At 39.6% G+C, this 288,358-nt stretch overlaps 2 protein-coding genes across 4 annotated transcripts; one reads left to right on the forward strand and one right to left on the reverse strand.

Annotated features, from left to right (window-relative positions):
* Window positions 1-25,717: 25,717 nt before the first annotated feature.
* PARP8 (poly(ADP-ribose) polymerase family member 8) lies at window positions 25,718-132,025 on the reverse strand. Of its 2 annotated transcripts, XM_062604318.1 has the most exons (27): window positions 131,712-132,025; window positions 131,172-131,245; window positions 130,441-130,495; window positions 82,352-82,389; window positions 77,299-77,388; window positions 76,034-76,104; window positions 73,553-73,630; window positions 68,689-68,783; window positions 65,137-65,197; window positions 64,021-64,111; window positions 61,106-61,172; window positions 59,128-59,253; window positions 56,568-57,132; window positions 54,317-54,370; window positions 54,118-54,213; window positions 41,707-41,799; window positions 38,452-38,577; window positions 37,184-37,249; window positions 35,877-35,944; window positions 35,464-35,512; window positions 34,560-34,672; window positions 34,321-34,393; window positions 32,464-32,533; window positions 30,950-31,026; window positions 29,962-30,031; window positions 26,910-26,994; window positions 25,718-26,329 (listed from the first exon to the last, which is right to left on the reverse strand). In XM_062604318.1, exons 1-27 carry the CDS (start codon window positions 132,020-132,022, stop codon window positions 26,227-26,229), a joined length of 2,865 nt encoding a protein of 954 aa, XP_062460302.1. In that variant the 5' UTR covers window positions 132,023-132,025; the 3' UTR covers window positions 25,718-26,226. The 2 variants fall into 2 exon arrangements, with proteins under 2 accessions (XP_062460302.1, XP_062460303.1); XM_062604319.1 differs by lacking the exon at window positions 73,553-73,630.
* A 38,904-nt stretch (window positions 132,026-170,929) lies between these two features.
* EMB (embigin) lies at window positions 170,930-199,828 on the forward strand. 2 transcript variants are annotated; one of them, XM_062604321.1, is made up of 11 exons: window positions 170,930-171,155; window positions 176,186-176,275; window positions 178,561-178,650; window positions 179,780-179,860; window positions 182,268-182,442; window positions 185,762-185,850; window positions 190,545-190,672; window positions 191,845-192,124; window positions 192,903-192,936; window positions 196,706-196,776; window positions 198,622-199,828. In XM_062604321.1, the coding sequence occupies exons 1-10, from the start codon at window positions 171,071-171,073 to the stop codon at window positions 196,758-196,760; spliced, it is 1,107 nt and encodes a 368-aa protein (XP_062460305.1). In that variant the 5' UTR covers window positions 170,930-171,070; the 3' UTR covers window positions 196,761-196,776; window positions 198,622-199,828. The 2 variants fall into 2 exon arrangements, with proteins under 2 accessions (XP_062460305.1, XP_062460306.1); XM_062604322.1 differs by having other exon boundaries at window positions 176,186-176,256; window positions 178,554-178,650.
* The last annotated feature ends 88,530 nt before the right edge of the window (window positions 199,829-288,358 follow it).

Genomic DNA, 288,358 nt, shown 5'->3' on the forward strand with positions numbered 1-288,358 from the left:
CAGAACAGGATTGTAAATAACTTCATTAAAGTCTCTCTGACTGTAGTAAACTACATTGCATAATCACAGAAATTGATTTTCTCAACAAGAACAGAGATCAATCCATGGAAACTTCTCCCTGTGACTGTGAGCAATGAAGGGATATCATGACATCAGAATAACCTTAGACAATGAATTTGCATTGTAGAAAATGCTGTTTCAGAGGATCACAGGAATGGACTGGATACGCACTGGAATGGGTTGCCCAGGGAAGTTGTGAATGCTCCATCCCTGGCAGTGTTCAAGGCCAGGTTGGACAGAGCCTTGGGTGTTATGGTTTAGTGTGAGGTGACCCTGCCCATGGCAGGGGGGTTGGAACTTGATGATCTTAAAGTCCTTTCCAACCCTAACTATTCTATGATTCTATGATTCTATGATTCTATGATTCTATTCTTTGCCAGCTTGAGTAGCTGAAATTTCGCAGAGGAATGTCAAGATTTGTTGTCACACAATTACTGTGGTACTGAGTTTCTAAGAAGCAATCTCACAAAATCTCAGTGACACTTTAATGAAAACCAGCAAATCAAAAAGACCCCTTAGTTGGAATTTTTCAGGGCATATTACATGGGAAGCCTAAAACAAATGCCATGAATGTAGCTGATATTTGAAGGAGCCCACAAAGTCAGATTTTGCCAGTTTCCAGCCTAAGGAAATGATGTGTATTACGTTACCCGAAGATTTGCCAAAATGGATACAACAAATGGCATGCCGTGAACACGGTTGTTGGACCCTGCAAGTCCTGACTCACCACAGCCACCAGAGTTTCTGTGTGTATGACCTGCTGTCAGTGATCCAGAAACTTGCTTGATCATGTACCCACGTGGTGGGATAGTAGATCACTGCTGGCAGCAACAGTTCACTGCAATTTTGGTCAGGTTGCAGTGTTCTGTAACTTTTGAACATTGTCACATGATCATTTAAAGCTAAGGTATACAAGAAAATGACAAGAAATATCTCACAATTCAAAATGGCTAAATCGGCTTGCCCTTTGTCATACCAATAGGCACATGTTTGCTAAGTGTGGTTTAGCTTGTATTGACAGAGAAAACAGAATTAATTTTTCAAGGGGTCCACTTTTATAGCAATCTGCTTAAAATAGTTTAAGTAATTTACCTATTGCAAATATTCCAAAATTAATGCTTTAATTATTAAACATAATCTCTTACACTGCTGTTAAATTAGTATTTAATAAGAGACATTTGTACAGAATCCTCTGAAGAGGGGAAGTTCAGGTTAGGTATAAGGAGGAAGTTCTTTACTGTGTGAGTGGTGAGGCAGTGGAAGAGGTTACCCAGAGAAATGGTAAATGCTCTGTCCCTGGCAGTGTTCAGGGTTGGACAGAGCCTTGGGCAACATGGTCTTGTGTGAGGTGTCCCTGCCCATGGTAGGGGGTTGGAACTACATGATCTTAAGGTCCTTTCCACCCCAAACCATTCTATGATTCTATGAAATAAGAAATAATTAGAGTCTTTTAGACCTAAAAGTGCTGTCAGTCATATTAACATATTAGCATATTAGCCACATGCTAGCTAATATGTTCCAGGTAATGTATTTAAATGTATGATGAGGGCAACACACACAGCCTTTAACATCTGAGAATTTAAGCCTTTGACTCCTGCATGCAGTTTCACCTTTCTTTGCTCTGACAACATTTTCTGGACCTATTAATTAGAATATTGCCTTGTATAATTTTTCTTCTTGTGAAAAAGTCCCATAAAGCCACAGGTCTCCACCAGTAGGAGAATCTAAAATGCAAAAAAAATAACATTAGATACAGGTTTCTTCCCAAGCTGCACAGAACATAACCCCCAGCCCAAAGCTAATGGCAAAACATCAGTAGTGCCAAAACATCACTAAATCTTGTAGAAGGGAGGGAACAAAGCAGACCAAACATGATGATCTGCGTTGCAGAGATGGTAGCACAAAAGGGATTAGGCAGAGGATAAGATGTATCTAAACATCAGGCGTAACAAAACAGCCAGAAACAAGGTGTTCTGGTTGTAGATATGGTTTCAGACAACAGCACAGCATGAGTTAACAAAAAACATTGTGACTGAAAGCATCTGTAAAAAGAATAATTTCTGTTATGGCAGACTTCAGAATAGGCCATTATAAAACTTGTGTGCTAGATAACCATTATTGACAAGTGGTGTTCACCCATCACTGGCCCGTGGAACCAAAGCAGCTAAAATGACAATAAGAATCTAGAGGTCATTACAGACACATCCAGATTTGCTGTGTAAGTGAGTGGTACCGACAGAACATAATAATGAGAAACCTGTTTTATAGAGCATGGACTGCTCTACAAAGCAAGTAAGCAGTGCCAGAGATAAGATGTTTTGTAGATGCTTAGTCAAAAAATATGCATATAAAATACCAAAGCAGACCATATATTCTGATGGTAGAGTTTGATGATCTCTCAAGAAATGGGATGTTTTACAGTGACTCATATCATAAAAATGAATCACAATGTACCAGCAGCTGTTCACATTAGCAGAATTATGCTTACTTGCCTTAGATGTATATTAAAAATGTAGAAGTAAACTTCCATATAGGAATAATCAAGAAGGCAGAAGAACCTACAGGGTTGGGTGGTTTAGGTTTATGAAGAGGTTTTTTCTCTCCTTAATGGACTAAAAGCAAAGTCCATAAATATGTGAGGATTTGGTGTGTCACAAGCAAGAAAAAGTCTATAGTATTTGCAGCTGAGGTCCACACAAGAAACAGGGTTACAGAATGCAGTCAATGTTAAGATATTACTAGCAGCATTTCCCTCCTCCCAGTTTTCCTGCAGAAATGTTGCCTTGGTACTTTCCACAGAAACTTGAAGAGTCCCCAGCTAAATTAAGATAAAAATTAAAAAAAAAAAAAAAAAGGAGAAATGCTACAGTCTTTATACGTGCAAATATTTCGACTATTGAAACATATCCAGGTAGCTTAGGATGTGTTTCAATAGTTGAAATGAGTGCTGGCATGGAATAAATAATAATTGGAAACAGTGTCTCTAAAGTATGAGATTCTTTCTTGTTGTTATGATCAAGACTGTCTACTTTTTTTCTGAAGAAACTTCAACTGTTTTGACTAGACATAGAAATGAGACTGGTACAGTCATTGCCCAGTATTCCAGACTGTGCAGCAATTTAGGAGTTAAGATGTTAGCAGCCGTAGTAGTACCCAGGGCAACTACTTGGGGTTCCATGGGTAATTCCAGTATCACTACTGAAGTCATCACCAACTGCAAGGCACTTTTCACTTCGCATTCTGCTGGTCTAGTAATAAATTGCTAATGTAATTGTTTATTGGAAACAATTCAGGATCTGCCTTATGTGAGCTGAAGTCAATAGCTGTCTTTTCACCAATCCTATGAACAATTCTCCCTTACAAAGCAAAGGAAGATACATGCTCATTGAAGATCACCATTTCTGTCCTGGGTTATCAGAGGTATTTGTTATTTTGTTATGATGTGTTTCGGCAATTGTTTTTGAATCTTTGAGGCAGAAGTGGGTTCTGAGAAGAATCCAAAAGAGATGATACTATTGCAGTATTATTACTACTGTTTGATACTAGCTGTAAATATTAGTATTTCTGGCTCTAAGACCTCCTTTTAAAACATAAGCACATAATAATAATAATAATTATTAGAATTATTATTATTACTCTTACTTCTATTTCTCCTCTTATTTGTATTATTACTCCTATTATTACTATTTCTCCTACTGTTGAAACCTTCCACAGTGATCTCATTGTGCTAGGCACTGTACAAACCTCAGCAGGCATCATCAAAACTCCTGTAAAGGTAGGTGCTTGGCAGCCACCAGCATAGTATGCTGGTGCCATGCAAAACCCTGGACAGTCCTAGGGGTACTGCACAGAGGCTGCAAAGATCAAATGCACTTTGTCTTTTTCTTTGTCATAGTCATTAATCTTTTCCTTAAATAAAAATTTCTAGTACTTTTTGTAATGTGTCTCAGGTGTTCTGCAGTAGCTGAGCAATGGCTGCTTAAGAGCATTCACGATATTGTCCATTGTTTTGACTGGACAGAGCTGTGAAATCACCCCATTGTTTCATAATCCTTCAGAGTATGCATTATGAAAATCCAGGAGCTCATCACTTATTTAGATTTTTCATTTTGGTCTGTTGTGGTCAATTTTGTATTGAGTCATCCCAGGATTTAGAATCAGGGGCATTTTCAATTTATAACAATCTGTTTCATGTGTTTTTTTTTTTTTAACAAAGTTTTCACTCCCCTTTTAATACTGGCTTAAAATTTTGAACCACTTTCCTGCTAATTTTCAAACTTTTCCTCCATATATGTTCCTATCTTCAAGTGTGACTGTGACATATTCTATGCATTTAATATTACAGGTCTATTATAAATATAAATAGGTCTTTATATTTCCTGCGCTCATATCACCATTTAATGCGGATGTGGATTAGTGTCTCTAAAACATATGCAAACTTGCCCTTTCAAAGCAATTATTTTACGAGGCATTTCAAAGGTTACTTCATTTTTACATAATGCTGAAAACAAGTACCAGGCTTTGTGTGTCTGAGCAAGGCCTAGAACTTTATCACTATGCAGCCAGTAGGTGTTTTTACGCTTCTCTAGATGAAGCTTCCTTATACATTCTGCCATGGCATGTTTAGCTAATTGAGTTATATTCCAGTTTGAGTTTAGAGAAAGTGGAGTGGGAAAAAGAAGAGAGGGAAAGAGAAATAAAATATGGAAAGGAGTGAATTACAGTAGGTGAAGGTACACAGGAAGACATCAAAGTCTGCTGGGAATCAGTTAGGATCATGCTTCATCTTGGCAACATTAGAGCTAGAACGTGAGTTAACAGACAGGAACCGGAGTGTTTATTTTCTTGTAAAAAGATTATATAAAAAGCATGAATAAAGGAATTACACTAGTATGGATGCCAAGAAGCTTGTGTGTGGTGGGTGCACACCTGATATATCCACATCATGCTTTAGCAATTGTCTCTGAAATATACTGTATGTTTTCTTTTTATATTTTAAAAAACAAATTGGTCTGTGAGCCAATAAAATAATTGTTCTGAAAGCGTGCACACACATGATTTCAAAACAAAGCAGTCAACCCTGCATTTTGACTGAAGCCAGATCAATCTGTTGAGGCAGCTGCTAGCTGCTTCCTTCATTTCTCTTCCATGCTTCCCTCTCTATAGTCCTTCCAAAACCTATGTAATAATTAAAACATGGATTTATATATACATTTACCAGCACAATTATGAAATCTTTCCTTTCAAAGGAGATGTACAACTTGTCAAGAAAATACCACCAGACAAAAGTCCATCTTTTTCTCAGTAACCTGTCTACAGCAATGCCTGGTAGCAGCCATATAGGGAAGAGTATTAGAAGCAAAGGCAAATACAGCGGTTTGGGGTTCTTCTTTCCTAATTTACTCCCTTAGCTTTCAGCTATAATGATAGGCACTTTCTGAGCTTCAGACTGAAGTAGGATCATTGTATCATCTGATGGATTTACCCTCTCTTAGTTTATCTGATCCTATTTATTATATTTATCCTCAACATCCTGTGGCAATGTGTTTCACAATAGTATTGTGAGTTTTATTATATGCCTTGTAGTGCTTGTGTTATAAGAAATAATGATGCATAATTTCCATTCACTTTCTCTGTGGTGCTGATGACTTTACATAGCTTTTCCCCTTGAAAACCTTTTTTCTTCAAGCTGAAGGGTCAAAGCCTGTTTATCGTATGGAGCCTCTAGGTATGTATTCACACTCCTGCATTATTTGTAGCTCTATTATAAAATGTGTAGATCTCAGTATCTGAACAGTGTACAGAACACAGGTGACCCTGGTGCAGTGATCCATGGTTCACTCTGAAATGCCTTCCTGGTAATTCCGTAATTTGTCTTCTAGACTATAGTGGAGTACAGAGTTGATATTCTCAAAAGACTGTCCACAATTACCCACTACTTTCTTTCTTGTTGGAGGTAATTTGCAAATAATGGCGTATTTCTCACTTCATAATTCATCTTTGAGGACAAGATTGTCTCATTAAGGATGAATTCTCCCATGAAAAACAAGTTACTCCTACACAAATTGTTATGCATAGGAATATTTTCATTCCTTTTGCATTCCCATACTTGCAGTCCCCCTAAAGATTGTGCTTCATAGTCAGTGGGCTTGGAATGGCCCTAGTGGGCAAGTTCTTGCACATTCTGGTAGTGATCAACCACATCTAGGCAGATGTCTGCACCAGTAAACTTGTGGGATCCAATTTTTACCACTCATCTAACTAGTTGAAAAAAAGAGTGAAAGACTAATACATAGTTTTCTAGATTTAATACTTTGAAAAATAGACATTCCCATCTAATCTGAATTCCTGAATAGCACAATTTACTGTTTTTCACCTTGTGAGTCTTGTAACTGCTCTTATAGATGATTTTTAGAAAGACATATATCCTTTAGATGAAATCTGCAGATAACTTCACCATATTCCCCAGTGTTTTACACCTGCTAAAGAATTGACTGTGATTTTTCATCCTTTTCATCTAGGGGCAAAATTATTTTGATCCTTCTCTGCCAGATTCGTGAGTTGCCTTTTAGAGATCTACTTCCCTCCATCCGCCAAAGCATCTTGAGCACTTCACAAAATGGGAAGTAAGAGCTGTTCAGACGATTACAACCAGACATGATTTGCTTTCTCTTGGAAGGATTACTTGTCCAATTACTACTTTCAAACTTGTTGCAGTTGATGTTATGGGACTATCTGGAGTTAGCAACTCTATGTTACAAAAGCCATTAGAAATCAGCACAGATTTTAAAATGGAGCCATGCAGGAAATAGTGGTAAGCATGCCTAGAGGAAGAAAAGGGATCAGGCTTTAAAGGCTATTACAAAAGTAGCTAGCTTTGTTCCTAGCAGGATTTACAAAAGCAGCCTTATCTCCTGGCAGTGCTTCTAACTCATTTAGGCAGTTCTGTAAATATAACAAGGCCTCTCTCTGCATTTTACCTGCACAGATTTTGTACAACAGTGACTCTGAAATTAATTTTTAAAAAAATTGTCATCAATGCCATGTATTTTTGATGCTGCCACAAACAGACCAGCGACAGGTCAGCGACAGGACAAGTGGAGTACAAGACAACATGTGAATGGCTAAGAGAGAGGAGGTCACACAGACTAACATTCTGAGACACTCTGCTCAGAGACATTTTTCTTTTAACAAGTGTTGAAATAAACCAGAGTGAAAAAACAGTTGTGAAATCAAAGATCTTGTTTCAGAAAACCAATATATCTATAAAATGAAGAAGAGTTGGTAGCAGGAAATGTATTCCATTCAGGCTAGAAAAGTACTTACAAATGAATGCAACACAAACTAGAATTATTACTCTCTTCAGAGTTTGGGGATAGTACATTATATCAACTTACCTTCCTGTTTGGGGCAGAAAACGTGAGGGCAAGTTGACTTCTGCAGGTATGAAAACAAGGTATGTGAACTGTTTTACGAGGGCTTGATTAGATGATCCTTAGATGACCTGACTAGTGTAGGGAGTGAAAATAAAACAGAGTGCAGTACCCATCAGGTAGTAATTACCAGCGGCACAAGTTTACCTTACATAAATACTGGCTATAGGAGTGGAAGTAAAGGAGCTATGACAGTGCTTGGATGCCCTTCTCCCAGAGCACTGAGCTGCATTGTTGATGGCCCAAATTTTCAACATTCTTATGGACATCTACCAAATTCAAGAAGAGTTTCTGCTTCAGAGACGGAATTTTTACTCAGCACTAACCTCTGTGAGAAGTTTCCATACCTGGAGCAAAATATAAATGTTACAAATTGCTACCAGATTGGAAAATCTGACACAAATAATTCTGAAATAAAGTATTAGGTGTGGGTGTGTTCCAAATACTCTTAATAAATAATAAAGCATGCTGTAGCAGGCTGGAGGCTGGGCCTCCACAGTCTGAGCTCCTCCCAAGTTTCCATTTTCCTAATGCCATGGCAGAATCCCAGGGACCCCTGAGCATCCTTGGAACTTTGCTTCAGAGGACCACTCCAGAATCAGAGGTCCCTAACACTGCTGAGGGCCGGCTGGCTGCCCAGGAGACAGATTTGGAAATTCAGGCTCCTCAGCAGTGCGTTGGCAGTGCACTGGCATTTTATCAGTTTGTCTGTATTCGAGATTAATTCACAGATGACAATACATCACCGCAAAACATCCTTAAGCTGTATTGAATTGACACTTTCCAATAAAATTGCTTTTTCTTCCAAACATTCGTGTGAAGTCTAATTTCTAGAGCAATAAGAAATCAGATATTGCAGTGTACATCACCACCAAATTGGCTGCAGCTCCCATGCTTCTACCGAGAGGTGATAAAACATGAGGAAAACCAGTTCTGCTGAAATCCCCAAAGATGAAGAAATGTTTGTTAAAACTGAATTTCAGGGTCTCAGACACCAAATGCTTTTAGAAACTTCACTCTTGACATTTTGCCAGACTGCAGAGATTTTTCTTGCTGAAGAAGTAGTCAAGCATCAAACCCTGAGCATGTTGCTCAGGTAGTCAGTGGACCTTGCTGTGCAGGTGACGGGAGGATGCCCTTTTGATTTATAAGCTAAGCTGAAAAACAAGTCTAAAAAATGGCCTCTTACTGTGTTTTCAGGGCTTCCATTAAGATGTCCTGCTGGTTCTCACCGTATTTTTCAAGATAAAATTTTGTCTCCTCCTTTTCCCTGTATCTCCAATAACCAGAAATGGTGTTTTGCTATGACTTCTAAGTAATGTGATATACTGCCACTAGAAACCTTCTCACACGTAGGAAATTGGCAGGCACCTGAGCTAGCTCCCAGGGTGGCAGACCCTGACATTGTCACTCAGTTTTTCTGAGGAAATGGTTCCTTTCTTTCAACTGAAAGAAAACATTCCTTCCTTCCTTCCTTCCTTCCTTCCTTCCTTCCTTCCTTCCTTCCTTCCTTCCTTCCTTCCTTCCTTCCTTCCTTCCTTCCTTCCTTCCTTCCTTCCTTCCTTCCTTCCTTCCTTCCTTCCTTCCTTCCTTCCTTCCTTCCTTCCTTCCTTCCTTCCTTCCTTCCTTCCTTCCTTCCTTCCTTCCTTCCTTCCTTCCTTCCTTCCTTCCTTCCTTCCTTCCTTCCTTCCTTCCTTCCTTCCTTCCTTCCTTCCTTCCTTCCTTCCTTCCTTCCTTCCTTCCTTCCTTCCTTCCTTCCTTCCTTCCTTCCTTCCTTCCTTCCTTCCTTCCTTCCTTCCTTCCTTCCTTCCTTCCTTCCTTCCTTCCTCCCTCCCTCCCTCCCTCCCTCCCTCCCTCCCTCCCTCCCTCCCTCCCTCCCTCCCTCCCTCCCTCCCTCCCTCCCTCCCTCCCTCCCTCCCTCCCTCCCTCCCTCCCTCCCTCCCTCCCTCCCTCCCTCCCTCCCTCCCTCCCTCCCTCCCTCCCTTCCTTCCTTTCTTTCTTTCTTTTTATTTTTATTAGGGGGAAAGAAGGGAATGAGAAGACCACAATTTTGTTGCTTCTTCTCTTTCTTTTTCTTACTTTTCTTTAAATTCAATATCTCATTCATTTACGCACAAAGCAATTAATAACTGATGACCTTACTGTCATTTTTAAGATTATTTAAGTACAGAGTTTAGTGAAGAGTCTTCATTTTCTGTGATGTGCCAGAAGGATCTGTTCTGCTGCACGACACTGGCTGGTACCCATTCTTCCTAAATTGTAAGGTGCTAAATAGAGCTATGACCCAAATGCCTGTGCCCCAGTAAAAATACCTGAAGCTCCTTTGCTGCTCAGTTGAGAGGCAGGAGAACACACTGAAGTTTTTGTTAGGCTATAACTAATTATGTTTAATTGCATGATGCTAGCTTTCAGGAATCTCAGTACAAATGGAACCTTGTTGAGTCTGACATCCAGATATCCAGAATCAAGAGTTTACTGCCTTATGCTGCTTCTTTGCGCTATGAGCCTATTTCTGCCTCCACCTTTGCATTAATAATCACAGTTGTTGTTTGAATGTATTGGCTTTCTATAGAACAGCATGCAGTACTCCGTGCCAGAGGAAATTTCATTGCTGAGTGCCTCATCTTCTTTTTCTCTAAAATGGAAGGCAATAATAATACTTCCCTTACAAGTACTGTAAATAAACCTTAATATAGTCAATACATTCATGGCTGTGAGTTTGCTAACAGTGGTGAAGATGTACATAAAAGAAATATCTATTAATGAATCAGATGGTACAATGAATCAAAGCACTGCCACTATTAAGACATCCTGGGGACAGCAAGCATTTCTAATTAAGGCAGAAGAGTGACAAACAGTACATGCTGGGGACCATTTATACAATTTATTTATAATACCACAGTCACTGTATTTGGAAATATATTAATGGCATTGCCAACAAGCCATATAGAGCATCTGGTTAAATCAGTGTCCTCAGGAATACGCTGAAGTATGTATGTGGCCTCTGCAGTAGCTCCAGAGAAGCATATCTTTAAAATGAACGTGCGTATCTACTTTTATGCCTTGGCTATCAGCTCCAAGCAGTTAAAGGTTATTTTGAGTTTTAGCCTCTTTTGCTAGCAGTCTAGCTTTCATCTCCTTTTTATGTACACATCTTTTTATCTACATACCTGTAAAGAGAGAAACAAGGACAAATCAGGGGGAATACAGGGACAAAGAGCATCCAGAGAGTGCTTGAGATTGGCTGTCATGTATATCACTGGTTTTTAATTACCTCATGAGATGGTAGCACATTTTGGCAAGTCAGATTTGCTGAATTCATCTCATGTGTCTTCTCATGCTGACCTCAGGGCCAGTCCTTCAAGGGGGGAAACCTTTTTCTTCTTTGCCGGGGTTTAATGCATACAAATGTGTAGTCATTTAACAGTTGCTGGAATGCATCTGCCAATATAGATGATTTTCTTTATTTTTAAAAAAACATTGCTAATGTTCTTTCCAATTAAAATAAAACAAAAACATTGTGAAATAAGTATTCTCTTGAAATGTAAGCTATATAAAATACAGATGTCCAGGTTATATGCCATGTCATGAGCTTAACCGAAATCCTCTTGTAGCCCTACTCTAAACGACATCTCAATGAAAAGACAACCCTTATTCTCACACTGAAAAACATGGGAAAAGAGTAATTTCATATTAAAAGAGAACTGGATCTCCCAAGTCTAAAGCTGAAGGAAGATGAAGTAACATTACATGTCCATTTCACAGACATGGAAAGTAAATATTCAGTTATTCACACAATTTATTTTATCCTTCTCCAGACTAGAAGTTGTGTTAATCATTTGTGCTTGATGAGCACTATCAAAGATTTATAAAGTCAAAATCTAAACCTCAGGGCTCCTAGATGTCTAAAACCCTGTGTACTTAAGTGCTTACACATTAAATGCATTTTGGCTATATAGCTTGTGGCCAAATATATCTGATTTAGCTTTTCAATGCCTCAACATGGCTGATAATGATAATTATCACTTTACATAATTCATTGCAGTAATAAAAATGGAAGCAAGTGACCAAAATCTACACTAGAAATGGAAATAGTATCAAATCTAATCCTGCAGCTCAGCAAATTCGGAAGAGAACTACTATTGTCACACATCTCATTATTTCTCTTTTGATAAAAATATCTAGTAAAACCTAGGAATGCTTATTTTGCTGCTTTTTCTTTCTTTTCTCTCTTTTTTTTTTTTTCTATTACCCGTGGGGTTAACAAATATTACAACCATGCAAGATATCAAAGTTAAATAATATGGTTTTAATATGTCATTACTTAAGGAAGCAAGCAAAACACAATACTTAGGAGCAAATAATTTACTGAGTTGCTTTTAAAGTTATGAATGAGTCCATTCTGAGAGAAGGAAATAAATGACTTCAAAACTGGACAGTCAAATATATGGCCCATCATTTTTTCCACTCCCTACCGCTTAATACTCAGTTCCTAGAAAAATTTCAGAAGTCTAAGAAGTTCTGTCTGGAAAAGCTGGGATTACAAGGCAGAAATCACAGAGATAACTACGATAGCTGGTTCTTAATAGTCAAACCAGAGAAACTATGCTCTATACCAGTCTGTGAAGGAAGCTGCACCTAGTAAAAAGACATCATAAATTGATATACAAACCAATATTTGCAATTCAGAAAACATGAAATAGATGGTACTTTTTCAGGTATTAGATACCTGCTTGGCAGCTGCAAGCAAATACTTCTATAATGCAGAGCCCTGAAGGTATACACTGAGGGTGTTATAGCTGTTCTTTTAGAAAAACATCATCTCATTTTCTCTTTTAATGATTGCCAAAGATGACACTGGGTTTTATAAAAGATCTCTATAGTTTACCACTAGTAGGAGATTTGGACCTATGGTTTCTTCCTTAGATTGAGATAATTCAATTTCCTATCTGCTCCACTGGGAAGAACAGATCAGATTGGGGTGGACGTCTGTCACCGTTTGTTTGGCATGACTTTCATTTATTTTGGCTTCTTTACAAACCCCAGGCTTCTATAGGAATTCCAGTAGCCAGGTTTATTCTCAGTGTGGGATATTTACAAAGTTCAGAAACATGGATAAAGAAGGTTCTATGAGAATGATTCATTGGAGTTAATTTTGTGAGAAAAGGGCAACTTTAAATATAGCACTGTCATTTATATAGGAAACAACTGGGAACAAAACACTGCACACACACTTCACCACCACCCAAACACTACCCAGAATCCCCTCATTCACTGGTACTGCTAGTAAAAAACACACTGTCCATATACTCACTTTTCTGCAGCTCTCATTTTATAAAATCATGATTTTATCTTTCACAGATAAGCTTTCCTCTCTCCTGGACTTTTCTACCTCTGATACAGCTCAAGACTCTCAGGCCTGAGTCCCCAGCAAAGGGATGAAAGAACCTAACCTCAGCATTGTTCTCAAGACTGCTTTCCTCATGGACCATTTTGTTGCTGTTGTTGAGGAAGAGCTTTCCTCTCTGCCCATGCAATCAATGACAAAGCCCAGAAAATACTTGCCTTTATTCTGCTAATTACTTTAACAAGCTAAAGAAGGCTTTCATTCTTTTTGGTGTATATTACTTATGTGGTTCTATGCCACCATCCTCATCTTTTGGAGCGTTTGTATGATGCATTTCTGCATCAGTTTTGAGTTGAAAACCACTGTCCTGCAGTCTTTTCTTAATGGGTTCTTGGAACAGAGGGAAGAAATCATACGTTCTACAGAGGTTAAATTGCTACCACTTGTTCCTGCACCTCTGACCCAGAGCTGCATCATGTTCCAAAAGTCATTTCTACTCTCACAGGCACAGCTTGTTAGTGGTATTCCCTGCTATGTATGACACACTGTATGCATCATTTAGTTTTTGAGGCTGATCTTTCAGAAATGCTGTATACACATGCAGAAGGCAGGTTCTGACTTGAGTTTAGTACACACATTTCAGGTGACTGTGAAGGAAACTATAGTGCATTCATCCACAGAGCATTGATGAGAATCCAAATCTAATTATGCTGAGGTGAGTGGAGAGTTTGATGAGTGTTTGAAAGCTCAGTCTGTTATATTTTTGCCATTGCAGTGCTGGTGTTGGATCTCAGAAGTATCACTCCCTAAGCCCAGCAGAGAGTTTAAACATTCTGTTTGTTATTCTATCAGTTTACATCTTTTACACAGGAGAAGAATAACTTGAAAAAAGAAAGCGTGATTTGTGACTTCTCTTCAAACCCAGCTGGTAAAAAGGTCAGCTCATCTGATGCTGGCCCAGGGGCTGCGTCCCAGTGGCATGGCCACTTTGCAGATGAATAAGAGACAGAAGCTATACTGTCTAGGTATTACAGGGAAAAGCGAGGAGATGGGTGTTTAGCCCACAGAGATTGCCCAGGAAAGGTAGCATGGGCATAGCAAGGAGATCTTATCTGGTAGGTGTTATCTAGAGAATCATAGAATGGTTTAGGTTGGAAGTGACCTTAAAGCTCATTCAGTTCCAGCCACCATGCCATGGGCAGGGAAACCTTCCTCTAGACCAGATTGCTCAAAACCTGATCCAACCTGACCTTGAGTGTTTCCAGGGACTGGGCATCTACCACCTCTGTGAGAAGCCCTTTCCATTGTTTCACCACTCTCACAGCAAATAATTTCTTCCTTTTATCTAGCCTGGATCTACTCTTTCTTAGTTTAAAACCATTACCCCTTGTTCTATTCCAACTAAAATGTTTTAGCCTTGCTAAAAAGTTTGTCCCTATCTTTCTTATAAGTCTCCTCTAAGTATTGAAACGCTGCTCTAAAGTTTCCTGGAGCCTTCTTTTCTCCAGACTGAATAACCTCAGCTCCCTCAGCTTTTCTCCATAGGTGAGGTGTTCCAATCCCTCTGATCATTCTTGTGGTCATGACAGGCTGTACTTCTAAGGGAGCACTGAAAAAAAACTTTATAAAAATGTTTAAAATATGAGCATAGAACTAAGTGTTTTCTTGAGCAAGAATGCCTGCTTTACCCTAAGTGTGCCTTTGGAACTGCTGGAGCTGAATTAAAGAAAGCCGTTCAGCTTGAATGTCCAGGAGACCAGGGCAAATGAAGGTAGGCAAATAGGAGAAGGTGAAAGACCCCATGGCTCAGATGTGACTGGAGAAACCCATCAGTTCTGAAGGAATTTCTGTGAACTGACAAATTTCCAGGCATACTTTCTGGTGTGCCCTGCAGGAAGCAAACCCTGGCCACCAAAAACGAGTTTGGACAAGCAGTTCTTGCCCAGGCTTTCTCACACAAACACTTGGGTCCAGTATAGATACTGTAGGAACAACCCTGTAAGCAAAATTGCTTCCTCAGTGGAGTAGCCCATTTTGGTGGTTGGCCTAACATCCTGACCTAAAAAAATCAAATTAAAAGTAAAGATAAAGAGATGAGCTCAAAACAGCAGAGAAAGAACAAATTTAACTTACTGCTGAAAGGTCTCAGGGAAACAAAAAAAAACCCAAACCAATCCAAAATTCCCCTTCAAAATATCTCACAACTATAGCATGATTTTCATCAAGTGATCACATTATGTTGATTAATCACTGCAGGAAATGAGTACCTCAATTCAGGTTTTATGCAGACCAGCAACAGGGTGCAAGGAAGTCTGCATTGCATATTGCTACTATACCTTTCAAGTTTTTACAGCCATCAAGAGAAATGAGGCATTCATAATGCGGGGGAAAAATAAAAATCATAGAGAGCACCATAAATCTAAAGGACTAAGTTGTGGAAATCACATCTTTAAACTGACACAGCTGTGATTAACTGGCAATGGCTTTTACAGTTAGAAAAGTTTTTGGATGTAGTTATTTGCCCAGAGAAGTTTCTGGTGAAAAAAAGTAAAAAGGAATAAAAAAAACCACAACAGAGTAAGTAAGCAAGTACAAGTATTTAATCAAATCCTTGTCTTGGGGCTGGTGGGATGGAATATGTTAAACCATAAGCCTTGCACCTCAGGAAGCTTGGTTTTGAATCTGTTCTGATCACAGAGACTTAACTTTCCGGTAGAATGGCTAAAACCACCCGCAGGATTCAGTAGTCTCTGTTCAGCAGAGCACTGGAATAAATCATCACTCATGACTAAGTTCTACTTGCTCAGCTGTCTCTGCAAGTTTAAATAATCTCTGTCCCCAGTTTCCAATATTCAAACTCCAACTTGCCAATCAAAACTAAAAAGGGCATATGCATGTGTACATATTGTATGTATAGCTAAAGAAAACAAAGGTAATTATTGTAGATACTGAAATCTACGTAGAGGCCTGAATCATAATTGACTTAAATGCTGTGGCATCACTTGTACTTACTCAGGAGTAACACTGCAAATCAAAATAATAGTGTCCTTTGTCCATTTTGCATTTGCTTTCCCCGAAGGAAACTGTACAAAGTGAAAAGCAAGCACAGCAGTGCCTTAAGAAATGTAATCTCCCACCAAGGAACATCTTTACCACTAGAGAGCAAAGATCTAGGTCTAGACAAAAACCCTCCTGAGTTTGACCAGGACGGTTGTGCCTGTGTAAGCAAGTTGAACAGGCTTGAGATCATTGCTGGGCATGCAACTGTATGACTTGTAAAACTGCTAGAACAATCCCTTGCTCCATTTTACCGTGCGTAAACTGCTATACAGATTCCAGTCAGCCTGGACCAGAAACATGTCTTTGCTGTAGTTTTGTTTCTTTCTTTGCATTCATGCATGCCAAAGTTGGCAAGAATAAGTGTGAATAAAGATCCACAGACCAGTCAATGTAAGGGAACAGCTTACACAAAGTAACATGATTTACAGATAATAGAATTAGTTTAGAACAGCCAGAACTTTTAGTTTTACCCAGTGGTTCAATGATACCTTAAAAGCGAGAAAACCAAAATCAGTCCTCATGTGGACCAATTCATGAATTTTTGCACTATAGCAAAGCATCTGCTGCTCAGGCCATGGAAACTCCATTTACAAAGAAACAAGTAAAAAATTCTCATAATAAATCTCATACACACATGGCATCAAATCTTTCAATCCTCTAAGGAAAAGTTAGATTCAAGTAAATTGACCTGGGGTTTACAAACATAAAAAAATCTCTGTGGAAAGAAAGCAAACACGTAGCTTATTGATGGAAAAGACCATTTCAAACCAATTTATGGAAATTGTTCAAGGAGATTAATCTAGTAGATCAATAACATTCCTTAAAGTAACTAAGATCCCAGTAAACTTTCCTAATAACTACACAGGAAAAAAAGAATCAGGAAAGGAAAGACCAGCAAACCAAGCTGAACCCTATTTAAAACTGGAGCCAGAGCTACAGGTAGGGAGTATTTTAAACTTACACTGCCAATTTTGCTTAGTTGAAAGGAAATTGTAATAGGAAATTGTGTATAGAACTCCTTAGTTTTTAACAGAATCCTTCTTGGCATACTCTTTCAGCCACACATTCTTGTTCTCATGTATAAGTTAATAGTTTGTACGCATGCTTTTCATACTGTAGAACTGTAATTTCAATACTTTTATATTATTTGTGGCTGCACAATTTTGCATTTTAACTGAAATATCCTCAGTGTTGTATTTTAATGCTAATAATGCTTTTCTAAAGTCTAGCTGTGTGAGCAAAAGAGTGAATGACAGGGAGAACTGCACTGGATCAGAAATTAAGGTCACATTAATATAGCTATAGAGAATATGGAATCATTGAACAGCATAACAAACAGCTAAACTGTCATCTCCCTAACAACTCCTCTCTTTTTGTATACCTTTTTGGTAGTGGAACAGACTACTGTAGACTTACATTAAAAATAAATAAGCAAAAAAAGAAGGCAAAACAAAACCTGAACTTCAGTTTTAGGAAGTTGTTTAGCACCCATCCTTTGTAACCAGGGCATAAAATGGACCAAATGCTACTGGTGCTGTGAAAAGATGCAACTGAAAAAAAGATGCAAAGGTCCAAAACATACACGGTTTGAATGCATCTGAGGAAAGGTAGATACTACAGAGGAGTAAGGGAGACCTTGGTGTTTCCTTCACAAGCAATAGACATATATCAAGATACTCTTTAAGGAGAAAAAAAAAACATGTTACAAGTAGGAGCAGCTCAGCAGCCGCATAAAAGACTTGAGCTTTTTGATATTTATGTGCTACTGATTAGCATGGCAAGCATGAAATCTAAGTTTGCAGAAGAAAATAAAGATCCAAATAGTGGAATAATACAATTTCACGCACATGGAATATTGCATGAAGAGCAACATGCCAGCTACTCGCTAACACATACAGAGCAGGCATGCCTGGGCACTTGGAAGTCCATATGGACAAGAATTTAAAAGCCTCTAGAGAAACATGTAATTGCCAAAAGGACAGCAAGTCAGACCTACCAAGCACTACCACATTAGGGTATTTAAAAACTGTGTTTGTAATGCACTGCATTTGTCAAAAGTGTTGTAAACAATGATATCCTGATCTGTAGTTTTGAGTTAATAGAAGTGTTTTAATTTATATTCCTATAAGTAGATGCAAATATGTTTACTTTTAAATATATACTTACATATTTACATTAATATATAAATTTAAATTAGCTTGATTGGGCTCTGAGTCCTCTCATCATCAAACTTCATACTGAATTAACCTTGGTAGATATATGCAAGTAGAAGTACCCCCAAGCCTGAAGCTATTTGTCTAGGACAGATGGAGGCAGCAAGTTTTTTTCTTAAACAGTCATCAAAATAATTCATTCAACAGCTCACATGGGAAAAATAATCTGATCAGAGTTGGAAACTGGCAAGGAAAGTATCAGTCACCTATTCCCTTCCTGGACTGTTTTACCTGTACAGACTCCATTAGAATATGTAAATAAAATATGAGACAGGGTCCAAGGAACTGTCAGCTAACCAAGCCATTTTTCATTCTGCCCAAGATCTATAAGAAAGTCACTACTGCTGTTAAGTCTACTCCATAAAATACAGTGGGACATTGCCCCAAGCATGTTATTAGGCTGAGCTATACAGCTACAGGACAGCAGGTTGAAGAAAACTAGCTTTTTTTTTTTTTTTTTTTCAGAGAACCCCCTCATTTCTCTCAAACAATGGAAAGCTTTCTCTTTACAGGTTACAAATTAGAATTGCTTTGCTGATGATAAGCTCTGGCTTTTGTTGAGCAAACCTTAAGCCAGGAGTTCCTGTATTTTTTTCCAGATGTGATCTCCTGAGACCTCTGCTGCTCTTGCTTCTGCAGCAGTCGCTGCTCCTGCTGCTAGTGTTATTCCCACTGCTTCAGCATTTTGCAGAATGCCAGCTTTCTGGAACTGGCTGAAATCCAATAGCTGACGCCTTGCACATGGGCTCGCTATATCCACTGCTGCTACTAAAAGGCTCTTATGCCCTGTTCAGAGGCTTCAGTTTTCATGTGTTGAATTACACTTTCTCTCCCTTGAATGTGAGTGGAAAACATTTGCCACATTTCAGAAGATGATCCTGAGGGAGCTATTATGTAGCCTAATAAAAAAATGCCAATTTTTGTGGGGTTTTGTTTGTTTTTTGTTTTTTAATATGCTGTTCCTCTCTTTCACCTGTTTTGACACTAGGCTTTTGCAAGGCACTGAGACCTAAATTAAGCCTTTCTTATATTACTTCAGATTTCTTTTCTCTAGCAACTGAAGAGCTGTAACTGCGCTGAGAGCTGGGGCACAGCAAAATTGTGGCCCTCAGCTACTATTGACTTCATTCATTCAATGCAGCTCAATTTAAGCAATCTCCCAGTACTTCAGGTGGACAAATCCCTCTTGGAGGGGCCCAGGCTGTGTGACCAGTGCCAAATTATTTGCTGCAATCTGCACTCCATAGTAATTCACAAAAAAAAAGATGGTCAAGAGTACAAACAGAGTTTAATGAATACAGCACATGTTTTTTCCAGTGGCCACATTTTCTTAGATTTTCTGCTCTTTCTCAGTCAAAAGGTAATGTGTGCACTTGAAAGCAGCTTTTGTCCATTGCAATGATTTTGTTTTGCTGCCAATTAATGTTTGGATTATTAATCTCTTGGATCCCACACTGAACTGCTCAAAAGGTGAACACAATATGGCATAAACTTTCTCAATTGAAAACTGATGATGTGTGTTGAGATATTGTGACTCAAGCACTTGGAAATGGAGTAGCAGTTAAGCCAAAGCTTGTATCAGTCCCACCTGTTGTGCTGTCTGTGGGTACTGACTTTACTGAAGTCTGAGATTTCACCACTAATTTAGCAGGTTTTTTTTCACCACTAATTTAGTTTTGCAAGTTTGGAAGTCACTGTTTCTTCAAACTTCCTCAAAATATGGAATATCTCTTCCATTACAGAATTCAAGCTCCAGCCTGTGCACTCCAATCACAGGCAAAATCTAAGCCATTTAGGGTAGCAATGGTGTATTTTTTCCTCCCTCTCATAGTTACAGTTGTGTAAGATACTTAACAGCATTCAAAATAATAGTATACTTTGACTTTTCCAATCCAAAATCCCCAAAACCGGAATAATAAATTTAAGAAAGCAAAAACAAAAACTTTTGAAAGACTAACATAAATATCCACCCATATAATTAAAATAAACTCACAGGCAGTGAAAAAAATGTACACTCACTGAATTAATAACCAGTCCCACAAATGTCTTCATATTTTATGAGCTGCAGATGTGCATTTATACTTTAAACATGCCCATATGAGAGTACAACATGGTTTGTCATATATTTGCTGTGCTTTCATGACAAAACAGCGCTACAGAAAAAGTGAGGACTTCTTTAAAAGCCATTATAAAATGCATCTTTAGACATCCTTATGCATTTTATATGATATTGTACATTCAAAATACTGCTTTAATTCCAATATCTCTATTTTTAACCAGTCGTGTAACCCATTTAGATAAACACGGCATGGAAAGATGTTTTTACTGTTCATCTAAGTGTTTTTAAAGAGATCACTGAAGAAAAATCTTACTCCAATACTATGCGTAAAAGTATGGCATAACCTTTAGATGTCGTTGAGATTAGCTGAAGTCAAGAAACTGCTTCAGACGTGGTTTAATTCTTAGATGACTGTTTAACTTCGAACAGAGTTCTCAAAACAGTGCCCAAATGCACAGTGCTTGTTGAACAAATTCTGATTTATTGAAAGTAAACATTTACATTGGCTACAATGTTATAACTGTTACAAAGCTGGATAAAAGAAGCTTAAATAGCAATAGAAAGCAAGTGCAGTAAAAAGTGAATAGAGAAAATATTTGGCCTTAGTGATCTGCTGGCAGTATTTACATTATGTACATTTTGTTAAATATTTGTAGTAACTCTAAGGCACCATAGGCTAAATAGCAGGCTGCAGTACTATTTTGTGCATGGAATTTAATAAATTTATTTGAAGAAAAAAAGGCTGCAGAGTTAAAAGAAACATAGGCATATTTTATGTTTACATAAAGGAGTGTCTGCTTCTTAAAATTCAAAGATACAATACATACTGGGTAAATTCAAAAATTATTTTAGAGCATTAAATTATACTGAATGTCTGGGTCAAAGGACTGTTTTTACTGACTTGCTGGTAAATGTTTAATGTAGTCTATTCTTCAACAGGTTTTTGACACGCTAAATATGTTCATCTAAAAACTACTTGATTTTTTTTTCTTTATTTCCCTTACAAAAGTCTTATACCTAGTATGTATACCAAATCCCAGTGGAAAGTATAATGGGTAGTAATTTACATCGTAGATGTTCTGCAGTAGACTGAAACTTAGCAGGAACATGCAATCAAAATACTATGAAACAGCAGCTCAAGGTGCCACTGGCTGTTGCTCCAGCCAGTGAGCAGGGGTATGAAGCTGCTACCCCAGGATAGACAGAGGAGGCCAGTGCCTTCCAACTAGGCATTTCCAAAGCCAAATCTGGAAATTCAAACTACTGGCAACATCCTTGTGCGTATTGTACCACACCATGCATGCAGAACCGTCCTGCTTTGAGTAAATTTTGCAATATTTAATTATCCCCTTCTGAAACACAAGTGTTCCACCACTTCTGAGCACTTTAAGGAATAAATCTGATTATTATTACAGCCCTGGCTGACTAGACACAAGATCCTTTCTGACAACTTTCAGTGCTACACCTAATATTAACCGCTCCAGACAATAGACCTTGCTTTAGTCAACAGGCTCGTCCTTCACCTTGAGGTAGTGTTTGTAACAAAGAAATTGCACAGGACACCAGATTAATGACCTGGGTTTGCAAGTAAATCACCACAGGACCCTGCATGTCCCAAGAGACCAGTGGATGTGTGGTCAGCCAGATCCCAGGCTGCCGCTGCACTGGCAGATAGTGGAGGGGCTGTGCATGGCGAGGCTTGGACCAATCTGCTGGGGCCTCCCAGTAGTTTCCCCTCTTCATCCTTCCACCGCGGGGGCTGTCCCACCATCGTGCAACCAAGGAGAAGCTGAGTTCTGCTCACATCTGCACGTTGACCCCATCACAATGGCCCTTTGCCTCAGTGGCTTCTAAAAAGATGCCATGAGAGCGAGGAGTAGCTGGTACAAAAACTACCCATGTTTGTTCAAGAGTCTGACCCTCAACGTTTTTGATGGGTGCTCAGCACAACAGGGGGTCCAGCCCCAGATCCATCTGTTATGAAAATGCTATGGTGACAGAGTACTTTTGCTCCCATAGCATTACCTCCCTTTCAGTCATGGCTTGCACTCTTTGTATCTATCTGACTTACATTTTCTAGAGCAAAGAAGAAATTCATCAAAACTAATATAATACTTATTATACAGTTGTTATATTTTAGGGGGATTGTTAGTGTTTCTCTGTAAATCATTTATCTCTACATTCAATTGTCCCTTTCTTTGATTTTTTTGCACTTTGTACTCATCCACATTGGAAGTACTCCAATTGCTTCTGCAGTAGTAAGTGGACTAGAAGCAAATCATAACTGATCTAAGCACAAAGTTTTCATTTGGAGTGATCTTGTATTTGTATTAACAAAAGCATCATTTTAGCATTATTCATTGGATGCATTTTTAGTACCAACAGTTAAAATACTAAAATTATACAGCATTAATACCAGTTTTTCAATGGCTTTAAAAGAAAAACGTACGCAAAAACAATCCTGGTGTCATCAACTAGTTTCTGTAAGATATTATGCAGAATATTACACAAACTGGTCATTTTATGGTAAGTATTATGGAGCCAATGACAGGTTACCAAAAGTGTAGGACTGCTGAAGAAAACAGAGCTATGTTGATTCATATCATAGGAGAAGATAACTCAAATTGCTTAACCCCTTGAACGCTAAATATTTTCCTCAAGAAAGATTTAAAATCATATTTTTTGATTCCATTCTCAATGTTCTCAATATGTCAATTCATAATTAGGGTGCAACATTAAGGCATAAACATAATTTTTGTGTCAAACTTTATTTGTGAGCTTGTAATCTGTCGTGGGATGTAGAAAGAAGTTTTTCCCCAGGAGCTCCCTTGGTTGCTCCATGCTGAACATGGTCACAGCTAGATAGCAATGGGTTCATGAAGATTTCTGCCACAAGAGATAGTAGAGCCTGGGGCTCTATTTTCTTTATTAAAAGCTATCTGTGGAAAGCCTGAATCTTTACAGTGGGAGTTAGAAAGATTGCTTTCTCACCAATACGTACGCATGATAATAGAAGAAGGGAAATGCAAGGGCTCTGGGGACAAGACAGAGTCGCTGCTCAGATGACCATGGCTTTTTTTTTATTTCCATCCCCTGGGATACTTGTGAACACAAGTATTTGGAAGAATTTGGTAATATGCAACTTCTGCCCTTGGATAAAACCACAAGGGAAAAATTCTTCAAGGAAAATCTCATCCTCGGGCTTTTTCATTCAAGTTCTCTGTGATAAAGTCTTTGTTTAAACTTTCAGATTTGCTATAGAAGGGTTATTTATTTTTGAGTAATAAACCCCTGAAGAGCCTCCCTCTTTCCCCTCACCTTTAAAAAATAAGAACTAATACTCTGCTTAAATGAGCAGAAGACTCCTGGTCACCTGCTGATAATATAGCACCTTAAAAGAAGCATCCTGTTGATATACTGGCTAAATAAAAAAGTGACTGAGTTACTGTGTATTGAGTGAATTTTGGTTTAATTCAATTGCTGTTTGCATGAGACACCGGGCTTGTGTCCCTGCACTGTCCTCTGCAGCATGACACCTTCCCATGTGGCCCAGCTTCCCTAGGCATGGTGCTGCCCCATGCCCATGTTTCCCCACAGTGTAACTTCACTCTCCCAGTCCCTTTTCCTGCCATGCACCATGTGGGACCTGATCTGCTGATGCTGTCTGTCAGTAATTTGGTGGCACTGCAGTGGCACCTCAGCTGTTTTTCTTTCCTACAAGCAACCCCCTTGTCCCTTTAGAACATCCTTTCTCCCTGAAAAGTTCTGCCCTCTACCACTGCTTTATAACACCTGTGCTCAAAACATTCGACCTTCTACTCTTGGCCACCCTTCTCCACGCATAAGCCAGTCACCTCAGTACTCCCTGAAGTGGCATCTTACAACAGGAAGTCCTCCATACACTTCAGAGCCCTGCTTTCCTCCATGCTGTCCCTTACTCCTGCTCGTTCATTTAAAACAAACCTCTGCGTAGTCTTAAAATTTACCAGAGACGTATTTTCCCATGTACTTAATGATGGCACCATTCATGGCCGGTATTATGACCCCACTGTGCAAACCAAAGCTGACTTGCTGTCATACCTATATTCCAGTTTTCTTCCTTCAAGCGGCTCACCTGTGACCCTGGTGCATTGTGATGGGACAAGGAAAATCACTGCTTACTTGGCTTCTCCCGTTCAGTCATGGTCACCTTTATTTTCAACTAGTTTTTTGAGAAGGGCTCCTAGAGTGTGGCACTGCAAGACCTGCAAGTCAACATAGGTATCCTTTTGAACTTGCTTCCTAGTTTCTTTTTGTTATGCAAACCATTGCAATTTAGACAAATATGGCAGGACAAATTATATAGAGATGATCTTTCTGGGCTTTCAGCTCCACTTCTCAATTATAGTGATTTTGTGCAGTTACACAACGTAAGGCAGTCCTTACTTAGACTGACAAATTTCAGGAGTCTTTGTTTCAAGAAGTTACTTTTGTCCCAACATAAAAGATAACAATTAGAGTAGTGATTCTCAATGTAGGAGTTCACCAAATGGGGGTCAAAGTTAACAGAAATTCAATAGCAAAATAGGGATATGCAAACAGGATTGGCTTTACAAGTCTGAATGTGAACCTGGAAAAACTGAAGTCCCCAGTAAGTAAATTTCAAATGCTAAAAGGCATATCTAAGTATATGCTCCTAGGCCCAATAATACTATTCTACTTGTAGGGAACCTCAATTGCAGCAAGCAGTAAGGAAGTGTAGCTTGAACAAGGAAGAAGGAATCACCCATTACAACATATCTGATGTAGTTCTGTTAGAAAGAAACAAATATACCTGTGCGTCAGTATCTTTATTACAAAAATAGCATAATAGAGGATTCAGTCTATTTTTGCTTTCTGAGGTGGCCTGTAATAGTTGCACAGATGAGTAAATTGAACTGCTCTCCATAGTCAAGGGGGTGATTAATGCTTCCGAATAGCTACTGTGAGGGCCACCAAGGGCACAGGATAGGCTTTATGCCTTGGAGGCTGGGGCCCTCCCTATCTGTGTTGTCATCATGCTCACCTGGAAAAAAAAGAGTTCTTAATTTAAAGGGCAGAGAAATTTGAATTGGACTGTTTACCCTTAGGAATAAATTAATAAAAATACTTCACTGAGAAAATCAGTAAAAATTTGTTGGTTTTTTTTTTTTTGTATTTTTCTGATGTATGAACAGTCAACTCAATTAAGCATGTACTTTTAAATATGTTGCTAAATTCAACCACAGACCAGTTTCACTGAAATTAAGATGAAAGCATTAAAGAATCTTGTTGATACCAAGAAACTGTAAAATCTAGTATATAAAAACCAAATTTGTAAAAAGGAAGAACTTCAGGATTTCCAGATGTTTGCTAAGCTTAACGGATAGACAGTGATTCCAGAGAAGACAAAGAAAACTAAATATACACCATCACATTTGTTACTTTTTGTTTTGTTGCAATAATTACATAAAAAAAAAATTGTTGTTTTAACCTCTGACTCTAAATCCTAACTGCATTTATGTAAATAAAATCAATCAAAGATAGCTGCAGGTAACCAATCTCTTTAATTTGACATGTTCCAGACAACCTTTTATTATGTTTAAATATGAGAGTATTTTACTTATTGCAAAGTATCCTGCATAATACAGGTGCTCCGCTATAAAATCTTCTCTCTCACTTGTAATTCAGTCATTCTAAATTTAAAATACCAGTATAGAGTACTAAAACATCCAATTGAAGTTTAATATAAAAATATCAGCACAAAACTCCTTTTTAAAGTCTGTTTATTGTGAGCAACCCAAATGCCTGCTTAATTATTATTATTAATTATTTGTAGTATATTAATAGACTTTGCACCCCTACAGTTGCTAATTCATACCATCTCAGGTATTTTGATGAGATAAGAAATACTAAGTAAGAAAACAGTAAGTATTCAAAGGGTTAATTTGCTTTTAATAATAACAAATTAGTTTTTTGCATCTTCTTCAGTTCAAAATCCAGCTTTGAGACTGAGGAAGGCTTCCAAATCACATCAATTAAATAAGAGTGGTCCTTTTAACCAGTAGCAGTTTGATTGCCAATGACTCGAAGAATCTCTTTATGAATGCTTGGTTCCTGTGTATTTATACTTGTATCACCCACTTGACCATCTTCATAACTAAAAAAAGTAAAGAAAATAAAATCAAATTAGTGTTTTATTAATCTACCTAAAAACATCCATGACTGTTTCATTCAGTAATCAAGAGTGATTATTACATACATTAATATGTTTCTATTAAAATGTTCTGCTGCACTTCACCACCATATGGAGATCCTAAACTCTACAGTGAAGGGCGGTAAGGCTGCCACTGTCATTGAAACCCTGATGCTGAATAAGCCACTAGGACCCAAGGGTCAGGGGAAAAAAGTTCACGCCATAAACAAGAATCCTTTAATGAATTCCTCAACTTTAAAACATACAATCGAATAGAAATAATATTTTACAATATATGGGTAGGCTTACTGTAACATAAGGTATGGCTACAGAGTGGAAAAAATCAGTGACTCTCCAATCATTTATTCTGTAGCAAAACAGCTACTAAACCTAACAAAAGTAAATACAGAGAAAGATAAAAAATTGATACTAAAAAGAAGTAGGAAGAAACATCCTTTATCTACTTCAAGTACATCTATTGGAGGGAACGTGGGGAAAAAGGTCTAGGACAAACTGAAGATTAAAGTTAAAATTTTGTACTCACACAAAGAAAAATCTTGTACACACATGATCCGTATTGGGAACTACCCATATCTCTCCATGTTTGTGCAGATCGGATGAAGTTATTACTATTGGGGAAAGAATAAATTTCATTGTGATGAAAACATGCCAGGAAAATACTGCTTTAAAAGATTTGCCTTTTTATACACTTTAAATATCCTTCTGGGAAAGTGTAGTTTTCAACTGCATATCTGTAATGTGGTGTAGAATCTGAGCTGGCTTCTAGTACAAACAGGGAGATGAACTTGATTTTTGTTTCCTAAATACACTATATTTTCCAGTAAACACAAATGTCTGATGTATGTGAGCCAGTTAACTGGAATGAAAGATGAAAAGGTATATTTGTTAAAAACTGATTTTAAATGGCCATAGGGCTCTTAAGGAGGATGTGAGTCAACTAATCACACTTTGGAATAGAGATTTTTCTGTTTGATGGTGGCTGAGCCAAACTAAAAAAAAAGACACAAAAGACAAAGCCTGAAACTGAGGTATGACATATCTGGGATTTGAAATACTACCAAATGTTTTTTTTTTAAAAGTAAGCAAAGAAATTATGACTCAAGGGGATCACAAAGCTTGCTGAAACTTGCTCAGTGTTTAGAAAATAGCGGTGTATTTGATGATAGGTTGTTTACCAGCAGAATGAGGACAATAAAAGAAAGAAACCTTTTTATTGAAATAAAGTGTATGCAGGTAATTTTATAGGTAGAAGCTATACCATCAATCTGTATTTGAAAAGATTTGGATAAATGTATTGAAACAGCATCCTTCTGGACAAGGTGTCCAACTGTGGGGTGAATGGGTTCATGGTGCACTGGATGAAGAACTGGCTGAAGGGCTGAGCAAAGTATTGTAGTGAATGGGGCTACATCTGGCTGATCACTTGTCACCAGCGCTGTTCCTCATGGCTCAATTCTAGGGCCAGTTCTGTTCAATATCTCTGTTGATGATTTGGAAGCAGGAGTCAAATGCACCAGTAGCTAGTTTGCTGATGATACCAAATTGGGAGGTGCTGTTGACACTCTTGAGGGACAAGAGGCCTTGCAGAGGGATCATAGCCAATATACTGGGCTATGATTAATGGTATTAAAAAGTCCTTGTTAAAGATATAATTTTTATTTAGAAAATTTATGCATTAAAGGCCAAGTAAATTCCACTAAACCCTAAATTTATTTCATATCTTCTTCTAAAAATTCTAGAACGAAACTGTCCAGTTCAAATTGGATTTTCAGGCTGAACAACATCTCTTTAATCACATTAAATATTTCCCTTGAGCACCCTCAAAATATATATACATATATAAAAGTAGTGTGTATCACAGTATCACAGTATGCTAGAGATTGGAAGGGACCTCGGAAGATCATCTAGTCCAATCCCCCTGCCGGAGCAGGAACACCTAGATAATGTTACACAGGAATGTGTCCAGGAGGGGTTTGAATGTCTCCAGGGAAGGAGACTCCACAACCTCCCTGGGCAGCCTGTTCCAGTGTTCCGTCACCCTCACTGAGAAGAAGTTTCTTCTCAAGTTTAAGTGGAACCTCTTGTGTTCCAGTTTGTACCCATTACCCCGTGTCCTATCATTGTTTGCCACTGAGTAGAGCCTGGCTCCATCCTCGTGACACTCCCCCTTTATATATTTATAGACACTTATAAGGTCACCCCTCAGTCTCCTCTTCTCCAAACTATAGAGACCCAGCTCCCTCAGTCTTTCCTCATAAGGGAGATGCTCCACTCCCTTAATCATCTTAGTTGCCCTGCGCTGGACTCTCTCCAGCAGCTCCCTGTCCTTCTTGAACTGAGGGGCCCAGAACTGGACACAATATTCCAGATGGGGTCTCACCAGGGCAGAGTAGAGGGGAAGGAGGACCCCTCTCGACCTACTAACCACCCCCCTTCTAATACACCCCAGGATGCCATTGGCCTCCTTAGCCACAAGGGCACAGTGTTGGCTCATGGTCATCCTGTCGTCCACTAGGACCCCCAGGTCCCTCTCCCCTACACTGCTCTCTAACAGGTCCTTTCCCAACCTATACTGGAACCTGGGGTTGTTCCTGCCCAGATGCAGGACTCTACACTTTCCCTTGCTATATTTCATCAAGTTACTCCCTGCCCAACTCTCCAGCCTGTCCAGGTCTCGCTGGATGGCAGCACAGCCTTCTGGCGTGTCAGCCACTCCTCCCAGCTTAGTGTCATCAGCAAACTTGCTAATAGTACACTCAATTCCCTCATCTAAATCATTGATGAATATATTAAATAATACTGGTCCCAGTACTGACCCTTGAGGCACTCCACTAGTTACAGGCCTCCAACTAGACTCAGCTGCTTTCACTTTGAAGTAATACCTTTTCCACTGTCTTAATTTTTACTTCTAAAAATAAACAAATGCTCCAAATGAAGGGCAAACTGAGTTTAGTGTCATTTCTTTTTGTTTGGCCAATGAAACTAATTAACAATTACTGGTACAATTCTTATTCAAATTTCATAATCCTTTGTACTCCAAACCTGCTGAGGTTTCCTTAGTTAGTAAGAGAATAGTCAAATCTTTCAAGAATGACTGTACTAGTATGTACCAGATTTTAACTTCACAAAATTTCTGAAGCAGTCAGAGAGAACAGACTGCTTACCAGATGAACAGTCTATTTGCCTGAGCAGTGAGAAATTATTTGGAAATTCAGTAGGAAAGCTGTTTTTTCTGACTTTTAGGTTTTTCATGCATTTGTCAAGACCTTGCAAGAAGTCAATGTTTCAAGTAAAGACCATGACTTGATGGTTTAGGAATATAATCACATTTGAAAGTCAGACCAAATGATCAGTCACTATATGCACATGGTTATTACATATTCATTCAGCATGTGCAGATTTGTTTGAAGAGGAAAATGTTCCAAGCTGAAATCAAAGGTCAACTATTAAGTACGTACTCATACACCCAGTAGTGTCTTACCTAAAACCAATACTGGAACTAAAGGTCTCACTGATTAGCATCCAGTAACACTGTATCCATGACTAAAACAGTTTTTCAAGGGCTTTCAGCTTACCTTCACATAAGGCTATGCATTTTAAGTTACGGCTTTGCAAAAATTGTGACTGCTGTCCCTTCTTCTGTGACTGGGATGTAAAAACATGAGAAAACTTAATTAGTGCAGTAAGACAAACTAAGTGAAAGAGTAACAAAGGAGAGGGCTACTATCTTCAGTGGGTTATTAATGAACAAAGACACAGGCAGACTTTATAACACTTTTCTATTGTATTTCTAAATGCAATAGAATTTCTAAAAACTTCTATGTTATTTGATTGGATTACTGTAGGCAGGATTTGAACTCCTTTATTCAGAAAGAAAAGTTTCTCATTATTATAGAATGTATAATACCATTAGAAATTTATGAGTGTTATTTATAAAAAAAATGGACAGCAGATGAAAAAAAAAGGTGAATTTGACCACCAGTTCTTTGACCACTACCCTGATAATTTACTAGTGTTACCATTTCTAAGGGCTTCTGCTGTTACATACCAATCTGTCTCCAAAGTGACATTATTCTGTAGTTTCTATGTGTTAACTATGGAGACAAAGTCAAGATCTTTTTCTCAAAATCTAGCCCTAAACACAAATGTTATAAGTTTGCTTTAGATAAAGCAGAATTGGAATGGTTTAATATGCAAAAAACATGAAAAAGAAAAACTGACTTCCTATAAATAGCCACTCTCAATTCCTTTTGCATCATTTTTCGGTACATCTAGAACTCAGAAAGCAAGGGCATGCTAAGGGTTATAAAGCAATCCATATTTCATTTTCCTTCTCTTCCCAAATTCTGCTTGGAAAAGAAGTGCACAAGACCTGCAGTACACTCCATAAATTGATACTAAAGCAGTCTAGCTGTAGTTGATGTTTGCAGTCTCTGAAGTTGTTGATAATGTTCAATAAAATAAAACTGTTAGCTCTCACAAAGGCAATATTACCTCCTTTTCAGCTCTCAAGTTCCTAAGCATAAAACTGTAAGTCTTTCAGAGATGGTTGCTGTACTGTACCTGTGATGTATTACTGGCCTTACTGCTTGAAGCTGGTTCATCTTTAGCTGACACCTTCTGCTGCTTCTTGTTCATCCCTAGGAATTTTAAAGTCATGTAAAATACTCTGGCATATAAATACCATAATAAGCAAAGTTAAGTATAGAGAATGAAACAGAAACTTTATGTAGACTTATTGGAAGCCTAATTAATTTTTAAGAGTAGTTAATTTATTTCAAGTTTTAAAGTCTATCTTGGTTAATTTATCTACACATAAAAGTATTAAATTGTCAGCAACACTGGATCCACTAAAGACCACACTTGTGCCTCAGATCTCTTTTCTATTCCTCATGTTGGTTTATATAAAATTCCTGTATTATATTATGGCTGCTACAGGCTTCCTTGCCTTTCCAGTATCCCATATTTCTTGGCAGTTTGCAAACACTGACTGAACTATGGAGAAATTTAACTCTTTGAAGAAACAGGGAGTGTAGGATTCCTCTGTGGTTTTCACTGTCATCAAGTATGACATACTTCATAGCAACACAGGCCTCCTTTCTAAAGGAGACTGGATGGAAGGACCAAGAAAAGGATGAGAAAATCACTGAAGCTGACAAACCAATGCTGGCCAACTGGTCATTTTGTTAGATAATGATACTGAAACCTGCACCTTTAGAGAGTCCAAAAAAGTTTCCATACTTGTGTCATCTCTAAAAAGCTAAAAGTGCATTTAGAAATTATTGATATTGAAATTCAATAAATAGTAGTAAAAAATGCTGAGCTTTCAAAATGAATTTTGAGATTACCTAAAAATACTGAAAATCTGAAAGCATAACTAAAGCTCTCAAAATTATCTAAATGCATACAAACATGCATTCCACTACACCAGTACTTCCATATGTGCGTAAATGGTAAATACAACGTACCTAAATGAAAAAGACACTGTATTTTAAAATCTCTAAAGTTTCTTAAATACACATGGCTGTATCTTGTTTCTCTTATGCTTCTGATTCAATTCTTATGTGGAAAACTCTACATGACTCACTTTTGCATTTACTAATGGGACAAATTATGATCCATCCCCTTCTCATGCTAAAGTAAGCACACTGTTCTGTACTTTCTTTGTAATCCTGAGGTGGTGATACTTGGGAACAGTCTTAAATATACACAGCTGAACACATCTATTGATGAATATCTGTTTTCCATGTTAGATGAACTTAGGCAGATACTGACAAAAAAACAATATACAAAAAGCTGGATTCCCACTGCATAATCAAGACCTGTTCCATTACACACAGCATCCAGTGTTAGCTACCCTTTACTTCAAAACAGTTTCAAGATACCGAGCACCTTGGAAAATTAGGATAGTATTTAATAAGGGAATTTAGATTTTCTCTTTTTTAAATAAGTTAATTGGCAGCCTACAGAGATAAAATTTAATACAGTGTTGTAAACAGTGAAGCTGGGTAAGAAAAGCAGTAGACTAAAATATCCCCCTATATTTCTCCAGCTTTAGAGTGATTTATAAGTATCACCTGAGTAACCAAATGATATGCTTGACAATGGACTAAGGTAGATTCCACTTCCAAACATTGCACCATGGAGCTGGAAAAAAGCAAAGTGATTGTTTAACATTAATTTGGTTATCTGGACAAAATAATAATGATAGGAACAAGACGTAATGTAGATAAGAATCTGCCCCACTGCACTATTTTATTTCCTGGTAATAAACAGCTTTCAAAGAAAATGCTAAAGAAATCACGCTGCAAATAAACAACTGAAATACTGTATGTTCTGGGCACCATATCCAAATACCCAAACATCAGATTTATATCTAAAATTGCATTTTCTGATTTTAAATGTATCATTACCAGGGAGAATGTCTACAGAGGGTGCTTTTGTACATGGGCAGGTACACCTCAGCATTAACAAGGATGAGCAAGCTCAACATGTATGTCACATCAAAACCTTGGCAGGAAGCACAGCCTAAGCCAGCCTCTGTGAATTAACAGCAGCAAGAGCTGCTTTTGTTTTCTTTAAGGTAAGAAATTAAGAGATAGTGATGACACTGGTCAGATGCTACAGAAAAATTTAGTCACTAGTTCAGCCTGAGTACTGCAGGAATGGGTTCAATCAAACTTTGCCTGAGTCAGTTCAGACATATAGATCCCATCACTGCAGGAGTGTGCTTTAGCAATAAAACTACTAGCTGTCTGAAAAGAACAGAGGAAAGGGAAGACTCTTCACCAACATTGCTGTTCCTTGTCACGAAGCTTGGGCTGAGCAACAAAAGTGAACACTTCTTATTAGCCCTGCAGTCATTTTCTTGTCTGATAGCTGTTATGACCACTGGGCTTCAGAGTCACGCTTACTCTTACTTCCTTCCTCTGACCCAATGGTATTTACATTGGCTCTGCAATGTACCAGAGCTCTCACAGGAACGCACATACGTGCTTTCACTCCTCCAGATACTACAATGTTGTACAGGACTCTTGGTAACTTCCTGGCTGTTCAGTACTGGGGTAGATACGAACTGGGTACAGGATATGCCTTAGGTGTGTGAGAGATCTAAAAATGATTACTTATATAAAATTGGGCTTTATTATTCCCAGTATTTCAACCATCAACAAAAAAAAACCAAGCATAAACAAAGTGGATTGATGAATTTTTTGTGTGTAGATCCTGCTTGCTTTAGTACCTTCGAAGATACTAATAAAAACACACAAACCACTAAGAGAAATAGCAGAGATTTCAATTTCTCTTTATTTCAGTGTCTTGTGTACCCCAGTCCTCAGTGAGCACCCTAGGATACTCTTCCAAGGTACCAAGGACTAAGCTCTAGGGAACAGCTGTCAAAGGCATGATGCTAAAATACACTTAGTTACAGCTCCCCAGTCCCTCTGGTATTGTCTTCTTTGCTCTTCAACAATCTCTGAAGATTCAGCCCGAGAAAACACACTGAAGTCTGCTACATCTCCCTCCTGGCAGTACACTCATATTTCCATTTCCAAAGAAACCAGAGGAGAAGATGCTGTAAACCCAGGTTCTGTAAATCCAGTATGCTTTTCGATCCTACAACATGGAGATAGTTTAGGTAGCTCTAAACTTTAATTCAAGCCCAGCTTTTAAGCAGTAAAGAGCTAAGGCTGCTGGAGGTGCTGCTCTGCAGTGTAAAACTGAAGCACCAATTCTAGCAATGGGATTTTCTAGCCATTTTAGCAGCCACATTATTTCACTTTAATTGCATCAGGAAGTACCTTTTCCAGGAAAGAAGAGGGTAATTGAATTTTTCCACATATATGACTACCAGAACTACACCTCCTGAAATGTGCCTAAACTAATCTCTAATCCAGCATACAGGTTAGCTAAAGTCTATTTAGTTTACTATTTACCTGCAGCCTCGTATTGGAAGCAACAACTAAGCCGTTCCTCAGGATGGAATGCCAGTTTTCAATGTGTGAACCACTGAAAAAATAAAAAATAAAACATTAACATCCACAGCATAAAATGCAAAATGAAATCAATAATCCTTTAAAACAATAAATTCACAGATGTAAACCTTAAATGACAAGAATGAAAAAATAGTATGGTATTTTGATAAACCTGGATTAGTATGAATATATGCACTTACTGAAATGCAAAGGTACTTCCATAGAGATTTTTAGCAGCTCGGAAATTGGATTCTTTGGCTGGTGGACTGCTGAGAAGTAGGAACTGGTGGGGAGTGTGCATAAACTTTAGTTGCTGTAAAACATAACAGTGCACAAGTGAAAAGAAGTTGATTAACACAAATGCATTATATTTACATAATGGAAGTTCTTAAGATACCATGCTATTCTGCACAATGCATGACTGCATCTTGGTAACTACATGAACCAAGTTGAAATTGGTCTTATTACCATAGTTTTAACCTAAAATCAAACAGTGAAAATGTTTTTCAGTTTATTAAAACTATGGAAGATAATGAAACAGATTTCAGCCTAATACAGCTCTAGTAAGATAACTGAACAATTTCATCATAGTGCTCTGATCAAAGCTGTCTTTGAACTATGGTTCAGATCTAAATGGTTGCAGATTACTATGCCCTTAATCAGAGGATCAGAGGCACACACTCAAATGAATTGCAGCACCATCCCCCTAAAATTCAAGACCTCTTTTTGAGATGTAATTATATGTGTCATATCTACATACTGCTTTCTGTACAATCCTGTATCTAATATTCTGTGTGGTAATGAAACAAATAGTGAAGTTATTCTCACCCAGTCTCAGATGACTACAAGGTAGACAGTTTTATCTGAGCTACTCACCTCAAATAGGCTTTTATGAACTTTATTCCTTTGACCTATTTCAGATATTCACAACATGATTCTCTAAGTTTTGACCTGAAACTGCCTATTTCTCTCCCTTGTCAATTAATGGAGTCCATGTGATTAGTCTGAATGTAGACACCTACATTTGGCTAGAAGAATCCCACCTAAAATGCTAATAGAAGCCATGAGAAATGAGAAAATAATAAAGAACCCACCAACACTTACCCTATTCACTGGTAGCTTCACAATATGTGATCTATTACTAGAAATAACCCTAAAAGAAACAGTTAGATGTATTATTAGACATGGTAACCAAACAGAACTTTTCTTCTTAAAAATGTATTATGTATGGACGCCACAAAGCACCCAGCTGCAGCCCTTTGAGCCTGTGAGATGGAAGTAGACCAAATCTTGACTAGAAAATGAGTTCAAAGGCCTTACAAACAAGCTGGAGTCTTTCCAGTGTTTTTGTAGGGCCCAGATGATGTCCAGAAACAGTTCAGAAACACCTGCAGTTGCAAATGTCAAACCTGACGTTAATTCTTACAGTGAGCTTCTACCAAATCACACTGGTGAAGTGATTATTCATTACACTTGGTACTTTAATAATTATCATCTCATGTGAGTCAATTTTATACCATTGTAGAAGAGGATGTGCAAGCGGGTCTTGTTTATCCATCTGCTTCTTTATTTCCAAGTAAGGTGCCTAGAAAAGAGTTATTATGTTCTTTATTTGTAGTTGAAATCATAAGCTTAAATTCTGTACGTTAGATTGCCCAAGATTTCATCTATTAAAATGAATACATGGAATTCATTATTAGGCTGGATTCAGTTTTACTGATATTTAGTGTTGTACAGTTATAAATGTGTTTTGACAACAACAAGAATTAATATAGCAATTATTTTCCCTAGAGTAACATAATAAGCATATAATTAGCATCTAAGTGACTATTTTATAGCAAATATTGGTGGTCTCAGGGAGAACAGTAGAAGACATCTGTTTATGTTTGGTTCTTGGATTAAGAAATTGGACTGGAACTTCACAGAATTAAGTCTTTCAAAATATTCCAAGATAACCCACTCCATTTTTTTTAACTGTTTCACGGTATAAAATGGTAAGATACAGTATTGGCATATAAACAAAGTCCAAGAATTATTTTAACACTAAAGAAAGCAAAATAGTGGTAATTTTTATTTTTACCAGATATTATATTAGGTAACAGAGATAATGGCTTTTTTATTTTTACAAGATGTTATATTAAGTAACAGAAGTATGTGAAATTTAATATTCAATTTATTTTGCTCCTCTCTATGATTCTTCATTCCAGAATCCTAAAGTACTTCACAAATACATATAAAGTCAGATTTATAAATTGTGACGTTGCAGTTATACACCAGTCGCAAAAGTAAGGGAGAGATTTCAATAATCAGTCATAAACAGCTGAGCTGTTTGGGGAAGGGAAGTGTAACAATAAACTTAAGTATGGCTATCTGTCCCACTGTGAATACTGAGAAATCATATGACAGCAGTCCCAAGAGACCTAACCTTCCAAGTCCCTAGCAATACTTAGCTGATCAAGAATTTTGCTATACTAGAAATAAAGCTATCCTTCAGAACACTATCACAAAATCAATTTCTTTTGCTTTGGAAATAAAAGGCCCAATTTGTCTTTGGTATTTCCAGCAATTAGTGATTATCTCGTTACATGTCCCATTCTGCTGTTATTATTTGCTATTTAAACTTCAAAAGGTCTTAGTTCTACTTCATCACTTTTATTTGATTGCCATTATGGATACTCTACATCTGTCATTTTTAAAACTTATTTTAATATTATTACAACCCTGTAGGAAAGAGATTATAGTACTGACTTCCCCACTCAACACAGGTAATACAAACATCTTCCTAGTTCTAGAAATAGCTATTAAGTTAGGTTAAAAAACTCACCTGTGTCATCTCTCTAATTGAAGTGATACTGTCCAATGCTTTCATGACTCGGTCATAATTCTTCTTCTGATGTAGCATAAAATAAGCAAATAAATTTAAAGAATGTTAGTCTTTGGCTTTAGAAAAACCCAAATTCTTTTGAGTGTGTATAAAAACAAAGCTAGGATGAAAGGACTGGTCAGCAAACCAATCCTTTCAAACTCTTCTAACCACTAGCTTCCTTCCACCTTATACTCTTTCATTCATAGTCCAGGAAAATTCCATCTCCCCCCAGTTATTATCGTGATTGTTTTTCATGATTGAATTTCACTGGAAATTCCAACACACGCTTCCCTGTTCCCCATCTTTGCATCTTGCCAACTTCTGCCCATGGGCTTTCACCCCGCCTATGCTGGCAAGAAGCTGAGAGGCAGTTTGGGCCCTGCCAGCTCAGGGGCTCTCTCCATTCCTTTTCTGGTGTGATTCTCATGCATATTCCTTCATTTACTTCAAACTCCCACCTTTCCCAGCTACCAGACCAGCTCTCTCCTTATCAGTCCCCTTCCAACCAAGTCTTCCTTCTCACATGCTGCAGGAAACACTCCTTCTTGAGGAACAACCACTGCTAACTGGCCTTTGCTCAGAAAAAGTGAAATGCATCCCAATGCAGGACATCCAAAGTTCTCATTTACACCCTTGGGCGTAATAGCTCAAGTGAGGTGTAATGGTTCACACCTTCTTGAGAGATGCCCTGAGAGGCAGCATTTGCAGCCTGAGAAGCACACAGTGCAAGCACAGTTCTTTACTTCAAAGTGGATGCTTGTACAAAACTTGACTATTATGTCAACATTTGATAAAATTACATTTAATGACATAACTGTTTGCAAGGAGAAAATGAGATGACAGAAATAACCACTTTAAGAATAGAGATGGACTGTAACTCCCCTAGTTTACATGGTCTACACCTCCCAAAGGCTGTCTTTCTCTTTCTGATCAATGTGTACACTGAAAGAAATAAAGAAGATAAAATTCTGCATCTAGAACTTTTACCCTAAAATAATGTCTTGGTTTCGACATAACTTTGAATGCAACTTAAAAGTTTATACTCAAATACCTTCTCAGAGATTATTAAAAAAGCTGTGAAAGTCTGAAAATAGTCACATGCTTGTGCTATGTTCTGGAGCTGAATCTCTTATAGTAAAGAAGACTTCTCCTAGAAAAAGGCTTTGCTTTGAAATCTCATGCATGACCAAAACCAAGCTACGACATAGTGAAAGGTAACTACTTACCCTGGGGTTAAAGGCCAGCATCTGAGGATCATTAGGATCAACTACAGAAGGATATGGCTCAAAAATGACAACTTTTCTAGGTGACTCTAACGCAGAACGACACATGGATACTAACAGATCAACCACCTACACATAAAAAAAAAATATTCAGTAGATGTTCTTTCATATTGTATCTTCCAGTCTGCCTTTTTAACATATACCAGCAACACCACATTTCACTATTACCTGTATTACCCAAACTTGTATCAACAGGACATAGTTTAGTACTGAAATTTTTCCATTGACCTCAACAGGCTTAGGGTTCAGCCCTGATGTATTATTCCAGGTGCATAAGTAGGAGCAGTACCTGGTCCTAAATGTTTTATCATGTCAAATTCATTGCTTGCAGTCCTGCTTTCTCTTGTGCATATGTGCTAATTCCTGGATTAAATTCATGTTCTAGGGGAATGAAGTCATGCTGGATCTGTACATCTCTGTACAGTAGATGCCAGTGAAAAAAGTTGCTCATGAATGAGGAAAGGTTTGTGAAACCTGTACCACTGCCTGCTGTTCTCCTTAAGACTGTAATCACAGAAAGACTTGTAAACATTTCTTCTGTTTAAGACAGAACAGTGCAGTGATTTAATAGTCATTTGCAGGGCTCACATGAGGAGATCTTCCTTCCATCCTATAGTACAAAATTACAACATGGAATATCTATGATTTCAAGATTTCACCATAAGATCATACATGTAATGTGTACACAAGCATGTATTCATATATGTACACATAGGCACATATACAATTGTTCCAAAATTCGTAATTCAGAGGTTCAAAATAGAATAAAGTAATCACAAACCAGAAAGAATGCAGCTTTCTGGCAGCTCTGAAACCTAAATCCAGTTTACAGTGAAATTCAGATGCTACATAAAAATGTAGTTGCAAATTAGCTCATTCCCCTTTTTTTTCTGAGCCTTCTGAAAACATTCCTATGTGAAAACAGGCTTTTGCATGCAAGAAAGGAAAAGCTGAGAGATTACAAGGAGTCTGAACTATCAACAAATCAAGACATTTAATTCTCAGGCATTTTGACTATATGACCAAAATAAGGCAAGTTCAGGCTTGAGAATTTTAGGAAGTACAACCACTTACTGTTAAGGAAGAGCTATCAGAAAATTGGGAGTGATAAAGTAGTGGTATATACCTTAGGAAACTCCAGTGTGAAATCACAGCAGAAAAAACCTGGATGTGTTTTCTAATAATAGGAATCTATATTTAGGCTCCTTTACTACATTCTTTACTGTGGGGGTGGTGACACACTGGAACAGTTTGCCCAAAGAAGTGGTAAATGCTCCATCCCTGGCAGCATTCAAGGCCAGGCTAGACAGAGCCTTGGGCAACAGTCTAGTGTGAGGAGTTCCTGCCCATGGCAGAGTGTTGGAACTAGATGATCTTAAGATCCCTTCCAACCCAAACCATTCTATGACTCTGAGAGCTCTTGATCCCCACGTGTAAGAAATCAGAACAGGAAGGCAAAGGAAGAGACCAGCATGGTGGAGTCAAGACCTGCTGGTCAAACTAAAGGGCAGGAAGAAAATGTACAGGCAGTGGAAGCAGGTATCCTGGGAAGAGTATGGGGATGGTGCCTGGTTGTATGGGGATGGGATCAGGAAGGCCAAGGCACAGCTGGAGATGAACTTAGCAAGGGAGCCGAAGAATAACAAGAAGGAATTTTACAGGTCTGTCAACCAGAAGAAGAAGGTCAAAGAAAACACAGCCCCCTGGTGAACAAAACTGGTAACAAAGGATGAGGAGAAAGATGAGGTATTCAACATTTTTGCCTCTGTCTTCACTGTCAAACTCTCTTCCCACACTTCTCAAGTGGACGGACCTTAAGGCAGGAAGGGGGGGTTGGTTAATGGCTTAGGGTCCAGATACAGAATGGTGACATGTGATGTCAAAGGAACCAGTACTTTTTACTACCTTCATAAAACATGCACACAGTGGGACCAAACGTACCCTCAGCAAGTTCACAGATGACACAAAAGTGACTAGTGTGGTTGACAGACCTGAGGGACAGGATTTCAGCCAGAGGGACCTGGACAAGCTCAAGAAGTGGGCTCATGTGAACCTCAGGAAGTTCAACAAGGACAAAGTGTAAGGCCCTGCACCTGGGTCGGGGCAAGACCAGGTATCCCACAGCTGATGTCTAAGAGTACTGCAGGTTGAGGAAAAGGAAGGGCTTCATCAGTACACCTCTCTCAATTTTCTACAAGGTTACAGAGGTATCCCAATGTTTGGTATGCTAGATGTTACAAACAGTCTTCTAACAGTCTATCCAACAGTCTTCAGACACCAGACGAAGAGCGGATGTTCAGATCCCACAGTCATATTCTCAGGTGAAGAAGTTGATGTGCACTGCTGCAAATATCTTCCTTTGAGGATATGCCCACAGGCAATATTCCAGCTGCTACCTGAATAGCTTATTTCCAGTGTCTAGACTCACTAGTGCTCATTAAAGTTCACTGAACCAAACGTTTGCTCTTCCAAAAAACCACGTTGCTTACCACACAAATGCACAGCGACATGTGACTAGGAAATCAGAGGAATGCACTTTTCTGTAACATATATAAGCTTTTAAGATCCTAAAAGGATCTTAAACATAAGATCTTTTAACTTTTGAATTTACTGTAATCTAAGGTTAAATGGCAATTTGGAAACATAGTCTAAAATACTTTTTTAAAGAAAATTATGATATGGCTATAACTACATCAAAACCAACTTGGAGTCAGAAAGCAAGCTTCTATTAAATTCCTAATACTTAACAAAAGAGAAAAAGAACTATGTAGCAACCTCAGTAAGGACCTTCCACTGTTATCTAAAGATCAAAACAACAGATGCTCAGTGGATAGCTGCCTCCCAACTCCATTAACAGGAAGTAGCTTATTAATTGCAAGAGTAGTAATGGCTCATTAGGTGAAAATAAGTGGGAATTATCTCCAAATGACAATGGCTGCCTTTATTAACAACCCAGGTGACCTAATTGAATACAAAACCCCAAGAAAACAGGGTTACTCTAATTGCATGGAAGCAAAACAATGGAAACACTTCATTAGTACTATTTGAAAATGCAATGCATAAAACAGTGGATGAATAAATAATACTTACCCAACAGAACTCATATGGGGAATACAAGTCAAAATAAGTACTAAAAGACTGAGAAGATTGGGTGTACTACAGAAAATCAGACATATAATAAGCATTAGATAATTCTACCTGAGCCCCAGTTGCAATTTCATCAGCAGCTTCGTTCATCACTCCTAATGTTTGGAAAGCAAATACACAGAGCTCCCGTTCACAAACAGTGGGCTACACAGAGAAAGAAAGTTAATTGTATTTTTGGTCTAGTTTTGGGTTCTTGGTTTTATCTTGTAACACCTACAACAAAACCCAAAGACATTTAATGTTGACTTTTTTTCTCCAAATATTAACTGCAACATTAATTTCAAATTATGAATACATGTCAAATGTTGAGGAAGATACTTTAGAGAAGCATTTTAATAATCTAAAGAACAAGTGTGAAGAACTCTAAAACTTGTAAGTACTCACAGAGGCTGAACTTTAGAGAAATCCAAACATTACAAAAACAAAATTACAGACATAGTACCCAAATGTCCTTAATTCTATCCTTTCAAATGCTGGAAACTTCATACATAATTAAAATTATGTATGAATAAATCCATAAACTAATGAGGGCACACTCCCTTCATAAATGCAGTATTGTCCATGACAGCTTGTTGTTCTGCTGTTGAGAACACATATAAAAATCTGATCTGGAAGGCAGATTTCTTAAAAAAGCTACTTTCAATTTTTAATTAATTTAACAATTTATTTGTAAGCTTTAAGAAATTGCATTATGTTTTTATAAAACAAAGACCATATTTGGGAAGGCCACATGTTATTTTAATAAATAAAAGCATTTCCACTCTTCTTTCAGATATTAAAAAAATAATAAATCAACCCTCGCTGTTGAACCAGGTTTTTGCAGTATTTTTGAAAAATTCAATTCACAATGCCATCAACTTGATCAAATAAAAAACTTATTTAAACTGCATATTGAGTTAGAATTGAGCATTCTGCCTTCGTACAGCACACAAATCAGAAAAAGAACACAGCTTTACATGAATAGGCATGACTTCATAGGCTTCGTAATTGGTTACAACCTTTAAAGCAACCCCATGATTATTTACCAGAAGGTAATTAACAGATCAACTTTTTAAAGGCTCAAATAACAAATCACACATTGAATTGCTTTAAGCATTTAAAATGAACAGTTGAAAGAAATACAAGAAAGAAACACAAATAAAACCTTCCTTAAAAGTGACCACGATATACATAATTTTTTATTACAGTGTTGGAAAAACTAAAAATGTTTTTTTGGATACATCTTCTTTGAACATGTGTTATTAAATCCTAGCTCACTGAAACTTGAAATGTTCTTTGGTAGGCACTACTGAATTATAGTAACTAAAATTCTTAATCTAATTACCACAGTAATCACTAAAGCATTCATAGCAGTATGCTTTGAAGTTCAAGCTGATGTCTCTAGGAAGCAATTTCAGAAACGAAAAAATTAATTGGGCACACAAAGAAAACATAAAGTTCAGCTGAATTCTGTTTCAGGCAGCAGATTTGTTAGTAATAAGCATACTGCTGTATTTGCAGTCACTTGTTTCATAGCCCTTAAAATTTTCATTTGCTGGGTTTCAAAGATGCAAGACTTCAATAAATATCTGAAGTCTACTGCACTGATATATTCTCACATCAGTTGTTTTACAAGAGCTATCATCTTTCAAGTCTAATAGAATGTCACCCATTTGATTTATTTTATCTATGTTACGTTGAATTAGGCAGCAGACAAAGCCTAACATGATCCAGTTTGCTGTGCCATGGCATGCTAGACAAAAAGTTTTTATTATTGTCACTGTTCTTAGGTTTAAACCATATTTAGAAGGTGGTTAAATCATTTGCTTAGTTGGAAGCATGGTGGCACTACCTTGACTATCATAATCAACAGTATACAGACTCCCTAGAATAGCAGAGCAATCTAAGTTTAGCCACACTTGCCTTGAAGCAAAGTGTAAGAAAGTACTAATTTTTAACATTCTGTTTACAACCTCAACAAAGTAAGTTATTCTGAGACTTTAAGATGGCAAAAGGAACACTTTTTGTCATCTTTGCTCTTTTTATTATTTTTTTTTTCCTTCTCTGTTATGATGCCAGAAATGTATGAGAATCTGAAAGAGGCAAGTTAGGAAAATAGTCATTATACTTATGTCTGACATTTGAAAGGCCTTTCTTCTCTCAGGCTGAGACTGGAGCTAAGATCTTAAGGTTGGAGAACTGCAGATATGAGGAAAAGCGAGACAGCAAAATTTGAGTTCTGAAGAGGAACAGACATTACTGTGAGAGCCTACAATTCTTTTGACTTTATGTATTTCACGAGCCTTTCTGCACACTGAATATTTTGGCTCTGCAGTGTAATGGGGAAAATAACCCAAATCCTGTAGCTATATGGCCACTTCAATAGCCAAAGGTCTCAGTCAGAGTTTCTGCATGTCACAGTGCAAGTATCACTTCCTGCATCAGTGACTGTGAAGAGCAGACAGGCAGGTCACCTAGGTACTATGACATATTCTGGTTGGACTGACATATACTTAAAATATTTTCCAGACATTCTTTCAATTAAAAAAAGACTAAACTTTCATAGCTGATACTGATCTATCTTTCTGATGTGTGCTGCAGCTGTGCTCAGAAAAGCAATGTGCCAACTTTTCCTGTATCCTGAGGGATGTCACACATACACTAATGAGGCTGCAGAATGACTAACATACCTAAAAACTCTTGATCTAAAAGGAGAAACTCAGGGAAGGCTCACAGCCTGACTTAAAGCAAATGTAAAAAGTGGAAAACGTAAAATTATTTAGCAACCATCTCCCTCCTAACAAGCAACAGGCATGGAGATGTAACTTCAATTCTCTGTTTCCTACTTTCAACCATGGCAACTGTTAGTCTTTCCATAGGAGGAGCTTCTCCCTTTTATTTCGTTACACTCACCAGAAGGATGAGGAAAAAACACAGCAGCAACAATACTGAAGATGTAAGAAAAAAGTAAAAAGAGAGGTGAGGTGAGGTGAGGTGGAGGGAAAGCAAAGGGAAAGACGAGGAAAAGGGAAAAAAAGAAAAAAAGGAAAGGGAAAAGGAAAAATGGAAAAGGGAAAGGAAAACGATTTATTAACATTTAAAATCAACTTTATATTTTAATAACCTTGATTGAAAGGTTTTTGCTTTATACTAAAACATTTATTAAAAAAAAACTCAATCAAATTAAGTATTTAACCACTTACACTGATTTAGGAATTGCTTTAATACTAAGTAATTACCAAGAAGTACACCCATGTCCTGACTTTTCAAATTAAGTCAAACTACTATAGTAACCTACAGACCGCTTAGTTTAGCCTCAATTCCTGGAAAAATGATGATTGTACTGCATACTACTGTAAGGCATTTAAAGAACAATGCAATCATCAGGCATTGGGTTCACAAAAGTGAAGTCCTGATTAACTGATTTGATGTCTTTCTATGAGAAAGTCACCCACCTAGTGGATGAAGGCTGTGGATGTAGTTTTTCTGGATTTTAGTAAGGCTTCTGATACTGCCCCTCACAGCATCCTTCTGGACAAGGCGTCCAGCTGTGGGGTGAGTGGGCTCATGGTGCATTGGGTGAAGAACTGGATGAAAGGCTGAGTGCAAAGTGTTGTAGTGAATGGGGCTACACCTGGCTGGCTGCTGGTCACCAGCACTATTCCTCATGGCTCAATTCTAGGGCCAGTTCTGTTCAATATATCTTTTGATCTGGATACAGAAGTTGAATGCACCATTAGCAAGTTTGCTGATGATACCAAACTGGGAGGTGCTGTTGACACTCTTGAGGGACAAGAGGCCTTACAGAAGGATCTAATTAGACTGCAGCATTGGGCAATCATTAATGGGATGAAATGTAACAAGTCCAGTGCTGGATTCTGCACATAGAACAGAGTAATGCCAGGCTCAAGATTTAAGTGGGAGAGGGGTGGCTGGAGAGCAGCCCTGCAGGTAGAGATCTGGGGGTGCTTGTTGGCAGCAGGCTCAACGTGAGCCAGCAGAGTGCCCTGGCAGCCAAGAGGGCAAACACACCCAGGGCTGCGTCAGACACAGCATCACCAGCTGGTCAGCAGAGGTGATTCTGCCAATGTATTCAGTGTTGGTGCAGCCTCACCTGGAGCACTGTGGGCAGTGCCGGCTCCCACTATTTAAGGAGGATATGAAGGTCCTTGAATGTGTCCAGAGGAAACAGAGCTGGTGACAGGGCTGGAAGAAACTTCCTGTGACGAGCGGCTGAGGGCTCTGGGCTTGTCTAATTTGGAGAGAAGGAGGCTGAAGGGTCACCCCCTTGATCTCGTACAGCTTCCTGAGAAGGGGAACTGGAAACAGAGGTGCTGAGCTCTGCTCCCTCTTACCCAGTATGCATGGGAATGGTTCAAAGCTATACCAGGATAGGCTCAGACTGGAAGGATTTCTTTACCAAGAGGGTGGTCAAACTCCAGAACAGGCTTTCTAGAGAGGTGGTTGATGCCCCAACCCTGTCAGTGATTAAGAGGCATATGGAAAATGTCCTAGACAACATGCTTTAACCTTTGGTCAACCATGAAGTGGTCAGGCAGTTGGACTAGGTGGTTGCTGTAGGTTCCTTCCAACTGAAAAAAGTCTATTCTGTCTATTCTCTACTATAATCTCAATGAAGTCAAGCTACTATAATCTCTATATAGGTATAAACACTGCCAGAGAGCAGGAGTAATTTCTTTGATACCTTATCTTACTATAAAGCTATCAGATAATCTCACAATATTCAAGTGATACATGGATCATGCTGCTAAAGACATGGGAGATACCACAGTGGTAAGCAGATTTGACTCTTGGTAAAAAATAGGAGTGATTCAAATCTATTCTTCTAAAGTTCTGGTTGTAACTGGAGAGGCTTTTTTTTCATAAAAAGAGATAAAACGAGCCTATATTGTGGAGTAATAGTAGAAGGACCACAGCATTATTCCACAAGAATCTTGGTTCCACAAGCATTCTGGCTACACTCCAGCCTGCTAAACATATTTGTGTACCTACACTTTTATCCATACTTCAATGACATTTATTCTATTCCCAAAAACCTCCCAACCACACGTGCTGTACTATTTCTGGAACAACAATGCTGCTGTGTTCCGGTGTATTCCAGTGATGGCTAAAAATCATATATTCAAAGGACAGACAAATCCAAGACCTCTTCAAGTCACCAGGAACTCATCAAGACCAAGATTTCACCCTTAATGAATAAACCATAACTGAGCACTTTGGGATGAAAAACATTCTAAAAATGAAAGCTTACTCATGTAAGAACATATGTATCAGAATTACCAGATTGTACTTATTTTTACAGCTAAACGCAAACAATGGGTATTTCAAATATTTTTTTACAGTATTTTACCATTCAGATTTTATGCGCAAAACTTTAAGCAGCAGAAATGTCTGTGCCAGAGTACAAATTCCAGAGAAAGTAGCTTCAATATTTAGTTTTGCTGTGTTTTTTGCTATTTCCTGCTTTGCTCCAAAGAGGCCTCAGTCTCGGGTTTCAACACAAGATGGCACTGTAACGAGACTTGTTGACTGAAAGAAAAATTACTGATATTGAGAGTCAGGGGTTTTTTATTACTTTACTGAATATATTCTGAGATAATTTGTTTTGGTTTGTTTTCCTGTATAACTGTCTCACAGATTTTTGAAATCCATTCGATCATGCTGTTTTACCAATGGGTTTAATATTTGTAAATGAGGAATTTGGGAAGGCATACAGTAAGGTAGACATTAAACCACACAAATTATACCACGTAAAAGCTGAATATGATCACAGAATTAAAGAATTTCTAAAGTTAGAAGGGATCTCTGGAGGTCATCCAGTCCAACACCTCTGCTCAAGCAGGCTCTCCTGAAAGTCAGTTTCCCAGGACTATGTCCAGATAGCTTTTCAGATGTAGACTCCATAACCCATCTGGACAACCTGCTCCCATGTTCAGTCACCCTCAGAAAAAGTGAAGAAGATACAAATGTGTTTCCTGAATGGAACCTCCTCAACTGCCTCTTGTCCTGTCACCGGGCATCACTGAAAAGCACCTAGCTCCAGCGTCTTTGCACCTTCGCTCCAGGTATTTATAGACATTACTAAGACCACATCTGAGCCTTCTCTTTTTGAGGCTGATCATTCCCAGCTCTCTCAGCCTTCCTACCAGTGCTGGGTAGAGGGGAAAGACCACCCCCCTCCACCTGCTGGCAATTCTATTGTTTAATGCAGCCCAAGATACCATTAACCTTCTTTCCCGCAGGAGTATGTTGCTGGCTCATGTTCAACTTGGTGTCTACAAGGACCCCCACGGTCCTTTTCTGCCAGGCTGCTTTCCAGCTGGATGGCCCAGAGCATATATTGGTGCTTGGTTTTGTTCCTCCCTAGGTATAGGACTTTGCACTTCTTGTTGAACTGCATGAGACTCCTGCCAGCCCATTTCTGTGGCCTGTGAAGGTCCCTCTGAATGGCACCTCATTGCTCTGGAGTATCACCCACTTCTTCCAGCTTTGTATCATCTGCAGACCTGTTGAGGGTACACTCTGTACCATCATCCGTATGATTAATAGAGAAATTAAGTAGAACTGTCCCCAGTATTGACCTCTGAGGTACACCACTAGTTATTGTCCTCCAGCTAGACTTTGTGCCACTGATCATCATGCTCTGGACCTGGCCATTCAGTGAGAATTTTGAGTCTACCTCACTATCTCATCATTCAGTCCATGCATCTACAGCTTTTCTATGAGAGACACTGTCAAAGGCCTTACTGAAGTCCAGGTAGACAATATCCACTGCTTTCCTCTCATGTAGTAGGCTGGTCACTTCATCATAAAAGTCAGTCAAGTTGGTCAAGCATGACTTCCCATTGGTGAAGTCATGCTGACTACTCCTGATTATTTTTTTTCCTTAATGTGCCTGGAAATGGCTTCCAGACTTAGCTGCTCCATCACTTTCCCAGGAATTGAGCTAAGGGTGGCTAGCCTGTAGTTCTCTGGCTCCTCCCCTTCTTGAAAAGAAGAATGACATTTGTTTTCCTCCAGTTTTTGAATATAATATATGATAATGTATTTTTATTATACTTCTTTTAATCAGATCCTTAAATACAATGACCACTTTTGGCTCATGATCTCATTATATTTAAATGTCTGTAATACAAGTACATGATGAATTCCTAAACCAAGATATCACTCTTTTGTTGCTATACCTCTTATAGCAACAAAACAGTTGCATTATTAAAATGCAACTTAGTCCTTCCCTAAAATATTATTATCAGCTCTAGAGTAACAAGAGAAAATTCATATGACATTAAAAAAAAGTTAATAGCCCTTTTAATATCTAACTAAATAATGCTTAAGTTTCTTGAGTACATTATATCTGCTTTGGAAGATACATGATTTAGCTTGGTGAGCCAAATCATGTGGTTGAGAAGTACCTTTGGAGGTCAGTTAGTGCTTTTATTGTCTCATACAGGACTAACTTTATCTAAACTTTCTCTAAAGCTTTAGAGAAAGCTAGAATTAGCTTTCTCTAAAGCTTTATCAAGAACTGGCACAGGTTGCCCAGGGACATTGTGAAGTCTTCATCTTTGGAGATTTTCAAAAGCCAATGAAAGACAGTGGATGAAACAAGCTCCAGTTTCAGGGTTTGTTCACTAGAGACACATGCCCCATAAAAAAACATCTCAGTACTTCAGAAAGGGCTTTGTGGAAGTCATTAAAATTTCCTAAGTTTACATCTAATATTTAGTCTAATATGGTAGTTAGACAGAAATCAAGATAATCTATTTAGGTGTTTTAACAACATACATGTGAAGGATTCACCAACTGAAAATGTCAGAGAAAAAACATTTCAAAATATGTTACTGAAACAGTTAAAATCTAGCAATTAATTACAAATAAGAGCCCATGTCACATTTATCTAAACAACTTCTCTTTTGAGAAGAAATTTGAAGACAGTAACACGAGGCAAACAATTCAAATGAGCAGAGTCTTGCTGTTTTCAGTACACTTACCAGGTTTCCCTTCTCCATTTCTCCTCATCCAAAACCTGTGTCTGACCCTGTACTTCCCACTGGTTTTTGAAACTGAGCAAAGAGCTACCTCAGAAGAGACTGATGACAGTGCTCCTGAGAGCTGTGCAGCACAGGTCGCCTTGCAGCAGGATGCACTGTGATTCATTACATGAGATAAGGAACCTATTTGGATCTAAAGGCTGCAGTCCCAATCCTTGCTAATGATATCAAAGCTGTTGTGTAATCCTCCTGTGAAGACTGAAATAGTAGGATTCAGATCACTGTTAGGAATAACTTCATGAATAGTATGGTCTATGTTATGCATGAGATTAAATAATACTTCTTCCTCTTAAGATATGTATTCACTGAATTTTCCCTGTGTTTTGCAGAAAGACTACAAATATTCATGCAGTAATTTTTGTGAATTTGCTGGTTTTGGTAGTATTCTATGTACCTGTGTGTCTCTAAACATCCCATGTAGCTTTTATATCTTTGGGTGCACTGTAAATAATCATTAAGTCCCACTATGGACTTGAAATACATAATAAAGAAAAATGCTATGATGAGAAAGTACATTCATCCTCATCTCATATGGGAAAGGTGTTAATAACTACGGGAAAGCATTGCCTACTTTACTGGGCTTTTTTTAAAAAAGGGGATGGAATGAAGCAATGGACCACAGAACTTCATAAAGAGTGTTGCAGCTTCATAATGTATTATAGTACATTTGCAAGACTTCGACCTCCATTCCAGATAACATCTGTCCTTCCCCCGCACAGTAATACAGCTGCAGTTCCTTGTGAGAACATTAAGTTTGTGTTTTAAAGGTAGCCCATCTACCTAATGTGTTTTTACCTACACACGTAATTTTGGAGTACACACAGGAACTGTAATTCTGGTCTTCTGTACTGAGTTCCAAGGGAAACTTTTGGAGCTCAAAAGAAAATTGTTTTTTCCAAAAGATCCATACTTTACTGTAAAGAAATTCCTAAGAGAAATCTAAGAATTTTGTCTTTGTTCGTCTTTAGTAAGTCATTAAGGTATCCTTTTTATTTATCCTTAATACATGATCAAGATAGACTGAAAAATCCAAAGATCCCTGCCTACAGCAGTATTCCTGAACCAGCAGGGAACACTTGAACACTTACATGATTAGATAAGTATCACAGGCTCTGGAGCAGGGCAGGTGTCCACTGTAAGAGCATAAGGCCAAACATATGCGGCTATGTTATGCAGCTTTTCTGCAATAGACATCTTATCTATGTTGATACGTCTGTCATGTGGATCTAGTGTCTAAATTAAGCTATACAAAAAGACACATCTTGTAATAGAGTTGCTCTTATGGGAAAGAAGATGTCAAGACTTCAACAAAGCAAAGTAAATTGAAATAGATATTAAAATCAGAATACCCTACAGAAAAAATATCTAGGAAAAAGAAACACAATTTTGAGAAGGAAGCTTTTACTGAGAGAGACTGATTTAAAAATACTTTGTAACTAAGATAAGAACACAGCCAGTAGAGCAAATCTGCAGGAAGCAAAAACTTCGTCTCTCAGTTTTACTTGGTGTCTTCAGCTGTCCTGAGGATGAGACAACTGAATTATCCAAATGATTAAAGAAAAACCTACACCAAGGTAAGAGATTTTACAGTATTACAACAAAGTAGTTATTGCGTGATGGCAATTGTTGAATTATTTAAACTGCATTTCAAGACAACTGATTTAACTACATTATAGTTCTGGAAAGGTGTCAGACTGACCTAGTAGAGGATTGCAGAATCAAATTCCTTACTGGCTTCTTTGCAATTGCATAAGACTCCATTAAATACCAGAAAATCAAGGCTAAATGCATTTTAAAATAACTTCTCAAGAAATAATTTTGCTATGCTTTTATAACTTCATATGCCTTCTTTGTTGTTGAAAAAAAGGTCCAACAGGTAGAAAGCAAGCTCATCATTAAAGATAGACCCAGACATGACCCTGTGTGCATCTATATGGAGGAACTGTTCTTTAAAGAATGTGTTGAACCATTCAGAGCTATTACTTAGTCTGTAGCACCTCTTACGATACAACCAGCTACACATAGATCCTATTCAAGTAATGACATTGACATACAAACATCTGCAGAAAGCAGGATCTAGACACAATTAAAAAATACAAGCAGACCTTAGTGAGGTTGTGATCATTATGAAAACTGGCAAAGCTACTGTCATATCCAAAGTATGAGCACCCTAAAGCTCTTTATGAAGGCTAGGGTTAATACATATTGGATCCATTAAGCACCAAAGGCCTTGCCTTAAATGAAACTCCCCTGCATCCTGCTTATTATGGTACTCTATTTCTGAGGTCCGCCATTGCAGCAGTATTAAACATAAAGTGTTCTTTCAGTTGGCTCATCCTTTATTCCTTTTATATACATTGTATATACATGTATGTATGTATGTGTGCAGCTGAAGCATGTATATAAACCCTACAGATGCCTACTTCAGGCTGCTTCTGCCACAGCTCCCAGGAGAGTGAAGCATAAATCTCCTTAAGACACTTTGGCAAGCTTATGCTCAATTCAAACTGAGATCCTTTCTCACCTTCTACAGAACTGCAAACACATTAATGGTTCTATATGGCTTACTGAGTCGTTCAAGCATGCATAGAGCATGCTTCCCACTATCTTCTTCTCCCTGAGTTATATAATGAAACCCTTTAATTTTTGCAAAGCTTGGTAGGTCATGCTGCTTGCAAGGGCACTGGGGAATATGTTTAGTGGCAAACATGTTTGTGCTTTCCTTTCTTCTGAAGCACTAACAAATTCTCAAACAGATAACTAAAATAACCCCCTTTAAACCAAAGACAGAAAAGAGTAATTCTGAGGGATTTTAATCTCTAAGGTGGAAAACCAAGAAGAATTCACATTTTTTTTTAAATTACAGCAGATGACTTTTCATTCTATTTTCTTCAGTAGTTCATCATGTGAACAAGAATAAATCCTATTGTTTGCTTTGTCCTATGGATAATAGATGAAACCCAATAATTTAAATAATTCTACTATACAAATGTTAGTCACTATCCAAACATTACTCACTTTGTCTTATCTCATCCTATCACAGGTAATATGCACAGCACTGCATTCAAAGATGAACAAGGGACTGATGCCTTTTCTCTAGGCCCCTAATCAGGGTTTGGTTGCTGATAAATCTGGCAGAAAACTGTGGTTTTGAAAGGTAGATACGAGCTCAAAGAAGCGGAAAAACTACCTGATAGGATTTTCAAAAGTACAGAGCTTTAACGATGACTTAAAATGGCGTTAACTGAAAATGTAGATGCTTTTGCAAATCCTATTAGCAGCCTATTTGCATAACCTGCCTGCAGTCAGCATGCCTGACCGTGGTGCCACTGAGTGTCACAGGGGATGACACTGAAGTGACTTCTTCTACTGTGTAAGCAACAACCCTTCTGAATTTAGTTTCATGGAACTATCACAGATGATGTCTGCTTCATCTAATTGTAGTTGCTGTCCTGGGTTCAGCCAACAGTTGCCCACCACACTGTGGAGAAACTGGCAGAGAAAGTGTGTGAATTGGTGTGAGACCATTGACACACTGGTATTACACAGTTTTCCATGGCTTTAATACTTAAGGTTATTTGGGATTCCATAGGATTCTGGACAGGTGAAATAATAATGATTCTAAACTGAAAGATCAGTCTAAATGGTGAGAATTTTATTCTAATACACTCTTTCACAAAGCTGCACTGATCCAGTAGCTCCAGGCAGAGTATGTCTCTCATGACCAATTCTACCCTTTTTCACTGTATGCATTCACCAAATGCATGAGAGGATACAATGTTCAGCAAGCAAAATTCCTGAATCACAGCTATACAGGAATGAAAGGAAGGAAGAGTTGTCTAACTGGCCAGACTTTAGGAGTGTTGAACTGCAACACTGCCCCTGGACTAGGTTACTTCTAGATCAGACATTTCACAGAACATCTCCTTCTACTGCCTTTTTTACCACATTATGGAGGATGGCTCATTCCTGTGGCCCATGAGCAAAAGATGGTCAGAACTTCACAGCCTTGTGGCATTAACACCAGTGTATCCAAATACCCTGGTCATGGCTTGGTAGGGGCTGCAGGAGTAAGGTAAGCTTTTAAAGGAATACCAGAGGACTAGGAAAGCACTTTAATGCACTTTATCTTATTCGGCTGTGACTAGCACAGTAACGTCCAGTGAAATATAGCCCCCTTTTATGTTTCTATATTAAACAAACCTGATTTCTGTCTCCCTTGACTGCAATACATTTTTTTTTTAACTATAGCAAGATCTAGCTAATTTGCTTTACATTTTTGCATCTTAAAAGGATATTAGGATGAAAAGCATCTGAAATAATTCAGTAGTTTTGTAACAGGTTTGTATGGTCCATTGCTAGGTAAGGCATTATGAAACTTATTGTTTATCCCAACAAGCACACCACTTACCCTCAGCATAGGGCCATTCTGGAACACATGGGGTTCATCACAAACTACACAGTATTCATTCAATACTGGTATCCGCTGCTCAGCAAATTCAATAGTCTGAGAACAATGAAAATGAGAATAACAACATCTGCTTAAAAATAATTAACAGTCAGTTTGTGCTCCACAGTGTTTCATAAGTAAGAAAGATATGATATCCTACCTGAACAAGAAAGCCACGGTCTCGTACTGGAATGCATTTTGTACCACAATTTTGCTGCAAGGGAAAATTCAAGGCAACTTCAGTGTTGGCAGACTAATTATAAGGAAACCATAAAACTTTTCTTTTTTGGTGTGCAAAAGGTTAATTAAAATATTTGCATCTAAAAAGATCCCTTATTTGCATAAACCAGCCATTACAAATAATCTATCCTTTTACTGCTGCTGAGCGCGAGGTAGTCTTTCAGCATTTCTTTTTAGTTCTTAAATCTGATGAGGTTTTCTATCTTGGCATCCCAAACCCTTTAATTTAAAATGAAAAAACTGGTGCCTTCACTCCATTCTGATAAACTAGCATTTGGTAACTTTGATTAAATTTTAACTGTGCATTGTTTATCCAAATATGGGCTATCTGCCTAGGTTTGAAAGACTAATGTAACTCTCAGAACAACTGGAAAACTTTTTCTCTATATTTACCAAGATCTCACTTTTGTACACACCATGCTAACAGATCTCTGTGCTCAGATCCCATTCATGTTCTTTCTGCCTTTTTCTTTCAATACATAGCAACGTAAATTAGAAGGAACTTGTGTTACAGGAGTCAGTAAAGTACAAAATACCCTCTTGGCTGAAATTTATTTCAATTAAACCTACTTTTGAATAAGAGTCAGATCAGCTCCATTTACAGCTTTCTTTGTTCCTGTTTGTAGGCTGGTTTGTTGTTTTTTTTTTTAATTTCTCTGTTTAATTGGGCAACTTCTTCATTTTTTCTCCTGGGGAACCATCCTAATGGCACTCATATATGAGGTTCAAATATTTTAGCTGAGAAATTAAGAGAAGTTAGGGTCCTTATTTATCACTTCCACATTCCACTGACTTGAAATCGCAGTCAGGCACCCAGGCTACCCATACATCTAATGTCTGCATGTAGAATGTGAAATGGACTCCTGACGCCTTTCCTATAACATCAGCCAAACTGCACCTGACCATGTATGTGATAATTTTCCCTCAAAGTAAATGCATTCTCACAATAAATTACTGGTAGCTTTTATAGACTATCAAGCATGGCTTGCTTTTCTTCCTTATAAGCTGATATCAGTAATTAAACCACTTAGTCAACTCTTCATTATCTTTTTCAAAACCAATGGGATTTTTCCTATTAACTTCAGGACAGAAAAACCTTGCCATGTTAAGACATCCTCCACTGATTCATAAAAAAATGCATTTTTACACCACAAGAAGTAAAAAGTCAGTTAGCCCACCTTAAATTAATTTTACTGTGCACATTACATGAACCAACCACACAGCACGTATATAAATGGTTTTGTGATAGTATATCATTGCTTTTAGACCTGATGAGTGTAGCTCACAGTTTATTAAACTAATTAACCATGAGACACACAATGTAATTTCATTATTCAGAATGCATTATTTTGAATATATGTATGATATTTTAAGCAAGAATCAGTTTTTGTTTTTTTTTTTTTTCTTGCTGAGAACATCAAGGTACCAACCAGGTTAAGGGAACGGAGAAGACTACCTCTTAAGTGCCTCTTCCCAAACATAACAGAAAACTGACTGGTGTCTTGAAAGAGTACAGACAGACCCACTCTTTCGTCTAAAGTATAAGAGCCATCTTTTAAGAGGCAGAAAGATTAATTTTCAGAGCTCAGTCTTCTCTTTCTTAAATTTAATAATATGTGCTACCCTTTGTTTTTTGAAGTGATCATGTCTCTGGGGAAAGAAAGGGAGCCAGTGTGGGCCTAATCCCTTTCCCAATCTCTGTCTGTCCCCAGAGCATTTGAAGATTTAACCTTTCACAATGCACAAATGTGCAAGAAGTGAGCTGAATCACAATTGCATTCCCTAAGAAGGAAAGAGGGAAATGAGAGGAAACCTGTACAACCAAGCCAGATGCACACTTCCTTCTTCCTGCAGCAAGAGAAGAGGCAAGGAAGGAAGTGGATGACTGAACTTTTCCCATGGCCAGCAGCTGTACACTGAGCTGTATATTACATATAAAATATCTGTCTTGATCTAAGCAAATTCTGATTTTATAACTTAAATAGATGTGCATGCACAGTTGTTTAAATCCTCCTGAAGAAGCTGACTACATTGCTCTTGTCTCTCAATATATTCAATATATCCAATGTATTCACTAACGTAAGTATTAATGCATTTGCATAGTAAGAATAAGAGCATGTTTGGAAAACAATAGGAGGAAAATAAGCAGAATAAAATAAATTTTTACGCACAGCAGCTTGTGAAGGTGATGATGAAGATGGTGTTAAGATACCAATAAGCCCTGAGGTAAGAGAGAGCCTCCTGCTCTCTGCTATGGTGGACTCCTTGAAAGGCTCCATTTTGGATGATTTAGGGGCATTGGAGTAGGCCTTGCTGAGTAACTTGTGATTCTTCAATCCATCCAATTCTTCCACTCTAAGATTACTGGAGTAGGACCTGCTTAAAAGTTTGTGGGGCTTCAAGGTGCTGTTGTGCTCACATCGAGGATCCCCAGAACACGACCTACTTAACAGCTTATGGGGCTTTAAAGCGATGCACTCCTCCTGCTTGACAGCCGCAGAGTAAGATCGGTTCAACAGTTTGTGCGATTTAACGGCCATTGTCTGTTCAGCCCTCGGGTCGCTTGACAATGAGCGGCCAAAGGTTCTGTGAGATTTTGTGGTACATACATCCTCCGCTTTCACTGTGCTAGAACAAGTCCTTCTAAGTAGCTTGTGAGTTTTGGAGATGCCATCCTGTTCTGACTTCAGTTTTGACTTATTTTTACCACAGCCAGGTGGAGGATAACTTGGCGACCTTGAAAATGAAGAGGAGAATGTGGGAAAATAATCAACATCCTGTGCAAATTAAGCAAGACAACACATATGTACAAATTTTTAAGTGTTACCTGTCTTTATGTATTTCACTGGTGATAAATGCAGCCCAACATTAAAAAATGAACAACTGTATCTAGGGATAACTTTCCAGTACCAAATAGACATCTTACTCTTGTTTACTCACAATCTCATCAATCAAAAGAGGACTAGCTACTTAAGTAGAAGTTACAGCTGTATCCTTACAGCTGTTTGTAAATCCGTGTCTCTATACAAACCATTTATTCAGGAAATAATCTTTGAAATGAAACCAACATACTTCCTGTGAGATTATAACAAATTTGCCTTATGAAAATCTACCTTTCCTATACAATCACGATGGCATGATCCCATTAAGAGTTACTGTCTTCTGGATACAGCATAGCAAATCCTGTGTCCAGATCCAATGGAAGACATAATGAGCAATGAAAATTGCATGCAGTCAATCAGATTTAACTCAGCTGAGGTGAACATTATTTTTAAAATCCTCATAAGAATCTGGTTGCTTTGTGAAAGATAATTTGACTCCCTTCTTTCCTGTTTTAGACAAATTCTAACACCAGAAATGAGGATGTGAGGGACCTAAATTATGAATGCAGAAAGAACAAAAAGTTTTGATGAAACAACATTCACAAGAACTGTCCCATTTCTGTAAGGTTCACATTCTCCTGTCCTTGCAAAGCACGAACATGTTAACAGGTATGCTGAATCATTTTTCTATGCTTTATAAGCAACCCCAATCTTTGGAGTATTGTCTGGGCTTGGATAAAATAGAGAAGTGAAATCCCAAGGGAAGAGGCTGGCAGATTTCCCCACCCTGTTAGCAAGTGGCAACAGTGGAAGATGCACGTGGTGGTTGCTGACTCACTGTTGCAGTTGGCTGACTACCACCCTCCTGCAGACAGGAGGTATGGATGGAGCTCTAGGGAGAGGGGTGGTCCCTGCATTTGGGATGAGCCATCTTTGGACAGGCACTGCAGCAGCAGCCAGATCAAGAGGAGAGAGGTTGGGCTGGCTTTTTTATGCCCTTCATGACTAAAACCAAACCTCAAGCTACAGCCTGCAGCAGGCACTGGTGTTTGGTATAGTAAGGAATGGGTAAGATTTCTATTCATAATACCATCTTCCTTGTCTACCTTTGAAAATACAAATAATCTTCTGTTATATTTGGCATTCTTCCCTTCTTCAATGTTAGAGTTAGCTGTACTCGTCTTTTTTATACATGGAATGTAGAATGGCAAAATTCATCAACAAGAAGGAATGTTCAAAGAAGAATTCAATTTAGATGCACAGGAGTGATATGTCAACCCTTCATAAGCAGGAAAACATGCTAGACAAAATAGTCACATTCCTGAAAAACATAAAATCACAGTCTGATTTTACATACACTAAAAAGTATAAGTAGCAGAAGTCATAATGAACTTGAACTATTCACAAAGTACTTCTTATGTTTTTAATGCCTTTGCTCTTCAAAATTCTCTGCCTGCATTTCAGAAGTGGTGAACATTAATGCACTCAAACAGCAGAGAGGGTCTTTCATTAATGACCATTCTAGTTTTAAAAAATTAAAAATACACACAGCTGTATATTACTTGTATATATCACTTATGCTGACATTCTTGCTATTCAAGTAATAGCCAAATGCAACTGAGATAATAAAAATACAAGTTAAATAAAATAAAATTAATTACTTTGAATTTTAGATTAAACATGTCTGTTTCAGAGAGCAAGAAACTGAAAACCCCTGCCTTCAAATAGTCTTAGAAGCTGCAGTACCTAGTTCACTTTTGATATCATTCAAGGCAAGGACTGGAAACCCATGAGGTAAGATATAAATAGAGCACTTCTCTGTGGAGAAAAGTCAACATTTCACCTTGTGAAGTCTGCTGTGGATTTAGAACAGGATATGATAGTAAAAGGTAATTTTCCTTGCTATTACCTGCGCAATGTAGAAAAGATGTGCAGAGGGGATTTCACCTTTTTGTCAGACACCTTCTTATTGTGCGTACAATTAGATTTCTCTTTGCTGTTCTTCCACTGTTGTGTAACAAATGTCTGCATGATTCTGCAAATCAAGGAAAAACAAAAGGGTTTCTCATCCTTGCCAAGACATAACTCACTTTAATACTAGGGTCTCCCTGCTCACCATGTAGGGAACATGACACAATGTCTTCACTCTATAGGCATGTATCTGGACTGATGGTTGGATGCCTCAGCTCCTCAAAAATGTTTTTCTTTTTTTTTTTTCCCCACATAAAATCAATTTCAATTTACATGGAACTCTTACTGAGTACAGTCTATGTCAACAACACTGCAAGACTTATGCTGGTATGTCTCTTACAGAAATATATATAACTGATTCAAAGGCATCACATGCAACTACATGCATTTGTCTCTCCAGGGACTACAAAGGTAGGCTAGAACACCCATGCTTCTCAAGTAGAATCGTAGAATAGTTAGGGTTGGAAAGGACCTTAAGATCATCTAGTTCCAACCCCCCTGCCATGAGCAGGGACACCTCACACTAAACCATGTAACCCAAGACTGTCCAACCTGGCCTTGAACACTGCCAGGGATGGAGCATTCACAACTTCTCTTAAGGCACAAACATGAAGGTAAGGATGTTGAATATTATACTACTCAAAGAGGGTTTACAGAGAAGACAGAGCTGGACACTTCTCAGAGATGGACAGCAAAAGTCAGTGGTGACAAATTGCAGCAAGGAAAGCTAAGAACCATAAAGGTTCTACAAAGAAGACATCCACAAGAAGTTAAGTACAATAGGTTATCCACAAAGGTTGAAGATTTCACAGCTAAACTGCCTGAGACTCTAAGTCAACTAATCTAACTTTGAAGTTTGTGTTACTTGGAGCAGGAGGTTGCACTAGGTGACCTCCAGAACTTCCTTCCAAGCCAAATTACTTTGTGACTAACCTAGCAGTGGGAGCCTTTGAGTGATACAGTCAGGGTGGCAGTTTACAGAAAATTCAGTAAATCTTCAAAGATGAATACCCTGTTGTCACAGCCATGAGGGGCCATGGGATTGATGGGTACTCTGACTTCTGCTCACCTGTGAGTTATGCAGCTATGTCCTTGAAAATGTCTTATGGGAACCTTCAGTAATTACCTGGTGCACAAATCAGAGCCAGTGTAAGTACTGAAACATTTAAAGTGGCAGTTGATGTTTTAGGAATGTTTCATTTTTTTCCTTTAAAGTCACGTACCATACAGATTTTAATAACATTGATTCATTTGTAAGGTACTGAATTTCTTTAAACATCAAACATGAAAAAAAATTGTTTTGTTTTTGTTTTTTTTTTCTTAAGGGATTCTTAATGTTGTAATGGTCAGATATTAAAGCCTATATTCTTGTAATTTTATTACACATACACAAGCACATGTGAAAAGATGACTCAGCAGAATTGTATTGAATTGAATTGTACCATGAAATGAATACATGGAACTTCTATTTTTCCCAACTGCTCTTCCCTCTTCTTCTCAAATTGCAGATGGCCTAATTACTGTGGTACATCCTAGAGGCCACCATGAAAGCCCCCTTAGGGTAAGCGTGATGCCCAAAAAATTCCTCTCCAAAGGCTTCACCAGCTAAGTAGAAACATGAAATTGAACACTCCCAGCTACAGTCTTTTGAACTTCTGCAGCTTACTTTCTAACTGGCAGCAAAGTGACAGAAAACCCTGGCAGGCGGCACAAATCAGGTTCTCCTGAACAACTGTCAAAACTGAACTTAAATAGGCAAGTCCTGTTATTTTTTTTACACAAAGAAAACAAGTTCAAACCACTTTGATTTCACCAACTTGACAACCTGTAAATTTTATGCTACTTGACATGGTCCTGGAACTTTAAAGAGTATAGTATTTGCCTAAAAACAGGGGTTTACACTTTTCTAGACTTACTTTTTCAGCTGATGTCCGAGCCCAAATCTTTCCTTGGTAGAGATCTGAAATACATCCACAGTTGGCACTACAGAAAAATGAGATATTGTTGATATATGAACATACAGCAATAATCAAGAACTCATAACCATGTAAGTCGTATATAAGGGCCCTGTTTCTATCTGGACTTTTACTACAGGCAATAACACTGAAGTAAGGGTGAAAGTGGACATGTCATCAAAGTCTATTAAGAAATGAATGGTCCTTTTCAGAATACCAGATAACATAATATGTAATTTTACAAATAAGTATTCTAGAAATTGAATTCTTCCAGATCTTCCTCTTCCCACTAATTTTATTTAAAAAAGCATATCTTTGTTTTTTAGACTATTCAACTACTAGAGAGCAGCATCAGATTAGATGTATCTGGACTGGTAATTCATCTCCCCTTGACTCTTAAAATTTATTCCAAGGAAGTGGTCTTTACACACTACTGTGACTATGAAGAAACCCAGAGTGAATTAACTGAATTAATTAGTATCTGGGCTTTCCTTCTGATAGCCTTTTAATACAAGATCTCTAATTGTCATCTAAGTGCCAGGTATATGAATTCCAGTGGCCAAGGATTACCCTAAATTTTCCTCAGGACCCATCCTAACATTGGTATATCCATACTCACCTGTCAGAAAACTGAAACTGTATGGAGTTAAAGCTTTACAACATTTACTAGATAAAACTGGCAGATGGAATCAAGCACTGCTGAGAGTGCCTTAGGTCCTCAAGGCACAGCAACAGCCAAAACATGTGCGAGCACAAATAGACTTTATACTTCATATTACATAGGATGGTAATGACTACAGTAAAATAAAAAAGGAATGAAAACAAAAAAATTGGGGTTGGTTCAAATCTTATTAGAAAAAACAAATCAGTATTTTAAAATCTGTATTATTCTGATTTTATTCAGAATGTCAAAGTTTATCCTTTAATTTTGCTTTAATAAATTAAGTTTAAAATTAAAATACTATATATATAACCTGGCTGTCTAATTTCATGTAGCTCAAAGCCCTGTAGATAGCCTTTCTCTGATGTTATTATTCAAATATGATCTCTTACTTAAAAAAAACCCTGATGACTTTCTCAAAAGGGAATAATGATTTGATTAGGGATAGCAATGCCTTTAGATTGCTAAATTTAGGATACACAATGGTGGGGTGATACTTTCAATGAGAAACATCATATCTAGAACAGCAATCTTAAACTCTGACATCTAGACTACTAAGCTCTACAGCCAGATGAGACATCCCAGTACTTCCAACAGCTGATTCATCCTCATTCAAGACAGTCTTCTAAGGCATGTGGGAGGAACTGTCCACAATAGAATAATGAGATAAGCTATTAACTAGAAGAATGACTGACTAAAACCAAGGTACCATACAGCTACAAGGTGGTACTAATACGCCCCCATTGTGCTTTGGAGTATACTGCATTTCTGTTTCTTTTACTGATCAACAGAAAGTACTATAGGAGAAAAAATGCAGCATAAAGTTATCATACAGTAGTCTCAACAAAAAACATACACAAAGGGAGAGAGGAATTCACAGAGAATTAAACACAAAAGACGATGGATCTCACCATGCTTTTCTGGTAAATAAAGAGACATGGCTGCAACAGCAGCTGAGCTCATAAAATCAGAATCCCTGAAGCACTTGCCTCTGGCCCTGATGTTGACTTTCTTGGTATTCAGGCACAATCAGTCAGCTACAGGACTGGGAACTAAGCTTCCCGTTTTAACCTTGCCAGCGGTGCAGAAGATATTTTGATGTTACTTCTCATTTCACTAGATCATTTCTTACTGCATGCTGCTCTTCACGCTTCACCTTCTCTTATTTGCTGCATTTTTATTTTTTAAATTACATTTTCATAGAAATACTCGGAATGCTAACTCTGCTGCCTGCTATAGCAAATACGTATTTTAAGATCTGCATATTTACAAAGAAAGATTAAAGCAATAAAATAGAGACAAAAAGACCAAAGTCAAGGAAACAAACAAACAAAAAAAAAAAGTAAAAAAGATTGATGTGTTGAAATGCTTATTTGAGTGAACAGAATATAGCTTATAGTTAGTGTCGGCAGGCAACATACCCTAAAATAGCTCATTGGGATAGATTTTTCTAAACATGACTGGAAATATCTATTCTTTTTCTGGAGGCAGAATTCTTCCACAAATATAAGCCTGAACTGACAGCTTGTACTGGAACCCTCCAAAGCCAGGCAAATTATGATCTAAATTGCAACTTACTTATGACTTCCCACTGTAAAAATACATTTGAAGTTGAATTATGCATATGAATGTTTCCAAATCTTCAGCTGATACTTCAGAAGTTGACCAGTTTTACTTTCATGAGGAAGGTTTACTCACTTAATCAAATCTAAAGATTTCCAGATTTCAGTCATACAGAAATCAGAAGCTGAAAGGATAATTATCATTGCCTGATTCTTCAAAGGTGTATGAAAAAAATGCGTATCAATGCGCTGCACAGGTCTGTGCGTGTCTACCTTACCAGTGATATCTCATATGTGCAGATGATGCCTGACTCCAAATCAGGAAATCACATATTAGAAACTGTAGGTCTTCCTTCCTTAACACTGGTTCCTAGGGGAAGCAGGTGAATTCCAAAGGATATCAGGAAAACAAGCTCCAAAAATCAATCTATGCAAGTTTAAATTAGATGTCCATGTCATTATTGAGGGCCTAAGCCATGCAAACATATGTGAGTATAATTTCAGTACTAGTGGGACTGCTCTCAAGTAGATTAGCTGTAGATCTAAGCACATGGAGGGTCAAAGATTTGACAGTGAATGAGTATCTATCACCTTTTACATGGTTTGGACCAAAACACCATACAAGGCATACAAAGAATACACAGGTGACTAACCTGGTCCATTTAAGTACTGTGTAAGTGAACAGTGCAATCGCACTATTATAGGCTCTGTGCGAATTACATCCCAAGCCACAGCAATCTCTTCCTAGGTTAAGATAAAAAAAAACAAAACAACAGACACCATTAGCCATCATGAGGAACTGATGCATTTTGTCAGTGTACCTTAGGGTTGTTATAAATACCATCCACCCATTCACCCAGTTGTGGAAAATCTACTTTAAATTTAAACTAGAGACTCAAGACAAGCTATGGCCTGCTGATGCCCCTAACAGTAGTGTTAGACTTCTTCCAGTTCTTAAGTATGCTCATTTAAACTCAGCACAGCTTTATACGCAGCACTACATCTAGGGTACAAGCAGACACATTTCCATCTATCAAGTGATACTGTTTCAAAGCTGAGAAGCAAAGGAGCAAATAAGGTGGAAAGGAAACTCACCCCAAAACATAGGGCAAAGGAAACTTCTGGTCCTTTAGACTGATTAAAATAAGGTATGATCAGAATTTTTTTTATATTTTAGAAAAACCCACGAACAGCTATGTTATGCATTGTGCTGACTTGATAATATGACGTATCTGTGCAGAAGCCAGTGACGTCCCTAAAAGCACTGATTTTTATTCTCTATTTGGAGGGCTGGAAGCTACTGCACAGATGAGGTAAGTTCAGAGTTAATGACAGCAAAACTGTTACAAAAGCCATGCTGCCTGCCTACAGCACCACTGTCCTGTGTTTCCTCTGCCTCTCAAGCTTCTCCCTAGTCAGCTGCAGATGTTAAGAAGTCCTGTTCCCTCCAGGACTCTATGAAGTACTTTCTCCTAACTAATGTCTAGGACAGAAAAAAAAAAAAAAAGTAATTAAATTCTATCATTTAAAACATCATGCACAAAGCATGTTTGAAAGAAAATACACAAGCTCATAAAGCATTTTAATAATGTGTTCATAAAAGGAAAAGGAAACCTTTCCACTGAGTAGCAATCAAAATGTGACAGCCACTTGTGAAGATCAAGACTCCGAAAAAAGAGTGTCTAGGTGGCTGTCTGGAGAGTCTGAAGTGTAGGAGAATTAAATGGGTATTAATGTTCATTATGTAATACTGTGATTAGATTACTTACATCAAGAAAGCTAACATCAATATGCAGATCAATATCTACATCATCAATGGCTCCATATTCCCTGAAAGAAAGAATTACATTACATTGCAGTTCTTTAAGATACTACTCAGCCCAGGAATACTTATAACAGGAAAGATTTTATGGAGGATAATCTCGTCTGTAAAATCAGAATGGTTATAAAATGCACATTTACATAGATTGGATCAATAGTCACAGTGGGTGAGTGACTGCTGCATTGATTTTCTCAATGGATTTTGCTTAAACAGGCTAAATCTTTTTTTCTACTCATTCCCCCAAATTCTCTCTCCATTGCTGTTATATATTTTTATCTCTTGTGTTGAACAAATAAATCAAAAAACCAATAATATAACATAAATATAATATAATAACATGCTGCTCCTATAAAGGGCAAAAGAAACCCCTCAATTTTCAAAAGTATTTCAGGTTAACAGCCAGTAACCTGAGGAGAGGTTTGTGACAAATCCCTGATGACAAATGCAGCCTATCCTAGAGGGTGGCATATCACACCTGTGAGACTGCTCTATGCATTCAAGCATTTGTTTGTCAAAACATAAAGACTGCCCTGTAACGTGCTCTAGGCAATAGTTACCTTATTTTATCTGTTACGTGTAGTATTGCTGGGATCCCTGAGGTTCAGATTTAATTTATGCTCATAGGTGTTTCTTTGCCATCTGAAATCTTACATTTAAAGTGTGACTTCTCTGATTTTTATTTTCTGACTCATTCTATTGCCCTCCTTGAACTTGAAGGGGAAGTATTTGAAGTACTTGAAGACTTCTGAACAGCAAGGACAGAAAATACTCATTCATAAACCTAAATAAAAAACCTGCTTTCATTTTCATATAAATTACTTAAGTGGACAACATTGGAAAAGTACAATCACTCTCAATTTTTCACAGATTAGCTTCTAGTCACTAGTTTTTTTTTCTTTACACTGCATTAATATGCTTGTTCTCACAGTGACTTCCACACTTTTCTATTAAACTAGACTAAGTTCATAGTAGCAGTTGCGCATAAATAAGTTGACAAGGTAATTCTGAAATACAAAAATATTGTGACTATAACTATGACTCATCAAAGTGGTCTCTCAACCCCTGGTAGGACCTAGCTTGCGCTGGAAATGCCCCAACGTCTTGTGAAGCTTGGTGGAGGAAACCCATTCTGCTAAACCTTGGCATCCCAATGATTCTCTCGGGTAAGGTCAAATGCAAAGTCTCTCTCTAGATCAGACATGTCCACACATGGCACTCATAGGGCATGTAAACTGTAGGTCAGGCCTGTGTTATCTGGAGGCTGCCCAGCCACCCTGAGAGCTGCTCCAGAGCTCACCCAAAGTTGTAGAGGTGCTCACTGACCTCCTACAGCTCACTAAAAACCTGTCTTTGAAACAGAGAAATTCTCCACCTATTGAATGGCCTCGCCACTATCCTGCACACCAGTGGCCTCAGTTTTTTTTTGTTAATTTTTCAGAAGATCCAAAGAACAGATCTTTATGAAGTCTTAAGTAATATTTAGGAATGCAGACTGATGTTATGACCGAGATGAAAAAGGCTGTGAACAAGCATAATTCCATACATTAAACAGGAGTAGAGTTGAACTAATGAAACACAGAAATATTAGTGGAAGACAGGCTAAAATAAAAGTAATTTATAACTGCAGAATTTCCATACTCACTGAAACCTCTGAGGCCCCACTCTATTATGACCCTAGGAAATGGATTTTAGACACATGATGCTGATTCTAGTTTTACTTCCACAAGCTGAAAAAGGAGGAAGAAAGCTGAAAGGGAGGAAGAAATTATGCTTTCTTATAACAGCTGCAGCTTATGATCTGCTTCCTACAAGAGCTCCATGAACACATTCTGATTTTGAAGCTCCCAGAGGTCCTTTGTCCATCAGTGCATAAGCAATGTAAATAGATACTGAAGTTTGGGATCAGTTGGTCAGAGGTCTGGTGGCTTTGATGGCCAGTTTTCAAAGGGCAGTTGTGGAAAGCATGCAGGTATACATTATCTATGTGCAGTTGACTACTTCAAGAGACTATGACAATATGACAGCAAGAGACTACTAAAAGAGGGTAAACTGTGTAGGAAATGAGCATCTTAGAGGGTATCACTGTCAGACAGACTTTTCTCTCCACAGAGAAGGGGAGCTGCAGGAGAGGGATGAAACAATGCTTAATGATGTGTTTTTCATTTCCAAGAATTTAAAAGTATTTTCAACTGCCGTGGAGTGGAAGAAGCATGAAAGTTTTTCACACGCCAAAAGCAGCCACAAATGCCAGTGTTTACTGCAGTGAGCTCAATGAGATCACACTGCTTTCAATGCAAATAGTTGATAAAATAAATTAGATGCATTAAGTTTTTGAAAGGTTACGTACAGTGTTACAGTTTTAGGAGCCTGAGGGAGCGTATCAACAAGGTATTCTCAATTTCATAGTTATCAGTTTGGCAACTAAACATTTATCTCATTCATTTCCTAAGACCATACACAACTATTTGGATTTTAATTCCCCAGGTCCTCAAAATGTAATGAAATTTCCATTTAATTTCAAAAGGCATAGCACACCTCAGTTGTATACATGTTCTCTCTTAGACAAAAATAACAGAGCTTATTGTTTAGAGGTTAATGGGAATTGTTACTTGCAATATATGTATGCCTAAATTTATTATATTCTCTGTATCTAATTACTTGGTCTGTACAACAACTTTGAGATTTTCTTCGTAATACATCTGACAGATCTGCTACATCTTGCCTATGTTAATTAAAACATTAAGATTACAGAGATGGACAGTGAAGTTATAAAAGACCAGAAGCGTAATAAAAATATCATAGAGCCATATGCCATATGATATATGTCCAACAGAATTCTGGCATAATTAACCTGTGCAATCCACCTGTGACTGAGTTCCACCACCTGCTTTTGTAGGATACTTTAAATTACCACAGCTAGAAAGTTTTCCTAAAGCCTAATGAATACTTGTTTGTTGCTAGCACAGCTAGTTTCTTATTGTCTCCCTCAAGATGAGAACACTTGATCACTCCTCCTATTTACAAACAGCTTCTTTGAAAGAAGGACTGTTATTAGGTCTTCTCTTTTTCCCAAACTAGACAAATCCAATTCCTTCAATCTTTCCCTAGGGAAAACATTTACTAAACCTCTTATCATTCCTTTTGTTCACCTCCAGGACAAAAGACAGAATATGACAGAACAGGAGTTTAACAAGGGTTTAGAGTAATACTGACTAGTAATTTCCAAGAAAATACAACAGCCCAATCAAATACCAACTGAACTGCAGAACACAGTGATGCTTTGTAACAGGCTGAGCACGGCCTGTTAAATAAGCTCTCAACCACCCCAACACTCCCCAAAGAAAGCATCACTGCTTGCCAGCAATGCTCCTTCTTTTTGCCATACAATATGCAGAAATCATCAGAAGAGACTTGTGCTCTGGTAGTCAGGGAAAGTCCAGAAAGAACTCAGTCTCCTAAACATTAAAGGTTCCACGATATGGAAAGATTGGTACCATACCTGAGAGATACTGCATTAGGTCCATAGATCTCTCTCACTGCTGTCAAATCAGCCTCCAGCTGAGGGTGCTTGTGAAGTTCTCCATCATAGCTAACCTGTCAGGGAGAAAAATATCCTGGGAGTTCTTATTTATTTCATTACTGGCACCTGATGTAGGCTTCTGAAACTTTCCCGTGCAAAAATATGCTGCATTAAGATTCCTTAATGCAATGCTTAGAAAGGACACTGTGTTGACAAGCTGAAACACGTATGCGGCCTAACTCTGCTGATTGATGAGATTTGCAAAGCAGGTATCTCTGCATCAAAATTTTTGAGGGCCCCACTCTTGTTTGTGGGAAGAGAAGCTGCAATTGACTCATCCCCTGTCCTGTATTGCCCTGGGATCAGTCCTGGGGCACTTCTGCATTTTTAAAACTGGTAAGTAGGAGAAGAACTAGATCTCCCCAGTCATATCACCCCAGTTCAATCATTACAGGCCAAAGTTTTGATCCCTCTTGCTTGCTGTCACACTGTCATATGTACTAGACACAAAATGGCTTGGGCTTAACAAGAGAAGCGTAAATCTATTCTGTATACCAAGTGTCACAGCATCAAAGTTACATTTTCAGTCAACCCACTGGCTGTATTCTATCCACCAGTGCAATGGTATCAAATGAAAAAAGAAAATTAAAGAACACTGTCTCATTTTTAGTATTTTACCAGAGAAGGTATAAAGAAACAAGTGTTTAGAAATTATCCCCATATTTTTCAAATTCTACATGAAAAATTGAAAACATTATGTTAGTGCTTACAGTGTAGAATCATAGAATCATAGAATAGTTTGGGTTGGAAGGGACCACCAAAGGTCATCTAGTCCAATGCCCTGCCATAAGCAGGAACATCTTCATCCAGATCAGGTTGCCCAGAATCACATACAGCTTAGTCTTAAGTATCTCCAGGGATGATGCATCCACCACATCTCTGGGCACCCTGTGCCAGGATTTTACCACCCTCATTGTAAAGTATTTCTTCCTTACATACAGTCAGAATCCTCCCTCTTTTAGTTTAATAAGCAAAACTTGTGAGCCAGTTTGGCTGGACTGTAGGATGTTACAGTAATTAATATCCTCCTATCTTTCACAAGCACTAAAATACCTCTTTAGACTTAGAACAATCTGTTCACAGTCTATTTTCCTGTTAAGCAATATGCTTTTGATTGTGTGAACTTAATTCTATTTCTTTACAACAACTAGAATGACAGTAATTCCACAAAAGTTGATGAAGTCCCTGAATTTGGACAGATTCAGAAATGAGAGTAGGATTTGGCTTGTAGCTTCAAAAAAACGCAGAAAGCAAAGCACAAGAGTATAACTGATGTCTTTAGATATGTATATCCTCATACAGGAATTCCTGCAGTGAATGTTTGCTACTGCAGCAACTGTATCTAACTGCAGTACTGTTTCTTCCATTTGTACATCCAAATCCGTAGACCAGTGCAGTGACACTTGCAGCACTGATATCTAGAGATGTACTTTTTAATCTAATTAAATAATTTCAATAGAATTAAAATAGTAATCATCTGATCACTTTCTACACGTGAAAATTAGCAAAGAATTATTTGATTAGACTTAGAACTCTTCAAATATAAGGCAGAGAATTCATCAGCATACCAGTGGCATATGTTTATCAGTGGTATCAATGTTGGTCAATGATATTCATGACCAGAAGGAAAAAAGCCAAGTGTCCCTCCCTTGTTTGTGCAGGCATGTCAGAACAATTTTTCAAGTAGAAGAGAATAAAAAGAAAACCATTATTACATTTTTCTCCCACTTTACATAGGAGCAAACTAATCCTTTTAACATGCAAAAAATGAATTCTTTAAAGATGCATAAGTAATGGCTGCCCTACTTGCAAAGAAAGCACAGCAATTGTTTCACAAATTGTAGCTGTGGTGCACTCACTACTTTTGTGGGACCTACACCACATATTTTTAATCAGTTTTATGTATGAATAATAGTAAAATCCAAAAGGAACACTATGCAGAACACTGAACTGCTCAACAGAATGCTTTCTCCAATCTATTTTCTGATGTTAAGAGGTTATGAACTCAAAAAGGCAACAAAAATTGTAAGACCACAATACGATATTTTCCACCCCTGAATTAGTGCCACAGACATGCTTATGCATGCAAAGGAGACTGCCAAATTTTGTGTATCTATCTGCATTTGCAAGTATTCCTGTAACTGAAGCGCAACAGAGTGGGAGAGAGAGCACCAAAGGAAGCTGTATTACTGTTTCAATCTCCTGTTCTCATTTGCAAATGTAGAAAATATAGATTCAAATTAAGAATTAACAGTCTCAGAGAAAGTGCATATAAAAAATAAAAAAACTTGTAACTTCGCTGTATCTGAAAGGTCTGTGATTAGAAACTCTCCATTTTTAATCTGAGACCTGATTCAGATTATTTTGTCCCACCTAATGACAAAAGGTTGTGTTTTTAAAGGAGATTAAGTGATTTACAAACCTTAATCCCACTGTAAATCAAATGGTTTTAGGCTATTAAACCACTTAGCTACTTTAAAGTATTTATCCATCAAATCCTTAGGGAGGATTACAGACAGGTGTTTAGGAAACAGACACAAATATTTAACTTTTGACCAAAAGATTGTATCTTGCTTTCACTGCCCATCAAAGGCCATTTCTCATCTTCCATGGTCCTTGTTTCATCATCAGATGCTTTCTTGTCTTTCCAGCTGTAAACACTTAGAAATTTTAAGAATTATCTCTGACCTCTGCATTTCCCAACTGTATTGCACACAGTTACACTGGCATCTTTTTCCGCTAGTTGCTAAAGCCAGAATTTTTGTCCCCTTTCTCTGTGGGCACAGCAGACATTTGTCTCAAATTAAGTAGCTTGCCTTGCTTGTTCCCCACATATACAGTCACCTATTTTGTTGAATATATCTGGTACTCACTTAATAACACAATTACTTAATCTGAAAAAGGACTGCTTTCTTTATCTCTCAAAGGACTACGCTCATTACCAGATTTCCTATTTATTTTCTGAGTCCTCAATATTTTCTTTAATTCTACAGGTCTTCCTTAGAATTTTGTTGTTTTGACCATGAAATTTTAAATTCAAAATTTCCCTTTTCCTCTCTCGTTAAATATACTTTCGGTAATGTCTTTTTGTTTGTTCTCCTTGTTTTGCTTTTTGGATATTCTTTACTCAAGACATTCACAGTCATCTGATATTTTATTTTTACTGGTGATCTAACTGGGGAGTTTTTGCCATTTGTAATTCCTTCAGTTAAACGAATTTCCTTAAGTAAATGACAATGCAATATAATGTAGCTTATATTTCAAATATAAGGAAACTAAATTCTAATCAGTATTGCCTATTACACAGCTCTTTTACACCTTGCAAAATTATGTACTGCTGTCTGTGTTTGTATCTCAGAGTTAATATTTATTCATTCATTTGGGCTCTGGAAGGCATCCTTTACCAAATGCATTAGTGCTGGTTTAAGAAATAAGCACCGTTTGTTGCCTTTTCCTTCACCTTGAGGTTACCGCCCTTTCTGCCATAGTTGAAAAATTGAGCCAGTACACACAACTCATCACTACAGGGGAAAATCAGAACATTTTTTTTTTCTCTCAGATAAGACATTGCTGTTTGCACTGAAGCATGTGCACACGGTCCTCCCCTGTGCTCTGTGGGGCTGCCGGAGTCAGCAGCTAAAAGGAACCAATTCCTGCAGTCATTTCTAAAACAACCATGAGTCAATACCCAATGCCAGTTATTTCTGACACTGAAAATACAGTCTTTTAGTTCCAGTTTCACTTTTAACAGCCTTTTAGGGGTGTGTAAGTTTGTTGGTTTTTTTTTGTTAGAATAAAGCAACTCAACATATATTTCGTGTTGAAACCCCACCACGCTGTTGGCTCTGCAAGAGATGAGGCTCGCTGATGTCCTGCTCATCAGCATCCCACGCTTTCTGCACCGACCCAACCGGCTGGCATGGCTGGCATGCTCCTGCTGCCTTGGCTCTGCACCCAGGGCACGGATGGCTTCAGCCACAAGGCTGAGGCAGTAACAACTTCCATAAACAGCAACCATAATTCATGAAAATGTTCATTGAAATATACAGTTCTAATAACATAAGCGAGGAATGAACCCTTTGGGGCAACAGTTAGACTAAAAATATTAGAAAAATCTGAATAAAGAGACTAGCAGCATGAAGTGCTCTGCTGACACTGTAAAAGGAAAAGAGATTAAGAGATCTTATTTCCCAATACATAAGAAGAGGTAATAATAACTGATTCTGCTGAGGGAACAAGAAGGGAAGGCACAGTGCAGTGTATTCATCTGAAAATACGTATCATTTTTCAAGGTAAATTTAACTGTTCATCTCAGAAAAAGAATGGACTATTGTCTATATCAAAATTGTTTTGTAATAACCATTTTCATCATTAAATTGCAGTGGCTTTGACTTTACAAAATGGCATTCCTCCAGAAGGAAAAAGACTTGGATCCAATCTGACTTCACATTTGTATCAATAACAGGATAAGCTTTAAAGAGTGACTGTTTCCTGGAAGTAAGGCAACTGGCCTCTATTTTCAAATGTTCTGAAGATTACCCATGTTTTCTATTCTTAGAGCTTTGCAAATGTAAAGAAACTAATTTTAAATTTGATATAATTATACAGTATAACATATACAATATTTCTGCTATGAGATACTGTGTATACGTACACATGGCGTTCTATTTGATGTTGAATAAACATAAGAAATTCATTATTATAATATATTTACAATGGAATGAATAACAGAAGTTTTCAAAGACTGATCTATTGAAACTTGTGCAAAAATTTCCCCCATTACCTGTCCACCGTAATAAAACTCCTCAGAATCATTATCTCCTTCAGAGTCTTCTTCAACTGTGCTGTTGTGCCGTGACTCCTTAATGGAAAACGATAGTTAACAATGGTACAAGTGATATGCTTATCTTGCATTTATAGTTCTAATTATAACTAAAGGAATTATGTTTTTACCAATAAGCTCATAGTACTGTTTATTAAGAGATCTTCTAGCACCATTTTTTCAGATAAGTACTAAAGGTCTGTGTTAAGAACAGTGAAGTATCAGGCAAAATAAGCACCTACCAACTAGGTACCTGAAAATACCCTGATAATAAGCTGGACATATATTAATTTGTCTGGCTACAGACACAGCGTGGTATTTTAAGAAACTGGGGAATTCAGTAGACTATGTAGGCATACTTCACTCTGTTCTTCTGCTAAACAAAGCATAATTTACCCACCAAGACAGGTTCTGGACTTAATATGGTGTTTCAGTGACCTAATAAAATTTTAATTTACTTTATTATGGTAAATCAATTTGAAGAGTTTAAGCGAATCAAGTCCAAGCATGGGATCTCTTAAATTCCTTTCTGTGAAAAAACGACAGATTGCTGCTTAATTATTATTTTTAACAGAAGTTCCAGCCTGTTGCCAGAGAAGTTCATACTTAATTTTCTGACTACTTCTGATCTGAGACCTTGAAAATGAAGGATAAGTAATATGCTTACTCACGCAAAACCTACTCTAAGTAGGCTGCTCTGTGGGTAATTGCATTCAAGTAAATAGAACTGATCCTTGTACAGACTGCATCTCAGCATGAGCTGAAGTGTTATATTCTGCTTCCCACCAATGGAACCTTTACTTATAATCATATAATTGCTTGAAGATATTAGTTCTTGTTTCACACAATCCATGTAGGATTTCTAGGCCCTATGCTGATAAGGATACCCTAAAGAACACCTGTTAAAGTCATAATTCTTCGCTTCAAAATGACCATGATATACTCACTGTTTATTTTGTACTTATGTTCTGCACAGAACTGCCATAATGAAATGGAAATCAGATGCATGAATCAAAGAATTAAAGTTACCTCTAAATCCCATATAGTCATAAATGTCAAATATACCCTATCATCAATTTCTATGGTCAGACCTTCTAATCCTATTTCCCTACCTTTGCTTCTAAATTCCAGCTCTATTCACTGTACACATTTATAGAACAAAAACTGTATCTCAACAAATTTCACAGCAATTTTCTGTGACAAGGCATAAAAAAAAACAACCTGCTTCTACTTCTTTGAAAAGAAACGAAGCGACTTTAGTCTTCTTTGTTTATAAGAACCTTAGCTCAAGGCGAAGTGTGTGTCAAAACAGAACTCAACAGAACAAAAATTCAACACAAACCCAAGAGAAATGAAACTCTCACATTAGAACAGTGACAAACTAATCCCACCCTAACCAAACCTCTAGCCAATAGAAACGGTCAGTGTTAAAGACTTTTTTAAAGTTTTTTTCCCCCAGTGATTTCATATTTAAGTGCCTCGTACAACGTCCACCTAAAACAAAATAAAAGCTCAAACTCTAACACATAGAAGCTAAATATATCTCAGGCTTTTAACCAAATAGGTAAATTCTTCCTGTATTTGAAATTTTCTAGTTTACTAAGTACTGAATACAATGACAAGGCAGTAGAAGCAAAGTACTTCCAGTGCAGCATCTTACAACAAATCAGGTCTCATCTACCAAAAAAACCCAACCATACACTTCAGAGTATCTGGCCGTGCTTTATCTTCCCTTTCCAGGATCAATCACAGATGCTTAAAAAGCAGTCATCAAGAAACTCAGCAACCAGCCTTACTGAGGGAAGTCTTTATTCTTGATATAATGGTCAATTCCTGCTTGGGGTAGGAGCCTATGTGGTACTTTCTTTGAGCCTGTAACACTATCAAGCCCTGCAGAGTTCACTGTAGTGCCACTCTGTACTTGAGGTAATGTCTCTGTGAGACGTGAGTGACCCATACCAGAGGTACAACAAAAATACAACCATGACTGGAAGGCCTGAATACTCCAGACACTACTTATGGTGAATAGAGTCATGCAGAGGTCTAGAGCTTTGAGTAAGGCTGCTGTAGGGCAGGCAAAGAAGCAGTGAGCTAATAAATGTGATATGATGCTATGTGAAAGAGTAGATTAAAAGGTAATGGAATCATGATCTACTTCTCCAGAAGAGATGTATTTTTAAGGCAGATGGGGTCTATACCAATGTTGAACAAAAAATGAAATAAATGTGAAAACCGTGATGGGAGCATCCCTATCCCAACTAAGTGATTCACTGGTTAATCTAGGTATGAAACCCAGGGAACTATTCCATCTTCTAACAAGTGAAATGTGTAGAGCTTGCACGTGCACACATTTGGCATGATATAGTAAACATTCATACTTTATTATTTTCTATGGTTTCTTAAAAAAAGCTTCTGTCAAAATGCGATACAAGAAATACATACCTCTCCAATCTCCCTCTGCAATTTTGATTTTATGGATAAGCAATAGTTGACATCGCTCGTTTTTCTTAATTCTTTTGAAAAAAGGGAAAATAGGAAAATTTGTGAAAAATGTGAAATAGAAACCCCTGTATTTCAGAATTCTCATATTTTTAACTGTGAAATGAAACTCAGCTGGTCCACCTACGAGATTTGTTTTTCCCAATATGTGATTTACAATTTAGTGTCATTTACTAGTTTTGTATACTTTATTAAAGAATGAAAAATCATACTCCCCCAGCAAAATGAAATCATATCGTCTTCTACACAAGACATAGTTTTTTATTCTATTTTAAATTACAGGCTTTATTTCTTTTTAAGTTACAGAAATTTTGAGAGTAAAATTTATCTTCTGACTATAATGGACAGTTTTTGTTTAGGTGCCACTGCACTGACTTTAGTAAAATTATTCTTGATTTGCATCAGTAAAAATGAGATTAGAGACTGAAGATCATACTGGTTTTCCAGTGGAATTCGAAGTAATTTTGTGTTATGCCCTAAAAGCCCTAAAGCATTGTAATAATAATAAAAAGACTGCAAAGTCAAGCGTTCCTGTCTCAAGAGCTGCCAGAATTAAGACTGCTCTCTGCAGTTTCTCCTCAGCCTGAAATCATCAGGGAATTTGTCTGCTAGAATCTAAAAAGTCTCTATGGAGTATGCATAATATTGATTATATATTGCCTGTATGTCTGAGAAGCATAACTTTTCACGTATCAAATAATTTTTAAAACTATGGAGATAATTTCAAACGAAAGGTTCCCAAAATCTTTGGAAAAAATATATTTGTTTTTTATAGTCTAATTTAGTGAAACAGCTGGACCATTTTGTTCGAAATTTCCTGAAATAATTTATGAGAGACAATGATAGTTATAGACTGTTTCATCCCCAGTCGTGAAGATTTAGTGAAGCTTTAAGCAAGCAAGCATGAAAACTTACAATTGGGAAGTATTAAGCACCTCTAACTATATCCAAGGAGAATTGCTTTAGCACATACTGCAAGACATTAAAAGAATAAAATACATCCTGCCTACACAATCATGGTGATCTCCAAAAGAAATATTTTAATTTTTTCTATTATGAAATATAGGACAATCTACTACACCAAGAATGTGAGAAAATCGCAAACTGTGTAACTACACACATTAACATATCTCCCTTTAAGGGCAGGCAACATCCTATCTTTCCTTACAAATTACAAACTCAATAAAACACTTGGGACATAAGATTACCTGTAGCGATTTGGTGGAAAATTACTGGAATTGGCTCTGTTGTAACTAACACATCTTCGTCGTTATCAGAACTGGAAACATAAGTGTTATCTGCAAAAGAAAAACACCTGTGCATGGTGAAGTCTGGTTGTGTTCTGCCAACCTGTTCCCACACTTCCCGCCCCGCCCTTGAACCATAAGGAACCGCTACCCAGATGGCTGGTGAAGCCGAGCACTATCATCTTTCTCATTTTCCTATTGAGGCTGCTAATGAAAAAAAACAAAAAACCAACCAAAATGATAAAGGATGAAAGATTCAGACTCAGATTTTATAAACTCAAACCCCTGGAATTTGATGTTTTACGCTTTTTGCTATGTCTGACACTAGACGCTAGATCTGCTGTGCAGACTTAAGGCTGCATTCAGAGCTGGGTGTTAACAGCCCATTATGCAAAATGCCTGTGCCTCATTTTGCCTAGTCACATAAAGGTTGTTTGAAGTATCTTCTAATCAGCGGATAACCTTTCTTGTGCCTGATTAATATATAAAAAAAATAATTCGTCCCACTTCACAAAAATATTAAGTATGGATATGAATATGGAAAGTCTATCCCAAATTGTCTTACAAAAGGTACGGATTATGCTGAGGAGTCTGTGTGTTCAGGTTTCTTTTGGTTTGGTTTCTTGTTTTGCTTTCCAACCAAATGTTTAGAAACAACAAACAAGGAGCAGCAAGCTCCTTTTTATCTGCAGAAGCTAATTTTGCATGAATTCTGAACTACTTATGAAAGTAATAGTATTTTGTTTTCTACTGATCTGGGCTGAATCAAAACTTATGCTCTAGGCAGAAAGACTAACAATTAAGATAATCATAGATAAAGAGGCAAATAAGAGAAGTAAAACAAGGGCTTGATCTATCATAATTCCAAACACTCCTGTCCCATATCAGCAAAGTGAGTGAACTCACATGTAATTTTAAGCATATGGCTGCAATCTTAAAGCCTTAGACCACAGTGATTCACTTAGATTCCAGTGAAATGTTGAAATGTCAATTGAGCAATACATTCAGACACATTACCCTTTGTATTACAGAGGTTCTCAGCATCCTGCATGAAGACAAAGCCCTGATGCTGCCATGCTGCCTTTGCTGACCAGCAGCAGCACTGCCACACATGGATAGGAGCCTGGGGCTTTCCCTGGCGGAGTCACACACATTCGCTGAGTCTGACACCATCCCAAAACCTTCGCCTACTTCCACCCCTGTGCTGTGCCACAAGGTAATGTGAGTGATGTGCGCTTGGCTCAACATATACACATAGCATGCAGGCAATTGCTGCAGGAGGCTGACACCACTTTTCCCAGAGCACTGTGCTCCAGTGGGCACAGCAGCCTGCTACAGCAGCTCAGTCTGTGTCTGCTCAGCTATGCGCTTGGCGCAGGGATGTCTTTTAAAGCCACAGCATCACGCAAATGAAATGGGGACACTTCAGCCCTCTGCCAGCAATCACTCCTCCCACTTCTGCCTGTCAGCAGGACAGGCTGTGAATTATGCCTCCAGGATAGCTGCATCTCCCCTGCCTCACAAACCCCTGCCTTGCCTCTGTTTGGCATACTCCCTCCACCTTGCTGCCAGTGTCAGCCCCACTGTGCTGGATGGGTCTGGGTATATGCAACACAAGCCCCTTCCTTTCCTAGGGTTTGGGAGTGTAACTTACTGCTATAGCGTCTAATGATCCGGAATAACAGAGGGCACCATTTGACTCTAAACCCACCTAATGCCATATATATGGATTGGCAAAAGAAAATCCATATCCTAGAACTTACTGCTACATGAAAAAGTAGAAAAAAACAACAATACATGCTTTACAGAATAGACAATTACCAAGATATTCATATATGGGAAAAAAGGGCTGCCCAATTATAGGTTTTATAGATTCTAATAATATTTTTATGTCCATTGTCATTTTTTCTTGGTAGCTGGATAATGTTTCTCACTGACAAGTTTTTGTTTTCCTTTTCTATTTGGCAGTGATTAGGGTTTTTTTTTCTTTCCTTCCATCAGTCTAATGAAACTTGAAATTAAGATACTGGTTTTTGTTTGCTTTATTCAACATCCAGTTTCTAACACACTACACCCAAGAACACCTCCTCATTTAAGCGGATGTGTTTGGACCTAGTGAAGGGATGAAGCAAACCAACTGCCAGACTGGTTCTCTCCATCTCTGCTGCAGTCTAATGAAGCCTAAGAAAAGGACTCGTGTGCAACCCACAGATCACTGGGATAAGAGTATGGGAGTTCTACAGGTTTATGGCAGCCACACGTATCAGTCTGAACATATGTTCATTAGCAAAATGCTTGCTGCTGTAATGGTTCTCGCAGGAGTCATGATCCACTCATATTAATGGGACTTTAGTCTACTCATTGACGTTATATTCTGTAACTATTCCTTAGGCGCATTATTTTCCCCAGTTGTGTCAGTGTTATGAGAAGATGGTTACAGAGTTATTTTGCTGGAACTGTTACTACCTGCCTCTAAAATTTTCAGTGATATTTTCACAATTTCAGCAGTGTAGATATAACTTTGAGACGTTACTATCTCAACATTATTCCTGTTAAGTTCTTCAGAGTGCCTCTGTGAGCATATTTTTACTTTTCGCTCATAACGATGAAACTTCCAAACACCTTCCATTACTGAAAGTTGTCATGTCATATTATGGTTCCCATAGGTATGATTTAATGTTCAACTGTTTATAATCTTTTGATGCTTTATGAGCAATTCAGTAATAACTACACATCGTTATCAGTGCCAAAGCTGTGATGCTGCATACATAACAGCAATGCAGCAAGATAGGCTATATGCATTACCCAAAACTCTTCTTACAGTATCTAAAATTTACTTCTGGTGGTATCACTTTTGGCTGAATGAACATCATTTGTATAGTAACTTAATGTCTTTTATTTTCATATATTTATTGCATACATTAGCAATTTATCTAATGATCAATCCCAACAGCTTTCTCCTGGATTTCCAAGTTTGATCCACTGTGTATGACACACTTACTCTCCAGAGGATAGAATTTTGGTATAGCTATTACTAATGGACTTAAACCATGATCTGTATAGATTTATTCTGTGAGAAATATAATTTGATGAGCATGTGCTGCTCTGAACTCCATCAACTACTTTCCACCTATCAACTATCAACTACCTTCCAGCCAAGGAGGACATTAGCACAGATCTTCCCAGGCTTGACAGCCTTCCAGCCTGACATGTTCCTGAAACATCCTGTAACATCCATACCAGAGAAGAGAGCCAGTCAGCAGTAATATTCAGTTAGAGATTTAAGACAAAGTGAGGAGACAAAGAAACTCTCTCACCAGATCAAAACAACTATTTTATGACCAAAGCTGTAAAATGGCAAGGAGTTATTATCATTCCTAACAAACTGAACACCGAACACCGAACACCACTTCATCACAAAGCAAACATGCATCCTGCAAAAGCTTGAGATATGAATGGAATCAGGTCTTCCAAAGCCCTGAAGGGTTCAATTTTAACCAATAAACATATGCAGCTGGTTTAGCCTCCCCTCCATCCTCCCCCACTCCTCACCCCTCCACTTTAGCTACAGTGTAAAATTCTATCTGGCTTTCAAATACAGGGGTGATCACAGAGAATATTCATTAGGGTTTAGAGCCACTCATGCTGCAATCAACATTTGTAAGAGAAGTTTCTGATCTGTCAAACAGAACAGTTTGGCAGGAGATGAGATCTCATGTGCTTTGGGACTAACTGCTTGTTCAGTGCTCCAGCTTGCTATTTAGTTAGTGGTGCACAGAGATGAAGTTTTGTGATCTATAATAAAACAAGCTGTTAATAAGTATGATGAAGAATTTCTTTCAACTATTTGTCCCTCTGTTCATTGCCAGGTCAATGGAGTTATCAGTAAATAAACTTATTGCAGGTATGAGTGTGTATTTTATGAATCTCAGTTTCTCCCCTTACTACATATTAAATAGATTAGTAGCAGCAGCAGTTTTCCTTCCAGTTTTTACTGGTAAATAAAATATCTCTCATAAAGAATGTTAGCATTCTTTCATATAAACCATTGCACTTAGCATCACTGCTGATGCTTATTTCTCTATCCGCTTCAAGCACTCTGGTGTTTCAAACATAGTCTCCTTTCTGTAGAGATTCTAAAAGAAACAAAAAATAATTCATGTAGAGATATTACAGAGATATTATGGATAAAGATAAAGGCCAGAGGGCTTCCTATCATTCATGTGATTTACACTATTAAATAATCCCAGGCACAAAATACACAATGTAGTTCAATCCAACAGTACTACCACATACCTTTACTTACACAGTGCCTGTCTGCCGTCATCCCCACTTCCCTCTCCTGCTTCTGCTAGCCTCTGTGCCAACTGAAATATGTATACAGTCTTTTTGTGAAGGTAAATAAGATAGCTGAAAAACTAGGTTTTGCTCTTGCCTGGCTGTCTTTCATGAATTCTCCTTTTGTCTAGATTGGCCACACAAATGATTTTAAACTCAGCTCAGAGTATGAAAAGGAGAGAGGACTGAGCAGTTGAGAACAGGTTTGCAAGCTTACCAAAGACACATCCATACACAAACCCTTGGCTCCAACTGACCCTGAGAACAGTCTGCAGGCTTAATCTGAAGAACGTGAGTAGTCTCATTAAGGTCAAACTCAGAAGTGCTTTGCTGGCCTTGCTCCAGACAACTCAGCCTCTTGAAATATCAAGTGTTATCTAGCATGCCAAAGAGGAGTTGAGTGCTTTCTCACTCCTATCACTGTTGGTTGCAGACAGGGAAAGCATCACAAGCTCCAGCCTTTGTAAACTTGTAACCATGTTTTCTCACCCCAACCCAGCTGATAAATGACGCCTGAAAAGGAGAAATGACTGTGAAAATAATCCAACTAATGAAAAATGATTAGCACAAGGATGCACCTGGAAGTCATCAACACCCTTTCAGGTATTCTTAGCTGAATATAGCAAATTGAGGTAACATGCATACATGTATCATGGACAAGAATGTTGCACTGTACCTGGGTAATCCTCAGAGACATGCACTGAATAGGATACACTGTGAAAAGAAAAAAATCAACAAACAAAACGATTAATAACAACAGCATTAACTGCTGGCGTCACATTTTTTTTCCTGATCCTGTATTATTTTATATTTATTTATAGGTTCCTGACAGTTTTCAGGACAGAAGGTACAGCTATTTTGATGGCTTTTGAAGTGCTCAGCAAAAAAATAGGCTCCGCGTCATGCCTATTTTGAAAGCTCACTTTACTAAATTGGCACATTCTGATTTCAACCTTCTTAAAAAATATCAAGACTGCACTATATTCACTTTACAGTAAGATTTCAAAACACCTGTACTTATGGTTAAAAAAAAACCAACGTTACTCTTTTAACACCGGAGCTAGAAAAGCCCAGTTTTTCTGCATCGGGTTTCTGGTAGGAAACCTTTTGTGCTGGCTAGAGCACTTATACGTTAGTCTCACCAGTCTTAGAAAAGGCTCTGGATGATTTGGCCTCCTTCCTGTCAACAAACCCATATATTTATTGTGGCAATTTTATTTGATATTTGAACCTCTTTGTCAAGGTCAGTTCAAATCATATTTGAAAGAGCCATGGTCACACTAGAGGGTAGCTTCAGTACACGGATTACCCAAACCTGTTTCATCAGAAAACAGTCATACAAACACACCACACTGATCCTCCAGCTCAGCCCACATTTGCTTTACCTACCATCCAGTGAGACCTTCACTGCCTAGAGTTAGGAAGAGGCGCAATAGTCAGCTGTTATCTAACTACCTACCAACTCCTTTTGATGTGTTTTTAACGTTACTATGCATCTTCATTTAGCACTGAAAACTGTGCAGCACTCTGAAAGCTTCCCGTTGTATAATTCATGTTCTTTCCACTTCTAAATCCTATAAATTGTAAGTATCAATTTACACATTTAAATAATATATGGCATCTGTTCACATCTGTAGTGAGTTAAGCAGGCAGACAAAGGCAGGATGGCATAGCCCTTAATACATTTTGGTATGTACTGTACATCTCTGAAAATTGATTCAATGGATCTTTCTAAATTGCATGAATACAGCTTCCACTAGACTACAAAAAAAAAAAAAAACAGGTATGTTTTTTTCTTCTCCTTTCTCAACGACTTCCATTAAATGCGATCCACTTTCACAATCCAGTGACAGTAGGTGATCAATATGAAAAAGTAGGTCCTCACACTTTCTTCCGTAACTCAATTACCGCACAGCTCTGTCACCTGCTTTTGCACACCGTCTATTCATTTTATGTATTTTTTGACTAAGAGGCAAAGATGTCTGTTTCTTCAACAGCTGCAAGTGTTCTCATAGATTGAAGCAGACAGTGTGTCTATTACATCAGACAACAGTTTTAACCATAACTCTTGACAACCTCACTCAAGCCAGAGTTAAATCCCACCACTGTGTATATTCAACATTTTGTGATTTTTCTCTTTCAATTATTTTTCAGATATGTGGAATAGGCAGCATCTGTATCCCCACATCTCGGAGCATTTTCCATAAAGATTTGGGTATTTAAATCTGATTAATCTGTCATGGCATAAAATATCACTATTTTAAATAGGCAAATATTCCAATATAACGAAAAGTTATTATCTCAGTGCAGTCATATGTGGTGCAAAAAAGCCCCCCAACCCTACCAAAAAAACCTCCAAGAAGTAACTAACTGGTTCTTGCCAAAACCCATCATCTAGATGTTGTGTTTGTAACCATAACTTCTTCCTTCTACTATCAAAAGAGGTACTTTAGCCTTACTCTGTACACCGACTGCTTGCACACCTCCTAGCTGCCTGCAAAACTGATGCATATGGGTTTGCTTGACAACTGCTATAGAGGATTATCTTCAAGTATCAACTTTTATTCCATGAAAAAAAAATCTTTCTAGAACTCACTCCATATTCTAATTTAAAGAACATCTCAATCCAATTAAAAAACCACAAGAAAGAAGGGAAATTCCACATATGTATAAAAAAGTTCCCCATGCTGAGAACAGGAACAGGGGCTGAAGAAGTTACAGAATTTCCATCAGTGCAGATATTAAAAATTCAGCTGGGTGAGGCCCTCAGCAACCTCATCAAACTTTAAAACTGGACTTCAAGCTTCTGCTTTGAGTGACACGTGGACCAGGTAGTCTGCACAGGTCCTCCAACCACATAATTATGCATATACTTGCAGAAACCCTATGGAAGTGTGTCTCTCTTCCTTCTTCTTCATCATGTGTTGTCTGTTGCAGCAGCAGCTGGCATCTGTGGCGATGTTAAATGGAAACTACTAAGAAAAAATATACTGTATGTTTTGTGAGATGGAATTAAAATGAAAAGGTTCACGAAGATGCATGCCAAAAATAGTCTCAGATCAGATCTGAGAATGACCATTGGCAAATTCAGGATTCGATCTTGAGCCCACTGAATACAGCAGTGGTCTCACTTCTAAAATCAATATTCTCACAGAGGAGAAAGGAATGTAAAAAACACATAAAGTGAGATTATTCTTTGATTCCAGTAATAAAAAGTCTCCTTACAGAAAAAAAATTACCACCAAAATCTGATCAAACCTCCATCTGAAAAACTTTAACAGAAAATCTATCTGCTGAGACAAAATTAAATGGTAGTATGCCGGAAACAGCAATGGAATCTGATGAGCCTGAGCTGCCACTTCAGAGGGAAGTGTTCAAAGGTGATGTGAACTGAAGATTAAAAACCAAAATGCTGAAAAAACCCCACAACTAATAGCCTTAATCTAAATTCACATCTTCAGCACATGTTGCGATCTCTGTGCTGTCATCTCTTATATGTCCCCAGACCAGTGTGCTCTGAGAAGTATTAGTGAAGTATTTATGCCAAAGAAAGCTCTTGTGGGGACAGCCTTTTAGATTGCCCATTCCAGTTTATCGAAGAGAATAAATGGCTTGTTTGAGCTCCCAGAAAAAGGTGATGATGCTTTGCTTGGGCTTGTCATCTTATGTTAGTTATGTGTAGGTTATGGGAGCAAAAAGCACAAAATTTGGTTTTGTGACTGTCCCATAGGATCACACTTGGGTGCACTTTTCTGCACTCAGGATAAACAGCTTCCTACCAACTGTGCACCTGATTTGTCGGAAGGTAAGATACACCAGGCTAACAAAGGTCTCTTAAGAGGCTCCTATCCTGCAGCCACTCACATATTTTCCCACTGACTTCAATAAGATTCAAAGCCAAGACAGAAACACAGGCCTGTGATGGCTTAAAGCACCTTAAACAGAGCTAACTTCAGCGAACATATAGACGTTTAATGCCTCTCAGTGTTAAATCACATCAGAGCCAAAGAAAGCCTTTACTGAAGCAGCTTTCTTGTTTATGTACTCAGAAATGCAACTGGAATTAATTTAGGCCTGGCCCCCACACACAACATGATTATTCCAGTGAGGGATGTGATTTTTTTCTTCTGGCAATGCTGTTCCTCTGTACAACTCTATTGCAGTTACGTTGCTATAAATACAGCTTATAGCACTATAATTTATTTCCATTCCTATAAACACATTCTAACCAGCCAACCATCGTCCTTGCTCATTCACTTACTTCCCTCTAGCTACGTGAACATCGTTAAACTCTTGGCCATAAACAAAGACTCAGTTATGGTGTTATTTCTGTTTTATTCGGCTTAGGTCCTCTGCAAAAGGCATCCTATGGTACACATTTCTCAACCCTTTAGCTCAGAAAAAGCTTCGTACTAGAAATGGCCTAATAAAATTTTTGTTGTTTAACAAACAGTAAAGCACCATATGAGAAATTAGTGAGAACTGTCATGTTTCACTGCTTATGAGTTTTTAATGTAAACTTCTTATTGCTTGAAGTAATATTAACACATAGATCCACAGCCTTAGCTTAGGAACAATTCTCCTCACAGGGGACTCCTTGCAAGTGTTTTCCAACATGTTTTAACCATATCTGTTCCTTCTTCAGGAAGATTATCCTGCAAAGGTCCATTTCCATTAAGACCTAATTCATCAATTTGATGGGAATCCAGCAGATAATTGCTGGTTTTCAGATTAAACCATCCCAACCTAATACAGAACAAGAAGCTTCACCTGCATTTGACATTACTGTATTTCTCAGATCTAGTTAAAAAGGGGTAAAGAGTCCTGATTCTACTATGAGGCAAAATATTACCCCAAAATTAAATCTCCAGGGCAAAGAAAAATGTCCATGGAAACTGAAAAAGACACAAACGCAAAAGTTACTGTGACAAAACACATTCATAAAAAGGAAAACAACCAGTTTCAAATAAATTTGAAAGATTGTTTCCTGTGCCTTGGACTGCAGGTTTTACTGATCACAGTACAAATCCTAGGATCGGACATGCATCCTGAAGCCACAGCAGTGACGCTGGAGCCAGTATGTAGGACTGGAGTGTATCTTCCCATCATATTCTTGCTATCTCAACTCCCTGCTACCTGTAGTTTCTCTCTAGCAAAGAAATGCTTTAAGCTGAATTTCCAGCTGTTTTGCACAGCAGGAACCGCGTGAAGCATCTGCTGCAAGTCTAAGATTTATGCCTATGGAATGGTTATGACAATTCAACCAGTTCTGTCCTATGCCAACATCTGACTTACTGCCTTATTAAGTATGGAAATTGTGATCTAGTTTCTATTCCAGTTTTAGCTGTCTCTAATAGAGCCAGAGCTCCATGTGCTAATGTTACAACTTTACAGCTTGCAAACTTGCTGAAGAAAGGAAACAAGATATTTTGTCATACGCAATCTTATGGTAGTCTAATGCCAATCTGTAACAAGACCTGAGAAAAGATTAAATAGGACTTTCTTAATATGTCTGGAGCTACAAAATTCAGAAAAGATTATTTTTTGTTTACAGTTTCCAAAATCCCAGATCTAGCTCATCAATAAACTAATGTAACAAGTTAAAAGGATTCAAAAAAGTGTTATACCTGAAGAAAAATACTAAGACTCAGCAAAGTAATCGATGGACAAATATGTAAGATTAAATGCTACTGCGGGACTGATTATATGCCAGCGTCAATTTCTAAACAAGTTGGTGAACTGAAGAAAAAATTAGTGAAACCTTGATAAGCAAAATAAAATTATAGAGGTGAAAACTTTGGACCAAAGGGCCTTTTTAATGTCCTGTATAGTATTTCTGAAAGCACAGCATGATACAGACTTGATGTTTTTACTCTTGGTGAGGCAGTAGGAAGTTGTAAGGTCCAACTGAACAGATACAACTGAAATTGTATTATTTTACCAATTTCTACCTATCGACTCCCAAAATTATTACTCATCTTCAGTATCTACCCATAACATGCCACAACAGAACATGAATGTCCACTAATTATACAGAAAATATTCTTACTCGGATCTTCATACCTTTGTTTCCTTCCAAATTCTTCAGTGGATTCCCATTACTTTCACAGCCTTTAGCCTCCTCTTCCAGTTCAACAAGACCATCATTTGATCCTGAAACCTGACCCTTCATGTTATTTTGCCTCTGACAGGCTTTCTTTCCCAAATGGAAGAAAATTAGTTCAAAAAGGATTCCACCATATAGGCCACACTCAGTAACCAGTCTGAGATCCAGTCTGAAACATAATAGTTTGGCAGTAAGTCATATCAGGAGTACAGGGTGGAAGCTGTGATTTTCAGAAGACGTACTGTGGGATTCCGTTCACACAAAACTTTCAAATTGCATTCCTGAAATATCTGACCTTTGAACAAGTGCTTTGAGGATTGGTAGGAGATGAAGGCACGCAGATATTGGCCACCTGAAAAGCTAAGTAGGCTATTTACACAAAAAATTGGCAGTACTTAACAAGAAAAATAAATCCACTGATCTTCCTTCCCCCTCCTCCTCCCTGCCCCATAGCTGATCTTATGAATGAGAAAATTCTATGAAGAAAATTACAATTCCAAATTATAGTTTAACACACTGCAGAAGGCTTCAGTATCAAATCTTTCTTTCAATTAGTACAGAGATGTCATGCATGCAAATAGCAGCAGAAGAGACCCAGCAGCCAGAAGCAGCAATTTTCTATGGCAAAAAGATCTCTTCTGCCTAATGGGTACCATCAAAAGACAAGCCTTGCAAAGTCACAGCCTGAGATTGTCATTTTGCTCTGTTTTGAAAACAGAACAAACAAAAGAACCATAAAAGCAACTGAAAAATAAGCAAAAATAACTACTGTGCTACAGCTAGGACACAGGAACTTAATATAAACTCTTCTTTTGCTGTTCATAAGGGAATGATAAATGTTAGGGTTTTTTGACAATTTATGAACAAGTGAACTAGCAAAATATTTCATAGCTTGGTATGTATGACTACTGTGCTATGAAACACAATTCCTTTTCAATGGGGTTCCTAAAAAACAATGCAATTGCACTACAGGAAAAATAACTTTGCTTTTCTACTCTGAGCCTTTTGAAAAATTCCATCCCACTCAGCACACATCAGCTGAGGAAGTGCTCCACTGAAGCTCATGTTCAGAAATATACAAAAAAGCATGGCTGCATTCTGAATTTTCCTACCAGGTAAATTTTGTAATCAACTATTGCTGGCATTCACAATGTCTTTAGTAAAAAAACATGGAGAATCTTAAAATTAGTTCATAAATGTACATTTTTAATAGCACAATGCACATTTTGTTGTATTGCAATTCACATTAATGACTGAAGTAAATACTATTAGCCAATACAAATCAGGAAGGACTGCATTCCATTCATTCATGATACCTTTACAATACAGTCCCAGTAGTCTGAGAAAACTACAAATAGAACTGAAAAAAGTTCCTGTTGCGTAGAACACTAACCTCAAAGTGACGTGCATCTTCTAACAGATAGACAGACCAACACACAAATTAGAAATACAGAACAGATTCACCATTAGTTAGAAATACAGAAGATAGCATGTTACTTGACATGGTTCTGAAGTAAAAGTTTGCATAAGGCCTTTTAAAATAGAAATAAATATACAGGCTTTATGCTGTTTCACACAATGCAATACCTATTGAAGCACAGGACTCATGCTTATTTTAAGCAGTGTATAAAACCTGATGTTATAAAATAACAATCATTCAAAAACACTATTAGAAGAAGAGAATTAGAAGTCTACACTAATGAAACAAAAGTTAAAAGGAGGTAGACCTAAGCTTTCATGCACATATAAACACAGTCATGGAATGACTGTTAATCATGAGCAGCAAGAATAATCTCACTATATTATATTAAAGTGTATTTTCTTTTCTGTTACAGAAAAGTCCAAGGGAGACATTAGTTTTTGACAAGAAGATCACAGGTAAGTCGCATGGAAAATACAAGGCTTCTGGCCCCTACCACATCCCTGGTATTTCTATAAACAAGTACATAATTTTGTTGAGAGCTGTTTTTTTTTTTTTTTTGGTATTTGGTTTGTTTGTTATGTTTTTTTTAGTTTTTTTTTTAGGGTTTTTGTGTTTTGTTTTCTTTTATTTGCAGCTTGCTACACAACTGGACTGTGAACCATTTCACATCCATGCTATTTTTTTGGATTCTTGATTCAGACAGCTTCATGGATTTCTAAACTGCATTTGAAGTACCCTTTAAAACATTTCAAATGTGCACACCTGCATCTCAGCAATTTGTTTTCAGATATTCAGGCTGCCTTACATCTCCTGAAACACATCAGTCCAATGAGTTTCCGTATCCCCACTGATCCAGTAACTGATGACCCAGCATCAGTCACTGCTTTTTGCTGCTACAGCCAGGTGCTTGCAAAGACTTGAAATTTGTACACATGCTCCTTTCACTTTACATCAAAACTCCCCATGGTGATCGAGAAGTTACACATTAAACAGAAAAAAATAACAAGTGACTCTAAGTAATCTTTTCTTCTGGATTTTGGAGAACGCATATGTGTGGTGACATATGAAAAGTCCCAGGCACACCTGTTGCTGACAACTTAGAACTATTCCAAAGAGAGATGAACAGTGTCAATGCATCAAAAATGGCACTGCTTTCATTTCGTGGCATAACTTGGGAGTAACAAAGGCAGTGAGTCAAAGTTATTATATGTTTGCATTTGTCACTAAGAATAATCGCACTACTGGTCCTTTCACACACCTGAAGTGCATTTGAATCAAGTGGTGAACATTATTCATAAAGCCCTGCTTGATTTAGCATGTTATTCAAATAAAAGGGATACAGAAGACTGCAGCTTAACCATTTCCCCTTTGCAAAGCATTCAATGAAAATGGCATGGCAACTTCTAGCAAATGTACTTAAGTCTACAGGATTAACCATCCCTCCAATAAACACAAGGGCACTCCTAAAAATAAAATTAGCACTTATGAAATAAGCAAATCGAACACACTTGGGGAAAAAAAAAGTGTGCGCTGTGTGTCATACTAGGAGGAGTTACATCCAAATATGGCTACGTGTGCAAAGCTAGGTTGTCCACAATCAGACTGTATCAGAATCAGACCATTTCACTCAGAACTACAAAAGCCACCTCTTCTTGCAGTCTGATCAGGTCCAGTTCCCCCTTGACATGGATATTCTTTAACCTCTGTTCTGTGTTCTTACTCCTCTCCATTGATCCCACTGGCTTGAATTCTCCCTCCATCACCTGGTAAAGCTCTTCATTCGATTTCAGTCTTCCTCAGCACACAGAGCCCAAAACAAACTCAGGACAGTAACTCCCTGACCCAGTTCAGCTAGAGCAGGATCTATGACCATAGTCTTTGGGCACCTTATTTCCATAGCTGGGTCCATCTTCGTCCACTACCTACTAATTACATCTACAGCTATATATAATAAACATCTACAGTTTTGTTTTGTTATTTTTTTGTTTGTTTGTTTTATTTTGTTTTGTTTTGTTTTTTAAGGGGGAAAGTTTTTCCTCTGTTCAGCTTCTTTTTTCCATGTTGGAGCATTGCTGTCCATTTCTTTTTGGAGACAGTTAAGCAACAAGGTTTTGGTCCACATTGTTCCTTCTGGAAGGCTGTTCTTGCAGCTGTAATTCTAGTAACTCAGTCTTCAATTCAGATTAATTGAATAGACACCTCTTGACCAACCCCTGTATGAAACCTCTATGTTTTGTTTCAAAACAAAAATAAAAGAACATGAAAAGAAACAACCATGATCCCAAGGCAGAGAACCAAGGCGCTCTGCAAACGAAAGAGTTACAGTGATCCAGGCAACAGAAGACAGCATCTTGTCATAGAAAGTTTTGCCCAATCATTTTAGTTGTTAATTCCAGCATCTTACCAATCATTAAAAACAAAAATAAGGCCCATATAAATCCCTAGAGACATTCATTGTTTAAGGTCATCATGTCCCTAACAAACAGAACAGCTCCTTTGCTTTACATACAGTGTTTGGCAAAGGAGAAAAGTCATAGGCATCCTTCTTATAACACTCAACACATTCATTAATTAGCTGGCATTTTGCTTGTTTATCTAATGAGTTGTGTGACAGCCACTGGTGTGCAGAGGAAAAGTAACAAATTTAAATACTCTTTTCAGTTCTTTGAGGTATCTCACACAATTCAAATTTTTCCCTTCCTCCGTCCCTCCCCCAATTAAATCCCTAATGCTTCTTGGTATAGCTGTAATAATGTATTTAAGGACTAAACCTACTTTCTTCTGTAAGGTACATACATACAGCTTTCATTGACATCAATATAAACTCAATATTTAACTTCCAAATATAGAATATGAACACCATACTCTGGCTTTTAGGAATATTCTAAGATAAAAATGCATATTCTTGCACATATTCAAAATTGCACAGGGCAAGATTTTTGATACATGTTACCTGTGAAATTATCCTACCTAGTTTATTCATTTCAACATAATGTGTTTGCCTAATTCAGGGCCACTGGAACACCTACAGCCAGTTATTTATCTATTGCTTACAGCTACACACAGACTCCTGGTCAATTCAGTAAGGCTGTGTCAAGCAACTCTGAAAATTGCTAGATTATGGTACACCACAACCCATATCCTGTTTTAATCCAAGGTGACAGTTGCTCTTTCCAATTCCTCAGCCACACAGCTGCAAGGATTGTTTGCAAACCGGAGGGGTTGGGTCATCCTGCGGTCCCATTACACTTACATGGTCAAGCCCACACCATTTTCTTCAGCAAGAAGATTACTTTTTCCCCCTTTCTCTTCAGATATGACAGTTTCAGCGTGAGAGCACAGACAGACTTCAAATACAACATTCAGTCCTGGGTGTCCTTAGCATGAGCACAATGTCAATAAATTGAGGGGTGTACAGGAATCCTCAAGAAACAGTCACCAATCTGGCAGAACAGGCCAGCAAGAAAAAAAAAACCAAACAGAAATGGGTTCAAACAGCTAGGTGTACAGAGTATGGCAAATCAGTGAGCAAGCATGGTAGGAAGTGTGATGACTGCTGAGACATGTTTTCCAGGGTGCAAACATGAAGATGTGTATCATATTTACACGATGGCCCAAAGGAAAATGGCACGTCATATTCAGGTGAAATTAGAGGAAAAAGTGTAACTTGGCTGAAAATCAGAAATGAAGAACCCAATCAAACAGTGAATTAGTCTCCCAGGGAAGAGGTAGAGGGCTAATCACATAGTCATTTAAAGTCAGGGTGGAAAAGGCCTTTAAGTAAAACTAAAGAATACAATTTGCTTTGCAAGGTTACTAATAAATATGTTTCCCATTGCCAGTTTCAGCGAGTTATGAATGAGTAAAATGGTACTTACCTTTCTCACTAGTAGCTCAGAGAACAAAGCTTAGGTTGAATATGACATTGATGACTCCCGTGACTCACGGAAAAAAAATCAAAGAATACCCCTATACTATATTCCATTAGTTTGCAGAATAATAGCAGCAGGGAGTTTCAGCTCAAGCACTTTTTACGCATTTGAAGTGGCAGCATTGGCTAAGATCTGAAACACTTCTTCCACCAACTTCTCATGAATTTTAGCTGATCCTGAATATTGCACACCGAGTTCTTCTTCATGACAGAAGATTTTTTTTTTCCTTTTCTTTTGGCATATTTAGTAACAGCTCATCTAATAAGGAAAAATTTCTAAATATATGGACTGTTCTGGGGCCAAAGAATGCTTCTAGAGGCATGACTGCTCCCAGAATACTAATTTCATACTATACCCAAACAATCTGAATATAGTCTGGCAGACATTCCTAAAGAAAGTGCTAAGCAAACTATAGGACAAAAAGCAAAAGATAATTTTAGTATCCTATCCCAGCATGTAGTTAGAGTTTGAATATCATTTTAATTTCTAAAGATACAATTAAAAAAATTGCTCTGCTAGTCTTAATTAGATCCCTGTCTTCTCGAAAAACTAATTACATGTCAGATAAAGCACTGTTTTAGGAAGCCCCTGTATTATTGCAAAGCCGGAGGTAGTTCTATTCCCAGCTGTGCTACAGTGACTTGCTATATGCCTACCAGCAAGAAAAAATGCACACATTTTCAAAAGGCGATCAGTAACTAGAAAGCTTTCTAGACAGTGATTTACCTTTTTATGTGTGCTGAACCTCCACATCTCCAACAGAAATCAGCAGGAACCATCAGCAATTTTGAAAAATAAGGCCTTAGACTCTTGATTTAAAAAATAATTAGGCAAAAATAATTGTGCAGAAATGGCAGTTAGACACCTAAACTGTTTATATTCCCTTGAAAATCCTACCAGTACAGATCTACCATTTCAATGTATTCACAAAGGTATGAAAATGTCCACATTATTGTGAATGTTTACAGAAATTTAGGTATTACCTAAGCACCTTTTATGAGGCCAGCATGTAAATGTCTTTGAGAAACTGGTAAAATAAGACTCATAAGGCACTCAAATTTTTCAAAATACACAGTGAAATCCTGGCCCCATGAAATTCAACAGGCAGAACCTTCACTGACTTAAAAAAAAAAAAAAGGGAAGATTTGCCTTTATCTCAGCTTCTTCATCACCAAATCTGCAGTAAGCATATAGTTAAGAATAACTGGAACTTAATGTAAACATGTAATTAAAACTGGGACTTGCGTTATGATGGAAAAGCCTGGCTAGATACAAGGCCCTTCTAAAAGGTCAGGATGACCTGGGGACAACACTGACTAATGAAGAGAATTGATAGCCCTGGAGAAGTCCTTGTGCAGGTGGATTAAACAGGGCTAAAGAATCCCTTATCATAAAAGACCATCCTTGAAGACTTGTACCTCCTGAAAAGCCACTGACATCATCAAGGTATAACTTTGATGTTAAAAATCACACCTGCAGGTCAAAATACCCCAACCCAGGTTAAAAGACCCTTCCCTGAGCATGCTTAATGAGAAATCAGTGATATAATCTTATGTAAATTAACTGATCAATTGGTAAATGGTGGATTACTGCGAGTTACTAACCTGAACTGAATTGTACACATACGTGAATTTTGAATGGGCTGTGTGCTAGCTTTGAAGGACACCACCTAGCACTCCCTTTTTGCACACCCGTGGAATAGTTTGTATCTGTTTATGCTTGTATTTGTAAATACCTCATCTCTAAGTGAATTCGCTATTGCACACCAGATAACTGACCTTGGTTTTGGGACAACAAATCTGCAAGAAAAAATTGTCAGAGATGATGTACTCCCTTCATCTCTTCCTACTCCTTGCTGTCTGCATAGCTTAGCGCCCAGCCGTCAAAATGGTTGCCATAATTTGGAAAGCATCCTGAGGATGGGAAACGACCTGTGAGTGGTAAGTAAATTTTGTAATCAGAGATTCTGTTACTATTTCCAGGAAGTCTAGAGAAGTAAACGTGACCAGAAAACTTCAGTCTTCTGCTAATCTGAGATTAAAACCAGTAAAACTTCTACCTAATACAGAGCTTTTGACCTGAAGATCTCCTCAGAGCCTTTAATAAAGACAGAGCCATGCAGACTAACAAAAAGAAAAATGAGATACTATAAAGGTAACAAAACCAATTAACCTATAGAATGAAAGATAATAGGATCCAGCGCCAAAGACTAACTCCTCCTTTCTTGATGTCTCACTGATGCCAGGTGCACTTGCAGTGACTTCAAGTACTGTTCAGCCAGCAGTGCCCCAGACAGCAGAGACAGTATCAATGGAAGCAGTAATGCAGCTGCAAGTGCTTGTCACCCTGTTTACTGAGGCCACTGTACTGAGCAACCTAAATATAGACATTTAAAAAAATCTGATTTAGACATCTACATTGTAAAATCTGGGCCAGTGATACCAAGATCAAAACTGTCTTCTCAGGCATGTCAGGATACATGAAAGATACACAGGTAACTGAATCCAAAATAGGCAGAGTCAAAATAATGTACACATAAACAATTTAGGGTCTCAGGTTCTTCTTGAGGGGGGAGAATTCACAAAGAAAAACCTTCAGCTGGTACACTCCATTTTAATCATGTCAAAAAAATTTCCCCTGAAAAACGTACAAGCAGACATGGCAGTTTGACACTGCTCACCTGCTCTCACAATTGTTTATCATCAGAGGCATCAGTGATCATAAGCCATGAGAACACCCTTGGGTGCTACAGGGCTATTGTGAAGGCTGCTCCTCCAGCACAAAAAATCAGGAGCTTGGTGGCAGAGTGATGATAGTTGACTCCATGTAGAAAGGTCTCTCACTCTCCATCATCTGGTAGTGTCGTTAAGCCCAAGAGAAGTGGGATAATTGTCTAAAATTACTGCCTCTGGTGAAATGGAGTAGTAAAGCCATATCACTCATTTGCACCAAAGAAATTAAGAGGAAAAATAGTCTCCTTTCACACCAGGACACATATAGTAGAGGGGCTGAAAAATATAGCAAGACTGTATTGCTTAACAAAATGCTCACAACGATATATTGAGGCACAGAGACTATTACTGTGGAGGAATCTATGACGTATAAGTCAAACCAGATTTGAAAAGCTTTATCGTATTTTCAAGTGATGCTAGACTGTGTGATCTGGGCCTCAAGAGGACTAAGCCACATTCTGGGGCTTGGTGAGCTCCCACCCTCTACTGAGAACGCTGTGGGAGCAGAGGATGCTTACTTAGCATTTTGCAGAATAGGTCCCTTAGTGCTCAAAGGAAAATCTAGCCTAAGTTTAACTTAAATGACTCAATCAGATCAAGCAGTTTTTATTAACAAGATCTAACAAGAACACAGTGATGTAAGCAAACAAACGTCAAGCTTTAAAAAAAAAAAAAAAGACAAACCACAAAAGAACCAAAAAAACACTGGCACACAACAACTTAGAACTGACTGTTTTACCTCTTACTCAGAAGCAGAACCCTGGTGGAGTTGAAGGAAACAGGAATAAGCTTCTCTTCCCCCACTCCCAACTTCTCTAGTTAGTGAACCACCAGAGGACATACCTATTGTTCTTGTTCATTCCTTATCTCTGGGCCTCACCACTGTGGAAGCACCATCAAAAGGCACTGCTTTGACAATGCCTTGGCAGGAAAGCCATTGACAGCCCTCCTATTTTATAGGTGGGAAACAAAGACCCAGGAATGATGCTGAACTGTTTCAGCTCACACAGGCAGTCAGTGGTAGGTAACAACGAGATCTTTTCCATAGCAGGCACCAGCTGGAAGACCATCCTTTCTTACATCAAGTTCTTCAACACTGGCAAGACTATCGTTATCCACAGGATATGAATTTTCCCAGTAGGTTTAGAGTTGACTTGAGGTTTTGTTACATGTTTTCAAGTCATTGGTTATACTTAATCAAAATGTCACATCTACTATGTTCCTAATTTAGCTAGGAATATCTTGTGCAATGAAATTCCAGCTAGTTCAGACAGCACAGCTCTACTCCTCTGCAAACTGCCACTTCCTTTTTGAAATAACCAAGTAGAAAGACTTACATGAAGGTAACTTCTATGCATTTTCATAGCAATTTAATCTTTAAAACAAACATTTTTAGTTTTACTTTTGGAACATGTACTATACATTTTTTACCAAACTTCCACCAGTCGCAGCAGTTCACCAATTGCAACTGCTTCCGAGAGCAAGGAGATTTTACTGACCTCACATTCACTACACTGTCTTCAAATAGGATTAGATGAGTATTGATCAGTTTGATTTTTATAAGCTTGAAAATTTTACTAACATTATGTCCTGTAAGTAGTATAAGAGCCAATGGGAACAAGAGGTAATTCTATTGGGAATAAGAGGTATAGCTACATCTCTTGTAACTAGGACAATGCATTTACACAAGACTTTACTGGGCATGAGTACTCTTTCACAGTCCCACCAAAAGGACCAACCCATCATTGCCATAAACTTTGCAGCAACAGCAAAACCAATACAGAGCTTGCAGATACAGCAACGCTATAGAAAATTGGAAAGAAAAAACAGAACTAAAAGCATACAGAGGCAGTTAAGCGACTAATTTACAGACAAATTTTTTTTGCTTATAGATTTTCTTCTGGTTTGGGTTGTTTTTTTTAAAAAACATCCTTTGCAACATGAATCACATTGAAAGATAAGAAAACTGCTCTTGTATGATATACTTCACTAATGAATCGTAGCTTTAATGAGAAATTACAATTCAAATTCAATGTCTTCAACAATTTGTTGTCCCTCACCTTCTGTGAATTCACCAAGTCATTCTAACCTAATGAGCATTAGCATAATGTATACTACATTTTTTCTAACATAAAAACCAACTGCCTCTCAAAATGGTGATTGGAAAGAAATGAAATTACAGAGAAATAACTACATTTTGCTTGTTTGATTTGTTTTAAAAATAAAAAGCAGATCCTTCAGGGCACTGGATTCACTCCTGAGTAAGTGTGAAATGAAGCTAACTTCATTTGATGCACTATATTTATTTGATCAGGAGAGAAACAGAAATGCAGCAGCATACTGTAATTGTGCCTAATAAAGTAGGCAAACACAGGCATTTCAACACACAATGTGTTTTGTGTGAGCAGTATTTGTTTTCATCAAAGTATTTGTGTATGCAGAAACTACAGTCTAAATCTAAATCTGAAAAGCAAAACAAAAGGTACAGCTTGTTCAGACACCTACAGGTCTACACATGTAAGCTGTTTAATTTAGGAGTCCATTCTTTCCAGGGTCACGCAGATCTTCCAGTGACCTTGGTGGATCTTATGCCTTCAGAGAAACAGAATTCTAAGTCAAAGGTTGGTTTTGCCTCCCTTTATAGAACAGAATCATAGAAACAACTAGGTTGGAAAAGACCTCTAAGATGATCAAGTCCAACTCTTATTTCAAATCCATCGGCATAAATGAACCTCTTTTCTTAAGCAAGAACTGAAACCAACATGCCAACCCCCTATTTTACAGGAGAGGGCAGGGGAAGAGGGGCAAAGAGTGGGTATGCTTTAACCCAAAGCACGTGTGGGGCTGAAAAGATGTAGAGAGTGATGTGAACTGGAAATGCTTAGCAATTACATTTCTAAATCAAACTGCTTCTAAAACCAGTGGGAGCCCCAGAATCCATTTCCATAGGGAAAAGCTGCTTCTGTGTGGTTACAAAGTTTCACAGAGGATCAAGCAAGGAAAGATTTCACAAAGTGAACATCCAGTATGAGAGATGAAAGTGAACTGGTTGCTTTATGAAGAAATCTAGCCATACTGGGGGGGGGAAGAAAAAAAAATCTGCCTGACTCAGTTTGCACTCAAATCATACCTAATTTAAACAAACAGACACAAGGGTTCAAGGAGTTCAGCTCTGCCTAGGCACAAATGAACGTAATGCAAGATGTTTTATTAATAGACAACTAAAACCATCTGGAAACAGCCTAATGAGTCAGTACGACTTGGCAGCTGAGGGAGATCTCCACAGCTTTCAAGTGTCATGGGTGCCTCTGACAACAAGGTCTACGGCTGAAGGCACTGGTGGCAGCAGGCAGCTCTCTGGAGCTGATGGTGGGAAGCACCAAACAGCTGTAATAGGAATGGGGGCACTTGGTACTTCACTCCTGATACTGGCAGGTTAGAGGATCATCTCCATACACAGTCACACCAATGAGTGAAGGAACCCCAATAGCCTGGTCTGAGCAAGGGAACCCCAATGGAGCCTCGAGTTGGCTCCATGGGCTGGGGCCAACACCCAGCATAGGGGTCAGTGGAACTGGCTCCCTGCAGCCATCTTGCTGACTAAGGGGTTACTGCCAGAGGGCACAGGACACATTATGAGGTGTCTGGGAAGGGTGCTTTGGAACTGACCAAGACTTATGATGGGAAAGACCAAAGGTGGACAAAGGTGGTCTGGATGGGGGGGAACAAGGAAAGGAAAACAGAGGGACAAGGGATAAAAGAGTCTTGTCCTGTGTCAACAGGTCAGTATGCTTGACTGGCTATGCCTAGCACTGGCTAAGTGTGGCCTGGCCTCTCATAAGCACCAAGCTGGGGTAACTGGTGAGCAGGATAGGAGGCCAGCGGGGGGTGTATATATATATATATATATATATATATATATATATATGTGCGTATTGTGCCTCCTGGGAATACATGCTCAGCCTTGCTATAGGCTGGACTTGGGGACATGGCACTGTGACAGCCTCACCTCTGGCAGTCTACCAGGGTCAGCAACTCCTGCCAGATACTATCTCTGTGCTGGATTTACAAAAATAATTGTCAACTCCTCATCTGATATCCAAATAGGAAGAACTATATACCCACCAAACTACGGTGAAGGATATCCTAACTATAAGCCTCACAGCTCACAAACTTCCGAAGACCAGTTACCATGGAAAAATATAGAAAGCTTTCAGAAGTTCTACCTGTGTAAACTTAATATCTGATAGTAAATACTAACAAATCTATACTTCTACTGAGGAAAACTATTCACACAAAAGTTGCGTTGGCCTGACAGAAAACAAGTTTGGAGGATAAATATTGGTTCGTGGCTGTAGGGCTGTAGCTTTGCATTCAGCTGACCCATCAGTGCCTTTGAACAGCTGAGACTGATGAAAGCGTGGTCCAGTGAAAGCAAATGAGGATGAGGTCTGTGCTTTGCACCTGGCAACTGGAAAACACCTTCACATGGCTTTGAGCCTCCTGCTTCCTCTTCTGCTTCTGCAAAATGCTTTGAAAACTACAGATGAAAAGCCTATATAATTATGCAGTATACTGAAGCCTTATACTCCAAAATAAGATGCAGATTAGATTAATGGCCAGATTCTCAGATGGTAAACAGCAGCCTTCCCCCTATCTCAGGGGCGTGTTATGATAGAATGAGGAGTAACGGTTTTAGCTAAAATAGGGGAGATTCAGGCTGGATGTAAGGAAACAACTCTTTACAATGAGGGTGCTAAAATACTGGCACAGGTTGCCCAGAGAGGTGGTAGATGCACCACCCCTGGAGACATTCAAGGACAGGCTGTATGTGGTTCTGGGCAACTTGACCTAGCTCCTGCTCATTGCAGGGAGGTTGGACTAGATGCACTTTGAAGGTCCCTTCCAAACCAAGCTGTTCTATGATATAAATAATCCCAGCTGATAAGAGGCCAGCACTCATCAGTTCTTACTTTCCACCTGTGGCAGAAGAGTTCCCAAAAACTGTTTGCAAGCCTCCACCCCTGAAAGCAGCTAACATTCCTGGTCACATCCCACAGAGCTGAGGCTAAGCCAGCAAGTGCACCCCGACCTGGCAGACGCACGGTGCCACCACTGGGTGGGCTGGGGATGCACTTGCCAAAGGGCCTGGGACAATCTCTGCTGAGGATTTGCTCCGGTTTCCTCCAAAGACAGACTTGAATAACCCGGCAGGCTGGCACAGACCTCATGTCAGCCATGTCACACAACTGCCAAAGCAGGAGCCAGGTCTGAGCTGTCTGTGAATTCTGGGCAGCTCATGTTGGTCGCCTCTTGCTGTGACTTCCCAGCGATTCAAAAGAAAGTAAGATGTGTGTAAGTGGACGCAGGCAGGATCAGACCTTTTGACTGGTAAATCAATTGATACACAGTTTGTCTGAAGATCAACGATTCTCTGATATCTGTTGCAAAGTAAAAATATCTTTTCTTGATGACTCATTTTCCACACTAAAGAAGGTCCGTGGGTGGGAGAACAGAGCTGAAGCAATTCTATTTTTTAACTCCTGTCACTATTGTAGCAGCTCTAAACTCCAGCACAAAATAGAAATGAAGCACTTACAAGACGTTTTCAGCAAGTGAACTGAACAGCACTGTTTTGTTGCCTCTTTTGTCATTTTTACCCTGGCGCATATTATATTAAAATCATTTCAGCATTGTTACGCTCACCCTCAGAATCTGACCTTCCAAACATAAACACAGAAGTAGGGGTTTTATTACTTAAACTACTTAAATGGATGGTGTGTTATTTGCAAAAAGTTCTCTGCTGTTAGTGTCGTGAGTCCAGTCATGCTTTAGTTAAATTAGGATGAGAGTCCCTATGCATTTAATGAGAATATATTTATCCCATGGGATTAGACTACACAACAGCCTCTCAGAGTAAAGAGTACCTCAGAAAACCTCTGCAACATTGCTGGACTCTGAAACCCTACAGAGCTTTCTACTGTCCCATCGTCCCCATACTACGCCCTGCTTCAAGTGGAGACATTATCCCTTCTGTTGTAGATGGGGAACTGCATGGGATGCTGACACCTAGTATCAGGACAAGCAGGTGAACCTCTTAGGGAAGGAACAATTTTTATACACTCAGAAGCAGGGCAGAAAACAGCCCACAGCTACTGAACCAGTGTGCCCAAAACAGAAACAGCAGGAAGTGTGGGAAGACTCATAATAAAGGAGATTTCCTCACCTCCTCCTCTTTCCCTTGAGCAAGCTGACTCACGCTTTCTCAGAAGCACAGGCACAGTCTTTCGCATCCATCCCAGAGTGGCTCTTAACTGAACTCCAGTGGGTTGAAAGGGGATGACAGAAATATTGAGGTTTTCTGAAAGGTAGGGCATCAGGAGGAGCTAGTTTCAAGGAGGATCAGAAAGCTCTAATCTAATCTAAGCTCTAAAATAAGAAGGACTAGGCACCACTTGCCCTCCAGCATCCCACTCTGTTCCCATACATCTCCATTATGTAGTAGCCCTCCAGCAGAACCTGAAGAGCCCTCCTGAGCATCCTTTCTGCCCTTACTCATGTCTGCATCCCTCCCTGCGGCAGAGGAGAAGAGGACAACACTGTAGGAGGGGGAGGACCATGCACTATATTCCTTGCCACCATGGAAAGAGCAAGCATTAAAAAGAAGAAAGTTTTCTGGATGGTGAAGGAGGCAGAGGCACTCTCTCCATACAGGAGGCCATCCAAATGCAGATTAGCCCAACAGGTCCTACGCTTTGTTCGTAAACATAAATCAAGAGTTGCCTCATTCTCAGCTTAAGAGGGAAGCCATTTGTGCTCATTTTCAGTGAAATATGGAAATATATTAATTTAAACTCAAGTGCCTCTTGTTATTTTGAGACGATTTTCTCTAATGCTTTGCTACATTGAAAAAGTCATCACTTTTTAGGGTCGTTTGTGATGAATCAGGAATTCCTTCCTATGCTCTTTATTTGCTAGAGAAATGTATTTATTTGTTCATGTTTAAACATTACACAGTGTGAGGTCCACTCTGTTAAAACCATTGGAAACGCAGGTGTCCAGTTAAACCTGTCCAATAACAAATATTTGACATGGCTCACAGATATCTCTCTGAGATAGTACAATCTTGCAGACTGACTTTGATTTTACATTTATAAGGGGAAAAGATCAAGGTTTGTTCACACAAAGAGAGAGGACAGGTGCTTTCACGCAGAGGGAAAAATGTTCACAAGCAACCACAGGTATACCAAATAGAGTAGTGCTTTCAGAAAGCATTTGTGAGAGCAGCCATAAAGATACAAACGGAGTATCAGTCTCCTGTGTGTATAAACTCCTTAACCCAGCCACTTCTGGTCTGAGAACAGATCTGAAGGTGCCTTTTGGCACTCTTCATCTCTCAAGTCAGTATCAAATATGAATATGCAATTTATTTCCCAGATTCCTCAACGTAAGAATAACCAGGGCACTTTTCACTGTATGCAGACCCAAAGGCGGGTAACACCACATGGATTCACTATTACTTGTAAGATATGATGAAGAAACAAAAAAAGAAACTGCAAAACAGTGCCTCAGAAGAGGCAGTGAGGTTTTCTATTCACTGCATTTCCAACCCAAGCATGATTTTCTTGAAATTGCTGACACAAACTGCTGACAGCTGTTATATATATGAATGGTTATTTCTCTTCATGAACGTTTTCACCTCCAGAATCTTGACAAGTGCAGGTGCTAAGCCAAGAAAACCTAGTATGAGTTACTATTCTTTACTGACCTCAATGAAGAAACTACCCTCGGTGTATCTCCCAGGATTAGGGATATAGCCATAACAAATACATTCACCATACAAGTCTACAGTTATAAACGTGGGACATGCCCTTCTACATCTGAGTTTGTTGTACAGAAACGCCAGCTAAACACAGATCATCTACCAAATAAAAGAGAACTATTTTTGGAAGACCTGTACAACTTCAGGGAGCTCAGGTTTCACTGGACCACTGGCCAAGATGTCTTCACTCAGGATTCAGACTGCCTGTTAGTCATGAGTAGTCACAGAATCATTGAATCATTTAGGTTGGAAAAGACTTAAGATCATCAAGTTCAACCACTAATGGTAGCTATTCATAACTCATGTAAAGTATTTGCAGGCTGATCAATCTCTCCTTAGTTGAGAACCTCCAAAGCAATGTAACACAAAAGAACACAAGATCTGTTCTTACATGATTCCTCAGTCTTTCAGGGTATTGTTCTATACTTTATCTCTTTTAAGCTGGGTCAGAACAGTACTCTCAGGCAAAATATGAAAGATCTGCAAAATCTTGTCTCAGATTTTTTTTAATCCATGCATGACCCTTACTCTAATAAAAGAATGGAGAAAGGTTTATTTCTCCTTCCTTCCATTTCAAACTGATGTAGATGGCAATCTTTGCTTACACGCACTTCACAATGATCAATAAGAGAAACAGGAATGAAACAAAAAGTATTTGAATAAAAATAGAACCATCCCAACGGCAAACAATCCTATTGTCTCAGGAATTATTTTTAAGATTAAAACAACCCTGTCCCTCTCCCCCAGTATAAAGCAGTTTGTTTAGATGAAGCGCAACACTTGGCTTGGGGAGAATTCCAGTTGAGTTCTGCCAGGGCAGCCTGGGGCCTCTGCCACCCTTGGCCAGCAGACAGAAAAACACTTGTTTTCCAAATCCCCAACTAATTTAATTATCAGGACTAATCAGTCTGAAAAGAATACTATTCATATTCTATGCCAACTTGCTCCCCCATCCTGTAAAAAAAAAACCCTGAGTGATAATAAATTCAGGACTATTTTTAATTTAAAAAAATGTAAGTTACTATATTTTTAGCATATGAATAAAATCTAGTGGAATTAATTTGACAGTTTCCAAAATCTAAATTTCAAATACAAAATGACACTAGGAAAGCATTGTTAGCTATGAAAATACAAGTCTGCAGATTCTGTGGAAAACATTTTTTTAATAACTTACATTTACAACACTAAAGTGCACATTTATTTATGAAAGAAATTATTAAAATTGCTTTTGCTAAGGATCCCTGCACTCCAAATTACATTGCTTAAAAATCACTGAAGGGGCAATTTTTTTTTTCTTTTTGTTCTGTTCTTTTAATCAGTTACTGATATACAAACTTCATTCACTCTAATATGATAAGACTGTCCTCTCTCCCCTAAAAGGTCTTTCTTCCTTATTTGCCTATGAGATTCTCTCCTCCTTCCCAATTTTCTTCTGTATTTTGTTTGCTTACCTTTTCTTCCCAACAACTTCTCCTTTTTTGGTCTGCACTGAGCTCTAAAATGGCTATATCTCATTATGCTAAATGGAATAGGTTTAAAAATTTCTTGTAATTTATTTCTCCACTGAAAATCATGTCTCCACTGCACATCACCCTAAGCAAATGACCAACCAACCAACCGCACATTTCATTGCAAAGAGGAATGTAAAAGGAACTGTAGAGGGAAAATGAACACAGAAGCTCAATGGGAGCCAAAATGCAAAATGTCCTGGGCTGAAATGAGAAATTTAAACTTTGCCACACTGAGTTGCCAGGTAAGGCAGGCACAAAGGGCACAGGAGCAGCAGTTCAGAGGTCACCAGGAACAATAATGTTCATTTGCTTTGCAATATCCTTGCCAAGAATGCAGTAAGGAAGACAAGAAATAACATTGAGCCAGTATCTAAGCTGAGAGTTTACAAGCTCTTCTAATTAGACAGTTTATTACCAAAAATCACTTTAATTGTATTTAATTATGAACAGCTTAAATTACTTGTACAACATTAACCCAGAGTGGAACTCCCTGTGTCTTGCACAGATATGTATTACGAAAGTTCCTAAACAAGCAAAGCTGGACTAAAACCTCATGGATTTAAACGGGAGATCCTGCACGTAAGCAGGGAGAGAATGTTGATACCAGGCCTTTGCAAATATATAATGCATAAGACTGTGGCTTTTCTGGCTTTATTGTAGGTTCACCCATGTATGTTGGACAGATGACTGACCTACCTTCCAGTTGTATTTTCCATTCTACTAGGATGGGTGACCGGATGGTGACAGCCATAAAACTCAGCAGTGAGATCCTATCTATGCTCTAGGAGGAGGCACTAAGATGATCTTTTCAAACCTCTGCAGATAACCACTGATAAATCCTCACCACGGCAACTAATACCATAGAAGACAAAATGGTGAAAGAAATGTAATAACGTTTACTGAATATTTCTGTGCAATAAGAACTGTTACACAACTAGGACCAGTTCTCCCTGAGATTTTATTTGATGCTGGTGACTGAGGAGCAAGGTACATAGCAGAGCAAGTTTGACAAAATTTGTCAGGGAACCCCAGTACCACTCTGTCCTCTCAGTCTATTCAGTCTTCTAAAACTTATCTCAGCACCACTTCCATCAGGGACTTTTTTGCCTCATGGTGGGAGAGAAAAACAAACTTCAGCTAAAGATTGCACGTCACAATTAAAATTCTCCCTAGGCTATAATTCCAAGTATTATAGAGTATTTACTCAAAAGCACTAAAGGGGATGAGATGCATAAGCCTCATTAGAGAATACACAGACTTATGTACTAAATTAGTATTCTGCCTCTTCCCCCATTCATATTAGGACACAGAATTAACAACTCCCATCTAACTGTTAGTGGTAATAAATAATAAAAAATAGTAATAATGCTAGTGCAAGCACAGAAAACTCTCCACAGCCTGAGGGTATAGGCGGTATATTTATTGTTCCCCTAAGACTTGCTATGTTGGTCAAGTAAGGAAGTAAAGCACAAAGCCCAAGTTCAACTGTCACTATAATAACTAAATTATAACACTAGTGAAAAACTATTAAGGCTATTCAATACAATTGTCTTAAGAGTTCAAAACACCTTTCACATTATGTCTTCTTACAAATACATTAAAATGAATCCTAGCTAAATTATTGTCTTGATTACTTTGGAGTCTGTTCATCAGCAGGACCCCTACCTTCTCCATGCATCATTAAAATTCCTTTCTCAATAAATCTTTCTACACATAGAAATACACTATTGACACAACTCAAAATACAAGTATACACTGTGTCAACAATGCTAAATTATCTTCAACCCACAGCAATGCAGAACTGAAACAAAAGCTACAGCATGGCACAACTTAATACGGCATGCTAGGTTAAATGATCTCACTTTAATAAGCAGTCTAGAAATCATGGATTTCAAAGAGCACCTTTTGATTTCATACAGGAATTTGAAAGGCTTACACAAAAAAGAGAGATCTGTAACTCCTTGCTTTCTCTAAAATTCAGAGAGAAAAAAAGCTTTTTCCCCGAGGAAAACAAAACAACTGAAGAGAGAACGCACAGAGAAAAATAGCTTATTTTGATCATTCACCGTTCACATAGTCAAACATCACAAAATCAAATGACCAAAGCAAGAAGGCAAAAATATGAGAGAGTAAATGCAATAAAGAATAAAATGCTATATTAATCAAGAAAGTTATGGAGTTATGTTAACTAACATACTTTTCACATCAATTCCATGACTGGAAAACAGGTAAACAGCTAAAGCTAGGTGGAATATACCTGTGTGTCAAGGAACCCTACAAAATTTGAAGACATGGCCTGAGAAATGAAGACACACCCTTGCACAGAAACACACACACACAAAGAGAATCTTGGCTGAGGGCTTAGTCTACAGCTCATACATTGCTGTGGCTCTAGTAAAGCATGCAGAACCAGCTTACACCAGTGCTCTAATATGCAAAGTAGATTTGGTAACCTTTAAATATAAATCCAAGTATAGCTGCCCAATATATATCATAGGGGGTTCATGTACAAAATATACACCAATGAAAGAAAAAATGGTGGTGCAGCTTTTTTTTTCTTAGCATCAAGAGAAAAGAAAGCACTTCTACAGCCGTTTTTGAGCTGTGTCTATATGCCCCGTATTGAGACTCTCCACCAAAGTCAGAAAACCAACCATGTGAATTATAAAGTATTCCTATGTACTTGCACTTGCCTTAATTTTATCCTAACATTTCCAATTTTTATATAAAAGGACAGCTATCCCTTAACCACTAGGCCAGATTTTCCAGATACAATTTTTATTAGCAGAACCCAGCGCACGATGCATTTGTACTACAGTATCAAGAAAATTCTTCACAGGCTCTTCCTTCTACCTCTACTGTATTTAAATCTACAACTTACCAAACTATATTATAGATAAGTTGTTACAGTGGAACAGTCAAGTCCAACAAATGAGACTGTGAGATAATACTAGGGAACACTAAGTTCCTTCATTTACACTATTGCCTTCTACTAAGAACAGACGGTTCAAGAGGAAAAGCAAACATTCCCTTATGAGACGCCAGGTTAATGGCTGCCACTTTTTAAATGGCTGAAATCTCTTCCTGCTGAGCAGAACAAATGAAATAAAGCCATGAACAAGAAGCTACAGCGTTCAGTTACTAACCTCTGATTTAGAAGTCTCTTTCTTTTAAATCATACATACTTGTCAAAGGTGCAGTTAATAAACATTTACTACTCATTTAACAGGTTCTATCTCAGACAAGAATCAAAAACTCAGAGACAAAGACAAGAACTTATTTTGCAGCCTGAAATCATATGTGATGTCCCAGGTTCTCTGCAGCCACTCCCAAACTGAATGATGAGGTAGAGGGATCCAGCCAAGGAGGCCAAGAAGAAGCAAAGCTGAGATGAGGTATCTTGTCTATGACAGAATGCCAAATTAAAGAGCAACTTTGTAATGGAAAGGAAAACATTTGTGCAAGAACAAGTGGATTGGTGCTGGTTTACTACCTAAATTTAGGCTGGAAATTGGAGAAATATTAAATAACCTAAACAAAGGTGTCTGAAATTGTTTCTCAACATCATAGTGAGGTGTCCCTGCCTATGGCAGAGGGGCTGGAACTAGATGATCTTAGGGTTCTTTCCAACCCTAACTATTCTATGATTCTATGATTCATTTATCTTCTATGGGGATTTACACATCTGCAAAGTGGATTACCACAAAAGGGTTGCCCAGAAGTAGCTTGAATTCAGTACTACATGATCTGTTCAATATTATATTTGAAGCTTCAGCCAGGTCTCTCACCAGAATATATCATCTTCAGAAGTTCCATCTGTTTCTCAGTAGTATTATTAGGTAGGTAAGCCCCAAAGCATGTCTAACACTCCTTTCCCAGTTCTTCTATCTTCGTGTGCGAGGATGTGGCTGCCTAGTTATCACAGTTACCTGCTTTACCAGATAGTTGGAAGTCATAATACGATCACTGCTGCCCTACTGCAATTAATATTAAGGCTAAGGGAATTTTCTGATAGCGAATTCTCAACCTGCCAGCTATAACCAGAGACTAGTGGGAGCAGAACTGCTCCTGAATCCTTAACTGGTTTGCATGCAGCAAAGATGTGTCTGTTCCTGCTGCTGCAGCAAGGTAGTGAGAGATTGTCTCAATGTTCTCTCTGCATAAAAACATGAGTCTGAAGGAGCAAATCTTAACAGCGTGCATTGCTTCTTCTCAGGCATCAGAGGAACTAAACAGCAGAAGGTGCACACCTAATGAAATCCAAACCAGGCCACAGGGGAACAAGGCAGGGTGCTATGGCTTTCTCTATCAGAGTGTGTATGGCATACAGCTATGTCTGGGATGACAATTGTATAAATATAAAGGATAAAGCAAAACAAGCTAAAACCAAGGGAGAGCAAAATGTTCTCATATCAGAGATATGTGCAAAAAGGACAGTGAGTTACAATAGCACTGAAAGATCTCACAGTTAACTAAATACTAGGTCCCTGAGAGAATAGCTTCATACTGTGTTTAATTAGACCTGAACAGTGGGCCACCATCAGAAAGACATTGCTTTCTCTCCCTTCTTCTCATTGCTTTTGCTTCTCTCAAGACCCAGCAACCCATTTAATCTCTGTCTTGTGCTGTACCTAAAAACTGCACCCATACTCATTAGTTCCCTGACAAATCAGCTCACTGATGGAGGGAAGGGCTATTAATATAGCCACATATCCCTCTTTACCAGGGGGCAGAAAAAGTTGCCTTTGGGCAACAGCCTGTAACTATGTTGGATTATGTACAAGGAACTAAGCTCTGGAACTGCGCAGCCTCTGTGCCCTCACTTTCCTAAACATTTTCCCCATTTCAACCTTGAATTTGCATTATCTGCTTTAACTTTTCCAATCTGGATGGCTGCACACATAAGAGATCATCTTAGTTATGAAGATGTTTTCCCCTCTGGTTCTAGAGCTGTAATGAAAAGCTTTCAGACAGATCAAGGAATGTCAAAGCCCCTGAGAGAGTAACTAGCATGGCCATAAGCATGAACTGTGAAATTCTCTTCTTGTAAATCACTGAAAAGCTAAACACTGAAATGTCAAGTCCTAACGTATATATCCACAAAAAAGTGTCAACTGCATGTTTAGTTAAAAAAAAAAAAATTAAATGTTGCAAAAGCAAAAAAAAAAAAAAAAAACCAAACTAAAAAGAAAACACAATGATGATTGTTAGGCAGATAAATGGACTACCTTGTAATTTTCACACTAGCCATGGCAGGTGAGTGCAGAGTTCAGCTGGGAAAGCAGAGATTATCTAGGGCTGAAACTGCAATTGCTCAAGCTGCCTCAACCTCAGATATCATAACGATGGCAAGCTTTGACAGTTCTGATTTAGTACTGATAAAGCACCATAAACTAATTAATATCACAATACCATTATGAAGTAAAGTAACATTACTCCCATGCAATACTGGTGAAATGGAAGGACTAAAAGAGTTGACAGAACGCTTTTCTGCCTTTCAGGCATGTACTATAAGCTTGCTTTTGTAAGAACAAAATATTTTCTGCAACAAACTGAATCTTCCACACAGATAATTTGTTCTTTGATGATATAAAGATTAAGAATGTGACAACTGAGTGGAACAAAAAATGAAAAATAATATCTTTAATACAGGTAAATATAGTACAAAACAGGAACTCTTCGGTGCTTAAAAAATACTAACCTATCCGCCATATTTCTATGGTAAAGTCACTATGCGAAAACCTACGCATATGCAAGAAACAGCCTTTACAAAATTCTTCTATGGTCATCAGATTTATTCTGGCAACACATTATAAGGTCTTACACATACAGTAATCCCTTTGAAACTGATAGTTTCCTTCTCCAAAACTGCTACATGGAGGTATCCTCCTCCTTGACAAATGTGTCAGAATTTATTTCAGCTCTCGCTCATGGGACCCGTAGGATTCTGCATGGGGTTTGCTGTGCAGGATGGCAGCAACTGGAGCTTGAGGAAATGAACACTGAGTAATGCTAGGTGCATCCCCACCCTCAAGTTTCAAGTCTCAGACACAAAAACCCCAAAGAAAGACAAGACAGCAGAAGCAACATGCAAGAGAGAAGGACTTGGGAAAAAAAGAGCATCTGCACTGGCCATCTTAAGCTCACATTTTTGCAGCATGTGCAAATGAAAGCATGACAAACATTTTGCACAAAGAAGGAGACTGTACAAGCAAAACTTGAAAATGCTGTCTATAGTGTTGCGGGTGAATCTGTATATTCAAAACACATGAATTCTGCTTTGCTATTATGAACTGCTCTCTTTTTATGTCTAACAGCTGCTTTTTACTCTCACAGTGTATTGAACTGTGCTCCTTCCACTGAAAGAGGAATAACTGCCAATTTTTCACAAAAAAAAGAAAAAAGCCAACAAAACACCACAGTAATTAAGTGCTAGTAAGTTATGAGTAAGGTTACTTCAACACAAAATGGCTCTTCTGTTTTCTCTGAAAAAGGTGCTAAGTTTGGAAATAAGTAACTTTCACAACAACAACAAAAAAAAAGTCCAGGCTCCCTTCTGTGCTGCTTTCTGTGATCACTGGGGGACCATGGGGTAGAACATATGGACAGAAGTGCCAAGGTGGGGACAGAAGTGCCAAGGTGGAGACAGGCTGAGACGCAGAGCTGTCCAGCAGGCTAGCAAGCCTCAAGTTTGGGGTCAGCCTGGGCTCTGTGAAGTTGGTTTACACAGAAGACAGCCAGCAAAAAAGGCCCTGACCCAGGGCCACAGTATGTTTCACAGCAGAAAAGAAGTAATCCAGTCAGCCTATCTATACAATATGGGCTAAATTAAATAAAACTGAGACAAGAAACTCATGTTGAACTTATCCTTCTACTTGTTTCCTTTACCTGTCACTTGACAGCTTCTTGTTAAGAGTGTAAACCCACCCTGGAGGTGAAGCTCTGGAAACAAATGTCAGTAAGCAGAACAGAGCCTGAGGCACCAACAGCAGTGTTAAGATCTGTAGGCTACGTGGTCCCAAACCTGGAAGAGCATCAGCAGAGTGCCCAAAGCCAGGGCACACAGGGATAAATAGAGTGGTAGCCTCTACAAAAGCCAAAGAAACATGGAAGCTACAATTACATGACCCAGACTCCATCTTCCACTGACCATACAGGAAGGGGCAGAGGTGACAGCGTCTCTGCAGCTTTGCTTGTTGTGTCTTTATAGCTGATTCCCTGTTCTGATTTACCCTCTTCTTACTGCCATCCCCACTACTTCACTTTTGGAGGAGGACCCACACCAGTCAAGAGACAAAGCTAGGAAGTCTGACCTGTTTCCAAAAAGTCTCTGCTGACATAAAGGGCATGGCCCAGAAAACTGCTTTGGCTTTCTGAAAGATTGGGATCTAGCTAGGGAGACCTAGCAGACAGTGCTCAGACACAGCACTTTTTGAAAACAGGTAGACCTGTATATGAAAGCCAAGGACAAAACAATCACCTAGGAACGTCTAACTTCCCTAGGGGAGATCACCTGAATTCACAGTGCATCTTTAGGATACATGAAAACCATTTCCTGTGAAACAAAGCATTTCTACCAAACACACCCAAAACAACATTCATAACACAAAATGTCTTCTATGCAGAAGGTACAACACTAGAAACACTTCTTGCAATGGGAAAAGTATTCAATATCAAGAACTACTTTGAACAGAAGAGCCTCGGGTTCCTTGGAAAAAAAAAAAACAAACAAGAAGTATCTACAGGTGTTATATATCTAGAGACACTGATATATCACAGAATTAACTAGGTTGGAAATGACCAGGATAGACAGAGGCAGAGCAGATATCAGAGCACTTAAATTTCAGCAAGGTTTGGGGAGTCTAAGCTTTGGTACAGAGAATATTTGATTGTACATCTGGGCTTCCTATGCAACCCAGCAAAGGGTAGACTGATAATGTGACAGGCACATTCCACCCTTCAGATCTGTACAGCAGAAACACAGAGCTCCTGCTCTGCCTGCAAATGTGAGTGCCTACAGACCTCAGTGATCATGCAGTTTCAGCAGCAGATCTTAATGAAACACTTTGGAACGGATGCTGCTAAGAAGCAGCATTGGCAGCAGCCATTTACATAAATCTTAATCCTCTTCCAGAAAAGAGGAAACTCTTCAAAGGATAGGAGACAGGAGGCTGATGTTCCCACTGCTGCCTTCAGAGAATACACAGATGACTGGCTGTAACCCTGCACTGCTCTAACGGTGCACATCAGGCACTCTTTAAGAAATCCACCCAGTAAAAAACAGTTAATGGAACCATACATTTTAATTTCAAAGTGCCTAAGCACTGATGGATTAAAAACATGACAGCATAAAAATGTCATTCATCTTTCTTTCAAGCCTACTAAATATTTCTGAGTTCCCATTGCGACCTGAAGTCTTAAATCAAAAAGGAAGATCTGAATTAAACCTGATTCTCCCTCAGACATACTTTTTTCCATGTCAGTTGAACACAAGTGCTCAAAGGTTTATTCTAAGGTGAATGAGTGGAGAAGTAGAGTCAGATAAATAAACCCTCTGAAGAATAAAATGTAGAATGTTATCCTGATCTGAGTTAATTTCCCTGAACCTGTAAAAGTGCCCCTGGTGTCTCCCTGCAACAAAGACTTCTGTTCCATGATGATTTAGCAGTTATACGCATGTGAAACATGAGGTATATAAATTAAAACAATCTTAGGAACAGATACAAGTATTTGTTTAACATGCTTCAATACACTTTAACACATTTTATGGATGTTACGCAGACCCAGGTAGGTAAGAATTGTTACAATTTAGGATCAAAGTGATTTACAGTTTGTGTTTTGGGAAAAGAAGCATATGAGAAGATTAAAAGAGAGTAAGTTTCTTTTTTTCTTTTTTTTTTTTGTTATAGTTCCATCAAACTTTATTGATTTCTAAGGAAATTGTTCACAATTTAAATATCATTAGTGAGGGGAGAAAGGGACTTGCTGAGCTGTGAAACAATTAGCAACTTCCTTCCTTCTTCCTGTAGGAGGAAAAATTGCCATAAATGCCAATGTCAGTACAGACTGACACAGATCTTAGCTTCTGTGTTAGCTAGTTCTTAAACTACTAGTACAAAAGTGTGGTATGTACTGATTTTGGCTGGGATAGTAGCTAATTTTCCTCACAACAGCTTGAATGGGGCTGTATGTTGGCTATGTGACTAGAATGGTGTTGATAACATGGGGATATTTTAGTTATTCCTGAGCAGTGTTTATACGGCATCAAGGGTATTCTTGCTTCTCCTGCTGCCCCACCAGGAAGTAGCCTGGCAGTGGGCAGGAGTTTCTGGGAGCATAGCACATCTGACCCCAAGGAATCCCACTGGATGCAGGGAGCTGCCCAACAGACACTGCACAACAGGTACAGCGTTGGGAGGCAGCTTGTAACTATATGCTGTAAACTTAGGTATCTTCCAGCAGTACAAATGTCTCCAAATTCCAGTATTTCTGTAAATCTTCGGATACATCCAGATCCACTTTTCCCATCTTTTGTCTCTATTTTAACTCATGCAGGTCTCAGCAAGACTGTATGTCTCCAGTTTAAAAGGAACTTTGAAAAGCATCAAGGATACTACCTTTTCAGTGACGCCCAGTCTTACTTGGTGTTTCTACTTTTTGAATGCCATGAGAGCCGCCTTTAAAATACACATTACAGGACCAGCAACAGGACCATACTTCACTGCAGCTCCTGACGGTAGCTACCTATCACCATCCCCACTTCTGCAGACTTTGCTCTGAATTCTTACCTAAACATCCCCTGCTGTAACCTCTTTATACGAGTAAATTTACATGAATCATGATTGCAATCCATATTTAAAATCCCACTGACAATTAGACAGATGTTACAAACCTCTTCCTCATCTTTATGCATGCAAATGTGCAAGTATTTAATTCCCAGACTGCAGCCAAAAAGTAAAGTATTTTAATAAGAAACCTAAGCTGTGTACATCCAAAAGCTATTCTATAATTAACACGGTTTTAATTTGTTTGCCTGAAATGAGAATACTAGTTCGGCCAGGAGCTAGATCTAGCGACTGCTATTATAGTTTGCAACCAAACTCATGAGTTATAGGGACACAAATTAATTTAAAGCCGAATTTGAATCTGATTACGGTACACAGCGTGGCCACCGTTAAAAATGTCCTATGATTTTTTCAGACTAATGTTTTAGAGGCTGTTTTCCTAAGTGACTATCTATCTTGATTTTTCTTTCTTTTAAAAAGTAAAATTTAAAATGGGCCAGCTATTCTGAGACTAATAAAGACTATGATTTTACCTGTATGAATAAAGCATATAAGACCTTTATAAGACTTGGAGGCCTCATGTTTTTGATTAAGAATTTGATGGTTGGCAAGAGAGAGGTAATGTTTCATGTACCTGTCCATATGGACTTCTGTTCACAATACATATTGACAAAACCTGCCTCACCCTATACAGCTGCACTGAACACATATACAATTACACACAGCTCTGATTTTTACTCTATTTTTCTGTAGCCTGTTTTGTTCCTGTAAATACAACAACTAAATACATTTCTCCCTTTACTCCTTGACTCTTTTACAATACGGAATGGTACATTTCTTTAGAATTTAGCTGATTTTAAAATCCTCTCCTTTTTTCTCGGGAGGGTTTCTTTTTTTTTCCCCAAGACATGATCTTTTCTTCACGTGCTTTTATTGGCGGCGTTTTCTCTCTGGCTCAAGCGCTCACACTTGCCTTTCCATTTCCCCTTCCAAAGTACGTGCATATCATCTTGTCTCTTCCTCTGCCCTTTGTATCAGTATCAGCCATCTTCAGGTCCCTGTTCTCCCCAGGTTTCTCTGTCTCCTTGTTACCCCTTTCTCTACCCCCATTCTGGCTCTGACTGGGTAGGGCACCTCCAACACACTCTGCTGAGAACTGGGTTTGTGTTTAGGCTGAGCTATGGTCCCAAGTTGAATTTTCAACCCTCGTTGCTTCTGGAAGGCACGAAGCTGGATGTGGGGCACTGAAAGAACAGTATTCTGCAGTGTCCTAACCACTCCAGTGGAGCCAGGGACATCCCCTCTTACCACTAAACCTTTGCATTTGTAGTCTTCATAACCAAACAAGACAACAGCATTCACTGGGTTGTGAGACATGCACCAAAGCTACAGCAGTGCAAGACTTGCATAATCATGTTGCTTTAAAATTGACCTAACAGCATTTCTCATTGAGATCTGCAGATGTCCATGCTGATGCAGCTGTATGTCACCTTTCCCTGTTCCATTAAATAACACCTCAAACATGATTTCAAGCATCTGAATGCAAGTATATGCACTCATACAGTACAGATGCTTGGGTTCATAAACTCATGTTTGGATTACATTGTTTCATCAAGGCAGTACCCATCTGTGAAATATAAGGTAGTTTAGACCTTCTCCATTATCTCTAACCTTTTAGAAAAATACCTCCTGAGAAGGAGAACACACGAGAGTAGAAACTGATTATAAATCATGTTGCACCAAGGCAGCTTGAGGTTAACCTGTAAGAATGAGATACATTTATTTGGGAATCAGCATACACAGAATTTACCGGGGGGGGGGGGGATTAAAGCAAGCTGTTATTTTTCTTTACTGAGGAAATATATGCTTGATGACATGGCTTGATGTATCCTTCACAATTCAGCAGCTCAGACAGTCTGCTGAAGCTGTAACTGTTGTTTTACTCAAAACTCCACAGTGAGGCAAGAATCTCACAACTACTTTGTATTAAAAGATGGATTTAGAGCAAAATTCCACTGAAAATACATGAACCTATGTCAGCTGACATCAGATGAGTTGCACTTCACAAAAGGAACTCATTAGCTGACCCAGGAGACAGAAGTTTGAATGATCTTTAAAGTCTTTTGACATCTCCATTCCTAACCAGCCATGCCCCTTCAGCACCTATGTCTCAGCTCTGGAGCCTGAATCCGAGATGCCAGCATCCAAACAGTCCTACACAATTAGTCACAGGCATACAAAAGGATTTTTTGGATAGTGAGATGAAATTTTAGAAGCCTCCAACACTAAATGACAAACAAGAAGGGGCCTGGACAACATGGAGGTTGTTAGAAATGTTTAAGCTCTGTTTTCAGGCCAGGGAAACCTAATTGCGGGATTGCATGTGCTGTGGAGTCCCACTGTTGTAGCTCTGGTACGGGACTAGAGCAAGAGCATATACTACCAAAGGAGAGCACTGCCAGAAAGCATTTAGCCATATTTTGGAACGAAAAGGGCTGGCATAGATAGCTAATGCTTCACAACTCTGGACAGGAGGCAAGCACCTAAATTCCCTGGGAGTGCATGTCCTGACACAAGCCTGGCAGCTTTTCCTACTGGGCACCTCAGAACATTCCATTTGCAAAGCCTCTCCTCAGCAGACTGTCAGTCCTGCTAGGAGATAGATCCCCACACCAGCACCTCCAATGCACAGGAAAACAGATACAGGCCAGTACACCTTGCAAGGCAGGTGCTGCAAGACAAATAAATTTCACTTGAAGGATACTTGGAGAATGGTTCAAAAGGCCAGCAAGTCTGTTTCTTTGCTGCAGCTGTCCCACTGCCTTGTTACTAGTGCAAGCGCATGCTCATCCATCTTCACTTTCAGGGGAAAATAAAGTTCTTGTAGATTTTATTCTAAAAGATTAATGTTTTTTACCATGCTGTTTCTCAGGATACCTCTGCAGGGTCCATTTTACTAGTGGAAGTGTGAAGTAGCTTGCTATCAAAGCTGAAAGTTCAGTGACCTAACTTCCAGTCGTCAATACAAATATATATACTTGTATCAGGAACATAAAAATGGCAAGCTACATGTTGGAGGATCCTGATGAAATCTCAGATAAGTAGAATCCCTCACAAATGCATTTAATGGATAGCTGACTTACCAGATATTCTCCTCTCAAAATGCTATTGGCCATGTGAGCTGGTCAGTGTTAATGAAAATAATACTATCAAAAGAATCACTGAGTACCAGAAGCCTCTGTAAATAAATATACACTATGTTTAAACATAAGGAGAGTTTTTAGATAGATAGATGGCCAGGCACATACACAGGGTTATGTTCTTTGAGTGTAAATAAAACCAGTATCATTGCTTCAGCTTTATGCAGATGACTGCAGCTACAGGTATTAAGATGGCAAAACACACCAAAGCAATTGAACTATAAATAGAACTCTTGTAAAATAAAATTTGGCCAAACATTAAACATTAGCCTCAATTACTCCAATAATCTGTAACTTAAATAAATGGACTGATAAAGGTAAAATATGACCACATAAAGGAAATCAAACCGTGCTTTCTCTTGAGTTAGGCTAATGTCATCTCATCTCATCCGTTTACATAGCCTAGCGGTAAAGGGTAACAGGTTAAATGTAGAAACCTTTTACATATTGTATTTCAGTCAAAATATCAATCAGAAGCAAAATGAAAATGCTCATGGGATAACCTCCTGAAACATATCAAGTACAAGAATAAAAGCCTCAGCAGTTCTGACTGACTTCTAAACAGAAATAATCTATGCAGGAAAGTCCCAACATAACCCCAGCTCACTCAACCTTTACCTCATAATTCAAAGATTTTTCAGCAGAGTATATTATCTAGCTGATCATGAGCATATTGCAATCATTAGACACTGAAATCACTGAAGTTTGAGAGCTGTAAAGGATTCTCACTGAGTAGCAGCTAATGTCCCTGCCACGTACTGCCACTGCAGAGCCAAGGGCAGCATCCAACAAGGAACTTCAAAGTACTAGAGACAGAATGGATCAACTGTTTTACCTGCCTGAGCCTTGAATGCATGCTAGTCAGATGCATAAATTGTGTGTGGTGGGGTAAATTTTATTTAGAAATACTAGAATAAGGTGTGGCATTGATCATTCTCAGCCCTTCAAAATAAAATGAAAGAAAACCTGGCATTATCTCTGAAGGAAATAACACTACCATAATATGTAAGACATCCAGCTTCAACCTCCTGCCAGAATTATTCATTACCAGTAAAAATAAATGATAAACAATTCCGAGAGAAAATTTACAGAGGTAAACGTATAATGGGAAAATAGGTATTTACATTGTGCTTCTCATCTTTAAACGTATATTAACTGCAAATGAAAGCAGATGGCAACAAATTACATTTTATTCTGTCTTTACTATTTAATGCACAATCTCTTTAATAAAGATGTGTTTATTAAAGAGATCTTTAAAAGATGCCACACAGATCCAGACTTAGTACTGATGTAACTCAGAGCTGAATGCCGACCTGTGCTGTTTCTTTCCCCTACTCTCTCCAGATTTCTCTTCTACAGTCCTTCATGCAACAGCAGCAGCAACAAAAAGGGAACAGTGAACCTCTTCCTGTGACAAGGCTATGCCCCATTTGGTCACACACTAGTGCTCCCCCGAGCAGCATTGCAGAACCTCTGCCACCCTCCTGGCCATTGTGGCAGCTTACCAGGAAACTGGGGGGCGAAACTCATTTGCATCAACATTTAAAACATTCATATAGATTTGAATCAGAGAAAAATGAAAATAAAAAAAAAAAGAAAGAAAGAAAGAAGAGATCCCATTATGGAGAGCTCAGATGTTTTCAGAGCTATAAATCCTCTGAGGAAGAAGAAAAGATGGAATGCTAAAAAGAAAGCTGACACCACTTTTCTAAAACCAACGTGCATGCAAGCATTGGATGTGGTCTGGAGTGCTGCATATGCTGCAGGTTTGTACATGCTAGGTTACTACATAAAATTAGCAGTGGAAAAGAGATACTCTCTGCTTAGCATCCCTCCGGGAGAAAATATTTTATGCTTAACCTGAAGGACTCTGACCCCTCTGGGAAGCAGAGGCAATGAGAAAGGTCTGTGATCCATCTCCAACTCCTTTTTACCAAATCTCACAGACACTGAACTCACAGAATTCCTCCCATTTGCCTGATGAGCTTTCTGATGGCAACAAAGGTTCCACCACAGCTCCATCCCCCTCCCTTCCCTTATTTCATTGAAGTAGTTAACTATTTATTTTACCTGACCTCACTCCCTTCAGTCAGCCCTGTGGAGTTACACTGCCTGTCAGCCTTCAGCCAGTCACTCTTGTCATGACACGGGAGGAAGTGCACGTTCTCATGGCAGGCTGCCAGGCCCTGCTTCATGGCCCCTGCTCCCAAAGATGGTCACATCAGGTAGATCCTTTTTGTCCTGTACTGGGCACTGGTGAGGCTGCACCTTGAACACCATGTTCAGTTCTGGGCCCCTCAATGTGAGAGAGACATTGAGGTGCTGGAGCAGGTCCAGAGAAGCGCAACAGAGGTGGTGAAGGATCTGAGCACAAGTGAGATGGGGAACGGCTGAGGGTCCTGGGGATTTAGTCTGGAGAAGAAAAGGCTCAGGGGGGGACCTTATCACTCTCTACAACTACTGCAAGGAGGTTGTAGTGAGATGGGTATTGGTCTTTTCTTCCAAATAACAACTGATAGGGCAAGAGGAAACAGCCTCAAGCTGAGCCAAGGGAGGTTTAGGTTGGACATTAGGAAAAATTTATTCACCAAGACGGTGCTCAGGCATTGGAACAGGCTGCCCAGGGCAGTGCTGGAATGAGCATCCCTGAAAGTGTTCAAAATCCATGTAGATGACGCCCTCAGTGACATGATTTAGTGGTAGTCTTGGCAGTCCTGGGGTAGAGGTTGGACTTGGTGACCTTAAAGGTCTTTTCCAACCTGGCTGATTCTGTGATTGATTCTATGGTTCTATGATCCCAGTGCTATATCAACCAAGGCGTGGAAGAGCAGCCTTAAGGGAGGGTATGCTCAGTGACTGCACCCTTCCTCCACTTACACAGTTGTGCAGGGCAGACCCCATGGCCCATTCCTCTGGCTGTACCAACTGGCACACCACAAATTTCCTTAGTCCTACAGGTGCTGAAGGCATACTTCACATATCCTGTGCCTTTGGGGCTGGTGATATTCTCAACAGGCAAAGGGTTTTCAATCCCAACCCCTAAAAAACATGCCCAAGCTCACACTGGTGAAACTCCACCTGCAGGTTGGCAGCAGGGCGAGTCCTTCATCCATCACTACAAATCACTCCATCATTACAAATCAAGGCAGAAACCAATAAAGGAAAACCTCAGACAGTATCATAGGGTAAAAAGTCACCCTATGTGTAGGGGACACATCCATGAAAAGAACATTGTAATGATTCCAAAGGCAGGTACTGAACACCTCAGAAGTTCAGAATGACAGCTAATAGCACCATGCATGTAAGGAGCTGTGCATTGTTACTGACGGAAATATCAAAAGGTTTTCTATATTTGAGGGAGCAGAATTAAAAATAGTTACTGGAGAGACATTCCCAAAGATCCATAAAGAGTGCTTTATAAAGAGTAAGTAGCCTATAAGGTGAAGAATGGGAAACTGTATAAAGCAACATTTTTATTTTTTTTTTTACTAACTTTGCTGTTCTATTTAAAACATTTTCTATAATGCACAAAGAGCATTCAAATGTTATTGGTTCAAGGTAAATTGCATTTTTACACCTGCACAGCATCTGCAGCAAAAAATCCCAAGTACATATTATTTCTAAACATCTCTGTTCAGTCCTACTTAGGTACAACAGAAATCACAAAAACAACCCAGCTAAAAAAGATTTTTAAACTTAAATCATCAAACAACTCAGGCTGCAGCTGCAATTATTTCAGCAGTGATTTCTTTCCTAGCCACCCACATATTAGACACCAAAACCAGAATAACGAACAGCAGCAAACATGTGATTGCTCTGATTAACAGTGTGAGCACCTGTTTTTACTCTGGTGAAACTTCCGAAGAACCTAAACAAGCATTTATTAAAAAGGATGTATATATAATCTTATATTTATATATATATATAATCTGGGAGATAAGTGATCTATAGCTGCTCCATGTTCCTAACCTGCATAGTACAGTTGTTTAATACCAACTATTTAATGTCTGTGTATGAACACAACAGATACCACCAGTTTTTGTACAGCACCTCTGGAAAACAAAGAGCCAGAAAAAAGAAGGGTGGGAAAAGACGAATTGGGAAGGAATGGAAACACGATTTTAAGGAGCCTATGCTCTGCAGTAGCATGGCTGAAATGGATATGGCCACTTCACACCAAGGCTGGTGTGAAACCTTCTCTAAATTATGAAGATTAAAGTCATCATTATCTCTCAAGGAAGGGTACAGGGGTGATATTCTGTGGGACAAGACCTTCCCTGTGCCAGAGGGATCCTGTGAGAACACCTACATTGCAGACAAACAGGTAAGCGCTTTGTCAAGCTCACCTTAGCACTGGAAATAAAAAAAAAGAGACCACTGTGGTGACTTGGCTAGGGCCTTTGCTTAGAGGGTTGCACCACACGCAAATCTGAGATGCAAGTGCCACACTGCTGAGAACAGCTGTTTGCTATGCACGAAAACTTCTCAAGTCTCTGTCACCAGACATTTCTGCCTCATTTTAGTCTGCCCTATCTCATCTCATTCTGCCCCAATATGAGCCACTCCCAAAGAACTTTATTTATAGCTCACTCTTTCAACTTCCATGAAATTTATCCATGCCTGTCACCTAAAACACAAACACACATAATGTGTAACATCACTTTGGTACGTAACTAATCATGCATAGATTAAACTATGCTATTACAAGTCAATGAAGGTAACATACTGCATTTATATTTAGCTTTGTTCTATTCAAACTTCCTTAATAAGATTACTATAATTACAGACAGGTCCTCAGTGATGTAAGTTGCCACAACTTTACTGAATCCCATGGCAATTTGTCAATTTAAATTACCCAAGAATATGGTAATCATGTTATAACACATAAAGGACAAGGACTTTGCAGCCAGGGCAAAAGCTTTTCTTGACCTCAAATGAGAATCTGTTTATGTCATAGAATCATAGAACAGTTAGGGTTGGAAACGACCTTAAGATCATCTAGTTCCAACCCCCCTGCCATGGGCAGGGACACCTCACACTAAACCATGGCACCTAAGGCTCTGTCCATCCTGGCCTTAAACACTGTCAGGGATGGAGCATTCACAACCTCCCTGGGAAACCCATTCCAGTGCCTCACCACCCTAACAGTGAAGAACTTCTTCCTTATATCCAATCTAAACTTCCCGTGTTTAAGTTTTAACCCACTACCCCTTGTCCTATCACTACAGTTCTAATGAAGAGTCCATCCCCAGCATCCCTATATTCTCCCTTCAGATACTGGAAGGCTGCTATGAGGTCTCCACGCAGCTTTCTCCAGGCTGAACAGCCCCAACTTTCTCAGCCTGTCTTCATACAGGAGGTGCTCCAGTCCCCTGATCATCCTCATGGCCCTCCTCTGGACTTGTTCCAACAGTTCCATGTCCTTTTTATGTTGAGGACACCAGAACTGCACACAATACTCCAGGTGAGGTCTCATGAAAGCAGAGTAGAGGGGCAGGATCACCTCCTTCGACCTGGTGGTCACGCTCCTTTTGATGCAGCCCAGGAAACGGTTGGCTTTCTGGGCTGTGAGTGCACGCTGAAGCCGGCTTGTGTTAAGTTTCACATTGACCATGTCCTCCATGAACAAAATCAATAGCTTTCATATTTTTTAACCTGACTTATGTAACTGCAACTCCAGTTCTCTTTATGGATGGCAAATGCCTAATCCTAATTAGCACACTGGGAGGCCAGCATCTTCCACACATTCATGCCTGCCTTGAAGCCAAACAGTGCTAGATGTAAAAGGTATTTACACTCTCTATCTCTGAGTGTTTGTTGCCCTTTGCAAAGGTCAGTTTTTAACTGAAATACAGGATGGATGTGTTTCTTCGCACCTTAAATAAAGGCTTAAACTTTATGAAGTAGTATTTTTAGTATCTATTTATTTATGTTTAAACACAGAAACAGTATAGTGGGCATTATTCACCACAAGGGGGACAATCTAAAACAAGTAATAGCTTATTCGTAAAATACAGATTCAGGTACACAAAGAACCTGGAGTCTCCCTCTTCTCATCTACTACCTGTAGTGCGGTTCAGAGGGAGAATGCATTTCTTTTAATTCACTAGAAATTGTTAAAAGCAAATAAATACTAGAACTTCTCACATTTTACCATTTTAAATAAGAATTCCAAAACAAACAAGTAAAATGGAATAAAAACACAGAATTGTAAATGTCCTTAGATTACCTAGCAAAATACCTTAACAAGGAGAACTGGTGGCTGGTAGTTGCATGCAATTTCACTGCAGTAATGCAGGTAGAGCATCTTCAACCAACACTAACATTTGCTATAAAAACTCCATCAACAGCAAAATCTGGCATAGGGACTATAGGCCAAAGGCAATGATGCTCTTGTGTTATACTGCTATTTAAAAATAGAAGGAAAAAAAAAAAGTATGTGCATACAGGTCTGATAAAAGTGAAAGAGCTTTCATCTTTGGTGGGCTGATTATTGACTCCTTACTTCGTGCTCTAGAGACCAATACTGAACTAAATTAAAACTTCTGTTGCCCTGAGTTAACAAAACTAGTGTATGCCCAAAGAGATTCTTGAAGAGGTTATGTTCCTCCTGTTGCCACCTAAACACATCCAATTTCACTATTCTTGTCATCCACTGATAAAACATGAGTTCTTCAACCTACAAGCCTACAAAATCCTACTCCTGAAGTTTTACAACAAACCTAACAAACCTTGTTCTATAAGGTGGCTAAAAGTCTTTACAGCAAAATAATTCCTTGGAATTACACCTTATTAAGAGAAATTAATATGATCAGTTTTCAGCTGGAAGTCTATTAGAGCTACAATGATGTATGAAAGATTTCATGTGATATTCACAGACCCGTATTAAACCAGTAGATTACTTTATAGAATTCCATATCCATAAGAGAAGGCTGCTGATGGTATTCATAACTGTTGTACTAAGGCATTAACTAAATATGTTTTCCAGAATTTTTTTTTTTATTTGAAGGTTACAGTTTTGTCCTGAAATACTGTAAATACAGTAAAACTCTTTTTTTTCTTTTTTTTTTTTGGGGGGGGGGTGGAGAGTAAGGGGGTGTTTGTTATTTGTGTTTGGTTGTGGGGGGGGATGTTGGAGAGTGTTGGGGTTGGGTTTTGGTTGGTTTGTTGTTTGTTTTTTTTTTTTTCCCACTGTTTTGCATACACATATACTAAAATGGCTGGACTTCACACAGTCTTAATTTGGACAAAGTCAATACAATCATTTTAGGTGTTTTCACAAAACAGTCCTTGTGAAGAAATTGTAACTTCTGTCTCAACTAATGTTTATACCTGCAAAAACTCTGAAGCCATTTTGGGACTCAGTTTAAGATTTCATACTAATTCTGAGTGAGGGACAGGTAAAGAGGTTTTTTTTGTGTGTGTACAAAACATTTGTAATTCATTTTTTCAAATTATGCTCTTTAGTAAACTCAACACTAAGCAAAGCCATCAGCAAGAGAAGATGAACTGTCCTTGCACAAACCCTTCCTAAGCCCGTATAAAACCTATTCCAGCTAAACTGAAACCATTCAGAGCAACGGATTTCATAAAAATCTTATTCTAATTTTCTTAGGTTGTATTTTCAGGGACACTTTCATACTACTCAAGCCACCACTGCTTCCAAAAGGAACTGTCCAACCTTCTCTTCCCAAACTTTGTATAGCCAGTAAACACACTCATGCAAGGAACCTGACAGAGGAGCTAGGTTAAAAACAACCTATCAAAACAATGCTGGCATTCAAATTGATCATTTTGGAAAGAAAAAAAATGAAAATGTTCAGAAAAGTGCTCCATTTTGATATTTTCTGATGGACACAATTTTACATTTTGGTTTAAAAAATGTTTTTCAGTTCTCTCCTTTCTTGCTAAAGTAAATATAAATTGAATATAAATTTTAAGATTAAAAACCACATCAATTAGCCCCAAACCATTTATTTTCAAAGCTTTTTTTTTATATGAAAGGCTTTCAGCATCATCAGAGAGACGTGAGAATTTCAAAATTATTCACCAAATGAAATCTCTCATGCAGGCAGTTTAATGAAATTCATGCAAGTAGTAATCAGGCGTACCACTAAATGGGGAAAAAAAAGGTTATCTCTATTTATCACCAAGTGGTTCAAACACCTGGTAGACATAATGTGCTAGGACGTCAGATAGTAGTTTTTATCTCTAGCTATAGAAAGCCACAAGCGATTTAGTTACTGCTTCAGTAGCACAGCTCCCCAGCTGTGAAATATTTCACTGCTACAGTGAGGTGGGAATTAATTCATCACTTTTTATGAGAATTTCTGATACTACAATATTAAGTGCTATGTATAATCTCTTAAATAGAATACAAGAAGCCAAATACTCAAAAGGAATACAGCTTAAGTTAAAAATGCACCAATATTTTAGGAAAAGAAAAAAAAATCTCTTTGGAATAAAATTCAACTTTCTTTGCTTCTTCAGAACTGCCATTGTTACAATTGCTGTGCTAAAGTACAAAAAGCAGAACACAAGAAGCCACTGTGCAAACAGGAGATGGGAATTTTGCTGACAAAATTAATCTGTATGTTCAGTTCTCACAGGTCTTATCTGGTTTCTTTATAATATGCTGCAGCATTAGATCTGTTCTTCTGCACAGTCTTATTGTCACTGTCCCTCGCTGCCAATGAAAGTTAAGTACATATTTGAACAAAGAGGTATTTTAGGACTGATATAATGTCCTTGTTTAGCCTCAGGAAAAAAAAAAAAAGACAAGTGGGGTGAGAAAAACACTAAGAAAAGGAAACACCTTTTTTCAGGACAACCAAGCACTGCTTCTACGTAAACCATGTCAAATGACATATAAAGTGAAAACAACTTCAGGGCATCACACATTTTCATTTGAAAAATAACAGATCAGCAGTTCGGAGCCTGCACAGTTTCTGGAGGAGCAATGTTTCACATGGGGCAGAAAATAGGAAAAGGGAAACAAGAGATTCTTTAAAAAATATTGGGAAAAAAAAAAACAAAACAAAAAACAAGAGAGCTCAACATGTTCACAGTTTAATAACCTTTTTAGATCCTGCAGTAAAAAGCATAAAAAATCCAGCCATTTCTGATATTCTGCCAGACATAGTTAAAGAAGAATAAATCTTGCATAGTCACAGTACCCGAATGGACACCTCACTTTGTACAAAATCCATCAACCTGCTTATTGCTTTCTGACAATGAAATTAAAAATTACTAAACTGATAAAAAATCTGCCTCGTATTTAGTTCCCATATTATGCACAAAGATGTCCTTTCTCTAATGAATTGCTAGTTACAACCTTCCCAAAGCAGGAAGCATCTCTGTAGTGTCAAACAACTCTAAAATTTGGAAGTGTGAAGACTGTGCACTTAAAGAAAAAAAAAAAGTACAGCGAAATACAGTCTAAAAGAATTAACTGAACTATTACTACTTTTCTGTGGGAATACATGTTAACTCCACTGAAGAGATGATAAATTTGCTCCAGATCAGGCCTACCTATTTGGACTGATCTGCAGCGTATTCAATATTTGAATAGTACTAATGCAGGAAGAGGCTGTGCAATCAATGCAAGCAACAAGCTAAAAATCAGGTAAAGTCAGAGAAGCTGGCCCCAAAAAGAAAAATCTCCTACAGATAAACTTAATGGTTCAAAGAGTAAATACAACCAGATTTTAGGTCCTCGTCATAACTGAAATAATACAAATACAGTGACTTCACAGATTTACACTGATTTACTGAGAATCTAGCTGAAATTATGAATTGAGACCACTGACAAACGGACATAGTGGGCACTAGAGGCAACTACAGCATCCAGAGGAAAACCCCCAGTGATGTTTAACTTGCTAGTATTGTCACCTGCCTTTATACAAGAGTAAGACAAAGAACCCTCCTTCTCAAATGGAAAATGTATTGCCTTCTTTCAAGGGTTTCTGCTCTTGTATCTAACCACTATGGCTAAATCAAAGCCATAATGCACACTGACCTAAAGGAAATTCTAAGAGAAACAAAGCATGAAAGATTTCATTCCAAGCATCGCTAATGACTGCTTACATGCTGTAATCTTCCTTCCACACTATTTCTAATCTTACTCATTTAAATCTGTTTCTCAGTTTGAACTTCCATGCAGTGAACATCCACCCCTGTGCCCAATACTGAAAAGCCCATATTCCTGTTGGTTCGAAAAACAAACTCATCAGCCTGCATATCTGAAGTAACTGGACAAGGCCTGTCGGCTAATATTCAAGTCTATAACCACAAGCTAACAGAGATTTTGCCATTTAGGGACAATTCCTGAGTACAGTAGTCAAAAAAATTGGGTCATCACTCAAGAAGTCCACAGCTGCAGCAATGGCAGTAAGAAAAAAATCATAGAATCATGGCCAAATGCAAGACTAAGATCCTTAAGATAGCTTTGTGCTCTCCTAAACTGTTCCCATGTATATCACAGCTGTTGACCCTGTAGTGGAGACTTGCCCGAATGCTGCTGCTCAGCCAGCACCTTCTCTGAGAAGAAATCACTAACTCATCCTTGATGCGAGAAACTGAAGTTTTCAAGTTAAGTCAAAGCTTAGGGTTTTCATTTTATGTACTTCATAAGAGAGCTCACTACCATAAACCTGCCACTGAGTACACCCCTGTACAATCAGAATATTGTAAAATGTCTTTCTAGGTCATAATAGAAACAAGTGGAGAACACTAAACCCTTACATCAAAGGGTGCTTTCTAACTCTCCTTAAAATGTGAAATGGAAAGTGATATTTAAGTATGCGCTAAGTAACAACCCACTTTTCCCCAGTTCTGTAAGCGTAATGTTCGTTTCTCCATTCAGTTTGAATTTTTAAGGTCCTGAGACTAGTTTCCAGTAAACAGTGTCACAGCAAATGCTGACCACCACTAAAATTCAAGGCTGCAGGACGTAAGGCCTCCTTCCACCTCTCCTTGTAGAACGGACATTTTGTTCCTACATTTATAAACCAGTTTGTTTCCAATCAGTTACGCCCTTAGGCTTTTTACTTTGTTCAGCTTGGAAACTGGAAACAATAGACAGGTTTCACTTCCTGGTTCCCTGCTGCAATATTTGTATTAGAAAACAATGCAAAGGAACTTTCAAAACCAATCACTTTAATTACATGGTAAATAACATGTTAGATAATTTGTACTGAATCAACCTTTTCAAAATCTTCTTTTAAAATAAGACTAAAATAAAATAAATACTAAAACACTAAATGATAGAGTATATATTACAAGCAACCTGAAAATGCAATGATTTTCAGCTGCTGGGTGAACAATTCTACTCCACTGAAAATGGAACTGAAAACAGAAGTTGTCTTTTCCTTTAGCAGGAACAGGCTGAGTAGTGAGGTGGGAAAGCACTTTTCTGAGTGATTCCACAGCCTGGGGACCATCTGGGAATCTGATCCTGCAGCCAGACCCCAAGCATGTACAGGGGAGAACCCATGGCTGTGGGAGTGCTGCTTGCCCTGTGTAATAAAATTCAGATAAAAGAGAGAGACAAAGCATGTCCTGTTAACACCTTTCTAAGTAAAGGCAACTAACAGCCAGGGAAACAAAAAGGATGTGTGCTCAAGCTTTTACATAATTTCCTTTTGAAAGCAAATACTACAAACACTGAAATACAATTTTAAAACATGTACATGCAGAGTCCGAAAGCTCAGAGACTGTTAGAAACAGTATTTAAACTAACATTCAATAAAAACATTTCCCAGCCTCTTCAACTATACTGACTGACATTCCACTTACTGTCTCAGGAATTTGATTTGGTCATTTGCAGTCTTGCATTTGTCACAGGACTAAATACAGCTCGGGTGAGAAAGGTGCTGATGTGTAATTTGGCCTACTTGTTATTAAAATTGTAGCTTTCCCTATTTTTTAACATGAATTAACTTTGTATCATACATTGATGCCTTTGCTGCGTTTCTGTTAAGTTTAGGTACAGCAGAGATTCTATGTATTCACAAATAATCAAGGAGTAACAGTGAAACTTCACAGAGCAGCACCCAGAGGAACGAGCCTCTGACAACTAGGACCACCTTTCTGATCACCTGGCTCAACACCTCTTCCTCGGTTCATGTTTGTGCCAAGGCAGGTGATTTACTGAGTCTCCTTGCAAGAAGAAACAAAAATGCCTGCCTTGGTACTGAACCACTGCACCTCACTGCAAGAAATTAAGGGAGTCACTACTGTGGGAAAAAAAGTACCTTTTGGAGCCTCCAATATAGGTGAAGGTAAAGGTGGAGTCTGAGTACCTGAAATCTGAAAGACAAACAACTGTGTTATTACAACTTGTCTTTATTTTGGCTGAATTAGGCGGGTTTTACGGACCCGCATCCCGGTTACCGACCCCGGGGTGGGCGGAAAGGGGGTCGGGGTGAACGGGGGAAGCTGCAGCATCTCCCCCAGGCCCTCGCAACAAGTGCCGGTGCTATGGCAACGGCCGGGATCTCCATTGTCGGGAACGGCAACAGGCAGCAGCCAGGCACGCTCCTGCGGCGGATCACCGAGGAAGCCTCGAACCCCCGAGGAATGGGTGGGAAGGGACGTTCGTAACGGGAAAGAGGCACGTTCACTGCCGGCCCTATTGCCGGGCGAGCGCGGGTGAAGCCGGGCCACCCGGGCGGCAGCGGCGCAACGAGGAGCGGCATCAGGAGCTGCGCCAGGCAACGGCAGCACGCACCCGCACCAGCGCGGCTCTGCGTGCGGCCGCGATCGGGATCCCCCCTCTCGCCGTCTCAGCTGGCCTCACATGCTCTCGGAAAGACTGGAGAGGAGGAGGAGGAAGGGAACGGAGGGCCGGCACACGCGGGCACGGCGGCAGCCCCCGCTGCCAGTAACGGCGGCGAAGGGCACGGGCACCACGGGGGGAGCGCGGTCCGGGGCGGGCGGCGGCAGCCTCCTCGCCGCCAACCTGGCGCCCGGGATTGAAACTCACCTGCAAACAGGCAGTCCTTCTCCGCCTTGCACTTTTGGATCACAACGTCAATATCCTTCTGAATCCTCTCTTGTCTTGAACACATCCCCATGAAATAAATCCCGGGGGGGGGTGGGGGGTGGGGAAATAAAAAGCAGCCTTTATTTCCACACACCCCACAGCCCGGGCTGCCAGCTTTTAATACTCGGTCCGAAAGACAGACCCCGGGGCTGGCGAGCGGCAGTCTCCCCGGCGGCCCGGAGGAAGCCGCTCGGCCGGCTGGAGGACGGGGGAGGAAGACGGCGGGAGCCGATGTTGCATGCCCAGATGTGCCCGCCCAGATGTGCCGCCGCTGCCGGCGAACAGTAATTTCCTCACAATGGATCCAGCGAAAGGGTGGCGGCGGCGACACGGGATCCCCCACCTCCCCACGCCCTCTGGGGTTTTGGGGTTGGTTGGCTGGCTTGGTCTTATTTAAAAGGAGGGAGGAGGGAGGGAGGGAGAGGAAAAGGGGGGGGGGGGGAAGGGGGCGGAGGGGGGCCAAGGCGACCCGACGCTCACATCCTGGCCCCTCCCGCCGGCAGCGGCGATGGCCGCGCAGCAGCAGCGCGGACGGACGGCGGGGGAGTCCGCACCCGGTCCTGGTCGGCGCGGCGGGGCCGGCGCTGCTGCAGAGACGCTGAGCCGCAGACACTCCCCTCGCTGCCGGCCCGGCACGTACGGGCCCCGCCGGCTCCCCCGCTGGAGGCGGCGCGGAGAAAGGAAGAGGCGGATGCACAGAGCAGTGCGGGCGGACCGGGAGGCGGCGGGATCGATGGCACAGGCCCCGCCGCCGGCCCTCGCCTCCTCCCTCTTGCCCCGGCCCTGGGCATAGGCTGCCGCCACCTCCCCACCAAGTGATCCGGGTGGCGGGGCAGCCCTGGGGAGGCAGCGGGCAGCGCCGCGGGACAGGAGCGCTTCTCGGGCCCGGGCGGAGCAGCGGGGCCGCCTGCCGCTGTGTCCCGAGGGACACACGGGTAAGCCGTGCAGCGGGGCCCTTCCCGGCCGCCCTCCGCGGTCGCTGCGGCTGCCCCCGCCGGCGGCTGCGCTCCTGCCGGGCCCAGCGGGCAGAGCTACTGTGCCCGGCCCTTCCTGGGCAGGGAGCCCGGCAGCAGAGCCTCGGCAGCCTGCCCTGCCGAGCCCTGCCCGCCTCCGCCCCGCCCTGCCCACGGGGATGCATGCTTGCCGGGACAGTGAAACAAAATTAACGGGTCCCTAGTCCCTGTGCGCCCACCGCGGGTTTTAATCGTGCCCCTGTCCATTCAGTCTCTCAAACCCAAGGGAGAGGACGCTGTCGGTTTGTCGGTATGGTGCCTCACAGTTGGCGCTAATCCAGGCTTTGGGCACTAACGAGATAGTAGTAATAACCCTAAAATAACTCAGAAGGAGTAGCCGAGTCTGCAAAAATGAGATTTTTTCATCAAAGGGCAAAGCGAATAATTAATAAAAATGGGTGTGAGTGTAGTAGAAACAAATTGATTTAAAAAAAAATGAAAGAATATTTGCAAAATAAGGTTTTTATGTTTTCACCGGGTCCTAAAGATCTCCCATGGATTATTCATTATTGAGCTCTGTTGTTTTAGTGTTTTTTCATTTAGCAAGTCTGCATTGATCATGTATTGTTGTTTTCAGACACAAGAACACAGTCATTATTTTCTTGTTCATACATGGAAATGGCTAAAACTGTGAGTATAAAAAGATTCTATATTTATTCCTATGTTGATAAGATTCTGTGTCTGAAGGAGGGAACAGAACGGAAATTACAATACATCATGTGATAGGACTTTCTGCTTCTAAGAAAGTAATTTAACTTGAAGGGAGATTTCCAGATGACTTTTCAGTTCTGAAGTTGTACAAGAATGCTTTCATGTCACTCTGTCCTTGGGTAAAATTTGCATATGGTTAGGAACAGGGTTTTTACCATAACTGCTCACTTTTTTTTCCCTGGTACTTTGCAAATGGGGAACACCTCTCTAGTGTTTTTCAGCAGAAGATACCAGTTCTGTATGAGCAATCTGATCTAGTGGAAGGTGGCCCTGACCATGGCAGGGGGGTTGGAAATATATTAGCTTTAAGTGCCTTTCCAACCCAAATCTCTCTGATCCTACTGCATCAAGACAATTCCAAGGCAGGACATGGAACATGTCACTGTAGTCAGAAATAGAGTGTAATATTGTAAGACACTGTCATTTAGTCAAGTTACACCACCTCGGTCAACAAGGGATGCTTTTCTAGAAGTTTTTTCCTAGATATTCAAGACGGGACATCAGCAGCCATGCTTGATGCCTTCCCCTTAATCATTGTTAAAAGATGCAGTCAGAATTTGATTTATTCTGTTGGGCTTTTAGTCCTGAACTTTGTAGGGAATGGTCCCTGTTATCCCTCCTATGTGGATCAGGAAGTGGGAAGTGAGGGTTATTAGATAGTTACAGGTATTCGTGCTGACAATTCTGCTCACAGCTTAACCTGACCACAGGGTTCCCAGTGTCATGTCAATTAACATGATTTTTTTACCACCTTTTTAAGCCTCACACTATTTTCATAGGCTTGGTAACAGTGAAGTCATCCACAAAGAAACACTGCTGTCTTCAAGAAGACTAATATGGCTGGTACCTGGTTTCACAGCATCAACTGGATAGAACAAGAAGTCTGGAAATATGGTTAGTTATTTATTCCTTTTATTGTAAGTAAGTGGCTCTTAAATTTCTGGGTTTTTAGCCAAATTGGATTTACTGATGACTCTAGTAGTTACAACAGGAATGGCTGATTTTGGTGAGAAAAAGATAGATTAAGGTCATTCTTGTGGTTAAAATAGTTAAAATTGAAGTGTTAGAAAATCGGAGTGGATCTTTACAGTTGATCCTTATATTTGTGAAGACTGACAAGCTGCTGACATCCAGGGACCCTAAGTGTTATTGCAACAGTATCTGAATGCGTGCTGTTGTCCCTATAATGATGTCCATTATAGCACCCACCCTCTTGAAGAAACTCTCTGAAGAGCTTTACAAGTAATTTCATGAATGATAGGACAGTTGGTCTTGGAAGTAATTGTCTTCACTCAAGGGAATTCAATATATGTCTTTCCAATTGCTTTTTCAGCCTGGAAAATTGGCTCATGTCATTTCTAGTTTTGTCCCAGGCTCAGCTCAGATTGTACTGAACTGATTACCCCAATTAAGTGAAAAAATAAACAAAAAACCACAAGTAACTTTTATGTTTGCATCCCTGGGAACCTGAAAATATTTACAGTGGTGTAAATAAAAAAGAAATTGAAATCTGTGAAGCTACATGATCATAAAATATATGTGAGAAGATTGGCTCAAAATGGAATGGGGAAAATTATCTACAGAGAGAGAGAAAGAGCATGGTGAAAGTGTCCAAATAATGTGTAAGCCGTGACTGAGAAAGTTATTGAGGAAATGCACGTCAGCCGATTTCTGCTCATAGATGGGTTCTGCCTGCTTCAGACTGAGCAGATTTTTTTTTATTTTAAGCCAGAAAAATCTCTTTCCACCTATTAGTAAAGCTGTTAGAAATGATTCAGTAAGCATCAGGGCACCCTGTTCTGTTCCCAGTTATCTTCTTTATGTATTTTTTAAACATGTTCCTGTTATATGCAAACACATACTAGAAGTCCTAAGAAAAATGAAAACATGCAGATTTGCCATTGTAGAGAATGTACAGCATTCAGGGCAATCTGATATGGCATCTGTCAAGTTTTTTGAATATGGGAGAGTATTCAAAAGGACAGAGATAACAGAAGAATGCAAAACCCTCCAAAGCCCAAAATTGACATCAACCTTTCAAAACAAAACCAGAATCCTGTCTCCACTTTTATGTTCTACAGACAAAACTCTAGTACAAAACAAACTAAACCTCTGCCTTTCTCCAAACTCAAGGACTTTTTGCCAGTTGCCAGTACAGCAAAGCTCCGTGATGTCTGTACATGATGAGCTCTCGAAAGTGGAACGTTTAAAGCATCAATACTGTTCCATTCTTGCAGCATAAAGCACAATGCTACCCTTCCAGTAAGCCACCTCAAAATGACAGTCATTTCTAAATGACACTGTGGCATTAAAGTCTGAAAACACAGGCACTATGTTGTGAGAGATGTAGAAGAAGCTCTTACCTGTTCCCACCAAAAGAGCAGTAACATAAGGAAAATGTTAAAGATTTAAGCATGATTTTCACTATAACACTATTACTAGGAGTTACAATCTAATATTCTGAACTAATGTTCAAGTAAATACTCTTAAGGTTCATTATCTAATCCTGTTTCAGTTTTAGACAGATACAAAGTCAACTGTCCTCTACACCATTGCTCTGTTGTCCATCCGAGTAGTCATTGCCACTCTTTGTAGCCACCAATCCTTAGCCAAAGCAGACCTTAATAGAATACAAAGCCACTCAAATCATGATTATGATTTATTTTATTAAAGGTATAGATAGATATTTTAACAGGTATTTTATTGAAGTTGTGTAGATAGGTGCCTTTGGGCCATCTCTCTAAATCTGTCATGACTTGGATTAAAATACACCACGTGGTGGACCTATCATTATTTTAAGGGAATTTTACTGTGACTAAAGCGCCTTAGCTGATTTTTTTTTGAGTAGATTAACACTGGTGAATGATAAAAAGACTTTACTTTTTAAAAAAGAATGGCAGTTAAAATGTAATTAATAACACTACTGCTTAATGCTTAACAAAGCTTTAAATATTTTTGTGTGATAAAACCTGAAGTAATAATTTAGATTACAGTGCAAAACAATAGCTTAAACCATCACCTGTCCAATTCTTCATGAGATTTTTTAAATTATTTTAAGCTGCCTCATCCAGTGTAGGGGGTGAAAAACCTTCAGCTGACATATTTTAACATTATGTATTTTATTTGCTTTTTTTTTTTAATGAAGGGAGAAAAAAATAAAAGCATTTATTTACCAGAGGACCAAGGCTTACTTTTTCAATTCAGTGTTGAAATTTCAAAAGCAGTTGTATTTATTTTTAAATAAAAATTAAATATATACTATATATATGTATATAAACCAGCAGCAATAGTCACCTCAAACAAAACAGAAGGATGTCCATGTACAGTTGTTACACACAGATGTGTGACCTCTAATTTTATATCAGAGATCAAGTACTCATCCTTCCAAATGTCACTGATGCCCACACGCACTAAGCCAATGGCTGCTGGCATGATAAATGCTCCTAGCAGTGTTCCATAAATCATGCAATCAGAGTCCCAAATGACACCACAATTTATTGTAGCTCTTTGCATTACACTTTCTAATGATGGTTTTACCTTGTTTTTTCTCCTTCACTAATGTCATCTCATCTTTCAGTCTCTGCCTATGAGCCTAATTTCTCCTATTCCTTTTTCCTTTCCTCACTGACTCTTATACCATTAAGACCTTTTTTTGCTAGTGCATCTCATTATTCCCTCTTTTCAACTCTTCTGTCTACCCCATCCATTTGTTTTCCCTCTTCCACCTAACCCTTGGCATCTTCCTTCATGAGCAGCTCAAGGAAGATGGCTAAAATGGAGTTTTCTCTACAGAAAGAGTTTTGTAAGAGAGGCAAGCAGGAATATTTTTAAACATTTTATCCATGACGTTCTGATGCCAGTCAGAAAAAAATCCAGAAGGGGAACCCTGTGTTTCCTGCCAGCTCCTGAAGTGAGTTGCCTCTTGCCAGCATCCTCTTTATTTCCATGAATCACAGACATTTCTGTCTGTGCAATGGCAATGCTCAGTAAGGCAAGCAATGGCACCTCCATCTCAATTACTCTGGTAGCTAGGATATTTCTCCAGAAGTTGAGAGTTGTGAGCATATACTCGTGGGTTAACATTAAGTTGACTCTTCTTGCACTACAGTTACACCCCAAGGTCAACCAGTAGTGGTGAAGGTACACCATCCTGCTAATTGAAACAGTTGGCTTCCCAATCAGTCTGAGGTGCTTATCTCCAGGGTGCAGATAAGCACCTAAGCTCAGGCAAGAGGCAGAATTTCAGCTGCATTCCTTACTTGGCCGTGGGCTGTGCTACCTTTACAGCTATTCTAAATCCCCTTTCCAAGAGCTTTACTGCTCCCATTCACTGCACAGGGGACCTGGATGGCTTAGCTATGCTCATGGAGTAGCTGCCTTAGCTATGCTCACAGAGTAGCTGCATTTACTGCTGCCACAGGTAAGCACTGCTGATCTCAGTTTACACTTAGTCCCAGATGATAATGGCTTAAGGGTATAGAGACTGTTTCTGAAATCTGTAGTATCACTGGTGTCATTTACTACAGCTGTACTTAATACCTGGCAAATTTCTCAATTGCTGAGCAACTACATGGTTAAAAAGCCTTAAAATAAAGCTTCTCTGTTGCCTATATCCCAATTTCAATTTCTTAATTGCATATAGTCATGCCAGAAACTACTCAAAACTCTAAAATACTTTGCTAAAAATACCCCATTTAGTCCTTTTTCTGCAGCAGTAAATATGATTCACTATGTCACCATCTGTTATCAGGTACTGATGCTTTCCTGCTGTAACTACCTCCATTGCGGCCAACTTGTGCCTGATCTTAACTAAGAATTTGTAACCCCAAATTAAAAGGAGTTGTTAAGTACTCTCAGTTTAGCTGAAACTGGTAGGGTGGGAAGCACTCTGTGCCTTCTAAGATTAGCCCTTAGAAACTGAGGAATAATTCCATCAGTAGACCACATCTCATTTATGCTGCAAGCTGTGGGGCACTGTTTTGATCTTGGACGAACTCTAAATGAGAAGCTGAAAAAGAGGGAAAATTAGCACATGCAGAGTTTCATGGTGCTGCAACTACACTTCTTGCTATACCCAAGCAAACTCATTTAGTGTTTGCTCAGCTATTGCTGCTGTTTAACCTCACAGATGTAATTAGATTTAGGGCCTGCAATTGTTCCCTTCAGAATTTTGGAACTGGGGGTTAATGCAATGTTCAGTCAGACTTCTTAAACCAAGGCACTCTTTAATCTCAAGGAACTAGACATAAAAGAAGGTGACATTTACAATAATTAATGAGACTATGCAACTGTCTTATCTAACTCTTACCAAAAGCATCCCAAGCTTGCAGACAAAAGCCTAACTTTCAGGCTTCATATGGATGTCTTCCTTAGCCACTTTCCCACAGTCTCCTGTCCAGTGCTCCTGTGGCTAAGGAAAGGGTTTTGGCTTTTTAACTGTTCATAGGCCATCTTTTATGGTTGTTTCTCATCTGGTAAAATAGTTGTGCAACCTGGCAGGAGCCAGAATAAGTTTTTTGCTTCATAAATAATAGCTTAGATACTGTATAAAACTCATAGAGGGGAATACATTGTGTGGGGTTTTGCTTACTTAGCTGCTAGAAAACAGCCAAACTTGTACAGTATTCATCCCATTAACCATTTTGGTAGTTATCCGTATCATTTGTTTGCAGGCAGTGTTCTTGATTACCACGACAACCTGTTCCTTGGCTTCCCTGCTATCTTAACCCTGAAATACCATGTGAGACAACAGTCACTGTTAAGCTAAATAACACCATAATCTAAACAATTAAAAATCTTCACTCTCTGCTATAAACCAATCAGACTGGATCAATTAAAGAAAATCTTAGGCAAAATGTCTGTGGAGTTATAAATCAAACCCACTGAAGTATCTGGAGAAAAAAAAATATCACTTCTTTTCATGTATTTGCTGCATGTGCTGCACTTTGTACAAGATCATGCTTACCTCTTTTTAAAGGTGAGCACAATTACCTGTTTTTCCTTTTAAAACTGTGTGCTGTCTTCAGAGGACTATTCAATTGATGACAGCTTTAGATGTCCAGTGGGGAGACTGCTACCTGTCTACAAGATAGGAAATGAGGCAGAAGTGGCAGTGAAACAAAATCTGACACTCCTCAAGGACACATATCTCAAATGCAAAAGAAAGTGTGCAATATTTACAACAAAAAGATCTGTCTGAAGTAAATCTTCAGTGTGGCAGGGGGAAGGGAAGGAAGGAAGGGGAGGGAAAAGCTAGAGGAGTTAATAAAACAAGTTCAGAAATTACTGGCAGAAAAAAAGTAAGATTTCTTTTACTTGGAAGAGAAGAAATATTTAAGTACTTCACTTGATTTTGTTTTTTGTTGGTTTTGTTGTTGTTTTTTTTAATAAAGGAGATAATGTCAGTATTCTTGTTTCTTGTTAAAAACCATAATGTCCTTGGGTATTAAAATTTAATAATGAAAACCTTCCTTTTGCAAATTGCATTCAAGCTTTCAGCATGAGTAGCGCCACTGATACAAACAAGTTACAAATTAAAAATAAATCGTTATTTTTCTGACAGGTCTTAGTGGTGCCACATCCGTACTTTCAGTTTTAGAACCCATAAGTTTGTATGCAGCATGTAACAAAAACTGGCATTTTCTGTAAGCCTATTGAAGTTTTGCCTATTCTTGTAATTTTATTTTTATACACTCCTAAAAATGTTGATATTAAAAGCAAGTCTCCTTTACAGGATATTATAGGAAAGTGTACCAAAATCATTCACTGTCATTGTTGAAAAGATTCCTAAGTGACTTTATGCAGAATTAAGTTAGGATATGCCCATTAATGAACAAATGCCTATACAGCATACGAGTTTGAGCATTCACAATGCTATCCACCTTCTCAGGTTCCTTCACTGATGCACAAACCATTCAATAAAACCAAAGTTATATCCTAAAAGTAAAATAAAGACACACTGTTTTAGACAAGTCCTTTATCACAGCCCAGAGGTGTATACCATATTACTTCAAAATAATAAAATTAATGAGGTAAAACCATGAAAAAAAAATGTTTCTGTATTAAGTATTGTTTTCACATCTTCTATATGACCTTTTTGTCTTACCTCTTCTTCCTCAATGCAGTTTTGATTTTCCTCTGAAATCATATGTAGGTTGCCAGCAGTGAAGTAACCCATTTTAGAAATCCTGTTGGAGCCCCATCTGTTTTGGTTGAACTTTGTATTTATTTTGTCCCATCTAGCACTAATTATATATAATGCAAAATGTAGATGAGCTGCCTTGTGACTGATAAGGTTGTTTTACAAGGCCTACAGTGTGTTTATACGAAAGGTTGTGTAGTATGAGACCTATTTCTTCTAACACTCACAACATAAAGAATATACTTGTATAAATAGACTAAGTCAATTATACAACTATCCTTGCTCTGTGAGTGTCATGGTTTAAGCCCAGCTGGTAACCCAGAAACACACAGCCGCTTGTTCACTCTCGAAGGGATGGGGAGGAGAATCGAAGGAACGTAACTCCCATGGGTTGAGATAAGAACAGTCCAGTAACTAAGGTGTAACACAAAACCACTACTGCTACCACCAATAATAATAATGATAAGGGAAATAACAAGGGAAGAGAATACAACCTCTCACCACCCACCGACCAGTACCCAGCCTGACCCAAGCAGTGATCTAGCCCTTCCGGGTAACTGCCCCCAGTTTTACATCCTGGGCATGACGTGCTGTGGTATGGAATACCTCTTTGGCTAGTTTGGGTCAGGTGTCCTGTCTCTGCTTCCTGCTGGCTTCCCTTCCTCCCTGACAGAGCATGAGACTCAGAGAGTCCTTGGTCAGAGTAAAGATTATTGAGCAGCAACTAAAAACATCGGTGTTATCAGCACTGTTCCCAGGCTGAAAGTCAAAACCACAGCACTGCACCAGCTACTAAGAATGAGAAAAATGACTGATACTGCTGAACTCAGGACAGTATCCACCCTTTATTCCATACCATTCACATCATACTCAGATGCCACATTTTTCAATATACCACCACTTTTGTCTCATATATTTATATATATACATATATATAAATAAATTTTGTCTCATATATTTATATATATACATATATTTATACATATATATATGTACAAACACATACACACACGAGGAGAGAGGTATCATTCATTAGTGCATGGACCAATCCTCACAAAGCTGCTGAGTTCATCCGGTCCATGATGTCAGGCTCCATCTCTTGTAACAGTCTTTCAGAGCAGGAGAGACGGTGTGCAGAGTTGTGTTGTTGCCTGCTGATGACACCACGGAACTTGTCTGGTCACTGCTGAGCTCGTCTGGTTTCGTCAAAGTTCGTTCTTTGTTGGGATGATGGTCACAGGGAAGTCAGGGCTAGTCGCTGGTGACCTTAAGACATCTAGTTGGTGGCCTGTAAAAGTGCTACATAGCAGGCAACAGCATATAATTGAGTTTATTGGCTGTTTACCCCTAAAATCAAATCCCCTAATGGTACACATTGGACTTCCCTGTGTTCTCATGTTACCCACCAAGTATATACATGTCCCTGAGCAAAAGCAATCCCACAAATGGGTTTGCCTTTACCTGAAGCAGGAATAACCCAGACTATCTTCCCCAGAAATTCTTTATGTGCACCACAGGAATTTTATCCCCCTCTACAGTACATAAAAGTTCTGACTGGGCTGGGCCAGCCCTGTTGTCAGATCCCCACAAGTGCTGACCAGCCAGGTGGCTTTTGGTAAATGTGTATCCCAGTGTTTGAAAGTCCCACTACCCATTGCTCTCAGTGTAGTTTTTAACAGCCCATTGTACCGTTCGATTTTCCCAGAGGCTGGTGCATGGTAGGGGATGTGACACACCCACTCAATGCCATGTTCTTTGGCCCAAGTGTCTATAAGGTTGTTCCAGAAACGAGTCCCATTGTCTGACTCAGTTCTCTCTGGGGTGCTGTGTCACCACAAGATTTGTTTCTCAAGGCCCAGGATGGTGTTCCGGGCAGTGGCATGGGGCACAGTGTACGTTTGCAGCCATCCGGTGGTTGCTTCCACCATGGTAAGCACATGGCACTTGCCTTGGGGGGTTGATGGGAGTGTGATACAGTCAGTCTGCCAGACCTCCCCATATTTGTACTTCAGCCATTGTCCTCCATACCAGAGAGGCTTTAATCGCTTGGCTTGCTTAATTGCAGCATGTGTCACACTCAAGAATAATGTGGGCAATAGTATCCGTTGTTAAGTCCACCCCTCAATCACGAGCCCACCTGTATGTTGCATCTCTGCTTTGGTGGCCTGAGGTGTGATGGGCCCACCAGGCCAAAAATAATTCACCCTTATGTTGCCAATCTAAGTCCATCTGAGCCACTTCAATCTTAGCTGCTTTATCCACTTGTTGGTTGTTCTGGTGTTCCTCAGTGGCCCGACTCTTCGGCACATGATCATCTACATGACGTACCTTCACCACCAGGTTCTGCACCCAGGCAGCAATACCTTTCCCCAGGGCAGCAGCCCAGATGGGTTTACCTCTGCGTTGCCAGTTGCTCTGCTTCCATTGCTTCAACCACCCCCACAGGGCATTTGCCACCATCCATGAGTCAGTATAGACATAAAGTACTGGTCACTTTTCTCCTTCAGCAATGTCCAGGGCCAGCTGGATGGCTTTCACCTCGGCAAACTGACTCGATTCACCCTCTCCTTCGGCAGTTTCTGCAACTTGTCGTCCAGGACTCCATACAGCTGCCTTCCATCTCTGATGCTTTCCCACAATATGGCAGGACCCATCAGTAAACAAGGCATATTGTTTTTCGCTTCTGTTATATACCTCCCAAAGTATAGAGGTGGTGACCACACTGGGAACGCAAGCGAGACCTATTTCATTATTAATGAGTCTATTGTATTACAAGTCATTACCATAAAGTACAGCAAAATAAGAACCTTAGCTCAAGCGCCCCACCCGATAAACACTAACACAGCAAATACCAGCTGTAAGGTACAACATGCTGAAACTGTGAGATCAAGAGCAACAACTTTGAGAGCCAGTAAATCAGCATTGTGATGAGTGACTATTAATCCGAAACAATAAATGCTTATCACAAATACAATTAGACACATTCCGGTCAGATCTGTTGTTATCTCAACCCTTGTGCCCCACATTGGGTGCCACAAAGAACTGTCATGTTTTAAGCCCAGCCGGTAATTCAGAACCACACAGCCCCTCACTCACCCCTTTCTTATCCCTCCCCCCCCCCCCCCCGAGGGATAGGAAGGAGAATTGAAAGAATGGAACTCCCATGGGTTGAGATAAGAACACAAAACCACTACTGCTACCACCAATAATAATAATGATAAGGGAAATAACAAGGGAAGAGAATATAACCTCTCACCACCCACCGACCGACACCCAGCCCGGCCCGAGCAGTGGTCTAGCCCTTCCAGGTAACTGCCCCCAGTTTTACATCCTGGGCATGATGTGCTGTGGTATGGAATACTTCTTTGGCTAGTTTGGGTCAGGCGTCCTGTCTCTGCTTCCTGCTGGCTTTCCTTCCCCCTTGACAGGGCATGAGACTCAGAAAGTCCTTGGTCAGAGTAATCATTACTTAAAAACAACTAAAAAGATTGGTGTTATCAGCACTGTTCCCAGGCTGAAAGTCAAAAACACAGCACTGCACCAGCTACTAAGAATGAGAAAAATGGCTGATACTGCTGAACCCAGGATAGTGAGAATAGTATAGAAAAACAGCCATATTTGAAACTAGGTCATTATTAATTATTCCTAGATGTAAACTTTATTTAATCTATATTTTTATCTAGCATTTTATGTTCAATGCTTTCCTTTTTTTTCTTCAAAATGGTGAAAACCGTGAGACTAGCACATAAACCTTTCAGAATATTTCAAGGGTTAGGAGAAATATCCCATAAAATAATCAGTTGATAACATTTCAGTAAACTTTTCTTTATACATCTACCATTCTCAGAAATGAGTTATTAATATGTCCATCACTTTCTCTATAGTACTGCAGTTTTATAGAAATGTTCTGTAAGGTTTTGGTGTGTAAAACAGTGTTAAAATGTTACAGAAGTTTTATCTTAATTCTCGTATCTTGGTGACTTTTTTATGTAGCTATGGACTGGTCTTTACTATAAAGCCCATTTTTGTTTTCTTACTAATTTTTTACCTTCCTACATAATTATATAAATTCTGTAAACTACACAGATACAGCTTTTGGCACAATATTTCTTATTGACAAGAGAATGCTAAAAGAGAAATACAGCTGGACAGACTCCTAAAATACTCAGCACTGATTTATGCATTTCAGTAAACTCAGTCACAACAGCAGAGCTGCGTAAATAGTAGAAAGAATTATTCATGGAGACATTTACAAGTCCCTTACAATTTGGCTATAGTCCCACCCTTTACACTTCTTGTTTAAAAAAATACTCAGCCAGCAGAATGGTTTTATTGGATGATGTCATTATGCAGCCATGTACCATTATACCATGTCTGGTACCAGTATTAATGCTTACCTTTGAGACAAAACTATGTTTACCTATTTACATGACATCATGTGAAGGGAAGGAGATTTTATTGACCCTTAGTGTTTGATCTGTCTATTGGCACCCTAGGAAAGCCAAGATCCTTATGCCCGATCAGTCTGTGAGCATCCCATTTTAGGAAGCCTTCACTGAACAGTCCTGCTGCATCAGAGCATTCAGCTGCATTCAACTGATTTGTTCAGGGAAATGTGCCAATAGCATAAGGGGGACCTCTCAGTGGGTCTGCCACCTTTATCTGAACATGTTACCTGCTGCCAGTGACTGCAGGTGCCCATGAAGGACTAACACTGACAGTTTCTGGAATAACACTTTATTAATATAAAATCATGACAAATTAAGGTTTGTGATTGCCGGTGATAGGGACTGTCTGCAAAAACAAGCTTGAAGTGATACACAACCAGACTATAATCACTAAGAACAGCTGGCATGAGTTATTTAGCATGCATAAGATAAAGTTCTTACCAAATAGGTGTCCCTATGCAGGAGGAGACAAGTTCAGCCCATTTACTGCTCCCAGAAGTTAGGATGGAGTCTTCCCCACTTTCCTAATTTCACACTAAGGGAATCTTAGGGTAAAATGCGGCTGCTACTTCCAAGGTGGGATGCAGCTGGCATGCATGGAATCTACCTGGTGATAGTTCCCCAGGCAACCCTGCAGCCTTGGCACATCCTGACAGAAACTGACTAGAGTCATTGGACTGCATCCCACCCTGGAAGCAGCAGCTGCATTTTACCCTAAGGTTCCCTTAGTGTTATAACTTTGGGGGTCTGACGGGGAGATGGTCTCTTAATTTCCCCCATTTTCTCACATATGATCAACAAAGACACATCAAGAAAGTTATATCATTCCAACACATATCATGGAGAAAGTATTATAAATTATTAAATGTAGTAGAATGAAGTGATTTCACACAATACAGTACTTGGTAGTTGTTCACGTAGAGGTGTTTAAAAAATGTAGTGATACATGCCTTCATAAAAATGGCAGGGCAAAGGTCTTCAGCCTTAGCTCCTTTCAACTGGGAATTCTGCTGCTGAATCAAAGAAAATGGAAAATCATGCTTGGCTTTTATCAAGCTGACTTTAGTTTTGTCATCTCTTTTTGTGACTGAAATAGGAGACAGAGAAGTTTCTGGTCAATTTACCACAACATTAATCTTATCAGCCTGAAACAAAAAGTTTCATTTTGGGACACCGTCCTGGGTTCAGCAGTAGCAGTCATTTTTCTCCTTCTTGGTAGGTGGTGCAGTGCTGTGTTTTGACTTTCAGCCTGGGAACAGAGCTGATAACAATGATGTTTTGGTTTGGCCAAGGACTTTGTGAGCCTCATGCTCTGCCAGGGAGGAGGGGAAGCTGGGAGAAAGCAGAGACAGGGCGCCTGACTCAAACTGACCGAAGAGGTATTCCATACCACAGCACGTCATGCCCGGGATGTAACTGGGAGTTAGCCGGAAGGGCTGGGACTGGAGGGGTTGGAGGAGGTATTGGTTGGTGCTTGGTCGGGCTGGGGGGGGGCGAGTTATTGATTGGTTGGTGGTGAGGTGATGTATTCTCTTCCCTTATTATTTCCTTTCTCATTATTATTACTGGTGGTAGCAGTAGTGATTTGTGTTATAGCTTTTTAGTTACTAAACTGTTCTTACTCAACCTGTGCGAGTTGCATTCTTTTGATTCTCTTCTCCATCCCTTTGGGAGTAGGGGGAGGGAAAGAAAGGGGGGGGGGGGGGGAGTGAGTGAACGAGTTACCTGACTGGGTTTAAACCACGACAGACACTCATTTCAGGAAAACCAAGAAAACATAAAACTGGACTGTGAAGAAACATCCTTTTATTCTGTAGCTTACAAGGCCTGAGGAGACCTCATGTCAGTATCTCACATCTTGGTCTCTTGCCATCTGCTGAAGTATTTTACAGAAGGTGAAATGAGTTCAAGAAGAGCGCCCCCCTCTAAAAAATTCCCTCAGCTCCTACCTTGGAACACTTGTCAGAAGCCAGGTTTGGTTTTGTTTCTGCCTTGATTGGAACAGAGAAGTAATGAACCTTCAGCTCCCTTGTTTAACAGTCACTCAGGCAGATTCCAGGCCCACACTCAATGTACTTTTGATTCAAAGAAGAAAGGCTTCACAAATGCAGAGCAAGAGCACTCATCTGAGAGCTGGGTATTAATGGCACTCTGTATAGAAGCGTAAGATCTGTCTCCTTAAGAGGAAGGAACTCAGTTCACCTTTCCCATATCTGGAATGAATGCACTTGCCACATTACTCAATGAAGGAGATTACTTTCTGCTGAGAATAAAAAATACCCAAACTTTCTTTTTTACTTGACAGAAAGAGAAATTGTTCATATATCACTCTGATACTCTCCTAAGAGGAAAGAAAGAATAAGTAAGAGGAATGTCCAGAAAAAACAAGTTTGAGCACCTCTGGAGTTTGGAAATCCTTAAGTCTCAGAAAAATACTTGATTGACACAGACTTTAGTTTTCTCTAGGGCCATGTTTTTCAAATGGTCAAAATGTGATCAGTGAGAATGGCTGTAAATAGATTTTTAAGCATACACACAAGCAGGGAAACATGAAAGCCAATAAAGAAATAAAAAAAACAAAACCAAGACAAACAAACCAAACTTTGTACATATGAATTTCTATGTGAATGTAAACAACAGCCTCTGCAGAATACTGCACACAGCAGTTCCTTCATCTGCCTCTCTTTCCCCAAAAATGATGATGGAATTTGACCAATCAAGTTCAAGCTTCCACAGTCCACTTGCCTCTTGCCTTTGGCTGTGTGTTTTAACTGGCTTTGCTAGACCAGCACTGGAGTTTTTGCAAACCCCCAGTGAGCTTGTACAGGGAATGAAGTAAAAAATCAGGTGCACATAAAAAGCACTTTACAGCAAAATCAACTCTTGAAGTAGCTCATTATAAAACTATACATTAAGCAACATGTTGATTCAAGAAAGGGGACTGGATCACAGCAAACCCCACTGACAGACTGTAGCTATCCTGAGAAGTTTCTCAAGTCCAAATCTGATCTTGCATACACTGATTACAGTCAAGTAGTCTACATAACCCTTGCACAGGCAAGAACATAAATGTGATAGTCTAAACCATAAAACTTTTGCTGAAGTACAGAATATGTCACTCCACATCAGGGATCCTAAAAATTGCTGGTTGAGCTGTACTGCATGAAACGCTTGATGTGAGAAGGACACACCAAATCATCACAAAATGGAGTTTTAGAACACAGAAGGCCAAATAACATGATGCAATTATCTCAGTTACTTCTTTACTGCAAAGGTGACAGAGGGAGCTTGAGTCTGGAGAGGGGGAGGTTGCCAAGGGGGTAAGGACACAAACTAACCAGCAACGAATGCTCACCATGGTAATCTAAACTGCAGTCTCAAAAACTATTTTCCAGATAGTCAGGGAACAGTGGGCCCCAGTTTATGAGGGCAGAGAGCCCCAAGTCAAGCAATGGCCTCTGCACAGCCTGGAATAACAAGTGTCATTGTTCTACCTAAATAGACACCAGCATTTTTGATGAGGTGAGTTTCCCCACTGCGTGAACCGTAGAAGCAATCCTTGTTAAGACCATCCCTCACTTCTGTCCTCCTACTTATGGAGGAGTGGTGATACTATCCAACAATTATTTTAAACACCACTTGTGAGGAATGTAAATTAGAAAAAATTCTGGGGGGAGGGGGGGAAGATATAGTTACTCTCCATACAAGCATTTGATAACAAGTTCAGAAACTCATTTCCTTTAGTAGCATATGGCCCATTAAATTCTTTCACACTTTAAATTTATGTATTGTACTATGGTCACATTACATTTTAAGAAAGTAATGCAGTATTTCTAACTCTTCAGGAAGACATGAGGGTAGAGGCCTATATACTTGTAGTAGTTCTTTGTCCATTGCAGTAGTCAGCTTTAGTTTTTAGTTGATTTATGCTGGTTATCTTCAAACATTTTGTAGTGGTAAAAAGAGTGTATTGGAATCAAACTTCTCCCAGTGAGCTGAAGGAATAAAGCATGTTATGTGGCTTCTTACAGTGTTCATGAAATATTCTGTATGTCTACTTTCTGATTTACATCCAGAAATAACTGTGAGAAAAGGAGTCAGTTTGTGCTTCATAACCTTGTAACAGAAAATGTAAAAAGGATTTGAAACTATAAGATTTGATAAATCCTTATATTTAATTGTCTCTGAGGCCATAGCAAATAATAGGCACTGAGTGAGAAAGGAACACAATGATTGACGGCCACTGAACATGATCCAGCTTGTGCTCAGGCAGCCAAGAAAGCCAACAGCATCCTGGCCTGTATCAGCAGTAGTGTGGCCAGCAGGGCCAGGGCAGTGATCATCCCCCTGTACTGGGCACTCGGGAGGCCGCAATTTGAATCCTGTGTTCAGTTCTAGGCCCCTCACTACAAGAGAGACATTGAGGTGCTGGAGCGGGTGTAGAGAAGGGCAATGGAGCTGGTGAAGGGTCTGGAGCACAAGTTTGATGGGGAACAGCTGAGGGACCTGGGGCAGGGTTTGGACTGGAGAAGAGAAGGCTCAGGGGGTACTTTATTGCTCTCTACAACTGCCTGAAAGGAGGTTGTAGTGAGGTGAGGTTGGTCTCTTCACCCAACTAATAAGTGATAGGACAAGAGGAAACAGCCTCAAGCTGCACCAGGGGAGGCTTAGGTTGGATATTAGGAAAATTTTTTTCACAGAGGAGGTGCTCAGGCATTGGAACAGGCTGCCCAGGGCAGTGGTGGAGTCACTGTCCCTGGAACTGTTCACAAACTGTGCAGATGAGGTCCTCAGTGACATGTTTTAGTGGTGGCTTGGCAGCCCTGGGGTAATGGTTGGACTCAATGATCTTAAAGGTCTTTTCCAACCAAGGTGATTCTGTGATTCTAATATTCTATGAAAGGTGTGTACAACTACCCTCAAAATGCTGTATATAATCAAAACTATACAGTTAAGATGTCTAAAGCCTTGTGTAGTCACTATTTGTAAAAGCTAAAAATTGCCTTTTGGCTGTACAAATTCTTTGGGTTCTAGGACTGCTCCCCATGTTGATGCAATTTTGTTTTGTTTGGGATCTCTTGGAAATATGTGGGGCAAAGGGCTTTGGGAAGTAGGGGAGGGGTTAAAAACAACAGGTGAACAAGAAAGGAAATGTACTGAAACAAAGAAATACAAAATGAAATATAATGTTTTGTAAATAAGTAAAATCAGTTCTGCTGTGTGGTTAAGTAACGTTGAGCTTGGTGGCTTTGCAACAATAGCAAAGGGTAAGAGCTTTGTGGTAGATGACAGTGAAGAAGTATCTTAGGTAAATGTTTTACAATAACCGGCTAGAACCGAACTAGTGTTTGCTGGCACGACAACGGGACTTTGCAAATCTAAAGTTCAGCCAAAGGGTGAAGTGATGAAGAGGAAGATGATGAAGAAACGACCACCAGGGGGCCCAAAGACCACTACCACGTTCCTGTGCACATGTGGAAATGGGCGTGGAATTATGGAAAGTGGCTCTCGGAAATGTCATGAATATGTACGACTTTTACTGGAAATGTGATGAATATGTATGTTAAGCAACAATATAATCACAGTCTCTTCAGACAAGACATGTTAGGAGGAGATATCCTCCATGTTTCCCAGCACTGCAATAAAGAATACCTGCTTGTCAACTTTGTTGGTGAGTTCTTTGCAAGTTCTACGAATCAGTACTAGGTACATAAGCCAAGTGGACAATAAGAGTAGATGGTTTACTTTCAGTTTAAAAAAGTTGCCTCCCATCATACTTTTTTTTCTTAACTTACTTGAGTTTAATTGATGTATATCCAATATACCAATATGTATTACCTTTCAAAACATGATACAGTTAAATATCTCAACGTAAGTGTCTGTGGTAACTTCAAATTCATGTATGTATTTTCCAAATACTAGTTTATTTTCTCATATGGATAAGAGTTTTCCTCTCTCTGAGTTAGATCATTACTACACAGTGTAATTTCCTGTTTTGAAGAAGAGAAATATCACTACTGGGTATTTGAAGAAATTTGACCACTGGCAGCTTAAGCAAAACCAAGTAGGAGGGTTTGTGTTAAACTATGCTCTTGTGGTTAATAAACAGCCATCCATATACCCAGACTGTGCTGTTCTGGCTTGTAATAACTATTCTGCTTAATAATGCTGTAGGGCAGCCTAAAATCAGATATAAACACTAGATCCAATTTTGAAGCACATGCAAGATTTATCAGTGGCAACTGTTTCTGTATTTTATATAAGGTTGACAGTGTATGTTGTACACAATTTACTAACCCAGTCTTAAACAATTAATAACAAATGAAAAGGACTTAAAACGTATATCATGGCAAAGAGTTATAATCCAAGAATGTGTTGACAGAAAAAATGGTAAAGACTGCAAGACAGAAGACAGTTAAGAGACAAGAGCATAAAAATATTAAAACCAAGCAAGGGACATCTTGGTTATTATTGTTTTATACTGAAGACACTAATTTTGCCTCTGTAGTTACATTGTCTGATGCTTGTTCCAGAAATTGGAATCTCAGATTTAATACCATTTTTTATCCCTAAAAATACAGCTGATTGTGGTAAGTAAATAGTTTACCAGTGTTATTTACTCTGTCACAGTAGCACATAATTCAGTCGTTCTCCAAAGTGAACTATAAGCGGTCTTCTCCGTGAAATAGAAGTCTTGAAACAATGATAGAGCTCATTTAAAAAAACACTTAAATTATCCTTTGATCTGGAGACACATTTAAAGTTTAGCCACAACAAAGTTTATTTCACCTCTGATAGTGGAGAAATCTATCCTCAGATGACCATGATGTATTGGTCAAAACTGATTTAATCATGTTAGTGACAGTTCCCAAGGGAAGTGATTGGGGGTCAAGTGTAGATGAGTCAGTTCAAGTCTTCTCTGAATCTTGATATTTCAGTACTTGGAATTACTTTCAGTCTCTGGTTTACATGAGAATTTTAAACATGGTCTCAGAAAGGACTAGACATCTTCAGAAGCATCAGCCAGCCATTATTATTGACGTCTCAAAGTTTTCCCGGTTTGGAATGATTCAATTTATTTGTATATTATTTTACTGATATCTTCTTCAGATACATGAAAATCGTTCCTTCTGGAAAAGCCTGGTTGATTTTCAACATAGTGCAAGAAATGATCTGGGCGATAGGCAGTTAACATTGTGTATGTGCTTCATTATATTCTCTAAAACTGAAATGCCATCTGCTTTAGTTTGTAATACTTCTGCTGCTATACCTGCTTCTGCCTTCTACCAAGGACCCTCAGGAAGGAAAAGTAATTTTTCAAAGGAACACTGCAGCTAGAAGAAACTACTTAAGAAATCATTGCCAAGTCCTAAAGAGGCACAAACTGATGACAAATTGCATGCATAAAAATAGAAGTAAAATGCTGACTATTGTACAACATGAGCAGTTCTTACTGAGGCTTAAAAGTAGTGGGTTAGCAAAATACAGGTGTATTTTTACTTCAAGAATTCCTAAAACACTCAAATTACAGATAAGATTATTTTACGTCATTCAGTGGTATGTTGTTAGCAAGAATTCACTGCTCTAAATCAGAAAAAAAAATCATAATTAAAGGAATAAAAACTAATATATTTCTCCTTGCACTTTTTTTCTTTAGATAAAATAAAATACTAACATCCTGGACTGTTATCAAATCTATAGTTTCCCGAATGAGAATAAAAGAGAACACTAAAGACTGAACTATGTAAAAGCGCTTGGATTTGAGGAAATTCATAATGACAATCACAAAAGAGTTTGCCTGTCTTGAGGCAGTGAAAGATTACTTTTTTGAATAGATTATTATGTGAGCGCTTTAAAGAAAATGTAACCCTTAGGAGGTATGTAACAATCAAACAGCTAGTATGAACCTAGGGTAGATCCAGGGAAGACAGAGGTCCTTCAAAGAGAGAGGTGTTTAGAGAGGAATTATCTACTCAGCCTGAAAACACCATTAGCTGGCACTTTACCTTAGAGACACCCAAATGTCACAGGGTGCCATGGGCTGTGCCTTTGATAAATGTCTCTCAAAAGGTCTAGCTCTGTACATCACGCATTAATTTTGATAGGACTGAGGTACTCAGATTCCCCAACTAGACTGTACTACAATCCATACATGTGTCTCTGTGTTTTGGAGCGTTTTTTTTAGCACTTCGAAGAGCCACCTCCCTTCCCGAGGAAAGCCAGTTCCCAAACACTAGGTCTGTGCAAGACAGCCAGGGGACAGCCCCACAGTGAGTCCCAGAAGCCAGAGTTAATGATCAGAAGGTAGGATGCCTTTGTAAGCAGGAGAAAGAACCGCTGTTCAAAGTCCCCTCTACAAGGTGTCCTCTCACCAAGGGCTGCCGCCAAAAGCCCCTCTTCAGTAACTGTGTTTCAGGGGCTGGCATGAAAGGGATATAACTTCACAAGGGCCTTTTCCTGGTCTTTGCTCCAAGGTCTGTTACTAATTAAACTGTCATTAGATGAAATACTCACGTAGTGATTAGAGCAGAGCCTAGCACAGAAATGGCACCACTGCCTGCCTGCACTTGCTGTCATGGTAGACCCTCCCTGTCCTCTCACACTTCTGCATCTTCCTGGGCTCCACCACTGAAATACCTCTCTGCCCAGGCTGGCCACCTCCTTGAAATGAGAGATGAAGATGTACCTGAAAGAGGCAGATGTCTGGTCACACCATCCATTGGTAGCCCCAGGGACCTCCAGGCAGCCCTGTCAGGAGCAAGAGGAGGTGGACTGCAGACAAGCTCCAACACGGGATTAACCCCCACTCTGGGCAGGACCTGAAGCAAGCACACACGGAGCTGGAAGCCATTGTGCAACAGGGAAACCATGACATAAGTGCCATCACAGAAACATGGTGGAATGATTTGCATGATTGGAGTGCTGCAATGGATGGCTACAGCCTCTTCAGAAGGGATAAGCATAGAAAAAGAGGTGGTGGGGTTGTGTTGTATGTCAGGGAGTGCATCAGCTGCCTTAACTCAATGCTGTGAGTGAGAAGTCTGAGGGTTGGAAAAGGCCAACCAAGCTGATATCCTGGTAAGAGTCTGTTATAGACCACCCAGGCATGATAAAGTAACAGATGAAGTGTTCTTCAAACAGCTGGGACAAGTTTCATGATTGCTTGCTCTTGTCCTTGTGGGGGACTTCAACCTACCAGATGTCTGGTAGTACAACACAGCAGAAAAGAAACAATCCATGAGGTTCTTGGAAGGTGTGGAAGGTAACTTCCTGATCCAGCTGGTGAGTGAGCCAGCTAGGAGAGATGCATGGCTTGATTTGCTGTTCGAAACAGAGAGGACTGGCGGGTGATATGATGGTTGGAGGCCGTGTTGGGCAAAGCAATCATGAAATGACTGAATTTTCAGTCCTTGGAGTAGTCAGCAAGAAAGTCATCAAAACGCCTACCTTATTTCCAAAGGGCTGACTTTAGCCTGTTGAGGACACTGGTTGGCAGAATTTCTTGGGAAACACTGCTGAAGTACAAAGGGGTCCAGGAAGGCTGGACCCCCATTCAAGAATGAAATCCTTAAGGCACGGGAGCAGGCGGTCCCTGTGCGCTGAAAATCAAACTGACAGGTTAGAAATCAGCCTTGCTAAACAGGGAGATAGTGCTGGAACTCAGGTAAAAAAGAGAATCTATCACCTGTGGAAGAAGGGACTGTCACCCCATGAAAAGTACAAAGATGTTGTTAGGCTGTGTAAAGTTACAAAGGTGAAGGCACAGATGGAACTAAATCCGGCCACTGCCATAAAAGATAATAAAAAGTACTTTCACAAATGTATTAGCAGTATCAGGAGGGCCAAGGAGAACTTCCATCCTTGATAGAATACTAGGGGAAAGCTAGTAACCAAGGATGAGGAAAAGGCTGAGGTACTTATGCTTACCTTTGCCTCAGTCTTCAGTAGTCACACCAGCCATCCCCAGGGTATTCAGTTCCCTGAGCTGGATGGCAGAGACGGGAGCTGATTGAAGTCCCTGTAATTCAGGAGGAAGTGGTTACCAACCTCCTCCTCCAGTTAGACGTAGGCAAGTCTATGGGGCCAGATGGGTTAAACCTAAGAGTGCTGAAGGAGCTGGCAGAGGAGCTTGCCAAGCCATTCTCCATCATCTATCAGCAGCCCTGGTCTAATGGGCAGGTCCTGGAGGATTTGGTGCTGGCCAGTGTGAAACCTCTCTACAAAAAGGGCAGGAAAGCAGACCCCAGAAGCTGCAGGCCTGTCAGCCTGAGGTCAGTGCTGGGGAAGGTCATGGAGCAGATGATCCTAAGTGAGATCACAAAGCACGTGTAGGAAAATGGAGGGATCAGGCCCAGTCAGCACAGGTTCATGAAGGGCAGGTCCTGCTTGACCAACCTGATCTCCTTCTACAACAAAGTTGATGAAGGAAAGGCTGTGTATATTGTGGCTTTGGTTGATGAAGGAAAGGCTGTGGATATTGTGGCTTTGGATTTAAGTAAGTAAAGCATTTGACACTGTCTCTCACAGGGCTCTCCTGGAGAAACTGGCTGCTCATGGCCTGGATTGGAGGATTCTTCACCAGGCTGGAAACTGCCTGGAAGTCCAAGCCCAAACAGTGGTGGTAAATGGCATCACATCTTGCTGGCAACCTGCCACTAGTGGTGCCCCTCAGAGCTCGCTGTTAGGGCCAATGTTGTTTATATCTTTATTGACAATCTGGATCAGGGGATCAAATGCACCCTCAGTAAATTTGTGGATGACACCAAGTTGGGTGGGAGTGTTGATCTGCTGAAGGATAGGAAGGCTCTGCAGAGGGGAACAGCTGAGGGACCTGGGGGGGTTAGTCTGGAGGACAGAAAGTTCAGGGGAGACCTTATCACTCTCTACCTGAAAGGAGGTTGTAGTGAGGTGGGGGTCAGTCTCTTCTCCCAGCTAACAAGTAATAGGACAAGAAGAAATGGCCTCAAGCTGCACCAGGGAAGGTTTAGATTGGCTATGAGGAATAATTAGGAAAAATATTAGGAGAGGATGCTCAGGCATTGGAACAGGCTGCCTAGGGCAGTGGTGGAATCAGCATCCCTGGAGGTGTTCATAATCTGTGTAGATGAAGCCCTCAGTGACATGGTTTAGTGGTGGACTTGGCAGTGCTGAGGTAATGGTTGGACTTGATGATTTTAAAGGTCCTTTTCAAACCAGTTGATTCTATATTTCTATGAAAACAGAGCCCAAGCAAGGACTGACAGCCTGGTCTGGGTGAAAATGGGGGCATGGGAGGCTAAGAGGCGCAGGGGACCAGTCAGGACCTGCTGGTGCCTCCTGGACTGGCACACATAGGTACCAGGTGGGACATGACATATCTCCTGTGGGGAGGGAAGAGAAAGACGTCACCTGTATGGCTTCATACCTCATTTGTCTTCTTGCATTCTGACCTGTGAGGGAATGCTCATTTTCACATTTGTACTCAGAGGTGCTGGAGTTACCAAGAGTGCCATGAACACCTCAGGGCTGGGCCTGGGCACCTTCCCCTCCTGCTGGGGCTTCTTCTGCTTCCCACTTCAGGGCTGAAAAAAGGTTTTAACTACAAGAAAACCATGATTTGATACCTACTGGGTAAGACTTTCACACTGAAAGTCGAATATGAAACACAAAATGAAAATAAAAAATGGATTCTCAACACTGCTTCAAGAACAGTTACTGAACAAAGTACATATGTGGGATTTGGAGCATTTCCAGTCACTCTTCGGCAAGTGCTCTGGCCGCGACACCACAGATTTATGCTCCTTTTCAGTCTGTATCTTTGGCCCAATTAATCTTTAATTATGCTGTGACAAATGTGAGAGCTGTTGCAGAGAGAGGGAGCAGGGGGAAGTGAGGGATGGGGCTGGAGCCTGCAATGGTAAAAGAGCAAGTCCTATCTCGGTGCTGCCTCAACATGGGGATGTTATCCCACTCTGGATGTTGAGAGGATGTCATTTCACAATATCTCATTCATCAACCAATTTAGGTCAGGGTCAATCCCTAGGAGAGATAGATCTCTACATCTGTTCTAATTGTAAATGTAGAAAGGGCAATTTAGTCAGGACGTTGGTATCAATAACTCTTGCCTTGAGAATGAGCTTGTAATATCTGGTTATGTATTTTAAGTCCTGCATTAGCAAGACAAAGGAAGATTTGCTTTACCTTTTTCCTGAAGGAAATTAATATATTCTGAAGTGTTTGTATAAGCATAGCTACTGAAACAAAATAAAAAAATCACAACACTAAATAGGTACAAAAATAAAAGCATTGTCTTTATTCTTGGACCTGGGATGGAAAAGAATCTGTTAAAAAGACAAAGCTCTGAAGAGTGTCAGGACAAACCTGAGGGAAAGGGAAGAGAAAAAACAATCCTTTCTTGAGAGGGAGAAGCACGAGCCCTGAGAAGATACAAATGATGACAGACTAGAGCATGAAAACAGATGCAAATTGCTGACTGTAGTACTGAACAAGCCATTCTAAATTCAGCATAATGATAGGTGAGCAGATTTTCATGTGCAGGAGTATATGAATTCCTTGTTCCAACAAAACTGCGACAGAATCTAGAACAGCATTTGGATTATAAACAGAGAGAACTTAGTGCAAGGAAAGACCAGGAATAAATGACTCCAGTCTTACTCTGAGGTATAACTTTCTCTCAAGTCCCACCTTTTCTCACCACGAATTCATGGAGGTTTGGGTAGGCACAGCAAGGGGGAAAAAGCCAGAAATAAGTAGGTGTTGACTTTATGCATACAGAAAGGCAAGGAAAGAAATAGTAAGACACACAACAAACACCTTTTCCCCTAACGTGGTTTCCCTAGCTTTCCCACTAGTTTTGCTAGATGCTGTCTACCACATGAAGCATCTAGCACTTAAACATATTTAAGGTAATGTGCCAAACCTTTAAGGACTCGACCCACACTTTTTTTTTTCCCCTCTCTTTAAAAGGAATGAAAGCTCTCAAAAGCTCCTGTGATGAAAATTTTCACAATGTATTTGTCACCATCACTAGAATTCTGGAATTATCAACTACAATTAGATAATTAAGGCTTTGCTTTGGGGATTACCAGATTACAGGGATGTCCTCAGTAGCATTTAGGCAGACACACCAGGATTAACTGTAGCATTCAAGTGTTTGAAATAATGCACTTTAATGTTCACAAGGAAGAGCCAAGATACTGTTTCTAAGGCTGTCTCCTCATATTGTGTTGATTACAACAAAAAGAACTCTTTGCCAACATTTAGTATTCAGATTTCTAGTCTGAAACACCAAACACTGTCACTATCCAACCTCCTATTGTAATAGGCATGAGAGGTGAATAATGGTTTGAAAAGTTGAAGTGATATAAGCATTATCAGAAATAAATGAAAAATCACACAGACCACATTAAAACATTTACACTTCTTGATCTAGTCACATAACTGATGTTCATCATCTTGCAGCTTGCTATCAAGAGGAAATGAGACATTCTTAGATGCAATCCTGCACACTTAAAATGTCAGTTTCTCTTAAGTGACGAAAAATCAAGGATCTGACACACACTGGTGACAGCTGAGTATCTTTCACCTTTTCAAACCGCTGTTGACAACACTCTGTTTAATAAAGGCTGTTTTGCTTTTTCATGGTTGTACTAGTTCTTCATCACCATTACGTTTCTGATGCTTCTTTGAAATTCTCTGTGAGCTTAAGCATTTATTAGAGCTCCCTATGGAAGTCATCAATATTGAAATGGCATTCAAATCTAGGAATAAAAGACCCCTGTAAAAACACACATCTCATTTCTTATTCTAACCTTTCCCCTCTGTTTTGACAACAAATACTCCACATCTCCTTTTAAACCACCCATATGTTAATGTGTTCATTTTAAATATGTCTTGTACACTGTATCACAGCATTAATTTTTTATGCAATACTTTGCAGAACAATATAATGCAAGTCAGAGAAAACAAGACACTGCAGTGATTCAATAATATCAGTAAAATTCAGTTATTAGGAACACTGATGATGACTATGACATTTCACTAAATGTACAATCCGTCACAACCAGTCTCACCTGACTCCTGCCACCTGCACTCAAAAATCTAAGATCTCCCAAATGACCAAACATGCAGCATATTCTAGTGAGGATCAATGAAATATTTTACATTTAAAACTACACAGCTGTTTAGGTATCTCCAGAGAATGATCACCTCTTCTTTTCTCTCACAGGTCAGCATTTTAAAACTAACTTGTCTCAGCAATGAGTGAATGCTGTCACCTTTATAAAAGTAGTCAATACTCTATATATTACACTATAAAGTCTTGTCGCATTCTGAGCTTCTTACACAAAACATTATCGCACTATATGTAATGCAACCATATCATACTCTATACAGATAACTGTAGCACATTTAAAAGCAACTGGAATATTGACTGTTAGATATGTCCTACCTAAGAGAAGAAATAGTAAGCTGAGAAAAGGGAAAATGCGCATAGGCTGCTGATCTGTTTTTGAAGGAAGATGGCTTTAAAATTAAAGGATAAAGAGACTAAATGTGTGTTTCCAATGCAGTAACAAAACACAGTAGGAATCTAAAACTGTTTGGAGACTACACACGAAGTATAAGAAAGTGATTTATTATAATAGAGGAATGCTATCAGATTCTTAACTGTGTTTAAAATAGTTCCAGATACTGTAGTCCCAGGAGTTTGTTTCTCTGCAATCTCAAGGCTAAACACGAACAAGGGACCTGCCATTCAAAAGTGTGTTCACAGTGTCTGCTTTGCATGGTTCAGTTACAAGGATATTGGCTCTTAACCTGGTGGTTTCTGGTGTCCAAACAGAGCCTGGCTGCTGGGATGTCTGCTGCAAGGCACTGTGCCTCTGTTGTTTTGAGCTGGAATACAGGAGATGCACAACTTACACTGAGTATCAGGGGTTGATCAAGCTGTCCGAGAGGGCTGGCTCTTCTCCAAGAAGATTTCTAGTCACAAATGCAGAGGAAACTAGATGGCATGCCAGGAGTAGGATATTCCTCTAGCTCATTAGAGAGAACTGAGGTTCAGATATGCACTCTCGAGCCAGACAGCATAAATGTGCCCTATGTAAAGTGCAGCAGAAGGTGCAAAAAAGCCAAAATGAATTCAATTTTCTCTTCTAGTTTGTAATTTTTAATGATAAATACTTGTAACCAGAATTGGTGAGAACTCAGAGAAGGGCAGATTCTGCATGATTTCAAGATGGATGTTACTCTTGGTTGTCTTTAAAAGGGAAAGCATTTTCTTAATTTATATCAGTGATTTCTGTTATACAAAGGTTTAACCCACCACTGAACTGTTGCCAATATGTGTATTTTTCTTCTTTGTAGCTTAACAGGGCTTACTGATTTTAAAAACAGAGATTGTGATTTAAAAATATGTTTAGTGGAAGACAGACTGTGATAAAAATCAATTTATCTCCCAGATAAGCAGAGATCACCTTCCTCCTCAAAATAAAATAGCTGCCACCACTCAATCTACTCTCTCTGCTGTTACTGCATCCAGCGTGTTGGCAAGTCAATATGCTGGTATCAGCAGTGAAGTTGCCCAGGGATAATGAGGCAGTACCTATAAAGAAGTTTTCTTTCCTGCACAGTTGTGCCCCAGGGCAGACTACTGTTATCTGTGAAAAAAAACAAACCCAACGACTTGCCATTACCATACAAAAACTTAGTTTTGTGTTGGAAAAAAGTTTCCTGCTTTAAGCATGATTTGCGTATTTGTTAGTTGTGTTTCATATAAACGTGGTTTCTTTCAGCTGTGTCTACACTGCCTTCCAGATACAGACGCAAACCTGCACTCAAGTTCAAGTTCATCCACGTCAAGAGTCTATCTCTGGACTTTGAGTGAGCTTCAACCACTCCTCACATGACATAGTTGAATGAATCACACACTGATGTTTAGTATGATCCCGAGCATGCTCCTGCCTGCTCTTTGATCAGTCCCTACTCACAGTAAAACTGGTACCTTAGTGCAGACCTGTGAAGAACTTAATGCATGTTTCCTACAAGCCTGTAGTTCACAATCTGATACTATTCTACAAAAAGGTCTATGTAGGAAGAAAAGTATATTAAAAAAAACCCTATATAAAATTAGCATTATGGGGATGACACATTTCTTATCTTCTTCAGTAAGAAATACAACTGATGACTCTACTTCATCATTCAAATTACACTCATGCATGCACACACACAAAAAATGGCAAAAGCTACTGTGGGTAGGTAACACCAAGAGAGCAAGAAACAAACATGCAATTGATAAGCATTATTTTCTAGCTTCTGCTGTAAGACTGAAAAAGTAGCCAACACTGCACAAAGTCATTGTCTGAATAAGAGACATAAAAGAGCTACTTGATAGCACTGCTGTAGAAATCTTCTTGAAAAATGTATGCTCAATTCCCAGAGAAGCCCGGTCCTTTTGCAAGATTTTTCCTTTTGTAATTTGCTCCCTCTTTAAAAGCCCAGAAGTTTAATTTTTATTTTTTTTTCTTTTTAACTACAGAAGAGGTCTGTTTAGGACTAAATGTGGACAGTCATACTGTGAATCAGATAAGCTGCATACTTGGATTACAGACAAAGAATTGGAAACTGTGATGTATCCGGCTTCAGTTGACTTCAGGTTGCCATTACAAGATCCCTTCTCTGTTGAAAAGCTCCTCTTTTGAAAAACTTCAAGTGTAGGGTTTTTTTCATCTTACACAATGTTACACAGTATGTGTTTTAGGAAAATGCAGACAGTAAAAATGTGCCCCTTTCTTCCAACATCAACCTACCACCACCAAAAAGTATGTGATCAGAGATTCATTTTTTGCAGGAAAAGGGTGTGAAATGAGGTAATTGAAAGGCCATGTGGTGTAACACCTGGTAGCAACTAAGTCCCACCCAGCCAGTTGCTCACACTGCCGTGATGGGATTGGGGAACAAATCAGAAGAGTGAAATTGAGAAAACTCATGGGTTGAGATAAAGACAGTTTAACAGGTAAAGCAAAAGCTCCACACACAAACAAGGCAAACAGCGAGTTCATTCCCTTGATCAGGTAGGTGTTCAGCCACCTTCAGGAAACCCAGGCTCCATCATGCATAATGGTTACTTGAGAAGACAGATGCTTTAATTCCACATATTATTCCCACTTCCCTTCCTTCTTCCCATAGCTCTGTATATTGAGCGTGATGTCCTGTGATGTGGGATATCCCTTGGCTCATTTGAGGTTGGCTGTCCTGGCTTCCCTTCCCGAGTTGTTGTGCACCCCCGGCCTGCTCGCTGGTGGGGCAGTGTGATGAGCAGAAAAGGCCTTGACTCCGTAAGCCCCGCGCAGCAACAGTGAAAATGTTCCTGCGTTATTTATGCTGTTTCCAGCACAAATTTGAAATACAGCCCACATCAGCTACTGTGAAGAAAATGAATTCTATTCCCAGGAAAACAAGCCCAGGTCATCACTCAGTTTGTCAGTGAGATTAAATTTAAGTGTTGTATGAAACATGTCATGCTCCTTGTTACAAGCCCATCTAGAAATGGGCTTTCCTTGCAAGGATCTCTGTTTCTCCATTAATAACACTTGTATTGCTTCTATCAGAGATATCACAGAGTATGCTTTAAAGGTCTGCTGAAGTGTGCAAAGATTTTCAAGAATGAAATACATAGCCTAAAGGGGAAACAGCCAAAAATGCAATAAACGCACATGATCTTTTTTTTTTTTTCCTACTAGGAAGGAGAGATGTGATTCAAGAAGTTTCCGTGGGCAGAGCAACTTCTGCAGCACAGAACAGCTGGAAAAATAGTGCACTGTCATGTTGATACCCTGGAGGGAAGGGACGCCATCCAGAGGGACCTTGACAGACTTGACAGGTGGGCCAGTACAAATCTCATGACATTCAACAAGGCCAAGTGCAAGGTCCTACATCTGCGTCAGGGCAATCCCATGCATACCTACAGGCTGGGGGGAGAAATGATTCAGAGCAGCCCTCTGGAGAAGGACTTGGGGATGCCGGTTGATGTGAAACTGAACATGAGCTGGCAGTGTGCGCTTGCAGCCCAGAGAGCCAACCGTGTTGCTGGTTACGATAAACTGTGGCGTAATAGATGATGCAGAAAATTTGTCCATACCTGTACAGGATCACAGAATGATCTGGGTTGGAAAGAATCTTTAAATGCCATCTAGTCCAACCCCCCTTTATCAAGATTAAGTAGAACAGCGACAAAGAAAGCCATGTGAAAAGAGGATCATGTATTTTCCAACCACAGTCACAGTTTTCTGGCAGCGACTTCTGCAATCCAAATTTATTCTCCCATTTTTCTGCTGCTAAGTTCAGTTAAGTTACTGCATGAAGGTCCTGGTCTCTGTGTGAAGTATATGTGAAGTATAAACTATTTAAGGATTGAAAAAAATGTAATTAACACCTGCGCTGCCACTGACTTGAGACATTCTGATAGTGAGGCACCATCACCTTTATCAAGAAAAGAAAAACCTTAAAGTAATTTAGAATTAATAATCTTCATTTTAGCAACTTTGTGAGAAGCTTAAAATAATTTTATTAAATTTTCAGACATGTTTAAAAGAAACGTGTACCAGTAAGAAACCATAACTGAATTTTACTCCCACTTTTAATATTCCAGGACAGTTCAAATCAGAACATCACTTCAGTAAAGCTTCAGCTTAAAAAAAACTAGTGGTTTTCCCAGTTGCTATACTACACTAGATATATGTCCAGGAGACCTGTAATCATCAAGTCCTAGAGATCTACAAACAATCAAATTCCTTGCAGAAGTCCTAGAGGATCATGAACCTGTTGCACAACAGCAGTTTTTCACATCACTCGTACTTGGAATCTAATTTCCAACATAATGCAGTGTGTAAAAGGGCTCAAACATCTGCTTACACCAAAATCACCATGTTCACACAGCTGTCTGCAGTCTCAGATGCTCACCTTGCAATTTGTGCTATGTATTACAGGGGCAACACAAATTCTTTCCAAGCCAAGTCCAAACATGCTGTCTGTACAAAGGGCATGGCTTGCACTTGCCTACAAGAGTAATAAAACAGGTCAGCAGGAAATGCCTCTGACTTTTTCAATGCACCCTGAGTAGCCTTTTTTATCTACTCAACTTTATCCTTGGGGAATCAAAACAAACCTGGCACAGGGCAGAAAAAGCTAGAAAAGAACAGTCAAGTGTAACAGTTTTCCTGGGTTATCTCAGTTGAGCCACTCAGTGTGTCACTGGAGTTAACATTACCTGTAAGCCTAATGTTGGGACAAACACACTAAATGTTGGCAAGCCTGGGAATACGGCCCACATAGAGAGATCATATTTTCTTCTGAAAGACTTGTTTCAAGTATTACAAGAAGTCAGTTAGAGGAATATATTTCATCTAAGCAGTCAGAAATGACCTAACATCCTCATAGCGGACTGATTTACACTTTTTTCTGAAACCTTATTTTCCATTAAATAATTATACAGCCCTTACAATAGGCTTTCTAGTCCTGCTGATGTCAAGACATAATTTATTACTTATGCTCCTCATTTCAGTTATTTAAAAAACAAAATTATTTTTTCTACTGAAAAGCTTAGTGTTGCTAACTTGCAGATGAATTAAAGAAAAGATAATAATTGCAAACAAATTAACTCTTATAGTATAAACTGCAATTCTACAATACAGTTTACTATTGGTTCCAGTAACTCTTATAGCCAAATAAGGTGAAACAAGCTGCAGATGAAGCTGGCACAATGAAGCATGAGAAGATGCTTTTTTTCCTGACATATGTGGGGTTTACAAAACCTAAAATAAACTTCATAGATCAGCCAGGATAAGTTCATATCAGTTACTGGTGACAAAAAAACCAAACATTACTTTTATAGATTTCTCACTATTGATACATTCTGCATATTCTTCTCTTAATGAGAAATCTTTTTTTTTTTCAATTGTATTGAAAGATAAAACTCAATTAGGATAAGCTATCTTCGCATAATCCTCCCCCAGCTGAGTGCAGATGTATTTGGAAATATTTTAACAATAGCTGCATCAGACCTAAACATAAAAACTACTTACTACCATTCTTTTCCCTTTGAAATTCACAATCTACACACTAGCATATTTTAGCCTTCTTTCACTTAAAAATATATATATAAAGGATATAGTTACTATATACTTATATAATTAAATTATAATATATAATTATTATACATTATGTATTTTTCCCCTGGAAATACTGATAACATTGTCCAAGATTTACTATAACCCTAATGAATTCCTTGCGGAAATGCCAAACACAACAAATTTATTGTTAAAAAGTCACCTTAAGAAGTTCCTCTTTGAACACTTCTGGTGTGACATACACACAGCTGAAAAAACATTTTAACTCCATTATTACCAGTGTCAAATAAAATTCATGCATGAATAGAACTAAAAAGATCCATAAGATGACTGTCTTACAATTCTGTAGTTCCCCTCTCACAGATGCCACTGGACACTTCTAATGAAGCTGTTCACAGCTCTGTATGAAAATGTTTTCCATGCAGAAGTAAAGAGCACATACCACTTCAGGCATCAAATAAACCGCAGGATTATGATGTATACTCGGACTGAAAAAGCCATGAGGGAAAATGGTTTGTACAAGTAAGTATTCTAGTCATGCAAAGCCTGACTCCTGGTTCTCCTTCTTACTGCAGACAAGTAGGTTTATTAGAGTTCTTGTAGCTTTCCTTCCTTTGTCTGAACTCTGTTTGCTGTATGCCATTTCTACTTCTCCAAACAAAATATTTGCAGACTGGAAAACAGTAAATTCCTGAAAGAAGCTCTTCCATATGTGAAGAACTAGTTTTGTTCTAGAATGATGTTTTCCTTCCCACCTGAAGAAAAATATCCAAAACCACTTCCCTCTGGACTAACATAAACTTTTATTTTTTTTTTAATTACAGTACTAAGCTATTCAAGTCTGAGTAGCATTCATTTCAGAGGGTATTCAAATAGTACCTGTTAAATAAATGTTGCATTTGGGTGAATTAAGCGCTATGAGAATTATCACTGCAGTAAACTCTCAGATGGAATTTTCTCTTGAATAGAAACAGTATGGTACAAGAAAAAGGGGTATATTACTGTAGCATGTGGATTCCAGGGTACACCTGCTTGTGCTGCCTCAGATGGTGTACTTCTGACAACCTGTGTACAGTTCAGTTTTAGCAGAGTGAATATTCACAGTCAGTTACAGTGACTACTGTTAGGTACTCCCAGTGCATAGGGACTGAATTCTCTACCTCTGTGCTGATGAGGAGAGGCACATACCTTACCTGTACTCTGCAAAGTTCTGTAGTGATCAAATGACAGCATAGCTCTTCCCACTTCAATTCTTCAGTTTTGGTTATGACTCTGCAGTCAGTAAAAGTGCTGAACATTTTTATCACAACTTTTGCAATCCTTTTTCTTCTTTTTCTCTACTCCTTTTGTGGAGTCCTGTGATTTCAGGAAGAAAAACAAACCAAACAAGACAAACCCTTAGCTTTCATTTAAGAGACAAAAAATTTAAAAAGCAGATCTAATAAAAACTTTTAAAAACTCAGGCTTTTGATATCAAAAATAACAGGTTTAGTTACATACTTTTCTCCACTTTTTTTCCTCATTCTAAAATAATACATGAAGACTAAAGGGAAAACTGCATTGAAAGTGAAAGGATGATGTTAACGTTTCTAAAGTTTACTGAGGTTGACTAATAAATGCATGGAGCGATCTTTATTGTGAATGACCTCCCTCCACCTGGAATATTATCACTAAGGCTTAGGTCACTTCCCTTGTTACTTTTTTATGGTGTCTTATCTTCAGGCCTTATATAAAAAGCCTCTTACGATTTTTTATCTTTACCACAAAAGAGAAACCATTTTAAAGATCTTAAAGGTTGGATATTCTTTCTGATATTAAAGCAGTAGTTGAGACTGTGTACCCTCAGCATAATTACAATTATAGAGTAATTGCTCTTAAATTGTGTCCAGATCAGAAGCTGTCTTACTTTTTCCAGGTACACTACTGTAATGAAAGATACCACCCCCCCAAAAGTGTGGTCTTGCTTGAGATATTTAAAATGTTTTCTGCACACTGTGAAGCAACAGCTTGCAAAACAAACCCTGTAATAGGGTGGCATACATAGTTGTAGTTTCTACATTAAGATAACAGATTGTAGGAAATCTTGTAGGTATCTATATATAAGATTTCAACTGCATTTTAAACACTTTTTTTTTTTCCATTATTTACATTAAAAATGTCAATTTTGTTCAGGCTTCAGGTTGGGATGTATGTGTGTGTGTTTGCGTGTGTGCTTGTGTGTGTGCAAGCAGAAGAGACAAAAGAACTGTTTGCCAGAAATCTTACTTGGCTGATTTTCTGGTTGCCAGTAATCTTACTTGGCTGACTTTCTGGTTGCCAGTTCCTGATGATGGTGGGTTTGCCATGTGAATAAAGCCTTTTCTGAGCAAAGCCACAGTATTGCATCATCTGCAACCCTGCACAAAAGCAAATCCTACACAATAACAACTGATACTGTATCTTGTATGATCAGTATTGCCAATCTCAAAAATTGGTACTGGTAGCAACCTAAGATTTTTAAGAAATATGTTTCTAAAGCACTACAGCCCAAACTTTTGTTTCACCTACAGCTCCGATCTTAGAACATGACACTAAGCATTTGATAAATGGCAGGATTCTCAATAGAGATTATATACCTAATCTTTGAAATTGCCTTTGAGGAGGTTACAGGAGGTACTGGGATTTACAGCTGCTCAGCAGAATGCAGACATCGCAGAGCAGGCAATTGCAGAGTATGCAGATTGCATAATCTGGCCAGTAATTTTAAATCCAGATAAGAGGTCAGTTTAAAATCCTTCAAAGAGGGCAAGCAAAAGATAAGTGTTTGGGGAAGACAATACAATTTTGGTTCTAGTCTTGTTCTAACACTCAGTATATCGCTTTGGCCTTCAGAAACATGTATTATGCATTGTTTTTTTGATTATAACCTGACTGTTACCATAGAATGGGGGACTTGTGGAGATGTTCCATAGCACCTACTCCAGCACATATTTTTTGATAGTGGCCCATACGGATTGGTCCCTATCTAGCCTTGCAAAATTATCTCCTGGCCATGCTTACATGGCTCATTTCTGACATAAATCTAAACTGGTTCTCCTATTTCCCACTGTTTATTTTGTATTTTTCCAATAAAAAAAATTCACATCCATAAACAAACACCTACTCATTACTGTTGGAATGTTAGAAAAATCTAGAGACTAGTATGGTCTTGATGACTCAGCTTCAAATACTGAAAACTGCTAAGCACCATCCTTGAAGCATATCTGAACTGCCACTTCAAGAAGTTTTCAGTCCCTTTTGACTGTTTCTTCCTTTTCCAGGTTCTTCTCACATGTGAGTTAGTTACCTTTTCACAGTTTGAGTGGATTTTATAAAAAAGCAAACATCCAGCCACGGAAACTGCTGGATCAAGTATGCCCTTTTGTTATTTTACTTGGTTCGTTTTTAACAGAAAGGAATGCCAAAGACTGGGCTTTGAGAACATAGACTTGGTAGCTGTGAAAGTACAAATTGTTATCCACATCTTTCTTCAGCCAATAATCAGCATGTCACAGCAATTTTCAGAGTATCATTTAAAAGTTTTCTTGTAAACCAGAGTATGGTTCAACAAATGAATGTTGAATATCCTTGTTTCCAGATGACTGTCGCATTTCCCAATTAATTACCATATGAGAACAAGTCAAAGTCTCTCTCTGGAAGTGAGAGAAAAGAATTAGCTCTTAGGAAAATATGCTGTACGTTAACAGATGGAGCAGGATAGTCTTAGTATATAAAATTTAAGTAGAGATACATTTCTTGAAACTCCTCATTACTCACCAGTGTTTCCAAATGCAAACAAATAAAATGGCTGCTTTAAGATCCCCAATATTTTACTTTCTCATAGTTTGTTAATACTAACCTTATAATTTCTGAAATCTCTCACTCCTACACTTTTAATGATCTACCAAATCCAGCAGCAGCACTGGATTATTATTATGTAATAATAGTAACTATTACTAGCTTATTATTATGTACTAGCTTATTATTATGGTACTGCAAACTCTGGAGCACTGAAAGCTTTAAATAACTGTTTAGTTCTTTGCTCAATCGGTTCCTCCAAATTCTGCTTCCTCTTTGCCTTTCTCCCTTCTACTGCTTTGTGGTTTGTGCATTTCATATAATGATTATAGGAAAATACAGCACTCTCAGAAAAAGTTTAGTAATCAGTTGTTTTCTTCCCTCCACAGAATTAGGTATGTGTTGGATGTACCTTCAGCAGAGGACAAGCCCTGAAGAAAAGTTGAGAAGGAATCCTGAAAAGGTCATCATGACTCCAGACTGCTTTGATGCTCTCTGCCCAAGATGACTTGGTGGGAAAGACAGAAGACAGTTCTATAAAACAGGACATAATGTCAAGTAACTCAAAATGAATCACCTCCATCAGAACCTCTATAATTTTCACTTAGCAAGGACTGACGAATTACAGCTAGGCCCTAGATGATGCTGTCCTCACAGCTCCACTCCTGGCCAGCTTGTGGAGTTTAGCCACACAGATTTCCACACAGACTCACCCAACACTGTGAACCCATCCACATGGTTCACAGGTGGATAAAATCTGCCTTACCAGTCAGGTGAACATAAGGTTTTCTTTTCCCCCAGTTCAGGGAGAGCTAACTACAAACCAGCCCCTTCATATCTAAAGGAAGTCAACATACCCTTTTCTCTCCTTTCTCCCCCGAGGAGATGAGGCTATTCACGCCTAACTGGTTCAGATAAAACAGCTTTCAAGTTCCGTCTTTTTTCCTGTTAAAAGCTGACATGTTCCACCATTCCTAAATAGCCTTATCTGAATTGGATTCTCTCTCCGAATTTCATTGCTCTGTGCAGTTGTAGCAGGCTGGCAGATTAACAAAACTGGGGGTTCAATCCCTCCCTAGAGCACACTGGCACTATCACACCACAGAACTATAGGTTGGAGCTATATTTCAAAAGCAGTGGATTTGCAGCTGTATAGTCATCAATGTCCATTGACTACTCAGATGTATGACCTCTTACACTTCGTACGTGAGCTGAACAGCCTTAGAGCTGGAGCACAGAAGGCTCCACAAACATATGAAGGGCGTTAATTCTTCTAACAACAGAAAAGACTCCTACCTATACGTGGTCCCATCTAGCCAGCAGGAAACCTGAGGCTTCCTGTGACATGCAGCACGGGTTTAACAAAACAATCCTGTTCCCAGTCTTTTGCCATTAATTTTAATTATGGGGAGATTTTATGATGGAAAACTTTAATCTGAAGGACACTGTACTGGTATTGGAGTACATGGATGGCAGCACGTCAAACATGGGCAGTGCTAGAAAATCAACACACTGGGCATTTGATTTCTGATCTGCATAAACTTCTACAGCTCTGTTAGCACAGGAGAGCTAAGATGATGTATTGGTTTAGTTGCAGTGACCTTTTGCATCATTGATAGAGACCTCATACAGAGTTCCAACTTCTGCATTAGCCAAAGCTACCGTATCTTAATAGGAATAGGCAGCAAACATCTCATCATCGAGATTCTCCCTCAGAGAATGCCACCCTGACTGCTGCAAAAGTCAGTTATTTATCAAGTAACAAATGCATACATACTTATATGTACGACAAGATTTACTATACATGCACTTATATATAGATTCAAACAGTCTGAGCAATTAAACTATTTTGAAGGCTCCAAGCCTTCTGGATTTGATCTTAAGGGTCTTTTCCAACCTAGTTGATTTTATAGCCCAAATCCTGAGGCACGTTTTTTAGAAACGGTTCTCCCTGGGCACTGCTGCCCAAACCCGGCGATTCAGAGAAAGGCCTGTGAAAAGCCACAACTCTCACACACTACAATCCACCCACCCTGCTGCAACTAAACTTCTAAACTGGGCTCTCCGTAAGAGCACCTGCCAAAGCAGGAGGCCGGCTGCGCCAGGCACACTCCCCCAGACAGACCCTACCACAGCCAGCGGCCGTCCGGAGGGCTGCTCGACCCGAGGTGGGTCCCGCAGCAACACCTGCTTCCAGCCACAGGCAAGACTGGACCCATCCCCACCCGCGCTCTTGTCAGCTCCAGCAGCCCCAGCGAGGCTTCGAGCTGGGTCAGCTGCGGAGCACCCACCAATTACCAAGTGGTGCTTACACCCGCCCTTCCGCCCGCTGCAGAAAGCACGGCGGGGACGTGGTCTCTCTGTGAGGCGCAGCGGTGGTGCCTGTGGTGGTTCCGCAGCGCTTTTCTCGCAGTCGTTGCCTGACACTTGCCCTGTTCTGCTTTGTTTTGGTTCTGATCCGTGCCGCAGCCGGCTGTGCCTCAGAGCCGCCCCTGCCCGCTCGAGGCTTCCTTCCCCAGTGACCGCTACCGAGCCAACTGCCTGTGCGTCGAAGGGAGCGGCAGGTCTTGGCGGCTGTGGCGCTATGCTTGCCGCCTTCGCAGGGAAGTGCCTGGGGGGGCTGCTGCTGCTTTGCCTCTACCTCAGTCTCTCGGGCGGGAGCTCAGCAGGTAAATGCCCCCTCGTTTCGCGGGTTGGGCTGGGCTAGGTGGTTGCCATGCTGCAGCCACCCTGTCCGCCCTAAGAATCGGAGTGGAATTGAGCAAGGGGGCCACGGGTACGACCTGGGAGCTGCGGCCGATCTAAGGTTCTCCCTGCCCTGCAGCATCCCCCTGACTCCCCTGGGAAGGAGGCGGTGGCGCGGCGAGGCGGGTGTTCCTCGACCTTGCTTGTTCAAACGATCGAGGCGTTTCGTCTCGGGGACACCGACTCCCCCCCGGCGTCGGACCTCCTCGGTGCCGTCTTCCCTCTGCTTCTGCGTGCTCTCGCCTTTAGTTTCAAAAACGTGCTTGGGTTTCTCATAGGTCTGCTGGAAGTAGGGACCCCCTCCCTGTCGCCCTCTAATTGGCGGTAACATGGTGGTCGGCGCAGTGCTGGCTGAGGGGCAGAGGGCGCACTGGGGCTGGGGTCTGGCAACATCCCGGCTCCCTCCCTCGCGGACGGGAGAGTGTGCTAGTTCACAGGTGCAGGACAGTGTTTTATTGCTGCTTTATGGTTATCGGGTAAACCATTGTTTTAAGTTCTGAAAAAAACCCTCAAATTGGTAAGTTGCATAAACTATAAGTATGCCTGGCAGGTTGTGAGGAATGTTCCTTGGAGGATTTTAGATTGTTTTTTTAAATGGGGCATCTAAAATCCAAGAGGGAAGAGGGACTGTCTGGGCTCTGTTCTTCCTTTAGTAGTTTTCAACAGAAATAGGAGTTTGGTGGGTTTTTTGTGTTTTTTTTTTCTTGTGTTTTTTTTTCCCCTCCTTCCCTAAAGCTAGTGTATTTCTGTTAATTGCTGGTTTTGGAGCATTGCAGAGTAGTACAGAATGGTAGTGGAAGGAAATATCAGATTGCTAATGTCTGCTGTGCAAGACGTGACTGTTGGAGTGTGTCTTGTCAGGGTAGGAAGTTCTGCCAATGCATGTATATGAACATTATTGCTGAGATTTCAGTTCACTGTCAGTGGTTTAGCTGCATTTTCAGCATGTGATATATAAGCAATTACATACCAACACAAGTTTTTGTGCCTCTGTTGGTTTTTCTAACACTAAGAGAAGCAATACTACTCCCTGTGTATGATAACTTCTGTAGAATTTACAGTAGTTTCATATAATACATAAATATGATTTTTATGAATATATAAGGACACAAAATGTCTTTTACACTTATTAAGGCTTGTTTAAAATACATATATTTATGTATGCAAGCAGGGGAAAATCTGTAGTTCTTAAGCTGTAAAGTACAAGTATATTTATGTATACAAAGCTTTAAGTCCTTTCAGTTTATTTCATTAATCAAAATGTTTTGTGACTGTAAATGGCCTGATAATTGTAGGAGCATGAGTCACATTATAGCAAGTTAGCCACATGTTGGTGACTGCTACTGCTGAAAACTGCCTAAAGGTAGTTGAAGCAGTTCTAAGTTTATGTAAACACATCAGTGAAATATAATCTTCTCGAAAACAAACAAAATATATAATTTTTTTTTAAAAAGGCCAAAAGCCACACAAAAAAACCCAACCCAACAAAATCGTATTTGTGTTTCCAAAATTTCCAGAGTCATACCTTCCTGAAGTGGTGGATTATCATGTCTGGCTTTGAGCAAACTTCAGAAATAAGCCACCTGCATTAGTACCCTTTATCTGTATAGAGGCTGTTGTTTTTCAGATTTATATTAAATGCTTTTATAGTTGTATAAACTAGGTAGGAAGGCTTCATACTTCCTACCGTGGTGATTTCCATGGTGGTTTAAATGTGAGGAAGAGTGTTTTAAGCTTTCATTGATTATTAACCAAATGTACAAAAAGCTTGTCAGGCGCAGGGGCTGTCAGCACACGTGCAGTAAAGGGGAATATCATGTTCTTTTGGAGGGTGGAGAACTAAAATTGCCTTCCTGTGAAGTCCAGAAACAGTATGCGTTCAGGGGATGTGGGGGTTCAGCAGACTTCTTCAGGCAAAAGGAGTGCTTGCAGTAGGAACAACCAGAGGGAGTAGTAAGTGCACAAGGCCAGTTGCAGAAAGCTGGGTTGCGTAGTCTTCTGCAGCTGGTCAAGCAGAAACCACAGGAGGCCTCTTCGATTTTATTTTGATAAGTAGCTTGAGAAGAGTTCTTCTTCTGTTGCTTGAAAAAAAAGAAAGCCACCACTCTTAATCTGTACTGAATTGAGAGTAATTTCTAAGGGAGGGTGGTGTTGCAACACTTTTCTTCAGAGTTTGCTGTTTCATTAGGCAGCCTTTGTGGTTGCCTAGTTTAGTTGCAGCATTCCTTGAGGAAAAGCAAACCCGCCACATCTCATCTCCCAGCTTCTGCCTGTAAAGATACTAAGGAGTTACAGGAGTAGAGGATGCACCTAATTTCTTAAAGACTTGGCTTCCAGGTTGGATTTTTCTGGTTTGTCCTGAGGGAAGAGCTTGTATCTCAGGGCATTTGGAAGTCTTATTTATGTGAATCCTTTGTTGCTTTCAGGAGCACTCAGCATGCAGCTTTTACCTTTCCTAGGAGTACTGAGAGGTTCTGGTGGGTGGTTTTGGATAGTGAAAGCTGTGTGCTTGCATGGACTTGTGAAATTGGCATGAAATAAATTGGCATAAAATTAAACATTAAATTGATGATGTTAAATTAAACCAAATTATATCTCAGTGCTTTTCTATTAAGCTGCTTTTCTGGCTGAAAAAGAATGAATAGATTTTAAAGCCTGAAATTGCTCTGCTGATAACTGCTCTGGTGATACATCTACACTCTATCCCTCAAGTACTGGCTGCAGTATAGAGCAGAGGTAAGGCAGAGCAAACAAATTAATGACCTCATACTCTCCGCAGCTCCTTCCTGCATAAAGATCAGGGCACCAAGAGAATAGCAAGCCACCACACTATTGATTAAATCTAATGCACATCAATTGTAGGCGAAGGTATGCAGCCATGACTCAGTAGTTTGAGAAGTTACTCTATTTCACTTGCTTACATTACTGCCTGACTTGGTGACACTAAGCATGCAATGCTGGGTTGTCTTGATTTCTGATGCTATTCAGCAGGTGTGTATGAGAGGACAAGAGCAGTGCAATGTTATCTCTGTTATGTAGTTTGACATGTGGACAGATAAGAGCTAAGATGTGGACTAGAAATAATGCTACTTGAACTGTTCACTTGGTACATGAATCAAGGAAGACAGCCAAGATGAGAACCATATTAGTATGCAAAACACGTTGCAGGTTATCTGCATTCCTTGCAGAGCGATAACAGAGCTGCTGTATAGCTTGGCTCTAGCATCTCCTAAATTAATCATCTTTTGGGATTTTAATTACTGTGCAGGTGATGCATCTACTGAGCTGACAGTCAGGTGATCCATGACATCTTTAGAATGCCTCAAGATGCTACAGATACAAAAATTCATGGACCTTTCTTCAACCTTACCATGAATATTGGAAGCATAATGGCTCTCCGTGCTCTCTCAGCAGCTTTGTTAAGAAGATAATAAGACTTGGTCTTCTTGCTGGCTGGGTCATAAGTGAGCAGATAGTCAGAGCAGATTTATTAAGTTTTTTGCATAGGTGAAGCGCTGTGAGGGAACACTTGGCTATAGGACCAGTGGATTGGTGTGGAGAAGTATGAAGAATTAAGAGCCTGTTACTAAGAACTGCTAATGCTTAATTTTTTAATAATATTATTTGACTATCTTGTTTTACTTTTGAGGCAGATTGAGAAAGCGGATGCTGCAAGCTGGTCATGACTGATGTCTCAAGTAACTGCATGCTGGAGGTGCCAGTGGAAGAGTCTGTAGGTGGTCTATGCCCATTGTGCTGAAATGAGGCAGGAGTGTTAGTAGTGTTGATCACTTGTAGGAACTGGCGGGGTGCTGACTTTACCTTCTGCTGAAGGCAGGCAGCTCTCGGCGAGCTTGGGCACACTTTAAAGTATGATGCAGCTTTTGACTTTCCATCTATACTTGCTGCTGTCTTGGATGTCTAGCATAGATTATTACCCCTGCCAGACTTTAATTACAAATGCAAAGCACATGTCCTTTTTTCTCTGCGTGGGTACCAGCCAAACCACTTAAGCTACTAATGTTAGATTGCTCTGAGTTTGAGAACAAGTGTGTCCTATTGTTATGGCAGTAGAATATGTCCTGGAATACATAAGCATCTGAAGGTAGTAGCATTTATTTTATAATAGCTAGTTCTGTCACCCAAATGTGGGAACAGAAAGGAAGGGATAAATATCTTGATTTTTGTAAAATAATTAGGGACCTTGAATTCTTAATAGAAGGGCGATGCAGCAATATGCTTAAACTAAGCAAGTCTTGTGCCTCTTCCCCTGTCCTTTCTCCAGTCAAGACCATAAAGCAAAACCCTAGAGTCTTGCCTGGCTCTTGCAAAAGCTGTATTACAAGAACAGTATCAGGTTTGCAGTGGTGATAAATGGAAATAGTCATTATGACTACTTGAACTCCATATTTAAGATAAATACTTTTGCTTTTGCTCACCAGGGTAATAGTAGTAGGAAAGGGAGTTTTTCACTGCATCACAAAACAGGCTAGATGTGTAAGGTTGTAGTGAGGTCTTTATTCTATTAGTGAATTCTGCTAATCTTTGTTTAAAAATAACCAACTAGTGTTAGTGTCATAAAACATGGTAGTCTAAACCCATAAACAAGACAGAATTTGAGTACAGCTTGTAAAGTTTATTGACCTGGTGGACTATCCTGAAGAATGGTTTTGCCTGACTATAGGCTAGCTACAGGAAGAGATATGTCTGCAGAAATTAGAGGTCAAATACTGCTCTGTTCTTTAATCTTTTCTTGCCGAAAGTAAGCTAAAGCAATAACGAAAAGTAGTTCTTGCACACTTTGGCTTTATATGTTCAGAACTTTGGGAAAAAATGTAGGTAGTAGGCTGTGGTGACGAAATTCTGTTTTAATTATTTTCATTAACTAGATGGTTCTGACTTAGTTCAACTTAGGGAGAGTAAAGTTTCTTTAAACCCTTTTTTCTTTCTTTAGATCCAGCTATGACAACACAAGATGCAAGCAGTCAGTCTCAGGCAAACTCTTTGACTAATATGAAGAATGAACTTAATGAGTCATTTCCTGGTAATCGTTTTATTTCAGTACACCTAAAGCTATAATACATTCTCCTAGTGATACTAAGTTATGGTGTAGAGTTTACATTTTTATACTAAAGTCTTTCAAATAAGATTGTGACTTTTCAGAGGGAAGAGAAGTAAATATGTAATCTACGTCTTTTAAAGCCACTGCAAGAGCTAAGGTGTAAGCATCTTGAGGACCGGGAAAAGCTGTCTAACTGCTAATTGTGTGATCTGTTGCATTTATGCATATATGTGATAAAAGAAGGCAATGACTCTGGAGATGGGATAATTCCCAACCTAGAACCATTGTTGGAGGTTCTATTTTAGCACTCGCCCCAGATAATTTTTTGTGTGAGGAATCTTCCTCTTGGGCTAGTGAGAGGTATAATAATGCCCTTGCGCCAGGACATTAATTATATATATTATTAGCTAACTAACTATATATATATACACACACTAACTATTCTATGATTCTGTTAATAATGCCAGGCACCTTGCTGCTATCTTCCTCTATTTTTTTTTTAATTATGGATGTGTCAAAACCGTTGGTTGTCCTGCACTTTATTCATCATATTCTGGACCTTAACTGTGGTTTTAATAGGGAGCAGAGAATAAATTCCAGGCAGGAGAAGAAACTGATGATTGTTGATTCCACCTCTCCTTTCTCATAAACACAGAGAAGCAGGAATTCAGCAGTGTACCAAAGCTCACGTTGGTTAGTGCTTATCAAATGTGGACTAAGTTATATTTATACATGAACTCAAGCAAGTTTGGACCAGTTATTCTGCCTGCAGTTTTATTGTATTCAGTAACTCTTCCCATTCATAAGCACACATACACATAGAATCACAGAATGGATTGGGTTGGAAAGGACCTTAGAGATCATCTAGTTCCCACCCTGTTGCGATGGGTAGGATCACCTTCCACTAGAGGTTGTATAGAAAGATGTGATCTAGAAAGGACTATAAATATGTTTTTGAAAGCTTCCATGAACTAAAATACACAAGTATTTTATATAATGTGACCTAACCTGATTATTTCATTTATACATGAACTGAGAAACAAAGTCAGTATAATGCTCCTATTAGTGTGCAGGACATTTTAAAGGTGGTTTTGTTTTTTGTGGATGGATAACAATTACTGTATGGCTGGGCACTGCTGCCATCTGAATGTATCATCATGAGAGATTTCAGTAACAAATAAAGTGATGCATGTACTAGACTGAGATAAACTCAAGTGATCCATGACAAAACAGGGTGTTTTCACACATAAGCAAAGGAAGATTCTCCAGAACTCTTTCAGCCTTCATGTCTTATTTCAGGGGTAAACACTTGGGCTAGTTTTTCTCCGTCAGGTTGAGATCAAGGCTTGCTTGTGCTGTTAGCTAGAGAACCAGGACTTACTGTCTAGTGCTGGGAGACAGCTTTATAATTTTCTTTTTCTTAAAATAACATTTTGTAATAGCACCTGAGATTGACAAGTCTACTGTTAACAACAACCAAATGTAGCTGTTCTTCTACGTCATCCGCCTTTATATACAGGTTTATTGTTACTTGTTGAAGCAGGAGGGAAGGTATGAAAGTGCAGATGGAACAAGCCAGGCAAAAGGCTGATTGCCTGTGGCATAGTGTTCTTAGTGTTGTGAGCTGACATGCAGATAAAACACTGCTTTACCGAATGGTCCTGCAACTTGGAAGGCATGTGGTAACTGTGCTTATGCTTGCTCTGAGACCTTCAGATTCAAATCACTAGCAGGGCCCTCCTTCAGCACAGCCAGATTCTCTCCAATTGTAGCCAGAGAAGCATGTTCTAGAACGTTGCCTCAAATTTCAGTATTTTATGCAGGAAAAGTGAAGGAGTAATTCTGAGGAGACCTAGGCTTTCAGAGACTGTTTTTACTGCACAGTGATCAACTGTGCCACCCAGTGCTTCTGTCAGTAAGAAATCAAACTGTAGGCCAGTTTTCTCCATTTTCCTGACTGAATATGCACCTTTTCAATCCATGAATAGGAGACATAATGAAGCCCTTATTCTTCTACAAAAACTAGTGTAATTTTCCCCTATAATGTTGTATGATAATCAGATTCAATATATAGTTACTATTTATATATTTCTGAAATGCATTATAAAATTGATGATAAAATTGCTTTGCAAGCATGTAAAACTAAAAACATTTAGTGTGTTTTATGTACTGTGTGGCAGGAGGAATCTCTGTTGCTTTTGTTTCTTTGCTAAATTGAAAGAAAAATATTTTTTTTGGTAACAGGTTTGTTTTTTGTCACCTTTCAGAACCCATGGCAACTACACAAATTGTCAGTTGGCAAACGCAGGGGTGCCCTTCGGATCCTGTGACACTTGGACATGAAGTGTCTGTACCTGGTAAAAGCAATCACATCATTCTACTGAAATGGTTGATAAAGATGTTCAAGCTGTACAGAAAGTAACTGAAAATAAAATTGCCAGAACTGTGTTAAATTGACCTTTCCTTTATGCATAACTTCTAATGCCTTCTCCCACAGTGTGTTTCAGTTTACTAGGGATTTGTATGCAGATAGTACAATATTAAGGAAACAATTATGTGTGTAGATGTGGAAGGATGATGCTTCCTTAGTGGGGCTACATCTGCTGTTAATGCTGTAGTTTATCAATTTGCTTTCTTGCTCTGTCCTGGAAATGCATGGAGCATGAAAACAACTAGAGTAGTGGGAACAGACTGTTCATGCTTAAAGTTGCCTGCCTGAGAGCCGTATTGAGTTTTACAAAGGTAGTCCCTGAAAAGTAGGCTATCCATAGCCTGACAGAAAAGACTTTTTGCAGGCTGTATTAAACTTCCTAAACACAGTTTTCCTTTGCAGAAGGAAATGAGTATATTTTAGTCAGGCAGATGATGGTCATTTATTAGAGCTACATCTAGATTAGATAGTTACCTCTGTCTTTTTGGCTGTATTGTTAAATTGTAGTGGCTTTGGGAATGGCAGTGTTCTGTCCTTCTGGGTTATGTTGTGTGTGTGTGTGTGTGTGTGTGTTTGTGGTGGTGTTTTTCTTTTTTGTTTGTTTGTTTGTTTTTTTTGTGGGTGGGTGTTTTTGTTTTTTTGCCTTTTTTTAAAAAAAAAAGCTTATTACTTTTCCAAGCTGTACTTAAACATTGATGTAGTTCTATACAGTTTTAGGACCCACCTGTAATCTTTGAATCAGGCTTTATAATGGATAGTTACAACTTCTTCAGAGTATTGTCATTCATAGTTACAGTATATTAAAGCTAGAAACAGTCTTCTAAAATGACGTAATTACTATAGCAGCAGCCGCACAACACTCCAGTTTTCAGATTCTCACTTCTAACCCACAAGGTATGTGAAAGGATCTCCACAGTAGTCTGCATTTAGCAAGGTCCTTTTCTTTCCCTCATATTACTGTAAAAAATAATTGCAGCACTGTATTGATGTTCTGCAGTATGTTTACCTTTACGGGGTCATAACATATCGCTTTGTTTCCTTTACAACCTTGTTAGGTCCAAATCTTGCCACAAAAGAGTCCAGGCAGACAAGCAATCAGAGTATTACTTCTGTGCAGTATGAGTTACTCCTACCTGGTATGTAATTTTTCCTCTTCCAGTTATGTTATATTGAATGCCTATGATTATGCACAATCTTTTATATAAGTCACGGAAGTAGCTAGGGTGGCACTTTCTTGATAAAGTTACAGTGCTCACAGTAAGCATGTGATGAGCCCAGTAAAGGGAAATATTAATGTTTGTTGCATTATTGAATATTGCGTTCTAATAATTATTTTTATTAGTGGAGAATGAGATTCTTACTTTTTAATAATAGCAAGTAAACCCAGCTCATAGCTATGTGTTTCCCCCAAATCAATCCAAGTGACAATTTCTTTGCACTAGTGAAACCGCTTCTGAAGACCACATAAGTTAGGGTACTTGTTAACCAGCAGGTGTTAGTAAACTTTGCAACATTACAGGATTTAAAGCATGGAGAAAAGGCAAGATAAAGCTCTTCCTACAGGTGATGTGAAGCTCCCATAATAATAATTTATAACTAATTTCTTGGACAACTGGAAAAATTAATCTAACTGAAATATTTCTCAATGAGAGGAGCTAATTTAGAATTCCATTGCAAAATTATGGTATGATATTTTAATGACATTATTGTACAGCATTTACACTGTATTTCTTCTAGGAGGAAGCTTAAGTTAGTATCTCTTGTTCTGATACATGTACTCTTGGTACAGAGATGTTCCAGGTATTGGTTGTGGTAGTGGTTAGCCTTCAACAGCATAGGGTTTTCACATTCCATTCATTTAAAGTGTGAAGTTTTTAAATAAGCTCAAAGTACAGATTCTGCTTTTAGCCAGTGTAATTAATCTGACTGTAAATGTTTAGCTACTCTGAAAACAATTCCATTTTAAAATAACTTCTGTCGTAAACAACAAGGTGAATTATGCTTGGCTCATTTATTAAGTGTAGTAGCTCTAATAAATGAGGTGCAGTTACTGACTTTCCTCTGCTATGGAAGCTTAAGGTGTTGCACCTGTAACTTTGACCCCGTTCAACAGATCTGTGGTATTTTGGCTGGGATTTGGATTTTTGGGCGTGCTGTTCTGCAGGCTGTAAATGTGTGTACCAGACCCAGTGAAGTTTAAATATTTTATGGGAGTAACTGGGGCTTCTACTTCAGCCAGCCTTTGCTGCTGCTTAGGTATGACTTGCAGTACTAGGGCAATGAGCTGTACCTTAAAACTTGGTTTTTCTCAAAGAATTTGAGTGAGCTGTGAAATACAACTGTACCCTTGACCGTCAAATACTATAGGATAGGCGTAGGGTTGAGGTGAGGCCTGGAATAATTTTTGGTGGAGTATTTGGATAGACTAACCAGAATTGTATCTAAAAGGTATGAAAGAAAATGCCAATTATGAAATAAAATATCAGTGCTGACCAGTAAAAAGGGGGTGTGTTATTTATAAAAGGCTGAGTAGATCAGAGAAAATACAAGATAATCAGATGATCATAGACTGGTTAAGGTTGGAAGGGACCTTAAAGATCATCTGGTACCAACCTCCGCTGGCACGAGCAGGACATTTTCCACTAGACAGGTTGCACAAAGCACCATCCAACCTAGACTTGAACTCTCCCACAGATAGGGCAGCCACAGCTTCTCTGGACAACTTGTTCCAGTGCCTTAACACCCTTGCAGTATCTGCTGTTGCAGTCTACTTTTTGGATACTCTCACTTTTGCTTTTAACAAGCTTCATAAGCATAAAAAATGTCGGGTAGTTTTACTGTATTGGAATGTTTTCATACTGTACTGGCTTGCAAAGGCAGCCGTAATTTGAAGATGATCTGTTTTCAAATTCAGCAGCTGCAGAATGAAAAGCCAGATGCAAAAATGTTAAGGCTGTGGATTTTTGTCAGCATCTTCACTAGCAGCAGGACATTACCTGTGGTCTCACAGTATCATAAAAATATGCAACTGGCTGAAACTTGGGTGCTTGTATATACTTACAAGTCAAACATTTTGAGATTATTAATATTTTTCTTATGCTTACTATTATTTTTAATCCAATAAATCCTGCTTTTTAAATACCACATGTGAATTTCAAAAGGAAGTTTAGACTGGGAGCAGATATTGTTGCCCCTGGCGAGAGCTAAGTGCTTAGTGTACTTCGGTTTGGGTTAAATTATGTAGAAGAATGTCTTCTCTTGCTTTCAGTGAAATGAATATCTATGTTTGTATGTTAGAACTCCATAAGAATTTTACCTACAGAATGAATGAGTGTAATTTTTGTAATAGATGCGTATCATAACTCGGTTATGGCTTAACAAAATTACTGGCATTGTCTGATTTTTGCAGTTTTAGCCTGGAAAGTATAACAACAGCACAATATATCCACTTGTAATCCAGCATATGTAAAACACAAATTTGAATCTGTTCTTCCTCCACAATGAAGAAATGTTTTTTGTAAATACAGTTTTTAAACTTTTTAGGTGCTTCTGGTACTTCTGTGGAAACAACTATCAGTTTGGAAAAGGTAGTTGAAGTTGAACTTACTTGCATATTGGACAAGGAGTATTCTTATTTGAAAAGTTTTCAAGTGTCCTGGAAGAGGGGAAATGAAACAATCAGTCATACCAATAAAACTGATAACAGCTGGAGCATCAAGTAAGTAGCATTCTTTACAGTTTGACTTGCAGGTTCTAATGAGTTATCCCATGCATATACGCTGCTAGCACTAGTCATGTGTGTCATAGAGCAAGATGCAGTGATTAATATATGTCTGTAACTGGCATACTGAGGCTGTAGGAAAGGAGAAAGGTGGCAGTTACCAGAGGCATGAAGGAAGAACTGTATTACCGAGAACTTAAGTCATCTTAGTCTGAGATTGCTAAAATATCTCAATTACTTTTTCAAGTTCCCTGTTTTTCCACATTCTCTTTTCCATCTCAGTGCTCCTTTGCAGTAATCTGAAAGTCATCAGTGATTAAGTCATAATTAGCAAAACAAAAAAGAAAACAGCTTTACAGCTAAAATGTTTTGTTTTAAAGATTTTCTTAACTCTTTATAACCTCTGAGGAGACTCAAAAAATGGAGAAATCTTCCTCAGTTGATACTATTTACTGTTGGACTCTAAAATTAACCCCTCTACAGATATTTAACGAGGTAGTCTCCAGTTGATTTCTGCATAGCTTTGGTTAGCGTGCAGCAAGGTCACTGCCCTGGACTTCAAAAGAGCAGACTTCGGCCTACTCAGGAACCTGCTTAGTAAGGTTCCATGGGATATAGCCCCAGAGGGCAGGGGGGCCCAGGACTGTTGGTTGATATTCAAGGATCACCTGCTACAAGCTCAGGAGTGTTGCATCCCAACCAGAAGGAAGTGCTGCAGGAGGGCCAGGAGACCTCCTTGGATGGATAAGGAGCTGCTGAGGAAAATTCAATTGAAAAAAGAGGCTTCTAAAAAGTGGAAGCAAGGACAGGCAGCCTGGGAAGAGTACAGGGATGTTGTCTGGGAAGTTAGGGACCAGGTTAGGAAAGCTAACGCCCAGTTAGAATTAAACTTGGCTAGGGATATTAAGGATAACAGGAAGAGATTCTACAGGTACATAGCAAATAAAAAACAGACTAGGGAGAATGTAGGCCCCCTCAGGAAGCTCTCAGGAGAACTAGCTACACAGGATTTGGAGAAGGCTGAGGTTCTCAATGACTTCTTTGCCTCGGTCTTCACTGGCAAAGGCCCTGACCACACCACCCAAGTCTTGGAAGGCAGACGCAGGGACTGTGAGAATGAAGACCTTGGGCCCACTGTAGGAGAGGAACTGGTTCGAGACCATCTTAAAAATCTGAATGTGCACAAGTCCGTGGGTCCTGATGAAATCCATCTGCGGGTCCTGAAGGAGCTGGCGAATGAAGTTGCTAAGCCACTGGCCATCATATTTGAGAAATCATGGCAGTCAGGTGAAGTTCCTGACGACTGGAAAAAGGGAAATATAACCCCCATTTTCAAGAAGGGGAAAATGGATGACCCGGGGAATTACAGACCAGTCAGTCTGACCTCTGTGTCTGGCAAAATCTTGGAGCAGATTCTCCTGAAAGGCATGCTAAGGCACATGAAAAACAATGAGGTGGGTGGTGACAGACAGCATGGCTTCACTAAGGGGAAATCCTGCCTGACCAATTTAGTGGCCTTCTATGATGGGGCTGCAGAACGGATGGACAGGGGTAGAGCAGTTGATGTCATCTACCTGGACTTGTGTAAAGCATTCGACACTGTCCCACACGACATCCATGACTCTAAATTGGAGAGACATCAATTTGATGGATGGACCACTGGGTGGATAAAGAACTGGCTGGATGGCTGCACGCAAAGAGTTGTGGTCAATGGCTGAATGTCCAGGTGGAGACCAGTAAGGAGTGGTGTTCCTCAGGGATCGGTGTTGGGACTGGTCTTGTTCAACATCTTCGTCGCTGACATGGACAGTGGGATTGAGTGCTCCCTCAGCAAGTTTGCCGATGACACCAAGCTGTGTGGTTCGGTTGATAGGCTGGAGGGAAGGAATGCCATCCAGAGGGACCTTGACACACTTGTGAGGTGGGCTGATGCCAACCTGTTGAAGTTTAACCATGCCAAGTGCAAGGTCCTACACCTGGGTTGGAGCAATCCCAGGCCCAGCTACAGGTTGGGCAGAGAAGAGATTCAGAGCAGCCCTGCAGAGAAAGACTTGGGGGTGTTGGTTGATGAGAAAATGAACATGAGCCGGCTTCAGTGTGTACTCGCAGCCCAGAAAGCCAGCCGTATCCTGGGTCACCTCAAAAGGAGCATGACAGTCAAAGGAGGTGATCCTGCCCCTTTACTCTGCTCTTGTGAGACCTCACTTGGAGTATTGTGTACAGTTCTGGTGTCCTCAACATAAAAAGGACATGGAACTGTTGGAACAAGTCCAGAGAAGGGTCATGAGGATGATCAGGGGACTGGAGCACCTCCCCTATGAAGACAGTCTGAGAAAGTTGGGGCTGTTGAGCGTGGGGCTGTTGAGCCTTTTGGCTGCATGGAGACCTCATAGCAGCCTTACAGTATCTGCATAGGGATGCTGGGGATGGACTTTTCATTAGGGTCTGTAGTGATAGGACAAGGGGTAACAGGTTAAAACTTAAATGAGGAAGTTTAGATTGGATATAAATTCTTTCCTGTGAGGGTGGTGAGGCACTGGAATAGGTTGCCCAGGGAGGTTGTGAATGCTCCATCCCTGGCAGTGTTCAAGACCGGGTTGGACGAGGCCTTGGATGATACAGTTTAGTTTGAGGTGTGCCCATGGCAGGGGGGTTGGAACTAGATGATCTTAAGGTCCTTTCCAGCCCTAACTGTTCTATGATTCTTAACATCAGTAGTATTTATCTGAAATTTCTATGATGGAAAATGTGGTGAGAACATATTTTACTTTTCTGCTACTCTGTACACACAAGCACAGCCATGTAAATCTTTGCATGAAGTGCCTGTGAAATGTTTACCGACAGAGATGCTGGGCTTCAGTAGGTGGCAGCTCTTTAAAAATGTTCTGTGTTTAAGCTGTGCTAGCCATTGACTGACTTCAGAAAGAATGAACCTTTTAAATAATCTGTTCTGAAGTCCTACATTGGACATGGGTTTGCGATGTGAATTATGTAGTATTTCGTGTTTGCTAAACTGTAGATCATACTGCTTAAAAATGTTTGGCCTTCTATGAGCATCAAGGTTGAAAATATTTATGTTCACAGCTGTGCTTGTGCTTCTCTATTTCCTTAAAAATGTCATGTTGTTTCTACATTGCAGTGAATCTGAATCCAGTGTTTCAGCAGTGTCTCTTCTCTGTTCCACTACTAATCTCTTTGCTTATTTAGAATGTTAGTTAGCCGTCACCAGTAGTTGTAGGACAAAAGAGAATACGATCAGAAAACCAAATTGGTGATTTGTTTTGTGTGTTGTTTTTTTTTTTCTTTTTCTTTTAAGAGTTAGTGTCTCGGATAGCAGTAAGTTGGGAAGTTACAACTGTACCCTGAAAGGTGAAAAAGAGCTCAGTGGTATTTTTCACTTACAAGGTAATTGTATTCAATTTTAACTAACTTCAGTTTTATTTTACTTTACATTTGCTTCACTTGACTGTTGAAATTGTGTGTTATTATGGCTTCTGGATAGTATGGAAATTGCAGGTTAATTTGATAAGCAGTGACTAATATAGAGAAGCTAAGTGATACTCACTATCAAAGGTGTGGCGGGAAGAAGAATTTTGAAGCCTTTTTAACAAAACTTGTTAGCAACCAAAAGAGCATATAAACCTACTTTTTTCCTAAATGAGCAATTATTTCCCTTTCCTTTTCTATCCCTAAGCAGGACTAAATGCTTATCACTTTCTGGGGGTTGGGAGGAAAGGATGGTGTCTCAGATAAATCCGTCAATAAGCAGAGCCAATGACTTAGAAGTTTGGCTTGAGATTCTATGTTACAAGAGGAGCAAATAATTGGCAGAATGGAGGCAGGTTTTTGAACAAATTCCGTTCTATTTCTGAAACACCAAATTGCTGCTTTAGTGCATCTGTCATTCTGTCCAATAACAGCACTTACATTAAAAGTTACTGTGTTTAATTGGGCAGTAGGAATGCCCTTTCTTCTGTGTTACATTCTTTTCTCCAACAATATTGTCCCAACCGTAGTAGGTGAAATCCAGTTGAATGCAAGGTGTGGGAATTGAGCAAACACAAGCTGCTGAGGGCCTTCATATCTTAATGAGAGCTATTGCCTTTTCCGTTCTCACCATCCAAATTTTGTAAAAAAGCAAGATAAACATTTGATCTGTGAAAGGTCCATGGGCTGATATATATACGAGGGAGATTCTCACTGAACACAGGCTTCTAAAACTGCTGCCTCTTCAAATACTTACCCTTACCTCAGCTGGGCTAACCAGCACGGCATTGCACTGTGCTGCAAGCTGCCTTTGTTCAGTGGGATCTCTGCTCATATAACTTGAGGAAACTCTCATGTATGTTCAGCTTTTGAAACAATACCTGTTTTCAAGCCTTCAGCCATGGGAGACTAGCTTGTAATATTGAAGAAAGTCAAAATTGTAGTTTATTCAGGTTTTTTAATCTCTAAAAATGATTTTGTTTTTCTTGTCAGTATATGCTTAAAGTTTAGTTGAATGTCTACCCAATTCTGTTTAGATTAAAAAAGTGAAAGGAGGCCTTATTCGTTTGAAAGTAACTGTTTCAGTAAGGGCAGGAATGAGTCAATAGGGAAGTCATCTTTTCCAGAACAGTGCATAGGACTGCTAAATTTATTACAAGAAGATGGGACAATTGTTTCATAATGGTTGAATGCTGCCACTTCTGGTGCCATAAAAAGTACTGGTTTGACATTTTTTAAGATTAATGTATGAGTGAAGGAAATGAGAAGGAGAAGTCCTTGAATCTTCCAGTCAGTAATGCAGAGAGAACAAATCTCAAACTGAAAGATGAGTAATATGTTGATAGACTTGGTGGCTAAAGTCATCACTGTTGTAACTAACTGCAATGATTTTCCACAAGGCAGTTAGGCATTATGGATGTCTTGCCTCTCCTCCCTTTCCTCCCCATTCTGGCATGGCATGACCCTGCAAATTTTGAGGCGTTAAGCTTTTACCCATGTCTGAAGAGAACAATGAGATACTTATAGGAAGATCAAATTATTAAATATGGAGACCATTCATGGGTATTTTGAAGTATTGTAGTAGCTGTATTAAAGGGTAGAATAGATTAATTTGTTTGCCCTTTGTTCAGGGATCCTTGAGCACCTGTCCAGGTATATGCACTTTGAAACAACTCTTGTCTTTATTAACTAGTGTGGAACTCTTGACTGGTGCAAATGCTGGTGTGATCACCTGTCTGCTCATCTCACCATTTTTCTGTGCAGCACCAGTGCTGGGTAAAAATTCTTGCAAAAGTATCTGGAACAAAGCACAATATTTCCTTGCACGTTCAGGATTAACCACTCTGTTAAGAGCTCATGATGGATATTTGTGTCCTTGTTCATGGTTAATGTGGTCGTATGTGTTGTTGGTATGCCAGTAGCTGTAGTTTGTTTGCCACTCATTGGAATGGCTAAATCTTTTTGACTAAAAAAACCCTACTGTGCTGGGTAGGAGGGTTTTCTGTTTGCTTTCCCCTGTTAAGTTCTTTTTTTCCTTAACTTTGTTTTTTCTCTTCTATAAATTGCCAGGGAGGTGTAAACAATTGCTGAGAGTTACCTGACAGGAGTGAGGGTACTCCGTCACAGCTCTTTAGAAGGAAGGATAGTGTTTAATGATTAAAACAAATATGTATGGGGCTTCCGCCAAAGATGGCAGCTGCGGCGCGGCCGGGGCCCGCCGTGGAGGAGCTGGTGCTGCTGGAGAAGCTGCTGGGCCTGCCGAAAGGGAGCAAGTACGGCGTCCAGGGGGAGTGGAAGGTTCCTGTTCTTCAGACAAACAATGGACCTGGTCTGACAGGAATAATGACCATAGCTGCCTACTTAGTTAAACAGGCCAAGAAAGAGCAACTGCTTGGAAGTACTGCAGAAGAGAAAGCTCTTGTCCAGCAGTGGTTGGAATATAGAGTGACTCAAGTAGATGGAAGCTCTAGTAAAGAAGATACAAGGATAATTCTGAAGGATCTTAATGTGCACCTTGAAGATAACGATTTAGATGAGGGAATCGAGTGTACTATCAGCAAGTTTGCTGATGACACTAAGCTGGGAGGAGTGGCTGACACGCCAGAAGGCTGTGCTGCCATCCAGAGAGACCTGGACAGGCTGGAGAGTTGGGCAGGGAATAACTTGATGAAATATAACAAGTGTAGAGTCCTGCATCTGGGCAGGAACAACCCCAGGTTCCAGTATAGGTTGGGAAAGGACCTGTTAGAGAGCAGTGTAGGGGAGAGGGACCTGGGGGTCCTAGTGGACGACAGGATGACCATGAGCCAACACTGTGCCCTTGTGGCCAAGAAGGCCAATGGCATCCTGGGGTGTATTAGAAGGGGGGTGGTTAGTAGGTCGAGAGGGGTCCTCCTTCCCCTCTACTCTGCCCTGGTGAGACCCCATCTGGAATATTGTGTCCAGTTCTGGGCCCCTCAGTTCAAGAAGGACAGGGACCTGCTGGAGAGAGTCCAGCACAGGGCAACAAAGATGATTAAGGGAGTGGAGCATCTCCCTTATGAGGAAAGACTGAGGGAGCTGGGTCTCTATAGTTTGGAGGAGACTGAGGGGTGACCTTATTAGTGTATATAAATATATAAAGGGGGAGTGTCACGAGGATGGAGGCAGGCTCTACTCAGTGTCAAACAATGATAGGACAAGGGGTAATGGGTACAAACTGGAACACAAGAGGTTCCACTTACACTTGGGAAGAAACTTCTTCTCAGTGAGGGTGACGGAACACTGGAACAGGCTGCCCAGGGAGGTTGTGGAGTCTCCTTCCCTGGAGACATTCAAAACCCGCCTGGACACATTCCTGTGTAACATTATCTAGGTGTCCCTGCTCCGGCAGGGGGATTGGACTAGATGATCTTTCGAGGTCCCTTCCAATCTCTAGCATAAAAAAAAAAAAAAAAAGAAGACTTCACTAGTAATGATGCTGGGCTGATGTATAGTGCAGCAAATTCTGAGGTTTTAAGCAGTGTTCTTTTTAAGAAATTGGTTTAATATCTGTTTCTGGAATGGGAATTTTGAAGCTTGGTTGCTCACAAGAAGTGGACTTTTTGTGGAAAATTAATTTGTGCTCAGCCAATCAAGAGGGGGGTGAACAAGCACAATCTTAGTTTATACCAAATTGTTCCATCATAACTGCTGAAAACAAATTCTTGCCCTGTTTAGTCTAGTGTGACCAATATAATTTAATATGTACTGGATTTGTACTTACAAGATAGAACAATGAAACTTTTATGTAAAATTTAAAATAAATGGATCTGAAGAAAGCATGCTGGTAAACATCCTAATAAAGAGGAAGAAGGGGGAAGGGAAAATACATACCCTAGCATGATATAATTGCAGCTGAGCAAATATATCTGTGGCATGCCTGAATATATTCAACAACTCTTGGCTTTTGCTGTTGGAAGGCTGTGGGTCATCTGTGGTTATAGTGGCTGGGACAAGTAGCTCTGAAGTCACAAACGGATGCCATGTTTCTTCTGGCAATGTTGTCTCCTTATCAAGATTGGACTGACATTCTTTTATATTGGCATGCACCTGAAAGCCATGCTTCAACTCAGAATATTTTTAACTGCAGAGTTCTATCAGTCTGTTTTGTCTTAATTGCAAAGAGAAGCTCCCTGCATACGCAGTCATTGCCACATACCATTATGTTGTAGCATTATGGCTGGAATAGACTTCTGTGACTTTTTGCTGGTTGAGTGAAGTTGCACAAAAATTAGTATGTTTTTCTAGTGTAGAATTGAAGCATGTAGCTCACAGCTTTAAAGGAAAGAGGAAATGGCCAAGGGTAGAAATCTCAATCTGAGTATCACTTAGTTTTCAGTTTTAATTGGCAACATTTAAGATCAGACAGCAACTGTGAGCAGGATTCTTGTAGTTTCCATATAAATTCTGTATGTGTAATGTCAGCCTGAAAAGACTTTTCATTTACATCATGTTTTGAATGATAGAATCATCTATATTTTAAGCGGAAAGGAAGTGAATGGACTACTGTAAGTAGATACCTAAATATCTTTTTGCAGTATTGTAATTAAAACTTATAGCTCTCACATAATGAACTTTTTCCTACTTTGTAGTACCGAAAATTAAAGGAAAAGAAAAACCCACAATCAGTTACCTTAGAGATACAGCTGTAATGACTTGTGAATGTCCTGGCTATACAGCCATTTCTTGGACCTGGTATATGACCAATGGAAGTAAACAGGTAAGGTTTCCATCTGTTTGCCAAGCAAAACATGGCAAAATCCAAGTACAGACACTTTGTAAAATATGGTGACTTTTTTGCTGTAGGCTCTACTAATTGAATTTATATTAAAGCTCATTGAAATCTCTGTACATGAGGGGAAAAAAATCTGTGATATTTAAGAACAGTCATTATTACAGGGATTTAGTTTTTGTTCTGGTTTTTATGATGTTCCCTTTCCAGAAAGTCCCTGCCATACTCTTACAGACCAGATAGAAGTGAAACAAATCAGGTGGGTCATTAGGTATTTCATTTTACTATATTAATAGTCATATTTTTTCAAATTTTGCTGCTTGATACCAAGAAAAATCTTACAGCATGACATTTCTAAAGACGTGAAGGGTATTGGAGGCTTGAGGTGAACAGGCACATACCCATTTTTCTCCTTCTCCATATACAAGTAATTCTGTATTTCCCAGTCTGTATGGCCTCTGGGGCACTGGAGCTAAAGGAGGTCATCCCATTGTGGAGGCTGCTGTGCTGATGGATTCTGAAGGAGCTGAAACCTCTTCTCACTTCTGCTCTTGCCTTAAAGGCTGTAAGGAAAAATCTTGCTTAGCAGTTTCCCGCCTTCACATACCCACGTTTGAAGATCCCCATTAGTCTTGGAAGTATAGCCACTTTGTTCTAGCCCTTTTCTGGGGGAAGCAGCATTTAATTTCTAAAATAAGCTAGAGAGGAGGTAAATAGGTCTGTCTCCTCCCTGCTGCTGGAGAGTAGCACTGGCTTGTAAGACTGTCAACATAATTTCCAGTGAAGCAGCATTCCCGGTTCAACTTGAAAGCACATGCTTTGTGCTGTGGTAAAACCTGGGTATTGCATCCTGACACCTGAAGCTGCTTTTGTCAGTGGAGAGTCAGAGTCAGGGCTACCTTTCATCTGATCTTAAGTAGACTAAAACAGGTCAGGCAACTTGCTCATTGAAAGTGTGTGTTTTCCTCCACTGAATATAAAGGGAACACAGGCAGACGGCTAAGATAAAACTTTCCCTTGAAGGTGCAGTAAACATAATTCACAAATGCCACTTGTTCTGAACTTGTTTTTACATCACTCTATATAGAACTGTCTATTGATAATAATTTGGTTAGACGCTTTCTCATTACATTAATAAGACTTGTATTTTTTAATTTCAGATTGTCATTAATGAGTCTTTGCTGACAGACAGGTATGTAATTAGTAAAAAGTCTGCCAGTATAACCCAGCTGAAGATACTGAAGCTCACCAAGGAGGATGGTGGTGAATATTGGTGTGAAGCTGCTTTTGAATTAGGGAAAAGTGAAGGAAGACTGGAGCTTAAAGTTCTGTCCTTCATGGCACCTCTCAAACCCTTCATCGCAATTGTGATTGAAGTTGTTATTTTAGTAGCTCTCATTGTCTGTTATGAGATATATTCAACAAAAGTAAAACGTACAGGTAAGCCTTTTCTAGCTTTCCATTGAAATTGCAGACAAAAGTAGAAAGACAGGACATGAAACACTTCATATATGAAGTTCAATGTGATTTCCCCCCCCCCCCATCTGTTTTTTCTGATAAAATACTTTCTTCTAGAACACTGCATTATTTTTAAATTTTAAAATCTCTTTCATGAGTCTTGAATTCAGGTATAAAGTGCTTTCAGTAAGCAGTGCTTTTCCGTAAATGTTTTGATACAGTCATTCCGTTTTTCTTTACAAGACAAAATAATCTAGAGGCTATACTTGTTTAGGCATGGAAGTAACTCGTGGTAGTCTTTAAGAGAGAAACTTCTGTTAAGCAATTGAGTAAGAAGTTAAAAATGCATTAAACCAGAAAGCACTAATGTTGGTGGTTGAACCTATGGCACGTATAGGTGAGCCAAACTAGGCGTACAAGATGAAACAGAAGTGATATATGTATGTAAAAAACCCTATGCATGTATGTGTCTATATTATATGTATATGTGTATATGTTTTTCAGTTTTATACATACGTGTATATATATTGTATATATAAAGTATTAAAATCAGGCTAAAACTTGATCAAAGTAAGCTTTTTGAAAAATTCACAGGTCTTCTACTGAACAGAGGAACACGATAATTTGAACTATAAATCTAGGAAAACTAATAAAATGAAAAAATGTTTTGCTTAGACATGGAGTAAATAACATAATAAGGCAGAACTTTCCTAGTGTTTGCTAAATTGAGACCTTATATAATTCTTTTTCTGTTATGCAGAAGCCGAAAAAGAGTTTGACCAAATTGAGCATCTGTAAGTAAAGAATTTGTGTGTACTATAGTTAAATATTTGCTCTTTTGCATATTGGTATGTTGTATAAAATTATACCTTGTTGTTGATACAGTTGATGAGGGTTAGTGATGAATAAGAAGGTATAGCTCATTCCTTTCCTTGAGACTTCCTTAAAAATTCCAGTGTGTAGAATGCTGTTTCCTAGGCAGCGCTTAATTTTGGTGTTCAGAATATATTTCAGTTTTTTTGAAAACACCATGTATTCTCAGTATGAACTCATTCTAAAATCATAGACTCATAGAATGGTTTGAGTTGAAAGGACTGTCGTGGTTTAAACCCAGTCAGGCAACTTGTTCGTTCACTCCCCCCCCACCTTCTTTTCCTCCCCCTACTCCCGGAGGGATGGAGAGGAGAATCAAAAGAATGCAAGTCCCACAGGTTGAGATAAGATCAGTTTAGTAACTAAGGTATAACACAAATCACTACTGCTACCACCAATGATAATAATGATACAGGAAATAACAAGGGAAGAGAATACAACACCTCATCACCAGCCAACTGATAACTCGCCCCCCCCCCCAAGCCCGACCAAGCAGCAACCGATACCTCCTCCAGCCCCTCCAGTTCCAGCCCTTCCGCGTAACTCTCAGTTACATTCTGGGCATGACGTGCTGTGGTATGGAATACCTCTTTGGCTAGCCTGGGTCAGGCGCCCTGTCTCTGCTTCCTCCCGGCTTCCCCTCCTCCCTGGCAGAGCATGAGCCTCACAAAATCCTTGGTCAGGGTAAACATCATTGTTATCAGCTCTGTTCCCAAGCCGAAAGTCAAAACACTGCACTGCACCAGCTACCAAGAAGGAGGAAAATGACTGCTACAGCTGAACCCAGGACAAAGGACCTTAAAGGTCATCTCATCCTAACTCCTCCTGCCATGGGCAGGGAACCTCTATGATTAGGAGGAAAATCACTTTCAGGTAGAAATTTTATAAAAGAGTCTTTGAAATTTTTCTCTTATCCATGTTAACATGAATTTCTCTCACTTGCATGTGGTCAAAGCCCATATTATCCTGGGTAAGCCTGTAGTTGCTGGGTTACTGGGAGCTGGTGGTGTTGCCTATTTTGGTGGGTAACACTAGCCTCTGGAGTAGTGCCTCTTGTGGTGCTGATAGCTTGAGCTCCCTGGGCCCAAGGATGGCTGCACTACTGGAGCTAAAGGGGCAGGTGCAGGTACTTCTGTTGCTGTTCTGCTACTTGAGTGTTGGTGCTCCCATGTAGGCTTCCCCATCCTGAGGATGATGCAAAGCTTGCTTGCTAAAGTAAGCTATACCTCTCTCCCTCAGCCAAGCCTTTGAAGCTCAGTCACTTTATCTGCTTTTTAACTTTCCTTTAGCTTTGAGATGCAGCCTAGCAGTTCTTTTTCGATGTGTCCAGTCTTAATGCATGTTTTACTCTCAGTCCCTTCACTTACGTTTACCTCTTTGTCCTTCTGCATGGCACCCTTCTTGAATTTCTTGCTGCAGTGACCTTTGTTTCCCTATGTTGTGTTCGTGCTTCCATTCCTATTTGCAGTGATAAATACTAAAAATATTTTTTTTTTATCTATCCCCCGTTTTAACCAGTTTTGAAATTCAGTTACATTATAAACTGGGAATATGTCTTGGAAATTTATTATGCTATTATACTGCTGTTTCGTAAGGATCATAGACTAGTTAGGGTTGGAAAGGACCTAAAGATCATCTAGTTCCAACCTCCTTGCCATGGGCAGGAACACCACACACTAAACTATGTCACTCAAGACTCCATCCAGCCTGGCCTCGAACACTACCAGGGATGGAGCATTCACAGCTTCTCTGGGTAGCCTGTTACAGTGCCTCAGCACCCTCGCAATAGAATGATAGAATCATAGAATACTTACGGTTGGAAAGGACCTTGAGATCACTAGTTCCAACCCCACTGCCATGGGCAGGGGCACCTCACCCTAAACCATGTCACCCAAGGCTCTTTCCAGGCTCACCTTGAACACCGCCATGGAGGGAGCATTCACAACTTCCCTGGGCAACGTATTACAGTGCCTCACGGCCCTTAACTTCCTTCTTATATCCAATCTAAACTTCCCTTGTTTTAAGTTTTAACCCGTTACCCCTTGTTCCCATCACTACAGTCCTTAATGAAGAGTTCTCCACAGCATCCTTATAGGTCCCCTTCAGATACTGTAAGGCTGCTATGAGGTCTCCATGCAATCTCATCTTCTCCAGGCTGAACAGCCTCAACTTTCTCAGCTTGTCTTCATAGGGGAGGTGTTCCAGTCCCCTGATCATCCTCGTGGCCCTTCTCTGGACTTGTTCCAACAGTTCCATGTTCTTAAGTTCAGGACAGCAGAACTGTACACAGTACTCCCAAGTGAGGTCTCACAAGAGCAGAGTAGAGGGGCAGGATCACCTCCTTCGACCTGGTGGTCACGCTCCTTTTGATGCAGCCCAGGATACAGTTGGCTTTCTGGGCTGTGAGCGCACACTGAAGCTGGCCTGTGTTCATTTTCTCATCAACCGACACCCCCAAGTCCTTCTCTGCAGGGCTGCTCTGCATCTCTTCTCTGCCCAACCTGTAGCTGTGCCTGGGATTGCTCCGACCCAGGTGTAGGACCTTGCACTTGTCATGGTTAAACGTCATAAGATGGCACCAGCCCACCTCACAAGCGTGTCAAGGTCCCCCTGGATGGTATTCCTTCCCTCCAGCGTATCAACCGAACCACACAGCTTGGTGTCATCGGCAAACTTGCTGAGGGAGCACTCAATCCCACTGTCCACGTCAGCGACGAAGATGTTGAACAAGACCAGTCCCAACACTGATCCCTGAGGGACACCACTCGTTACTGGTCTCCAGCTGCACATTGAGCCATTGACCACAACTCTGTGTGCAGCCATCCAGCCAGTTCTTTATGCACAACATAGTGCACTGAAATAATGTTTTTAAGCTTGATGAGGTGTGGGATGTGGTTTTGATCAGCTGATAAATCTTTACTTTGGAGTTCTATCTTAGATACACACATGTGAAGTAAATCTACTAAACCTTGTATTTTTTGCCTGATTTTAATAACTGAAAGTTTTATCAGCTACTGGCTGTTTAGAAGATAGAATTGTGTATCAGAGTGACTCCAAAGGAACTTCTCAGGTCTGTTATGTCAAATGATGACTAATATACATCTGAATTTGGTTGATGAGGCTATAATTAGAGTGTTACAATTCTAATTCTATATATATAATAATGCTACAGCTCTATAATGCTATAATGCCACAGTTCTAGGTAGGAGGCTAGTGATTCAGAGATACTTTTTTTTTTTTTTTTTTTTTAGAATATTGTTAATATAAGTCTTTATGACCATCACCCTATCAGTAGTTGTAGGTACTCCAGAAAAAGCAATTATATAGTATTTCAGCCAATATTCTGAGGAAGTTGACGTGTATATTGTTTAAGCATTCACTTTATATACAAATTCTATACACTCTATAAAATGATAGTACTGCAAACGATTTCTGGGACTACTGTCACTGTTACACCTTAGGCGCAGAACTTTGTGGGGTTTTGAGGGAAATTGACTTGTGTTTACTACTTGGCTGAAAGATGTCAAGAGTTGGGTTTTTTTGGTGCTTAATTTTTTTTAATCTTATAACTTTACATGTTTAGAAGAGGGAAAATCAACTGGATGTACTCTGTTACTGGGTTGTGGGACTGGAATGACTGTGCTCCTACTAAAAAGTTGAGTTCTGGGGTTTAACATCTCTTTCTTATAGTAAATCAGAAGACGGTGGTCTGGAAAGCAGTGAAGCTAGGCAGAGAAGAATTTGATCTGGTGCCTAAAAAGGTACGTAGAGATGAAATGGAGACAAGAATTTACTCTTTTCTTCAACAGCCTAATACAAGGATGAAGAAATCCATTGTGCCATCCCAGTGTCCCAGTGTGGTTGGTTGTTGATTATTATTTTGTTTTTGTTGGTTGGTTTGATTTTTATTTTTATTTTTTAAATGTGGGAACATAGGAATAGAACCATTGTTTAGATAGAACAATATATAGTAATTTGTGATGTATTATCAGCAAGACAATGAGTCCAGTCCCTCAGAATTCAATGCTGTCATTATCCTTGTGGTTTAGTAGTTCTGTTCACCTATGCAATTCTTAAAATAGGACCTGGATTAACTTGCTTAATAACCTGGCTCCTGATGAAATATATCTGTAGTTGGCAGGGTAAGTGCTGAGGTGCATAATTGTTGATATATCTAAGCCCCTACTTTTTAGGCTGTGTTTTGGGTTTTGAGTGAATTTATGGAGGAAGCATGCAAGTGGGGAATGTGACAGTAGCAAGGATATGAAACAAGGGATTATAGGAGCCTAGGAAAGTAGGCAGAGTGTAATAGATGGTGATGGAAGGCTTTAGTGGTAGAAGGAAGCAGAGGATATGTAGCCCTCTGGTAGCTATATAGTGAACACCCTCATCCTTGTTACTCTTTACAGCATAATTGCAGATTGCTTCTACTTATGCCAGATGGAAATGCTTGTTAGAGGATGGTGTGTCAGTTGAGCACCAATCCTACACAGTAGCTATTTCCTCTTGTTATTCCCCTTCTGCATCTGGTGCCCCAATCTCTTGTCTCAAGATGAGGTATTAATGACTTTGTATTCATGTCACAGCTTGTAGTGTTTCTCCTCATCACCAGCCATCTACTTGAAGGAAGATTGTTTCCATACCCTTTGTTTTAAAGAGCAGAAAGAGAAGTGGCCAATGAAGAGTAACAAACAGAAAATAATACTTTCACAAGAGCATATTCTCTCCTCTGTTTTCCTGCATGTTGTACTTGTGATTGCTGTGACTTAGTTTTTCAAGGTGTTATGGCTTAACCCTGGGTAGCAACTGAGCCCCACCCAGCTGGTTGCTCACGCTGCCCTGGTGGAATGGGGGAAAGACTCAGAAAGAAAAGTGAGAAAACTCATGGGTTGAGATCAAGACGGTTTAATGGGCAAAGCAAAAGCTCCACACACAAGCAAAAAAATTGGTGAATTCATTCACCACTTCCCATGGTCCGGTAGTTGTTCAGCCACCTTCAGGAAAGCCAGGCTCCATTATGCATAATGGTTACTTGAGAAGACAGATGCTTTAATTCCACATATTATCCCACTTCCCTTCCTTCTTCCCATAGCTCTGTATATTGGGCATGTTGTCCTGTGCCGTGGGATATCCCTTGGTTCATTTGGGGTTGGCTGTCCTGGCTTCCCTTCCCAACTTGTTGTGCACCCCCGGCCTGCTCGCTGGTGGGGCAGTGTGACGAGCAGAAAAGGCCTTGACTCTGTAAGCCCTGCTCAGCAATAGTGAAAATGTTCCTGCGTTATTTATGCTGTTTCCAGCACAAATTTGAAACACAGCCCACACCAGCTGCTGTGAGGAAAATTAGCTTTATCCCAGCCAAAACCAGCACAAAAGAATTTATCCAGTATTGGTTCTAAGGTCCTGTTTTTATAAAGCCCTTTTTGCACAATACTCAGTGAATCACTAAGGATTCAGATTTGCAAATTGGACTGTTTACTTTTTTATTTTTTTTTTAAATCTGAACTGTAACTTATTTTCAAGCTTATTTTCAAACAAATATGGTAAAATATTAAGCAGCAAAATAATAGAATTGATGTTATAAGGAAATATGTTTATCTTTCATTCAGAAGATTTAGGGCAGCAGAAATGGAAATCATCACAAAGCTACAGAAGTATGCAGCTGTGCATTTTAAACATCCACTATGCTTCTAAGTAAACTCCTCTACACTTTAAGAAAATAAGATGCTTTTAAAATAGCTGTGAAACTGTTTATTTTATACAGATAATAATGTATTCCAATGTACTGCATTTAGATCTCTGATGTCTGTAACATTTGTAATTTTACTACTAAAAGGCTTTTTTTTTTTTATGTGATTAGACTTCCTGTTGTTTGACTGATGTGTTTGATTTTATGTTCTAAATTGGAACTAACTTTGCATTCACTGAGTGAACAGATGATATAGAATGGGCCTGTAAGTGTTACAAGGCTGGACTTGTAAGATCAAAAAAGTAATTCCACCAAAGAAAATGCCTTTTACTAGAAGATGAAGCGAATGTGACACAGCCATTTTTTACAAGAGAAATTGTCAAAGGGAAATCTTTATCATTATTTAAATTACACATTAACAGGTTTGCAGTTTGCTCTGAGCAGTAAAATGTCTTCGTTCTGACTTTTCTTAGCTTCACTTAAATGAGGAAGATAGGTACATTCTGAATACTTAAGATGCGAATTTGCTGAAGATGTCCTGCCACATACATGTACTGCTATACTGTAATTCTGAATAGGCTAAATACTTACATACTGTGCAGATAAGATATTTTAGATTATTCCAGAGTAGATGAAAGAAGCAAAGGGGATACAGTACCATATCCGAAGAAACTGAAATAATTCTTTACGCTTGTAAAATTACTGCAGGATCTGGGGGCTGCAAACCCAGTTTTGTGATTATACAGAGCACAGAAATTTCACAAATACAGCTATGGGGTTCTTACGTCCTGTCTACTTGATACAGTTTCCTTCTTGCAGCATGCTGTATTGTTCCTTGAACTCTTCTTAAGGCACAGAGTAGGTCTTGAGCAGCTAAAATTTTCGGAGTATTACGATAAAGCAACATGAGTACCACTAGTTCTCTTACACACAAAATTGTGACACTGCTGTTATGACTTAAGATACTGCTTTAGAAGAGGTAGTTGCCATAATTCTAAATATACCATTTACTTATACAATCAGCAATTGAAAAAGGTGCAGCTAATAGAATATCAGTTGATTGCCTTAGTTGCCTTTTCTTGCTAATCTAAAAGAAAAAAAAAGAAAAACTTAAATTTTAAGAAGGGGACAAATCAAGTCTTCAGAATACTTTCTTTTCTCAATAAAAATGTAAGGAAAAAGCAGGCAGCATTTGCAAACTCCCTAGGGAAATGAAAGGAAAAGACATCTAAACAGAATTTCCTCAAACTGGTCATTTTTCTTTGAACATAGATAAAGGAATACAGAAAATAGGTTTAATTCCCTTCCTTTATTTTTCTGATTTTACTGTTCTTATGGATTTGAAAATAACAGGAAGCCTATCATTAGCTGTTGGAGATGAGGGGACAAAATCCAGTCTGATGTATGTTTTTTTGTTTTCATTGTTTATTTTGTGTCTTTAAAATGACAAGTTAAAGGCCAGGTAAAAAATGATCACAATTAAGTGATTGACTGTGTAAGGGCTGAACACTGATGAAGATTTCCCTATGTAAGATACTGTGTTAATTGTATTTTGCCTTGAAGTTTCTATGCACTGTAAAAGCCGGAATCCATTTACAGCTTTTCATGCAAATTTATCATTGCTATAAAGTTATTTTGTTGTACCAAGTAAATGGTTTGCAGTTTGGAAAGACTTACTTCTGTATATTGTTTGAAACAATTTTTGTAGCTGTTTCAGTAGTGAAAAAGAGTAAGCTTAAATAGATCTAAGAATTAGATTCTGAATAAAGCAGGATTAGTATCTCTTTCAACAAAAAGGAGGCTAGGTACTATCTGGAAAAAAGACCACCTTTTAAGCAGAAATGGTAACAACTTATTTCTGCATTCACGGAGCATTCCTGTCTGATACTGAAGTTGTGATATGAAGTCTTGGCCAACATCAGCGAGGCTTAAGATATTTTTTGGTGTTAGCAAAAAAGGGTTGCACTGAAGGCAAGCAGGAACTGTAAAACCTGGATTAAGAATGGATTTTACATCTATGATGTGTTTCTGCTGTCAGGACTTTATTAGAGTGTGGTCAAATTGGCTTCTGTAACTATTGTTTTGTCTTGACCTGCCTCTAGCATGTTGTGCTTGCCATGTCTGCAAAGGGTTTCCTGTTTGGTTTTAGGTTGGTAAAAAGCTTTTCATATTGATAAGTGGTTTTATTAATCATATGTCTGCTTAGTTTTAAACCTTGGGTTCCCCTATAAAGGGCAGTAAATAGTATTAAAGGATACATATTAGAAAACTGACATAATTAGTGGTGTCTCCTACAAACAACAGGGCTAAGTGTAAGGATCCACAAAATTAGTTTTAATAAGGTACACTAATCCATAATTGACCTAATGGTTAGGCTCAGCCATATACATTTGTTGGGCTAATCTTGTCTTCCAAGATGAAATTGTTCTTTTCATGCAAGAGTTTATTGGTTTCTATAGCAAAAAAGCCTTACCAGTTTTTTAGAGGAAGAGACTATAAGGTCTGCAAAACAATCCTGAAGGGCTGTTTCCTAATACTTCAAAGTGGTCACTGCAAATTCCTCCTGTACATAGGTCCAAAGTAAAAGCAAGCAGCTGTGAGGCCAGATTCCGTCTGAAGATTGGCAAATAATAGAGTTTCCAAACTTTGAGCTCAGATAGAGCTGTAAGACTGTTTCGTTAGGATGGAGAACCTAAGAATTACCCAGTAGTGGGGCAAGATAATTGATTACTTACAGGACATTTGATATACGCAGTCCTGAGGAAGAGAGGAAAAAACCATCAGTATTGATGCTAATGGTGAAATCAGCATCTGTGTGCCTTTAACTCTTTTTCAGCCAAAGAAAATAAGTTTTGTATCCTGCTTTGAATTCACCCTCAAAGCTTTCCCACACTGACTGTTGAGCAATTAGAAGGAAACTGATTGGTGTCTTAACTGTAAGGGGAGTTCTTGAGTAGAGAGGTCCTTTAAGTGTTGAGCTATGTGGCACATGCAGGCTCACCATGGTTAGCCATATCGTGTTGCAGTTAAAGGTGACAGCTCCCCCAGATTAGGAATGGGCAAGGAGTGAGGAAAAAAACAGTTGAAGAACAGTTGTAGGGACATGGGAAGGACCTGCAGTTACTCCACAGGGGTCCTGAGGGACACACAGCAGAAACTGAGATGACTTGCAGTTAAGATGTGTACAGGGAAGACTGTGCAAATCTGTAGGAAAAAAAGCCAATTTTTTTTTTTTTTTAACTGTGCCATTCAGAATTTTTGTGTAGGAAGTTCTGTACAGTGACTGAAAACAGTCTGCCACTGCTAAGCACTTGCACAGGTGGAAAAAAACAAGTGATACATCTTGTGTTGGAAGCAGTATCCTTGAAAAATGTTTCTCCACTGGTTTTAAATAGTTTTGAAATCTTGTTATTATTCTTACCCAGTTTGTATATATCTAATGCATTAAACAATTCTTGTTACTGAAACTGAGTTTAAATTTACTGTTGGCAAGTTCATTTTTGTAGTTGAATTGTATAAGACTTCATACTTGTTTGTTACATCTTAGCCGAAATGATTGTTTTTTTTCCATATGGAAACATACTATGATTTGTTTTTCCATTCAGCCTTTCATTTAACCAAAGAAAAATTTGGGGGTTTATTTATTTCTATATATTTTTTAGTTATTGCTGGGGTAATACTTCTGTCAACTGACTTGCTGGATTATTTTCAAATTGACATTAAAAGTGACATAATAGTGCCTTGAAGGAGTATGTTTACTGGAGTTAAGTTCTATTCTCTCATTTGCAATATGCTTGTTAAAAGTTTCAGAGGAAACCTGGCAGCAAAATCTATTTTTCTAGTGAATGACTACTAAGCTTAATGCTTTTATCACACTTGCCTTATTTTTATGTTCCAATTTTATACTTTGTGCTCACTCAACTGTTTTATTGTTTTGCTTGATCCGTAAAATGTATACAGAAATTGAAATAGCCTCTGTTTGATGTATATGAAATAACAAGGAGAGTAGTTTCCCTTTTGGCAGTTGTTTTGAATGTTTGTGAGCACCTGTTTCCCCCCAGCACGGGATAGTGAGGTAGGCAGGAAGATGTTTGGAAGAGAGTAGAGTACCATTAGCTATATTACTGCTAGTTAGAACTTCTTTTACAAGAGTACCCGTCTAGGCAAAAATAGCAAAGGCTAAACCTAACTGCTGCTGTTAAATAGTCTCATCCTAAGCAGATGTAGGATCTGCAGCCCCGGGTCTTGGAGGACAATTTACTGTGAGAGAGTAACACAGTGAAGCCATATGTTTGTAATACCACATAATTCTTTACTGTCTTTTTCAAAAATCTGCCATAGGAAATGGAGAGTAATAGCAGAGGGATAAAGTTTGGAGTTCTTCCAAGAGAGGAATAAGAGGATTTATATCCTTTGCTCTTTATGGTCATAGTCTTCTAAATGCATCATACTTCTGAAAACCATAAAGGAAAATTTATAGAACAGTATTGCTTTAAAAAAAAAAAAAAGCTCAAACAAGTACAATGGATTAGAAACAAATAATCTCCACAGTGCAAATAAAATAGCAATAGCCTTCCCATATTGTTTAATATGTGTTGTTCAGTCCGTTTAGTTCTCCTCTGTCTATAGGTAAGGAATTGATAATCATGTCCAACATTTTAAGATACATTAGCTTTTAGATTTCTTGATAGATGAGCACCTACAATGTTATCCTCAGCTCCCACTGAGACCATCAGAAAAGATGAAGTCATGCATCTACTCTTTGAAAGTTGGGAGTTACTGTGGTTTTATGGTGGTGTGCTTTTCTTGATGAGCTGATCTCCATTTGCCACGTAGCTCAGCCATTGCATCCACTTGCACAACTGGGACTTGGGATTGTTCTAGCTTCAGGTGTGGTAGTTTTGCTCAGTGAATAGTCATACAAATCTCTGTAACCATAAATTCTTAGGACACAGAAGGGAAGTAAATAAATAATAAGAAAGAATCAGGAAAAGGCTATGAAGCAAGCAAGCCCAGGAGATAAAACCACCAGTTCAGAAATGTACAGTGTATGTAGAAGTTTTTACTTGCCTCTTTCCATCCACAGAGAATCACAGAATCATAGAATCATAGAATTGTTAGGGTTGGAAAGGACCTTGAGATCATCTAGTTCCAACCCCACTCCTGTGGGCAGGGGCACCTCGCCCTAAACCATGTCACCCAAGGCTCTGTCCAACCTGACCCTGACCACTGCCAGGGAGGGAGCATTCACAGCTCCCCTGGGCAACGTATTACAGTGCCTCACCACCCTTACAGTAAAGAACTTACTCCTTATATCTAATCGAAACTTCCCCTGTGTAAGTTTTAACCCGTTACCCCTTGTCCTATCATTACAGTCCCTAATGAAGAGTCCCTCCCCAGCATTCTTTTAGGCCCCCTTCAGATACTGGAAGGCTGCTATGAGGTCTCCACGCAGCTTTCTCCAGGCTGAACAGCCCCAACTTTCTCAGCCTGTCTTCATATGGGAGATGCTGCAGCGCTCTTACTGTCCTAGTGGCCCTCCTCTGGACTTGTTCCAACAGTTCCATGTCCTTTTTATGTTGAGGACACCAGAACTGCACACAATACTCCAGGTGAGGTCTCACAAGAGCAGAGTAGAGGGGTGGGATCACCTCCTTCGACCTGCTGGTCATGCTCCTTTTGATGCAGCCCAGGATACAGTTGGCTTTCTGGGCTGCGAGCGCACGCTGAAGCCGGCTTGTGTTCATTTTCTCATCAGCCAACACCCCCAAGTCCTTCTCTGCAGGGCTGCTTTTAATCTCTGCCCAACCTGTAGCTGTGCCTGGGATTGCTCCGACCCAGGTGTAGGACCTTGCACTTGGCATGGTTAAACCTCATGAGGTTGGCATCAGCCCACCTCACAAGCATGTCAAGGTCCCTCTGGATGGCATTCCTTCCCTCCAGCCTATCAACCGAACCACATAGCTTGGTGTCATCGGCAAACTTGCTGAGGGAGCACTCAATCCCACTGTCCACGTCAGTGATGAAGATGTTGAACAAGACCGGTCCCAACACCGATCCCTGAGGGACACCGCTCCTTACTGGTCTCCACCTGGACATTGAGCCATTAACACAACTCTGTGCGGCCATCCAGCCAGTTCTTCATCCACCGAGTGGTCCATCCATCAAATTAATGTCGCTCCAATTTAGAGACAAGGATGTCGTGTGGGACAGTGTCGAATGCTTTACACAAGTCCAGGTAGATGACATCAACTGCTCTACCCCTGTCCATCCGTTCTGCAGCCCCATCATAGAAGGCTACCAAATTGGTCAGGCAGGATTTCCCCTTAGTGAAGCCATGCTGGCTGTTACCACCCACCTCATTAGTTTTCATGTGCCTTAGCATGCCTTCCAGGAGAATCTGCTCCAAGATTTTGCCAGGCACATGTGTATAGAATAGAAAACATGGAATTTGACACGGCTTGCTTTTGGAGAAGTAAATAAAAGCATTTGTCAGATCTTTTAACTTGGGAAACTAGCTTCCTGATCTATTCTTGTTATGTCAGGCTAAACAGAAGGAACTTTGGGTGTCTATAGCACCATCAGATGCCATTGTGAGGAAGTAAAATACTATGGCTGAATAAGCTCAGGTGATTTTTAACTTCTTCCAAGCCTCAGTTACTGATTGTGTAGATATAGGAACTAATATTCTGAGTTTCTTCCTATAAACCTTCAGACTTCTACACCTTTGGAAAAGTTTTACATTGCTTGGCTGTTTTCTGGCAGTAACAAAGTGTGTGCATTGAAAGGAGAGCAAGCTTTCTCCTAACTCACATTTTAGAAAGAGTGGCATTTACTGGAGTATGTCACACCTAGTAAAGGATGACATGCTCATTGTTCATTCAACAGGAGGCATAGATGTTACGTCAAGTAATCTGTGGACTACTTTAGGGCACTGTACCTTACTACATACAAAGGAATACTACAAAGGTCTCAGAAAAGGGGGGAATAAAGGGGAACAGCTATGGCTTCATAGAAGGCTTGCTGTTAGGTGTGGTGCAGCAGTCATCTCTGCAAATTTTTGCTGCAGAAGATGTGATGGTTTGCCACTTGATGAAATGGATGCCAGACATAGGCAATGAGGCTAGTAATTTTTCTACCACATCCTATGTGTACAGTTACAGCATACATTAGGAAAAGCTATCTTTGTGCATGCCAATGTCCTTTTCTAAGTTCATGGTTTTAATATGTATGAAAGCAAACCAAATGGATTATCTGACTTCCTTTGAATCCTGAGGTATTTTATATATGCTTTTGCAAGGTAAAGTTTTTTAGAAAAGTTCTCCTTGGTACCAGACCAGCTCAGGAATGCAAGGAAGAATAAACCAGGTGAGGCATCTGGGCAGCACATCTGTCTGAGGCACATGAAAGGCAGATACAGGAAAGCTTGTCCACCAGATCAGAGCCTGCTCTGCTCATTATTAATTAAAGTTTGGAAAGTATCTGGAAAAAAATCCTTCAGGTGATAGGTCAGTAAAGAAATCAGCAAATGACTAGTGGTACAATGAGGAAGAGTCAGCATAGGGGTAGTGTCTCCACAGAAGTCAGTAAGAGTTATTTGAAGGAACCGATACACATGGAGTGAAATCGTGTACTTTGGCTTTCTAACGAGGTCCCATAGCAGTGATTCTGAAAAGACTAGGGAAAAAGTGATGGACTATTATAAGCCGACAGTTGCTTTTACAGGAAACAAGCACACATGGTTTCACAGAGAAAGGAGGGATCAGGGGTAAGATTCATGTTCTGTATGTTAACAAAAAGGGTGCTTAGTGAGATGAGGAAGTTTGATGATAGTTCTTGACTGTAAATCTGAAACTGAGTTCTCAGAATTGTAGAAGAATAACATTTAGAACAAGATTAAGTGGCAGGTAACAAAAGCTGATACAAGCAAAACTAGAGCTAGTTTACATACATATTGTTTGGTTGTAATCTTCCCATGAGATGTCATTAAACTTGAGAACTAACTGTTGCAGCATACTGTGAATATCAAAGCTTAAACAAGCTGAAAAAGTAATTATGTAAATTCACAAATGAAGATTCTGCCATTAGCAAGTACTGAGAAGAGCCTTTGTCTTAAGGACAGTCTAATCCAAGGATGATTCAAATCATGGCAGAGATCCCTGAAACATATCACTGTGTTCCTGCCATGCTTTCAAGAGATCAAGAGAAACCAAGGTACAGTTTGTCCAGATTTTTGTTTTTACCAATGAAAAATGCTATGTAGCAATCATTTATATACCTAATCAAGCCACCAGTGTTCTTCTTAACGTGTGATTTACTTTGTGATTTTTTATATGAAGGTAAGTAGTAGACTAAATGTTTCAGAAAAGACAGTTGAAATGCTGTTGATTTTCTTTTCTTCAGTTATCTTTCTTATGTTAGAAGGGCTGTATTAGGGATACATGTCCTCTAAGTGTACACTTTCCATGTTGGTCAGTAGCCAGCTTTGAGGTTTTGACCTTGGCCAATAGTGGAATACCCACAGAGCTGCTCACTTCCTGCACTCCCTTCTGAGATAGGGAGGAAATAGAGGGAAGGCAAAAAGACTCTTCTATCAATACAGTGACACTTTTAACAGGGGAAGAAAAGGCTGTGTGCAAATAAAGCAAAATGAGGAATTAATTCGCTACCTGCCATTGGCAGACAGATGTCCAAGCAATTCCTGGCAACCAGGGCCACAGCATGTGTAACACGTGCTGGGAAAGACAAGTGCCATAACTAGAAATATCCCGGCTTCCTCCTCCTTGCTTTGAGTTTTTATGAGTGACAAGGATGCTATGGAATATCGCTTTGGTCAGTTTGGGTCTGCTGACCTGGCTAGATACCCTCCTAATGTCTTGCCCACTCCGAGTTTGCTTGCTGAGGGGACAGAATGAGAAAGCCTTGATGCTGTGCAAACACTCTTCAGCAGTGGCCAAAATACTGCTGTGTTACCAGCACTGGTTTAGCCACAGTTTTGAAGCACAGCACTGTATGGGCTGCTATGAAGGACGTTAACTCCATTCCACCCAGACCCAGTACAGCAGTATCTTCAAAGGCTGCGCACCCTTTCCAACACTCACCCTAAAACAGACCACAAAAATTTCTTTTTTTCCAATGATAAACCAGTCAAGGGTTCTTGCCATCTGAGTTATTTGGCAGTAAATTTCTAGCAGCAGTCAAAACCCTGAAGGTCTAAGTAATGAGAACAAGTGTTTAAGAAATACAGTGAATATTTCCCCCCCCCCCGAAAACACTGAATGTATAATATGTCATTCTTTAAAGCATGTCATTCAACATTTGGCAATAGGTAAGGCAAACATGCATTTGGGATTTTACATTTTTTTCAAATAATTTGCATCTGCCATTGGTAGTTTTCAAGATTTGAGGGATTTCTAGAACTAAACACTTTTCATCCATGCTGAAGACGCAGTGTTATGGATTTAAGCCTGTTAATTGGTTTTTCTTCTCTCTTCCACAGACCTTAGAAGAAGACAAAATGTAATCTGCTTCAAGGCTCAACTAGGAGATTGATCTGCAGTCCGTGTTGTCATGTTTCATTTCCTACACACCTTCCTGTCAATCAGCCTGCAAAGGAAAGACCAAAATTATTTTCTATATATAGAATTGTAGAATAGTTTTGGTTGGAAGGGATCTTCAAAGATCATCGATTGCAACCCTGCTGCAATGAGCAGGGACATCTTCAACTAGGTGTGGGAGTGAATCAAGCAAAATAAACTCCTCATAATTTTGTACTCCACAGATGAAAATTTAAGATTATAATTTAATGAATTCATAAAATCAAATCACAGTACCTTGTAAATGGGTTTTCCTATCTGATTTTAATTAAATCACAGCAAAGCACCTGAGGCCCTGGTGCAACATGTGTTTGGTCATCAATTGCTTACTAGATTTTGGACATTAAAAGATAAATTAAGACTTTGGAGCTGGCTGATGTAGCTCAGTTGATTGATTTGTCAATTCAATGATTTCACTGGCTAATGTAACCTACGTTTAAATTTATCTGTAAAAAAAAAAAAAGTATCGTTCTGGAGAAATTGGGGAAGAACTATTTCTGCAGTAGTCAAAAGTGACACAGAAAATTCACTCATAAAGAGAACCGAGTCTTTCTCTTCTCATGGCTGGCTCCTGCTAGTCGTGAGGTGACTTCTCTAACCTCTGAAAGGAAATTCCCATAGCACAGTGCTGACTGCTAGAAAAGGGTTCATGGCAAACTGTTCAGGGATCAACTGAGCTAGCTGAGGAGTTGCTTTGACAGGGTGAAGCCAGTCAGGAAATATGACACTTGATGTGGCTTTCTAAGGAAACTGTTCAAACTGTTGGACAATTAAATGAAAAGTACCAATGAAGGAAATCTTACATCCTGTTTATCAAAACTTGGTAACTGCAGTAAAAATACTGCTTCCTTGTTGTTACTGTAACACTACTGATGGTGAAAAAAAAGATGGCAAAATTTCACTTGCATGTATGCTGTCACTCAATTTCTCACTGAAAGCATCCAATATCACTTATAAATACTTATCATCATCATCACTGAATGGAAAGAATCACAGAAACACAGTCCAAAGACAAACATGCAGCCTAGGAAGAGATGCGGTGCAGTGGTTTTACTGAAAGCAGACAGAATATTGCTGAAAAGAGTGCAGCAGAAGTGATTTCTGGTAGCAGTCAATATTAACATAGCATTTGAATAAAATCCTGTAAGCAGAAGTGAGATTTCATATGATGGTTTGGTGAATAATTGAAGACCCCCAAGAATCTTCAAGTTACACCTTGTTGAAATTAAGGGCATTAGCAAAGCACCAAGATGTCTAACTAGGAGCATGATCAAGGTCTGTTATTTGGTTATCATGCTACTAAAGTTGACTCTTTATTTTGGGGCATTGCATTTAATCACTGTCATCCCCAATCACCCTACTTATGAAAAAGTGCGGTACGAGTCTATTTAGTATTCCACCTTTCTGTTGTAACATCAGGTCAAGTACTCTAAAGAAAATCACCAATTTGAATGAGTTACTAAGTGCCAGACCAATTTTTAAGAGAGTAATATTTTTTCATTACAGTGTTCCATAAAGTCTCAGTTGATCTACAGTACCGGTACAGAACTGACGCATCAGCTGAGTCAGCCAACAAACCTCCCTGTTATTTGATTCCCTCTGTTCTCACCACAAATTCTGCTCGTAAATGTCTATACTGATAACTAACATTTCAGTCAAGGAGATCTTATGATGACTTTCTGAAGATTTCCAGCAACTTCAGTACGTGGAAAGAATAAAATAAAGTTTTATCCAAGCTACATTATCCTGGCATAATTCAGACATTCAGGAGCCTAACCTGTCCATCTGTCTTCAGACAGTGAGAGAAATTGGGTGTTGGGGTTTGCCATCTCTATCATAATCTGTGAAACTCCACATTGAATGAGAAGTTCAGTCTGTGTCATGCTGAGCACTTGCTTGCCACATAGCATTACGATGAGGCAATAAAATACCATTACCATATATCACTAGAGATGTATTATTCTCTCCGTTACTTCAGTAGTGAATATTCATTAGGATTTTTAAACCAAAAATGGTTGAGAAAAGTCCTTTTCGCTTCTCAAAAGTTCATTTATTTAGTTCAGCTCATGTCAAAAACACCAGCAGATAAATACCCGCAGTACAGCATCAAGATTGCCAGCACTAGGAGATTCGGTGATACCAGTGGAAAGTAGTTGGGTATCAATATCATAAAAGCAAATGACGGCAGGATAATTAGTCCCCTGCCATCCCTGCACCACGGGAGGTACGCCACACTGGGGTTTGCTGTGCACATCTCTCCTTTGGCCAGGAGGTGTCACTATCCTACCGCTCTTTGCAGCCCTTCAGGTTAAGAGCGAGCCGGTGCCGGTCTGCGCAGCCCAGCAGCGTTTATGGCTCAGCGGCACCCCCCAGAGGCAGCCGCACGGGAGAAGGGGTCGGGGTGCCTGAAGACTGGGATGGCCTGAGCTCTGGGATGGCCTGAGCTCTGGGATGGCTTGAGCACTGGGATGGCTTGAGCACTGGGATGGCTTGAGCACTGGGATGCCCTGAGCACTGGTGTGGCCCGGGCACTGGGATGCCCTGAGCACTAGGACGGCCTGAGCACAGGGATGGCCTGAGAACTGGTGTGGCCTGAGCACTGGAATGCCCTGAGTACAGGGATGGCCTGAGGAAAGGGATTCCCAAATTTCCATACCCATTTTAGGACTTAGTTTTCTTTCTGCCAGCATTCAGAGACTGGTTGTGGAAACATGCACATCACAGGAAATTAGACTGCTATCTGTGCAACGAATTGTTACTTAAGTTTCTGAGTCATATTTTGTTTTTTGTTTATTTTGTCATAAACTATTGGAGATAGTGTTGCATTTGACAGCTATCAGATGATAGGAAAGCGTGTGATCAAAGACAGCACTGTCACTGAGAAGTGAGTGGGATGTCAGAGAAGTACAACAGCAGTGGATGCTCACACCAGAATTTTTCTTTCCTAACTTTGAGCACTAATCCTCCCAGTTTAGCCATCTGTTTAATTTACTTCCTCTGCATTTCATGGAGAGCCAGAGCAAGATGCTTGCAAGAAGCAAGCAATGGCAGTTCAGATTCAAGACAGCCTTAAAGTTGCCCTCTGTTATTAATCAGTCTGAGCTAAAGGACTTCTAGTTCTTCACCACAGTGCTGAAAGTTAGCACCAGGATGAATCTGGCCCACCTTTTCTTCACTAGCCCTTTTCATCAAAAAAGGGCAAGGATGCAAGGCTTGAAACATCAGATTTTATTAATCATAAAAGGTGTAGATCTCTTTTTTTTCCCTGACAAGACTCCGCTTGCTCCCACAAGTATTTTCCAGCAGCACAGATTTTATCCAAACAGAACACGGGAAATCAGCAGGAAACTGCGAGTACTGGATCTGTGCAAAACCTCTTGCAAATGTTCTGGGGAAGTAGCAGTTTCTAGATAATCACCTTCTGTACAGACTTCACATGATTTCCCTATCAGGTCTGATTAAAATCACTGTTATTCCAACATTATAACCACTATTATAATCACTGTTATTCCAACATTATAACTCACTGTCAGTAACTATGCTAGTTAATGATGTGCTGTGCTAATATGAAAGACGACCTTCCAGAATGAAGGTCAAATAGCAAAGCATTAGACAAGCATACTCATTCTATAAAAATTGAAATATGTAGCATATACCGTACAATATATGCACAAAACCTGCTACTTGGTATGCTTTCACTCTTTATGATATGTTATGAGAAGTAGCAAAATGGTTCATTGTATTTAAGTTTAGGAACAGCAATAAAGTTCACTGAGTATGTTTGCTCCTTTCTATTGTGATAAAGAAAGTGGGAGAGTCTCTCTAGCTCACAGGTATATTAAAAGAATATGAAAGAGCTCTTGTAATTCACTATCTTAAATAATGCTTTATGGAAATGTTAAAAGATGTGGAAAAAAAATACAAGGAAAGCTTTGCCCTTACGCAGTATATTGGATATCAGGTTTTCCTGATTTTTCCAGATTGAGTCATGTAATACCTCAAGCTTAGTTTAGGGTACCTATTTGTTAAGGTACAATAGGCCAAATCTGAAAAAGATTAGCATAACCAAAACATATTTTGTCCCCACAGTGTTCCACCAAGGAGAAAGCCACACACTCTTGAGAAACCCTCAGAAGCTTCTTCCTTTCTGAGAAAGACTGCAGTTCCAAGGGGATGCCAAAACATGGCCACTTTCCAGCTGTCTGTAAGCTCACTGCAAAATAGACTGTGTTAGGATATGCACAGTGCCCAGCATAATTTGCTGACAGCTAGTGTAGCATCATTATACCAACGTATATTATATGAAATTTCTACATTTTCTAGTTCACTGGCCAAAAATGTGTTTCTTAATCATTTTGCCAACCTGTATCATATAACCAATATACATTTCCTACTGTTCTGATTAAATGTATTACTATTTGAAATAAATCTTGACTATTTTAACTTTATTCAAGCTTTTCTTTCTGTGAAATATCTTTAGTTCCAAAATGTTCATGTAGTCAAGTTTGCTTTGTGTGCTTTCTTCTCAGTCCCTTGAGAAAAACAGAGTTCCATTTCTACCTGAAGAAATCTAACACCAAGTTTCTGAGAAAAATGAAGACACAACGTGTTTCTTTCTTGAACACAGCTTTTGACTCAGTTTGGGCTGAGTATCCTGGCTAAAATTCAAAAATATACCCTTTTCTGTCAAAAAATGTAAAGTTGCTGCCAATTTTCCTCTCTTTCCTTCCATTACGAACTCTATTTGAGCAATCTAAAATAGATCATGCCCCAAAATAAATTAAGACAAGAAAGAATGTTATGGCTAATATTGATGGAGAGTGGAAAATTAAGAAAGCAAGTTAAAATGCATAAGAAAACTGTGTTTAAAAGAAATGCATGTTACGAAGTGAATATTGTAGGACCATACTTTGTTCTTAGATATGGAATATACTAATATTTTGCTTCCTTTAATTCCACTAAAAACCATCTTTGCTCAGCCGAAGTCTTTTATCTAACTATGTTGTTCTTAGGGTAAGCTCACTTACCTCCTGTTGGTCTCCCAAATTTAATCAGATATTACTGTCTTCTATCATATGTCTACACTGGGATTTTGTTTTTCTCTGATGATTAGGCTGGGTGGAGGTTAATGAGGAACACAGTGTGCATAGACTGTGACCTTGCAATGCTGTTCTATCCCCTAGCAGCTCACAAAAACCAGTCTTTTCTCGTTTGCAGCGAGCCATTGATTTTAGCTGACAGACCTGAAGGCAGCATAGATATTAGCGTGCAGCCTGCAAGCCACCTCTCTCTGCTGACTTACCCAATGAAATCACTCTAATTTCTACTGTCTTCTCCAATTTACCAGCAGTTCAGAAAAACCTCTGTATGTCCCCAGAGACGCCTTTTCAAAATGACCTGAACCTCACAGGAGTACGTACGTGTGTAAGGGACTCCCAGCTGTCCAGCCTAATATGCAGGAACAGTAATTAATATTTCATGTGATGCACCATCAGTTAAAGAGGGAAATATCAAATTGGTAATAATTTATTGACGAGAAGCTGAAGTTACTCATAGGCTTGAGGGATTTTTTTCTACTGTTGTTTGGACAACGATTAAAGGACATTCACCAGCATTCTGTAGTATACACCACTCACTTATGAGTCCTGATGTCTTATATTCTCTTCCTCAGTGTCACACCAGGTATCATATTATTTGTTCAAAAGCTTTAATAAAATTACAACATTAATATGCATGAGACTCACTGACAGCTACAAGGAGTAGCATACATTGATTATGCTGCATGATTGATAGCTTTCTCAGTCCAAACAAATGCAGCTGGGAAGGACAAACTGAGACAGGATGTTGAAACATCTAAACAAGGACACTATTTTCTAACTGCAGAAGTGAAAAAGCAGGCTCAGCTGCTAGGGATTACTTTCATAAATAAGGCTTCAGATAGACAATTTCTAAATTTACAGATCAAATTTCCTGGCTGTTTTTAAGATGGTTTACTTGCATTTTTCCATTATCTTTTCCAGTCCTTCAAAACTGGAGTTTTGTCTCCATGGGAAAGTTTATATTATTTCAGTGTAGATAGGGCAGTAAGAAAAATTTCCTATTACAGGTCAGGAAGCAGAATTATGCTCTGGACACTGTCAATTCCCAAAGCAGAAGTTCCTTTTCCCTAATTTTCTTCTGCCCAAATTAAACAGATTAGTTTAGTTTATATGGATGTCTGAGTTCATCTCACTGGCACTTCTTGCAGTTATGCATTTTGAACATGGTAGCAGCAAGTTTCCAAGTACAACTGTCTCTTCACTATTTCTTTGAGGAAAGCTTAAAATGTCCTGTGGGGTGATTGTTTCCATATATTTCTTTGTGGCACATTATATTGGTGTAAAAAGGAGACATTGAAGCACCCAGTGCCATGGGCACTAAGCCCTCCTGCATGTCTGAGCTTCCAGGTTGTCGTGGTTTAAACCCAGTCAGGTAATTCGTTCGCTCACTTCCCCCCCCTTTTCTTTCCCTCCCCCTGCTCTCGGAGGGACGGAGAGGAGAATCGAAAAGAATGCAACTCCCACGGGTTGAGATAAGAACAGTTTAGTAACTAAGGTATAACACAAATCACTACTGCTACCACCAATGATAATAACGATAAAGGAAATAACAAGGGAAGAGAATACATCATCTCACCACCAGCCGACCGATAACTCGCCCCCCCCAGCCCGACCAAGCTCTGACCGATACCTCCTCCAACCCTGCAGTCTCCCAGCCCTTCCGGCTAACTCCCAGTTACATCCTGGGCATGACGTGCTGTGGTATGGAATACCTCTTTGGTCAGTTTGGGTCAGGTGTCCTGTCTCTGCTTCCTCCTGGCTCCCCCTCCTCCCTGGCAGAGCATGAGGCTCACAAAGTCCTTGGCCAAACCAAAACATCGCTTGTTATCAGCTCTGTTCCCGAGCTAAAAGTCAAAACATTGCACTGCACCAGCTACCAAGAAGGGAAAAAATGACTGCTACTGCTGAACCCAGGACATTATCCACCCCTTATTCCATACCATTCACGTCATGCTCAAATCCCACATTTTCAATATACCATCACTCTTATCTCAGTGCACTCTTATCTTAGTGCATGGACCAGTCCCTATAAAGCTGCTGACCATGATGTCAGGCTCAATCTCTTGTAACAGTCTTCCAGAGCAGGAGAGACTGTGCGCAGTGTTCACACTCGTGAATAACTTGGGCAATAGTGTCCATTGCTAGGTCCACCCCTTGATCATGAGTCCATCTCTGTGTTGCATCTCTGCTCTGATGGCCTGAAGTGCCATGGGCCCACCAGGCTTAAAATAATTCACTGTCCCCTTAAGCAGTTTCTGCAGCTTGTTGCTGGGGACTCCATACAGCTGCCTTCCATCTCCGACGCTTCCAAAGCACTGGAGGGGCCCAGTGGACTAGATACTTGCCCATACTGTCCCACACACCCTGCCACTCATGACTCTCCAGCTTTGGGAAAATCCTCTTGGTCCTCCCATATCCTCGTCTAACCCCAGACAAGACCCAAACCTGACTCTGCTTAACTTTTGAGATCAGACAAAATGGTTGTGGGTAGCACACAGTCTGTGTGTGTGCCAACATGCTGATCCCCATCACAATCAGCAGGCAGGTCCCAAGGATACCCAAAGGCCATTCAAAACCTTCAGAACTCTCAGTTGATGCTGCTGTACTTGTCACTGGGGCTGGTGTAACTGCTGTGCTTGCCGGCTCTCCCACCGCCAGCTTCTCTTTTCCTGAGTCCAGCTCTTCCTCCTCTACCTTGCTGGGAAATGCTGCGTGGTCTCCTGCGTCCTCCTGGGGCTCGGCGGGCGGCTTCCGGGAAACGCTCTCGGCCGTCGCGGGGCTGGGCTCGGCCGCGGGGCTCGGCTCCTCCGCGGGGCTCGGCTCCTCCGCCGCCTTCTCCCGCTGCTCGGCAGCCGCCTCCTTCCTCTCCTCGACCGCCCCGACCTCCTCCACCCGCAGCCGTCCCCTCGCGGCCTCCGGCCCCGCTCCCGCCGCCGCTTGGTCCCCGGGGCCGCTCTCCCGGGCCGCTTCAGCAGCCGCCGGCTCCCGGGGCCGCTCCCCCTCGGCTCCCCGCAGCCTCACGAAGATGGAGAGTAGGGCGAGGGCCAGGACGGTGAAGAGCAGCCGGACGGCCAGGTACAAGTCCACGGCCACGTCCGTCCCGCCCTGCTGCTGGAGCTCGCCCGTATTACAAGCCATTGCCATAAAGCACAGTGAGATAAGAACCTTAGCCCAGGCCCCACACTTGATAAACACTATCACAGCAAATACCGGCTCTACGTAAGTTACAACATTCTGAAGCTGTGAGATCAAGCGAAACAACTCTGAGAGCCAATAAATCAGCATTGTGATGAGTGACTATTAATCCGGTCAGATCTGTCGTTATCTCAACCCTTCGTGCCCCACGTTGGGCGCCAAAAAGAACTGTCGTGGTTTAAACCCAGTCAGGTAATTCGTTCGCTCACTTCCCCCCCCTTTTCTTTCCCTCCCCCTGCTCTCGGAGGGACGGAGAGGAGAATCGAAAAGAATGCAACTCCCACGGGTTGAGATAAGAACAGTTTAGTAACTAAGGTATAACACAAATCACTACTGCTACCACCAATGATAATAACGATAAAGGAAATAACAAGGGAAGAGAATACATCATCTCACCACCAGCCGACCGATAACTCGCCCCCCCCAGCCCGACCAAGCTCTGACCGATACCTCCTCCAACCCTGCAGTCTCCCAGCCCTTCCGGCTAACTCCCAGTTACATCCTGGGCATGACGTGCTGTGGTATGGAATACCTCTTTGGTCAGTTTGGGTCAGGTGTCCTGTCTCTGCTTCCTCCTGGCTCCCCCTCCTCCCTGGCAGAGCATGAGGCTCACAAAGTCCTTGGCCAAACCAAAACATCGCTTGTTATCAGCTCTGTTCCCGAGCTAAAAGTCAAAACATTGCACTGCACCAGCTACCAAGAAGGGAAAAAATGACTGCTACTGCTGAACCCAGGACACAGGTAGAGCTTAATCTGCTGACTGCACCTTTGTAACAAAGCCAGCAGAAGCAGTGACACCTAGAAATGCTATTATGTATGTGGTAGTGGAGGAATGCCGAGATATGATAGAAGTGCAATCCTGAGGAGAAGCTCTGTCCTGATCGTCAGCTTGTGTTCCTCTGTTGCTGGGTAGAAGGCTCACAAACCTAAAGGAAGAGGGAAAAGAGGGGTTTTGGCTTGAATGAAGATACATAGAGCTGTCTGCTTCTTGAAGATGCAAATAAAGATCATAGAAACAAGTCAAAGGAGTCTCCGTATGCTCTAGGCCTATAATGGGGAATGACGTTCTTAACCTCTACCTTGATAGAAAAAGTTAATGTTATGCTTTTAAACCTTGCCAGTGCACAGCTTTGTTTCTCAGGGATGCACTGTATCATTCTCAATGCACATCCCAGGTTTTGGAGTGCCTCAAAATCTGCAGTACATGCTTGTCAAGTTTCAAGGACTAAGACTGAAATATCATGACACGGGGTGCCATACTTGTGAAGTTAGATTTGTCCTGAGAAGGGTTAACTAGAGCTGATTTACAAATGAGAAGAAAATGGGAAAAGAGCCTAAAACTCCAGGCTGACATAGTCTGCATTTAGGGAGGCTGCAGGCTGATGCGCTGGCTCTGATGACCCAGCTGCCACAGATGACATGGTGACACCTCCCTGTTTCTGACATGACCTTTCCTATCCCACTGGTGCTGATGTGAGCTCTCAGCCTGTTCACAGAGTTCATAATAATAATAATTTGTATTATTATAAAAATAATTAAAAAATTAATAATTTTGATTTGCAGGGTTAGTTTTCTAAAAGTGTGTCTGTGAACTGACTCACTGTTCCCCAAAGTGGGGCACAGGCACAGAGAAGTCCATTCAGGTTTGGGAAGAAAAAATTTTTTGTGCTGTTAATAAAAAAGATTTTAAAAATTTATTTTAAAGCAGGTGTTTGTTTCCTTATTCTCACCCTTTTTAGTATCTATTTTTGTGCATGCTTTGTAGTGTACATGATATACAAGTACAGTAGCAAATGTGTATGATTTATTAAAGAACCAAATACATATATATTATGAGGGTGTCCTCAAAATGTTTTTACTGATGGGGTGCACGATCAAGAAAGTTTGGATACCACTGCATTAAGGATTCAAACAGTTGATAAAAAACAGTGGAATGAAGGTGCAGCCCACACAGAGAGGTTGCCACCCCTCTTGACAGTATCTGGCTACAAGGTTATCTTAGTTGCACTGTCAAGTCATTCCTCAGTTGTGAAAGTTCTCCACTTCCTTTTCTCATTAGTGAGGTTAACAGAATAAAAAACCCCAAACAGGTCAGATCCATAGCCTTGACTTTTTAAATGTCAGACTTCTCTGTGGCAATGATCTGTGACAGAACAGCTTGATAGCCGTGGGAATCACAGCCTCCTAAATTGTTCTAACATAAGTGGCTATAACAGGTGAAGTAAAAAATTTCAATAGTATTTATGTACATAAGTTTTTAAATGCGTGCTTATTTTTAAAATAATGATGTTTGTTTAATTTCAAGCTTTCAGACATCCTGCCTGTGCCTTTTTGGACATTATCACTCCTCTTGGCCCGGAATCTACTACACTCAGAATGCCAACTACAGCTAAAGGATCAGATATCTAATTTAAAATGGACAACGAAACAATGCTTAACCATGTTACTCTCCTGAGATATATTTAATACCTGCAGTGGAGGAATCACTGTGCAAACTGCAGTTTTAAGAAGACATGATATGTCAAAATCTACTTTCACAGTATTTTACAAATGTAGTTTTCTATCATCTCAACAATGCAGCTGGAATTGAAAATACTACGAAAATAATTTTGTAGAGGGTAAAGCTGTAAATACCTACCTTATTATCTGGTAAGGTTAGATAATAAATAGAAGCAATACAATTAGAAAAGAAAGAACAGGATTTTTCTGTATTTTGAGAAATCAGCATCTGTGTTTGGATTTGTGCACATTCTAGTTCTTGTTAGACTTACAAATGAGTTAAAATGCATCCCATTAATTTCGAAACCTTGGAAGAAATAATCACTAACGGCAAGCTGTATTTGAGCTGTATTTGCCAGATGAAACTTTCTGGTGTGGAAAACTTTCATTATAAGAAACAGCAACATTTGCTGCAGTAATGCTGAAGGGTGGTTTTGTTTCAAAGGTACTACTGTCAGCATTCACACTTCACAGGCAAGTGACCTGGCAGAGTGAGGAGCACATGTTGCTAATGGGATTTTTCAGTTAAAAGACCTTTGAATAACTGTGCTGGCAGCTCTTACATCAGCAAGAAGAGCGTGCCCACTTTATGGGTGTACAGACCAAAACAGTTCTGCAATCTTTAGAAGGCAATCATCCTACTGAATGTCCCTGATGAAAAACTGTGATTCTAATCTGAGTTTTCATGTTTTCTTAGTTTTGGTAAAAGCCTACAGAAAGTAAAACCAGAACAAACTAAAATGATGCCAAACTAAAATCAGGACAGTGCTGATCTAAAGGGCTGCATAGATCGGAGGTCCGTCTAGTCCATTATACATTCTCTAATAGCTGACCATAGTGGATGCAGATGCTTGAGGAGGAAAATTAGCACAGAATGAACAACCAGTACTTTTCCCACATGCTCTTGTAACCATCAAAAGAATGCAGGTCTAGGGCTTACTGACTGAGTGCAATGTCTCAGTGTAAATAGTTTGCAAGAGAATTTTCTCCCCATTGCTTTGTTCATAAACTTCATGCACACTTTCATTGTCCACAGCAGCTCATGACAGTAAAATCCCATCACTCCATAGTTTAACCAAACATTATGCAAAAGACCACCTCCTTTGGTTTGTTTTCAGCCTTTCCATAATAGCTTCATTCAGTGTTCCCTAGCATATACACTGGAAAACAAAATGGACAGTCATTGCTTACTCACTCTCATGATTTCACAACCCCACCACATGCTTTCCATAGGCTGGAGAGTTTTAGTCTACTTAGTTGTCTCTGATACACCTGTTTGTGGATTTCTAACAGTAGAAAGTATTTACACTAGAGTTCTTCAGCCCCAAAGAGTGACTGTTAGAAGGATTTTCTGGAGACCTCTATGTGGCACAAAAAAGGTGAATGCAGAATAACTATTCCTAGTCTCTTCCAGTATCAAAATTAGTAGGGAATTGCAAGTAATTTTAGTTGAGCTTTCGAAATTCTCAAAGCAAGATGCTATAGAAGTTAAAAGCTTATGGAGCATCTGAACAAACATTTGTTCAAGACAAGTGCCTCAAGATACTCTACCTGAACCAGACAGACCTTTAGTTATGAAACACTGGGCGTATATCCTGGGGAACTGCTACCCAGTTCCCAGTCTTCATCTTCTTTCTCCTTTGCTCCCCTTGGCATTTGTTTTCAATCTAGGATTTACAACTTTCTTAAAAAAAAAAAAAACAACAACAAAAAATCCCACAAAAAAATAAGCAAAAAAAAACCTAAAAAAAAAGATCGTAAGGCAGAAGTCTATGCGTGTATCTTCTCTGGTTATTTGTCTGTCAGGATCTCCCAAACAGTTATTTCTTTTGAGAAAGAAATACCATCTGATAACCTGTGTTATGGGTTCTTTGGGGCCTCAAATAATTTTGAATGACTCATATCAGTTTGCTAAATACTGATTTACTTTCACCAATAACTTTATCAAGTGCAATAAAGAACAGGACCTAATGCATTGTAATTTTCTTTATCATTTGTGATAACGGTGGACAAAACAATAGAAAATAAGTTGAAACCATGTTCTACCTATAGTATATGTTGTCTCTTATCAAGTTTATCTCAACAGAAGGGAAGTCCTTCCTCTGTAGAAGGGATTGTGTTAGAACTCATTCTTTATATATGCCTATTGACTCACTAGGAGACCGCATAGTTCTTGCACTGATTGAAAGTTAGTAGAGAAGATATGTAAAAACGAACGTAAGCATAATCTTTAGTCTTCTTTGTAATCTTATTTTCCATTATTTTTTCTTTTTTAAATCATTCTAATATGAAAGTCAGCATAGTATGCTTTATTGGAGAGACAATATTCTGATGCTCTTTGCAGAAACAAAAAAACCCATGGGTTAATTTTCACATTCTCTTTCCTCAGAGTTCTTCAACTAGGACAATAAACTGTTCAGACATTCATATTCTTTCTCTATGTCTTTTAGAACTACTGTGTGATGCAAGCTCAAAATCAGAAGAAACTGCTTGAAATCAAAGACCTATTTCGAAGCTGATGAACTACCGAAACTGAGTCATATTTTCTGGCTGTTTTCTGAGAAGCAGCTAGAATGTACTAGGAAGATGTCTGGTAGTTCTTCAGAACTAGATTTTTTAATAGGATTTTACTGTTGCACAATCTTCTATTAGGAAGTGTAAGATGAGACAAGAAATCTTGGAGGAAGATTACTGATGGTTAAATGTTCTTGTAAGGACACTTGAATTATAGTTTTACTATGAACAAATGAAAGGAGAGGGCCACTTCAGAAAGAAGTTTAGCTAAATCACAAGGAAATAAATTGTTTTATTACAGTTAGGAATTCTCCTTCCACAGTTTGTCTACCATAAGTAATATACAAATAGCTTAGGTGTGAGCAGTGCATTTAGTTATTCAGTGACAAAATTGTACCATGTAATGCAACTTAAACTGAAAAGATTTGTCTGGTAGGAGACATGATACAATTACTTTGCAATTAATTACATTAATAGCCTGTGATGAAAAGAATATGATGTACACTGGATAGGTTAATTCTCAAATGTAAACAGGCTGAAATTTCTGCTAAAAGCATCAATACTGAAATAGACTGTGAAAGTGGAAGATTTTGTCTGTGTTAGGATAAAAAAGATCCCTCACATATTCTCATGAGTAATCTGAGATATTCACCTTAAATAGAGTGCTTTGGTCAGAAGTTCACATAGTTTCACATAGTTTCTCTTTATCTTACACTCATGTTTGCCCACGATACTGTCGTGGTTTAAACTCTGTTGGCAAGTCAGCCAGGCAGTCTAGACCCTACACCACCCCCCCACCCCCCGGAGGGATGGGGAGGAGAATTGAAAGAATGTAACTCCCATGAGTTCAGATAAGAACAGTCCAGTAATACCAATAGTAACAATGATAAGGGAAATAACAAGGGAAGAGAATAAGATACCACCCACCAAAACGAACCCGACCGAGCAGAGAGTGTCCTTCCGGCTAACTCCCAGTTGCATCCCGGGCATGACGTGCTGTGGTATGGAATACCTCTTTGGTCAGTTTGGGTCGGGTGTCCTGTCTCTGCTTCCTCCTGGCTTCCCCTCCTCCCTGGCAGAGCATGAGCCTCACAAAGTCCCTGGTCAGACCAAAACATCATTGTTATCAGCTCTGTTCCCAGGCCGAAAGTCAAAAACACAGCACTGCACCAGCTACTAAGAAGGAGAAAAAATGACTGCTACTGCTGAACCCAGGACAGGTACTAATATCTTTAAGTTCTTTTAAAGTGAATGAAAACAATCTTCCAAAACTATGGTAAAAATATTATATATTGTAACAAGTAATTGCTACTGACTGCAAATTCATAAAAGGAAACACTATGAAAAAAAAATGTGCTAAACAGAAAAATAAATTATCATGTGAAACTCATGTATTTCATAAACATATAGACTGCTACAGCTACATTTATCTGTTATGTTCCTTATTCCATTTTTTGAGCAGATTAATCTCTTTATTTACACACAGAGGACAAACTGGTATATATTTACTTCTATCTACATGCTCTGCTCTGTATCACTGGAATAACACTTTATTAATCCACTCAGCCATCTTGCTGAGGACAAGGCTGGCTCCTAAAGGATTTCAACAAGGCGGTAGATTTTGACTTCCATGTTAACATCTCAAACCAATTGCAAAAAAAAAAGGAAAGAATAAATATTAACTTTTGCTTATGCAAGTGTTGGAAATTTCACATGTGAGTGCATGTACACACGTACAGAAACCATTGGCAGATCTCTAGTTCAGTCAGCAAAATTATGCTGATTACTGTCTATTATCTGGTCTGACACATACAGAATGTAAAAAATCATTGCCCCTGTACAGAGGACAAAAATCCCCCAAACATACCCTGTGCACTGGGCATTTTCCAAAGTTCCTGTTGGAAATTTAATTTGTTAAGTGCTATGATAACAGTGAAATGCCTGCTCCTATTGCCTGCTTAGAAGTACAGTATCCTGAAGTATATGATATATAGATATATGAGGAAAACACAAGGCATGGGTGACTGCCTTAGCCTTCCAATGCAATTCCTTCCTTGCAATAGAAATCAGAGTAACAGCGGAATTTGTGAGAGATCACAAATCTTTCTGCAAGCATTAATCAGATTTCTGGTGCCCGTAATGAATCATGGAAAGAGCTGTCACTGGTCCCTAATATCATTCTACAGTTAAATTGCCACTATACCACAGAGCTCACAGAATGTAAAAGCAACCAAAGTGGAGAGCCCATTGAGCAGTGGGCATGGGATAAGGCCAGCTGGCATGCTGTCAGAAGATCCCTTTCATCCACAGAAACTGCCACCGACTCCTGAGGCCATGCAGGGATGCTTCATCTGCCATTCCCTATCAGCCTCCAGCTGGGCAGCACCTGCTGTATTTTCAAAAAATCACATTCCAAATGGCTGCTCCTGTGCATAACCAGCACATGCCTGCACTATCCTAAGCAATATTGGAGTTCTTAGAGGAAGCAAATTTGGGAATGTTATACATCCAGTAGGGCAAGGTTGTTACACACAAACAATTGGAGTTTCAGTGTTTTACTCAAAAGTGTGACAGCAATTGTGACTGCCTGCTAGGGACTATAGTTTTTGTTTTCAGTGCAACTTCTCTACATTTAAATTATGGTAGAATTTACCTGTCTTATGTAAGTTTTGTATCTGCACCCTGATATATATCAGTCTTGAGATTACATTTACTTAACTCCTGGGAATATGTTAGAAGGTGATAGAATGTCAAACTGTGGAAGCTTTTTCCAGGCATGTGAAGAAAAAGAAGCTGCTCAGAACTAGTCAGTGTGGGTTTACAACAAAGTCATGCTTGAGCAACCGGATGAGCTAAGATGAAATTACTGGCGTGGTAGATACATGGACAGCAGTGGGTATTGCCCACTTGACCACCTAGACTTCATTAAGGCTTTTAATGGTCTCCCATAAGGTCCTCACAGAGAAGCTGATGAAATACGGGACAGGTGAGCAAACAGCAGGGAGGGTTGAAAACAGCCTGAATGGATGAGCTCAGGGGATTGTGGTCAGTGGCATGAAGTCTAGTTGGAGTCTAGTAACTAGCACTGTACTCCCTGGGTCAACACTGTGTCCAGTGCTGGTCAACATCATTAATAATCTGGATGATGGTGCAGGGTGCACCTTCAGCAAGTTTGCTGATGGTACAAAATTGGGAGAAATGGGTGATACACCAGAGGGTTCCAGTGCCATTCCAAGGGACCTCGGTAGGCTGGAGAAATGGGCTGACAGAAACCACAAGAAATCCAACAAAAGGCGGTAAAAAGTCCAGCACCTGAGGAGGGATAACCTGAGGCATCAGTATATATTAGAGACTTAACATCTGGAAAGCAGCTTCACAGAAAAGTACCTGAGGATCCTGGCAGACACTCAGTTGAACATAAGCCAGAAATGCGCTCTTGCCTTAAACGTAAGCAGTACCCTGGGCTGCATTAGAATCCTAACCATACATCAAGGGAGGGGATCTTTTCGTTCTCCTCAACACTCGTGACACCACCTCTGGATCAGCATGTCCAGTTCTGGGATCCCTAATACATGAGAGAGATGGAGTGACTGGAGAGAGTCCAGAGAAGATGCGGCAGGGACTGGAGCATTTCCCATAAGAAGAAAGGCTGAGAAAGCTGGAACTGTTCCGCTGGGGGAAAGAAGGGTTAGTGAGGATCTCACTGTACAAATATCTGAAGAGAAGGTGCAAAGACAACCGAGCCAGGCTCTTTGCAGTGGTGTCCTCTGATGCAGCAGGAGATTATCGGCACAAACTGACAAATAGGGAGATCCTCTTGAATATCAGGAAACCCCTTTCCCCTGTGAAAGGTGAATGTTTACAGGAACAGGTTGCCAAGGGAAGTTGTAACATCTCCATCCTTGAAAATCCTCACAAGCTGTCTGGACATGGTCCTGGGCAAGTGGCTGTAGGTGATCTTTCTTGAGCAAGGGGGTTGGTGGAGATTACCTCAGCCCAACCTCAATCCTTCTGTGATTCTGTGAACTTCACAAAAGGGACAGTTGTATTCTATTTTTAATGCTAAAGCTTTAATTTTGTGAGCTTAAAAAGAACTACAGATGTTCTGCACTGGATGAGGAAAGCAGAAAAGTGCAGGCAAATAAAAGCAGTGAATCTCTAATACTGTATTCAGTCTATACAGAGTTTCTTTTTTGTTTCTCTCATTTTAAAAATTTAAAGGTAGAGATTTATCGTCTCCTAACCTTACTGCCTTCACTTTTCTTATCTACTATTAATTATATATGTATCATTTCTTATTTAGATTTAGAGATACTAAGGAAGAAAATCTTCAGAATAGGTAGTACCTTTCATCCTGGGGAAATTGCAAATTAGCCGCATACAGGATAGACTTAAGGATTCCTTAAGAGGAAGTACTTATAGAATTAATATAGCATTGCTTTTATGAAAGGTATGTTAATAGTCTTGTTCAAGAATTAACTAAGACTATTGTACCCATTTGCAACTGCCAATAAATTGCTAAATAGAGTGTATATACTCCATGTATAATTCTGCCAGGTCACCATGACAAGTACTATAAATATAGCAGACAGGATCGTAGTCAGAGCAACATGCTCTTCTAGGTTAGGAAACATTATTTAATAGTTACGCAATCTTAAGATATCTAAATCTTTAGTAACCATAAGTGTTAAAGAGCATGGATTAATATAATATCCAAATCACAGGAAATTATTTATGGTTCCCTGTCTTATGCTGCTGAACGTATTAGGTTTTATATATCTTAGGGGAAGAATGCCACCTCATATATCACAGGACTTAATTCAAGTCCTTGGCCAGCTGGGTTATCTTGCAAATGTCACAAAGAGCTTGTCCTAAAGTGATCTGGGATAGCATTACCTATGTATGCTTCTGTTATCTTAAATAAACATACATGTATATTAATTTAAGAAAAAGCTATACTGCTCTGATGGCCTTTTATCAAAATCATACGGGCAGGGACACTCAATGCCTCACAGCACAAGTCTCTCTTACTTGCATAATTAGTGGCATGAGCTCAGGCAAATCACTTCAGCTTACTAACCTGTAAGATACCATGCAAGGTAGTGACAGGTGACACTTCTGGGGATATAAACCATGCTTCATTGTTTTTTCCTGTTTCTCCTCTGAACAGTTTTTTTCTCTGGGTGACTAGAAGTAAACCAGGTGAAATCTGACTTAATTTTTTTCAAGATGTATGCAGATCATATATTCAACTATTACCCATTCACAATTAGAAACAGACTGTTTCTTGAGAAAAATCAGCTTCAGTATTTGGTCAGTGCCTGAGATATGATCTTACTTATTTCTAACTCTCTCAGTGATACTATACATCCTAAAATAAAGTGAAAGTTCTTGGATAAGATAAAAGCATAGAATCTGTTTTCTTTGACAGAAAAAGGAAGATATTTCCTTGAGGGATATCACTGCCTCCCAAACAAATGAATCCTCATACAGACACCCGGGGGCAGTAAGTCTTCACTATATGTCTAATTTAGGCTTATTCTTACAAAACAAATTGAAGGACTGAAACTACTATGTAATCCGCAGTCATTTTGCAAACAGGATATAGAGTGCTGTAGGCTTTTATGCCATTGCTAAATCACACACAGCAGTCTCATTATTTGTAATAACTCTGCTGAAGGTACATATAAAATGCTTATGCATTCTTTTATTGCCATTGAAGTGGTTTCAGGTGGTTGAAATATGTCAGGGCTTATTTTAAGATCCACAAGAAATTACTTCATATTCCTTTAAATGTTAGATGACCTATTTTTAATTTTAACCTTTATGATAGATGTATGTGCTTCTTTGTGCTTTAATCATCAGGTTTGTCCTTAAGTACTGTCTTCCAGGTAAAAATGGGCTGTTTCAGTGTACTCCATATGCTGATATTGAAGACACCATTACTAGAGGTTTGCCCCCTTTGAAAGATTTTGTAATTCTTTCTATTACAAAGCCATCACCTTAAAAAACAAACTGCCTTGTACTACTGTTCCAGAAAGACAACAAATAAGAGGATATCCTTTAATATGTTTGAGGTGTCTTGAAATTATCAATCATAGTTTTTCTACAGACATCTTCTTTTAGAACTCTTACTTTCAGATTACAGTAGGTCTAGATCTTAAATATTTTGCTTCCTGTATTTAATCTTAAATATTTTATTTCCTGTATTTAATCCCAGGAATCATACAATCTGATTTATAAATGGAAGAATATTAGTTACTATAGCATTATATTTCATTGTACTGTACCAGTTTCACCACCTTCTGAGTCAATACACAAAAACCAATGATGACAGACAAATTTCTGGAGAATTTATTTTGTAAAGAAACAATGTCCCATTTGAGTATGACCTAATATTAAAGAGTTACTCATTCATCAGCACAAATTTTAATTGAATTTCTAAGCATTTTTATGTTTGATATTTGTATTTGTTTGGTTTTTTTTTTTTTTTTTTTTTTTCCTTGGAGTCGCTGGATTTTTTGTTCTGTTTTAGTTTGGTGTTGATTTTTTCCTTTTCTTTTCTTTTCTTTTCTTTTCTTTTCTTTTCTTTTCTTTTCTTTTCTTTTCTTTTCTTTTCTTTTCTTTTCTTTTCTTTTCTTTTCTTTTTTCTTTTCTTTTCTTTTTTCTTTTTTCTCTTTTCTTTTTTTTCTTTTTTCTTTTTTCTTTTTTTTTGATTGTTGCTGTTTCTGTCAAGATATGTAGGTTCAGACAATTTAAAGAATGAAGTGAGAAAGTTCCCAAGCTCTGAAAAAATATGCTTTTTATATAGTATGTATACTTATATACTATACTGGACTTATATACCTTTCAAACTGTCTTTATACATTTGATTCTCACACTTCTTGTATTTTGAGTACCGTCTGTACATTCTCTGATTAAGTTATTGTTAGCTTTGAGATAATGCAATTAATATCCTGAGAAAATGTAATTTTAAATCCTTGCCATTAATTAAGATATAATCACATACAAATAATTAGATAATTAACATCACTCACTAATACGGATTTATAGCCATTATTAGTTGCATAGAATGAGAAAGAAATAATAGAATCATAGAATTTTAGAATAGTTTGGTTCGGAAGTGACCTTTAAAGATTGTCGTCTAGCCCAACACCCCTGCCATGAGTAGGGACATTTTCAGCTAGGTCAGGCGGCTCAAAGCCCCATCCAGTTTGACCATTAATGTTTCCAGGGATTAACCTACTACCTCTCTGGGCAACGTATTTCAGTGTTTCAACATAGAAACATAGAATCACAGAATCATAGAGTCATAAAATCATAGAATCCCAGGCTGGAAGAGGCCTAAAGGATCATCTGGTCCAACCTTTCTTGACCAAGCATGACCCAGTCTAGATGTCCTAGCACCCTGTCCAGCTGAATCTTAGAAGTTTCCAATACTGGGGAATCCACCACTTCCCCAGGGAGATTATTCCAGTGGCTGGTTGTTCTAATTGTGAAAAATTCTCCTCTTATGTCAGTTGGAATCTCTCTGGGGACATGTGCCCATTACCCCTCAACTTCCATTTCACTCTGTAAAAACTGAGTCTTTGCCTTCTTTGTAGCCACCCTTTAAATACTGGAACATGATAAGGTCTCATCTGAGCCTTCTTTTCACAGCCACCATCATAAAAAATACCTTCCTTATATCTAGGCTAAATCTCCCCTCTTTTAGTTTAAAACTATTACCTCTTTTCTTGTTGTAAGAGATCTTGCTAAAAATGTAGTCCCCATCTTTCTTATAAGCACCCTTTAAGTATTAAAAGGTCACAGTAAGGTCTCCCCAGAGCTTTCTCTTCTCAAGGCTGAAGAACCCCAACTCTCTCAGCCTGTCTTCATAGGAGACATGCTCCACCCTCTGATCATTTCTGTGGTTCTCCTCTGGACCATCTTTCCCGTGCTGAGGACTCCAGAGCTGAATGCAGTACTGCAGGTGGGGCCTCACCAGAGCAGAGGGGCAGAATCACCTCCCTTGACCACTGGCCACCCTGCTTTTGATGCAGACCAGGATAGGCAAAAGAAACTTAGTTAAAAAGAGAGAAGAAAGATAAGGATAATCAATCACTGGAGACAGTCAAAACTCAGCTGAATGAAGCCCTGAGTAACATGCATAGTAAGATGCAGAAGTAAGTCTTGCTATAAGCAAGGGTTGGACTAGATGACTGTGAAAGTTCCTTTTCTACTTCAGTTATCCTATCATTGTAATTGAAAGAAGTTATCACAACAGAACCCATTAAAATGTTAAGATCTGAAAGTTATTCTGGTCAAAGCTTTATGAAAAGATGTTGAGAAGATGGTCAAGTCTTGAAATAGCTTCTCAAACACTTCAACAACTTAGACTTACTCTGTGCAAGGCGCTGGCACTACGACTGTTGCCAGCAGGTTGAAGGAGGTGATCTCTCCCCTCTCCTCAGCATTGGTGAGGGCAACTCTGGACCACTCTGGTTCTTGGATCCCCAGTATATGAGAGAAATGGAAAAATATGGAAACAAAGTCTAGAGAAGGGCCTGGAGCATCTCCTGTAAGTGGAAAGACTGAGATTGCTACAACTGCTCAGCCTGGAGTAGTCTTTGGGGATCTCATTGATCTGAAGGGAAGGTGCAAAGATGACATCATAGCTAAACTCTTTCCAGTGGTGCCCATGACAGGTTATGGGCACAAACTGAAACACAGGAAGGTCCTTTTCCCCTTTGAGGGTGAATGACCATAGGAACAAGTTGCCCAGGGAAGCTGTAGAGTCCCCAAGATCTCAGGAGATCTTCACAAGCTGTCTGGATAAGCTTGGTCCTGGGCAAGTGGTTGTAAGGTGCTCTTGCTTGAGCAAGGGGGTTGGGCCAGATGATCTCCAGAAGTCCCTGAGAATCTCAATCATTCTTTCATCTCTGGGGCTTTCCCATCAGTGACATGGGGTGAGTCCCTGACAGCCCTTGGCAGGGCTAACTCCAAGGAAGACACTAGGGTTTCCTACCTACATTGCTGGGCTGCCGTTGCCAGGCCTTGTACTTAGAGGCGCCAGCCTCTCTTTACAGGACCTGAGAAGCCTGAGCTAAAACCCACATCCCACCACAGGGGAAGGCCATATGATGGGGAGATACCTTTTAGCAGGGCCTATTGTGACAGGATGAGGGGCAATAGTTTTAAACTAAAAGAGGGGAGATTCAGGCTGGACATGAGGAAAACATTCATTACAATGAGGGTGGTAAAATACTGAACATGTTGCCCAGGGTGCTGGTAGATTATCTTATCCCTGGAGATAGGCCAGGCTGGATGTGCTTCTGGGCAACCTGACCTAGTGGAAGATGTCCCTGGGTTAGGCAGATCCCCACAGCAGTGCTATGTCCTGTCCAGATATGCCATGAATAACAGCATCCCATCTTGGAGGAAGAGGTCTGTGGGGAGAAGTGACAGAGCTTCAGGACTCCCAAAGGATGACCTCCCAAGGGTCCTGCAATCAGAGCCTCCTATGTGTGAACCCTACCAAGCGCAGTGGAGCACATGGTTGACACTGGGGATGGAGCCTCCATCCACATCTGCATGCTTGTGCTGCCACCCATGCATGTGCAACTATCTTTTTGGGGAGCCCAATAAGCATCCGGTTTCTTTATGTGGTATGTGTTTTCAAAACAGGTTCACAGGCCTAACGTGTGAAGGAACTGAGTTTGAGAAGCATCCCTAATGGGTCATGTTTTGCACCAGGAAGGACCAACCTGTTATGATCCCAGTGAGAAAGTTAATGTCTCTGAAAATTAATTTTAAAGTCTACCTGTTAGAGCTGTGGCTATGAAGGAAGAGAGAGGTATTGATGATCTTCAGTCCCCTTAGAACTAACACTGGCCATTCACCAGACAGTCAGTTTAGGAGGCCCCTTAAGAATGGAAGGAAACAGCTCCTTTCCAGAGGGTGACACAACAGGAGAAGAGCATTAGCAAGGTCCTCTGAGCCTGCAGCTTGTGCAGAGCCTTTACAGACTTCTGAGCAGGGTTCAGACAGCCAGACCTCATGGGAAGAAGCTATCCACAACCAGAGAGAAATCAGCAGAACTGGGAAAAAGACAGAAAGCTACAAAGTTCTTTCAAACCTTGCCAGAAATGAAGTACTTGCCCTGCAAGGACACAACAGGCAGAAAGGAAGTTATTTATAACCTCTTCTGATTTCTCTTCTCATTTACTCCAGATTTTCTTTATGCCATCTCTATAACAAAAGCTAATGAATTTCATTTATGATCTAATAAAGACTGTCTTTGAGTTTCTGTGCCTTTCAGTTTTCTTCCAGGAGGTCATTAGAAGAACACAGAGGCAGATCCACTTCATAGCATTGTTGAATGTGGGAGATGGGACATCATGTGCAAGTATATTTAGGCCAATTTTGTCAGGTGTTCTTATTTGAGATTAAGCATCTGACAATTTATAGATAAACTACTGAGTTTTTTGTCACCTATAAAGCCAGTCACACTAAGATTTAAAGTTGCTTTTGTGATAATTTTCTGATATTTTTAAAAGGTGAAAGTGTCTCTTTTTTATTTTCCACAGAACAAAATAGTGAAATAACATTTTCCTATAACATGTTTTCTATAACGTTAAAAACTCCCTTGACTCTACAAGAATTTCTCAGAGCTGTCCTGGAAAAGGAGATGACTAGGGCACTGGACAGAGATTCATCAGGTAAGAATTGTCTACTGATTTTCAGAGATATCCTATGACACGTTTGCAGGCAATAAATCTGCTTTAATCTTTGGCTGTCCATCTATAAAATGGAAAAAAATTACAGCTCCCAGTCTTTCCAGAAGATTAGGAAGAAAAATCTATTAGCACTTTGTAAGGTAATTGTAAGATAATACTCAAAGAAGATCTTAGAAAGCACTCAAAGAAAAGCAGTTGCTTCTACAATGAAATTTGGAACGTGCAAAGTAATTACTAACTCACACTGCATATCAGGCAACAATACATTGTAGCCCTGTTGCTTCCTTCAGTGAGTAGGACTGTTCTGTATTACCATGACATACAGTTGCTTTATGAACAATAACTGCCATAAATATAATAAAATATATCTCAAGACATACACATAGGCAAAGGAGGAGAGTTATACATAAAGATGATTAGAAGATGAGGATACAGAAATCCTCCATATATCCAGAGGGAGGCTCTGTATGTTGCAATGTAGGACAGATGCCATCAAATGTCTGACTCACTTCAACCAGAATCCCACATGGATTCCTCTAACACATACACCAGCTGCATGGATGAATGCTAACACAAGTTCACGGACTAAAAATATAATAAATAAAAAAATAAGTTTTGAACTTTATTTTTTATATAATAAATAATAAAAAAGTGGTTTGAACTCATAGGCTAGGTGTGTGTCTCAAATCAAAAGGAGAAAGCTGGTAAAGTTAGACCAACTTTTCCAGGTGGCATATATATTTCTTCACAAACCAGACCCAACCCAGCCATACTTTCTCCTATCTGTCAGCAGATCACCTTCTATTCAAGATCATTTTACAGATGAAGTACTTCAAATTGTTGGAAGAAAATACCAGATGAAGGTCCCACTTATACCATATTACATTTGTATTATATGGTTTTGGGGAATATGTTATGTTCTTTAATGATGGATGATAAGTCTTCATAACTATGACACTTAAAGCTTTTTATGCATCAATGTAAATAGAATCATAGAGTCATAGAATCATAGAATCATAGAATAGTTAGGGTTGGAAAGGACCTTAAGATCATCACGTTCTAACACCCCTGCCATGGGCAGGGACACCTCACAATAAACCATGGTGAGGCACTGGAATGGGTTGCCCAAGGAAGTTGTGAATGCTCCATCCCTGTCAGTGTTCAGGGCCAGGTTGGACAGAGCCTTGGGTGACATAGTTTACTGTGAGGTGTCCCTGCCCATGGCAGGGGGGTTGGAACTTGATGATCTTAAGGTCCTTTCCAACCCTAACTATTCTATGATTCTATATTCTACACACAGTGCAGGAAGACAGCTAGAACAGCTAGTCAGCCTTGAAAGGTCCATATCTGTGAGACAAGTTTTGTTCAGACTCAGTGATTTTCTTGATTTTCTTTCAAGAAAAAGGACCAGCATTACTTCTTAACATTTTGAACTCAAAGTACAGACTTCAGAATAGGTTTTCTTCCCAATCATCAATAGAGAATAGTCTTGTATTTCCACTGCTTTCACTGATACATAGAATAGTTTTTATTTTGATCTATTTCTTTTAAGATCATTAAATTTTTATAAACTAATAGCCCCAAGAAGGTTTTGAGAGAGAAAGCATCTAAAAATCTTGCAATTTGATGAACAGAACAGCTTATACATCTACCCCATAGGCCCCTCATATTCCCAGGAAATCTGAATTTCTTCCTCAGTGCCCTCCTGAGTCATTTTCCTGTGCAGCCCACCAAAGGCTTCAAATTAATCTCATCACCATGTTTCCACTGGAGCTATTTTCCTTTCTCCTGACCCAACCCTAGGTTTCTTGACATTATTCCTCTGTTGTAGTATAAGAAGGATTCAGTTTCTGAAGCTTTTTTCTGTTGCCTCTCTGACAGCTGATCTATATTATGGCATTTATGATCTGAACACAAGAGTCATCTCTGTTAGGGATAGCTGTGTACTTTGCTTCTTGCTCTGTACTTGCACAGGTGTGTTGTTATTGCTCTCTTGTATTGTTCTTTGTAATGACAGAAAAGGTTTAGAGATGCCAGGAAAGCAATAGTAGAATATTTTCTTACCTCTTCTGATCTTTGAGGGTCATTTATTGTTTTACACTAAATTTCCTTGGTGTAAAAAGGAAATACTTATAATGACATAAGTCCAGGCTGGAGCTTTGAGGCAGATCTGCCTGCCTTCTTTTTTAAAGCATACCAAGATTACTGAAGACTGATAAAACCTTGTTGGCTCTTGGTTGAAGATAGGTGCTTTAGGCCTTTCCAAAATAATGAGAGTAGCTCAAAAGTTTTTTTTTTTTCTTTTTTAAAAAAAAGCTTTTACATTGAAAGGCAGATTTTATCTGAGCAGATGTTACAATATTTGAAATGAAGTAAAAAAGAATTTTCTCCCTTTAAACCCATTGCAGATTTCTGGGTGGGGTTTTTCCTTTTTCTCACATGAATTATCTTTTTAATTTTTTGGGGTTTTTTTGGGGGGTTATTTGGTTGGTTTTTTTCTTTTTTTCTTGCTGAACCACAGACATCTTTCCATTGTCCCATCTTTAGCTCACACATGAAGGTCTGTGCCTGCTTCTGGTGTTCCTTAGCAGCCTCCCACTCTCTGCTGTACTATGATCTTCCTTCTTCCTACAATTTATTTTCGCTTTTGCTATGTCTGTTTCATGCTGCCTTCTGAAGGTGGAGTTTTCAGTTTTATTCCCTACAGTTTCCACATATTCTTTGGCCAGATGAAGGCCACAACTTTCCAGGATGTGAACAAGGAAACAGTACAGAGAAAGATTTTATTAGAGCTGAAACTAGAATAACGATGTTTTGAAACACTAATAAGGATGCAGAACATAAATGTGACAATCATGTTTCCTGTCTGTCTTGGTAAACAGAACCTTTCCCCTCGTCTTGTTGCCAGTCCAGGTGCTGTATGATGGGGTAGCAGCAGCCCCTTTCAAGTACCTTGCCTGTTCTGCCTATTGCTTTTCTGCCCACCTTATCCTGTGCTCTCAAAAGCGCTCCCTGGTGACTGCATAGTAGTTACACAGTGAAAAATAGTGACAAATGATCATACGTACTTTAGAAGTAGTTAAGATTCAAATGCTACCTTCTAGGTAAGATTAGATTCAAATGTAAATCTTAAACTGCCTTGGCTGGAATAGTACTTTAGTAACTTGTCAGTAGTATACTTTATGTAGAACCACTGGTTTTTGGGGGTAGATTTGACACTTTTAATAGCAGTTTTGATTTGGTGGTGTTTTAACAAAATCTGTTCCAATTCTCTATTCTACCCACCTTCACTTTTCCTTAATTACTGCGGTGATACAGGATAATCTGATTTTCTAACTCCATCAATGTACAAAGTCCCTCATCTTTCAGCTCCATATTATATTAAAGTAGTTCATACATACTCAATTAGAGCCCAAACAATACATCAACACAGTACTTTTAACACAACATGTACATCAGAGTCAGACATTTCCCTAAATGTTTGAAAAACTCTCTTACGAATCTACAAATGTATTTTTACCCTGACTCTCAAAGCCTGTGCTTATGAACAAAGCTTCTCTGGCACTTCCTGGAATTGTCTGGAGCAATATTCGGAGTGATATTATCATGAAAATTTGGTCTTGGCTGACAGGCTAAACAAACGTTATTGTGCCAGAGCAGAAATAGTCATAAAACTAAAATTTTAAACAGAGCATCAAAGAAGTCTCACAGCTTCCATGCCACGTCCTCTTGGAACGCACCAAACATGGCAGCCGTAGCATACCTCCAGTCTGATGCACCAGCTTCAGGAGAACTTCCATCTCCATCAGATCCTTGAGAAGCATTCCCTAGCACTCCCCTGTGAATAACCCATTATCTTGCAATGCAGAACACAAAGAAGCTGCTATCATCTATTCACATCATTGTAGACATCAGGCTGCCTATTCACTTCATCAGAGAAATAGCACCAGAGTATATGAATCACAGAATCAGGGTTGGAAGGGACCTTAAAGATCATCTGGTTCCAATCCCCCCTATCACAAGCAGGGACACCTTCCACTAGACCAGGTTGCTCCAAGCCCCATCCAACCTGGACCTGAACACTGCCAGGGATGGGCATCCACAGTCTCCTGGGGTGACCTGCTCCATTGTCTCAACACTCTCACAGTAAAGAATTTCTTCCTAATATCTAATCTAAATCTGCCCTCTGTCAGTTTAAAGCCATTCCCCTTTGTCCTGTCACTGCATGTCCTTGTAAAAAGTCCCTCTCTAGATTTCTTGTCAGCACCCTTTATGTACTGGAAGCTGCACTAAGGTCTCCCGGAGTCTTCTCCAGGCTGAACAACTCCAACTCTCGCAGTCTGTCTTCACAGAAGAGGTGCTCCAGCCCTCTGATCATCTTTGTGTCTCTCCTCTGGACTCACTCCAATAGGTCCATGTTTTGACAGTATTAAATCCTCAGTAGTAAACAGACATTGAAACCTTTGTTTTTGAAGTGACAGATAATTACCATGGCAAGAGCCACATTAAATGAAAACTGCTGATAATATATAGAATGAAATAATACAAAACATTTATATAACATCCTAGTGTGGTCATTTCTATTAGCTGTTCACTCAAAGAAAAAAAAACGCACTGTATTTTCTGCACAAAAAATAAAAGCACATCTCTGAAGCAGTGCAGGGGAGGCAGCAAAAGTGAAGTTACTGAATTTAAGAATTCCTAAGAGGAAAATGTTCTACGGAAAGCTGACAATTAGAAAGAGGAAACTTGTCAGCCATAAATGTCAGGAAAATGACATAGAAAAGCTCGAGGGCTGAGGAATATGTTATTTGCACATGAATAAATGTGAGCAAATACTGTTATAGTTTTTCATGATATCTTACCAAGGGCTTTCCTCTACCCAAGATGCCCAAGATAGGTGTTAATCTGGAAATGAATAGATAAGTATGGTGTCAGAGTAAAACAAATTAAACCCAGAAATTAAATTTTCTTCAGATCCATCATTTTCTGATGTAATTCCCACTCATACACACATTAGAAGTAGATTAGATTCAAATGCAACCTTCTGGGTAAGATTAGATTCAAATGTAAATCTATTCCAAAGAAATCTGTTGCTGTCTGAATTGACAGTAGCAGAGTTATGGACTTGGTGGTCTTCAACATTGTCTCAAATGATTCTGTAATTTCACTTGGAAAAAAATTCAGGCTTTGCTCTGACTGTTTCTACAACTGCATTGTTATAAAGCCAGAAATTAATCTCGCAGAGCTGCAGGATATGTCCTGAGATGTGAGGGTACACCAGGATCTACTGGAGCAAAACTTCATTGTCTGATGAGGAACAAGAAGACACCTGAGTCATATCTCAGTACCATCAGGACCTAGACCAGTGTCCATCCAAACCACAGTTCTTTCCTTTTCTCTCATTTTCCTTTTCTTTTCAGCAGAACAAGCATTTTTATGTATGGATACTATGTTTCTCAGCAGGTGTAAAACTCAAACTGCGCTACTTTCCTGTGCTAATAAGCCAGAACAGAGATTATACTTGAAAAAGAAAAAATAAAAAAAAAATTACCAGCTGATCTCAGGTACTGGAGAATCAGTAGTGAGCAGGAGCATTAGATTGGAAAGGTGAAATTAAAACCAACCATTTGTATTGCACATTTCTTCTACATTTAGCATAAAAACAAAAAGCAGAAGAATATTGTTAAGCATATGCGCAGTAGCAATAGGCTCACTGCTGTTGCTTGGTTATCTGAACCTTAAAGCCATCAAAAGGCCACACCTGACAACCACACAGCTAGATTTGTAAGCAGCCTTTCATCATACCTGTGGACTATTTCATGTGTATCTATATAGTATAGATACATGCACACACAGTCTGTATTAAGTACTCTCTGGTGTCTATGAAGACCTATGTGACTGTGAAAAACAAAATATAGATTAATTAATTTATATTTCTTTGCTCCAAATGAAAGTAATTATATAAAATTTATAACTGAAAAAAAAGTTTCAGTTTTGATTTTCAATAAAATTAGGTACAATTAGCAGCAATAAAATTTAATTAAATGTTTTTTAAAGCAGCACAGAGTTCCTAATTCATTCTTATCACTGAGGAAAAAAACATTGGTTATCAGCCAGTGCTACTGTGAAGTGTTCTTTAAACCTCAAAACCTCATTAAAAGGTAAAAATAGAAATAGACACGGAACTAAGGAGAAAGATTGGACTGAAGTTTTCTGGATGAAAAAATCTGTTTTGAAAACACAACTTTACCATCTCCTTGAAAACTTAAGAACTGTAAGGGAGGAAAAGATCACTTTGGTGAAGTCGGAATTTCCTGATTTGATATAAAATTTCTGCCTCCACTTGAATTTCAGGCATCCTTTCTGAAAAAGATTCTTTTTTAAAATTGTTAGCGAAAAGTGAGCATGAAAACAAATACATTTACCGTACTCCGATGTTTTAGTGGGAATTTTTTAAAATTTAAAGAATTAAATAACAAATTTTGTATAAAATCAAATCCCCCGTATGATGTCTTACCAACAAAGAATCCAGTATCTGAGCGAGAAATGAGTTTTATTTACACATATATCCCCAAAAAGAAAAAAAAAAAAGAAAAAAAAAGTTTTGTTTTCTTAGTCTTCAGTCTTCCAGTGCTACTTCTTTGCAATGGATAAGTTATTTTAAATTGCAACAATTATTCTATTGCATAAGAAACCCTGGAAAAATACCATATAGTAAATTAGATCTAACAACCTAAAGTTCTATCAAAAGTTTGATATTTTTTTTATGATTGGGTCTGAGTATTTGTCCCATCAACATTCTCTATAGCTGAGCTCAGGATAGCCTTTTTCATCACTTTTGAGTAGTTCAGTCATTTCTTGTATAATCAGAATAGATAAGCTCATCAGATGGAAAGGAAAATTTACATAGTACTTTCTACAGGGTCAGTGAAAGGTCTTGGTAATGCCTCAAGCACATGCTACTCTACTATTAGTTGCTGCCTCAATTCCTTTAAAATTGAAAGCTGACCTGGCACAGACCCAGTTTTGAGAGCACTAGTTGTTATACAGAAGTCATTCTGACCCTGAACATAAAAAAACACATATGCACATGTTCAAAGAAAGACAGAAAGAACCTGTTATATAAAGGTTCCTGCAAAAATACTTGCAATTTTCCGGGCCTCTTTAATTATATTAGTTATTTTGTCTCTCCTTGACATTTATAAAGCTGAGAATGGAATAAAGAAGAGACATTTAATCATTATTTTTAAGATTACCTTCTGAGTATTCTTGAAAACTGGAAAAAAAAAAAGTACTAAGCAAAAATCATTAAAAACACTATCTACATTGAAGTGTCCTGCTAATTACATCATGTTAGCAGCAAAATCATTTCCAGCCTTTCTGGTGGGCTGGAAACATACCTTGTTGAATTATGTTGGCTTTTTGTTTGGTTGGGTTTTTGGGTTGTTTTCTGTTTGGTTTTGGTTTTGTTTTGTTTTTTAAATACATCTGGGCTTTACACCTACAAAACTTTCATGACATATTTCAAGGTGTCAGAAAATCTCTCAGAACAAAATTATTCTGGCAAGCAGATCAAGGCCTGGCTTTGACTTAGTGATCGAAGCAGCCTGCTAAGGAAAACAAGATGAGCGACACTAAACTTCTCCACAGCCTGATTGCTCTAAATTGCATTATACTTCTAGTAGCCCCTTAAACCTGACAGACATCAAAATTAATGTCAACAAACAGGTAGGCTTCAGTCCTCCAAAACTTTATTATCCACATATTTTATATAACTAGTAAGCCATTTAAGGAAGAATAACTAAAAATATTTTCATGGCCAGACTCTTCTAATACTGACTAGAAGCAGTGTCCTTTCCCTTGCTCCACTGCCTTACAACAAAGCAATGAAATAGGTAGGAACAGCAGTAATCACCAAGCTACACTGATGATCCACAGGCATATAGAACTGGGGCAAGAAGTCAGTTCTTAAATGCAGGTCAAGAGCCATAGAAAAAAGATGATGTTTTCTAGCTACCATCAGAGAAAGACTTGTGATAAGTTATGTCCCTCGAGTTGGTTCCAGGTTTACCCCTTTGCTACATGTAATTCTTGTTGAAAAAGGACACTCAAAAACCTTAATATACTCGCTACTTTGCCACAGGCAGGCAGGTGATGAACCTGGCCTTTTCTCTCATTCAACAACACTTGCAGGTTCAGAAACACCCATGTTTTCTCAGGAACAATCCAAACTTACGTACAATTTTTCCTTACAACAGCCTACTTTAAAAATAAGGAAATCTTCAGAAGGAACCAGGAAGAAGGAAACAGCCAAAAGGCCAGCAAGAGATAAAAAATCAAATCACCACCTCTCTGGCTGTAGAATTAGGTTCTACAGTTGTACTATTGAAGGGTTGTCAGACAGCGACATAACCATGGATTTTTAATATGAACTTTATTTCGGTGCATGCAGACACTACTCTTACACTTACTTCATGGCTAGCATAATTCTCAGGGCTTCAGTTTTCCTTTTGACAATGATGACTCCCAAATTTATATCAACTTTTCTAATGTTTAAGTCCATCCTTTGACATCTCATTCTAGATTCTACTTTATGATTTGTCAAGATCCTACACAGTATCAAATAGATTTCCTCTAAGCCCATAGAGTAATTTAAGGAAAACAATAAATATAACTAAAAAAAAACCCTGCAACTTCATTATTCACCACCTTTAAGCTTAGATCCAGAGGACTTTCATTGTTAACCTAACTATAAAAATTGCTTCACATTAAGCTTTCTGTGGAAATCGGTACATTTAATGGTAATTTTTGGATACTCTTCCTTTGGTTTTGAATCTGAGGAATTAAAAATTTACCACCAACATAATGGAAATCCTTTGTCAAAAATCACATACTCTGAATACAGCCTAGACTGTAATTTATCCAACAGATTGCCTTTTAACAAAACATTTTAACTTTGTCAGTTAATTACAATATGCTGTAACTGACACTATTAGTCCAGTTGTTTATCAATCCAAATAAAAATGCAGCAGCTGCCTTAAGGAAACTAATGTCAGTATTAATGCAAATTCAGATGGAATAACTTCAGTGTGTAGATAGGACTTTTATTTGGGTGGTTCTCACCACCCAAGAGTGTTGTAACTAGTATGCTTTGAATTTAATTATTCTGGTTTCCCAGGAAAATTGATTTTGTGGAAATTTGTAGATTTACTCATTATCTATTTGAAAATTTATATTGTTATCAAGATTTAAAATTCAGAATAATTTTCACTTAGGAAAATATTAAAAATAGTCTCTCAGATCTATATCAAGGGTTATGGCAAATCCAGAGACCTGGATGATTAAACAGCATTTTCTTTTCTTACTGCTAAGATGTACTAAGGCAGCTATAAATATAGCCATTGCTTTTTCATACTGGCAATTGCTATTTACCCACCTCAACCCCAATAATACCATGCACAAAGAGCAACTATATAAACCTGAAGAGGAGAGGGAATTGATCCATAAGATGTCTTTATGTTTAAGATGGGAAGAGTACAAAAAAAGGACATTTAAAATCACCATCCTATCCACATTTCATCACATTGTTATAGACAGCAATATCAGTGACCTGAGAAGCCTCAGGAACAGAGAACAGAAGGGTATCATGTGGCTAAGTGTCCTTGTTTATGCCAGGAGATACAAGAAACACAACAGCTAATATCAGATGGCCAGGATCACTTTTATTTACTTTACATATGAGCCCTAACAGCCTCAGACTGGTTTCAAGTTAACCTCAAACAGGCACTTGAACTACTGGGCTGTATATTCAGCAATTCCAAAGCAGAGGCTGTAAGATAAAACTATTTACCAAAGTATTGATTCTATTATTCACACCAACAGTGCAGAATGTACACTATTTGTTATAGCATGACTCCAAAATGAAATTGCCTAAAGCCATCTAGTGAACAAGTATGATAAAATGCAAGAGATACAGAGTTCATTAATGAGGGGCTTATTATCCTCTCATTCATTTACCCTTTTTACAAGGCTCTGGATTCATTAGAAGTACTACTATTTAAAATCTTTAATTATTTCTTAAAAAAAGACCAAAACAAAGTGAGCAAAGCACATGGAGATGCAACCTGCGTGACCAGCTCTAGCTGACCCTTCTTGGAGCATGGGAGTAGGACATGCGACCTCCAGAGGTCTCTTTCAGCCTTAGTAGGTCTGTGATTCTATAGCACCATTGTAAACAAATATATTTGCTCACATGCAACTATTCACTGTTAAAAAAACTTAACCTTCTTAACTGTAAGAACATCCATTAAATAACAAACATTTAGAAGACAATTTGAACTCATTTGAACTGCTGAAGGTTTCCAGCAATGTCATGCAAAGAAGTTATTTAGAGGCAGTGCAGTTTAAAAGTTTCAAACTCCTTTTTCATCCGTAGTTATAGTTTACAGCTTCAGAGAAAGTGATCTTCCTTGGACTTGCTGCTACCTCACAAAGATCACCAGACAATTTTATTTTCCCTTTTGTATCTAGTCTTATAGTTGTAAGTGCTTGGAAATAAGATTTTCCTTCATAGTTTTTGCTCTTTGCACAGCACTGAGAATAAAGCTTTTCAGGACAAAAAAAAAAATGCCTCTTGGCCTACAAAGAAATAGCCTGAAAAGCTTTTTATTGCTAAAAATAGGGCAAGGTTTATTTCGTCCAAGACCAAAGACCATTATTTAGGCTAGGCAAAATAAAACTTCTTTCTCATCTGCATCAGTCCTTCCTCCCCCTAAAACTGATAGAGCCTGTTGTTTGGGCCATATATTTCCTTATAAGAAGAAAGACAAAATCCACATCACATGCTTAAATGCTCCATGACCTAGAGATTTGTCCACAGTGCATGAGTACATGCCTGGGGAACCCTTAGTGCCTCCAGAGTGCAAACGGTTTTGCCACCTGCTTTCTCTAACACAGGAAGAATTTGTGTAGTCTTGAAGGAATTGCAACAGAAAATTGCAAGCTCTTCTATACCCATTTTTTAATCGAAAACAATGGCATTTTGTGATCTGAGAGCTTGTAGTGCTGTCCAAGACTACCCTGAAGAAAGTTGTGTACATGCAGCTTGATCCTACAAGCTCAGTAGGATCCTACAAGCTCATTTTCTTCTGAACTCAGTGTATTTGTGTAGCAGGGAAATCAGTGCACCTCCAACAGCTCCCTCTTGATTTATTTTTAAAAAGAAAAGTGAATTAACAATGGATTTATTTGAAAGTCAGAGCTTGAAAAGTTTACGTATTACCTAAGCCTTTTTCTTATGTACAGCAGTAGCTGACAAAGAGTATAACTGATTTTTTTCTTGCAAATTGAAGTAGTTAATAAATAAAGCTAAGAATGAGTGTAACAATGTTGATGTTACATTTATTAGTACGAGCACAATTCTAACAAATATTCAAATTAAAGTGATCATGATATGTGGATATGCTGCCGTTGGTTGGAGAAAGTTACTGGTTATCATTAGCAGGCCCAACCAGCTTTCAGTAACACTTGGAGACCAACACATCACACATGCTGGAATGACAATTGTAATTCTGAATTTAATTTGCATGTGGGTTTACTATGATCACATGAAGATAGGGGCTACATGCTTATGTGGTACGCAAGCAGCCAATTGCAGTTATTTCATGTGCAATTGTCCAATCTGAATGTATAATTGCTGTTATTATGTAAACAAATTCAACAAATTATTGCCTTTGCATTTTTTTCCTAATTTCTGTTAAGATAAAGCCTCTTCTTATTAGGCAGAGAGATAAAAAACCAAGCATTGTAATGAAGTGTAGCAAATGTTTGTTCTTCATATTCCAAATATTCCACTTCAGGATCTTGTGTGGTTTTGCCAAATACTACTGCCAGTATATTCCATAAATTTGAAAGGTCATTATAACCACAGCTGAAGAGAGCTGATGAAAGAAATTCAAGCTCCTGGTCATCAGTTGTATCTGATTCTCCATGTTTCTCTTACTGCATTTGCCTCAGAGACTCTTGACAATGGAGTTCTGACACATTGCGTCTGAACTGTAGAGCTGTACCTTGAAACAGAATGAAATAACCCCAAAGAATCACTTTTCTTGACTACTTGACAGAACATAAGATTAAAAAGCAGCATTGTGCATTGTAGGTAATTACATACACTGTATGCTGACAACATTATCAGAATGTTTATGGTAGACTAGTTTGGTTTACTTCAAAAAGAACCTAAGAAAGTAACCCAAAACATGCCTACGACATGTCAGAGTAAATATTAGACCTCAGTCCTTCACTTGGGATAAAGAACTGGTTTTGTTCCAAGCGGCTGAAAAACACGCACGTGCTGTCACGTATTGCTTTAGCAGTGGTGCTGCAAGACATCCAGAGCTATAGAAGCTGCCAGGTTTCTGCTGAGACATGCTCTTCAGAAACAGCTAAAGTACATTAACACTACCAATATTTCAGGTTTGAGAATCCCTACCGTAGCTGTCTTGTATCTGCTTTGCTGAAAGCTTTGTTCTTATGATTCGAGAAGCAATGCTCTGACTTCAGGAAGGCTGAAGGCAGACCTGCACTCCCCAGCTATGGAAATGAGATAGGAAGGAGAATGAACATTTGGATTTATTTAGAGTTATTTGATTAGACTGATTACACCAATTGCCGTAGTGCAAAACCAGTGAATAACAAAACACATTATGGAATAACCTGGACAAGGCAAGACTATATTAAGATTGAAAGGGTACACTCAAAAGAAGGCTAGGGAATTATATCATCTTTCATGTATACTTTACCTTATATACTTTGCAGCAAGAGAGACAATTGAAACTCATTTAGTGAATCTGAGAATTACAGGAAAGGAGTTTTGATGTACTATCTCAGAATGTCAGTGCTCATCAGGAATATAATTCCCAAAGGAAACTCACTTTAATCTGCATGTAAAATTCCTTACCTGTTATCCCATGAGCTGCTGATTACATAAAATTCTTTTGAAATTCCATACATATATACGGCACAGTATTCCTAAGTTCTTGAAAAGACAAGGCTTTTTTAGTGATACAAAGACTTAACCATCCTTTCACAGTCTGCACGCTTTATAGGAAGCCTACCCATACTCTCATAGTTCTTGAATTAATGTTTTTAGAAGTATTTACAGAACATAATGGCAAAATATTTTTGGTACTTATTTGCACCTGCTTGCATTTTTCTTTTTTGTGTGTGTGATAGAATAGCTTAAGCCTTCATAATCATGCCACTGTAGCACTTTTAAAGCCATTTAGCCCAAGTGAATTACAGCACCAGGTCAGCTGGGACAAGGCAGTCCCAAACTGATATAACTGGAAACTCTAGGCAAACTTGGTAGAGTCCCAGTCAATGCAAGATCTTTATATTTTCAGCAAGGCTTCACAAGTTGGTGTTATATGGACACTGCTCAGGAGATGAGAATGCCAAGCATCCTGAAGATCACAGAAGCATGAAAAAGACCTTAAAGCTCACTCAGTTCCAGCCCTCTGCCATGGGCAGGGACGCCTTCTACTAGACCAGGTTGCTCAAAGCCATGTCCAAGCTGGCCTTGGACACTGCCAGGGATGGGGCAGCCACAAGCTGTCTGGGCAACTGGTTCTAGAGTCTCAACACCCTCCTAATGAAGTATTTTTTCCTAATATCTAATCTAAATCTCTCCTCTTTCAATTTAGAGCCATTCGTCCTTGTCCTGTCACTACATGCACTTGTAAAAAGTCCCACTCCAGATTTCTTGTAAGCCCTCCTTAGGTATTAGATCACAAGTCAGTACCTTGGAAGGTAACATCCCAGGTGATCTACTGCACCTCTAACTCTCTTTTCTCTGAAGTCACTGTGTACTGGTTACTCTTTGCTGTATTTCAGAATCTAGAAAGCTCTGTTAATTTAGTGCTGAATAAATCTCTCTGGGCTCAAAGTGCCCTACGGCAGAAAACCTCTCCCTATTTCTATACACTCTTTAAGGCCAGCAGAGTTCTGCAGGCCCCTAAAGAGAATAGGTCCTCTTTGTCCCTCTATTCTCAGAAGCAGCAAGAACTCTTCTCTAAAAGAAACATTTATAAAAGCTGGCTGTTCCCACCACTGCATTGTGGTATTTATTAATCTTTGTCTGCTAGAGGTGTGAGCAGCTGTGTATATGAGAGTCTCTCCTAAGGGATGCTGAAGGGACGCACAGAACAGTACAGATCTGGTGATCACTGTCCCAGTTGGGTGCCTGAGGAGGTGCAGAAGGAGGATCATACTCACCCTTTTGCAAGTGAAGTATTCAGGCTATATAAATTAATTGCACATGACTTGCACATAAAAGCTTTTCTGCACAGCCAGGAGGATTGTGCTGTACTTGTTTTTAGAACAAAAAGCTGAGATTGCAATGTGTGAGTATTATTCTGTGAACCAGACTTTTTTAATAGCAGCATTTTAAAAGGGGGACATATTTATATTAGACCAGAGGGAATATTCTGTCCTGTATATCACAAATCATGAGAAGACAGCATAGATAATGATGGAGTTTAAGATTCTCTCACCAGATGTAATGTCCTGGAAGTGAGTGCTACATTTGTTCCTGATTAACAAGAAGGCTGATTCCAGTGCATTATTTTCCTTTTCCTTTTTTTTTTTTTTTGACAAGTTTTATACAAACACTTTGTGCTCCCTCACTAAATGGTAAGTGAATAGTGAAACAAAGAAATACAAAATGAAGTATAATCTTTTATAAACAAGTGAAATCAGTTCTGCCTTGTGGTTAAGTAACATTGAGCTTGGTGGCTTTGCACCAATAGCAATGGGTAAGAGCTTTGTGGTAGATGACAGTGAAGAAGTATCTTAGGTAAATGTTTACAGTAAGCAGCTAGAACCAAACTAGCATTTGCTGGCACGGCGACGGGACCTTGCAAACCTAAAGTTCAGCCAAAGGACAAAGTGACGAAGAAGAAGATGAGGAAGAAGCAACCACCAGGGATCCCAAAGACCACTACCACGTTTCTGAGAGCATGAGAGAGGAATTTTCTAGAATGATGCCATGTATAAGTAGCTTTATGAATACACACGTAATGTAATGAATATGTATTTCTGATGACTATATAATCACACCTTGTTTGGTGCTCAAGTGAGACATGCACTGAGGAGCTATCCCCCATGTCTCCTGATGCCATAATAAAGAATACCTGCTTCTCAACTTGAACTTTGTTGGTGAGTTCTACAAATCAATAGTTTGTTGCAGTGTAGAAGGAAACATATATTTATGCTAGGGAAAAAAGCTGATGGCATATTAAGTCACAGTTAGAATACATTTCTGCAATAGCCTATGAAATGTAATACTGATACAGACACCAAATGCCAGATAGCTTTTCTGAGATGCAGATGATATGCAAAAGGAAGCAAAAATGAGTAAGAACTGTTCTTGCCACTGAAAGTACCGGCACTTAAAAGATCCTAACCAGTCAGTTCTGAGACCATCAACTTCTATTTTAGTGAAACAGGAGACAGGTCCTCTGTTCTTTTTTCCCCCTCTTTTGACAGCAGCAAAAGATCAGGATAATAATTACTGCTCCAAAATCTAGGTAGTGAGGCTCAGTATTTGAAGTTATCTCTGCTTTAGTTCAAAAACTTTGGGGCTGGCACAGTAATTATTATATAACTCCCAGGAATTTTACTTTAGGTTTTGATTATGTTTTTATATAGAAATCTATAATTAATTCACATATAAACAAACACAGTTTTAAGATATATATCACAGCTTTCTGATATTAAATGTGGACGGGGTTTTCCAAGAACACCTACAAATGGAATGGTCTGTTTGATTTTAGTCAACATAACAGGAGAATTTAGCCACACATGTAAGTACTGGTAAACTTAAAAGCAGAATTACAATTGAGCTTAACATTGAAAAAATTCTAATAAAAAGACCAAAGGAAATATTTAACATGAAAAAATACCAAGGGATCTGCCAAGTCGATACAATTCTTTCTACATGGTGCCTTATGCAGTGTCTGAACATAAAACATAGGTCATATTTGCAGCAGTTATGCCTGTTTGAATAGAAACGACAGTGTCACACACAGTGTGCTGTGGCTTACTTTTTGAAGAATGTGAAACTCTCAGCATGATGCAGAGAAAGATCATACTTCTGGGAATATGACAGTGGAAGGAAATTCTGCAGTGAGCATGCTGACTGCATTCTCTGCAGTGTTGTCAGGAAAAAGACACTACCATATACTAATAACACAAGTGCCAAAGGATAAGATATGGCATGTTCAAAAGCAGATGAATACAATAAAGATAGATGTAAGGGACATGCATCCAGTTTCAAATATGGAATGTATTATTCCACCTCTGCTGTAAATATCAAGAGAACAGAAAACAAGATTCATGAAGACTGTTTTACAATACCCAGAAGTAATAATAAAAACTCACAAAATGAACAGGAAAATGTTGTTTGTTTTTTTTTTTTCCTATGAGGAATAATGGTTATAGAAAGACAATCAATCCTGACTTGCAATCCATACAAAGACACATGAAATTAAAAAAAAAACAACAACCCAACATAAGTGTATACAGTATTAAACATCAAGAAAAATAAAGAAATCATATCTTTTTAGTAATTTTCCTTAAAGTGAATGACAGGTTCTTTCAGGTTCCTTGCCACTCCAGTAGTTTCCAGCATATGAATTGCATGGAGAGGGTACTCTCCACACAAAAAAATGGACTATTTTCAAGACAAACCTATAGCTGCTTGCTTTACTCATTGAATAAATTACAGAACACACTCCAAAAATTCTGAAAGGTAGTTAGTTAATGACAGTTTACTAAGACAGTGAAGTACTCAGGTATCTGTTCTCAAACTTGTCAGCAATCCCCTTAAGAGTAAGGAAATCGCTTGCAAAAACTTAGATTTTACATCTAAAAATTGCATAGTGATTAAATGCTTTCCTGAGCTTGTGTCTTCCAGGTTTTGTTTGCTGGATTTTGGGGGGGGGGTGGTGTGGTGTTGTTTTTTTTTTTAATAATTTGTTGCAGTGGGTTTCATATGAAAAAGCCTTATTGTACTTTAAAATGGTATATGGAAATCAGAGTGAATGTAGAGTAAAGGTCTGAAGGAAAGAAAAGCAGAGGTGGGAAAGGACAGCAAAGACAGGTTTAGTCTTTTTTTTTTGTCTTTCATTCATGATGCCCATAAGGTTTTGACTGAAACATCTGTTCTTTAGTTGCCATAATTATGAAATTTCTATGCCTTTGACTGAGAAGTATCAAACTAACAAAAGATGAGAGTGCAAAATACATTTCTGCATACTCCTTAATTTATATTTTCATCTTTATTTGTGAAATCTGAAGAATGAGACCTTGGAAAAGACCAATTAAATCATCCAGTCATTCCCCCTACTGACAGCTCTGAATAATTCTGTGTATTTTCAGGTCCTGAAAATACAGCATTTACATACAGATGACAAAATACATTTTAATGAGCCAGGTTCTTTCTCCTGTGCTATCTGAGCAAAACTGCTCAGATGAAGGCAGCTTTTTTGTCACAACAGAAGACTTCTAAGAGAATATTCACTTCAGCTATGATGAGTGTATGTTACTGGATGAAGCAGTGTACTTAAGCAGTTTATTATTATGCATTTCAGCACACCATAGGAAAAGGGCACATGCTAATCAAGATCTATCAGCACACCTTCTGAGGCCTTGTGTGCCTTAAATATTACTTTAGACATGAGGCAAGATTTCCCAGTGAATATGATGAGATAACCTTAAGTAAAATCCCTTGTCATTCAATTAAAGATCAGTGAGAATCCACCAGGAGTTCAGTACAAAGTCACTCTGTCATTAGTAAGCAGCTCAAACTACCATTTGGCTATAACTGTAACCTGAGAATGCTTATCTATTAAAGAGTAATAAGATCAAGATGAATTTGTCATTCAGAAGATGACCAGCAGGCTGGGCTTTGTCATGGGTCTCTTAGAGTGGAGTTAAGATCCGTGTCTACTTCAGTACAAGCCCCAGTTAGACATTACCATCTCCCCCCTCCCCCCCAAAAAAAGCTGCCCAAAAGCCATGCTACGTGGAATAAGATGGAATGTAAAGACTTATTGCACCTCACTAGTATTAAAAACTGAGTCTTTCACATTCTTTTAAATAAGATTCTATTTTTAGACATGGCTCTGTATGACAATTTGAATGAGATGCCCATCTGGTGGCATTCTGATGATAACAGCATGGAAACCATCATAAACCTATGTGCGAAATTTCTGAGGAACAAGTTCAGCAAAACTGTACAGATCAGTCACTGTGCAGTGCACTCGAGATTGCTTTATACCCCTATCCAGGTGAAGGGCTTGACAATAGGGAAGCTCTTATAACAGACATGAACATTCAGACAGTATTGAAGAGAACTGGAGATTTTACATCATGCAATTACTGATAAAAGTATGATAGCAATGCTTATATGGAATCTATCCTTCTGAATATAGCTTTTTTTTTCTTTTTCATAATTTTTACATTTTTGAGCAACAGTCACATAATGCTATATCAAAGTGCTGGTAATAAGATTCAAGCAGTCTCTGCTTCTTGATTTTGCTTCTCCTGCAGAACTGTAACTGTAAGCCTACCATGATTTTACTTTGTTTTGATGAGCTAGAACTTTTTCATACTAAGAGAACGGATTTCCAAATACATGACTTTGCAGATACATACAAATGAAGATACGATGATCTATTGGAAATTTTCCCCAAGCAATTACTAACAAAAGCCCCAAGCAGTCCTAACAAGTGTGTACTGTTAGAAGTCACAGGCTAAGAAGAAAGCACTTAAATATACCGTGCGTAGCTGATCTATTAGCAATCACTTTTATTTCCAGATATTCATAATAATTTGCTCCAAATATAAATACTGTATTTATAAAACATGTTTTTACAATGTGTAGTTTAATGAAGGCACTCTAAATTTATTAGATAATCTTATAAATTATGTACTTTTCTCTTGCTATTCATTTATATAGAGGGGAAGTGAGCACCTCACGGAAATTATGAAGCAATGGTGTAGCATGAATGGGAACTTTGTTGAAAAAAACTAATTCCAGAAAATTAACATAGACATCCCCATTAAAAACTCATCTTCATTTGCTGTTTCATGCTGAATCACATACTCTGCAATTTGGTATCTGAGTGGTTGAATCACCATCCCTGGAGGTATTGAAAAGACATGTAGATGTGGCCCTTAGGGACATAATGGACTTGTCAGTTTTAGGTTAATGGTTGGACTCAATGACCTTAAAGGTCTTTTCCAGTGATAAATGATACTATGATTCTATCATAAATTACCTGAAGGAACAGTTGACTATTTTACTGCATTACAGAAAGTCATTAGAGTTGGCAAGATCAAAGCTTGCTCTCCAGTGCGATTTTCTCCCCTCTCTATGTATAAAGAGACATAGAGAATTTAAAGGTACTGCACACCTTCATCCCAGAAATCTGATTTATCATGTGCTGTGCAAGAACACAGAAAGACAAATAACAGTAGAGCAAGCATCAGGCAAAACAAATGTCAGTCTGTACAACCTCACTGTTTGCCACCTGTGCAAATCCCAAAGGATGCCCATGGAACCACAAACACTGTGATTAGTTCTGTCACTGTTTCGTGTACTAACATATACTACAAAACATGGTAATGCATATTGTCATAATTTATGACAGCATATTAATGACTCACAACCCTGTTTCCTCACATAGTATGATATGAAATGCTCCTTAGAAGACCCTTCTAAATATTAAAGGTTCTTCATGAAGATGGTCCATAACCAAAGTAAACCATTGCCACAGTGGTGACATTCATTAGCAGCATGATTTGCTCCAGAAATTTCTCAACCTAAAGAACCATTTGTGACAGCAAGAGACACTTTATGCCAAAAATAAAATCAAAGCATTGTAACATGTAATTAGAAAAATTCAAAGAAGAAGCATTAATCTCACAGCCTGTGTGCAAATGAGTCTCTCCTTTCTGACTTTGCTACTTTATAACACTAGAAAACACAACAGATTGACAAAATGAAGCAAAAAAAAAAAAAAAAAGAAGAGGCAGGAGGTGAAAATGACAATCCTCAGAATTTTTTGATTCAGCTGAAATAGGGAAGGAAAACTTGGGTATTTGTAGCATTTGGCTCTAGTTGGAGGAATTACCACCTTGCATTACATTTTTCTATCTGCTTAGTGATTTGCTACTTTGGGAGTTGCTCAGTTACTATAAGAGCTGTTATTCAAATCAAAGCTGAGCTGGCAGGATTCACAGGGCTCTACTCCAGCCTATCTGTAGCAGATGGGAGAATCAGCTATTTTTGGCAACTATACAGTATTGATGTTCTTCCTTTTATTTTTTTTTTTTTTTAAGTTACAAAGCAGTGGTACAGAATGCATCTTTTATTCATGATACACTGGAGATGCAAATAAAGCTTAACTTCATTACTTCAGAGGTTGAAATACTGTTTGTGCAAAATGGTGTATGACACTTCTGTATTTTAACTTTGAAGTAACTCCTGGGGATTTCACTAACATCATCAATCATGATCAATATTGATATCTCTAATTTTCTTTTTGATACAGAAAACATAATTCAGTATTTGTATACTGTGGAGAAACAGAAGGTAAGTATTATCATGATCCATCTAAAAATGCCTGTCACATAAGCTTGAAGGTAGTTGTCTTTCCCAGTGTACTTTATCTTGTTTTTAACAGAGACCTAGGAGGATTTGGTGAAAAATATGCAAATGAAAGAATAGATTCCCAAGGGATACGCTTCAGTGAAAATAATTTGATCTTCCAAACTGTAACTAATGAACAAACGATCAGTGAAACACATTCCATACTTCCATTCACCACCATCTGTTCTTGGCAAGATACATTGTTTGTTCCCAGCTACAAAGCTGAGCAAGTGCGTGACCACCAGTTTAAGCAAGAAAAGTGAATGTTGTGAATGCTGCAAGGAAAAAGTATGGCTGCTTTTCACAAAACCCCAATCTATTTCCACTTAAATGGCTAGCAGATTTAAACATTTACCAGAAACAGGGGAATGAAGCATTGGTACCTCAAAAACCCAAGGGGAGCAAAGTCACTCTTTTTTGGCATGAAAGTCCCTTTCATTGCAGGGAGTTTTCCAGTTGTTGTCTAGGTCCTCTATACCTTTTTATTTGGATTCCATTTAATTTCATGCAGTAAAAATTAAATGGGAACAGTACTAAACTACAACAAAGGGTGTTGCAATTTCAGTATCTACCATTATTCCCTTAAAGGTAATCTCAGCATATTAAAATGAGACCATACCCTACAATTAATTTATTTGGACACATATAGAAAAAGGGTTCTGACTAGAGTATGACAAAAGACAGCAGGATGCTTCCATGTGAACTTGGGAAGAGGGCTAAGTTTTTTCAGTTTCACGCAATTTCAAATCCTCCTTTCCATTTAGGAAGAAATTCTGTACTGTGAGGGTGGTGGAGCACTGGCAGAGGTTCCCCAGAGAAGCTGTGGCTGCCCCACCCCTGGCAGTATTCAGGGCCAGGCTGGACAGGGATTTGGACAACCTAACCTAATGAAAGGTGCTCCTGCCCATGGTCGGGGTTGGAACTGGATAATTTTTAAGGTTCCTTCCAACCCAAACACATTTTAACACAGCAGGAAATCTAGCTAATTCTAATGGTCAGAATGACCTGATTCAGAACTAAGTTGATCTCCTTTATATTTCTTCTGTTGATAAATGTCCATCTGTTTGGTAAAAATATGTGATTATGGTAGAGAGGAAAAATTCAGAACTTGAGCTTTCACTTAGTATGAGAATACTATTTGATTCACATTTGGTATTTCAGGATTTCAATTTATGAAAGCCAAAGAATTTACTTAAAAAGTGAAACTTAGCTCAGACCCCTGAATTGTTCCATGGACGACTGTGACACTTGCAGTCAGGCATTTAGATAAATCAGCATTAAAGAGGGTTAGCAGTCTTTAACATATAATAGCATTTTCTAAAGCACATCATCCAAGGTGGCAGTGATCCACAACTCTCCTAGCTAGGAATCAGGATACCACACCTTAAAACAAAAGACAACACTACTTAAAACCTTTGGGATTATAGCAGTAGGGGGAGGAAGAGGAATACCCCAACCTATCCTGAAAAGGTCTCAGCTTGCCCCAAATACAGCTAATGGAGTGAAACAGTACAGGAACTCCTTCGCTGTACCTACTAGTAATGCTGCTAACACACTGTAGAACAGATCAATTAATACTCACAGCCATGGCAGGTACTAAAAAATATCTTACTTCAAAAAAGAACAGGTGAAGTAATTCTGGGCATTAGGAGAGAAAAAGTAATCATAATCAGGAACCTGTGTAATGAATTTATACAACTATCAACAAACTGCAACAGAAGGATCAGTCCCTCGAAGCAGATGAGGGAAAAGAAATGAGTGAAAACATATACAGTTTAAAAAGCCATCCTGCCTACAAATGAAACAACTCAAGAAATTTTGAAGAATATCAAGAAATATCAAGAAAATAGTTCAAATCATATCTGAGAACCTGTGGCAGTCCAGTGAAGTTCCCATCAATTACAAGAGGGGAAAAAAGCCCCACTTTAAAATATGGATAAAAGGAAGACCTGGGAACTGCAGGCCAGTCAGTCTCACCTTGTTGTTCAGCAAGATCATGGAGCAGATCCTCCTGGAAACTATGCTAAGGCACACTGACTGAGGGCAAATTATGCCTGACAAATCTGGTGGCCTTCTATGCCAGGCGTATGTTGGCAGACAAGAGAAGAGCAATATATCTATGTGGACTTGTACAAAGTATTTTTCACTGTCCTTCACAACATTCTTTTCTCTAAACTGGAGAGACGTGGATTTGACAGACGGAACACTCAGTGGATAAGGAATTGGCTGGATGGTTGTACTCAAAGAGTTGTGGTCAATGTCTCAATGTCCAAGTGAAGCCCGGTGACGAGTTGTGATCCCTGGGGTTGGTGTTGGGGCTGGCACTGTTTAATGTCTTTATTGGTGACAGGGACAGTGGGTTTGAGTGCACCCTTAGCAAATTTGCCAATGACACCAAGCTGTGTGGTGCAGTTGACATGCTGGAGGGAAAGGATGCCATCCAGAGAGACCTGGACACGCTTGTGAGGTGGCCAATGCCAACGTCATGAAGTTCAGCAAGGCTAAGTGCAAGGTCCTACACCTGGGTCAGGTCAGGACAATCCCAACACAAATACAGTCTTGGTGAAGAATGGATTAAGAGCAGCTCTGTGGACTCCGGGGTGTAGGTTGAAGGAAACCTTGACATGATCTGGTACTCTGCAAATGGTTGGTACAAAGCCAACCATATACTGGGCTGCATGAAAAGCAGCATGACTAGGAGCTCAAGGGAGGTGATTCTGCCCCTCTGCTCTTGTGAGATCCCACCTGCGGTACTATGTTTAGCTCTGGGGCCCCCAGCGTTAGAAGGATGTGGACCTATTGAAGCAAGTTCAGCCACAAAGATGATCAGAGGGCTGAAGCACCTCTCATATGAAGACAGGCTGAGAGAGTTGGGCTTGTTCAATCTGGAGAAGAGAAGGCTCAGGGGAGACCTTATAACAGTCTTCCAATACCTAAGGGACTTACAAGAAATGTGGAGATTTTACAAGGGCATGTAGAGATTGAACAAGGGGGAAGTGCTTTAAACTGACAATAGGGGGTAGATTTAGCTTAGAGATTAGGAAGAAATACTTCCCTTTGAGTGTGGTGAGGCATAGGTACAGCGAAGCTGTGGCTGCCCCAACCCTGGCACTGCTCAAGGCCGGGTTGGACAGGGCTTTGAGCAACCTGGTCTAGAGAAAGGTGTCCCTGCCCATGGCAGAGGGGTTGAAACCAGATGATCTTCAAGGTCCATTCCACCAAAACCCATTGTATTACTCTATGATCCTGAGTGTTCTGAAAACATTTAATACACAGAACACTTTTGGAGACAACGCTTTGGCTGCTTGACAGGGCTGTATGTCAGAGTAGGTTAAATGTAACTGGAAAAATGATCCTTAGGAGAAATACAAGGACTTTCACAGAGAGGCAGAGATGTTGGAAAGCATGCTTAACCAAAAATACAGAGCAAATGGTATCGAGTTTGATAACTGGAGCATTCAGCCTAATCTTCAAGGGACACAGGTAGAAGTCTAGTTAGGAAAAGATATGTCATGCATGGTGATCAAATGGAATTATTGCTCCAGGTCTAAAATTGCATCTAGAGAAAGCCAAGTGGTAGATTAACGTTCTCTACCATGATATTGGCTACACTTGCTTGTCTTTGTTAGCAGTGCCCAGTTTCCAGGTGGCTGGAACAGGTTGTATCCACGCTGTTGACTCATGCTTTAAATCACAGAAGTTGTATACCTTTCACAGGGCACAGACTTTGGCTCATTTCCTGCTCCACATACATCAGAACAAAGTAGGTGTATCTTCTCTAATTGCTAGAAGCCCTCCCCTTCTCTCCCCAAGGTTTACAGAATTGAGCTGAACTAAACCACTGATAGCTGTTTGCATGAAAAAACTGCAAATAAAAATAATTGTGCTAAATTCTTCAACAACTGTTAGAATGGTAGGGATAACAATAATGAACAGAGAATAAGTTTGGAAATTGGGTTATAAGATTATTAAATTCAGCAGTACACGGGGGATTTATCGGTACAGCACTTCATATTTAAGGCACCGTTAAGCATTTCTGGTTGCTATCCAGACCATTTTTGGCATTTTTTAAGGTGATGGGCATTAAACATAGAACATGCCATACAGCTAGAAAGATCTGCAAAAAATTTGCCATGCTATGAAATCCTCTTAAAAGTGTGTAGTTTCTTGATTGTGGCTTACTTTACCTTTTCAACTTTAACAGTCCACAGCAGTAATCCAGAAAATATTTTCAGGTAATGGCCCAAAGGCATAAGGTATTTTAGCAGTGATATTTTTTTTTTATTTGAAAATACTCACATTAAAGTGAATTTTAGTATTCTTAATACCTCAAGATTCTGAAATTCTGTCTTCATAAAATAGTAATGCAACCTTGGTACCAGGGGACAAACTCACTGATGGAAATGTAAATTCACTTTAACTCATATTCAAGCTTCAGTCTGCTGAGTCAGGTAGTGGTGTTAAATTTTATATCAAAACTGTCTCAGTTGAAAGTATCTGCTTATTTCACAGTTGGCAGTTTGTCCCATTCCAAATTGAACTGTACTTGAATCAGTGACACACAGGGAAGAGATATATGTATCATCTTCTTTTATAATTGAAGTGCTGCATACAAATCTGAACATGTCCCTAACCATCTGAGAAAGTAGATATATACGCTAAAATAAAATAAACTTAGAATGAATCTTATAGATATAAACTTAAATTTCATATCTATTCTACCCAAAAAGTAGAAGATGACAGGCCAGCAGGTAACAAAATATTTCTCAGGCAATAACGTGACACCAAGGCAGGCGCTAGTGTTGTCATCTACAGTCCATCTGAGGACTTCATAATTAAAAGAATTAATTCAAGAAACAGAAGTTACAAAAAGCTGAATCCTTTAAAACAAAACAAAACCATAAACCAAGAGTGTTTTAAATAGGACATTAAACTTAGCCAGAAATAAAAAGTGAAACTGTAATAGTGAATACATTGCACATAGCTGTTTGTACTGTCACATTATATAAACTGCTATAAGAAGCTGTAAGTCTGGCTGCTTTCTCCAGAAAGAAAACCTCATGAGAGTACTTTAAAGAATAAAGCACAAATTTATTTAATCAACTCCTAAATTATATTTCAGGTTATATTCTCAGTTCTTCCCTTTGCTTACAAAACCAGAAACAAACAACACCACCCCCCCAAAAAAAATAAAATAAAAAGCAACCTAAAATTTTTGTTTCATGGTTACTTCTCACATTGCCTAAACCCACCTAAACAGGTTTAACCCTAATAGTATTTCCACATTTCTTTATGTGCTCCCTATATCCAATTCTCTATAGAGGATTGTGAGGTCAAGAGAGAGTAGACTCACAAAGAAACATTACAGTTACTGTAATAGTCCTTTACAGCTTTACAAAACCCACTAAGTCACACAAGGAGGGAAATTACGCAGATTAGAGACATTTGCTAAAATGAATTTTGCCTCCCCCCCGATGTTTAGCCATTGTCTTTATTACAGAGTGTAACGTTTGTGCAAGTATTTTAGGCTGTGGATTGTTTGCCAACTGGAAATCGAGCATTTGCTATTCCATTATTGATTAGTTCAGCCAATTAGCAGATCATTTAAACTGCATGGTATATTTCTATTTGAAAGAATGAATGAATGAATGAATGAATGAACATGATTAATGTAAAAAACTTACTTCCTTTCTATAACAGTGTATTACTTGCAAATATTTGCATCTGCTTACTATATGCATGAATAAATCAAAATACTTCACACGCAGTGTACAAAGGCATTCCAGGATTATTCCTTCAACTACTGTTCATTCATACATTGCTGTGGTTTTATCTTCTGTTTATGGGCGAAAACTGATTCCCCAAATACCTGAATGCAACTGAAGACCAGAAGAATTGTGACAGCATGTAAGACCCAACACCCACATGGTCAAGGATGCCACCACTGACAGGGGTCGGGAGCACAGACGTGCAGAAACCAAAGAAATAGTTATCCTGACGTGATCCATCAAGGATCACCAGCTGCAAGCTCAGGAGTGTTGCATCCCAACTAGAAGGAAGTGCAGCAGGAGGGCCAGGAGACCTCCTTGGATGGATAAGGAGCTCCTGAGGAAAATTCAATTGAAAAAAAAGAGGCTTATAATAAGTGGAAGCAAGGACAGGTGGCCTGGGAAGAGTACAGGGATGTTGTCTGGGAAGCTAGGGACCAGGGTAGGAAAGCTAAGGCCCAGTTAGAATTAAACTTAGCTAGAGGTATTAAAGATAACAGGAAGGGATTCTACAGGTACATAGCAAATAAAAAACAGACTAGGGAGAACGTAGGCCCCCTCAGGAAGCTCTCGGGAGAACTGGCTACACAGGATTTGGAGAAGGCTGAGGTTCTGAATGACTTCTTTGCCTCGGTCTTCACTGGCAAAGGCTCTGACTGCACCACCCAAGTCTTGGAAGGAAGATGCAGGGACTGTGAGAATGAAGACCTTGGGCCCACTGTAGGAGAGGATCTGGTTCGAGACCATCTTAAAAATCTGAACGTGCACAAGTCCGTGGTGTTGATGAGATCCATCCGCAGGTCCTGCATACAGATTTCTTCCATTTATGGGTTGAATTACTGACTGCCAATGAGATAAGCAAGGCCACAAGACATTGACTATTTTTACAGTCATAGAGGGCTAGACTGGAAGGGACCTCTGGAAATCATCTGGTTCAACTTCCTGCTGAAGGAAGAGCTTTAGATTAGATTTTCCAGGAATTTGTTAAAGTAGGTTTTAACTTTCCCAGATTCCACCAATCCTTTGGGTGGTCTACTCCAATATTTAACTGTTCTGACAGTGAAAAATATTTTTCTTATATCCACTTATACACACAATTGCTCCTGAAGCAATGCCTGTTGTCTCTTGTCCTGTCATCATGTACTCTTGTACAAGAGTGTACCTCCACCTTCCCTAGCACTACCTTGTAGACATTGGAAGAACACAATTATGTTCCACTTCAGTGGCCCTCCACTAGACCCTCTCCAGTTGTTCAGTGTTTCTCTTTAGCTGGAGGAGACCAAAGCTAGACACACTTTTCCAGGTGTGGTCCAAGATGTGCTAAGTGGAGGGGAATCATCACACCCTTTATCTCCTTGCTGTGGTCCCGTTCCTACAGCACTGAATGCTGATGGCCCTTGCTGCTGCAGCTACAGGGTGGCTCCTGTGCAGCTCACTGTCCCCGAGGGCCCCAGGGACTGCTCTGCACAGCTGCTGCCCAGCAGGCACTGCCCAGAAAGGCAGTGTCCAGCCTGGGTGGCTGCTAAGGATTATTCCCTCCTGGTACATGGCTTCACATTTATCTATCTTTGTTAACCTTTGTTAAGGTCCCAAGATTAAACTCTGTGCCCTTCTTCTTAATATAAAGTTTAAATTCATGGAGTTTAGAGGTTGCTAAACTAAATAGCCTGCAATCTGGTTCAGAGAAATAAAGGTTGTAATTAAAGTGCCTGCCTGCTCTTCAAGAATCAAAGTTTTGTCTTTCCCCTGTTATTCATGACAGGTAATCCAAGTGGTGGTGGGTTACGAACAACATTTTCATGCCTCAGGCTGAGCATCCTTGAGGTGCAGCTTACTGAAACATAGGATGCCCTTTTAAACCACTCAGCATTAAATCATTGCCCTTTTAAAGCATTCAGCATATAGATATGGTAGAACTCAAGCTGCTTTCACCCAGAGATGAAAAGCTGAAGAGGATTTTCCCTGAGTCTGAATAAGCCTGTTCATTCACAAAAATACACATTTTCCTTAATTATAGAAAGAACAGAATCAGACATCTCCCATGCATACAATCCAAAAGTAAACTAGAACCATAGTACAAGTTGGTTTGTCATTTTTTTTCACTGTTCCTTCCCTGCCCTTGCAGAACAGATTTCCACATGGGAGATGAAATAAAGCTACAAGCATCACTGGGTGAAACAATTGCACTCCAGTTTTTTGTTTGCTTTTTTTTTTTCTCTAAGATTCATTTCCTCAATTACAGAAGCTACAGACCTTATCAGTGTATAAACATTTTAATAGTTTTCAATTTTTCCCACTAAAATGCATAATAAAGTAGTTTGCATAGGTTGGAGGTAAATGATTGGAACTCTTTGCAGCAGGACATCATGGATGCCGAAACTCTGGAAGAGAAATATATAAAGTACACAGACACTATCTAAGCCTCTTCTTGAAATACTTTTATTTCAGTGCTGGGAGACAAAGTAATAAAAAATTCCCTTTTCTCTCATTCTGCCCTATGAATTCGTATTTTACCACTGTCAGAGATCAGGTTCCAAGCTGAACGGTTGTTTCTCCTAGCTTATTGATGGCCTCCCCTATGTTTTTATGTTTTTTGTGCTGTTGGTACAAAATTGAAATAGTCAAACTGCAACCTACAAGGGCTTTTTTACTTCCTGTAACTGTATTCCGAAAGGCCAGGGTCAAAAAGAGATTTCTCTCAGTATTAATAGAGGGTCCAAGCCCTAATGAGCACAATTTCTCTATGATTGCTCACTAAATATAACAAAGTATTCAAATACAGGTTGAATTCAAATGTGGATATGGATTTTCTAGTTTAGAACTTGGAAACTACATGAGTAGTTCTCTTAATATTATGCACATTTGTCTCACTTATTTCAGAAATTCCTTGGAGTAGGAACATGACAAAATTATTACCATTAAGAGCATCTCTTTCACTCTTAAATGCCAACTCTGCAATTTATACAGAATGATAGAACTCCATACCCTTAGATAACTTGCTGATTTCTTTGACACAGTACAGGAGGACACAAGCTCTCCAGCACACTGCTGATTTCAGAATCAGGTCCTACAAGAATTGTGACAGTTCACCATCTTTATTGAACTCTTTCAAGATGAGCTCTTTAGTCTGAGTTTAAATGATGCATTTTGTTAAGTTATGTAGGTTCTTGCTGAGTGCATGAACAGAATCCAGGCATTTTGTTTTCTTGTAACAACTTGCCTTATGAATGTGCCAGTACAGAAATTAAGTTCATATTGTAAGGGGTTCACATTTTGTTTTGCTTTTATGATAGATGGAACTCCATAGGGACATTATTTTATTTTCAATGTTATGTAAGATTAATAAAGGCCTCCCACATTCAAGAAAAATATAAAAGAATAGCATTGATTTGAAATTGTGCCTAGTGCAGATGGTGATCAAGCTGACATAATTGCTTCACAGTTATGGAATAAACTGCAGTCTTAGGGTGCAATGTTTGATCAAAATGAAAATGACATTCAGATGCTGGATTTCATCAACAGTTGTGGCTCCAAGAGTACTCATTGAAATTCAACCATTATGTTAAAGATTTTCCTAATTGTTTTGAGATTTGTTTTGAGCAAAGTAAAATATCAAAAATATAAACCAGTCAAAAATTATTTCCATGGTAGTGTATTGAATCTAGTGTCATCTTCAACTGAACGCTGCAAAGTAGTTCAAATTCTAGAGAGTAAACAGACACATGAAAGCATCTCATTACTAAGTCTGAAAAGTTATTTTGTATGCTTTGCCAGAAGTCCAGGAGACTTCATCCAAAAACCAGGAGATGGACTTGGAAGTCCATCTGACTTCATCTGCAGAGCAGATGCAGACAGTCCTGTACTACTAGTTATTATTTTAGAGTCTTGTAGTATTGCTGATTACATCATTCAGTCAAAAGCCAGTAAGTTGCAGAATTTTCTTTCAAATAAGAATCATAGAATTATTCAGGTTGGAAAGACCTTTAAGATAATTGAGTCCAACTGGAAACCTATCACTGCCAACTCCACCACTAAACTATGTCCCTAAATGATATATCTGTAAGACTTTTAAATAGATGGTGACTCAATCACTTCCCTGGACAACGTGTTCTAATGCTTAACAACCCTTTTGGTGAAGATGTTTTCCCTAATATCCAATTTAAACCTCCCCTGGAGCAACTTGAGGCTGTTTTCTCTTGTTCTGTCACTTGCTACCAAGGAAAAGAGATCGACACCTCCATCTTGCAAAAACTTCCTTTCAGGAAGAGAGCAACAACCTTCATTCAGCCTAAACAACTCAGATTAAACAACCAGGATTCGGGGTAGAGCCTCTCCAGTGCCCAGTGGCTGTCAATCAACACCCCCAGGTCTTTTCCCACCGAGCAGCTTTCCAGCCACGCTGCTCCAAGCCTGGAGCATTGCATGGGGTTGTTGAGTTTGAAGTGTAGGACCCAGCCCTTTGATTTTTTTGAGCCTCATACCATTGGCCACAGCCCATTGACCCAGAGCATTCAGATCCCTCTGCAGGGTCTTCCTATCCTTCAGCAGATCAACACTCCCACCCAAGTTAGTGCTGTCTGCAGACTTACTGAAGGTGCAGCTGATCCCCTCATCCAGATCACTGATGAATATATTAAACAGAGCCAGCCCCAGTACTGAGTCCTATGGCACACCGCTAGTGACTGATTGCAAACTACCACCGTTCATATTCACCACCACTCATCGCCACTCTTTGGGCCTGAACATCCGGCCAGTTTTTACCCAGCAAACTCAATGCCTCTCCAAGCCATCAGCAGCCAATTTTTCCAAGAGAATCCTATGGGAAATGGTGTCAAAGACTTTACTAAGGTCCATATGAAGAAAATTGACACCTTTTCCCTCACCCACTACAAGGGTGACCTTCTCCTAGAAGGAGATGAGTTTCGTCAAGCAGGACTTGACTTTCATAAACCCACGCTGACTGGGCCTAATCAACTGATTGTTCCGTATGTGCCATGTGATGGCACTCAGAATGATCGGATCCATAACCATCAAATTCTCATGCATTCAAATTCTCCTATGACACTACACAAATGAGCTAACACTGGAACAATTTTCTCCCATATAACGTGCCTTCATTTTACCTCACTTCAGCTCATTATATTTCCTGAGGAACCACATTACTTTCTGCAAATAAATAAGCACTGTTTCATTAGTATTAACCAGCTATTTTAAAAAGTAGTATTTTTACTTTAGCTACAGAAGGCCCTGCATCATACACATTCAATATGTATAAATTTGAGACTAAACAGAAGGCCTGTATATATTTTTTTCTCTTTCTAAATAGGATAAACAGAATCTGACATAAAGGATAATAATCAAGTTTTCTAGCTAATATAGCATATTCAATATTTCTTCGTACTCTTCATTATACAAGGTTTGATATGATCACAGAAATCCTTATTATCACTTTTTCTTCCAATGTTATTCTCTTATTTGGTTTCCTACTGTACAACTGTGTTTTAGGCAAATAATTTCATGGACTTGTGCACAGATCCTTTTCCCTTAAAGGTGCTGTTAATTTAGAACACCACCTCAAGGTATGTTTGCAGTTACAATTATCTCTTTTATTGTGCATTGTACTGACAACAGTCAGTCTCATCTGTCATTCTGCCTCCCAGGCACCTAACTTTGTTATTATCCTCCAGCTCTTCATAGCCTTCTCTTCTCCAGTAGTCACAAGTGTTTCCATGTTGTCTAATGACACAAGCCAAATGTTACCCAAACAGCCTGAGGAGAGGGAGAGAAAAGGATTTCTTTCCTGTTCACTTTCTTTTTTTTTTTTTTAGTATAAAATTGGTTATTATGAAGAAATACATATTTTTTCCTATCACATTTTGTATTATAATATAAAAGTACAGCTGGCTGAATATGTCTTCACAGTCCTGTTCTGCTCTGGATATTTTTCCCTAGTTTAGGTGTCAGGGCTTCCTCTTTATTTGAATTTTAAAAACCAGCATGCACAGCAATGAATTTTCCAGGCACCAGGAGTTTGTTTCACTGTCAACACCATCATCCCATGGTACTGACCACCACCTAGTGTCAGGGCTGCATGCCCCTATAAACAGAGAAAGTATCTGGTAAAGAGATAATCAACTGCTTGCTTACTGTGACAGTTATGGATTTATAAATGGAGCCTCCCATTTCAGAAACAAAGTCATGGAGTCACAAACAGCAAACACCAAAGAGAGAGATAACAGAGTGCATGAGGTTAGTGAAGAAAGCTTTGTTAGCAGTGACAGCCATGAGACAAGCACATATAGTTAGTGCTCTTTAATAGTTTGGTCTTTACAGCACAAGATACATGGACTGGAGTTCCAGTTCTGTAATGAGTAGTTCATCACATACACATTAACTTCTCAGAAGTAATTACTGATTTTGCTATGCTGTGGCTATGCCTGCCCACAAAATAATGGTCATTGTTTGCTCAGATTGACATGAATGGGTATAGAAAACTGGATGAGTTTATTTAAAAAAAAATTCCAACAACAAAACAACACAACAACCTTAACAGATTAAAGAAGACAAGATTAATAGAAAGCTCTCAGAAACGCAAGGTAATTCCTAAATGTAAGAAAATATTTATATATGTAATTAAACTTGCTCCAAAAGCAAAATAAAATGACAAGCACTCGTCTCATGATCATATCGGAAAACAGGAGAATCAAAACAAAGATTCATACCTGTCTAAAATGGTCGCAAGCCTTAATGGACAAAATGCATTAGAAGCCTGCTGAATTATTCAGGTTACTCAAACTTCTGTTGATAAGGAGCCTCTGGTACATGTCTGTTCATGGTTTGTTCTTCATCTAGTGTGTTTTTGAGGATAATTTTATGATGGGATGAAATAAAAAAGGATTTCACTTCAAAATCTTTTTTTTTCCTAATACGGAATTAAGATGTCCAGCAAGTCCTGAACTTCCCTGATGTCTTCAACTTCCTTTTAAATGTTGACCATTTTAAGATGTTTATCAGTTGTTAACAAGCAGCAGGACCAGGGCTGGCAGCGGGTGAGGGAAGGGACAGAACTGAACATTTCTCATTTCCGGTTTAATTCTGCAGATTAATCAGAACAAACTTTAAGACAAAAATGTTTTCCTGAAAAGCTAAAAATCCATAGCTTATTATGCAATTATAGACTGAGAAGTGCCTTCTCTCTTTCTTAAGTGCTTTGCTAGTTTATTCTTTTGCTCCTGCTTACCAAGTGCATTTGATGTTTTTCTTGACATAAAAGAATGAAAAAGAACAAGTGTTAACAGTGCCTGGAGTACATTCAGTATTATAGATGTCGTCACAGTAAGATGCAGGCAAACAGATGTCCCTCAGGTTGCTATGCAAAAACTTCATAATTGCAGTGGAGACTGGTACAAGGCAAATAAAGCAAGCTTAGCTACACTGTTAGTTACTTTAGGCTCTGGCTGTAATATCTCAAATATCTGTTAAATGGCTCAGTCATGGAGAAGGAGGGTTACTAAAGACTCACAGGAAAGATTAAAGCATTTTTAGGCCATAAATCACAGCTTACTTAAAAATTTCTTTGCAATGAGTATAAAGAAGATCTGGAAAGAAATTAATAACTTGCTCAGTAACTGATTACACAATTATAAAATTTTTAAAGGTGTATTTATTTGTCACAGTGACTTCTGATTTCCTCTAATATTCAAGACACCTTTCTGCAGTAGAAGAGAGAATACTTAAACTAAAAACTTTGGCAACTAAAGTTACAAGAAATAACGAGACTCTATGGTATTCACTAGCGCAGGAAAGCACAGCCAGGGAGTGTGGAAGTGCACTATAAACTTGCAGGTTCTTACACCAAACACTGTATGCTGTGTAGGCACCTGCATGTAAAAAAAACTATCAGTCTTTTTAGTTTTCAATCTTTTTACCCTGAAGTATGAGGTTTTGTCACAAACAGCTGTGTGCTATAAAGCATGAGGGAGAGAAACTGGAGAAAAAAAAAAGATCAGAATGAAATTACAGTTTAAATCTAGTACCATGCATATTTAAAGATGTTTACTTTGAAAACAGTGTACAAGAAAAAATTTGGGAAAGCCATCATCTCCAACTGTTTTATAACTATTGAACAGTGGAATCAAAAAACTACCAGATATTACCTTCAAATTTGAGATGTGCAATAAACATTCTAACTCCAATTATGATTCTGATTCAAGAAGATGGCAACTAGAGTTGGCAAAAGAGAAAACAACACTGACATCTCAAATGGAACTATCCAAATAATTATCTTTTAAAATGAAACAAATGAAACCAGTGTTTTTTGTAGAATGAGTATGTTCTGTAGACTGAAGTTTCACTGGCCTTACAATACTACAGATTGAAGTATTTCAAGAATACAAAAAGTATGTAATCAATGATTGCAAATTAAATTTCTCTGTACTGTTAGTCCACAGCAGGCTTAATTTCTAGAAGCCAAAAGCCTGGGGTTTTCTACTAAATTGTAGTGCAAGCAGCTGTTCCTGAAAATTGAGTGCAACAATAATTGAATTCAGATGTAGATAACCAAATTCTCATTCAAAGCAATGTCAAACATTCCTTTTCCACGTAGCTTTCATTCATTAGAAATTCATTAAAAAAAGTCAATCATATAACACAGACAGCATTCACTGAAGTCAAAGGGAAAAGAAAATTGAACAGGACTATTCAGAGTCTACAAGATGATACTGGTATAAAAATCAAAACAGAGTCTTGACCTGTTCTGCTATCTGCCTCTTAAAAGTTCTTGATCACTTTATTAAAACCCAGCCTTTTTGTAAACTCTGAAAAGCCAAAGACAGTCACCTATACTCCCCATACATTTCATCTATGTCCAGCATACATTAAAGAGATTCAAGACCTGTTCATTTGGTATGTGAGTGAAGATTGGAGAGCCCAATGAGATGGAGAATATGAAGTATAGTCAGCATACTTGGGCACCAGATTGGCTCTCAACACCTTGATCACCTCCGTTATTGGAGACTACTGTTCAGGCTTATGGGAAAGGAACAATGTCAGATACTGCCAGAGTAATCATGAAGAAAACCATTTGTAAACTTCAACTTAAGTAGCTGTCACTACTGTTTCATATGGGATACTCCTGTTTTATTCACTGAAGTCATACTGAAGTCATACTGAAGTCTATTCACTGAAGTCATTAAAATGACCAGAGTTGCAAGCTGGTTATACAATGACCAGCTTCAGATTAAACCAATTTTAATTGCTGGATCAGGAAAAGCTGAAAAAAAAAAAACCCAAACCAAACAAATCAATGAACAAAAGACATAGCAGTCTGTTCTCAGACAGAGAAGATAACTCAATACAAGTTGTAATATACAACAATAATAAACAATGGGAGTAAAATACAAAGACCAAAGACTTATACGGACTAGCAAACATCAGTTCTTGTAGCTGTTTAAGTGACTTTTTCTAGATGTGATTTCTCCTTCAGGGAAAGCTACAACCCGTGTATGTTGCAGATTCATACAAATGAACCCAAGACCAGACAGAATTTGTATAAGTAACAGAATATTATTATTTTCTGACATAATTTCTGTGTAGATGTCATCACAGTCTAATCTATTTAAAACTGGACCTGAAAGAGAACTTCACAATACAAAGCTCCTCAGAGGATTACATATGCTTGTCAGAGAGCATCCTGAACTGTGCTGGAAGGAATCTAGGACAAAATGATGCACTGTTTAGGATTCGCTTTATGGTTCAACTTAAAACAGCCGGGACCTTCAATTCCTGTTACTGTGGGCTGCACCTAATGGACCATATTAAAGCACAGTGCTTACATTTTGTATTTTTATCTTAAGATGTTCACTTGAATTTATTTTATTTAGGAAGAAAGCTGACATTTCATCCAGATGACTATCAGTCAGTTCACCTGGTGTCTTAACAAGTCACTCAAGCGTAATGCGTATGCTCTGTTCCAGTTTAAGCTACAGAACAGATCATGACAAATTAATTACATTCTCAGAAAGTATTTTCTTTCTTCTAGTAGTATATTTGTACTTCAATATGAATAGCTCATAAGGAAAATCAAAGTTAATTCAATCATCTAAAAGGAACTGTCTTATAAAATCAATCTATTTTCTAACTGAAACAATATCATCTTACAGCCTCATTTTCAGAGATACCAATTAACCTAGCCCACTTCAGAAAACCTTATGTTCATTTTCGGTTTTCTTCAGGAATGTTGTCTTTTCTAGGACAGATTTTGATTTTCCTCTGAAGAATAAATTGACACCACACATCTGACACTACAAAAATGCTGAGGTGGAAGCAACGCAAGTAAAAAAGTGAAAAAAGTTTAAGGAAAATTAAATTTTCTCAACTGACCTGGCCCATGTGATCAAGATGTCTAGTAGTTACAGGACAACTTTAGCTGCAGACATAATGCATGACCTACACTTGTGTTTCTTGTGGTATAGGCTCTGTAATAGCTTGTATATCTACAGTACTGAAAAAATAACAGAGACGGCATTATGAGGACTTCATAATCAACTCCATTTTCTTCAGAAAAAAAAACAGAAAACCAAAACCAAACAAAATTAAAAACCCAAAGCAAACCCCCAAACCCCTCCCACCTCAAAAAACCAAAAACACAACAAAAGCCCAACCAAAACCAAAAAAAATTCCCAACCCAATAAAAAACCAAGTGCTTTTTGCATATCCTTCCTTTGAAATGAAAAATTTGCACATGATCATTTACTACATAATTTGCATGTACTAGTACACAGGGCGCATTGACATTATCCTTTTTAGATGGAGAAATGTATTGGAATAAGTCGTAAGAAATTTGTATTTTTTTCTTTCACCATCTTTATCAGAATGAAAATAAATTTGCCAAAGAGAAAAGACCATAAACAGAACCACTATCTGAAATGCTCACAAGCTCATCAAAATGCTCTAATTAGTAACAGTAGCCCTTATTTGCAGTTTTCAAAAGCACAGGACAACTCTAGAAGACAGGAGAAAAGCAGCAGGAAGCATGATCAAAGAAGAATGCAGAACCTGTATCAAAGATTGTTCTCTTCTTTAGATTAAATATTCCAGGATATTCAAAGGTTATATAAGCCACTTTTAGCAAGTTTATATGTATCTGATGAAAGGAAGCAAGCCATTCATGGTCACAATACAACAAAAAGTTATAGACACATGGTCACAACAGGACAAAACCTAAATAACAGTTAAAAATATTCAGACGAGATATTAGAAGTGTTTCTGTCAAGGGAAGACCAGTGAAACAGACTGCCTGACAAGGCTGTGTAATAGCCATCATTTGTTAATTACCTCACAGATACTTCACAGATATTGAGAGAGAATTATAAATTAGTGCTGGTATTGGGTATGGAGCAATTAGACAATTTCTTAGGATCTCTCTCAGTCAATGATTCAATATTAGTCTGGTTTATTTTAAATTCTGATGATTGCAGATTATGCTTGAGGGCTGGAATATATTTTAAGGACTAAATATTAAATTATTGAGAGTCATTTGCTTAGCACATTTGTCCCCTGTTAATGATTGATTACACAATAAGACAGCAGAATAAATAATGCCATAATTCCTGAATTTTAGCTTTCCTCTCTAGGATTCCACATTCTATTGTCTTCATCAGGAGTCAGTGGAACTGCTCCTTTATGGCATTATCTCTTTTAATTGTTCTCCTTTGGCTGTTGTGTTGGTGTTTCACAGACCTAGAATAATGTCATATCATTATGTAGCACATGATATTTAAATCAGTATACCAGAATTTTTACTCTTAATTGGATTTGTACTGTATTGTTGAATTTTCTCACTTGTCTACAAACAGAACGTTTGAAGTATTAGAGGCGGCTTTTGTGCTACTATCAGTCATTTTTTACTTGTTTTCCTCAACTTCAACCCTTACTAGTCAGCTTTTGCTAGTCAGATATGAAACCGAATGCACTTTAAAAGTTTATAGGGTATTTCAAAAGATATTCTGCATTGAACTGGATTATGAAAGATAGAGTATCACCAGGGCAAAAGCAAGCTGATACGGCATCAACTAAGGGCCCTCATACCACAAGTCACTATATTATTTAGCAACATTTTTCTCTTCAGAAAAAGTAGAGAGCCGCATTTCTGTTTGTTTCTTTGGTGCACTAAGTTTAAGATACAAAGTTAATGTGTCAAAAAACCTTATGAACACATTTGAAAGATCAGATGAAACCTATTAAACCCTTTAAAGCCAAATTCATTTTGTCATTCAGCCTCAATCCGAAAGCCTCCTCCTAGGATAGCTATTTCCTATTGATGAAGATCTTCATGTGACAGTGGCTAGGAATCATGATTGATTATGTGATGTTTAATATATTGGAATATATTTGTGCCAATGATTGAATATATCAGATTGTTAATCCAAGCCACAATACGCAAATTTCCCTTACAAAGACAGCAATCCTAACAACTACTGAGAGGTCTCTGTCCATGTCTAGCATTTTTGATTTATGGTAGATGACCAGACAATTCTTTGTCTTCCCTCCCCAACAATAAAATAAGCCAGTTCGCAATTGCACAAGCCCTTCTTTACCTTAGCTTCTTTTGGAATGTTGGATTCTGATTTATATTCAATGTTTGTTTCATACATCCTTTTTTTACTTAAAAGCTTCTGATTTAGTAATTTGCTGTGGCTTCCCTAATTTAGTGTAAACATTGATACCTGAATTTTCTCATGTAGTGAGTATGACTGCTTATTTTAATCCTTTCTAATTCTCTCTGTATTGAAAGTCTATTTAATAATTTTTTTTTCAATTTCTCTTCTATGTTTAAATCTAGTTCATGCAAGAAGCACTGAGAACATGAAGCACCAAATTAAGTGCTTACAACAAAGGGCACACTCATTAGAAGAGCTGTGCAACTGCTACCTATTCTGCAGGCATCATGGAAGCCACAGCATCAACATCTGTTCACAGGCAGACCCACAGATCTCATTCCAGGGCAAACCTGCAATAAGACAAAAGCCCTGGCTGCAATTCTAAGTTACAGAAGGCCTGTCATCTTCCAAAAGCACCAAGGCAGGCCTTGAAAGAGTAGCCTGGTTAAGGCTGCCCTTGCCAGAAGGAGTCCCACCATGTACTCTCATCACCTTCCTGTTTAAGGAGTGTAGCAGGGTCTGGGTAACATGGTGATTGCATGAAGGGTGGCTAGGAATGCTGCAGCCTATTTTCTGAAGCCTGGGAAAAGAGCAGTCAGGGAAAGTCTGTATAAACTGCCCTAGATAGCCACAGACATAACTATATTATATCATTGCTAACAAAGCTGTCAAGAACTGTTCTCTGTTCTGCCAGACTAACAGCAGCACGCTTTAAATGCAAATTAAATCAGAGAGCAGTACTGGATTTTTTTAACCTGTGTGACAACTGAAGATGTTTGTGCCACTTGAACTTACCATACCTACAAAAAAGTATAACCCTGCAGCTGCTGTAAGTCACTGAGTTCTTTTGCTTCTGACAATTCTATGCTGATTTATATCTGCTAAGACTCCCCAATAGCATTTGAATCTCAGAACTGCATAGCTGTAAAGAGAAAATTGAGGAGGTGTTGATGATTATGCTTACAGTTATTGTTTTGTCACATGAAACTCTGCAAAAATATTTCATGAATGAGTCATGGTGAATTATGTTTAAATTATACATTGTGACTCATTGATTTTCCTACTGCTTTTATCCTTCCAGCATTCTTCCGTAAGAATCTAAGAGACAAGAGAGATCCTGCTCTGTCAGGCCTAGAAAAGGAGGGCTATTCATCTACACCCAATCTGTCAGAAGGGCCAAGAATGAGGATTAGATCACCCTAACGAAGCAAAAAGTTTAGTAAACATTTTCTCTCATCTTCAATATGTCATAACTTGGGGGAGCTACATGATGGAAAATCTAGGCACAGTCTTGTTAAGTAGGTGACAGAACAATCCTATTTATGGCATCACAGCATCAGAAGCTGCATTTTTCTTGGTTGTTCTTGACTGCTTTCATCATTAGTACAAACCAGGCTAAATTAATCATTTCTCTGAAGGAAGAAGCAGAGAAGCAGAGGTTTATATGAAGAAAATAGCTTTTCCTAGCCACAGTTCTTTGGTTTTAACCCTTTAAAATTTCCTGGCTTTTTTTTTTTTTAAGTATATGTCCTTCAGCACTACTCTGTAAACAATGAAACTCATGCCAGTACTAGCTATTGTTCCACTAGACCCACGTTAGCTTATAGCACTAATGACACTAAGAACATGCAGAAACTGGACCCACCACAGAATGCCCAGACTAGATCTAACACAGATTTGGGCAGTGACTTCTGGTGATAAGTGTAGCTGATATGGCAGAAGGAGTTTCTTTCTCTTGACAGTGGAGAGGCTACAGCCCCTTTGCTGCAGTAGGGTGAGGAGCATGCTGTGTCATGCACTCTACCTCAACTGCACAGAACCATCCCAGTTTGAGGCTGACATCATGGCTGCAACATGCAAGGTACACCTGCTTCTCAGTTACATTCCCACGGTGGCTGTGGCTTCAGATGTGCTCCTTACTGTGGGCAGTGCAGCTGAAGAAGGACCCTTTTTCAACATACCTGGCCTGTGCTCTGCAATCAGCCTAGGTGGGAGGGACATCAGCTCTCGAGCCAAAAAGAAGGTGCCAGAGACTGTACCTGGATAATGGCGCTGTCGTGGTTTAAACCCAGTCAGGTAACTCGTTCACTCACTCCCCCCCTTCTTTTCCCTCCCCCTACTCCCAGAGGGACAGAGTGGAGAATCAAAAAGAATGCAACTCCCACGGGTTGAGATAAGAACAGTTTAGTAACTAAGGTATAACACAAATCACTACTGCTACCACCAATGATAATAATGATAAAGGAAATAACAAGGGAAGAGAATACATCATCTCACCACCAGCCAACCAATAACTCGCCCCCCAAGCCTGACCAAGCACCGACCGATACCTCCTCCAACCCTGCAGTCTCCCAGCCCTTCCGGCTAACACCCAGTTGCACCCTGGGCATGACGTGCTGTGGTATGGAATACCTCTTTGGCTAGCTTGGGTCAGGTGTCCTGTCTCTGCTTCCTCCTGGCTTCCCCTCCCCCCTGGCAGAGCATGAGGCTCACAAAGTCCTTGGCCAAACCAAAACATCGCTTGTTATCAGCTCTGTTCCCAGGCCGAAAGTCAAAACACTGCACTGCACCAGCTACCAAGGAGGAGAAACATGACTGCTACTGCTGAACCCAGGACAGGCGCTCCAGATGTAATCAGAGAGTTTAACGCTAAGAAGCAAATTAATCTCCGTTTTAATTGAGAAAACTTCTCCAGTGAATAATCAAATTCTACAGCTGGCCTGGGCATCTCAGAGCAATAAAAAAACCAATGAGCCTATATCAGAGTCTCTTTTTTATGGCATATGGTTCTGTGTTAACTGAAAATAAAAGTATGTGCAACACTGCTAACTGCAAGATCAATTTCAGGGAAAAAGAAAATTATACATAGCAAGCTATATATAAAAAATATATTTATATATATAGAAATGATCAGAAAACACATAGATATACATAGATTGATATATCTCTATATATTGATATATATGGAGAGATATCTACATATAGATATCATTAGATATATAGCACATATATATCAGATACATATACAAATTGATATATTGGATACGTATTTTTCTATATAATTACCGATATATGTACACAGAAAATACACAGATATACATAGATTGATATATCTCTATATATTGGTATATATGGAGAGATATCTAAATGTAGACATCATTAGATATATAGTACATATATATCAGATACATACACAAATTGATATATTGGATATATATTTTTCTATATAGTTATCTATATATGTACCTAGATATATCTAGCTATATCTATATAGATTTATGTTATTTAGATGTATCTATATAATTATGTATATAAAATATTTAAATATCTAGACCTAAATATATGTAGAAAATACATATCTATATATAGAAAATAGTTATGATACAAATCGGGAGGGGGGAAGTACGTAGCTCAGATACACCCTGTTTATTCCAGAAAAAAAAGGTTTCAGTGCAATGTGGGAGATGCCGAAACACCTACATAACTAAAACTTAACAAAGAAAAATGCATCACAGTTTGGATTTCATCCGAATGTTTCATTTTAATGGGAAGTTTGTTCCTAATATTTAATTAAACATTAAAGATTTTAATTAAAACATACACCATGTTCCCAAATACTAGAAAATATTTTCTATTCCTTTTCCAAGATTTGGCTTCACTAAGCATTCTGAAATCAACAGAATCATCTTGGGTTTATGTTAGTATTTTTTTATGGATATTCATCTGGTGCTAACTAGTACACATGGCTGAAAAAAGAATAAAAATAATCTAAGATATCTGGTAAGCCAGAGGAATCTTTTAGCAACAGAGTTCAGATACAGGTCAATACAAACACCACTAAGTCGCTTAAGGGATATAATAACTGGTTCAGTACTAGGAAACTGGTAGAATTTAGAGGTACAAGTAATCTCTTATTTCAGCCTGGACTCTCACCCTACTGCTCAATTTATGCGACTTGCTATGAACTTGCACATCTACTAAAAGACTAGCAGACCACTACAGTATGAGGTACTTACTGATGTAGTTAGTGAGCAGCAGGAGACAGCTCTCTCTCTCAAAAAAAGCCACAGTAAGAGAACTTCAGAGAGGTTGCATAAACACCTAGTGCTCAGAACAGCAGGTGGCTTTCCAAGAGTGACCGACAAGCTGTTTTATAGGAAGTATCAGTCTGTTTCCAGTTCTTTCGCTGAGCTCAATACCCAGCACAAGGCCCTTGGGACTGGAAGGGAGGACCAGATTCCAGCAACCAGTAAGAAGACAGCATGCTGGGGGAAGTGGCTGCCACCAGAGAGGAAGGTAGCCATGGTCAGTCTCCTGGGAGGACCAGAGGCTTGGCTTACAGACAATACCCTGCTTTTTGCAGGATGCCATCTCAGCTTCCTACCTGTTCTGCCCTTGCAGGCAGAGCCTCCCTTACAAACTTTGTCAACATTAAATCAGTAACCCAGTAGAAACAAACTCTTCTCTGTCCCTTTATCCTGGAGGATTCCCCCCTGCTGCCTCTGAAGCCTGGCTGGCTGCTGCCTGCAGTCTCCCACCTCTGTACTGCAATTACATACCAAGCTCTCTTACTACATGAGTAAGCGCAGCTGCTCACCAGACAGGAACAGTCCCTCCTATGCACTTTTTGGGAAGTCTCCAATTTATGCTATGACTCAAAATCTGTAAACACCACTATTTTTAAAAAAAAAGGAAGGGAGAGAGGGAAGGGAAGAAGGGAAGGAGGGGAGGAAGGGAAGGGAAGGAGGGAGGGAGGAGAGAAGGAGGGAGGGAAGGGAAGGAGGGAGGGAGGGAAGGGAAGGAGGGAGGGAGGAGAGAAGGAGGGAGGGAAGGGAAGGAGGGAGGGAGGGAAGGGAAGGAGGGAGGGAGGAGAGAAGGGAGGGAGGGGAAGGAGGGAGGAAGGGAGGAAGGGAGAAGGGAAGGAGGGAGGGAAGGAAGGAAGGAGGGGAGGAAGGAAGGAAGGGAGAGAGGGAAGGCAGAGGGAGGGAGGGAGGAGGGAAGGAGGGAGGGAGGGGAAGGAGGGAGGAAGGGAGGGAGGGAGGGAGGGGAAGGAGGGAGGAAGGAAGAAGGGAGGGAGGGAGGGAGGGAGGGAGGGAGGGAGGGAGGGGACGGAGGGAGGAAGGACGGAACAACGGAGGGAGGGAGGAAGGGAGGAAGGGAGAAGGGGAGGAGGGAGGGAGGGAGGAAGAAGGGAGGAGGGAGGGAGGAAGGGAGGAGGGAGGGAGGGGAAGGAGCGAGGAAGGGAGGGAGGGAGGAGGGTAAGGAGGGAGGAAGGAAGAAAGAAGGGAGGGAGGGAGGAAGGGAGGAAGGGAGGAAGGGAGAAGGGAAGGAGGGAGGGAGGAAGAAGGGAGGAGGGAGGGAGGAGGGAGGGAGGGAGGGGAAGGAGCGAGGAAGGGAGGGAGGGGGGGTAAGGAGGGCGGAAGGAGGGAGGGAGGGAGGGAGGGAGGGAGGAAGGGAGGAGGGAGGGAAGGAAGGAGGAAGGGAGGAGGGAGGGAGGGAGGGGAAGGAGCGAGGAAGGGAAGAAGAAGGGAGGAGGGAGGGAGGAAGGGAGGAAGGGATGGATGGGGGGAGGGAGGGAGGAAGGGAGGAAGGAGGGAGGGAGTGGAGGGAGGGAAGAAGAGAGGAAGAAGGGAGGGAGGGAGGGGAAGGAGCGAGGAAGGGAGGAAGAAGGGAGGGAGGGAGGAAGGGAGGAGGGAGGGAGGGAAGGAGGGAAGGAAGGAGGAAGGAAGGGAGGAAGGGAGGAGAAGGAGCGAGGAAGGGAGGAATAAGGGAGGAGGGAGGGAGGGAGGGAGGGAAGGAAGGAGGAAGGAAGGGAGGAAGGGAGGAGGGAGGGAGGAGAAGGAGCGAGGAAGGGAGGAAGAAGGGAGGAGGGAGGGAGGGAGGGAAGGAAGGAAGGGAGCGAGGAAGGGAGGAAGAAGGGAGGAGGGAGGGAGGGAGGGAGGGAGGGAGGGAGGGAGGGAGGGAGGGAGGGAGGGAGGGAGGAAGGGAGGGAGGGAGGGAGGGAGGGAGGGAGGGAGGGAGGGAGGGAGGGAGGGAGGGAGGGAGGGAGGGAGGGAGGGAGGGAGGGAGGGAGGGAGGGAGGGAGGGAGGGAGGAAGGAAGGAAGGAAGGAAGGAAGGAAGGAAGGAAGGAAGGAAGGAAGGAAGGAAGGAAGGAAGGAAGGAAGGAAGGAAGGAAGGAAGGAAGGAAGGAAGGAAGGAAGGAAGGAAGGAAGGAAGGAAGGAAGGAAGGAAGGAAGGAAGGAAGGAAGGAAGGAAGGAAGGAAGGAAGGAAGGAAGGAAGGAAGGAAGGAAGGAAGGAAGGAAGGAAGGAAGGAAGGAAGGAAGGAAGGAAGGAAGGAAGGAAGGAAGGAAGGAAGGAAGGAAGGAAGGAAGGAAGGAAGGAAGGAAGGAAGGAAGGAAGGAAGGAAGGAAGGAAGGAAGGAAGGAAGGAAGGAAGGAAGGAAGGAAGGAAGGAAGGAAGGAAGGAAGGAAGGAAGGAAGGAAGGAAGGAAGGAAGGAAGGAAGGAAGGAAGGAAGGAAGGAAGGAAGGAAGGAAGGAAGGAAGGAAGGAAGGAAGGAAGGAAGGAAGGAAGGAAGGAAGGAAGGGGTTCTTTTCAAAGAACACTTCAACTACATGACTGTGCATATACTACCCATGAAAAAGATATAAGTAGTGAGTGGGTAGAGGTGAACTAGTTAGGTCCATATGGAATGCTTTCATCACACCTAAAACTTATATGGACTTAAGTTCTTAAATAGTTTTCACTCAAACTTAAATCAACTACAGTCAAATTACTTCTTGCTTCTTTCAAGACTTCAGGATTTACTGAAAGAGTTATTGCTAGCAAAGGCAGTCCAGGCATAAGGCAGCATCTCACCCACCACCCACAATAATGCCCTACCAGCTGATATCCTGTTGGTGGTGCTCTGCTAGGATTATCTGTTCATTTTAATATGCCATTAAAGAAAAACCTGAACCAATTGAAACCAAAAAACAACCTCCTTGAACCACGAGATCAAAACAAAGGACAAAGCAAATCCTCTTGAGATCATGAATAAAAGGCCTTACAACCACATGAGGCTGACATTTTATAACTGGAAAAATAGTTATGCAATACTTTCAGAAGCTTCCCCAGTCCATACAAGACCTCTGTTGTGGGCTGGAACCTTAGCCTGAGCATAAAGAGAATGTATTTTTTTTTTTTTCAAAGAAAACTACAATTTAAGTTGTATGGCTATATAAGCATCCTAGATCAATTCCTATTTTCTCAGAGGCAGTGCTGACATCTTCAGTACCTGAGAAGGTACAGAATGACTGCTTCAAAAAGGCTGTAATGAAAGAATCGAAAGAATGCAACTCCCACAGGTTGAGACAAGAACAGTCCAGCAACCAATGTACAACACAAATCACCACCGCTACCACCAATGACAACAATGATAAGAGAAAATAACAAGGGAAGAGAATATGATACCACCCGCCGGAAAACGAGTCCGACCCGGAAGACCCTGTTTCCTTCCAGGTAACTCCCAGTTACCCCTCCGGGCATGACATGCTGTGGTATGGAATACCTCTTTGGTATGCTGATTGTTCCTTTACTGCAGAACTCTTCTAGTTCTATCAAAGTTCATTCTCTGTTGGGATGATGGTTTGAGGGAAGTCAGGGCTAGTCGCTGGTGACCTGAAGACATCTAGTTGATGGGCTATAAAAATATTACACAGCAGGCAACAGCATACAATTGAGTTCACTGGCTGTTTTCCCCTAAAATCAAATCCACTTGAGGTATACATCAGACTTCCCCAATCTTGCTGCATTACCCACCAAGTATATCCAGGTCCCTGAGCAAAAGCAATCCCACAAATGGGTTTGCCTTTACCTGAAGCAGGAATAACCCAGACTGTCTTCCCCAGCAAATTCTTCATATGCACCACGGGAACTTTGTCCCCCTCTACAATATGTAAAAGTTCTGACTGGGCTGGGCCAGCCCTGTTGGCAGATCCTCTGGTGTTGACCAACCAGGTGGCCCTTGTGTATTCCAATGCTTGAAAGTTCCCCCACCCATTGCTCTCAGTGTAGTTTTTAACAGCCCATTGTACTGTTCGATTTTCCCAGAGGCTGGTGCATGGTAGGGGATGTGACACACCCACTCAATGCCATGCTCTTTGGCCCAAGTGTCTATAAGGTTATACCGGAAATGAATCCCATTGTCTGACTCAGTTCTCTCTGGGGTGCCATGTCGCCACAAAATCTGTTTCTCAAGGCCCAGGATAGTGTTCCGGGCAGTGGTGTGGGGCACAGTGTATGTTTCCAGCCACCTGGTGGGTGCTTCAACCATGGTAAGCACATGACGCTTGCCTTGGCAGGTTGGTGGCAGTGTGATACAGTCAATCTGCCAGGCCTCCCCATATTTATACTTCAGCCATTGTCCTCCATGACGAAGAGGCTTTAACCATTTGGCTTGTTTAATTGCAGCACATGTTTCACACTCATGAATAACATGGGCAATAGTGTCCATTGTTAAGTCCACCCCTCTATCACGAGCCCATCTATATTTTGCATCTCTGCCCTGATGGCCTGAAGTGTTATGGGCCCACCAGGCCAAAAATAATTCACCCTTATGTTGCCAATCTAAGTCCATCTGAGCCACTTCAATCTTAGCCGCTTTATCCACTTGTTGGTTGTTCTGGTGTTCCTCAGTGGCCCGACTCTTCGGTACGTGGGCATCTACATGACGTACCTTCACCACCAGGTTCTGCACCTGGGCAGCAATATCTTTCCACAGTGCAGCAGCCCAGATGGGTTTACCTCTGCGTTGCCAGTTGCTCTGCTTCCATTGCTTCAACCACCCCCACAGGGCATTTGCCACCATCCATGAGTCAGTATAGAGATAAAGTACTGGCCACTTTTCTCATTCAGCAATGTCCAGGGCCAGCTGGATGGCTTTCACCTCAGCAAACTGACTCGATTCACCCTCTCCTTCGGCAGTTTCTGCAACTTGTCGTCCAGGACTCCATACAGCTGCCTTCCATCTCCGATGCTTTCCCACAATACGGCAAGACCCATCAGTAAACAAGGCATACTGCTTTTCACTTTCTGACAGTTTATTCTACGGTGGGGCCTCTTCAGAACTCACCACCTCCTCCTCAGGTGACATTCCAAAATCTTTGCCCTCTGGCCAGTCCATGATGACTTCTAGAATGCCTGGACGACTGGGATTTCCTATTCGAGTTCATTGTGTAATTAGTGCAGCCCATTTACTCCATGTAGCATCAGTTGCATGATGTGTAGAGGAGACCCTGCCTTTGAACATCCAGCCCAGCACGGGCAACCGGCGTGCCAGGAGGAGCTGTGCTTCAGTGCCAATCACTTCTGAAGCAGCTCGAACGCCTTCATAGGCTGCCAGTATCTCTTTCTCAGTTGGGGTATAGCTGGCCTCAGATCCTTTGTATACCCGACTCCAAAAGCCGAGGGGTCAACCTCGAGTCTCCCCTGGAGCTTTCTGCCAGAGGCTCCAGGTAGGACCGTTCTCCCCAGCTGCAGTGTACAGTACATTTTTTACATCTGGTCCGGTCCAGCCAGGTCCAAGGGCTCCTGCATGAACTATCTCGCGTTTAAGTTGCTTAAAGGCTTGTTGCTGCTCAGGGCCCCATTTAAAATCATTCTTCTTCCGGGTCACATGATAGAGAGGGCTTACAATCGAACTGTAATTTGGGATGTGCATTCTCCAGAACCCCACAGCACCCAAGAAAGCTTGTGTTTCTTTCTTATTAGCTGGTGGAGACATTGCTGTTATCTTGTTGATCACATCTGTGGGGATCTGTCTACGTCCATCTTGCCATTTTATTCCCCAAAATTGAATCTCCTGTGCAGGTCCCTTGACCTTACTCCATTTTATGGCAAAACCGGCTCTCAGCCGGATTTGGATTATTTTCCTCCCTTTCTCAAAGACTTCTTCCGCTGTATTGCTCCACACGATAATGTCATCAATGTATTGCAGGTGTTCTGGAGCTTGCCCCTGTTCCAGTGCAGTCTGGATCAGTCCACGGCAAATGGTAGGGCTGTGTTTCCACCCCTGGGGCAGTCGGTTCCAAGTGATCTGGACACCTCTCCAAGTAAAAGCAAACTGTGGCCTGCACTCTGCTGCCAAAGGAATGGAGAAAAATGCATTGGCAATATCAATTGTGGCATATTGCTTGGCTGCCTTTGACTCTAGTTCATACTGAAGTTCTAGCATGTCCAGTACGGCAGCACTCAATGGTGGTGTGACTTCATTCAGGCCACGATAGTCTACTGTTAGTCTCCACTCTCCGTTAGACTTTAGCACTGGCCGCTATTAAAGAGTAAGCGGGTCCTGCTCATCACTCCCTGACTCTCCAGTCTACGGATCAGCTGATGGATGGGAATCAGGGAGTCTCGGTTGGTGCGATATTGCCGCCGGTTCACTGTTGTGGTCGCAATTGGCACTTGTTGTTCTTCAACTTTCAGCAACCCCACAGCAGAGGGATCTTCTGAGAGACCAGGCAAGGTGGACAGCTGCTCAATTTCCTCAGTCTCCAAAGCAGCAATACCAAAAGCCCACCGGTACCCTTTTGGGTCTTTGAAGTACCCTCTCTTGAGGTAGTCTATGCTGAGGATGCATGGAGCCTCTGGACCAGTCACAATAGGGTGCTTTTGCCATTCCCTCCCAGTCAGGCTGATTTCAGCCTCCAGCACAGTCAACTCTTGGGATCCTCCTGTCACTCCAGAAATATAGATGGGTTCCACCCCTTGACAGCTTGATGTCATCAGGGTACACTGTGCACCAGTATCTACTAGAGCCTTATACTTCTGTGGGACTGATGTGCCAGGCCATCTGACCCACACAGTCCAGTATATCCAATTGTCCCCTACCTCCACCTGGCTGGAGGCAGGACCGCTCTAACGGTCATAACAACGTTGGACACTTAAGTCGTGTTGAAAGGGATTATTCTTCGTTATCACAGGAGCTGGAGTAAAATCAGCTCTTCCATTCCAGCTGGGAAACTGCTCACCAGAGACTGAAGCCGTAGCTCTCATGGGATGATCAGTCTTGGCCCTTGCTCCCCTTTTCAATTCACTCACCTGTTCCTCCAAAGCTGAAGTAGGTTTTCCACCCCACTTCGTCATGTCTTCTCCATAATCCTGCGGGTAAAACCATAGGGTACCCCGTGGCGTATACCTCCTGTATCTCCTCTCTCGAACAATAGGAAGCCTTTTGTTAATAGCTGAGACATGTGTTGGTACACGTGAGGAGCTGGATAAATCAGATAGATCGTCCCTCAATTGTTTGAGGTCCTGGGACAGTTTTTCCACAGCTGAGATGATGGAAGGGGTGAGATTGTCTTTGAACTCTCGGAGTTTATGAACCATTTCATCCACTGTTAGTGGTACTATGTCATTCCAGGTTACTGTTGCCAATGAATGGGCATATGATGACAGTGCATTCCGTGTGAGTTTTCGCCACATGGGTTGTGTACATTCAACTTCATCTGGATCTATGGGTGTATCCCCGTTATTCGGCTTGATGTGATAGATCATCTCTACGATGGTTGATTCCCTCAGAGACTGGATGCCTTTGTCTAAAGTAGTCCACTTGGCCGAACGACTCATAACATCGTCCTTGTATGGAAACCTTTCTTTCACAGCTGCCAAGAGCCGCCTCCAAAGGCTGACGGACTTTTTCTCTATTGCAGTTGCTTTGTCAATTCCCCCTTCTCTAGCAAGTGATCCCAGCTGCTTGGCTTCTGTACCTTCTAGTTCGTGACCATCGGCCCCATTGTCCCAGAATCGGAGTAAACAGGTGATGATGTGCTCCCCTGGTTGACGGTAAAATCTTTTCGCATATTCTGTAGCTTGGTTGAGGTCCAAAGTCGAGAAGTCACCTCTTCTTCTTCTTCTTCGTCATGTGATGATGACTCCTGATCAGATTCTGGTCTGAGTGGTGAATTCATTGTTTCTTCATCTTGCTTCACCCTTCTTGCCTCCTTTTTGCTTGTTCTCTTGCGTACAGGGGCAACCGATATTGGTACGAATTGGTCCTCTGGTTTGGCTGCAGTGATTATCACTGTGGTTTGAGTAGCAACTGTACTTGTACAGCAGCTGCTGTGCTTGGAGCTGGGGCAGCTGCGCCGTCTGTTGCAGTCGAAGTTTGAGCAGATCCAGCAACAGTTTTTTCCTTTTGAAGGTGCTGGATAGTGTTGAACAAGGCTCTGTAAGCATAGGCAAAACCCCAGAACGTTGCCATGATTTGTCCATCTCTGGTATGGCCAGAATGACCACACACCTCATTTAAGTGCTTTACTAATTCTTTTGGATTTTGCAGTTGTTCAGTGGTGAAATTCCAAAGTACTGGAGGGGCCCACTGACGCAGATACTTGCCCATACTATCCCCACACACCCTGACACTCATGACTGTCCAGCCTCGAGGAAAACCTCTTGGTCCTCCCTCCTATATTGTCGTTTAACCCCAGACAAGACCCAAACCTGACTCTGCTTAACTTCTGAAATCAGACAAAACGGTCATGGGCAAAATACACTCTGTATGCGTGCCAACATGGTGATCCCCATCACAATCAGCAAACAAGTCTCGACAGCATTAAAAGGCCATTCAAAAACTTCAAAACTCTCAAATGATGCTGTAAATGGTCTGGGGGAGGGGGGGATTGGGAAGGTAAAAGAATGTCTCCTTCACAGGTTGACCACCCGAGAAGGAGAAAAAAGATGTGTAATTGCTAAGCACTTTTATTATACACCTCCCAAAGTATAAAGGTGGTGACCACACTGGGAACATAAGCCAGATCAGTTTCATGATCAATGATTCTATTGTATTACAAGTCATTACCATAAAGTACAATGAGACAAGAACCTTAACCCAAGCCCCACACTTGAAAAACACTAATACAGCAAATACCGGCTCGAAGTAAGGTACAATATACTGAAGAGATATACATAAGGTACAATATACTTGTGAGAACTAGAGGAACAATGTTGAGAGCCAATAAATCAGCATTGTGATGAGTGACTATTAATCCAGACAGATCTGTCATTATCTCAACCCTTCGTGCTCCACGTTGGGTGCCAAAAAGAACTGCCGTGGTTTAAACCCAGCCAGACAGCTTGTTCACTCACTCCCAGTGAGTGGTGCTGGTCTGGAAGCAGTCAAGACCGCTTCTGGAGGGATGGAGAGGAGAATGGAAAGAATGCAACTCCCACAGGTTGAGACAAGAACAGTCCAGCAACCAATGTACAACACAAATCACCATCACTACCACCACCACCAACAATGATAAGAGAAAATAACAAGGGAAGAGAATACAATACCATCTGCCAGAAAACAAGTCTGACCCAGAAGACCCTGTGTCCTTCCAGGCAACTCCCAGGTACCCCTCCAGGCATGACATGCTGTGGTATGGAATACCTTTTTGGCTAGCTTGGGTCAGGTGTCCTGTCTCTGCTTCCTCCCGGCTTCCCCTCCTCCCTGGCAGAGCATGAGCCTCACAAAGTCCTTGGGCAGGGTAAATATCACTTGCCAACAACTGAAAACATCAGTGTTATCAGCACTGTTCCCAGGCTGAAAGTCAAAACGCAGCACTGCACCAGCTACCAAGAAGGAGAAAAATTGACTGCTACTGCTAAACCCAGGACAAATATTTTGCAGAAATCCTCTCCAGGAGACTTATTTTGCCTTGGACATGCTGCGATTTGCTCTGTATTTAATACTGAGTTTCTCAGAAGTATCACAGTTAAATTACCTCCTTTGTATAATGCACTCAAAAGAAGTGAGTGGCTATCATCTATAATCAGAACAAAATAAATCAGGGCACAGAAAGCAAAAGAAGTTCAGAAGACAAAGATTTTTGAAAATAAAGTTGTCCAGCTCACACAATAAAGATGTCTGGAAATGGAGCATCATATTTTATTAGAGACGCATTCAGTAAAGGAAGTAATTATACAAAGAATGAAACAGAAACTCTTAACTGTTTGTAGTTCTGTGAAGACCAGGGTTAGCAAAGTAAGAGAACAATAACTTTCTCAGAAAAATGTGAAAATGTCTCAAGATGACTAATATGTATGTGATGAACAAGATGGCATTGACAATGTCACTGAGAGTCAGGTGTCCTCATTATGCCCATCTGTAGAGTTCATACTTGAAGTTTGTGAGCAGAGTTAACTCACAACATCATGCCCATGCTTCAAATTCTAAGGCAGCCTTTCCTTCATCAAATTACTTCTACAGAAAACATTTTTCTACCAGAATGTATACATAAAGTTTGAATGGGGTACAAATTAACAATGAAGATTTTTGGAATTACTGTGCAAACTCCACCTTTGTGCCACTCACCTTAAACAATTTTTAAAAAGCATGAACAAAACATCTTTCACTTAATAAGAAAATACTTAAATAACAACAACAAAAAAATCATAGATGCAATCAGATGCAATCCTTCCAACCCATCCTCTCACCAAATAAAACAAGAAGTAAAAGGGGAAAAGCTTTAGAAAATGGCTTCAAGGATAAAGAAAGACTTCCATACAAAGACAGAGCAGGGCTCTTCATTTTGTAAGAAGATACCAACAAGAGCAATGCTAAAACCCCATGTAAACATGAAGAACTGGAGGGCACTGAACTGACTACCTAGGAGACTGAAACTCCAAGAAAGATTCTATTTTATGCACGTTTTATGTTATGAAACTAGTAAATATAGCTCTGTTAGAGCAACAGACTCAATCCTAGTTCATGCATTTGTTTGGAAATGTGTTCAACTTTGTGTTTGTATAATCTACATAGCTGTTTTAATTTCACAGGAAATTTTTTGCTTTTTGCAAGACTGCATTATAACATAAATAGCAGCACTGTACGAAACTATGTCAAGGAAAACTCTGTTTCATCCTTTGGGGTCTGTTGCCCATAAGTAACAGACATATATGACAGTTTGTGGAAATCCTTTCTTGGTACAATTTTGCCAGAGTAATTAGAATTCTGTGAATCCAGAGATCTTTTATATTTCCTTTAAGGATTCTGTTATTTTAAAAAGTATACACACTTTTACCAAACAGCTAAAGAGACACCAGAAAAATAAACATAATGTAAAGAACGCTAAGTCATAATAGAGACATAAAGATTTATTTTTAAATACAAATAATATTTAAATACACAGTGAACAAATACAACTCCTAAAACAACGTAGGACATAATACTATTCTAATCAAAATTAGAAGTGCAATATTGTAGTTCATGCAACATGTCCACAGCTAATAGGAGCTACTGGCAATTTTTGAAATAAACTTTCTCTTGCAAATTGTTAAATTGCCAAAAAAGGGTTTGGAACTACTTTAAGACAACAATTTGCATTAGGAAGTACTAGACCTACGGATTTATAAAATGCAAATGTCTTGCTTTTTTTCTCTGAATATCCTATCTTTCCTCTGAATACGTTTGAATATACTATTAAAAGACTGTATCCATCTGAAAAAGACTGCCCATTTAAATAACCTAAACATACCCTAAATCCAATAAAAATCATAGGCAATAGACAAAACTAAATCATTTCTCAAGCTACATAATTCCTAGCAATAATTTGTTTTGGCTACAGATGACAAATATAAAGTGACCTTTAGATCAATACAAATCTTCAATGTGAGAGGTAGTATGAATGAAAAGTATTGGAAGTAAACAATTGTTTAAAACAAGCAAAAGAGTAAGGTTATGAGAATTCAGAACAAAAATTACTACATTTTTTTTCTCCAAAATGAGTTAAAAGGTGAGAATAATGCTGCCATTATATCCACATAGAGGAACTCCAATTTCAAACCAAGATTTTCAAACCTTATCGGTTTGCCTGCAAGTCTGCCACTCATCATACCATGGGTATTTTTCTAAGCAAGTAAGGACTCTCATAACGGGAGCACTATGTGATAAGAAGACTGAACTGATTTGAGAAGGGGATGTGAGGAATACTTACTCTTAGGGATTCCCTGGGGATCAAAACATTTCAATAGCCTCAAAGCACAATACATGAGCAAAGCAGAAATCTCACATATACAATGAATTTTGTTTTTAGTAGCCTGGTTGTCACTTAGTTTTGTCCAAGTTACAACTGAGTCAACAACTATTCATCTAAGTACTTTTTTTTGTATATATGATAAAATCCTTGGTAGCAGTAGTTCGTAGCAGTTCTTAGGATAAGTATTATCACTTGCATATGAAGCAAGCGATATACATATGAAGTATCACCTGCATATGAATCACAGAATCATAGAACAGTTAGGGTTGGAAAGGACCTTAAGATCATCAAGTTCCAATCCCCCTGCCATGGGCAGGGACACCTCACACTAAACCATGGCACCCAAGGCTCTGTCCAACCTGGCCTTGAACACCGCCAGAGATGGAGCATTCACAACCTCCCTGGGCAACCCATTCCAGTGCCTCACCACCCTAACAGGAAAGAATTTCCTCCTTATATCCAATCTAAACTCCCCCTGCTTAAGTTTCAACCTGTTACGCTTTGTCCTATCACTGCAGTCCCTAATGAAGAGTCCCTCCCCAGCATCCTTATAGGCCCCCTTCAGATACTGGAAGGCTGCTATGAGGTCTCCACACAGCCTTCTCTTCTCTAGGCTGAACAGCCCCAACTTTATCAGCCTGTCTTCATACAGAGGTGCTGCAGTCCAGTCCCCTGATCATCCCTGTGGCCCTCCTCTGGACTTGTTCATATGAAGAGCATATGAAGTAAATGAGAAATGAGAGTTGTTAAGAAACATGAAATACTGGTGGCAGTGTGAAGAAAAAGTGTTTTCACCAAGTATTTCTCTCAGGTCTTTTCTGTGGTCTCTTGCAGTGTAGAGGATTAAACTCACATTAAAGGAATTAACAGACAAAACCTAACTTTTAGAGGT

This window comes from Pezoporus occidentalis, unplaced genomic scaffold (genome assembly GCF_034315485.1).
Source record: "Pezoporus occidentalis ecotype Australia unplaced genomic scaffold, CSIRO_AGI_Poc_V1 ctg85, whole genome shotgun sequence".
In the NCBI taxonomy this organism is placed as follows: domain Eukaryota; kingdom Metazoa; phylum Chordata; class Aves; order Psittaciformes; family Psittacidae; genus Pezoporus; species Pezoporus occidentalis.

What these genes read in the sequence shown, in the direction of transcription:
- EMB (XM_062604321.1), top strand. Translation starts at nt 171,071, where the DNA reads ATGCTTGCCGCCTTCGCAGGGAAGTGCCTGGGGGGGCTGCTGCTGCTT. An exon ending in TGACCAATGGAAGTAAACAG is followed by an intron (nt 190,673 to 191,844) that starts GTAAGGTTTCCA and finishes TTTTAATTTCAG; the next exon opens with ATTGTCATTAATGAGTCTTT. An exon ending in TTTGACCAAATTGAGCATCT is followed by an intron (nt 192,937 to 196,705) that starts GTAAGTAAAGAA and finishes TCTTTCTTATAG; the next exon opens with TAAATCAGAAGACGGTGGTC.
- PARP8 (XM_062604318.1), bottom strand. Translation starts at nt 132,022, where the DNA reads ATGCCCAGGGCCGGGGCAAGAGGGAGGAGGCGAGGGCCGGCGGCGGGG. An exon ending in TTTCCACCAAATCGCTACAG is followed by an intron (nt 76,105 to 77,298) that starts GTAATCTTATGT and finishes TTTTTTCAAAAG; the next exon opens with AATTAAGAAAAACGAGCGAT. An exon ending in CTTCCAATACGAGGCTGCAG is followed by an intron (nt 32,534 to 34,320) that starts GTAAATAGTAAA and finishes GCTTTTTTCCAG; the next exon opens with CTCCATGGTGCAATGTTTGG.